The following is a 288,358-nucleotide window of genomic DNA, read 5'->3' on the forward strand; positions in this document are numbered from 1 at the left end:
CACGAAGGCAGAGCGCCGGGAAAGTGGGCAGTAATGAAAGCCAATCTGGGATGTGAAGGCAAGGGTGTAATTGGACTCTAACGCAGTTGGAGAGCTGTTTCATTTGCCGCCTGTTACCGGAGAAAACCCAATGTAGCTCTGGACCGGATCACCGGCTATATCTCCCCAGCCACAAAGGCAGCGTAGAAAATAGCAATGTTTGCCTGGGGCAAGCTGTAGGCCCCATACGAGAGCAGACAGGAATGTGCACAGCTCTTGCGCAGTGTATAAAGGTCAAGCGTGAGAATGATGTTAGTGTGTACATATATCAGCCCAGTTCAGGTCAACGCGTCTTGTGCCGGTCAGCCAGCTCATAAAGTGTTAACAGCACATATAACGGCCGACATGAAAATATAATAACGGCCTGGCTAAATCTTCACAGGCCCAACTCTGCTTATTGAATTGCTGGGTTGACTAAGTCGATCGCGATAAACCTTATCGACGCAAGAACAAAAATCAAATCGTTGTTATAGAAATGCACGTGACTTGTAAAGGGCGCAAAATCTCAGGCAGATGTTCAGTTCTGTATTGCGGCTACACAACTCACCGAGATGACGGGTGTCGGACGACAGAAAACCGATACACTTTTACACCCATTATACAATCTAATACGACTTGTCAATCTTCCTACAGATTTTACACTGTTACCGGGAATATGCTGCACTTGCCCTAGAAATTCTCACAAAGAAGCGCATATACACAGGCAAGTAAAGGTCATGAAGTGTTGATTTAGGTAATGAAGCTGACCTTTACCTGTATGACATCATCTTACCTCCCAAACAAACATAAAATACACTTTTGCAAACCTCTCGGATTCTGGCAAAATGAGAATTTTATTCATGCACGAAATTCAAGGTAAAATGCAGTAGTCCACCGTTTTTTTTTGTCTGGTAATCGTAGCATACAGAGAGAGCTACAAGTATGTTAAAAATGAAATGTTATATATTACGTGTACATAAACATGTTAATAAATGCAGACAAATCATTTGAAAGGAAATTTCTCCCCATGTAATTTTTTCTGGTGACGTGCAGCTTCTCGGTGTGACGTTTAATCTGTATAAATCTTCACTTCCATAAATAGAACAACTGTACCAACGCAGTTCGTTTATTGACTACTTCTTAAGTCCTACGCAAGTGTTAGTCCGGAATTTAAAAAAAAGTTTCGTTACAAATCAGATGTGAAAAGTCTCAACTAAATGGCGGCTGACAGTTCATGACAAGCCAGGCAATTACTTTGCTCCGCCAATGAAAAGTGCTGCTCGTCAGACCTCGCAGCGCTGACACCTTGTGCTTGCTAATGGACGGCGTAAAGCCGCTGTCAATCACTCCTCTTCCATGGTAACACGTGCTTGCTATTTTTAGCACCAGCAGATGTCGTCTGCTGAACCCCTTGTCAATTTACCTGATGTAATTAATACCAGCACCTTCCTGACTAATGACTACCATTTGTTAAAGCATTAATAACGCATGGTGTGTTGTACCATTGTCTGTCTTACCGACATATGTATTCCAGTGCTCCACAAAGCTTCCAACGTGGTTGTAGAAAGTTCTTTGCCCGGAGTAAACATATGTAAAGATTTGAATGGATGAATTATTGAGACTAAACGCCACATCGGCAATATGTTAGCCATGTCGTGGTGAAAACATGTTCAAAACAGGAGGTAGTAAATGGTTTTCGATAGGGGTCTATGACGACATTAAAAGAAAATAAAAATACACGCACAAGTTTAAAAACCAGTTGTAATAGGCCTATCTGTTTAATATCCAGCTGCAGTGCAAAGCGGGAAACGGGAAGAAACCTTCCCATTTTTCATTAACTCAATTGATAGGACTACTGTGTGTTGTGTGTGGTTAATTTGTGCTAATGCATGTTTATAATTTTTTTTATACTTGTTTGACTTAATATTTCCTCCTGTATTTTCAAGCCAAATTAATTAGTCCTCGAAAAGTAGAAAACAAGTCCAAATTAGTCCCAAGATTATTTTCCCGCGACTATCAGTGACTGCTATATGTTGAAAGAGATTTGAAAGAGATCTACAGCCACTGATACAGTCCGTATGACGACGGCTCAGTAATGTACGCCATACATACACATGATTAAGTCGGCGAGCTGTGTAGACCTGTACCTATAGATGTGTGTGTGTAGTACACTGTGATGCACAGTGCAAGGAAATGCGCTTTGTACGTTCCCCAGGCTGTTTTAATGAGGCTTGTATGCAAAATGTATTTGACATAAGGGTAGCTAAGTACGGTGTTGAGTGGGGACGAAATGGGCCCTGGGACACAAAGGGGCGGGGTCAGAAACTCTTGTGTGAGTTTAGAAAATGGCTTTTCTTGGAGTATCGTTTTACAGAGACCACTTTATACCATCAGCAGATCGCCAGCACATGTCGGCAAATTGAGGTGAAAAAATATGAAGTGGGAAGAAAAAGGCGAAAAATCTTGACATGTTTATATTGTGCTTGCAGCTATGAGCTGTACGCGCCCAAATTGGTTTGGGCGACGTTCCGAACGACTTGGCCGCGATAATAGATGAACACAGGAGGCAGGGCCGACCCGTTCATTTACTCGGTTGCACAAATTATCATGCTAAATGCACCGATGGCTTGTTATTAAGGGCTTAATTGTTGAGATGTTATTAATAACGATCGTGGTATGGTGAAAGCGAACGGGCTTAACGGTGAGGCACAAAGATCTTGTCGACTGCAGCCTGGGTGACCGAATCACCCGGCGGTCTTCAACCAGTCTAACAGCCGGAGATTTTGTCAGGTTGCTCAGGCTTCAGAGCCCCGCAGAGCCAGTGGGCTTCTCTGTCACACGGGATATGCTGGCTCACCCTGATATCTTATCTCTGGATGCGATTTGTATAATTTAGGCGCAGTCAGTCGTGCGGAAAATAAGGTGAACAGGGAAAGGCAGTAAAGAACCAACACTTACAGCGTTTTGCTAGAAAAACAGGACTATGTGCAACCTATGGCTAATTAATGTTGAACAGGCAGTCATTGTGTTAGATAGCGTATGGTTTGCATGCCTCTGTTAGAAGTTGGATAGCTCATAATTAATACTGCACAGCAGGGAACTCAGTGTAAGGCTGATATTGATGAATACGATGTGAGAAAAAAAAAACCATTGCACGAAGTGCATTACAATGATTTTTCTATAGCTTTGAAGCGGTGTGTAGTAGCTAAAGCTGGTAACTATATAGTCTAATAGAAATAAATGTTCTATCTTTTATGATAACTTCTCAACCATGACAAGAGGTATCGGGGTTTTCAAAACCCCTTAACTGGTGCCTTAACGGAGATTTACAGTCGAAAGCTTCAAATGTGTAATGGTCCACGTTTTTGGTATTCAAAGCCATATTAAAATACTTCATGTACAGATACTCCCAAGACTAGGCGCTCTGGTCCTGTATACAAATAGCCACCTGTGTGAAGTGCCCGTGCATTTCGGTTTCTGTGGATTATATATGTGTATTCAGGGTAAAATTATACGGACAAAGCAACAATGACAAAGCCGAGTTACTCTGCATGCATGAGGTCTACAACTGCACATCGACCATTGAGCACTCTTGTATGAATAATCCATCAGTATGTCATTATTAAGCGGTCAGCAGCACTGGGTATGAAGACAGCCTCTTGCGTCAACAATGCATATGTAATCCGTGTAAATTGACAGGACAATCAATTTCTGCGCTAAGTCAACTCCCGTTACCACGTCCCTGAGGCGATCCTTATAAGGATTAATCAATACACAGTGACACGTCAAATTGAGGGCATCTGTATGCTGGGAGATCAGAAGAGGGACCGGTACAAGCCCTTTTCAACCCTGCTAGAAACATCTAAGCCCAGGTGCACCAACATAGATTAAATTTTGGTTTAATTCGGGATATACTAATCTCTACTTAAGCGGCGATTTAAATAATCTTAATCTTATCTGCACCAACGGTTTTAAGTTCGAATAAACCAATGTTTAGATTACCATTTTTCCTCAAGCTAAATTTCATTTTTACAACCTCCAAATGTGATCAGATGATTCCACTGCTGACTCATTTTACTGGTATTTATATTAGGGATGACTTTGCCCTGTACATGAGTGATCATGAGGTATGGTATAGCGCACTTTTCACATTGCTGCATTCTGTATAGCACCAGGATATCTGTGTATATTAAGTCAAATATTTTTGAGTACGGCGTAAAACATCAATCAAATAAATAAATAAGTAAATATCTGTGTATAGTATAATGGTTTGTAAAGGAAAGCACAACTAAAAATTCTCATAACTGGACTAAAAAATTACGTAAATATCATAAATCTGTGATTGAAAACAAACATGACGGTAAGCAAATAGTGCAGAAAGAGTGCGCATGACGTTGATAACCGTGAATTTAACACAGAGACAGGGGTTCGGAGGCATTCCAATTAAAAAACCCTGTGGAAAATGCAAAAATGAATGCAAAAAAAGAAAATGCAACCGAAAAACGCGAAAGACACAAAACAAGATGAGGTACTATGAATAGTGAAGAGGCACTTCTTCATACAAAGCAAATTTCTACAATGACCCGCTCTCAACTAACACCGATGGATAACACATATGATGATGACGTCAGTGATGACGGAAATAGATCATCTACGTTTGGAACTCGATTGCTAGACCATGGATTAAATTCAGGCTACCAGGAAGGTAAGTAAGCTGAAGATCTAACAACTGTGTGAAATAAGACTTTATTCGCCACTCATTAAAAGACCATAATATATATCCTTTCTCCGATAAGTTCAAATCCAGCTCATGTCGATTTGTCTTTGACCTGACATAAACTTTCATGTATGTTTTTTTGTCGGGCTCTGCAAAGCTTTGATCAACAGGTATAGCGGAAATAGTGACCACATTCAGCAGAAATGAAGAGAATGACTTGGTTGCCAAGTGATCTACAAATATCTGCACACTAACGTAAGAGTCAAAACTGTAACCATAATTCACAGTTGTTATGGTAATTCATAATCCGTGAACAATTTCTACATTTTCCTGAGATTCTTCCGGAACTAAATGAACAGAAGCCCAGCTGAACCATGCATCAGCCTCGAAGTCAGAAACAGCATCCCTAAGAGCCACGAAGAGAACTCTTTCCAGCGTGCAAAATCTATGGAAGCAGATAGAGCACATTTATCTATCTCACCAGCTCGACAATTCTTATACAGGCCGAGGCAGCGAGGAATCGAAACGCGGTAGCGAGGTAGCAACGAAGCGAAGCAGTGTGGCACCCAGGTAGCAAGGCAGCGAGGTAGCGAGGTAGCGATGCTAGGCAGAAAGGTAGCGATGCGAAGCTGCCAGGTAGCGAGATTGTGTTCGCTGTCTTACCTCGCTACCTCGCTGTCTCGCCCTGTATTAGAAAGGTAGAGGTAGCTGGATGTCCTCTATCGGCTTCCATATGTCTGAGACAAATTCCGATGTTGTTTGTGGAAGTCGACATCTGAAAACAGGTCAAAGGGATTAGAATGATCTCGAAACACACGCAAGTGGTTTTATCCGATCTAGTGCGTCGAGACAAAAGAGAAAATCCACCCTTCCTCTTCAGAAACAAACGGTCAAATGGTCATCTCAATGTTAAACCTACCCCAGAAGAAGTTTAAATATTCACGCTCTTTAAGCTCTGACTAAAACTAATCGAGGTTGGTACGTCACGGATTACTTTTTTTTTTATCTCAACTTGAGACAAACTTAAACCTACTGACGGCTTAAGCCAAGTTGGTGCATACTTGGCCTAGTGCACACGCCAAGGGGGTAGGGAATAAAAGAAGTAGATATGACCGTGTCGGTTTGAGAAGAAAGAAATTGTTGTGGTTTAAATACTTTCTTTATATGAGCAAGGAGAGTAAGATTTTTCCTAAATGGACACAAAGCGTAATATGTTCCTATAACTGAGTAACATAAAACACACAAGGAATATGGATATTAGAAAGGCGGAATAATTCCTCAAGTCTTCATTACGGCCTGGCCGTAAGCCAGTTTAGAGTCTCTGTTGCCAAGGTTAAGGTTAGCTGATAACCTGTTGTCCCCCCTCTACAAAATGTACAGGGAGAGCAAAACGAGGTAAATTAACGCAAGGCTTCAGCGGGAGAAGAACAGGTTTACGTGATATTTCCGTGATGACAGCTGTTGTGAATTCTGATATTTTGTGGTAATTTTTTTGGTTAAAATTTTGACTAATTACCACATTTGTAGATTTGGGGAGGAAGATGGCCGTTAAGCTGTCAGTGTCGGAAGAGATATATACTGTGTGTGTACAGCCATCGTGAAGAGACCTTTACATGGCTGTCCGCCTTTCAGCTTTTACATCGATCAGTTAATGTTTAACGGTGGAGATACGACGTGGCATCGGCTTATCACCAAGGCCACAAATTGCAGGATTTACCTATCATAACATTCAATCGAGCCATCATTGACCCTCGATATAACGGTTATTGACTTTCTACCCAGAGCGTCTTTCCACGCGGATATTGGCCGTCTGTATATGTCATCCTTATCTATAGCGTTTTAACGCAATTCCGAAACTCCCCAGTGGAACCTCCTAAATCTCTGGCTATATGCTGTTGGGGCTCAGCCCTCTGGAAACGTTGATCGATCCCTGTGCTGCGAACTGGGCTGGCGTTACACACCACCTTCCCTTCAGCCCTGGGTTCTCAATTATTTGTGTTACCAGTTCCAGATCAAGCTTCGCGTCCCAGCTGACGTCTCAAGTCAACCCCATGCAAAACCTCAATCTAGGCTTTCTAACTGGCTTCACAAGAGGCTATTGCCAATCGATAAATCTGCATAGAATTCTCCAGCCATAAGCACCCCCAGCAGAGACGCGGAACGGCTGAGTGATGAAGCCGTAAGGCGAGGTCATACATACCGGTTGGGCCCACTCATGTTAATATGATGTGATACGAGAGACTGTGTAACTAGATATCTTCATTGGCAGAGCCTTCTGCTGTCTGAACATTGATGCACGGTCTACAGGACCTACTCCATCTTGATTGATGCTGATTGCACATCCAAGCAGTTGCGCAAAAGATACATCATTCCGTATTCTCGTTACACCAAACTTTCGGAACGTTTCACGTTACACACAAAAAAAATCCCCACCAAATTACTCTAAACGAATATTTTCTTTTAACGATAAAGCAATATACTCATCTAAGCATGTCCTACAACGATCAATTAATTTTTCGTTTGTCACCTCATTAGTCATCTCGTCACACAGTCCAGAAGAACTGACTGAAAGTTGTTTCAAGAGTATATACTGCACGAGCTATTGTCAATTATCAACCGGTAACATATGTCGATGTAGGTAAAAATATCTGACCACCAAGAAGGAACAGAGTCTTAGTTGTTGTATGCTGTATGTTGTACTCTGGCAAGTCGTGCCATTTCAAGAGACCAATACCAATACTACACGGTATACCACGCAGATTTCCCAACATAACAGATGTCAACGTTCAGGCCATATTAATAAACTCAATCACCCGTGAACTGACACACAACTACACAAATCGATTATTCAGCGACCGAATGGGAAAGCGAACGTTTTAGCCTGCCATTGCTCCTGCAAATATTTATCCGACAATTATCTGACCATTCATTAACATACTCCGTTGTAACATTTTCTGTTTTTCTAACGTTTATGTTTTTTTTTTCAATTATTCTAATATTTCTTAACTGCCCTAAATCATCAGTATATCGAGAGTGAAATATGAAAACATGGGGAAAAAGGTATTGTTGTTGTCATTTACATCTGCTCATCTGATCACAGATGATCAACTCCGTGGTGTGTTCACATTTACATCTGCCCATCTCACCACAGATGATCAACTATGTGGTGTGTTTACATACATCGAATGATCGCCAATGATCAAATCCACGATGTGCCTACATTTACATCTGCGCAGCTGATCACAGATGATCAAATCCGTGGTGTGTTTACATTTACATCTGCGTGACTGATCGCCGATGATCATATCCACGGTGTGCTTACATTTACTTCTTCGTGGCTGATCACAGATGATCAACTCCGTGGTTTGTTCGCATACATCGACTGATCGCCGATGATCAAATCCACGATGTGCTTACATTTACAACGGCGCAGCTGATCACAGATGATCAAATCCATGGTGTGTTTACATTTACATCTGTGCAGCTGATCACAGATGATCAAATCCATGATGTGTTTACATTTTCATATCAGTCAGTTAATCAGTCACTTATCGTGTATCACCGGCACCAATCCAAACAATTTTCAAACGCATAAATCATGAAGAAAAAGGGTCTGAGACATTAGCAGTCGTTGCTTTTCTTGTTGATAATGACTGGATATTTGAAGACGGCCCTGGAAGCTGCTTCAGACTTTTCGTCGATGTTATAGATGATAATATTCATTATTCATGCCCAGTCGGCTTTGTGTGGAATACGCGGAGGCCTGGTATCTTCTCCGGCAACCATTTGTCTTCAGAGTGGCCCCCGTGATCTTTGCACCACAAAACATCTTCCTCTGCGGGGTTGGGCCTCCTGTGTGTAGGCAGGTGTTCCTCTTAACAACGTCCTTACTTTGTCTTCATATTTTATTTATTTACGCACCAAGCTTTATCCAAACTCTCTACTTCTAACGCGTGATTCGTCCACACACCACTGCACGGACAGCTGAATGGACGGAGAATTAACGGCTAAGGCGGCTTTCACTCAGCTGACGGCATTAATAACAGATCAACTTAATGACCCGAGATCCACAATGAAACATTATCACTCCTTGTGAGTCTGTCTGTAGAGACATCAACTCTCATATGATCAGCCTGAGGATAAGTGTTTCCGCTCTCCTCTAAGGATGAATGCAGAGCCAATCTGACTGAACACATGCTGAGCGTGGGGATCGGTTTCCAAGCTCGCTACCCATATTATCCTGCTTTTTTGTGGCAAAACGTGAACACGTTGGAATGCGCAGAAGATGCAGTTGAAAGGGAGGACGAATTATTAACCATATCCGTATTACTTATTTATGTATTTATTTATTTCATTTGTGTTTTACTCCGAGCTGGAGGGTATTCAAGTTGTACGACCGGCGGTTATTTTCTGCAAGGAAAAAGTTCCCGTAGGCTTCTCCAACAAGGTTCCCCTACGCTTCCCGAACAAGGTTCCCCTACGCTTCTCCAACAAGGTTCCCTGCGCTTCTCCAACAAGGTTGCCCAGGGCTACACAAAAAAAGTTCCCCATCGCTTCCCCAACAAGATTCCCCTACGCTTTCCCAACAAGGTTCCCCTACGCTTCCCCAACAAGGTTCCCCTACGCTTCCCAAAAAAAGATTCCCCTACGTTTCCCCAACAAAATTCTCCTACGCTTCCCCAAAAAAGATTCCCCCACGCTTCTCTAACAACGTTCCTCTACGCTTCTCCAACAAAGATCCCCTACGCTTCTCCAACAAAGTTCCCCTACGCTTCTCCAACAAGGTTCCCCTACGCTTCACCAACAAGATTCCCCTACGCTTCCCCAACACAGTTCCCCTACGCTTCTCTAACAAGGTTCCCCTACGCTTCCCCAACAAAGTTCCCCTACGCTTCTTCAACAAGATTCTCATATGCTTCCCCCACAACGTTTCCCTACGCTTCCTCAAAAAAGTTCCACTACGCTTCGCTAACAAAGATCCCATACGTTTCCCCTAGAAAGCTCCCCTACGCTTCCCCAACAAGGTTCCCCTACGCTTCCCCAACAAGATTCCCCTACGCTTCCCCAACAAAGTTCCCCTACGCTTGCCCATCAGGGTTCCCCTACGCTTCCCCTAACAAAGATCCCCTACGCTTCCCCAACAAAGGTTCCCCTAGGCTTCCCCAACAGGGTTCCCCATACGCTTCCCCAACAAGGTTCCCCTACGCTTCCCCTAACAAGGTTCCCCTACGCTACCCTAACACAGTTCCCCTACGCTTCTCTAACACAGATATAACTCATATAACTCAACTCCCATACGCTTCCCCAACAAGGTGTCCCTACGCTTGCCCAACAGGGTTCCCCTACGCTTCCCCTAACAAAGATCCCCTACGCTTCCCCAACAAAGGTTCCCCTACGCTTCCCCAACAGGGTTCCCCATACGCTTCCCCAACAAGGTTCCCCTACGCTTCCCCTAACAAGGTTCCCCTACGCTACCCTAACACAGTTCCCCTACGCTTCTCTAACACAGATATAACTCCTCCGTGATCACTGGTACCAGAACCTTTAATGTTATCACCACGACATACGTTATATTTTTTTACGCATACGTGGGGCGGTTTTAAGATCTAAAACAAGGTGCAAACTTTTTGTTCAAGCTATTAATAGGCTCAGCCTGGTTGTTTGTTGGCTGCATAGATATCTGTTGTACCTCAACTAGCCGATACCTGACACTTATCTACTGACGCAACATCAGATTGTGTAATTACATGTGTAATGAACTTCAGATGACCAGCTTCTCGTTTTCGCCGCCAGGATCGCGTTTACCCTTACTTCCGTTGTGTTCATCAAGAACTGGAATCATAATCCCGTTAACACTTCCAGTATTTAAGAGGGATGAACACAACTCTTTACATTAGTATTATTATATTCTTTCTTTTGTATGTTTTGTGTATTTAAGAATGCATTTGTTTTTTGTAAGGAGGCCAGTTTGGATCGAAATCACCTTATTTATTATAAAAAACGATAGAAACAGTTTAATCTTGGTGATGGTTTATTTTTACATTTAAAACTCGGCATACATGGGATCGTAAAACCCGTCTCATCTCAACTCGACTGTTGCGTGTATGTCGCTCAATCTTGAAGTGGCATGGCCATTAGCGACTGGGACCAACTTGTGTACGACGAGTTGAGTTGAATTGAATAGCGTCTTAAGCCCTCGTGCAAACCGAGCTTTACAAGTGCAGTTATTTTTAAGAAGTGGCCCATTTTGTTGTAGGTATGGTTACGAGATTTCCCTGAGGCTGCCACCCCTCGGAACTTCAGTTTAGCATTGATATACAAACACTCATGATTGTTACCCATAGAATGTTTGGACTGCGTGGCTCGCCACAGCACTAACCATTGTAACATTACTTACGGGCTGTGGGAAGACTTAAGAGGCTACAGTCTCTGCCGTAATGTCTCCTATGACAGTTATCCATAATGCTTTGTGCATTACTCGCCATTGCCCTAATCACCAGGTAGACGTTGATGTGGTCAGAAAGGAAGCACCATAAAGTGCGAACTTGACGGCCAAGCAGAGCAGAGATAGAGTTTATGTACACTGGCATCAATCAAAGCCAATGTGTCCCATTTGGTTGTACATGCATGTATAGTTGCGGATTGGAGTAACTCTTATCGCGCAAGTTGCGAGTTGCGAGAGTTTCGGAGAGTAACAGCCCCAAATGTGTTGGATTGACTGTAAGAAATATTCAACATTTTTCATACGCGCATTAAATCTTCCCTAGCATAAATCGACGACAGCAGCTTTTCCCTTTAAATTAACTAACCTGTTCATAAAATGGCGTAACCAAAAATTGTCTATGACAATGACATAAACTGACCAAAAAGGACATTTTCAGGGTCTACTCTATACGGCGGCCGCCATTTCGATAACCTACGAACTGCTCTGATGTAGTCTTGGAAAATGTGATTAGTTTTTCATGAACAGACGTGATAACCATGAACCCTTTAAGTTTGGCGAGTCTAAAAACAGCTTGGTTAATTATAGAGACCACACGGATTACATTTAGGGAAGATTTAATGTAGGTGTGAAGAGTGGTGAATGTTCCTTACCAAAAAACATGTCAAAAAATGTGGCCCATAGAGCGAACTTAACATTCTGAACATCTAATGGCACTGTTCTCGGTTGAAAAAAATCTCGAAAACATTAGCAGACATATATTCAGACACAGTCCTCCCGGTATGGCCTTTTGATCATGCTTTTACTTCATTTTTGTGTTTTTTTACTCCTTTAATATGCGTAACGTATGAAAGACCCTGTCACGTTTGAGGCCAGATGAATGCTATCAATGTTTAACTTACCTAGCCATGGTATCCTCAGTTTATGAACCACGAAAAACCAAGAACCACAACTGCAGATGAGGCCTATACATCAATTGTCAGCTGTAATCATCTAACCAGTCTAGCTTGTTTCTCACAGGTGTGAATGTGAATTGTTAGCGTATATATCATAGGTACAGACATGCAAGTTAGCTTAACTTTCAAAGAGAAAACTGAGCCCTTACAGTAAAGCTTAACATTTTGCGTAAACAAATTCAATCATCGGACGTGTTTTACTTTGATATGCAGCTGACCATGGATGGGGAAATAAATTACTTAAATTATCTGATATTTAGGCCTTCTTATTGGCATATACGTGTTTAAAAACACAGAGCTACTAACCCACGGGAACATGTTACTACAAGTCTGGCTGGCGAGGATACGAGATAAAAAAAAGCTGATACATGTATTTATATAGTCACCTGGATACGGGCTTTTGATGAAACCATCTGACAAATTACATTTCGCACGAAGGCCATATGTTTTTTTTTATTTCTACAGTGACGGAACTGTACTTATTTTTATTCAAAATACTCAAGAAGAGAAAAAATACAACAAATTGAACTGTAAGGCCACAGAGAATGTGCGCGATGTCTGCGCAACCATCCATTTTACGAGCCTTTCACAAAATTGCGAAAACACAATTGTGGGTGAAAAGACAAGTTTACGCTTGAGTCGTTAGTCTGTAAACAGCGGTTACAACAGACTTTGTTTGGATCGATGCCTGATCCTGTTTGTGGCTGACACCACCTGCACAAAGAAACGTCACCATCCAGATGGCGCTCTGATGAATTCATGACAGACAACAGCGACGGGATACCTGGCGGAAAACATTTATTTCTGATCAATACATGTCAGATTTTGCAACAGGTTAAAGGCATGCAAACCTCATACAGGCAATTTATGCAAACTGCTGCGTAAACTCATGCAGGGCTTTCAATCGTGCATTATCACTGTATATACTGGGCTGAAGCAATGCAGTAGGCCCCTATATATTGGCTTTATAGTCCAAGAGCCAGCTGAGATTTATTTGACATGAAAGCTGCAAAGGTTTTGACTGTTTAATGGGGTGGAGGTAGCCAACTTGACTACAGAAACCCTTGTCTTAAGCGCAGCAAGTGGTGGGTGGGCTCTTTCTAATTACACCCCAGTTCAGTTTTATTTGACCAAACGCAGGCTGACATCAATGCTGCATTGTAAGGAAAGTCACACTAATTATTCATCTGCAACTTACAGACAAAATTCTGTGGTGGACAAAAGTCCACTGAAGACAAAGGCTAATTAGCGCTAATTAAGGATTTATTTTACATATAACCTAAAACATTGAAATCAGATGTAAAATGTTCAACATGATCTAAATAGCAAGAATCGCCAATTAAGACAAGATTGTGTGGTGGAAAAGTCAGTTAAGATAAAGGTCAAAGGTCAATTTGCACTGAATGATCTTTGATTCTACTTTAATAACAAAGATCCTACAGAACTGAAAATTGGTGGAAAATGTAGGGTTTGATCCCGTCATCAATAATCACCAACGTAAGACAATATTACGTGGTGATAAGGTCACTTAAGACAAGGCCAAACGTCAGTTAGCACCGAATGACCTTTGATTCTACTTTAATTGACATACATGTTGAACTTGCAGTTCTGAACACGGGTGGAAAATATACACTTTGATCCCTTTATCAAAAATCACCTACTTAAACCACTTAAGACCAACTTGTGTGGTGGAAAAGTGATTTAAGACAAGGTCAAAGGTCAGTTTGCACTGAATGAGCTTTCACTGCCATGTAGAATAGAATTCTACCTCCATGCATGCCGTAAAGTGACGGCGTCATTCTGCGCCGGAACGTCTCTCATTTTTCGTAACGACCTAACTTTAAAAAGTGTGTCTTAACATAGAAGCAACAAGACTTGAAACTATTGGAAAATGTACAGTTTTGATCTTTCCATCAAAAATCATCAACAATGACCTGCTAGTGTGGAAGGAGAATCATTTAACACAGGGTCACTCGCGAATCTAGAGGGAGTGTGTGTGTGTGGGGGGGGGGACATTATATTAAAATGTTGTAACTATTGCGTTAGTGTCTTCTAAGATGGTCGATAATTAAATAAACATCTTGAATACACTTGATTAAAGTAATGAGCTTTTTATTCCATCTAGAAGCAGAGCTACATTGTAAGTCTCTGATACTATATCACTGAACTTGTCAATTTCATGCACGAAAGCGCACAAAGCACATATTAACAAATAAACAGCTTTATGTCGGGAATTGAAAGATTCTCCCCACTTAGAAGGATTTGCAGTAAAGAGTGGCCTCTCTTTATAAAAAAAAAAGTAGATTGGGGATCGGGCACATTGAGAAAGCAGGATTGTAACACAAATGGGTATTACTCGTTTCCTGAAGATTCACGGTACATTATAGATAAATATGTTTATGCTTATTGCTTTAAGCATTCTTTTTAAGCGAGATTCGCGCTCTAGCCATGTGAATGATGTGCCACCTCTGTGTTGCCTTTGTTTATTTAATGTTTAACTTCCCTGGCCTTCCTTCCAATGCAAAATCAGCTTTGAAGTCACACATTAGAGGTGGGCCAGAACCATCTGCCAATGGCTCAAATGCCATCTGGCAAATGACCAAACAGTTATTATGGACTGCTTTCATCATGTCGCCTGGATTAAGCTAGGTCAAAGCAGACTGGGGAAACTATTGTTTGTGTACTTGTTGAACAGAAGTTTGGATGAGCATAGATGTTACATGTTACATTCTTCCTCGGGATCACTCCTCATTATGCATGTTACATTCTTCCTCGGGATCACTTCTCATTATGCACGTTACATTCTTCCTCGGGATCACTCCTCAAATGCGTGTTACATTCTTCCTCGGGGCCACTCCTCATAATGCGTGTTACATTCTTCCTCGGGACCACTCGTCATTATGCATGTTACATTCTTCCTCGGGATCACTCCTCATTATGCATGTTACATTCTTCCTCGGGATCACTCCTCATTATGCATGTTACATTCTTCCTCCGGATCACTCCTCATAATGCGTGTTACATTCTTCCTCGGGACCACTCCTCATAATGCGTGTTACATTCTTCCTCGGGACCACTCGTCATTATGCATGTTACATTCTTCCTCGGGATCACTCCTCATTATGCATGTTACATTCTTCCTCGGGATCACTCCTCATTATGCATGTTACATTCTTCCTCGGGATCACTCCTCATTATGCATGTTACATTCTTCCTCGGGATCACTCCTCATAATGCATGTTACATTCTTCCTCAGGATCACTTCCTCGGGATCACTCCTCATTATGCATGTTACATTCTTCCTCGGGACCACTCCTCATAATGCGTGTAGCACATTAGTGTACTCCATTTCCAAAAAGATCGCAAGGCATATTCCAGAGAGAGGGTGTGATATTAAATCAATAACTTTGTAACTCGCTATATTAGAGATCTGGCCTCACACGAAGAACAAGCTCTAAAGCTGATTATTACTTCCCATCTCTAATTCGGGCATTCAAAGCTGATTTTCACCGGAAAAAAGGGCCAATGAAGCCAAGCATTAAAGAAAAATTCAAAACAAAAACAGTCGGATTACCATGGCATCATCATTTACATGGTCAGAGTGGGGATTTCAAGTAAGGCTAAAACATGACAAACATGTCTACCGTACAATGTACTGTACATGTAGCTCTGAGCCATACAACGTACGGTACATGCAGCTCTGAACCATACAACGTTCGCTACATGCGGCTCTGAACCATACAACGTACGGTACATCTTGCTCTGAACCATACAACGTTGGATACATGCAGCTCTGAACCAAACAACGTTCGCTACATGTAGCTCTGAATCATACAACGTTCGCTACATGCAGCTCTGAACCATGCAACGTACGATACATGTAGCTCTGAACCACACAACGTACGGTACATGCAGCTCTGAACCATGCAACGTACGGTACATGCAGCTCTGAACCACACAAAGTACGGTACATGCAGCTCTGAACCACACAACGTACGGTACATGTAGCTCTGAACCACACAACGTACGGTACATGTAGCTCTGAACCACACAACGTGCGGTACATGTAGCTCTGAACCATACAACGTTCGCTACATCTTGCTCTGAACCATACAACGTACGGTACATGTGGCTCTGGACCATGCAACGTACGGTGCATGTAGCTCTGAATCATACAACGTTCGGTACATGTAGCTCCGAAACATACAACGTACGGTACATTTAGCTCTGGACCATACAACGTACGGTACATGTAGCTCTGAACCATGCAACGTTCGCTACATGCAGCTCTGAACCATACAACGTACGCTACATGCAGCTCTGAACCATACAACGTTCGCTACATGCAGCTCTGAATCATACAACGTTGGCTACATGCAGCTCTGAACCAAACAACGTTCGCTACATGTAGCTCTGAATCATACAACGTTCGCTACATGTAGCTCTGAACCATACAACGTACGGTACATGTAGCTCTGAATCAAGGATGTGACGGATATTCCCCTATAGTACAATCCTGCTTTCTCAGTGCGTGTGATTTACTCTCCAATCTGCTTTTCATGAGAATGGGCAAATCAGTTAAATGTGAGATTGGCCATTCAAATGCCATCCTGTTAGAAACTTGGCAATGTATATATATATATATATATATATATATATATATATATATATATATATATATATATATATATATATATATATATATATATATATATATATATATATATATATATGTCGCTCTGTTTCAAGATGGACAAAGAGCGCAGTGGTTTAATCAGCCGTTTTCAGGATGTTTATTTTCAATAATTCTTCGAACAAATACTATCGAATAAGTTACATCAATTAAACATCAGTTACTAATATTTCTGCAGTATCTGGAAAGACACGGCACTGAGAAGTCCTACATGTAGGTCTATCTGGCAGCATGGATCAGGCTAAACACCCGTTACTAAAACCGCAGCTAAACATGTACGTATTATTGGCACCGTATTTAGTTAATTTAATTTTTATGAAGCATTTTAACATAGGCATGTTTAAACGAGATACTTTGCATTTTTTATGCACTTCTGTGAGACCATGTTATGTTTAACACAACCAAATATAATTTGGCAGATAAGCGGAGTTGATCGCTAGAAATACTGGTTTTGCAGACAAATAAAATTAATTTAGTTCAAATCTCTTTCTGCATACCAAGGTTTTATTTTATGTACCGGTATTTTAATTGTATAAAATGAAGTCGTCTTATACCAGTGCGACTTACTACAAGGTCCGCAATCGTCAGTTGAGTGAGAATGCTACCAGTCAATACTTACATTTCCTCATCGTACTTTTATTTTCCATACCAAATATAATGACTTGGTGAGAATTATACATTAGTGAAAAGTTTCTGTGGTCTTTGAGGGCATATGCTGGTATATGGCTATCGACGCATAACTCAATCACATCGATCTTGTGTTTTAAATATGCCGTTTACTGGCATTTTACAGTTCTCTACAGACTATAAGGCTAACGAACTCAGATGTCGATTTGTGACGTCATAAAGTCCGGGGCAACGGAAATTACCGAGTGCAAACGGGTTTTGGGGCAAATCCCAAAGTTGGCAAAACACACTAAAGAAAACATTAAAAACTTATTCACTTTAAAACCCATATGACAGATTTTTACCTTTTGTTGACATGAAATTTCGCTGGACTAGGACTTCAAGTTGGTGATTATTAATGACGAGATCATAGTCTACATGTTCCACTAGCTTTCAGTTCTGAAGGCGCAACATCAATGTCAAGTAATGTAGAATCAAAGGTCACTCGGTGCAGTTGACCTTTGACCTTTGACCTTGCCAGAATTTCTTCTAACGAACATCCTTGTATTACCTTGTAGGATTCAGGCTAGTGACATCCATGTCACGCAAAAACCTAAAACATAGGGCCTATACTGCACTCCACATAAAATTTGGCTTTTTTTTTCAAGTAACACATTTTGTTTCATTCTGATCAAACCAGTAGCACTCAGTAAAATGTTTTTGTGTAGTTTGATTGATTTCTCATGAGAAAAACTTAAATGCTGGTGTCAAAAGTATGACTTTACGGCCTTCGGTGCTTCCAAAAGTGCATTTCCATAGCCCAACTTAAGGTGAAATACTGTATAGGAGAATAGATTTGGAAGACTCCTTCAAACGCTTCAATATCCTAAAATTGTAGAATTGTCTATATAAGATAGGGCGATTGCAAAAACATTTCTCCAATTGCATGTTTAAACAGCTGTCGAAACCCCGAGATGGTAGGATGTAGAAATAGGCCTGACTTGTTGGAAAATTTTTGCAGTTTATGTTGTAAACAACAGATTGACAGCATCCATGTCAATCTCCCGTCAAGCAGGCACTTGCTACAGGCTGTTGTTATTGATACGTCGTTCTGCAGACACGTCTGTTACAAGATCAAACTGCTGCATGTATATTTGGCTCTGTGTCATGATGCACAAATCACATGGTTTATAGGTCTGCTATGGAGTGCACGGTGCTTAGATGACTCGTTCGGGTGCACAGTGTTTATAAGACGTGTTAAGATTCACAGTGTTTGTATGACATGTCATGGTGCACGGTTTTTATAGGACTTGTTACGGTTCACAGTGTTTATAGGACTTGTTACGGCACATCATGCTTATAGGACGTGTTAAGGTTCGCAGTGTTTATAAGACCTGTCAAGGCACACGGTATTTGTAGGGCGTGTTAAGGTTCACAGTGTTTTTAATACTTGTCAGGGTGAACGGTGTTTATAGGACTTGTCAGGATGCACTCTGTTTATAGGACGTGTTAAGGTTCACAGTGTTTATAGGACTTCCTAAGATGCTCGGTGTTTATGGCCTTGTCACGATTCACAGTGATAATGGCCTTATCATGGTTCACAATGATAACGGCCTTGTCACGGACGGTGCTGTTACGCTTCACAGTGATATAGGCCTTGTTACGGTTCACAATGATTACGGCCTTTCACAATGATACCGACCTAGTCACGGTTCACAGTGATAACGGCCTTGTCACGATTCACAGTGATAACGACCTTGTCACGGTTCAATAATACCGGCCTTATCACGGTTAATAGTGACAACGGCATTGTCACGGTTTACAGTGATAACGGCATTGTCACAGTTTACAATGATGACGGCCTTGTCGCGGTTCACCCTGATGACGACATTGTCATGGTTCAGGGTAATAGCCGCCTTGTCGTGATTCACAGTGATAACGGCCTTGTCACGGCTCACAGTGATAACGGCCTTGTCACGGCTCACAGTGATAACGGCCTTGTGACGGTTCACAGTGATAACAGCCTTGTCGTGCTTCACGGTGATAACGGCCTTAATTGTCGCGGTTCACAGTGATAACGGTCTTGTCACGATTTACAGGGTTTAAAGACCTCTTATTGTCCGTAACGTTTGTACATTTCTCGGGGTGGTCTCTGTTATCGGCATAAATATCCATTCCAGTTCAAATAATGCAGATAAGCGAGAATCTCCGGTCGCTGCCATCGAGACACTCTTCCAAACCAATAATAAACGTGAATTTCAAAACATGTATTCATGGAGTAAGCTGAATTACTTTCATAGAACTAAGGGAAATTTAGTCATCTATGCTCAGTGACATCAGAAATAGATACCTAACGCACCAGGAACGACATCTTAATTAAGTTTCCTAGAGGTGAACGAGGATCTAAGTGAATTAGATCGGTTATAGTTTGGACATTCTTTGACAAAGTACTAAGTGATACTAAAAACGTGTGGAAGCAGGTTTGGTTGCGTGGAATTGGATAAATGTATATGTCGGATTGTCCCAATCACATTTAACGGTAACAAATTAACACATTTTGATGTTTATGTGAGTGTAGACTCTATTTAAGGGATTCTTCTCTTTAGCCGGCCGGCAATACGAATGGCAGCATTCAACGTGGATCCCTCGAAGTTTTCCATTAACACTGCAAACACCATCTGTCTTTCATGGACTCGGGGCATCGGATTTATTTTCCAGACTATACGGCGGCCATGTTATTTGCTGCCAATGTTTGGCAGATATTTGCCACTGGTAGGCCTATTCATTTAGTCTTCAAGCCCGGTTACATGCTAATTTACAGGAGAACGCCAGTGGGATTTTAGCGACGGGAGTAGGGTGTTACAGCGCAAATATGTTAATATGCGGCACGACCGCCATTAACAGTCTATAGGGGTGTAAACAGCCGGTTTGGCCGGTCATCACTTTGTCCCACGCTTCTCCGATGTTGTCATTTATTGCCACCAAAACCTAGTTATGACAGGATAGACATTTGACATACTGAAACCTCTGATGGATTCCAGTCGGCTGCTTAGACCGGAGCTGCAGACGGCTGATCACCAGATACACTACCGTAATCGTTATAACCAAAACCCCGCAACTTTCTGATTCAGGTTTGATGGAGACTTGGCAGACCGTTTGAAACTATCAGCGTTAAAAGTAGTTGTCGTTTATTCTTTAAAATGCACTCAGACTACAGTCACTAAGAGGTCGTAACATGTTAAAGGGTCCCCCCCCCCCCCCCCACTCTCGTTTTATTCCAATCACGATCTTTTGCACTGACCTCTTTACCGGGTAAAAACCCTATAAGCCAATGTTCCATGTATGTCAGCGTTGTGAAAACAAGTGCCGTCACACAGTTACTAACATCACAGATATGGAGTTGTCAAAGGGCTAACCATCCTACAGCCTCCCTCCTCCCCACAGCACCAACCCCTTCCCTACCCCACCCCACCACAAACGCGTTATTCCGTGAAATGTTCCCATGTCTACTAATTCCAGCAATCCCTATCATGTTTGACCCGTTAACGTGTGACTACTGGCTACATTTGAATCTGTGGGTAGTCAAAACCGAGTAAACATGGGTAGGGAAATGTTGTTTAGCCTGGGATATGCTGGTCTCACGAACGCCGTTCTCTGTGTAAAACCCGTGAACGGGTGGTTTATTTTGTTAGTGGTGGTGCGGACGAGATTCTGGTCAAAGCCAGGCGCAGATCTGCTAATGGCAAATGTGCTCATATACCAGTGTGCGCTCAAATATATCGTTGAAGGGTCCTATTGCTCTGTTACGCTAACTCGCCCCCACCCCCACCCCCACCCCCCAACAGCCATGTGGCCAGCAATACCACATCTCAACCTCCTTGAGTTTCAGTGTACTTAGATTGCTTAGTTTGTGCTCAAAAGTGGCTACTTCGACACACCATCATCGAGCTCTAAGCTTTCTTAACAGAACAAACAAGCAAGTGCATGTATTTCAGATTTGATGATAAACCTGCATTTCCTCGTTTCGTACATCAAACTAGTTGTCAGTCCATGAGGATAACAGTCTGACATTTAACACTATTACACCATACAAGTACGCGCATTTTTAATGTTAATGTGAGTTAAAAAGGAAGACAACACAGTATTTCAGTAATTCTAGACCAGTGGCGTCTAATAAATTGCATTTAAAATTACACCATTTTTTAAAATCTAATTCATGGTGCTAGAATTGTGAGTAATTAGTTACTAATTAAGCATTTATATGAACAGGTAAAATAAAACTCTGAGGTAAATTGACAAGAGGCCGTAACCCGGGCACCCATGGCATAATTGGTCCGCTTTGAGAGGTGGTGGATCCAGGTTCAATCCTGGGCCGGGTCACACCTAAGACCCTAAAATAGGAAGTTGTACCTTCCTCGCATGGCATTCAGCATTAAGGTGCAGCGACTGGTTGACCCGTATCAGTTTAATGGCTCGGGCGAGGCGACTTACTTGACTTCGGTAAGTCGTCTCAGTGAAGCAGCACTCGATAAAAGAGCATTGGAAAAGTCGTTCTTATGGACATACAACTTCTTGGTTTATTAACAAGAAAAGAGCGGTGGAAATCCGTCCTGCAACAAGGAGGCATATTACATGCACTATAAGGACTCCTTCGTCGTCATATGAGTGAGTAAAAAGGGTTAGGAACGACGTACAAGAGGCCGTCTTCCACCTGTTAAGTGTAACCATTTGATTTTACTTTTTATGATGTCTTTTATTATACTTTTATTTTACTACATGTATCCATACAGTACATACTTAAGACTGGCATACTCTGAACGGCTCATTGCTGAAGACCGCCCAGGGACATTAAAACCCATCTGGAGAAGCATGACGAGTTGTAAGGACAGGGGGTTCCAGAACAACTGGTGTTGCCCGCTTAAACCTCCTCAATCAAGCCTCTCTGACCACATCGGTTCTCATTAGGGAGCCCTTCCAATGTGTTACTCAGGGGCTCGGGCTGAGTTGACCGGATCAGTCATGGGCGAACAGACGCGCAGATGGCTAACCAACAGGCATGGCCTACAAGGCGTTCCTCTCATTACAGGAATTAGACCTCTGTTTATCACATGTAATTCCGGTTGTTTTAAGGAAACTGAGGCTAGCATATGAGGTGTGAATTTGCAGAGAAGAGATGTGAAAAGCAAAGAATTGAATTGGCTCGTTAAGCTTGGCGTGACAGGGGAATTGGTGTCCAGATTTATCATCAATGAATAACTGAACCAATGGCTACGGGAACGCCATCTAATGCAAAAGAGCAATTTAGCTAAATAACTCAAATTGTGTGTAATAATTCAGATTAAGAATATAATCGCATGTTTTCTATTTGTTATTTGTAAGTGTTTGCTGCAGTGGTATTGTGTATTGAGCATGTGTAACACAGCACTTGTGCACGCAACAAACAACATGTAATAAGTACGGCAATAAAATACTAGAGTCAGGACTATCTATAGTTAAAGGAGAAGACAATTTAAATATCAAACAAATACCATTGAAAAGAGTATGCATTTCCTCTGAGGTGTATGCCATAAAAAATTCGAATATGTACCTCAAGTTGCTAAATTATACATAAAGTCAGCGCCAAAATCCGCTTTGGGCGACTCCATTTTGCTTAAGAACTAGTCCTGAAGTCTTCTGTGTTAGGAGGACAATTGCCGTCGGAAACCGCCGAGATGCAGTTCGTACATTTCCGGTAGAACTCTTCTCCCCAGAAGGTAGCGAACAGTACAGTTCGTTTTCGGCTTGACGATCGTTAAACCGGAAAGTTGGAAGTAGGTTCCGAGTTTACACGAACAAGCCTGCAGATTTAATGACTCTCATTGGCTGAGACGCATCACACCCCAGCATAAATTACAGGGTGTTGAAGATGGAGGACGCGATGAATTCAGCGATTTAAGCCAGCTTTGCCGTGTTCAGATTTGGCGAGGAACAATTGCAAAATTATGCAGCAGGCACCACCAGATAGAAAAAAAATGTGCTCTTTTCAGCCTATAGTGTGGTTATTTTAAGTTTTCTTCTCCTTTAATGCAAAGCTGGATGGCAGGTTGTGGTCGTAACACATTACATACAGCATGTAATAAAATAACAGCTATACCTGTCCAGTTAGCACAACCGTGTGTAGAGTCACTTCACTGGCATGTCATTTGTGCCAGTAACATATAATAACAGCCATTAAGCAATCACGTGATGGAGTCAGAAGTGGCGAGTTAATATAAACTGATTTATACAGTCTTGTATAGTCATGTTGCTTGCCCCCCCCCCCAACCTCCCCCCCCAAATGGCAATGAAAACAACATTAAACTATATAAGTAATCAGAGCAGCTGTTCCACAACTTTGTGTTCAGAGTCAGTGGCAAGGAAATGGCCCAGGAAATACAACTTTAACAGCATTTAGAGTTAGTTACGACGATGAATATGGCGCCAGTCATGTTATCCCAGTTTTAACGGTGTTGCATGTGATTAATTTGGCAGCAGTTTGGCTTTCGCATCTTGCAGAGTTTGATGTGGTGAAATTGAAAATACGCCATGAACGTAAAGATGTAGGATGTTTTATACTACAAGATAAACAATGATAATACCGTAACTAATCAACTCCCTAACTCACTTCCTAACCGACATCCTCCAATTTGATAGTATGTTTTATATAATTTTAAGGTCAATTCTAAACGATATCTGTACACAATAGTTGGAGCTTTACAAAATCATTTTGTTAAGATATATATAACGGCAAAATCGTCAAATAAAACACCTGCTTCACCGTTAAACGAAACAATTCACACATAACTGATACAACTACTATACGGGGTGTGTGCCGGATTGCTATGTATGATAGGTTTTTTGCGGCAAAGCTTCAGACGCCGCTTGTGATATATGTCAGTTAAGGTTGGCGACAAACCCTTATTCTTCTAATTATTGGGACACCTGTTCTGCTCTTTTTAGCCAATACACATGTAACTGTAGCAGGTATATTTAGTTTCTTTTTGCTTGATTAGTCTATCTAATGATCAACATATTCATATCTTTACTTTTCCCCAAAACTGGGAGGGAAATGTTGTTCTTTACTTTCAGCACTACTAATGTATCTGTAATACAAATTAGTAGACTTAAGGTATGGCCAGCATTCATATACAACAGTGTGAACCCCCAAAGTGGCGAATCAAGTACTACTCCGTTAACTTAGCGACTGTGACAATGGCGCTAAATTTGCTCAGCCATCGCTATAGGCCAGACCATGACGTGTGTTTACACTTCAGTTCTATACCAGTGGGTTAATTGTGTAAAGAGAGATACAGGCACTGGTGTACTAGACGTGGAGAGATAACGAGCGAAGTACAGAGCGGGTGAACTTAGTCGTGCACTTATCTCCACATATGTCAAACCAGCCAGCATTCAAGAAGAGGTTTCCGCTCTGGATATATCAGAAACAGATTAGCTACACCGATAGCTTGAGTATATTTTCCCGGTCGTTATCAGAAAACATGATAACCCCCGGGAATGGATCGTCAGGAAAACACGGGTGTTCTCTAGATAACTATCTATACCCGGACTTTGTGCCCTGGACTAGCCGTTACACTCCAGACTACCGCGTTTTTGCAATTCAATAATGGAAATTCTACGATGATTCTTACAGAAATCTGTAACACAGCGTAAATACAACTAAATTAAGTGGGTCCGGGTGAAAAAGAGCCGGCGTTGAGTTTGTGTATGCAAAGCGGGTGGTCGATGTAATTGTAAACTCAGATAAAGTGATCTTAGAGATTAATGTTTATTCTTGGAGTTCTAATCATCCAGGGAATCTGGAAATAAAGCGACCAGATCAAATTAACCTTGTCGAAATGTTGATATAAAATCACAAAAAAACAGACTTTTCTTCACAAAAAAAATCTATGGAAGAATGAAAGCCAAAAAAATTTGCAAATACGGTACACTCGTGAAGAGAAATTTTTCCGCTAGTAAAAAAATGTCACTTTATTAACACGTCTATAAATGATTGCTTTAAACAGTGTTGGAATGAACTCGTGAAATAGCACAATTATTAACAAAAAATAATATCAATAATGAACTGAGAAATTCCAACCCGGTCTTGGTTTTTATAAGAGGATTATAACGCATTTTAAATAATAGCTGCAGATCGATAAAGGTTAAGAAGGCGGAAACGAGGACGGAATTGGAGGCAAGTCGATGGGAGTTAGTTGAGACTGCCGATGCTGAACCCTGGCTGCACTTGTCAATCTGGCTCACCATCGGCTCATGCCGGAATCCTGGACAACAGCCAAATGAGGAAATTCAATACGACGAGTTTGAGGAAAAGTGTGTTTAATATCTGCCAGAACATCAACGATAGCTCTGAGAAAATAGGGACTTCAACAGCGGCAACCTTTGGCCATTCAATACCACATCCCCCCCCCCCCCCCTCCGCCCCCACTGCCCCCAACGGTCATTTTCGAAGAAACGTCGCCAGAGGCTCAGAAATAAAGTTCACAAAGACCAGCCTTAGCCCTCGCCACCACCACCCCCACCCCACACTTTACAACTTGTATTATCGAGTATGTGGAAAGGGCATGTTTTTAGAGACATATAATGTACAAGGTTTTTGGTTTTTTTCTTTATTCTTTTTTTTTCAAATGGTGATCTGGTAATTAACGAATAATATACCAATTCTTAGCACAAAGCACATACATAAGCCTACAAGTAATTTCACGTACGAAAATAGTTCAAAATGATATGACTGTACAAAGAATTTCTAAAACGCCACGTGACACGTATTTATAACGTTTTCTTTATAGCAAATATCTTCCTCAATGTAGTGTGTGAAGTATTTCGAGTTTTGACGTGGAAATGGATTGTCTCCAGCATTTTATGGCTAAACGAAGGATTTTCACCAGCTGGACTAAATTCTCTGTAAAATTTATATATTTCGGAGTTTGTAGAGACCAAAATGTTTTTAGAATTCCCGTAAAAAGATAAACATTTGAAAGCATCATAACAGGGGATATTCTGACCCTTATACTAACCCACACGAGTGTAAGTTGGGGAGATGACTAGAACATGATGACAGCTCGTCTAAATTTGGAATGAATTTATATAAGTGGGTAATTCTGGGTGTGTAACAGTCTTAACCTTGTGCCTGGACTGCTATTCAAAAAGGATAGATATTCACTTTGGAGGAAAGGAAATGAGATAGACTGAAGGAAGGATATGTATACCACTCAGACGGGGAGTTTGTAGAAGTGCAGTTATACGAATTGTACTGTTCGGGAGTACGGTCTGTTAATCTACGAGGGCAGATGAAGGCTGTGTAATTTGGGCCGTATCTATATAAACACGTGAGCTGATAACAGGCAAGCCGAGAAATACGTTTGGAGGGGCAATGCACACCTGACAGGGCGCTATGCGGGAGGGCAGAGCTGTTTCCCCCTGGCATTCTCTCACGGCCACTCCCGAGGCCCGGTAAACTGCCGATGTATAGAAATAACACTTATCCCAGAAACGGCCCTCTCTTTGCAATAAAGACCTACATGTAAACAGTGCGGCTCGCCTTCATGCCGGCGCAGCCAGTCGCTTCTCGTGTTATCGACACCAGCATTTGGAGGGGGCTCCGATGGGGGTTCAACCCATGGGACTACACAAACCTTGAAACCTCCTCTGGTTAAGCCTGTGTGCTCTCCCCCCTCCTCCTCACTCAGCCACTACATCACACAATCTAATTCTCTGTTCGTCCCCTTTTTTCCTGTTCCTCAACATTCCTCTGTAAACTTAGGCCACCTTAATTAACCTGTACAAGCATGTAGCCTAACGCTAGTTCACGTCTCCTCTCTAATGAAATGTCGAACGGTCGAATATGTTAGTCGGTAAATTAACTGTTAATTACATCCTTTGACCTTGTTTTGAGTTCCAAAGGCTGAGCTGTAAAGACTGACATATCTATTTCAAAGCCACGTTAGACAAATCTGCAGTGGAAAATCTGTGTTCTATTCCCTGGATATTTTACTGGATGTTTCACATGCCTGTTCTAGCGTTCAGCCTACACCAGAGCCATCATGCCGGTGACATCCCCGTGTAACATGTTTGTCGCGGGGTTAACTCACCCTGGCGTATACAGGTGCAACAACATAACAAAACGCTGGTTTGTTCAGGCTAGTAGCAGTTATATTACACAGAGTACCACTTGGTGAGCAGTACGTGTAGCTCTTTGAAAAATGATTAATCGGCCGTTAAAGGTTCGACAAGTTATCTGTCATGCACATGGAAAACATATTTTACCCAGTCAAAATGACAATGTCACAGGCTCACTGTGGAAACCGATTCTTAATTTTACTTTAGTTTTGCCCTATGATGGCATTTCTGAAGTGGGGAAAATTATCACCGATTTACCGAAGTAGTTCTAGTTTTAGATTGTACTGCCCTGCACAATAACCAGTCCCCTTTAAAACCCATAATTTGTAGTTTTATTCTCGAGCCCTGAGAAAGGCTTAAAACATCAATCAAGTAAAAAAAAAAAACAACAAACAGAGCGCGGATATTAACTCTGTTAGACACAGAGTGTACAGTAAAGCTTGCGTGGCGATGTGTTAGTCAACCCTCGCTTAATATGTCGAAATGACAACAGACAGATCTGTAGTTTTTAGATACAACTCTTGTGTAGAGTATAGCTTGCGTGGCGATGTGTGTTAGTCAACCCTCGCTTAATATGTCGAAATGACAACAAACAGATCGAATCTTTGTTATGGTAAACCCTGATGTATTTCTATGTACGTATTATTGCCTGCCAGTGTAAATTTCCCGGCCAGTGGCCGTCCGTTGATGACATCAACTGCTACAGTGGCGAATACCGGAGGCATCAACGCTCAGCGAGCAGCCTAATTGACTTGCTACACATTGCTAATTAATCATGAAATATCAGAGTTTATTTTACACCCTGTACATATTACTGGCATAGGCTCTGGTAATGTAAGCCACAGGAGATCGCTTATAGCGCGCGGTATCATGGCTGAGTGCCAATCCCCACCCCATCGCCCCGCCATCTCTCACCAGCTTCCTTATGACTGGATCAATCGCTCTGAAAGTGGCCGTGTTGGAAGAGATTGCGACTGGCGCTGCTGAGTTGGCAGTCAAGAATGAACGTATATAGTACGCAAAGGGTAGCCTTTATACAGCCTTATTTCTCCACAAAACACAGCGTTTATGCTGCAGTTTATTGCTTGTGACAATTACACATTTTTCAAGTTTCACGTAAATGGCGCAGCGAACGGTAGGCCAACCACAAAAGCTTTCCTTGACTACAGCTAGACGCGTGCATAGCTTCACAATGATCGCACTGTGGTAACCTCACTTTACTTTATAATACCTAAAACTTATTACTTTAGCAGAAAGACAATCCTGTGTATCCAGGAGCCAGGGAAAGGCAGAATAAAACAGAAATGAGATGGCAAAAACATTCAGCTGTAGTATAAACATCACAAGCACCATGCTCCATGCCGCCCCTCGCACTTTTGTCCTCCGTGATAAATGGATTGTTTGCCTAGAGCTGTAAGCCACTTGACAACAGCGCACAGGCATGTACCTCTCCATGAATACAAGCTTGAACGGCTAGCGATAAGTATGGAGATAAGTCAAGACTGGGGGTCGAGGTACGGCTAACTCCCTGTTGTAACGTTCTTACAACAATCCACTTTATAGGCATCTGTGCCTACCGGTATACAATTTAGAGCTAGGTTCTCTTCAGTTTTCACAAATAACGAGAAATAAGCAAGTTTTCCAGTTTAGATTAGAAATTTTGAAATTCACGTATTTTCTGTTGTTCAAATGAGGTTCTGTAAGAAGTAGTCCACTGACACCGTTTTTCGGGTCCCCGAAAATGACATAAGACTCGCTGAGGGATTGTTGGTGTTGTGCCAGTAATGCGAACAGCATATCCCCATTCGGAAGTGACTTCGCTGATGTAGTCATTCTATTGTTGTTTTTGTTATTGTTTTCTTTTACGTGTGTGTGTAAGCTAATGTATCCACTAAAAACTTTTAAACGATATAATATAAGACCTACGTCCAGAATACAGAATCAGCCTATGGCCTACTTTTGGAAACTTTGATTGTTTGGAAGGCAGAGTGGTTTGCGTACACCTCTTTATTGTGACAGGGGGTGTGTTCACCAATGGAATACACTCTGCTCTTACAGATTGAGGCATTATGCAGAGGTAGTGGCAAGATAGGTGTTGCTGGGAATTGCCACGTGTGTTAAACTACGCTGCACACCTGGGTGGTCGCGCAATCCTTGGTGTAAACGTAACTTGCTGGGTAAACACTGTACAACTGTGACAGATTAACACGGAACCCATCGACTTGTTCATTGCTTCGTGACCAGTGTATATATATGGCCGTGAGACCAACGTATCGAAATAAGAGAAAGATAAAGCTCGCTTGGACACTTTTGATCTTTGAATTGCGAACGTTGTAGTTAGTTATTTTTACCTCTTCTTTCACTCAGCCATCCATTTTGTTAGCACTGACATGTCACCGTTGTATATCTCTGAATTTATAGCTCGGTCTGGTTTAATGTATTTTTTTTCACTGCATACTGTTGTCTATAGAAGGCGACAAATGAAATTTTGTGGTTTTATTTGCACGTCGATATCGAAGTCTTCCAGGTTTTGTATTATACCATGAACTTATTAGATCAACGAGGTCTTGGTTGATTAAAACCGTCGTAAAGCCACGTTTAGTGGATGCGATTTTTGGTATCTGCTCATCGAATTCGATAAAATCCGTTCGATTTAAATCGAAAGATGCAAGTCGTATGAAACAGACGTTGCTCTATTTTAATTGGACTTGTTGAATTTGACATATCAGTGTTCGACCAATTCTGATAGTTGAAGCCGCTTAAAAGTTAAGGCAGATTATTTTGTCCAGTTGTATGGGTTGGACTGTGCCCCAGGTTACAAGTCACAGTTAGAGGTGTTAGTTACACGTGAAGATGGACAATTAAAAGTTTCTGCTTGTTGAACCCATTTCCGCCATGTAATGACATCTTCCGAGTCATTAGCTTTGTTCCTGATTTTCAAGTCAAAGTTTAGGTAATATGTACCTGCTAAGGTGCATTCTGGTGCCAGTTCTGGGGAGGGGTGGGTGGATGTTTGTTACCTTTCTGGCCCAACATTTGGTGTCTCATTAAATAGGTCTACAAAGGTGAGAGTCGTGATGGGGAGTGTAATGAGCCTATCAGAAGGGTGTGGAGCGGGGTGGGGTGGGAGAGAGTTTGGGTTGGGGCAGCTAATCTCATCTCCCCTTCGTGTCGTGTAACCAGGCGTCGAACCCGCTTCAGGTAACAATAGCCTCCCGGTCACTTTCAGTGAACTGACAGGATAAGAGAAACTAAATACTGGTTCTTCTTCAAGTAGAGAAAGTTGAACTCAGTTTGTAAAAGAAACAAGATGGTGAAGAAGACGTGTGAAGTCTCGAGACTTGAAAATACCAGTTGGAACTGTTTCCAGCGGTTTGTTTTTGTGTATCCTCATAGAGGCTAATTGAGCTGTGTGTAACACAGGGTTAAGCATTCTGCCATACCACGGCCTGTTACACTCGTCAAATGCAGACGTAACCTAAAACGCTATACCATTGCCATTCCTTACTGAGAAGGCAGTGAAACACGGAGAAGGGGGAGGGGTGGGGGTGGGGGGTGTTTGGTTGCATTTATTTGCATTAAATGCATGGTTCTTCTACATTGTAATATTGCGGAGATGCGCTCATTTTATGATTTCCTGTAACGCGGCCTCAGGTGTATGCGACCCACGCCTTGTAAGCACAGGGATAAATTCATAGTACTTTGTGCTGTTTGCTCACGAAATATTACTTTACATATTACGTGCTGTTTATATGGCATTTGATTACAGTGTGCCGTTTGCTTATAAACTAGGGCATTGGATCACACAATGTGCTGTTTGCTTTTGATATATCTGAAGCATTCCAGTAATACGGAAATTTTTGATCCTGTATCTTTCTCTGTAAACCACATAGATATAGCAACTATTACCCGTTTCTCGAGAACATGAGGTCCCTGTGAAACACATGTACTGGTCTGTGAAAGATAGGCCGGTTTACACCTTGTTTTGCGGACTAATACGGTTACGATATATACATTGCCTCTGAGCACAAATAATGACGACACAGTTAACTGATGACTGTTTCATGGCGCAAGCGTTGTATACTGACAGCTGATAGGCTTACACGTTGTACTGATGACATAAATGAGTTTGCTTGCTCTCGCCGAATATGTGTGTGTCGTCTGGCTGACGTTACATGCCAACATGTGCTTTGTGTCTGTAATTTTAATGCTCTTGATACAGGCATATATAATGTTTCGTGTATAACTAATAACTATCTACGTCATTATTTATTACAAAAAGTAGTTACGGCGATATGCATTAGACACATACTTGTATGATAATATGTTTTAATTGTACCTCTTGTCTGTGATTAGAAAGGAATAACGATGTTTATAAATAGCTATGCATGCGCCCTACAAATAATCATATTTACTAATCTACTCGGCGAAGGGATCAACTACACGTATTACGATATTATGATATTATGATAAATATAACAACTCTATTTGCTCTACATTTTTCCTTTTCCTGACTGAGGTATATAACTCTCTCCTGCCGACGGTATCAAGGCCGTCTACTCATTTTCAATGTGCAATGATCAACGATTTGGAATGGTTCACATAAGCCCACAAAGAACGTTAACTTCTGCATGATAGCAGGGCTTATTGCCGACGAAGAGTCGTTATGTTCAGGCTGACGTTTGATGGAATTACCCGCACTGTAATGATCTGGCCACATGTTTTCTGTTAAAGCGATCAGGTTTCCACCCTCCACTTGTACCTCAGTTGTGTTGCCAGTATTATTACGCTCCTACTGCACCCCACCCCCACCATCACACAACTTTCACACGCCTACTACTTGGCGCAGTAACAGCAGATGATAAATCTCAAAAATGTAACAACTAAAATTTGACTATAAATTATCTACAATATAAAATCTACAATGGCCTTTACCATTCTGATTCGTTATCATCTTTATAAACAACTTGAGATCATTCCGAAGATGCAATATACAAGTACCAGGAGATTTCCCATGAAGCAATATAACAATATTTCCCATGGTGCCGTATACCCCCTTTCCCATGTGAAATATAACACATTTCCCATGATGCCATATACCCCATTTCCCATGCTACCCTACACACTATTTCCCATGGTGCAACATACCCATTTCCCATGGGTGCCATGTACACCATTTCCCATGGTGTAATGTAACATCATTTCTCACATTGCAATATAACACCATTTCCCACGATAGAATATAACACCATTTCCCACGATAAATATGTATCTTTTTTTTCAAAGGTGGATCATGAGCCGATTGGCGGGCTATGTCTTTTAATAAATTTGGCAATATACATTCTACCAAACTCATTCCTGGTGATAAATTTAATCAAATTTTTGGCCTCCCCCCCTCACAAAAGAAAAACATATGCTGGAAGGTTTTAAGCAACAAGGCACAGAAAGTAAAAAAGGTCCTAGTCTTCCACGTAGTGTCTTCTTGATTAATGTAGAAGTTGTTATCCTTATGCCTCGAGACGTCTTGTGATAACCCAGGCATCACACAAGGGTCATTAGCGGACGAAAGGCAGCCAGGGGTATATATGTATACCCACACTTTACAGGTAGGAGTGGCGAACACGAGATAAGGGCCGTGAGGGGTATGCGGTGCCTCTCTGAAGGCTAACTCAGGCCCCATTCTGACAGCGATTAGACGCAAGCAAACATCCTCCCCTGACAAAGTGGGGGTGAGAAAACAGAGCCGGCCAATCGGCTAACAGCTCACAGATGTGCCAAGGCAACTCCTAATTTGTAAAGCATGAACTAACAAATCTAACACATCCTTTGTAAAAACAAACATGTTTATTCTAACAGTGACTGAAGTCAATTGTGTTATCTGGTGATGATAGCTAGAATGGCCTTTGTCAACCAATGTGTATGAGAAAATGTGAAGCGCAGGTATTTGTTTAAAATTCATAATTCAGTCAAGCAGAAATTTGAATGTTGTAATCCGTTTTAGAAACAAGAAGTGATCGTCAGAAAAGTCTGGGTACCAAAGATGCTGTTTATATGTTTCTAAGTTGTTCTTAGAGATAATGCACACAAGGATGTTCAAAGGATCTTAATTTCCAGCTCAGAGTGAACAGAATTAACGAATCTTATCACAGGTATGACCAGGTAGCCATGATCTGTGATGTAATTTTACATGACAGGTGTGATGGAAAAGAGTTAAATTCTACTTCATCCTAGAAACTGGACTGTTATCTTTGTTAATAGGTTACCTGATGCATTTTCTCCTTGACTGATAATCCTTAAGATTGATTTCTATTACTTCCAGTCTTTCGCCAGTATGAAGTATGCAGCGATGTCATGGGGAAATAGTAGAAGGAGTATGCGGAATACAGATGTCATCATTTCAATATACAGGACGCCTAGGTAACCGAAACACTGGCATGCTCAAAAAGCATGTATCACAGGTTCTGATGTTAAGAAATCAACGACATCAGGTTTCCATAAATGTGCTGAATTAGCACTTGTTTCTTTTTACATCTACATACATCTTGCAGATGAATATTCATTATTTCTTAAATTGTATGATTAGCGCCTGCGCGTGATGTTTGCCTTTATGTTTTTAAATGGAGACGAAGTCTGTAGCTACAGAGAGGTATTACAGATGGTGTGCCAGACAGAGTTAGCTCCGGGGAGGGCGTCGGGGGGGGGGGGGGGGGGGGGGGGGGCAAATGGAACCTTTGTCCGGCCGCAGCCAGTCGGGGGTAGAGTTAATTCACCAAGGGTTTTATGGCCCCTGTGTCATGTGTATTAAGTTGACATTATCTTTACAAGAGGATGGCGGGTGGCAAAATAAAGCTCTGGAGATGGGGTTATTGACGTGAAGTCCGCCTGAGGGAAGACACTGACTTCCATCGTTCAGGGAGTGGTCAGGGGTAGGGCTAGAATCTGTATTGAGACGATGGTCAAGTGTTCACCATAAATCCAGCCACCAACGCAACACATTTACAAATCAAGCGATTATTCTGCCTGAGTTAACTCAATTCGGCTTAAGCTAGGGGTTCGCTCTTGGACGAGTGAACAAAAGCAGCGGCACTCTCTCTCTCTCTCTCTGTTCACAAGCCATATATCCAGCCTTAAGCGGATAGAGGGCGAGTGGAAAAGCAAATGTGAACAACGACAAAGGACTCGATTGTTAAACACTGCTGAACCCATACAGCCTATGGGGATTCCGACTTTCCTGTGCACAGAATACTTGAAATAAACTGGTCGGCTTCAGCGTGTTGTTCTACCTTTTAGGGGCAGTGTGGGGCTGCGATGGGGGAATCGAGACTCTGGTGCATAGACGAGCTGCCCATAAAGACGTCTGCAGACTGTGTAACGAGTGTGGTAATCATGTGCTGGCTAAACACATACACGAAGTCGCCATAGGGTGGGGGTGGGGGTGGGGTGGTGGAGGATGGTGGTGGAGTGGGGGGGGTCTGCTTGCCTTCGGCTCACAGATTTTATGACATTCTTCAAATGCTTTTATTGAAGAAAGCGCCTTGGGGTATTTCTTGATGTCAGTATAATATGGAACACTGTTCTTTTATAAACAATAAATGACGGTTTTAAAAGCTATAGGAAAAAAATAGTGTTTTGAGAAAATGACTATTTTCTGTTTTGTGTGCTGCAGAATATTTTTGAGACAGAAAAGATACAAGATGTTTGAATTTGCAGAAAATAGCACATATACAAAGCAAAAATCAAATGACCCATACATATAAATCATGCTCTGTTTTTGGTTAATTATTGGACTGGTGTGTCATGCCGTATTGCAGAATATTAAGCTTATACGTTTTCGAGTTTTTGCATGGTACCAGTACACTAACATTGTTGAAGTCTCTGAATACTGGTTTACATGGATAAAACCGTAGCTTGGCTCGGTTCAGTCCGAACTCTGGGCATACCTATGGCTATTCCTTGGCGTGGAGAAGAAGGTTGACTGGTTAAGGTTGGAACTGTGCGTGTACTATGACGGGGTGCATGCGTGGTGTCTTCAGCATGGCATTCCAGTGAGGCTACATAATAAGTATGAGGGAGACACAATCGTGGAATGAACGAAACAACACTGAACGCGAAGTTAAAGTAAGAATAAACAAACGACCGTGGCTTATGTGTTGTAGCATAAAAATGAACACAAATATCGCCATATGCAGTTATCAGAAAACGCCTGCAAGACTGTAATCTATAGAGTATCTCCGTAAAGTCATCCTGAAAAGACATTAAAGTATGGTACTAGAGGGCGTGCTATTAATGCTCTTACATGAACAGTTAGAATAAAAGTGTATAACCGAGGCTGTATTTCGCCTGTTACATGTGACTGACTGCCAACTACTACACTTAAGTCACTGGTCCACGGTGAAATATTTTATGTTGTGACAGATTTATCGGTTATCTGCCATGGAACATTGGTTGATCTGATTGCACCGATATTATGGACGCGTTAGTAATTAGGAAATCCTGTATGACGGGTCGAAGGTCACCTTGATTATTTGTCTGTGTGTTGCCTATATAATTAAAACATCGTTAAAACAGCGACACCCTATCTTGGCAGAGATACATTCTGTACTTATCAGAAAACTAAAAGATGTTGTTAATCAATTGTACCTGCACGAATGTTTTGTAACATTGGTCGTGACTGTGTCGCGTCAATGAATCTGTGTTGTTAGCGCGTCAACGGACATGCGTAAAGGGATTTGGTATTCTGTATTTACTGCCTCAAAAAATCAGTCTGTCAAGTTTATCAGAAAGACTGTTGTCTGAGTGATGCTAGAATGTATTATGCTATTTCAACAACTTATAACACACATACTCTATTATTTCGACATAAAAATTCTATTACACTAACGGGTTTTTATGTAAAATATGACAAAGTTTTGTGTTATGATAACAATATACATTCTAGCATCAGCCAGACAACAGGCTTACTGTTAAAGTGTTTTGAGTGTGTATTGAAGGCTCATCAGCCCATGTCTTAGTAAACAGAGATGTTTATTCTCCCTTACAGAGAATTATTTAAACATCAAGTGCAAAGGGATGAATATAGTTATAATTGTAACTGTATGGAACATACATGTCCTGTAGGTATATATAGAATGATGTTTACCGCATCAACCTTACCATGTTACGAGAGAGAGATAGGTGTAGTAAAAATGCATTGAAAACGTTGGAAGCTAATGGCACAGGTATTTTGTCACTATGGTTTATTGATGATACGGAAATCTCAAAGTCGAAGGATGATCAAGGACACAGTTCGCTCTCCCCATACACCTAAGAGGGGATAAAGTTGACATGAAATGTCATTGAATGACACAGTAATGACTGGTGAATACAATTAGTTTAAAATACGAAATCATTTATAAATGTTCGTTAAAATTATCCGTAGCTTTTACATATTGTGTTAATTTACTTTAAAGAAATAATTGTAGATACATGAATACTATTCATTCTGGCTGACGGCAAAGGAGTTATTTGATTGATGTATGTACAGTGTATGAAATTCAGTTGTCTTTTCATTTAAGCACGGCGTTCGTTAGTCTCTCAAATGGCAGTTTGTTTTCCGAGAACTTTGAACCTTTCAATTGTGTATTAATAATAAAAATGTATATGCCACTAACCTCTGTACCTCTGTATGTGAAAGAGAAAAGCTGACTGGCTTAAGTCATTAACCAACACAGAAACTGATAAACTGATGTGTACATGCTTTGTATCCTCCATCTATAATGACGATTTTCTTCACTGGCCACAGTATGGACAAAAGTATCCAAATCAAAGATATTCCAAACAGTTAGAAACCAGTCACAGTTGCTCCCCTGTGGTCTGTGGATGTAAACTGACGTGCCTGCACGTGTCGTCTGTAAATAGTTTTAAATCGCCACCCATAAAAGGGAAGGTTCAGAGTTGGTGGTGCACAAACCTCTCAAGGTTCAGAGTTGGTGGTGCACAAACATCCAAGGTTCAGAGTTGGTGGTGCACAAACCTCTCAAGGTTCAGAGTTGGTGGCGCACAAGACTATGAAGGTTTTGAGTGGTGTCGTACAAACCTCTGTAGGTTCAGAATTGGTGGAGCACAAGCCCTCCCAATTAAGGTGCAGAGTTGGCGGAGGACAAACCTCCCAAAGTGCAGAGTTAGTGGACACATTTGACATCTGATATGTTGGTGGTCTAGCAAAATCATTTCAAGCACATGAACTCTTAATAGCTCTAGGACAAGGAAACTAATCCGCCATTAATGACGCCACGACTTGCTTGACCAAAATTGACTGAGAAATGACACATTACATTGCATTCCATCATGTGTAACAGGAATATCAGTATCAATAAAAACGGTTTGAATTGTTGATAATCGCACGCTAACATTTTTACTCATTCGTTTTAAATGATATCGTGGATGCCATTCAATGACCCCTACGTTAGTGGTTGGATGGGATATCCGGAATTAAAGCTGGGACTTTATGGACACAATTGCGTGTACGTTATATCTTTTGGAATGTCATGGCATTAATATTGAAAATACAGCTCCATGCAGATTATACAGACGAGGCTTACTTTTACATTTGCTGTACCATATTAATTTGTCTAGATACATGTATTGTGATATACGTGACATCTGTGATAATGCCATGCACTATACGAGATCATGTTAGCAGGAGAGCACTTAGTACATTATATATGTTGAGATTAGCTAGGACAGGCAACCAGGAGGAGAAAAAAAAACCCAAAACGCAGCAGTAAACGTATCTGCATGAAAGGTTATAGTATCACATTCGACATTTTCTCATAAAAAGGTGTCTGTTGATGTATTCTAAAATAACTCGACAGACTGAATACACAACTGCAGAGTTTCTAGTATACATAGACTGAGGCAATAAAAAAATACTTAAATATATACGAAGTAATTAAAGTTCAGTCAGAGTTGATGTTCTATTTGAAAGAAAGGGTAATCTGGTTTATTCTATTCGACGTGCCTAGTTGTTTTATACATACTTTCAGTGACGGTTTTGTTTCATCACAAAGATGGACACAGACGTCTATCTTATCAAAGATAAAACATAAACGTATGTTACTGGACTAGATTCTACCATGATCAAATATGCGTGGTTAGAAAAAAATGAATCCCTTGATGGAACATCGCATTAGTATAGAACTCAGAGGTCTGAACAACAATTACTGAAAAGTTTCCATCGTTATATGGTTAGCAATGTCAGATGTTTTAGGTATACTCCCTCACCACATTCATGCTATAAATATACATGTTTCTGTGATGTGAACAAGGAGGAAGCTGTATACGTGGGCCTGGAACTCCTCTACCACACAGGGTGCATACACACGACGTGCAGTGATGTGTGATCGCATTATAGGGAAGTGGCTGGTCGTAATAAGCTTATACACCGCTGTATTTTCAGTCACATCTGTATGAAGTAAATGAGCTTTGATGATAAAAGTCCGAATTATTGATGAAGCCACAACACACTCTGTATGATTTATGAGGCTTTCTCTCGGGTCCGCGCTCTGTGGTGTTGAATGTAAAACAGCTGCAGTAGTCACGACTTGTAATCATATCCTGAACAGAGGGTTAACCTCTGCCATATACATGTCAGGCCAGTGAAGGGTTGACAAGAACGGAAGTATGGGGACTGAAGGGGAGAAACACCGAAGGGTGCAGCCTGGCATCTTTATTATATTCTCTAGTCCTGCATCAGCTCCCTGTTTAAATGTCCGCCATAATGAACACAGCATGCTTCCCAGTTAGAATTGGATAGCCTGTGTCAGTCAGCCGGTAGCAGCTCGGGAAACGTTCCAACTTTTATTGACTCAGGTTTCTGGGGGGCTTTTATCCTGCAGTCCGTCCCAGTTTTCCTCCACAGCCTGTGGATCTCCGGAACGTGACCATTAGCGTATACTTCCTACACAAGCCTTTAGTTGCTATGTCAGTTTCGACAGATTGACTCTATTCTCCACTCTGTGTAAGGAAAACTGGTCAACCCGGTGAACTGAGTCCTATCGAGTTAAAGGAAAGACTGAAGTAGATAGATTTGTTCTCTTCTTTTGTTTAATACCCGTTCACCAGTTCTGCTGGCATAGCTGTACCGCCATGTGGCAAAGCCCAGCCGGGCGGCCATTTTGAAATTTCTCAATTCATCAAACAGAACGTTCAGATCAGATTAATCTTCGGCATCCGATCCTTTATTCGACAGATCTGATACCTTGTCTACATCGATAAAGACTCGAATGGCGTTATTTACCCCATGCATATCAATGAGTATGAATGACCGGTCGGGTATATTTATGGGAATGGGGAGGCGGCTTCAGTCTGTTGTCGGACGTGGTGTCGATCTTCGTCAGCCTATCCACAAGACAAAACTCTCATCTCTAGTTCACTCGTAGCTCATAATCTGTAACCAAATATTCATTTGCCTGGTCCAGTTGATAATCAGTGCTGTTTGTGCCGACCATATTCATCCGGGTATCTCTATCACCCCCCATTCCTGTCCCCGCCCACCCCGTCCATTCTTTCCTACCTCTCCTTCTTCCCCTTCTTTACCCAACGCTCGATCGACCAATGTTTAATATTAGATGACATCAGGTCTCGCGTGTACAATGTCCATTTCGATTTATTCAAACGATTTTTGCCGTCCCCACTGTCAATTATTCACGACTTCCTAGAACAGCTCGAGTACTCTTTAATAACCACAGTGGCGACCAACCACCAGCAATGAGCTTATTGTCATGGTTAAGCAGAATCGGCTAGTAACGATATATATATATTGTAAGTATACACGCGTTCAGTACAGAACTGAGGCTCATTCTAATAGGTTTTTTCCTAAATGAGGTCAATTATTGTCGGGCTCCTACAGAAATTCAAATTTTGACAACCTCATCATAGCTGTTATATTTAATCATATATGTCAACAGTTTAATTTCCAGTACCAAAAAACCAAGCATTGTGACGAGGTTTTAAAGTTTGACTGGTAAGTCTTAAACTGTGGAACGCTGACGCCTTCTGACCACCTTCACGAGCACTGCATAGACAGATATCCAGGAGTTGAGCCCACCCTCAGGGCATTATGAGCAGGGATCCTCCCAAGAAGATGACGTGTGACCCCGATAAGCCTCTGTGCTATCAATACGGAGAAAGCCTAGCGCGATGTCTTCCCATCCGAAATCCCTCAAGGAGCCCCTGAGTGAGCGGCGCACCGACATGAATAGCGACTACTGCATCTCAACACATCTGTCACCCAGATAACACTGTACAACAACTCGTCGACGGGACTAATCATACATGTTTAAGATTTAGCCGTCCTCTTCTTTCTCACAAAGCTTACACTGGTGCGGGGCCACGGGTTTTTAGCTCAACCCTGGCTGGAAGTGGAATCTTGCGGTTTTTTTAGTTTTTGTTTTTAATGGCCCGCAATACTGGGGCTGCTGTGTCTCCTCCAGTCGGCTGTTCCCCGATACACAGCGGCAGCTGTCGGATCCCTGCGCCTGGGAGAGAGAGCCTCGGGCTGCGCAACGCAGGAAGGCAGTCGTTCATCTCGCCTGGCAGCTGCAAGCTGTGGGGCTCCCGGGTCAACACTGTCAGCCAATCAGCAAACAGAAATCGGAATCCTGGCGTTTTTATTGGACACAATGGTGTTATTGAACCAACTCAGCATGAGGCCTAGCCTTAACTGCCTGACATTGACAGTGGCTGAATGACTGCCTGTATTTGGCACGCCACATCGCCTTGCTCGGCTAGGGGAGCTGTGTACCATATTTGTTTTGCCCGCCGTATTTGCTTGCGGTTAGGATTGCCTTTTGCCGAGAGCTTTTGTAGAGAGGCAGAAGAAAAGAGAGGACGAGCGAGACGAACGGGTAGTTGTGTATTTACCCCCTCCTCTCCCACTCTCGTTCCACCCCATGCATATTTCCTTCCCATTAACAGCCTGTGCAGAGTGCAATCTGCACAGGCTGTTTTCTGCTGACGGAGGGCGGAGGGGGGGGTGGGGGGGGCGGAGGGGGGGGGGGGCACATATTTCCCTGAGGTCAGGTCTTGTACAAATATGAAAAGCGAAATGTTTGTGATCTGTATTTGCGTAGAAATTCATCGCCACAAAAACATCGCAGAAACACATAGAAATATACAAATAGGCCTGTCAGAAAACAAATCCCATACATGAACAGGCATGCAAACGGCGCTGGAATAATAATCTACATGCTCAATTTATTGATTACAGACCTCCAGCAAAGATCAAACGACAACAAGGCGGGTTTCTATACGACGGAATATTATAAAATAGTAGCTGTGCTAATTCTTTCCTGTATATGAGAATTTTCAATAACCGTGTGCACTGTCCGCAGTGATCAACTAAGTCACAGATTCGAACCCGGCCCTGACTGATTCGCATGCGCTTTTATACCAGTGAGTTGTCAGGTGCCCGCGGTTGCTTCTTCCACTCAGAAACATGGCTGTCGTCGTTCCACTGAATCTGTTCAGTAGGGCGCAAAGACTAATCAAATTAATAAATACAGTAGCCTGTTAAAAAGCTCCAAACTTCTGCCTTGGTAGGCTGTTGTCCTGTAGCCAAAATCCCATCGTAAATCACTACTGCAATACGACCCGAGGCTTCGCCAGGGATCAGAGGTTCCAATTTCCTCACCCCGTTTAAATACATTGATCTGTGAACTCATTCGGACATTGGATGAATCTCCTCGATAATGAAATTTGGGTGTGATGTACTGTTAGAAGACAATGTCTGTTTTTACCTCGAGGCACTGACTGCAGACACGGACAAAAAAAAACCTCCCAGTTCAGCCTATAATAGCTCCACACGTAATAGCGTGGCTAACAACAAATCAGCTACCACATCATATATACATAGTAAAAGTAAGAAACGGATTTTTATGTTGGTATCTGAAGGATGTAATATACACAATAAACTGCTTATACTGTTAATATCACATGGCGAGATAGGCTTAGCTTTGAATACAACAATTTACCACAAAAACGTGAGAAATGAACCTTTCAGGTAAGAAACTCTTTCTGGAAAAGTAATCAAAATGTGTTTATCCTTCAAATATATCTACATATTATTGACAGGTGCACTGTTCGCTTTTATATCTTTTTTAACAAATATACACAGAGATTATCATAACAATTAATGTATACCCCGCAGTTATGTATACATGCACCTCCTAAATGGCAACCACAGTGTACCACCGAACAACTATAGTGTATGACCATCTCGCCGGAAACAGTGAAGTTACACTGACCACTGTTACAAGTGTAAGAACACTGGATATATTTCCACTTCTTCAGTATACATTGTTATGTGTGAAATGGACAGCCGGTTGGCACTGGATGAAAACAGAAACGCTATTTTTTTTTCCCTCGAATTCAAATCGACAACTCCTATGAAAGTAAATGGTTACTGGCTGCAATATTTGTGATTTTATGTTTTATGACAATGTTCTGTAAATAATTATCAGTGCGGTTATACTCATACGGACCAAAATTCCCAATTTTAGGGAATTTAAAATATTATAGCGCCATGTTTAAAATGCATTTTTAAGAACAACCATGAAAAATTATATAGCCCCGCGCATTACTTTTGTTGCAGCAATCAAAATGTAATTAATTTTGTGAAAAAAAAACACAAAAAGCATTCAAGGCTATCCCCAGGCACGCGAGCTTAAGTCAACTTGTGTCATTTCTTTGTACTTGAAATGAAGACAAGAAATATGATTTCTTAACCACTTTATTTTGTGGTTGACGTTACCCAACGCCATTCCGATTTTACTTAGGGAGATACACGATAGAGTGATTCGGGCGAAGGTATACGAATGATAAATTAAGATGATATATCCTTTATTGCAGTACCACTGGTTATATATATAAAATTAATGTGCTATTTATTCGTAACAGTGACTATCTATGTGCCCTTGTATACACAATACTTTCCGTGGCTATTATTACAGTGTTGTAATGTTAGCGTGCTGATGGTATATATATATATACCATATACATATACATATATATATATATATATATATATATATATATATATATATATATATATACCTCAGTTTAAAAAAAAATCGAAAACAAGAAAAAAAAAACACCAAAAAAAAACCAAAAAAAACAAACAAACACGCACACACATACACAAAAACACAGCGGCTAAACCAAGAGAATTCGCCGCAGATTGACTTCCTTGTTCCAGTCGTTTAAATCTGGTTTTCCGTGACCACGAAGGACGTGCACGGACAGCGAAATTCAACAGCACAGAGGGTTCCCTGTCGAGCTAGCGAGGCGGCTCACGTTCTCTGGCTGTAATACATATGGGGTTGTCCGAGATTACACTGTTGGCTTGGGGAAATAAAAAGCTGGCAAAAACTATTCGTTAATTTAGAAAGAAGGATCGTCGGATAGCACTTGGCAGCGTTCAGTTTCTTCCATTTGGACGCAATACTCGTGTTAAAATTTTGTTCATGTTTAGCTCAACCCATGGGACGTCAAGCTCACCACATCAGCGATCAGCAGGCTGTGCCACACGCTCCGAGAAGCAATCTACAGAATCAGCACCGAGCATTATGTGGGGCTCTGTGGGGGAATTTCTAACGCGACACCTCAGCAGACTGATTGTCGCCGGGATAACACACACTCTATGTGTCGGACGGCTCAAATGAAATCGTTTCGGATGCCACTCCGTGAACGACAGTGAAAGAGAATAGAAAAAACTCTTTTAGCCGAACAAGCAGTGCTGGTAGCCCAGGGTGTTGAACTAGCTTGCAAAATGGCGACTGTTGGGGGCGTAGACGACAAACGACCGCGATGAGGCAGTCCTGTTTAATGCATTAAAATTGATTACTGAGTCATATGACGGAGCAAAAGCTCAATTTCCTTTCAAAACTGGCACGGTCAGTGGGTAGCTCGAGATTAAGCCTTCTTAAAGAAAAAGCGAGAGGAGGAAAGAATATTGACGGAAATTGATAAGGCAGTCTCGTAATACATGCTGTTGGCGAGATCTGAATCGCAGTGAACTTCGGCCAATCAAAGTTCCAATTAAGAACCCGGATGTTTCTGAATCTGCAGGGAAGCCAATTACGGGATAAAAAGGCGCGATGTAGCTAACCTCTGCCAGGACGTAGAATTATGGGCGTATCGTGGCATGATTGGTAGCTCATCCCGATCATCCAACTAACCGGTCCATCAATCAACCGCTGTGTGCACCATCTGAAATAACCTGTCATGCCACAGTTCTGATATCTTATAAATATTGGTTTCACAAGTAATGTACAATCCAAAGCCAGTGGCGTGACTTCATTTACTAAGATACAGCGATATTATATATCAGCTAGAGTTTGCCACCTAGTCATCATATTGCAAGTCAAATAGCATATATAGCCACATTCAGTTATCCCTTTTCCTTTATTGACGTTAGGTACTTAGTTCATATATAGTGGCCAAGGCGTGTTCTAGCTTGTAAGCAGTGTTTTCCTCAATTTTCGTGGTAGCAATCAATTAAAAATTTGTGGTCATTCGTCATTTGTCACTGTACTTTTTCATTTTCTCCATACACCCCATGCATGGGTGAGGGGCTTTCTATACCAGCTATGTAGTCTTTACTTCATTCCCAATCAATGGTATTTATTTATTTATTACCTCGATCCGCCAAGGACGATTTTATACGATTCTTCATCTCTGACAGATGCGATAAAAATGCGAAGTATTGCCTCTTCGTGTGTATCTATATTGGAGGAAATTTCTACATTTAGCTGTGGCATCTAAAAAACTTTCAAGAAAATTATTTTTAATGAACTAGACAGTGCCATCTTCTGTTAAACGCGACCTCTTTGGGCATGTGTTGAGGTTATAGTCACAAACTACATACATAGCCACTCATTTGATTACTCCATTCTTGCTATCTATTGTGTCGTCACATCAGTATCTATCGTGATGTCACATCACCCTCGTGTACCATCGGTTCCAAACAAAATTACGTGTAAATGATCGGGTCTGAAAATTTGACAGAGAAGGATACAAAAACGCTACATACTCCATTCAAGAGTTTTATTTCTGTTCCGTTTTCAAACGGCCGAAATTCGCAAATCACCGCAGTCTCCTGTCCAACGTGTAGACACTGTGACATGGGTAGCCATTCTCAATTCCACATTAATGTATTACTATCGAATCGGACCAAAATGCCCCAGTTTAACACTTAAAATAACCTGAAAGTCCCATTTACTGAATGCATGTATGTCTATAGACCATATAAGAAGCCAGACTAATAATTACGTGCTAATGAGTGTTCTGAGGTCACAACCAAAACATTATGTGACGCTTTCAGCGCTCATGATTGGCCAAGTCCAAAAGAACCTACTACATTGCTACTCAGAGTGAATTGTGCATCAGTGCCATATCTTTCACTGTTTTTCTTTGATATCTGTGGTTTAGGGCTTACTTATTTTTTGTTCTGTGTACATAGTGTCAGACTTTATCGTCGTCATAAAACTAATTTTAAAAAACATGTAATCAAAATTTTAATGATTGCAAAGTAATTAAAGGATGACGCCGGTTTACGGATTTATGTGCACATCGTATTATATCTATCCAACGTGGCAAGAGCGGAGTATTTAATTCTCCCCGATCTCTCTCTGACTGATCAGGAAGCCGTGCTCTAAGTCTCCCCCCCCACGACCTGACCATTATGGCACATCTAGACAGACCCGCTTCAGATTGAAAAGTTCGTGTCGTGGCTGCCTGAAGCGATAAGGCTTCAGACAGCAGAGAGCAGAGATATGAGAGAATTTGGATGACTCACAGCATTGAGTTTAATCACGACAGGAAGGCATTGGCGTGCATCACAGCGTTGAAAACACGGCCTTAAACGCCCTCTCTGATCTGTGTGACACTTTACATAAGCTCAGAAAAAAACAGTTATACAGAGGCAAAGAGTAATGACATACGGGCCACCATTCAAACTTGTTTATCTAGTCATAGAAAATTAAACGTGACATCAGCTAGAAAATTGATCACGTGACTGATCGTCTGCATCAGTGACCTCTGTGACGGAATGCGCAAGTTCAGTATACCGATCGGGCACCTCAATAACACTTTATTCACGGCACACTGTATTGTGTATTATTATAAATATTAAAGTTTACATACACCTTTTAGCTATAATTATAAAATGGGACAGGTAAACAGATAGCTGTATATATCTATGTCTCTGACAGTAGGATTTTTCTGAAACGACAGAATAAAAAAAACATTTGAGCCTTTCCCGACTTTCTACATCTTTGCATTCCGACAGCAGTTCCGAACGACTTGTTCTTTATGCATATGTATATGCATATGAGTCGACGTCGTTCCTTGGTCCTGCACTGAGACCCCACTTGGCATAGGCCCTTATTTATGAATCTATCACTATAGTTCTCTCCAGTCATATTGCAGTATTCCGTGTTACAAGCGTGTTTGATGCTGAACGCTTGGTAGTGTACAGCAATACGAACAGTGCCTGTGTACATAGCGGCACAATTGTAAACAAGCTTCCGGCAGCAGATGCAAGCCTTACTGGTATGTATATGTCCTATACAGACATACATGTAACAGCGACTGGTATTTAACTGTGGGTATAATAACGCCTGACAACCTCTGTATTATCGTTCATGAGGGACTCTTTTAGGGGATATTCGTCCAAACACTATTCTTTAACCTTCTCGTAATTTTGGGTGTGTGTTCATGTATATGAGTTTATTCTCTCTGAAGTAACAAAATGCAATACTTTGTTGGAAGGTTGCGTCGATCTACGACAGAATGGGTGGGGGAACTGTATATATACTAAAGACAAGACTGATACTGGTCACTTAAAGCCTGGGGTATAGACACTGCCCTATCCAATGTACACTTGTGGACAGTAGGATATATTGTGCGCATAGATGTAATTTAAATATGATTGAAATATACGGTGCGGTGTGTCGGGTAAGTTTTTGCCATGTATGTTCACCTCTCACCTCATCGGGAGTTGTCGCTAAAGTGAGATATGGTCTGCTGTAGTTTTAATAGAATCTCGAGCAGATTCAAAGGTATTCAATTTCTGGGAGATTAGTACAGTTAGATCAATAAAATGTGAGGCAGTGTGTGTTCTGTTTGCTAACAGCTGGTGTAGTAGATAAATAGTCTCAAGAACGTGCAGCAATATTAGTTGGTTGATAGGATGTGTACTGATCACATAAGCGGCCTCAGCTCTCCTCACCAGATGAGGCTCCACTTGGCTTACTGGTTTAACACCATAACTTTTAATCTCTTACAAGTACCTCGCACCTGCCATGGACAACGAGCATGACAACCACTTCCTGTCGCAGCTTCCTCCCCAACACCTCGACACCGTAACACCACTTTTAACACCAACTCTCCTGATCCATCCACTCCTTCGAGGACATTCTTATGTAAGAATTCTACAGAACAGTTGGTGGTGGAAAAAGGTGTTTCTATAGACGAGTGTAACACGGCGTCTTCTTAACAGCTTCACGTCGGCTTCTCTATCTATAGCCACTTGATACCCTCAGCGGTATGTGTTAATCGTTCGCCCCTATTCAACACCAAGATCTTAGTCTCCTACTAGTCTTCTCTCCTGGTGTTATAAGATAGGGATCGGTGAAATTTCTTTACAAAAGAGGCGCCACGATAAACCTGAGAACGGTGGGCGCTCTGTAAAAGAGAACTTACACAGAGATATATGTATTCAGCCGGAGCTAATCAACAGAAGGCGGCCCTGTGTCTTTATACAAGCCTGGCGGAAAAGCCCTATAGGTAGAAGTATGGCTGTATGAGTGCGGGCCCACTTATTCGGCACAATGATCTTATAAGCACGTGTGTGCGTCTATATAATAGGTAGAGCAAATATATAGCAGACCTCTGTTGAAATAAACGATTATGTGGCATTTAAATTGAATATGTTTTTGCGTTAACAACTAGATTTTATTAATATGGATTAAAGGCTTAGTTTAGACTAAATATGAATGATCTGTTTTGTTGTCCTATATACAAACCAGACACCCATAAACATTTTTGAACTGCCCAAAAAGGGGAAAAAAACTATACATGCGAGTAACATTTGCGTTTCTGTATAGAGTGTTTTATTTTAGTAATAAAGTTCCATAAACGTAGACATAAAACGGTATAAATTTGTAGATTAATGAAACCTTTGCTGCTTCACAGTTTATAAATACATCTGTATGAATAAAACATGTCTGTTTAAATATAACAACAGCATAAAACTATCCTTCATAAAGCATCATAAGCTAAGCCTTGAGTGCCTTAATACGAAGGAACAGGACATTGGGTAGGCCCACTCATCCCCACCAACCCACCATCCCCTCTCTTCGACACTTCATGACAAAAATAGAGTCTATTAGGAAAGATTAACTTAAAAAAGGAAATATTAACGTCAAAAGCAAGTTAAAATTGTCTCTCTGTTTTGTACTGATGATAACAAGAGTGTTGCTCGATATTTATATGTTGGGAACTTATAAATAGTCCTAGGGGATATGAGAACGTGTGACTGGTTTCCGAATCTTCCAGCAATCGTGCTTATTTAAAAAAATAGCTCATTTTAATACTACTGTGACGTATTAAACTTTTTCCCAATATTGCATGATTTTCCAAATTAACAGCATTCAGAAATTATTTGCTTTAACACAAACCTTTTCTGTCATACCTTTTGTCGTGAGTTCCTTTAACCCGGCTTCAAGAATTCGAAGTTGTCTGAGAACTGTTAGCCCTCTTACACCTCAGTTTAATTAAAAAAAAATCATGTTATATAAATAATGCTCTTTGGGAAGATAATGTGTGGTAATGGATTCATCAATGTACATAATGATAGCACATTGTGGATATATTGCTCAAAGGTGGACGTAATGCTCTTTATGGATACTGTGGCCTGTTTTTATATAGTGCTATTTACAATTGTGGATGTGTTGTTTTTGTGGAAGGAAGTGCTCTCTTGTTGAAGGCACGGGACATAACGATCATAACACATCACATTCTAGCACCAATTGTCAGATACTGCTAGTGACAGTGATACTGCTAGTGACAGTGACGGCTGTATTGGTAATGTTTTAATGTACTGCATGAATCAAACAGACAGCGCGGAATTACGGTCTAACGCCTTGACGTCTGGAGTCTTAGTCGGGAGCGCTGAAATCACGTAATTAGCGACATGGTATTGATCCGGGATAATTAAACAACAGCCGTCGAGCTGAGACCCGACACACGCTTACAGCGGTTAGACGGCGCGTAGGGTCGAGTTGGCACAATGCCAGGATTATCTGATCACGCTCTGCGTTTGTGTGGAAGGCCAAGAGAGCCTTCATTCCGATCAGCTAACTCTGTTACTTCATCCTCCGCCTAGATAATATGCTACTGTCGAGTCGCTAATAGTGTTAACAATGCAAGTCATTCAGCGCCATTGTGCTCTTCGCAGTCTGAATGCGATTATTTCTTTAGTGGGGAAAAACATACACAATGCATTGAAGCAAGCCACGATGTCAGACAAACATGCCTGTTGTCTTGTCACCGATTGGATGAAGGGGCGACATTCGTCGGCCATTATGATCGAAGTGTTAGCGTACTACTGTCAAAGTTCAAATTATACACACTTCCCGAGTGTGAGAGTTATATTTTTGAAACCAACACATCCTGTGGCTCTTACTGGAAAAAAAGAGGTGTGATGTGTCAAGGTGACAAGTCTTTGTTGGCAGAGACAATGTTCCGGAGTGACCCGAACGGTACCGACTATTTCCGAATAGCGTTGCCATTTGTTTCACGCGCCAGCAGTAGTCGTTATTTCACCTGTGTACCGATGACCCCAAATCGATTCCACTTCTATGATGGATGACGTCTGGAGCAGCTCGAGGCCACCTAGCGGACAGAGTGAGAGACAAGAGACTCAGATGAAAGTTTAATGTTGGTATGGGTATGGATAGGACTGTGAAGGTCTTTCCTGATCAACTGGCTACACACCTCTTTATCAGTCAGTTAAACGACATACTGGCATATTTGTTTATCGATTCTGTGGGAATCTGAACAAATGGGAAAACTGCCCGTTTAGTTGGGCGGATATGTGGATGTATATGGGTGGAATTGAAGATCTGTGGATGTAGTAGTACATGAGTACATCCATAGATTCATTACCAGGCTGGTTTTATTTGATCGAGCCTTTCGTTAGAACAGAATTGTATCTACCTCACGACTTTGACATGTGTACTGAAGTGTCTGGTTGACGATGGTATACACAAAACATTGCATCTGTATTCAATCACATTGAAACAATCCTTGTCCTCTTTAGACGTCTTTATTGTGTTTTTCTACATGACTTTGCCCGTTTTTGCATTCTTTTTGATGATTACATCTGTTTGATAAGAGATTATGTTAGCCACAATCTATCATTAAGTTTCCATGGGTAGCTCACTGTTCCATGGCCTCGTTCGAACATGCCTGCTGCTATAGACACCGTCCTAACACTCTGATGTACCCAAAGGCCGTTCGCTGCGTTCCAAGAATAAATTTTGTCCCAAGACATTGGCGTGGTTTAACTGAACAGTACGAATAAAAAACGGATATATATCTGTACTTTTTTGTCTCTGGAAACTGAGTAACTTCATTTCGTGCTATAACTCGTCACGCTCGTGGACAAGAGCTCGCCGCGTACAACAATCCAACATGTCCCGGGCTACTGATGAGAAACAACCGCCTGTCGCTGCCCTTCAATTAAATCTGAAATCCCCACGGGTGCCTAACCTCGCCGACGTCTTTCTCATTACCGGCTCATCGAGCGGCCTAGGGTCTGATTGGCCCAGGACGTGTGTTGTCTTTCTCTTCAGCATCCCTCATATATCAGGTCTGGAGCAGGAAGTCTCACATCGCATTTTTTAAACAAGCGACGGTACTAGATGGAGGTCATAACCATGCTCTTGTCCATGGTCATAAGATTAGATTAACAGCTAGGGAAAATAGAGTTTTACGAGATGAACGACAAATGCTTACATTGGTTACGTTTAACACTAAACGTAGTGTGGGGGGTGGGGGGGGATAGATCTAGGGTCAGTCCAGTGCCGCCGGGTGATGTCTAAAACCTTAAAAAAACTGGTTGACCCGTAACAGTATAGGGCAGTTGGTAGAGCGTCCTCTTCGGCTTACATGTCTTCGGTAAGTCGTCTCAGTAAAGCAGCACTAGATAAAAGAGCGGTGGAAATCCGTCCTGCATCAAGGAGGCAAATTACATGCACCCTAAGGACGCCTTCGTCGTAATGTGACTGAAAAATTGTTAAGTGCGACGTTAAACCCCAAGCACGCACTAACACACTTCTCATATTCATAGGCTTACCTATGTATTCCACACACCCAACCCGACATCATTAGAGACATGCTGAACTATACGCTGGAACGCCGTTCCTATAACATTTACACGGTCCTCTTGTTCTCCCAAATGACTAGTTCCGGTGAAGAATCAGGCCGTAAACAGTGAATAATGTCATTTGAACCCACTATCTTGCATTTGATTGGTCACATGAAGGCGTAAATACATCTTGGCTTTTGAACTTGAAAGCACCTCACCTCGTTCTACAGCATGCTGAAACAAATTTTTTTTTTCAAAAGAAGTTTATTCGAATGTCACTACCAAAATGAGATCCAAGTTGTAAAACATCTCACCAAGGTGGCCGCCAGAGCAATACAAGCCGGTAACGATATCTCGATATGGCAACGAAACTAGGCGCAGTGGTCACAGATGTATTCAGAAACGATTTTGTTTGAATTCAAGATATAGTGTTTCATGTTTTAAATTAAAGACGGTGCGGAATGAATAACAGGACTATAGATAAAGTTAAAAACAAATGTTACATTCACATGTTCATGGTTAAATTTCTAAATGAGCATAGACTGCACTAGCTCACCATCGACATGGACAAGTCCGGTATATCTGATGACGCCGAGGAGTCGGGCAGGTCCGGCAGGATAGACAAAATAATGGAGATGCGCCGTGAAACAATGGGGCGTGTTTCTTGGCTGAACCTCCACGTCTTCAGCTAACGTCACGTGCTTGTCTTGTTCATCCGGGGGCTCTGCGGACAAGACGCAAAGATCGCAGCCAATAATAGCTGGCAAATTAGACGTCCATTATTCACCAACGCTTCATTACAGTGTCTAATTCTGCCCAATATGTCCTCAGGCATGTGAAAACTGTCAATCACAACTGACTGGGCTCGTAGCAGGTGGCCCGTAAACACCAATGTTCTTTCTCAACTGTCGCACAAACTAACTTGACTGAGAAACAACAATAAGGATGGTCATGTATTTTCACCGGGTATTATGTTCATGATGTTAGTTTTAGTAAAGCTTCAAGTCGAAAGCTCTCATCACTCTATCTCTCATATGACTGAAATATTTGTGCTAAATGGCAATTAAACACCAACTAAATAAAGCAATAAACAAAAATAAGCTGCAAACTAAAAGCGAAATGTTGACGAAAGTCAGCATGTAAACAAATACACAAATACATCCATCCATACATACATATATACATAAATCAATTAACAAATAGGCAAATTGTTGACCAGGCATGTTATTTATTTGATTAGTGTTTTACGCCGTCTTCACTTATAAACTTCACCTATACGCCAGCGGCCAGCGTTATGGTGGAAGGAAAATGGGCACGGTCTGACCGCCGTCGAGTACTGTATCTGCCATGTGATTCGATATTAACTGATTATACCTGATAGATATCCTGTCTTAAAATCACAGCCAAACCAGTAAGAGATAGATTCGAACACGCCACTCATTGTTCATTCATTGTTCAAGGGCTGATCTGTTGCAGAGAGAGTGACACTTTAGATGAGTGAGTCAGCGAGTAGCCGCCGTTGGGCATTTAAATCAGTGTATTGCACCTGAAAGGGTATACCCCAAGCATTACTTTTACACCAGCTCATACTCGTCAGCGAAATTAGCATGCTAAAGAGAACTGCGAACTCTGGGACAGATCTGGGGCCTGTTGTTTTTCATGGCAAACATGAATGTTCTGGAACAGAAACACATGTACAGTCGCAAAGGGTTTTTTCTTCTGCTCTCGAATTTTACGACATTCTCCCAGTGTTTTTTAATATTAAAATATTGAAGCAAGCGACCTTGATATTCTTTGATGATTCAGGAAGTTGTTCTTTTACAGACATGAAATAAATCATTACGAGATAGCTAATATACTCCCAAAATGAGGGACGAGTTTACATTAATCTGCCAAACGAGGCAGCAGCAAGTCCCATTTTTAGTCTTTGGTATGAATCGGATTTGATCCCAGGGTTTCTGGATTTCGAGGAGAACGTTATTAGGCCACCGAAGCAATCCCTTAATCTTATGTTAAGTTTTCATTTTTAATTTTGTTAATTGTGCATAACCCTACATATCCTCTCCCATAAAAACACGTAAATGTCGTCAGATGTGGAGACGAACGTCCACGAGTGATTTGATGTCACCACTGGGTGAGCTTCTGTCTGATGTGGAGACGAACGCCCACGAGTGATTTGGTGTCATCACTGGGTGAGCTTCTGTCTGATGTGGAGACGAACGTCCACGGGAGATTTGATGTCACCACTGGTTGAGCTTCTGTCTGATGTGGAGACGAACGTCCACGAGTGATTTGGTGTCACCACTGGGTGAGCTTCTGTCAGATGTGGAGACGAACGTCCACGAGTGATTTGGTGTCATCACTGGGTGAGCTTCTGTCTGATGTGGAGACGAACGTCCACGAGTGATTTGGTGTCATCACTGGGTGAGCTTTTGTCTGATGTGGAGACGAACGTCCACGAGTGATTTGATGTCATCACTGGGTGAGCTTCTGTCTGATGTGGAGACGAACGTCCACGAGTGATTTGGTGTCATCACTGGGTGAGCTTCTGTCTGATGTGGAGACGAACGTCCACGAGTGACTTGATGTCATCACTGGGTGAGCTTCTGTCAGATGTGGAGACGAACGTCCACGAGTGATTTGATGTCACCACTGGGTGAGCTTCTGTCTGATGTGGAGACGAACGTCCACGAGTGACTTGATGTCATCACTGGGCGAGCTTCTGTCTGATGTGGAGACGAACGTCCACGAGTGATTTTATGTCATCACTGGGTGAGCTTCTGTCTGATGTGGAGACGAACGTCCACGAGTGATTTGGTGTCATCACTGGGTGAGCTTTTGTCTGATGTGGAGACGAACGTCCACGGGAGATTTGGTGTCACCACTGGGTGAGCTTCTGTCTGATGTGGAGACGAACGTCCACGAGTGATTTGATGTCATCACTGGGTGAGCTTCTGTCAGATGTGGAGACGAACGTCCACGAGTGATTTGATGTCATCACTGGGTGAGCTTCTGTCTGATGTGGAGACGAACGTCCACGAGTGATTTTATGTCATCACTGGGTGAGCTTCTGTCTGATGTGGAGACGAACGTCCACGAGTGATTTGATGTCATCACTGCGTGAGCTTCTGTCAGATGTCGAGACGTCCACGAGTGATTTGGTGTCATCACTGGGTGAGCTTCTGTCAGATGTCGAGACGTCCACGAGTGATTTGATGTCACCACTGGGTGAGCTTCTGTCTGATGTGGAGACGAACGTCCACGAGTGATTTGGTGTCTTCACTGGGTGAGCTTCTGTCAGATGTCGAGACGTCCACGAGTGATTTGGTGTCATCACTGGGTGAGCTTCTGTCAGATGTGGAGACGTCCACGAGTGATTTGGTGTCATCACTGGGTGAGCTTCTGTCAGATGTGGAGACGTCCACGAGTGATTTGATGTCATCACTGGGTGAGCTTCTGTCAGATGTGGAGACGTCCACGAGTGATTTGGTGTCATCACTGGGTGAGCTTCTGATGCATATTTTATGATTACTGACGTCCTCCTTTCGTAATTAAGCCGAAATAACTTTTAAATTAAATTAATTATACTATTTTGAATTAATGCAGATCAACCATGCGAAAATTCACTTACGCGTTTCTCTTTTGGGCACACTATATATTTGATACTTTTGAAAAAAATGTATCTAACCACTAAAGAAATAGACTATGTAATCACGTGGTTTATTTAGAAAGCCCTGTTAATTTATTTGAAAATGTTATTATCATTCGGGCTTAGTAATTATCTTAAATTAATATATCGTTTTTGGGTTTAGCTGTTAACAATTTCTGTTTTAGGTTGGCAGTGTAAAATAACCCTTTCTGCCAGTCTTGACAGAGAAAGATACTTGCAATTTTTAACCTTGTGAGTAGTCAACAGCCTTTGTACAAATTGTTACAGACTTCGCCTTCAGCTTAGCAAGCTTTGTATTGCCCCGGTTATACAAACCAATCATCTGCCGGGGAAAAGTAAATGATGTGCTTTGATTGGCTGTCTTGGCGCGGCTGTTGTGTATAGCCTGAGGGCTTAGCTCTGTGCTGCACGCGGCGGACCGCCCTCAGCCGGTTTATTCCGCGGTCTGACACGGATCAGCGTGAGGCCAAGAGAAATCTTGGCAACTTGCCAACTTTGCTCCCCCCCCCCCACCCACGGAAATCTAGTTGTGAAATTCAAACACAAAAGGGGTTTTAATAATGGCAAATTAAAATTTTAAAGACAGCATAAGCACCAGATGGCGTACAACCCCACGATGGCGCCCTTTATTGGGTGAATTAAATTAGCCCCCTTGGAGAACCAATCAGGATTGGAGCCAGTGGCACGGGAAGCCGAGTGTTTGACCGGGAGGAACGTTATCGTGCTCAATTCTGGGGAACGAAAACGGCAGCTTGCTCTAACAAAGAAGACAACAACCCAGAAAGTTACTGCTTATTTCCCAGACTAACACTACGTGGGGGTTATGATTTCGAGAGCCATTTATTATATTAACTTCAAGTTCAACTGAGTAAGAAACACCATCCTAATTTAGCCCGACTGTCTATCGTCTCGTCCTATCATCTTTCATTACAAGGATTGCGCTGTGCCTGAATTTAAAAAAATCTTTTCTGTTTCTATCTCACTTTCATTCTTAATGTTAGAAACTAATTATCGTGTCTTAGATCATTTATTATATTTTGACCGAAACGTTCTTTCAACACCTCAGACTGTCAAAGTGCAGTGACCATGCGTATCGACTGGCAAGTTCTTGTGCTGGCCTCTCAATTCTAAAACTGCTTTATGGAGAAGACACAAGTGTAAATTCCACGTGGAGAATGCTACTTGCATCAAAGAAAAAAATTCCGTCAGCTAAGGAGAAAACGTTTAAATCATTAAGAAAGCTTTATCACTGCCGGCAAAACCATGCACAGCCAAAACGTTTACTCTGTGGAGGAAACCTCTCAACCACGACCAAAACGTTTACTCTGTAAAAAAAACTTCTCCACCATGTACGGCCAAAACGTTTACTCGATGGAGGAAACCTCTCAATGACGACCAAAACGTTTACTCTGATGGAAACTTCTAAACCGAGGGTGAAACTTCTACGCCTGAATGTTTATTTGTTTTTCACTAATCTGTTTATATTTTTTCTTCTGTATATAATTTGTCTTTGTATACAATTAGTTATGATTATAAAATTAGACAGAAAAGCCCACTTATCGATGTAAATAACGACAAGATGTTAAAACACAAGGTAATCAACACTTTGAACACACAATAAACTGTGAACTTCTTTTCTTTTTGCGAGTGTTGGCCCACGCACTTGTGAAAAGGATTGCCAAAGGCTGATATTACGAGGTTATCTGTGAAAATAATTTTGTTCAGGGCATACATAATCCATGCTGATTGGTTGACAATGGAGATATAGGATTTTTGGTGTTCTGAGATAAGATCGAGGAAGCAAAAAGGAAGACTGCCAAAAGTAAAATACGACCTGACGGGAAAATGAACGAAAAATCAACATGTCCTGTTGCCAAGCCATTACGTACAAGGTCTCCGGGAAAATGACACGCTTTCGTCTGTAGTGTCATTTCTCCATACTTGGATGTGGTTTTATTCATGAACCCGGCTTGGTGGACGGGAAGCAAGGTCGTGATGGAGACAAGATGACGCCACCTGGTAAGCACCATCGTCTGGGAGGTTATGAACTATAGAGATAATCGTGTCATTACGACTATAGTGGCAAATGGTTTCTTGAACAAAATATTGTGACAAAATTTGTATTGTCACATTCATGCATTTCCATCTTCAAAGGCTTATACCAGATTACATAAAAAAGGTTATGAGTATCAGTTCGTCAGGCAATGGACGATATAACACATTTGTATCCGAGAGGAACTCTTTGAAACCAGAGGTTATATAAATACGGACTCTAAATGTTGTTGTCATGTTGCAAAATGTCGTGACGGCTAATGTATCCTGAAGCTAGGTGATCCATATATCTCTGGGAGGTCAAGAGTACAGGTCTCTTGCATTACAACAAAAGGCGTTAGATTTCCAGCAGCGAGGATAAATCTGGTCGGTTTGGGAAATACCACCCCGTCACCGTCTATTCCAGGAAGGCTGTGACAGTAATGAGTAATGATACATGTACACACGCACTGACGTTATCTGGTAATGTTCCCTGGTGTATACGATGTGGCTGATGAGGAAACGTTCGGCTTCTCTGAAATCTGGGGTAGGATGACGCCGATTTGCAGGAAGAGTGTTTGACTACTGACAGTATATATACTAACTACATTTAACTAGCAATAAGATCCTTCCTCTGTGTTGTGTCCCCCTTTTAAAACGGGACAAGGAAAATGTGCTGATCTGCATCGTCGTATCGCTTGAGTTCTCTGCTGTTGCGTTGCGGGTTTGATCGATACGGCAACGCAACCGCAGAGCATAGTGTACTGATAATCTATTTATAATATACCGCCTATAAAAGCTGTTTTGAGACAATAAAAGCCAGGTATTTACCGCGCGGTGGCCTGCACGACGCTTCCAAATCATAACACGCACGTGGAGTTCCTTCTAAATATAGCGTATTTCAATAGTTCACAACCGCTGTTTTTATGGAGAAAAAAGAAGAGTCGCGTAAAACGATGAAAATGCAATTTATAAAGCATCCTGTACGTGTAACTGTGTTTTTAAAATCCTTTTTTTCAATCAAGATACGGTAAATGTTTTTATAAACCAAAAATCTAAGCTTCATCTGGATCGGGACTGACCATTGGCGTCAGCTGGTACACTTTGAAATTGTGTACTTTGTATGCGCCCAAAAAAATTGACCCACTTTACAAGTCAGTTGTACGTTGGTGTTGATGACAGAAAGTCATTCAAAACTTCTGAAGTTTATGCATAGGAAAGAAAGTTCGCCATCAAAGCTAATGGCTATTAGAAGTTTGGCAGAAATTCAAGTGGAATGAGCAGATTGAGAAGGATGCTCCCTGGAAAATCCCTGCAGTTGTACTTGTGGGAGCGTCATGGTTCACATTGTGTGTGAAAGTTAGTAAAGAAAGGAAAAAAGCATCGTTCTGCAATGGAGAAGAACCGGATGAGACACATGAGTCGATTTCTTTAGATGTACTGGGTGGGTAGGACAGGGCTACGCTTGATGTGGAAGGATACGTGCAACTGGTGCCTTTGAAATGATGTGGCTCATTTCTTCCAGCATACCGGTACTATAAGCAACAGCGTTATTGTTCATGCTTACAACATATTTGTGACCAGTAAGTTGCTATATACCAGCACGAAGGACCTGGGTATACACAGTTTTACTAGCATGATGTTCCGTTAAACAGCCAGATAAGTTAGATTTTTTTGCCTTAGTCTTCATTATGGATAGTTCAGAGTTACGGATTTCCCCATTGGCTGACATTTATATTACTGGAAGCTTTTCTCCTGTAGTTGATGCTGAGGTAAAATGGCGATAACACTTAATGTGCCGATGGTTTGAACGGTAAATCTGTCCTGAAATGACAGCTCTCTACGACAAGGAATGAAATCTGGTCACACAAAAAAAATCACAAAGCAGACGACAAAGGGAGGCGACGAAAATAATTATTATACATAGTTTGTCTTTGATAATGGCATGCAGACAATGTACAAAATTAAACTTTTCCGAGGGTTTCAAAACAGTAAACCGCATGTTCATGTATGTCGATCAGCAGTGCATGGAAATTCCCGTGTAGAAAGACAGCCAGATGTCAGTTATTGCGAAAGTAGTTCGGCGCATGCAAATGTTCAGAGGATGGCGATACGGAAAAATATCGCACGGTTCTGTATCAGGCGGGTAACACACACAGGTATATGATAAATTTATTTACCGATTTTGACTGCTGTTCAACATTCTACTTCACACATTTTCACTTATGTGGCAGTGGTTTGTTGAAGAGAAACATGAGCGAAATAAATCACTGCCCCTTAAACCTTCTGAAGTAAAGCAATAGGCGAAGCTGCGAGAGGAGGATTCGAACTCGCGTGGTCATTGGTCAAAAGCTTGACAGTCACTCCGAGGCAGCGCTTGGACCGTCATGATCCAGCGAGAGCCCTGTATACCATTACCTGTACTGAAACCATTTACGTTACACCACTTGCGAGTAAACGATCTGCAGCTATTTAAAACTAGAAGCAGAAACATTTTCTACATTTATATGAACTAAATATACTCAAAATGGCAACAAAATGTATTCTGTAAAGCCTCGTAACACCCTTATTGTCCATAACAAGCCAAAGTCTGGTGTCTACAGGTGTTGTCGACTGATTACTCAGTTCTACAATTCGAGTTGTTTGAAGCAATATGTTTATGGTATACCTCGGGCGCTGAAAATTTAAGACGTCTGAGATGATAAATGTCCAAGTTAATACTTGTCTCTGGTTTTGTGCAGTACTTTAAAATTGAGGCTAATGCATTTTACTATACGACGAGCATTTAAAATTTAATCTGTTATCTTTTAAAGCCGCTCATTAGAGATGTGTATACGCTGTATGTTATGCTACTCATAGGTTTACAGTGTTTATATCCTTACACTGACGCTACTAGTGCTTCAGTGTTTTTAGTTATTTTACTGGTGTTTAACGCTGTATGTTTGCTGGTGTTTAACGTTGTATGTTTGCTGGTGTTTAACGCTGTATGTTTACTGGTGTTTAACGATGTATACTGAAGAACTAACGTTTTGGGATAAATATTCTTAATATTAATTTACGTTGTATTGATTAATCCAGAAGCATGGTGTAGGAACAGCGAACAGATCTCCCACAAGACCCTCTCGACCGGATGTCCTAATCTGCCGATTACCGCGGAGGAATCTGGCCGCGGGCTATATGAGTTCATGTCACGTTGAAATTCCCCTGAATAGCCTCATTGTCGCTTCAGAAATTCAGATCAATGTGGGCCCAATACGGACAGTAAACTTGCAAGCACCTCACAGACCACAGAAACTGTATTATGCTTATGTTTCATTAAGTACATGCTCATTAAGCTTATCACAGATACGTTAATACGCTTAAGACGTGTTTACATGTCACATCTCTGACTCAGATTGATCCGCATTAAAAAAGATTTACTATGGTTACTTATACGTCAACACATTTCCCAAGAACTTCCTCTTGTCATTTAGACATCCTTTTCTTTCTATCCACTGTAACAATGCGAAGGTACCTGCTTTTCTCATACATGTCAGCAGCTTTATTTATCATCATCAAACATATTATTTCTTACATGTCAAATTCCTTTGGAAACTGGTGTAGTAGGTTGTTTTGGAAAGGAGTCTAGTGATTATTTATGTATTTGTTTGATTGTTTTTTTTACGCGGTACACAAGAATATTTCACTTGTAAGACGGGGGCCAACATTACGATGAGAGGATCCACTGATTATCGACTTGGAGCGACCCTCCGTGGTTCCGATATACGAATGTCGGACTTCGTTTAGCTTTGTTAGACAGCCATCACTGACCAAAACAGCATAACCTAACTTTCGGTGTTCGAACATCAAAACTACTTTAAACTGGCTCAATGTGGCAAAATATGGCAAAGCAAGACTTACCATTGTCTTTTTCGTTTCAGAAACTAAAGCAGCAATTAAGTTAAAACTTGACGGTACCATTTCTAACTGTAACTAAGTTGACAGGCTCTCACTACTGTCGTATTCACATTTGAATTCACCCAACAAATACAACAATCTTCTTGGCGTACAACGCAACGCCAATATCTATGACAACAAATTATTTGAAAATTCAGTAAAACTAATTCCTGCCCATGGGCGAATTCTCCACGATAACAACGATCTATTTCAGCAGTGTTTCCCGCGCATACGCATAAATAAAGCAACAGAAAACAATCAGAAATAAAATGTATTCTGAAGTACCATTAAAAGCTCACGATCTCAGGAACTGTTCTAAACAGTACCAATAGTCACCCAACAGTCTCCCTGTCCGGACTGTACCACACAGCACCAACATGTGGCTTATGGACTCCCTATCCAGTCTGTACTACACAGTACCAATAGTCGCCCAACGGCCTCCTTACCCAGACTGTACTACACAGTATCAATAGTCGGCCAACAGTCTCCTTGTCCAGGTTGCACTACACAGTACCACAATTGGCTTATGGTGTCCGTATCCAGATTGTATTTCACAGTGCCGATAGGCGATAAATGGTCTCCCCGTCCAGGTTGCACTACACAATACCAATACTCGCTCAACAGTCTCCCTGTCCAGGTTGCACTACATAGTACTAACATGCGGCTTATGGTCTCCCTAACCAGACTGTACTACATAGTACCAACAGATGACCAACGGTCACTCTATATAGACTGTAGTACACAGCACCAACAGGCGATCAACGGCCTCTCTATCCATACTGTACCTCACGGTACCAAGAGGAGGGCAACGGTCTCCCTAAGACTGTACTTCACAATATCAACAGACGACCAACGATCACACTGTCCAGATTGCACTACACAGTATCAGCAGGCGACCAGCGGTAACTCTATCCATACTGCACTACACAGTATCAACAGGCGACCAAGGGCCTTTCTAAGACTGTACCACACAATATCAACAGGCGACTAAGGGCCTCCCTAAGACTGTACTACACAGTATCAACAGGCGACCAAGGGCCTTCCTAAGACTGTAACACAGTACCAACAGGCCACCAAGGGTCTCTCTGTCCATACTGTACTCACAGTACCTATAGGAGGGCAACGGTCTCCTTAAGACTGTACTACACAGTATCAACAGACGACCAACGATCACTCTATCCAGATTGTACTACACACTACTACAACAGGCAATCAACGGTCACTCTATCCAGACTGTCACTACACAGTACCAAGAGCCGATCACCGGTCACTCTGTGCAGGCTGTACTACACAGTATCAGCAGACGACCAACGATCACTCTATCCAGATTGTACTACACACTACTACAACAGGCAATCAACGGTCACTCTATCCAGACTGTCACTACACAGTGCCAAGAGCCGATCACCGGTCACTTTGTGCAGGCTGTACTACACAGTACCAACAGGCGACCAACGGCCTCTCTATGCAGCCTGTACTACACAGTACCAACAGGCAACCAACGGTCACTCTATCCAGACTGTACCACACAAGGGTCACTCTATCCAGACTGTATTACACAAGTGTCACTCTGTTCAGACTGTACTACACAAGGTTCACTCTGTTCAGACTGTACTACACAAGGGTCACTCTATCCAGACTGTACTACACAAGGGTCACTCTATCCAGACTGTATTACACAAGGGTCACTCTATCCAGACCGTACTACACAAGGTTCACTCTATCCAGACTGTACTACACAAGGGTCACTCTATCCAGACTGTATTACACAAGGGTCACTCTATCCAGACTGTACTACACAAGGGTCACTCTATCCAGACTGTACTACACAAGGGTCACTCTATCCAGACTGTACCACACAAGGGTCACTCTATCCAGACTGTATTACACAATGTTCACTCTGTCCAGACTGTACCACACAAGGGTCACTCTATCCCAACTGTACCACACAAGGGTCACTCTATCCAGACTGTACCACACAAGGGTCACTCTATCCAGACTGTATTACACAATGTTAACTCTGTCCAGACTGTACTACACAAGGATCACTTTATCCAGACTCTACTACACACGATTCATGCTATCCAGACTGTACTACACAAGGGTCACTCTATCCAGCCTGTACTACACAATGTTAACTCTGTCCAGACTGTACTACACAAGGATCACTCTATCCAGACTCTACTACACACGATTCACGCTATCCAGACTGTACCACACAAGGGTCACTCTATCCAGACTGTACTACACAAGGGTCACTCTATCCAGACTGTACTACACAAGGGTCACTCTATCCAGACGATACTACACAAGGATCACTCTATCCAGACTGTACTACACAAGGGTCACTCTATCCAGACTGTACTACACAAGGGTCACTCTATCCAGACTGTACTACACAAGGGTCACTCTATCCAGACTGTACCACACAAGGGTCACTCTATCCAGACTGTACTACACAAGGATCACTCTATCCAGACTCTACTACACACGATTCACGCAATCCAGACTGTACTACACAAGGGTCACTCTATCCAAACCGTACTACACAAGGGTCACTCTATCCAAACCGTACTACACAAGGGTCACTCTATGCAGACTGTATTACACAAGGTTCACTTTATCAAGACTGTACTACACAAGGGTCACTCTATCCAGACTGTACTACACAAGGTTCACCCTATCCAGACTGTACTACACAAGGTTCACCCTATCCAGACTGTACTACACAAGGATCACTCTATCCAGACTGTACTACACAAGGATCACTCTATCCAGAGAATAGTACACATTGTCTAATAGGCGACCAAAACCAAACGAGTGACCAACTATTTTCCTATCCAGGTTGTGATACAGAGCTGATTGGCTACCTTCTTTTCGCCTGTTATTTTATTTGGGAGGAAATGTTACAATTATATGGTGTTTTAATGAAATTATTAGTTTTTTCTCTTTTAAGAATTTGTAATTTGGCTCTTTTTGTAAGATTTATTTTGGCATTTTTAACTGACTTTTAGTGCGTATCAGTACATGGTATAGATGTATGGATAAACTTGACATCAGAAATTTAGCGTCATCGACGGTTTTTCTCAAATTCTCGACTTCAGAAATGGACAACAAAGCTGGCAGTGTGTGAAAAGCTCCATTAGGGACTTGCCGGTAGATAAGGGATTTATTATTTGTGTCGTGTGATGCGCAGCTAATTTACGCTCAGTTAGAAGTTAGGCTCGGTTGAGGTGGTTATTAGGGGAACAGCGTTGCATCCATCCCTGTCTGTTTTTTTCTGTAAGACTGAGCTCAAATGCCGGCTTGTCAGTAATTATCTCTGTCTGTTCCATTGAACCTGGGACGTCATTTCACCAACAGGGTCTGAGCCACGCACAGCTCGTCACCAAGCCTAGGCCCTCTTGCGGACGCTATCTTGTCAGGGCTGTTGAAATAGTTCACACTTCTGTGGGGATTAGTTTTACAGGCCTAGACCGTGGAGATCACGCGACAATCTATTCGTCATTCAATATAGAGCTTTCATTTGATCCAGTCAGTCCGTGTCAACAGCGTACTGCATGCGATGCGATGAGCCGGTTCACTGTACACAGAGTTCAGAATTGTGAAACCCGTACACCATGTAATTTATAACAAAATGGTACCTTGTAACGAGTATTACGTTACAATTGGAAAGTTTGTAATATTGCAGACACTCCATACATGAAATATTTTGATTGGTGTTTTCCGCCATCGAAAAGATTACATGTATATCACTTATATTGCTGCTGTCAGGTTTTATATATGGGTTTTAGAAACCTGGCGGACATTACGTCATTTCGTGTGAATGAGTGAAGATTCGATCCACAGATAATCACATTGCAGCCTGCGGGAAAGTCATCAAATCCTTTTGATCGGGTCTGTATAGGCACCCGCTTAACAAATCAAGTGGCGTCGGAAGGCAATTAAAAGTGGGGGTGCCCAACTATATATATCACAGGACATTAGACGACAGTTCAGGGGCCGCCTGGGTCCCATCTTCATTTAATCAAGCTGATGTCCAACATCATCTACCCTTCATAAGTGACGGTCACCCCTGAGGCTCCTCAAGACCTCAAAACATTTTGCTCATTTTCTTAATTTCCGTTTTTGAGACAGTCGTGTGATGAAAGATCTTCATTTTCTCTCTTATTTCTAACATGATGCTTTGACATTTCACACACATTCAAACTAAAAACAGTTCCTCATATTTTTGATATCTTATAGAGTTTTATAGATATTATTAAAAATCCCACATTTTTGGAAAGTTTGAATTTTTCATCTTAAAGTAGGTGAAAAACATGAAAATGATGCCAAAATCAGATGAAACAGCTAGCGTGAAAACTTATTTGCAAATATGATCTTCAATATTTTTTTCGACTTTTCTTATTTTTGTATGGTGGATATCTGGGACCACCTCTTGGTATATATCATATTGCACAATAATGTTCTAAATAAGGATATGATGCATGTGTAATAAATGTATTTTAATGTAAATTTGTTGTTTATATCCAAACACATTCCATGGCTGAAAAAGCCAAACTCTAGTGCAAATATGTTTATTAAGCATGTGATGCATCTTCATTTATAACATTATTACGCAAAAGACAGTAAGATGTGCTTCCAAATACCCACCATGCAAAAACTATTTTCAAGTGTATATTTGACTTTAAAGAATAATCGAAAGAAATATTAAAGACCACATTTCCAACTAATTTTTCAAACTCCTTCATCTGATCCTCATGTAATTTTTATGTTTTCTCCACTGTTAAATGATCAAAATCCTAAAAGATGAGTGCTGCAAACACGTGGGATAAATTTTTAGCTGAAACAGTAAAGTCACATGGACCAGAAAAGATTAAAAATTTCAAAAATCAAACAGAATTTTGAAAAAAAAAACGGTTGTGATTCTTTTTAAATAAATTTCCTCTTTATTTTCACTGATACAAAATAAAAATAAATTTTCATTTTTTTTTCTTGGAAATCAGCAATCTTTAAGGTTTGAGGATATATGTATATTTATGACTGATCGATCAACATTTGGGCTAGACCAGGCAAAATGCGGAATCTTTTCCCACGAGGAATTCTAGCTAGCATCAGGGGATGTAATATGTACGGAGCAAAGGGCCTCTGACAAAGTTGTCTCCCCTACACTGCTGCGGGCAATTACCTTGCTGGCCGCGCATAGTATAGGTTACACATGCGCGATTTGCGCAATTGGTACAAATTGAAAAGTGTTTTGGGACTGGTTGGATAATACTGCACAAACACAATCTGTTGTTGATAAACTATAATCTGATAAACTGTATTTTCACCTGGTTCTTTGTCTCCCTCGGGATCAACCCGGTTTCCTCCCACCATAATGTCCGCGAAATATTTCGGAATATAGCGTAAAACATCAACCAAATAAAAAGTACTAAATAATTTTGCACTAAAAATAAAATGAGAATTTGTTTGCCCAGTATTACCCAAACCCTGAAAGTTACCATGGTGACAAAATGCTATGACTTCCTTTCCAGCAGCAACAGCTGAAACGTGGTGGTTATGCAAGACACTGCATCAGGAGGTTATATCCGATACCTGGCGTAGGAGGATATTTTGCCCCTTGTCCGAGCTCTTCCATCCAGTAAACCTGACATCCGTCATCAATATAAAATATTTTGTTCTACGACTCAAGAAAATCAATCAGGTAATACACCTCACCCTAAAGGAACTGATGCTCGCTTCTAATTACATATGGGACCTCCGTGGACTACTAGTTCTTAGCTTGCTATCGCGGGACACATGACATGACACAGGGGTCTCTCGAGCGCTGTGAGTTCAAGTCTAGGTTATGGTGACTTCCTCTCCGTTGTACGTGTAAAGATCTTCCAGCAACGTGTGGATGGATGGTTGGGGCTTTCCGTTGGGCTCTCACCTTTTTCTTCCCACAATAATACTGACCACCGTCGTTTAAGTGAAATATCCTTGCGTCGGGCGTAAAACACCAGTCAAATAAATAAATAAAACACTTGTTATAAATGGATGACAAGCTCAAGACAAATAGATACATGCAATTGTTTAACCTCAAACAAATTTGCACATATATTATTACAACCTAAAATTTTTATAACAAATCAACCATAAGTCACATTATAGGCAATTTCTTCAAGTAAAGCATACAATGGTGAATATAGAATAGAAAAATATATTTGCGCAAATAAACAAAGTTAAACAAAAAGACATCAAATTATACAACATGTGTAAGAATGAAGGGGTTTATGTAAATCGACACACTACACATTTGTATGCCATGAAACACATTTCAAATAAAAAAATTTCTTTCAAGTGGATTTAACAGCGACCAGGGTGTTTTAACTGCTATATCGCGTAATCTAAACACTGGGTTGCAGTTCGACTACATATACGGTCGTGTTACTTCAGTGAGTCTACAGAATTGAAACTTGTGCTGACAGAACTGTGAATGGTATATGCCATTGGGAACACATCTCAATAACGTCTCTGGAATAAGGCAAAAAGCATCAACATAAAATAAACACGTTAAAACATCATGTTAAAAAGTCACGCGCGCCATGCCGCATACACGAAAATAAGTGAATGGATATTTTCTCAAAAAGCCTCGTCTCTCTCAAAGTCAAATCATTGTATTGGAAACAGTTGGAGCCTCCATGAAGTTTACAGAGGGGACAGACGTACGAAATTAGCACGCTATGGCCGCTACTAGAATTCTAAACGGCAAGCTGAAATATTCATTTAAATATTAAACCATTACAGTACCTATAACGCTTGAGGACTTGTGTGACCATGTCTCGTGTGAGGTACATTATATACATATATAACCATATACTAGTATATATAACCAATGAATCTCCAAAATACTTTCTTCCATGGCAGACTCGATTCTCCTGCTCGCGTCACCCTTTTTTGCGCAGCCTGTTGTTCACCGAAAATATGTCATTAACTACATGTATTATAGTAGGCGCATATATGTCACACTTGGGAAAGTTCTTATCTTTGACAGTAACTTGTCAAAGGTCAACGGTTTACGCCGGACACCCCAATTTCTCCATTCATTAAACCGACAACCACCGTATGAATGAAGCATTCTTGAGTATGGCCTTGATAAAATGAAAACAAATCAAATCTATGGCAGATATTCACTGGGGGAGACCAAAAGCACTAACAAAATGCCAGTCTGTGGAAACAAACTCCTGTGTATCTAATAGTCCATTGTTCATTGTTCTCTTGGCTTAGGAAGCGCATACAAAAGCTTTTCCCAGAAAAGTCTGTCTTTAAATTTGATGTACGTATACGTCTTGACGTAAGCTGCCATTGTTTTGTCCATTCCGCGAGTGCTGACTTTGTCATCTAGAATCATGACGACTTTACAATCTTTTGACAAGACTCTCTGGTGAGCAGTTTTGAACTCGTACATACACCACTCACTCTCTAGAAAGTTTGGCGTCACCATCATCAGCGTACAACGGCTGTTCTCTACGGCTCGAGCAATCGACTCGGCGATCGGCTCGCCCACCGGAAAGTCTCGTTGATGGAGACAGAGTTTGTAGGGTTGGGCACGGTCCTCTAAATTCGGAGCCAGAGTGTGAACTATCCACTCGTAGTCCAACTGACTAAACGACACGAACACATCATAAAGAAGATCCCCACGACTATTGTCCTTTTTCAGGCATCCCCACTGAAGACGGGAGTAGAGAAGAATCTTTATTTCTAGGCGCTTCCAGTAGACGACGCCAGCTACAAGGACAAGGATGGAGAGGACTATACCGAAAGCGATGGCGGCCATAGCGTGACGTTCCTGGTCACAATTCAGGATCTCTTCCTCAATGTCACGAAACATTTGACCGTTCAGTATGCCTCCCACACACAACACGTTCCTGGGGTCAAGCACACGGGCTCCCATGTCCACCAGCCACGTCTTCATCCAGGCGGATTCACATGAGCAGTTCCACGGGTTTCCACCCAAGCTCATATTCATGGTGGTAACATTGAGGAATGAGGACACTGCTGACGGCAGCTCGGATATATCGTTTGAGTGTAGAAACACTTCATCTAGTTCCAACAACGACAACATGGCTGACACGGATATAGTGTTTATCCTGTTGTGGCTCAGATCCAACCAGATTGTCCATTTAAAGTAAGACCTATAATCCACTCTCTTCAGAGCATTGTCACGCATATTCAGCTTGACCATTACGCCGTCTGGCAATTTGTCAGGGAGCTCCGTTAAGCCCTTTTCCTGACAGTGTACTGCTATGAAGTCTTCGTTTCGTTCACATGTACAGGCGGACGGACAAGCCTCCACAACAGGACACGTTTTCCCTTCAACAGGAAGATCCATGATTCTGGACATGCGCAGATAACCGGGCTTTTCACATCGGTACTGCTCCGCGTCGAAAAATGGCCGAGACGATAGGCGTAAACCTTGGAAATGAGCATTTGACGAATTGCTAGAAGCTGTCAGCTGACTGTAGATGGAGACGAATCTATATATGGAGCAGTCACATACAAAGTTGTTGTTCGCGGCAAAGGTTTTAATAGCGGGTGGAGCAAAGTATCCAATGTTAGCAAACGGTGGATATTTCATGAGGTTACCGCGTAAATCCATCGTGATGTTTCGGTTATAACTAGGTGAAAATTCAAGGTCAAACGTTTTTAGTTTATTATGACTTAAATCCAGATAATTTAGGATGGGGGTGAAATCTAAGCTACCGTACTCAATGTGGTTAATCTGGTTATGGCTCAGATTTAAGCTCTGTAGCAAATTTATCTGGTCTTTGCACCGAAAGGAATTGATTCCAATACTTTTGATGCGGTTTTGACTGAAATCCAGAGCTGACATATTGGAGAACATGAAGGAATCCACTGAGCCGATGTGGTTTTGCCTCAGATTCAAGTTCCACGTACTGATGTAGCTCTCCACTTCCCGGAACACGCTTGTATTCGTAATCTTATTTCGTGCCAAAGAGATGTATGGGATCTTCAGCTTTCTTTCTAACAGGCACCGCGGGATTTCTGAAAGTAAATTGTCTTCTAGATTTATAGTGTCAATAGTCGGGTTTACGACAAACAACCAAGTTAAACCCCATCCAATTTCACATCTGAATTCCGTCAACGCGTTATGACTAAGATCTAAAAAACTTAAACTGTTCAGAGATGAATTGGTCCACAGGACTGGAAGTTGGCCCAAATTGTGATAGTTAATCTTCAAACTGATTAAATAGTTCAAATTCGAAATGTCTAAAGTTTTCAGCCATTCTACGTTGACATTATTGAGTTCCAACACCTGGAGAAGTGTATAAACTGGAAATTTGAATGGCACAGAACTAGACTTCAACGTACACCCGGAAATCTTCAGGGAAAACAGAATAACAGATGATGGATAAGAATCGAAGTCCAAAGTCACCTTTTCAGCGCATGTAATGGAGGCCAGGACGAACAGACCTGGTGACTCGGCAAGAAGTGTGTCCAATGACGTATCATTGTCCACGGCATCACAAGTCATGTTCATCAACAGACCACTCCCAAATATGATTTGAAAAAAGACATTTCTCTTCAGCCCCTGAAAAAGTGATGAAAGAACTTTATCGATCTCTGGACGGGATCTTCGTCCGATTTTCTCATCGTTTTCTTGGAAAAATTTTTCGAAAAATTTAACGATTGACGACGTCTGGCATGTGCAGTGGTCAGGACAGGTGGAATTTCCGGAGAAGTCTTCGGGGGCACTTGGATTCAGGAAGTCCCAAAAACTTGCGTTAGCTGCAGCAGCTGACACCAAGAGCAAGCAGACGACAGCGTATTTCTGGTACTGATGCATTGTGCTATATGTATAATCCCTAACGAGACACAGGGGAGATAAAATCCGTCATGGTTGCTGAACCTGTAAGAAAAGTGCCAAGCATCTATAAGACATCAAGAAATATCAGAGAAAACACAGAAAGGGGAATTTAGTAGCATTTTTTATACTCGAATGCCTCATTTAAAGAGGCTATACCGGATATTTTTGGCAAAAAATTCATATTCTCCAATTTCTGTAATAAATAGCAATAAGTGTGCTATTTATAGCGTTAACATGATTCGAAAGTTTTAAAAAGTTACGATGCGATTCGTTCTATAAACTTTAGAAGCACACTTTCCAGCCACAGATTTTGAACGTTAACACGTGCACAGACGAGGATGGCATTTTGATCGAATTTTTGCCAAAATCTCCGGTATAGTCTATTTAATGACCTACCTCATTCCACTTACTGTAGCTATTGTTTCCGGCTTAAACAATAATACAGTTGCGTGTTGAAATAATCACGGGGAAGAGCTAAACGATACTTACGCAGGTAGTGATTACAATATTAGAGCTAGTCATTAAGGCAAAGTGAAAATGGATCAAAAAGACTCCAAGTGTAGTTGTTTATAATCTCCTATTTGAGTTTATTTTTTAACATGTATTATTTATTTATTTATTTACTATGTCCGTATACATCATTTGTCTTTTTGATTCCACTAAGAATATTTTTGAACTGTCATAAATTGTAAACACCTCACTCACGCTTAAGTTTATGTATACAATCTAAAATGTGGCAAGGTGATGAAAGCCAGTTGTCATTTTGCCTCATGCAGTTAATCTATAAGTTTCATTCTATCTGTTTGTATAAATGACTTAATAGTAAAAAGCTGCATATTTTGGGACATTGGGTTAAGCAGAGTTATATATAAGTAAAACGTGTAGTGCTGTTAATAGCAATGGGTACCGGATGGTAGGAGTGACTGGTTGAGGAGTGAACGGTTGGCCAAGTGCAGTCCACTGATTAACCAATAGGGGATTTCCAGTTCGAACTCTTTCATCGCTAAAGGCAAAACTCCTAAAAAAAGTCTTACTCTATATAATGCGAACTGTCAAAAATGTTGGTTAACTATTTTCATAGACAATTGGTGGAAAAATTGAGGTGATGAAAGTTCGTGAACTTGAAAAGTCCATCTAGATCTAGATCATTTGTTCATCTAGAACACGGCGAGGCGGTGATCGGTGAATTAATGTCAACAAAACTTGCCTAACATTTTTCACAAGTCATACGTATGATACAGTAGGATTTTTTTTTGCCTTGGGCAGGAAAAGAGTACGAACTCGGACTCCCATATTGTAAAAGATGACCACCTGTTTTAGAGGGGTGGGAATTAACTACACTGTGGTCACCTGGTCAAGCGTACATAGCCGGCTCTGGGGAATACACCTCCATACAGAACTCATCTCGCCCAGCCCGGCTTGGTGGGTCGGGTAGCGCATACAAGAGCTTAGGCCAAAACCACCTGTCATCTACTGAGAGGTAAGTGTTGGTTTTCAGATAAGTTTTCAGATCCATGGGTAGTCCATCGACGTCTACGTCGCCCACTATAACAGCTAGGAGCCGTCTCCTGCTATCTTGTAGCATTTCATGATGAGCTCTCTGGAACTCGAACATACACCACTCGCTTTCCGCGAAATGCTCAGAGATGACCATTACGGTGGCATGACTGGTGGTTATCGCTTGTGTGATGTTGTCCGAAATTGCTTCACCGATCACGAAATCCCTTTGGTGAATGCAGACTTTGAAGGGAGGCCTATGCTTCTCCAGGCGAGGGAGTAGTGTGTCCGTGACCCACGCCGAATCTCGGTTGCTGTACGAGATGAACGTGTCGTACAAGTTATCTTCAAGGTTTTTAACCCTGCCATCGAAAGGCCGGATGTGAAATTTGGCATGCAAAAGTACTCTGGTTTCCAAACGGAAGTGATAGAGAACAGGGATACAGATTAATACAATTAGTCCCAGGACGCCAAATGCAACAGCCAGATGATAGTAAGAGGTGATATCGCAGTTCAAATCGTCCGATGTCACGGTAATTACTTGCCTGTCGCGAAGATGAACGGGAAATTGACAGCGGGTGTCTCCCGCGTCTGTCACAATCGCGTTCGTGCGTAACCATTCTGACATCCATAATGTGTCGCAGTCACACCTCCAGGGATTTTCGGACAGCAAAAACCCTGATGCGTTGGAAAAGGAAACCTGCTGCAAATCGTCAGGAAGAGTCTGCAGTGCATTGTGAGTGAGGTCTACGGCGTGTATTGACACTAGGTGGTCGAACACTCCAGAAGATATTTCTGCCACGGCGTTCCCACTCAGATTCAAGACCTGGGTACGAGAAAGGTAGTCTCTGATTGACAGGGTGGATATATTGTTGTGATGGAAGTCCAGGTGGAGCAGTTCATTTGGCATAACGTCGGGTAGAGAGGTCAGCTTGCGGAAGGCACAGTCGACTAAAACATAGACATGGTTATTTATACAGCCGCAACCTATAGGGCAGTTATCAACGACGGGACAGCTACCATTAAAAACCACATCAACCATTCTCTGCCCTCGAAGATTCTCAGGCTGTGCACATCTCAGGTCATCCGGTGAAAACAGTTGCTCAGGATAAGTTTTGTTGAATATGAACTGAATGTTAAGATTTTCTTGCATCCTTTTATACAGCTCTTTGTTCTGACCTTGGGCTACAAATTCCTGCAGTTTCGGCAAATCACAATCGCAGTAGTAAGGGTTATGATGTACCCTCAACTCTAGAGCGGTTATAGTTTCGAAGTTTCGGGAGCTGAAGGCCGGATGGTGGAATCTGTTATAGCTGATATCGATATTACACGGCACACCAGGACTTGTTTCCGGCTCTAGAGATACAAGGTGGTTGTGAGACAAATCCAAGAACTGTATATCATATAAAAACCTGAAGGCTCCGGGTTCAATGGTAGATATCTTATTCCAGCTGAGATCGAGATGGTACAAATTTGACAGCTGTAGAAAAGTTAACTGTTGAATTGTCTCAATGGAGTTTTTACACAAAGAAAGAAACGCCACATTCATTTTCGTGAACGGTCTTAATGCTGCTATTTGGTTTCCACACAAATCAATCATAGTTACATTGAAGCCCCTTACAAATCTGGGAAATTCAAGGGCAGACAAATCGTAAATATTATTGTAACTGACGTTCAAACTTTCCATGGATGCAGGAAGAAAGCAGTCTTCGATTTTGATCAAACCATTCTGGGATAAATCTAACGTAGTCATGCCTGTAAAATTCGACATCACGGTGCAATCCAAGCGCCTTAGGCTGACGTTCTGCAGGCGAAGTGTGTTCAGACGCAATGGAACATCACTATAGAATATCCCTGGGAGTTGGCTGAGCCGAGTTCCTCGAATATCTATGCTCCAGAGAACTTTGGTGGTATTGGCAAGTTTAAATGCGTCAATCCATTCCTCAGAGCTGTTCGTAACAAACAATTTTGAAAATACTTCTGCAGTTTTTATGGGATCATTTTGCACAATGTGGGAACACCCATCGACTGTGAGAGAGTCTAAGGTGATATTATTAGAAGCCCAGATAACCGTTGTGGCAGCCGACGCACAATGGAGGGTCAAATTAAGAGTGGTTTTGGTCAGATCGAGCCCACTAAAATGACGTTCGAAACTTTCATCAACTACCCACTGCGTTTCATTAATGCTGCAAGTGGCATAAGCTTTGTTTGTGGTTGTAATCTCTATAAACCCGGCTTTACCCATTGATGAAGCTAGATGCGGCGCCAACAGCTTGGTCCTGAAGTCTGTGAAGGTAAAGGAGCTAAGACCTTGGTATAATGCCGGTTTGGCATGCGCTAATTGGAAGAAAGCCCGTGCGTAAGCGTCAAAAAGGCTTTCCGCCGAGCACTGGCAGTCGTCGAAGCAGCTTTGTACGGAGACGTTGGGAATACGGTACGTGGATAACCAGTCCACTGTTGTCTGGCTTGATGACGTCAGGTGAGCACTTGGTGACATCGGATGAGAGCTTGAAAACGTCCGTTTAGTGGAGTGAAAGGTTGGTGACGTCGGGATAAGAGTTAGTTCCATGTTTAGTGTGTCTTCACGGATTCCATTCGTGCTGTTCACAGGCACTGTGGAGAATAGAGCAATCATCGGTTCTGTCGTCCTGGCTTGCATCGCCGTGTCGGTGGTTTCGCTCCAATGCCTTATTGTTGTAGTCTCCCATCTCTCTGTGAGATGAACACTTTTACCGCTGGCATCACTGACGTTCCTCGGCAGAATTGTATCTTTCTCGGCTGTGGACTCCCAAGAGTTGGTCGCAAATATCATTTCCTGGCTGACATGGTTCGTTGTGCTCAGTGAGGGTCCGCTGGAGGTTAGTCCTGACGGGGCAGTGGTATTGGTGTGATATGGTGTTGTGGCCTGTGAGTACGTAGCCCATTTTCCGGTCGTCACCAAATAGCACAGCAGACACATTAACCACGACGCCTCGGACATAACGCTCGTAGGTAAACCCAGCCGTGAGCTCTGAACTCCGCCGCAGTATACAAAGCTAAAGAGAGCTATAGTGGCTGCGTCCACTGTAAGAAAAGAACCAACGTCCCCCATAAAAACCTTGCAAAACTCCACTGAGACAAAAGCATGTTGGAATTTCTACACTTATCAAAATCCATATGACGACTTTAAAATTAGACATATTCTGTTTATGCTCTGGACGATGCAATGGTGAATCCCTGTTGTAGTTCCTCTACTACAACAGGGATTCACCATTGTACAATCGCATAAATAGTTCATCGAAGGGTAGCTTTCTATTAATCCGTGCGTACATCGCGTTATATCTTCGAAAAGATACCATAAATCGTCTATTTTACTTGCACATGAGTTTGGATGTATTTACTCGGATCCTCCAACCTTAACAATGTCAATTAACATAGCTCTGAACTGGCACAATTGCAGCTATATTATGTATAAGTGTGATAATATAGCTGCAATTATGATAAAACGTAAAGACAATTTGAATACCTGCTATACTGCGGGAGTATGTTTTGAGTAAACACACAGAAGAATTTTGTAAATTCGGCAATCATTTTATACATGCAGAAAACATTATGATGTATTAACAGAGCAAAAACTTCCACCCGAACTGAATTTTACAGTAAATTCACAAAATAATGGGGTCATTTATCATATATTTGGGACACGTGCGACCCCACAATAAACAGGACTTGTTAAAATGTTGCTTTCAACATTATTTTTGGTCATATCACGACATCAACTCGAAGATGGGCAATACCAAGATGTATACACATATACAAGATTTAGAGAAGTTATATGCATTAAGACCACCAAGGCCTGATTCTCAATCCAAGCTTACCAAAAGAAGTGGTATCATATCCGTCTATGGTATGTGATATTCAGAAGATTATCTGTCTCACAATAGTCAGGGTTTTAGGAAATATACTTACATACTACTCGGCTTTCTCCGCCGGGCAAACAACCGCTAATCTACGCTCAGTGACACGTGTCTGTAGCGTGATCAACTGTCCGTGTTTACACGTAAATGTAGAACTCTGCTTCGTTAACCTAAGCCTTATGATATAGATACTAGTCAGTTGGATGGCAGTAAACACATGTGGTTTTAATAAGTCTTTACACTGTATTTTATAACACCATCTTACTTATGGCAGAATGGGGGATATGTTTGTATATAATGAATGAAGACAGCCCCGTCAGGCGCATATACAGCAAAAGGTAACCAAACGAAGAAATAAATTTGATAACATTAATAATAATAAGGTGTCTGTTAAGAGCTACCCACCAAACTAGGTTTTAGGTTTGAAAATGTGTTTTTACTTAGATGCACAGGGCGTTTTATATGGCCATATATATATTGTTTTGTTTATTAATTATAATAGTTTATTATTGTTGTTATCATTATTATTATCTTGTTCGGTTTATGTGAATGTAAAAGCATTTTATTATCGTCGTTTTTGTTGTGGATGTGTATTATTATGATTATTACTATATAAATACATGCTATTATCATTATCTTGTGTGGTTATTATTACTGGTTTATGTGGAATAAAAAGAAAGTTGATTTCATCGTCGTTTGGATATTGAATAATTTATTATTTTATGTTTGCCATTTACATTTATGTCATCTCAGTGAAGATCAATGTCTTGATGCGTACATTAGTTTACCAGCCCGTATATGTTAATACAGTGCACCTTAGGTCTGTCTGTGAGATAAGCTTGTATTGTATACACATGTATATTAACAACTTTACTAAATTATTTACAATACATTGATATCAGTAACTGTAAGAATTATTCACAACATTATGTATTAAAGTTATACAAAATTATGTCTTATGAAGATATTTATCTTACCGGTTTTGACTCGTGTTCTCTAGACGAGTTCTCGGCGTGCCTTTCTTGTAGCTTCGTCTTTAACGTGTGTCAACTATACACTTCACCTTAGAACTGAAAGCAGCTGTACAGTTTCAAAGTTTGTTACTGGTACACAGTATATCCGGTTGGTATGTGATTCATATCCTGGTACTTCATATACATTAGTTTGCCGGAGCCGAAATTTATCTGCCAGAGTCAATATGCCCAACCTTCATTCACATGAGACATTCTGATCACATCATATATCGGCCAGATTAAAAGCGACGCGTTACAAGCGTAGGCACTATGTATGTCATCAGAAGTGCTTAAATACAGTACATATTGATATCATGAATATCAAATGCGTGAAATTCAGTGTTAGGTGCGGATTTCTAATATCTGACCTCTAATACAACCAATAAAAGATCATGTTTTCTCACTTCTAATTGCTGTATTTATAAAGTGTAGTGAAGATCGAGTTGTTGATGTTATCTCCGCCTCGGGTCATCGCGCAAGCGCAAAACGGGCACAATTTGTGGAACTGTTTGTGTATAGGATTACATTGAGGCCAAAGGTCGTATTACAGCATAACAGTAGCTGTGCACAACGCAGATAAGTTACAATGTGAGACCCACACTCAAATAGTAGATTTCCCCACAATTATTGACTCGAGCTGTGTGGATTAAGCACTTGATGATCTGGTATCTGAAACGCAGCAGGTAACGGAATTTCCTATTTCCGTTAGTGTATTGTTAAAATCCCGTACTAGTTCACAACAAGTTTGCTACAGATCAGGTTGTGGTCTGCTCTGACAAAGGAACGAACAGTAAACTGATTAAAGCGGAAATGAACGTGTTGGTTTCAGCAAATAATACAGTGTTGACTGGTACAAAAACTTGGTTCGCTGAATCATGGTTATGTTGCAACCGTTTGAAAGAAAATAGAAAAATGTATCATCATCGTTTCATTGTTGCATATAGGGTCTCAGGTGGCCTTAGCCCTACATATGTAATATTTATTACATTTAGCTTGAAAGTCACATAAACCCTCATTCACCCGCCACTGATAAAAACATCGACAACTTAGTCAGAGTCAGTCACTGAGACTGAGAGCATCCACCTTTGACAATATTTGCCACTGAACAATCAGCCATATCAGCAGCAACAACTGACACCATTAACAACAGACAACATCAGCCACTGATAATAGCATACGTCAGTAACATCATAAGTCACTGACAGCATCAATCACTAAAAATACCAGCCCCGGATATCATCAGTCACTGACAGTATCAGTCACTGACTGCATCAACCACCGACAGCATCAATCACTGACAGCATCCGCCACTGACAGCATCAACAATTGACAACATCAACCATGCACTCACAGAATCAGCCACAGACGAAATCAGCTACCGTCAGCATCAACCACTGACAGCTTCAACCACTGGCAGCATCAACCGATTTAACCACTGACGGCAACAACCACTGACAGCACCAACCATTGACACCGACAGCATCAACCACTGACAGCACCAACCACTGACACCGACCGCATCAACCACTGACAGCATCCGCCACCGACAGCATCAACCACCGACAGCATCAACCACTGACGCCATCCGCCACCGACAGCATTAACCACTGACAGCATCAACCACTGACAACATCAACCACTAACAACATCAATCACTGAGAGCATCAACCACTGACAGCATCAACCACCGGCAGCATCAACCACCGACAGCATCAACCATTGACACCGACAGCATCGACCACTGACAGAATCCGGCACCGACAGCATTAACCACTGACAGCATCAACCACCGGCAGCATCAACCACCGACAGCATCAACCACCGACAGCATCAACCACTTACAGCATCAACCACTGACAGCACCAACCATTGACACCGACAGCATCAACCACTGACAGCATCCGGCACCGACAGCATCAACCACTGACAGCATCCGCCACCGACAGCATTAACCACTGACATCAACCACTGACAACATCAACCGAATCAACCACCGACGGCATCAACCACCGACGGCATCAACTACTGACAGCATCAACCACTGACAGCATCAACCACCGGCAGCATCAACCACCGACAGCATCAACCACCGACAGCATCAACCACCGACAGCATCAACCACTGACAGCACCAACCACTGACAGCATCAGCCACTGACAGCATTCGCCACTGACAGCATCAACCACTGACAGCATCAACCACCGGCAACATCAACCACTGACAGCATCAACCACTTACAGCATCAACCACCGGCAGCATCAACCACCGGCAGCATCAACCACTGACAGCATCAACCACCGACAGCATCAACCACCGACAGCATCAACCACTGACAGCACCAACCACTGACAGCATCAGCCACTGACAGCATTCGCCACTGACAGCATCAACCACTGACAGCATCAACCACCGGCAACATCAACCACTGACAGCATCAACCACTTACAGCATCAACCACCGGCAGCATCAACCACCGGCAGCATCAACCACTGACAGCATCAACCACCGGCGGCATCAACCACCGACGGCATCAACCACCGACGGCATCAACCACTGACAGCATCAACCACTGACATCAACCACTGACAACATCAACCGAATCAACCACTGACAACATCAATCACTGAAAGCATCCGCCACTGACAGCATCAACCACCGGCAGCATCAACCACTGACAACATCAATCACTGACATCAACTACTAAAAGCATCCGCCACTGACAGCATCAACCACTGACAGCGTCAACCACTGACAGCATCAACCACCGGCAGCATCAACCACTGACAGCATCAACCACTGACAGCATCAACCACCGACAGCATCAACCACTGACGGCATCAACCGCCGATAGCATCAACCGCAGATAGCATCAACCACTGACACCGACAGCATCAACCACTGACAGCATCCGCCACCAACAGCGTCAACCACTGACAGCATCCGCCACCGACAGCATCAACCACTGACAGCATCAACCACCGACAGCATTAACCACCGGCAGCATCAACCACTGACAGCATGAAAGGGGAAAGAAACCTTTTTAACTTGATAAAACTAATCAATAAATTTGTTCAAAAATGCCTGACTTAAGTTATTAAACATCAATAAACTGTGCCCGGTTTCCACCCACCATAATGCTGGCCGCCGTCGTATAAGTAAAATATTATTGAGTACGGCGTAAAACACCAATCAAATACATAAATAAATACTAAGAGTACAAGTCTCTTTTTAAGTATGAATGTGGACGGTGTATCCAAAATGTCTGACGCTATGTTCCATGAATCTGCTCAATTCCGTTAAACCTGGGGCTAGGGGCTATTGCACATTCATCGTGTTGAATATGATCGCCACGTCGGACATATGAACAGTTGCAATCAAAACACAACCCAGATACAAGTATTTTGATTGACAACAACTTACGTAGTGTTATGATACACGATGCCCATAATGATTAACTTTTACACGCCTCGAGCATTCCTTGCGTCTGTCCTGCATTATTGAAAACTGTTAACTCCGCCCTAATTTCTTATTTTATATACTTTCTTAGTTCTTTTGGTGGTTTGTGTTGAATGTTGGTCCTGCGATTATTCACCCGGTATTATTAAACAGTTTTCCCCACGATATACACAGAATCACCAGTCGACTGCGATTGTAACCTATAATTGACCATCGTTACAGGGGGCGGAATTACGCAAGCTCTCTATGGTGTCCCAAATAACTGTCATTATCAGTCGCGGCAATTACTTATATATTTGCCTGACTGTCGTTTAAAGCTGTACCCAAGATTTTATTTTGCTTAATGCATTTGTACTTTCGGTTAGTATTATGGTGGGAGAGCGCGGGTGGGAACCCACGATCATCCATGTGTTGTTGGCAGTTCTTACAACTTTTCACTTAAAGAATCATGGTATATTCTTGAGTACGGTGTAAAAAACCAAATCAGATAAGTAAAATGAAAGCTGGCGTTGATCCTTTATTTTATTTGATTTGTGTTTTACACCCTTCACAAGAATGCATATAGGTGAGAGACGAGAGGTCTTCAACCAACGTTAGACTGAGTAAAGGGCAACTGACCTTGTCAATCACTTATAGTCTTCACGTCCACAGACATTGAAAGTGGGACATGACATCGAGGGTGCCATTTCTGGAATCTTTAACCTGACTGTGGCCGAGTTCGTGGGAATCTTAGACACCTACTTGATCTACTTTCCGGCAATAGGCCATATAGCCGAACCGATAGGAGACAGGCCATGACCATCAGTGTCGTGCAAAGCCCCTGAAACCGCTTGGTCATTAGACATGTAGGTTACACGAGCCCACTGATTTTTTCTTACTATTTATGTAGTAAATTTGTCAACTTCAACCTCAAAAATATATATGCTCTAACTTTCGCCTGATACAATGCCATACTACCACACGCAGCTGGCACTTTTCTCTACATTTCATAAAATCAACTTTCATGTACCATGACCACCATTTTTTGAGCTGTGATTGCTGGAAGTGAAGTCATGACATTTTGTTACCTTGGTAACCTCCAGAGGGGTAGCAAGTAACAATGGCCAAAAAATTTTCAGTTCTATACAAAACAGACAAACGTCTGATTTATTTTAACTAGGTGTAAACTAATAGTGTAGAAATTTTAGTGTATCAACAACCTAAAATGTCTGTATGACAGTATTACCCAATCAGTGCTTCTTCATTCTTCAGTTCGGAGGCAAATCTTGGACCCAACTGCCTGAATTGCGCATATGTAACCTATAATTTGGAGAAAGTTTTAGAACTTTTTATCAGCAATATCTTCATATGATACTGGCACTCAAAACAAAATATTACATGGCTCAAGGGAAATGTAAAAATTTCAGGGCTGTATGTAAGAGCACACTCAGGCTGATACTCTGGGTATCTGAAATATGATGTTTTGTAGAGAACGGGGGTTAAATTTCTTTTCTGTGAAAACAAATTCTGCACTTGTCCTGTTTTTCCTTTAGATGCAACACGTTGTCATTAGAAACTAAAATTTGACCACCTCTCCTCAACTGCACTGAAGTTATGTGAGAATTACTAACCCCGTTAGTGCCATGTCTTAGTAGACATGATTTGTTCCAAAAAGTGACATTTCTTTTATTATTGTTGCACACAGATAGCACATTTGACGAAATGTTATTAAAGATAAGAAGCATATCAACATTCAAAGCTGTTTTAAAACACCCCGAGGGCATATTTACTGTTTTTTAAAGTCACTCTGCATGTAATATAATGACAATACATAAGTGCGCAATGCTCTATAAACCTCACATATAGATGTTTTAGGATGATGGGATAAAATAACTTTCTAAGTACACATCCTTAAACATTTCTGGTAAAATAAATGCAATCTTACAAGTTGAAAATTCAAGTCTAATAAGTTTCCTGTTGGATTTTTTTTATGAAAAAAAGGAGGGGGGGGGGGGGGATTGGAGGGGGTGGCTGAAGATCAGCCATGGTAAATGCACACAAAGTAGTCCATGATCATATTAAAACAATTACAACTTGACCTGATCAAAATAAAGGTGATCAGCCAAAACACTGGGCCTCTTTCCTGTAGTTTACACAGGTGCATTGACTTTCCTTATTATTTATACAGTAAACTTCAACCTCAAAAATGTATATGCCCGAACTTTCGCGTGGTATAATGTCATACCACCACATTCAGCTTGAACTTTTCTCTACAACACATAAAGAACCAGCCTAGTGTGACCACCATTTTTCTGAGCTGTGGTTGCTGGAATTGAAATAATGGCATCTACAACCTAAAATGTCTGTATGGCGGTATTACCCAAGCAGTGCTCTTTCATTCTTCAGTTCGGAGGCAAAGTAGGGTACCATTTGAACATTGTAATAAACATAAATTTCTAACTGAAATCTGGTCCCAATGTCTTAGGCCTAACTTCCATGTAGGGAGTTGCGCTGTCTCTTTTTCGCCAATTGCCACTTTCTGAGCTGTGTAGGACAGTGTACATAAGGAAACCGTTGTATACACAACACTTAGCACCTTCAAACGCGCCAAGGTTATTTCCGGCTTGGTAACAGTGAAGCATGGAGATGTTTTTAAGCATCTACTTACATATTCAGAAAGCTTCTTCGCTCATAAGTGGGAAAGTCTGCCAGCAATTATAATGGTCGTGGGTTTTTCCCGGGCTCTACCAGGGATTCTCCCACTATATAATACTGGCCGCCGTCGAATAAGTGAAATATTCTTGAGTAAGACGTAAAACACCAATTAAATAAATATAATTTATAAAGCAGTTTTGATTCAATACACACATTCAATTTACTTCATTCAAATTTCTCCCTTACGGATGGTTATTTGAAGAAAGATACAAAACACACTTCCCAAAAGGTTGAATCACATTCATTGATTTTGATACAGGATATTGGTTCATAACATATCAGCAATCTTATAATAACGAGATCGTATGTACATCATCACAACGATCCAACATTTAAACAATAGCTGGTCTGAGACCTCCGATTTCACAAAACACAACAAGAGACTAGCCCATAGGCTACAGGGAGATGTTCAACTATAGGTGCACCGAAAGTTGAAGTTCCAACATTATCGACCTGACTTTTAATCTTCACTTTAGGGCCTAGACATATTTTGGGAGGCGCTTTAGAGACGAGAATACCCCACTTCCAAAGGTTTTGGAAAAGACAGGCAAGTTCCCCATTTTATCATGGAGCAGCAGTGTGCTTGGCGCGTTTATTGAAGCATTTGCCCAATGATAACTTCTCTGTATAGCGTTGTTAGGACGACTGTTTCCGCTTTGGTAAAACTAGCCATTTATCCATATCAGCTCTGGCTATATTCTTCTCTGGGATGCCAGTAGGCCTAATGAGTAAACTTGAAGCAAATGAAGATAGTATGTAAGATTGTTTCATGCTCTGTTTACAGACAACCTGAGTTTACATTATCACAGCCATAGTATGAAAACAGGGCACTGCTGTGAAAAACAAGGATGTAAATATCGTAGCTTTACCAGGAGTGGAACCCTCAGTCAAGATACACAACCAAAAATACATTATTTCCCTTTGAGAAGAACAAAAATAAAACAAATTATTTTCCTTTGACACGAACAAAAATAAAACTGTATAGAAAGGAAGCAATTTTCAAATTACAAAGCTTCACCCTACTCTGGTTTCCTCCGATTTTACTGAAATTTGTATGTTCCGTCTTATTATCAAATATTCACGTTTTGTGACCCTAAATTTTTTTATGTGATAGGACATTCATTACATTTGTTGTGAATGTGTCTAAAAATGGTATGTAAATGTAGTGCACAGTTTGCTATTTTATTTCACGTTAATACAATATTAAATCAATAATTTTCCCATCCACCAGATGGCAACACTGTACTAAACTCATTATCACAGCTCTTAACTTTTCTTTCATCTCCATTTCCTTATAAAAGAATTAAAACAAAAACATTAGCAGCTTGATAAATATACTTAGCTTACCTAAATATACCATCAATGAAACTGCATAGTGTTGAAGTCATGAGATACATTAAAATATTGGCCTCCAAACCAAAAAAAAAAAAGAATTATTAACACTGTCATACATATCGTATAATTATATAGTACCAAGATCTTGCCAATAAATCAACAAGAAAGACCAACATTAGTATACTGTTACGACTAGGACTGTTTATCATATGCGTAAGGATTGCAGAGCAGTGATTCGTATGTTATGAAGTTGTAAATCATTGTGGTGGTAAAGCTCACTGTGGGGGACTTAGTGCACAACTTTACCACATATGTCTTTGATATGCAAATCGCGAACTACATCTGGCAATCCATGTATTACACGGAGGCAATTGCAACCCAGTGAACAGCTGAATAAAATGTTGAGCTATGAGGTAAAAGACTTCCATGGTCTTTAATATGCAAATCGCTACCGATGATAGGCTTTCTGTGTACTCTGGGTGGCTACTGCAACCCTATGATTGGCCAAAAACTTTCACCAAACTGGACACCGACACCTCCACCGACAACATCTGATCCCGTCTCACAATGCCTCTGCTTACTTCGTAAGGCGAGCTAAAATGAATGAGGTCTTGTCTCAGGCTACTTGATGCACACGGCCACGTAAAATTGCAAATTGAATCAACTCTGGCAGAAGTGTCTACTAACCGCCCAATCATCACAGACAGTGTATGCTGATTATGTTAACAAACAATCTGTGAACAAAACACAGTCTACACACAGTTGAGTTGACAGGAAGCCAAAGTTGTGACGATTTCAACCCACTTTTTAAACTGTATGTAAAAGCCATCTTTTTAGTGGAATCAATATCACATTCCAGTATTATCACACTATTAACCTATTGCAAATGACCTAAAACTTCGCTCAAACAGATGCATTTTTACAGGAAATATTTGTTATAAAGTATCACTTTTAGTGCTGAAACTTTTCTTCAGTAGGATGTCATCCTACTTTCCAACAAAATCTCTGAATGAGGTAGAAAGAGTAGCCATGGATGAAATTTTACATTATTTACCATATTTTATCCACATTTTTAACAAAACCTAATTGTGGCCTATCACTTCTGTATAATGTTAAGAGAAGATCATAAATTTGATTTGTACCCAAGAAAGGACCAATCATGGACAGACGAAGTTGGCAACTTCTGCACTGAGAAAACTTTAACAATCCAATTCTTGTAAATTCTCTGTCTTTGTGAGGTTAATAAAGGCATGTGGCCATCATGATTTATCACGGAAAATAAGAAAATCTGATTTACACAGATTTGTATTAGTGCGTCTAGACATGTATGCTAATGTTGTGAAAAATTGAAATGACCAGGTAAATTTTGTAAAACTAAGGAGCCATGCATTTACCCCAGATAAATCCCGGTAGAGGACTATTCACTGTTGGGCTGCAAGTATGATAAACACACTGTTTGCATGACCATTCCATGCAAATCTGTCTGTAACTGCAGATCTATAAACCAAAATAAAGTCAATTTGAACAGTATCATGTGAATTATAATTTTAGTTAAAAACAAAAACGTGACACTGTGTGACTGTCACCATCGAAACATTAACAGTTTTCGAGATGATTTAAAAAAGCTATCACTGGATGCATTTGAGAGGTTAACATCTTCTCTTCAGGTATATGACAAACGTACTACATGCCAGACAGCTCAACTTCGTTACCAAACATGTGAAGTACATGTAACTGTAAATCAGTCATTTGTCCATTAAACCTTCGCTCATCACCCACAGCCACATCCCTGAGCAAACCACACTGGCTTCCTTGCGCCTGGGTCAGGTTTTATAACAGACTAGGGCAGTCATTATTCAATGTGTCTATCTTTGGTAATCTTTAACCAAGCAGATGTCAGAGTTTTGTCTTCAACAGATGTCAGACTGTTTCAGGAGACCTCAGACCTTTCTTAGCACCTTGATGAATATGATTCTCTAATTTATCTGGAAAAAAAAACATAAACAAAAGTTAGCCATCACTATTCACCAAGTTTCTCAGTAGTTCATTACCTTCACCCTGTTTATAGGTTAACAGAGTAACATTAATTTGCTGATCTGAGTATTTATAAAAGAAAGACAGGTTAATGTTCCCACAAGAGAATCTTCCGAACCAGCAGGAACCAGCTGTGTGTCATCAGCACATTGTCTGATATTGGTTATCCCTTTCATGTTTATATTACTTCTGATCTTATATCCAAGTATTTCAGCACATGCTAGAAAAATATAAGATGACATGGGGTCACCTTGTCTTTAACTTCGGCTGATATTGAACAAGGACGATATAAGTCCATGATGCAGCACACTTGAGACGATATTCATTTCAATTGTTTTTAGGCGTTTTCGAAAGTGTTTTCAAAAGTTTAAAGATCTGACAACTTCCTGCATTAAGTTCCAGGAAATAGAATCAAAAACTTTCTCATAATCTACTGTAAGCAGTAATCCTGGTATTTCCTGTTCTACGGTTTCAAACATAATATGGTATATCAAACGTATATTTTGGATAAACATCTACCTGGTATAAATCCCCAATGGTCCTTGTGCATAATCATACTATTTTCAGTTTATTTACAATACCTGCCCTGATGAGATTATCCCTTAAATGTACATTTAGTAAGAGTATCTCTTGGTTTATTTGGTTTTGGTAAACATGCAATTATCCATTGTTTCTATGTAGCTGATATTCAACTTTTTTTGAAAATCAGCTGCTGTTAAAACAAAACAACCTAAATCTTTCCAGGACATTTTATAACAGGAAAACCATCCAACCCCTGGTTTTCTTGTTCATCTCATCAATGCTTAGCTCCTTATGCATGATTTCACCTTCTAAAATTTCAACTTAGTTTGGCAGAAAAAAACTTGGTGAAGAGACTTGGCAGAGGTACTTGGGAGAGGAAACTTGGTGGGGGGCCTTGGCAGAGGAATCTTGGTGAAAGGACTTGGTGGATGTTCTTGGCAACTTGGAGAAGGGACATGTTGGAAGTACTTGTCAGAGGCAACTTGATGAAGGGATTTGGCCAAGAAAACTTGGTAAAGGGAATTGGCAGAGGTACTTGGCCGAGAAAACTTGGTGAAAGGACCTGGCAGAGGCAACTTGGAGAAGGGACATGTTGGAGGTACTTGGCAGAGGAAACTTGATGAAGGGACTTGGGCAAGAAAACTTGGTGAAGAGACTTGGCAGAGAAAACTTGGTGGAGGTACTTGGCTGAGGAGACCTGGTGAGGGGAATTGGCAGAGGAAACTTGGTGAAGGGACTTGGCAGAGGAAACTTGGTGAAGGGACTTGCTAGAGGAAACTTGGTGAAGGGACTTGGCAGAGTGAAGTTGGTGAAGGGACTTGGCAGAGGAAAGTTGGCAAAGAGACTTAGCAGAAGTACTTGGTGGAAAAAAACTTGTGGCAGGATCATGGTGGAGAGACTCGGCAGAGGAAACTAGATGAAGGGACTTGGCAGAGCAAATTTGGTGAAGGGACTTGGCAGAGTAAATGGTTAAGGGACTCGGCAGAGTAAAGTTGGTGAAGGGACTTGGCAGAGTAAAGTTGGTGAAAAGGCTTGGCAGAGGAAAGTTGGTGAAGGGACTTGGCAGAGTAAACTTGGTGAAAAGACTTGGCAGAGGAAACTTGGTGAAGGAACTTGGCAGAGCAAACTTGGTGAAGAGACTTGGCAGAAGTACTTGGTGGAAAAAACTTGTGGCAGGAACATAGTAAAGACTGGGCAGAGGAAACTTGGTGAAGGGACTTGGCAGAGGAAACCTGGTGAAGGGACTTGCCAGAGGAAGCTAGGTTAAGGGACTTGGCAGAGGAAACTTGGTGAAGGGACTTGCCAGAGGAAGCTAGGTTAAGGGACTTGGCAGAGGAAACTTGGTGAAGGGACTTGTCAGAGGAAGCTAGGTTAAGGGACTTGGCAGAGGAAACTTGGTGAAGAGACTTTGCAGAAGTACTTGGAAAAAACCTTGTGGCAGGAACATTGTGGAGAGACTCCGGCAACGGAAACTTGGTGAAGGGACTTGGCAGAGGAAACTTGGTGAAGAGACCTGGCAGAGTAAAGTTGGTGGAGGTACTTGGCTGAGGAAACTTGGTAAAGGGACTTGGCAGAAGTACTTGGAAAAAACTCGTGGCAGGAACATGGTGGAAAGACTCCGGCAGAGGAAACTTGGTGAAGGGACTTGGCAGAGAAAACTTGATGAAGGGCCTTGGCAGAGTAAAGTTGGTGAAAGGGCTTGGCAGAGGAAAGTTGATGAAGGGACTTGGCAGAGGAAACTTGATGAAGGAACTTGGCAGAAGTACCTGGTGGAAAAAACTTGTTGCAGGAACATGGTGGAGAGACTCTGCAAAGGAAACTTGGTCAAGGGAGTTGGCAGAGGAAATTTGGTGAAGGGGCTTCATTGACAATCTGAGAAGAGGAAACTTCATGGAGGGACCCTACTGCAATAAACATTTATAAATACAGGTTGAAGAAATTCAGTAAATACTTAACAATTACTGTTTTGGAATAAGACTGAACAACTAATGGTGGGAAATCAAAACACTTACAAATTTTGTGTTTGCCTTTGATTGGAAATTTGATGACCAGTTCTTGAGGATGATCACAGATAAACACATACGCTGAAGCAGATTCTCCCTCAGGAAACTGTAAACAGACATGCTACAAACATCTCAGAATTTCACAATCCCATGTTTACAATATACTGTACATAATGCAGGGCAACAGAATGTTAGTCATCCAATACTAAACTCCTCACAATAGAATTATGTCACAATGTGAACTTTAATTTTCAAAACAAAAAAAGCAAACTCAGTAATAATAGCTGCATGTCCCCTATTTGTATGAGGTGTCAGTAGAACAGCTGTATATCCCCTATTTCTTTGCGGTGTCAGTACAGGGTGTCCCAGAAGTTGTGCACCATCCTGATTTTCATTTTTTTCTGTGTTTCAGATTTAATACTGATTTTAAATTTTTTCTCTCTTTCAGAGTTACTTATGACTAATAAACTCACAGTAAAAGAAAGGGTTGAATTGGTTTTTATGTTTGGAAGAGATGGGGCAACATACTGCTCTGTGGCTCAAGCATTCAACCTCAACCTGGATGATGGGAGACTTCTGGGACATCCTGTATAACAGCTGTATATCCTCTATTTGTACAAGGTGTCAGTACAACAGCTGTATATCCCCTATTTGTATGAGGTGTCAGTACAACAGCTGTATGTTCCCTATTTGTTTGAGGTGTCAGTATAAAAGCTGTATGTCTCCTATCTGTATGGGTCAGTATAACAGCTGTATGCCCCCTATTTGTATAAGGTGTTAGTACAACAGCTGTATGTCCCCTATTGTATGAGGTGTCCGTATAACAACTTTATGCCCCCCATTTGTATCAGGTGTAGGTATAAAAACTGTATATCACCTATTTGTATTAAGTGTCAGTATAATAGCCGTATGTCCCCTATTTGTATGAAGTGTCAATATAACAGCAGCAAGTCCCCTATTTGAATGAGGTGTCAGTATAACAGTTGTATGTCCCATATTTGTATGAGGTGTCAGCATAACAACTGTATGTTCCCTATTTGTATGAGATGTCAGTATAACAGCTGTATATCCCCTATTTGTATGAAGTGTCAGTATAACAGCTGTATGTGCCCTATTTGTACGAGGTGTCAGTATAACAGCTGTATGTCCCCTATTTGTATGAGGTGTCAGTATAACAGCTGCATGTTTCCTATTTGAATAAGGTGTCAGTATAAAAGCTGTATGTGCCCTATTTGTATGGGTCAGTATGTCCCCTATTTGTACAAGGTGTCAGTATAACAGCTGTATGTCCCCTATTTGAATAAGGTGTCAGTATAAAAGCTGTATGTTCCCTATTTGTATGAGGTGTCAGTATAACAACTGTATGTCCCCTATTTCGATGAGGTGTCAGTATAAAAGCTGTATGCCCCCTATTTGTATGAGGTGGCAGTGTAACAACTGTATGTCCCCTATTTGTACAAGGTGTCAGTATAACAGCTGCATGTTCTCTTTTTGTATGAGGTGTCAGTATAACAGCTGTACATCCCCTATTTGTATGAGGGGTCAGTATAACAACTGTATGTCCCCTATTTGTATAAGGTGTCAGTATAACAGCTGTACATCCCCTATTTGTATGAGGGGTCAGTATAACAGCTGCATGCTTCCTATTTGAATAAGGTGTCAGTATAACAGTTGTATGTCCCCTATTTCGATGAGGTGTCAGTATAAAAGCTGTATGTCCCCTATTTGTATGGGTCAGTATAACAGCTGTATGCCCCCTATTTGTATGAGGTGGCAGTATAACAACTGTATGTCCCCTATTTGTACAAGGTGTCAGTGTAACAGCTGCATGTTCTCTATTTGTATGAGGTGTCAGTATAACAGCTGTATATCCCCTATTTGTTTGAGGTGTCAGTATAAAAGCTGTATGTCCCCTATTTGTATGTAAGTATAACAGCTGTATATCCCCTATTTGAATAAGGTATCAGTATAACAGCTGTATGTTCTCTATTTGTGTAAGGTGTCAGTATAACAGCTGCATGTTCTCTATTTGTTTCATGTGTATTTGTATAATAGCTACATGCCCCTTACCTGTTTGAGGTGTCAGTGTAACAGCTACATATGCCCTGCCTGTGGGCTGTCAGTACAACAGTTACATGTTCCCTGCTTGTTTGAGGTGTCTGTATGAGAATTACGTGTCCCCTATCTGTCTGAGGTGTCTGTATAACAGTTGCGTGTCCCCTATCTGTTTGAGGTGTCAGTATAACAGCTACATATGCCCTGCCTGTGGGCTGTCAGTACAACAGTTACATGTTCCCTGCTTGTTTGAGGTGTCTGTATGAGAATTACGTGTCCCCTATCTGTCTGAGGTGTCTGTATAACAGTTGCGTGTCCCCTATCTGTTTGAGGTGTCAGTATAACAGCTACATATGCCCTGCCTGTGGGCTGTCAGTACAACAGTTACATGTTCCCTGCTTGTTTGAGGTGTCTGTATGAGAATTACGTGTCCCCTATCTGTTTGAGGTGTCAGTATAACAGTTAAGTGTCTCCTATCTGTTTGAGATGTCAGTTTAACTGTTACGTGTCCCCTATCTGTTTGAGGTGTCAGTATAACAGTTAAGTGTCTCCTATCTGTTTGAGATGTCAGTTTAACTGTTACGTGTCCCCTATCTGTTTGAGGTGTCAGTATAAGTTTCGTGTCCCCTATCTGTTTGAGATGTCAGTATAACTGTTACGTGTCCCCTATCTGTTTGAGGTGTCTGTGTAACAGTTTCGTGTCTCCTATCTGTTTGAGATGTCAGTTTAACTGTTACGTGTCCCCTATCTGTTTGAGGTGTCAGTATAACAGCTACATATGCCCTGCCTGTGGGCTGTCAGTACAACAGTTACATGTTCCCTGCTTGTTTGAGGTGTCTGTATGAGAATTATGTGTCCCCTATCTGTTTGAGGTGTCAGTATAACAGTTAAGTGTCTCCTATCTGTTTGAGATGTCAGTTTAACTGTTACGTGTCCCCTATCTGTTTGAGGTGTCAGTATAAGTTTCGTGTCCCCTATCTGTTTGAGATGTCAGTATAACTGTTACGTGTCCCCTATCTGTTTGAGGTGTCTGTGTAACAGTTTCGTGTCTCCTATCTGTTTGAGATGTCAGTTTAACTGTTACGTGTCCACTATCTGTTTGAGGTGTCTGTATAACAGTTACGTGTCCCCTATCTGTTTGAGGTGTCTGTATAGCAGTTATGTGTCCACTATCTGTTTGAGGTGTCTGTATAACAGTTATGTGTTCCCTATCTGTTTGAGATGTCAGTATAACAGTTACGTGTCCCCTATCTGTTTGAGGTGTCTGTGTAACAGTTTCGTGTCTCCTATCTGTTTGAGATGTCAGTTTAACTGTTACGTGTCCCCTATCTGTTTGAGGTGTCAGTATAACAGCTACATATGCCCTGCCTGTGGGCTGTCAGTACAACAGTTACATGTTCCCTGCTTGTTTGAGGTGTCTGTATGAGAATTATGTGTCCCCTATCTGTTTGAGGTGTCAGTATAACAGTTAAGTGTCTCCTATCTGTTTGAGATGTCAGTTTAACTGTTACGTGTCCCCTATCTGTTTGAGGTGTCAGTATAAGTTTCGTGTCCCCTATCTGTTTGAGATGTCAGTATAACTGTTACGTGTCCCCTATCTGTTTGAGGTGTCTGTGTAACAGTTTCGTGTCTCCTATCTGTTTGAGATGTCAGTTTAACTGTTACGTGTCCACTATCTGTTTGAGGTGTCTGTATAACAGTTACGTGTCCCCTATCTGTTTGAGGTGTCTGTATAGCAGTTATGTGTCCACTATCTGTTTGAGGTGTCTGTATAACAGTTATGTGTTCCCTATCTGTTTGAGATGTCAGTATAACAGTTACGTGTCCCCTATCTGTCTGAGATGTCAGTATAACAGTTATATGTCCCCTATCTGTTTGAGGTGTCAGTATAGCAGTTAGGTGTCCCCTATCTGTTTGAGGTGTCTGTATAGCAGTTACGTGTCCACTATCTGTTTGAGGTGTCTGTATAACAGTTACGTGTCCCCTATCTGTTTGAGATGTCAGTATAACAGTTACGTGTCCCCTATCTGTTTGAGGTGTCAGTATAGCAGTTAGGTGTCCCCTATCTGTTTGAGGTGTCTGTATAGCAGTTACGTGTCCCCTATCTGTTTGAGGTGTCAGTATAACAGTTACGTGTCCCCTATCTGTTTGAGGTGTCTGTATAACAGTTATGTGTTCCCTATCTGTTTGAGATGTCAGTATAACAGTTACGTGTCCCCTATCTGTTTGAGATGTCAGTATAACAGTTATGTGTCCCCTATCTGTTTGAGATGTCAGTATAACAGTTACGTGTCCCCTATCTGTTTGAGATGTCAGTATAACAGTTACGTGTCCCCTATCTGTTTGAGATGTCAGTATAACAGTTACGTGTCCCCTATCTGTTTGAGATGTCAGTATAACAGTTACGTGTCCCCTATCTGTTTGAGATGTCAGTATAACAGTTATGTGTTCCCTATCTGTTTGAGGTGTCAGTATAGCTACATGCCCAAAACTTAGGCTTGATCTGCAAATTGTCCATGGTGAATCCATGTACCAAGTTTTAAACAACAAACTGTTATGATGAACACAATTTGTTGTAGGTGACAACTGATGATTCCATCCAAATCTTCCATTCCGTTCCATTTTTTGAACTCACTTCCATTTTTGTCATTCACTGAATGACAATTAACATAAAAACAACTTCAACTCAACCAGTCTGTACTACAAATACTCCTATATGAAGTTGGCTACAGATAAATAAATGTCAAACAATAAACATCCCAATATCAAACATCAGAGGTCATGATTGATATCCCAGGATAGATATCTTAGTTATGGATATCCCATAATAGATATCATATTGGCCATGTCATTAACAGGAGGTTTCACACAAAGAGTCCAGCACATTCACACAGTGTTACAGACAACTTATGTCATATAGCGGATGTATAATATGCTAAATATGTAAAATAACATCATCAAAGACCGGTTTCCTTCAGGTTGTTAATGCAGTACCTTTTGCCTGTACTCTTCTTGGCCCAAACAGTCCAGCACATTCACACAGCCCAACAGACAACTGACTGGGTACTGTGTGGGGAACTTAAGCTTAGGATCTGGAACAACAACGGTGTAAATAACACATATACATAAACATATCTGTTTAATAAAACAATCAGTGTTTACATAATTCATGTAGAATACATGTACACTTCCTTCGTGTTTGGCTGTAGGACTCTTCAAGTTGGGTGGTGTACAATGGCTGCAGGACGGTCTATAATTGATGTAGGACAGTACTGATGGATGCTGGATGGCAAATGGCATTGACAACTGTAGGACTGTGCACAGTGGCTATAGGATGGTGTATAATTGATGTTGGACAGTACTGATGGATGAGGAATGGCAAATGGCATAGACAGCTGTAGGACTGTGTACAGTGGCTATAGGATGGTTTATAATTGATGTAGGACAGTACTGATGAATGAGGGGCGGCAAATGGCATAGACAGATGTAGGATTAGTGGCTATAGGATGGTGTATAATTGATGTAGGACAGTACTGATGGATGAGGGATGGCAAATGGCATAGACAGCTGTAGGCTTGTGTACAGTGGCTATAGGATGGTGTATAATTGATGTAGGACAGTACTGATGGATGAGGGATGGCAAATGGCATAGACAGCTGTAGGCTTGTGTACAGTGGCTATAGGATGGTATATAATTGATGTAGGACAGTACTGATGGATGAGGGATGGCAAATGGCATAGACAGCTGTAGGACTGTGCATAGTGGCAGCAGGATGGTGTAGATGTGTACAATGCACATGGAGACAGATTGGGTGTCGACATTTTACATCAGTCCTTCCATGCCTGCTACATACTGGTTTGAACTTGAGCATAATTCTGAGGTTGGATAAACAAAGTAACACTTTATGTATGGGAATGTATGTACAACAGCAATTAATGATTTTTCCACTAAAAATTTATATTCAACACAGAAAACATAGACATAGACATGTACTATAAATCTTCAACCTTTTCACACGTTTTCAAGGTGTTCATTCAAGCATGTTTATTTATTTATTTGACTGGTGATTTACGTTGTACTCAAGAATATTCAATATGGCCAGCATTATGATGCAAAAGCCATGGCAAATCTATTCAAGCATATTCTGAAGGCATTATTCTGACTGCATTAATAAAATTATACCTTTTGTGAAGCCCTGAAAGTGATCAATCCAGCTACAGTAGTTTTGTCTCCAAAATTCATTTGTTAATGAGCACAAATTGCACTGAAAGTTGATCTTTTGTATGAGAAAAACGTTGAGGACTGACTCACCATTGTAGTACTGTCTATAGAACTGTTCAACGTCCTCAATGTCATCTTTCTCGGGGGTCTTGCCAGTGGCAGCTATCCACAATCGACCCCTGTGGGGGGTGTACCAGGTCCTGCCCTCATGTCTACAGCAAGAGAAAAACAAATCAAAACGTTGTTTATTTGCGCTGCTCTTTTATGAGATCAACTGTAAGAATGCACCACTTTCACTTTTCACAAGACTTTATACATTAATCAACTTTTAAAGCAAATCGAATGTCCTTATAATGAAAAAAAAAAAATCCTTAATGGTGTTATAATGAAAAAAAAAATACAGCTTGAAATCATTTTCAAATAAAACGGAAAGACATTGGACATACAGGTAGAAAAAGATTTGTGAAAGTGAACCTGGCTGCCAACTTACCTTGTGAAGCAGACATATCCCATTGGAAAAATGCCATTTCATCACCAAATGTAATATTCTACTTTATCATTTACTTAAATAAAAAACAGTAATTTATCTGCTTGAAAAATGCACTTTTGGGGTAACATTTCAGGGCAAATACAGCACCTTTTTAACTGTATCTAAGTGTTCTTTCAACATGAGAGGGTAAAAGACCAATGAACTTATCAGGCTTACATTTTTATGCCTTTGATGAGAAGTGATGCCCAAGGCTGATGTATACTCAGGCTTACTTTTTTATGCCTTTGATGAGAAGTGATGCCCAAGGCTGGTGCACAATCAGGCTTACTTTTTTATGCCTTTGATGAGAAGTGATGCTGAAGGCTGGTGCACAATCAGGCTTACTTTTTTATGCCTTTGATGAGAAGTGACGCCCAAGGCTGATGTATACTCAGGCTTACTTTTTTATGCATTTAATGAGAAGTGATGCTGAAGGCTGGTGCACAATCAGGCTTACTTTTTTATGCATTTAATGAGAAATGATGCTGAAGGCTGGTGCACAATCAGGCTTACTTTTTTATGCCTTTGATGAGAAGTGACGCCCAAGGCTGATGCACAATCAGGCTTACTTTTTTATGCATTTAATGAGAAGTGATGCTGAAGGCTGGTGCACAATCAGGCTTACTTTTTTATGCATTTAATGAGAAGTGATGCTGAAGGCTGGTGCACAATCAGGCTTACTTTTTTATGCCTTTGATGAGAAGTGACGCCCAAGGCTGATGCACAATCAGGCTTACTTTTTTATGCCTTTGATAAGAAGTGATGCCCAAGGCTGGTGCACAATCAGGCTTACTTTTTTATGCCTTTGATAAGAAGTGATGCCCAAGGCTGGTGCACAATCAGGCTTACTTTTTTATGCCTTTGATGAGAAGTGATGCCCAAGGCTGGTGCACAATCAGGCTTACTTTTTTATGCCTTTGATGAGAAGTGACGCCCAAGGCTGATGTATACTCAGGCTTACTTTTTTATGCATTTAATGAGAAGTGATGCTGAAGGCTGGTGCACAATCAGGCTTACTTTTTTATGCCTTTGATGAGAAGTGACGCCCAAGGCTGGTGCAAAATCAGGCTTACTTTTTTATGCCTTTGATGAGAAGTGACGCCCAAGGCTGATGTATACTCAGGCTTACTTTTTTATGCCTTTGATGAGAAGTGACGCCCAAGGCTGGTGCACAATCAGGCTTACTTTTTTATGCCTTTGATAAGAAGTGATGCCCAAGGCTGGTGCACAATCAGGCTTACTTTTTTATGCCTTTGATGAGAAGTGACGCCCAAGGCTGATGTATACTCAGGCTTACTTTTTTATGCCTTTGATGAGAAGTGATGCTGAAGGCTGGTGCAAAATCAGGCTTACTTTTTTATGCCTTTGATGAGAAGTGACGCCCAAGGCTGATGTATACTCAGGCTTACTTTTTTATGCCTTTGATGAGAAGTGATGCTGAAGGCTGGTGCACAATCAGGCTTACTTTTTTATGCCTTTGATGAGAAGTGATGCCCAAGGCTGGTGCAAAATCAGGCTTACTTTTTTATGCCTTTGATGAGAAGTGACGCCCAAGGCTGATGTATACTCAGGCTTACTTTTTTATGCCTTTGATGAGAAGTGACGCCCAAGGCTGGTGCACAATCAGGCTTACTTTTTTATGCCTTTGATGAGAAGTGACGCCCAAGGCTGGTGCACAATCAGGCTTACTTTTTTATGCATTTAATGAGAAGTGATGCTGAAGGCTGGTGCACAATCAGGCTTACTTTTTTATGCCTTTGATGAGAAGTGACGCCCAAGGCTGATGTATACTCAGGCTTACTTTTTTATGCATTTAATGAGAAGTGATGCTGAAGGCTGGTGCACAATCAGGCTTACTTTTTTATGGCTTGGATGAGTGAGTGAATGCTTGGGTTTAACATCGTACTTAACAATTTTTCTATCATATGACAACGAAGGGGTCCTTAGAGTACATGTAATATGCCTCCTTCTTGCAGGACGAAATTTGCACTATCCCCTTATCGCTGAACGCCAGGGAGGAAGCTACAACTTCCTCTTTTAAGGTCTTAGGTGTGACCCGACACAGGACTGACCCTGAATCTACCGCCCCCAAAGCGGACGCTCTACCAAGCGAGCCACTGGGGTCTGTCCTTGGATGAGAAGTGATGCACAAGGCTGATGCATACTCAGACTTACTTTTTTATGCCTTTGATAAGAAGTGATGCCCAAGGTTGGTGCATACTCATGCACATTCCTTCGTCATTCATCTCCTGTAATTCTCTATCCTGTATTCGTACAGATGACCTCTTATCCACATTACCATTGTCCTCTGACCTTTCACCTTTGACCTTTTTACTGTAACTACCACCTGGTGGTACAAACTGAAAGCAAAGCAGACAGAAATTTGAACAGTGTCATTCAATATTTACTTGTTCAACAATACATACCTATTTATTCAGCCATTTATGCTCAAGAGGAAAAACTGATGTCCTCAATCTATCCTGACAAAATATGTGGGATTTTTCTGTATACTGTTTCCATGATCAGCCCATGAGATCAACCTTTCCTGGCCCATTATAAACAACCCTAATCTGCTTCATTGTCTCATTCCTTGTCATATTATCATATTTCAGAAAATTATTTTATCAACATATTATTTATATTCTGAAGTGTACATAAAGTAATAACAATGTGTGCCACAAATCAAAAGCAATGAAGAATTGTCTTCAGAAATGTTTTAATCTTTTTTTTTCACACTGTTTTCTCCCCAAGAAATGGTACATCAGAAATTATTTTATTGGGTTTCTGACCTACATTATTATGAGCATCAGAAAATCCAAAAACATATCAGAACAATCACAGAAACTAACTATTTCAAAAGTTCCAAATGTAGAGAAATGAGGGAGATTCTGATTAAGAAACTAGGCTGACATTATATCAGTTAACTGACATTATATCAGTTAACTGACATTATATCACTTAAATGACATATCAGTTAAATGACATTATATCACTTAACTGACATATCACTTAAACATGCCACATACTGCCCATTAGATTATTCTAATTCAAATGGTCCATATGGCACAGCCAAAAAAGTCTAAAAAGAATAAATAAAGGTAGTTTTGGGTACAATTTTGCTTGGTGATTAGCACGACACTGATTTCATCTCATCATTTATGTTCACTTTGATAACATGAAAAGCCAAAAAAGTCTATATTCTTAACTTTATTACATGCAGATAAGTTAAACCATTAACCTACATATACACTTTGCACATACTGTAATTCTTCAACCTTTTCGTACGTTTGCAATGTGTTCATTCAAGCAAATTCTGAGAGCATTACTCTGTGTAGACTGACAAAATCATACTTTCTGAAAAGCCCTGAAATTGGCCAATCTCACCAATGTAGTTTCGTCTCCAAAATTAAATTAAAAACATGTATAAATTGCACTGAAAGTTGCTCTTTCATATGCAAAAAGAATTAGGGTAACTGCTTTTATCAAATGGAATTCACAGAGGACTGTAAAGTGATCAATATCTCTTTCATTTGTATACCTGATTGTTGTTTAATGTCACACTCAGGAATTTTGCCTTATCTGATGGTTGTCAGTTTACAGGGTGGAGCGAACCAGTGCTCAAGATGAATCTATCACCAGTTACTGGAGGACTTTTCTTCATACATCTGACATGTCACATTGCAGGAGGCAAGTCCCATAATCAATATATACCCTAATTTTCGTCCATGGCTAATTTGCCCATTTTTCGTGGTTCTGAGAGTTCTATTGATTTTATAAAGGTGTTTTGAGGTTTGTTTGGAACATGGGATAATATTCTGCATTCAGTGCCAAAAGGAGTATTTTGTTACATTTGTTTGCCTCTAAAAATGTATTCTCATGGGCAAAATTTTAGGTCATCTCATATAGGGAAATCATTCGGCCAAAATAATAGAGTTTAAAGACCACTGGTTCACACACACATACACAGACAGGTGTTGCGACGTAGCATCATTTTGGGACCAAGAGTCTCAAACTATACACATATTCACCAACCTTTGGCGGTAACTGTTCAATGGTTGGGTTCATTATCTCCCCTTGTGCAGCGGACTCTTTCAATGCTTGCTTTGGCCGGGCACCATAATGAACCTGCTGTACCACCTCATCGTCCTCGTTGTACATCAGCGAAGAACTGTCATCTACATCAATCACCCGTCTACCGGCAAAATCGAGTGTGATCTTTCTGTCTTTGCGCGAGGCATGTCTCTTAGAACGAAGTTCTGCTTCTCTCTTCTTAAGTGCAGCTCGATCAGACTTAGACAGCCATTTTGAATTGGAGGCAAAGTAATCTGATTCATCATCTATCACTTTTGTCCGGGACACACTGCAAAAAAAAGCACATGCAAGAAAATTTCCCAAAAGATCACAGCAGTAAATGCCACCATGTACAGGCCGTGAAATCTTGGTGGTTGACGTAACTAAACAATTGGTCACAGGTTTTAAGCCTTGAATAACCAATCGTTCGGTTTCGCCATGACGAAAAAAGACCAATTGTTCGCTCAAAATGGTTATGTGAACATGTGGTTAATAAAGTCATCTACAGAACTTCTAGCAGATTTTTTCCATTTATTTACTGTAACTTCGGCAAAGCCTATTAATTTGTGCATAAAGTTGGTTGTATTGCAGTACAATCCTTCATGCACGTCCAGCGAAATCCTCAGCGTACATCAGGGTGGATCAGAAGCCACTATAAAACATATTTGTCATACACACTGAGAATCACATGACTTTCAAGGCCAGACCAACATGTGTTATATTCCTGAGTATTTTTATTTTCTTTGATGATTAATAATTACTTGCATAGTTAGCAGCTTGTAGTGTGTGTAATATCCAACTGGCTTATGCAGCCCTCACCACCCCTGTCTATTGAAATGGTTTCTTCAAACAGGGTGAAATGATATAACCACTCACACAAGGGAATGTCAACGATGAAGAGCTCATGGAAATTGTTGACTAGTGAAAGTTCAAATTCAGTTCAAATTGAATGTCACCTTTCTCCACCTACTGCTATTTTCTCAGCCTACTGCTAGCTCAGCAAGAGAACAATACATGACTGGGGAATGCTGCAGCTAGCATGTGTTGTGTACATAACAAAGGAGACGTAGTGCCAATGCTCACGGCGGGAAAATGTGGCTGTAGGTCGAATAATCCTTTCTTAGCTAAAAGTTTTAATATTTGGTCTTAACACAGAAGCCTTCTCAGGAGTTACCTATACACCACCTCTTAGTAAGCAGGTAGTTTGTAGGCTGGGCTTGACTACACAAACTGGAGACAGCCCAGATACATGGACCTGATAAATAAACAGAGCACGGACCTCAACGAAACCTGGTCAGAGCGGAAAGCTGGTGACTGCATTTAATGCATAATGTTCAAGTTCAGTAGAATACATTACAGCATGATGACACCAATGACGGATCTCAGGTGTATTAGCGCTTGTTTTTCGCCAACAGACAAGTATTAGAACAACGTGGGAAGAGGTAGCTCTAACAACTGAGATGACATCTATTTTGTGGTAGGTCTGCACAATTACACTCCACATAACAGACAAAATTTCGTGGCCTGCATATAGCTCAGGGCTCTGCAAATACTGATTAATTTCAGTCTAATAATGACCTTGTATTATTTTTATCATATCTCCATGGAAGGTAGGGTACTTCCACTCCACCAGGTAGTAAGCAACATTATTCATATTCCACTAAGTAGTAGGCAACAATTCATATTCCAGTAAGTAGTAGGCAACTTTATTCATATTCCACTACGTAGAAGGCGGCTTTATTCATATAAGTAGGCAAGTCAGTCTACTTTCTCAATTTCAGTCATGCTTATTTCCTAACCTTAATGAACATTTAAAAATTTTCCCTCAGAAATCTTCCTAAATACTGATATACACAAAAACTAACACAGAGTCTGATTTTTCAAAAAACTGAATTTCTAATGTTCCAAAGTTAAATTTTTGGTCAATCTGAATTTGAATCTGATCTAAATTAATATGGACATTTTTGACTTCCAGGAAGTATGTGCATATTAAATCACAAGTGACAGAAAGACAGAAATGAAGATAAAGATCAAAGACTAACCTGGTTCTATCATAATCTAGCAGTCTGTCTTTATGCTGTAATGCCTTCTCAAAGCCAGCTTCCATTTTTGCTACAGTGGTTGGCAAATAATCTCGATTATCTCCTTTGGTCAAAAACTGTCGTAACTTTTCACTCTTTTTTGAACCTCGTGATAAAATCTCCTGTTCTTCTTGGGTACACACCTGTAAACGTTTTCGTGAAAAAATCATCAATTTTGTACTCTTATAATTCTTCCTGCTCTCATACTATACAACTCCATATTCCTCATTGCAATTTCATTATTTTAGACGAAAATGACATATACCTATTCCATGTGTGGTCACTGTCCTAAAAACCAAAATTTGGAATGGCTCTCATTCCAAAAACATTTTACTTCTGAAAATAGAACTGTACAGTGGAATTCGAATTTGAAATACATGCAACAGATTAAAATTAATATCCAGTATTTGTCTACGTTTTTCCTCTCCCTGTGAAAGAAGATTTACAAGACTCATCACCTCTCCACAGAAGAGACAGGGACCAGAGCCCTCTTGCTCACACACCACTCTCTCACACCGCACACTGATCAGACAACTCACCACCTCTCCACAGAAGAGATATGGACCAGAGCCCTTCTGCTCACACACCACACACTAATCAGACAACTCACCACCTTCCTACAGAAGAGACAGGGACCAGAGCCCTCTTGCTCATACATCACTCTCCCACCCACACACTAATCAGACAACTCACCACCTTCCTACAGAAGAGACAGGGACCAGAGCCCTCTTGCTCATACACCACTCTCCCACACCACACACTAATCAGACAACTCACCACTTCTCCACAGAAGAGACAGTGACCAGAGCCCTCTTGCTCACACACCACTCTCCCACACCACACACTAATCAGACAACTCACCAACTCTCCAGAGAAGAGACAGGGGCCAGAGCCCTTCTGCTCACACACCACTCTCCCACACCACACACTAATCAGACAACTCACCACCTCTCCACAGAAGAGACAGGCACCAGAGCCCTCCTGCTCACACACCACTCTCCCCACACAACACACTAATCAGACAACTCACCACCTTCCCACAGAAGAGATATGGACCAGAGCCCTTCTGCTCACACACCACACACTAATCAGACAACTCACCACCTTCCTACAGAAGAGACAGGGACCAGAGCCCTCTTGCTCATACACCACTCTCCCACCCACACACTAATCAGACAACTCACCACCTTCCTACAGAAGAGACAGGGACCAGAGCCCTCTTGCTCATACATCACTCTCCCACCCACACACTAATCAGACAACTCACCACCTTCCTACAGAAGAGACAGGGACCAGAGCCCTCTTGCTCACACACCACTCTCCCACACCACACACTAATCAGACAACTCACCACCTCTCCACAGAAGAGACAGGTACCAGTGCCCTCTTGCTCATACACCACTCTCCCACACCACACACTAATCAGACAACTCACCACCTCTCCACAGAAGAGACAGGCACCAGAGCCCTCCTGCTCACACACCACTCTCCCACACAACACACTAATCAGACAACTCACCACCTTCCCACAGAAGAGACAGGGACCAGAGCCCTCTTGCTCATACACCACTCTCCCACACCACACACTAATCAGACAACTCACCACCTCTCCACAGAAGAGACAGGGAGCAGAGCCCTCCTGCTCACACGCCACTCACCCACACCACACACTAATCAGACAACTCACCACTTCTCCACAGAAGAGACAGTGACCAGAGCCCTCTTGCTCACACACCACTCTCCCACACCACACACTAATCAGACAACTCACCAACTCTCCAGAGAAGAGACAGGGGCCAGAGCCCTTCTGCTCACACACCACTCTCCCACACCACACACTGCTCAGACGACTCACCAGTTCTTCACAGAGGAGACAGGGATCAGACCCCTTCTGCTCACACACACCTGTCACACACTGATGAGACAACTCACCGCCTTTCCACAGAACAGACACGGACCAGAGCCCTCTTGCCCAAACACCACTCTCCCACACCACACACTGATCAGACAACTCATCAGTTCTCCACAGAAGAGACATGGACCAGAGCCCTCCTGCTCACACACCACTCTCCCACATCACCTACTGATGAGACGACTCACCAACTCTCCACAGAAGAGACAGGGACCAGAGCCCTCTTGCTCACACACCACTCTCCCACACCACCCACTGATCAGACGACTCACCAGTTCTCCACAGAAGAGACATGGACCAGAGCCCTCCTGCTCACACACCACTCTTCCACATGACACGCAGTTACTGATCAGGCGGTGCTTGGAGGCTTGGCACTCACAACAATGACGACCTGACAAAGAACAACAATGAGTTAGGATTTACTTTTCTCAGAAGCTGAAACTGAAACGAAACCTTCTTTTACCAGATTATTTCTGAAGGTTGTAAATGACCTAACATTTAATCCACCGCTAAGTCGCTCATTTTGCCTGATTCTGTTGGTCTTGGAAGTCATTTTCAGTTTGTTTGGAAGGTAGGATGATGTCCTTCTGGAGAAATATAAGACTCAACACAAAATTATCATATTTTAATTTGGATATACCTTGGCGTAAATATTTTGGGCCATTACATTACATGTACTTCAAAATCAAACTATAGCTATAGAACTTCTATAGGTTAAAATTGCTATTTTAACTGCTGAATTGCAAATTTGTTACTCTACATGTGTATGTTATTTATACACAACTGAGTACATTGGTACATATGTAAAATTTCAACATAAATAAAAACTGCAATTTTTTATAATATCTGAAGGCTGAAATCATGAGGGGACTCGAGGAAGATTGATTTGTCACTAACCGATCTCCCTCAGAAAATAAAGTATTATTATTTTTATTATTATTATCGCGATAAAGACTACAGCATGGTGGCCTGAAAAGGCCATTTAAAGAGACAAATAAAGGTCATACTAGAAAATATAATATTTGGCACTGAAGCCCTTAGAATATCATCTCGCTTTTCAACCAAACTTAATAACATATTTCTAAGATAAACAAAATTCCTACAATGAGGAAAAGTAACTAATCAAAGTCATGTACAAACTTTTTGTTGATATACATACCAGAAATTGAAAATATTTACTTTTCACCTTAAATGCAAACATACATAAAAATGTCAGTGCACAAGAACGTATGAGAAATAAATACCTGGTATCTGTATTGCGCTCCTGGCCTTTCCCTCCTGACTATATAGGGGAACAAACTTGTTTTTCTTCTTGGGTGAGTTGGAATGTTTCTCAGACTGTTGGATGTCTACATTCAAGTCCTGAGAAAGGTAAAAAATGTTGCATGGTCGTCCCAAGCAAAGATTTGTCTGGTGTTTTATTTAACTTATAGACGTTTTAGGGCCATTTCAAGCCAGGAACAATGCCAAAATCACACGTTATACATGCACTGAAGATAAAATTCTTACAAAAAGAAAAATTTTTTTGTTGACTTCCCTCAATCAGAAGACATTGTTGTAAAAATACAACAATATTATTAATGGATACCAGCAGGTGGCAAAGCCTCTGAAATAATCAAAAACATAGCATTTATTACGCACACTTCTGTTGACAATAACTCCCACCTACCTACAGTAAATCCCCTATAATATCAATCAATCATCAATAGTCAACCTGATGTATAACGTGAAATTTAATATCATTCTCTGTAGCATCCATGTACATGTAAACAGTTTAGTTACAAGCAACTGTGGTTTATTTGCCTCACGTATCAGTCTTATGGTCTGTAACTGGCATAAACTGGACCAGTGCAACGACACTGACTGTAACAATGCCTCATGGAAAACAATGCCTCATGGAAAACAATGCCTCCTATTGCCTTGTAACACTCACACCAAAATGGTCAACTTGTCAACTAAAGTGAGAGCAGTGTTTCAGCTCTGGTTTTGAGGTTGGTATTGAAATGCATGTATTTTTAACACAATAAGTCAAAACAACACTATTTATCTTTATTTTCAAAACTGATTATCATTCATATACATACCTCCATTTCACCAGCCAATTGCATTAGGCCATTCACAGTTGGAAAGGGAGGCTGGGCATCCGTCTCCATGACAACCTTCTTTACTGGTGAAGGTTTTTTAACTACTCCACTAAAATAACTTTCCTCTTCCTCAGGTTTTTTATATACCTATGTGAAAACATAACACACTCAGTTTATCAGAGAGTTAAAAATGCCTTAAAATATGTGAAATTACCGGGTAGTTTACCAAATAACAATTTGAAATTAATATCCAAGACAAAAAGAAACTAAAAAAGCTTGAAATCAATGACCCATGGTCTTAAGCTTTCTGACTTATTAATTTAAGAGTATTTTACTTTCAGGTAAAATTTTAGCACTAGAAACTCCCTCAAAACAGGCACCCCAGCAACACTTTACCTGCATAACATTGCATCACTGTCACTTGTCTATAGAGCTGAAATGCCATATCTAAGCTATAAGGAGATGACTCTCCATCCAATCACACGATACAGAGCTGCCTCAATGACAAGTCATGTCTTCAGACACCACACACAATGCCCATCGAGTCACAGGATACTGTTAAACTTATAGTTTTGCCTTACTGACACACTATGTCTGAGACACCAGACATGACATCCACTCAGTCACAGAATACTGTCATGTATATAGTGCTGCCTCACTGATATGCCATATATTAGACACCAGAGATAACTCCCCATCCAGTCAAAGGATACTGTCATACTTCCAGTGCTGCCTCACTGACAGGCCATGTTCGAGACACCAGTATGACTCAGTTGGTAGAGCGCCCGCTGTGAGGTGGTGGATCCAGGGTCAATCGCAGGTCGGGTCACACCTGACCTTAAAAGAGAAAGTTGTTGCTTCTCCTCTTGGCGTTCAACATTAAGGGGCTAGTGCAACAACTGGTTGACCCGTATGCCTTTAATAAGTCATCTCAGTGAAGCAGCACTAGATAAATGAACGGTCGAAATCCATTCTGCAGCAAGGAGGCACGTTACATGTACATGCACTACATATCATACGACTGAAATATCGTTAAGTATGACGTTAAAACCTAAGCACCCACTCACTCCCAGACACCAGACATGACACCCAACCTGATCACACGATACTGTCATGTATATAGTGCTGCCTCACTGACATGCCACATTTAAGACACCAGAGGTAACTCCACATCCAATCACACTAAACTGACAATGGCACAATTAGTAAATAGATGACTAACTGTTCAAGTACTGGCCAGCCCTATGTCAGTATTACGTATGAAGATATAGCAAGAGTTATTATATGTAGCTTAACAAAGTTACATCATTAAACTGTCTAAGGAATTAAATGTAGCTAAGGAACATTGAGATTATTTCATTTCAGTTGGCCAACATCACTTCATCCAACAACAACAATAATAACAACAACAAATACTGGGGAAAAAAAGTTAACAGCAAATTTTTTTTCAACTATAAAGAATCTAAGAGATTCTGAAATAAATAACAAGAGTAATCAAAAAAATTCTAATGATATCTATGAAGTACTGCAGACCAAAAATCCAAACCATTCTTCCTCTATTCCTAATCAAATTATAACTGAGGAACACAATGTACAAGTAACAGATTCCAAATTTATTCAAGAACTTCTTCGAAAATTGTGCCAGAAGTATTTCACAATTGAGATCTTCCACAGTAAAGCCAAACCTAGGCAAATTAAAATGTGTTATCAGTGAAAAAGTACAAAATGATTATACCTTCCCTTTTCCTAATGTTACTGAAAAGTATGTTTATGAACAGTTATATGCATTAGACCAGTGAAAGCCTGTGGTCTTGACTGTATAAATGCTAAATTTTTACAGTATTCTACACGAGATATCAAAAAATCATTGACTTCAATAACAAGCAGGTGCATAACAACAAATACCTAATACTTGGAAAATAGCAAAGATCATACCTCTCCACAAAGGTGGAAATAAGTCATTCATCAAAAATTATCGGCCCATATCAATACTTCCAAGAAAAGTCACATTCCTGTGAAAATGCTTTAATGAAAATTGCTAAATGTTGGCATTAATCAACTGCTAATGGAAATATAGCTGGATCTGATATGGCAAACCACTCAATCCTACTAGATAAGTTATAAGTGTATAAGTTCCACAACACAGCCTGGAGATTCTTTAGGTCTTATTTCCAAAACAGAAAATGTGTAGTTAATGTAGCAGGAAACGCTTCAGGGGAGATAACAATAGAAACAAGTGTTCCACAAGGCTCAATATTGGGAAAACTACTTTTCATCATGTATATCCATGACCTTCCACAATGTATTAAAACAAGTACTTCTCATATTGAGAACTTTGTTGATGACACAACTGTCTATTATAGTGAGTTAAAATGTTACACAAACTGAGACAGTTTTGAACGAAAGCCTAAAAGCTGTCACCATAGGGTGTTATGAAAATGAAATGTACTTAAATCCAGACAAAACAAAATTTATGGTAATAACTTCTTGAAAGTGTCTCAGAAGAGTAAAAAACAATGCCTTCAACATAAAAATTTAATACTCATCAACAAAATTGCTTCGTGTTTTCATAAACGAAACACTTACATGGTAAGACCATATTGATTTCATCCGCAAAAAAGAAATTCAGAAGTTCTTGGAATTTTAAGGCAGGAGATTTATATGGATTTAAAGACACAAAAAACTTTTTCTCATAGCTACATTTTGCCACTATTTGATTACTGTAGTTCAATATGGGGAACTTGTCCCCAGTCACTTACTGACAGATTATTTAAGGTTCAAAAAAGAGCAGCTAAAATTATTTTAAACTGTAAAATACATACTCCTACAGCTCCAATTCTCCTAGAGTTACACTGGATGCCAATTTCTAATCACATCTGATATGGTATGATTTGTTTAAATCATTGCAGGATAAGTCAACACTATATCTAAAAGAAGTGATTGTACAGCAGTACACAATACATTTCTTAGGTCAACTGTTAACAATCTTCATATTGAGAATAATAACTTGAACTATTAAAAAACAGTTTTACAGTAGTGGGCTGTCATGCTTGGAACAGTTTAGAATGTCTAATCAAAACAGCACCATCACTTTCTACTTTTAAGTCACGTTATTTGAAAAATTATTTTTATAATTAAAATTTATATAAGCTGATAAAAAATGGAATTGTATATACTGTTAGTACTTGTCTAATCTTCATGTATTGTTATAGACGGCCTCTGGGGGTGGGGGAGCAAATTGTTGACAGAGCCACCCTCTTTCAATGAAAGTTTCATTCATTCATTTGCTCATTCATCCATTCATCCATAAATAAGCAACACCTTACTAGACTAGAAACATGAAAGTCCATTTAACCTGGCAAAAGTACACGAAACACTACATTCCCTGACCATAGAACACAGATCACTGTATAACACTTTACTCAATGTACCTTCTGATTAACACCATTTACCTGAACTTCATCAGGTACTGCTTGTGATGGTTTCCAACGGTCCAGAAGCTCATTAACAAACTTTTTGCATCTTGCATCTTTCTTGTCCAGTAATTCATACATGTATTCTTCCAAGTCATGAGGGTCATTCATCGATAGTATATACCTGGTATGAATTCCAAAAAACATGTACTGGATTTAAGCAAAGGATGGATATTTTTTGCCAAAGAATTCTTACTTGATTCGATCACCATAACAAAATTGTGCGCAGCAATGGGAATGGGAGATGTTATAATATATGTTTGATCAGATAACAGCACATGTATGTGGAATGTCCCTTTGTTTAGCAAGTAGCCAAGTCAGCATTTCAGCAGTTTCTGGATTCATACACATTTGGATGGGACAAGGGGCCTTCTCTCAAAGTAACTTGAGGTGTGATTTTGTGATAGTTGCTAGACCGAATATACATCTTGCATAGTCAGGTCTGTTAGCTCATCGGTGCCGATGGCAGCCACTGTAATATCACCTCTCACAGCCATGTTAAAGGTTTGCTAAAGCCCCTACCTTATTTCATTCAAAAACCTGCCTGAACTTTCGAGAAACTGCTGATATGCCACTGATCAGCTTATCTGTTTAATCCGTTCAGTGTACTCAGATTAGTAAGGTATTTATTTATTTATTTGACTGGTGTTTATCGCTGTAATCAAGAATATTTCACTTATATGACGGTAGCCAGCATTATGGTGGGCAGAGCCCGGAGAAAAGCCACAACCATCCGCAGGTTGCTGACAGACCTTTCCGCGTACGGCCAGAGAAAGTCTAGTAGAGTAAATTAAAAACCAAAAGTGTTGGTGGTCAAATGTGTTCATAATGGCATTCACAGCACATTTCATACCTGTAGGCCTACTTCCTATATACACTGTAGGGTAGGGGTATGTGGGGTATAGGTTGAAAGACTAACTCCATCTCCATGGGGTGATGGCAGAAGGTTCACAACCATAACAGCTGTTTCAATGAGTATTATTTTTTAAACTTCTAGAATATAATTTAGACCACTGGCAGGCGTAAAAATTATTATCGCTGATAGATAAATCCTAAAGAATAAAATAGAAACATGACACCCAAATGTTTTTATTCGTAGTTCAATAACCTACTCGGCTACTGTCACTTTCATCTCTTGCTGTCAGTTGACACTTCATTGCTTGGTAAGGAACAAGCAAATGGTCAGGCGGCCACTGTTTCAAAATTCGTGAATACACGACACAGCATTCGTGACACACACAAGCTACATCGTTAGTGACGGTCATACAAAGTCGTACCTGGCATTTTCTTCCGAAATGTCAATATCAAATCTTGAAAACTCCCGACAAACCCATATGACTATGGGCGCTGCCATCTTGGATTTTCGATTGCACCATTCGGATGATTCCGACTATTTACGACAGTTTTTCTTTTCTTTTTTTTTTTAATTTATGATTTTTTTATCCTGATATAATTTTGTACCATAAAAATTGCGAAGTTGGTTGAACAGAACACACTGTTTGATAGAATCTTCTTTTGTAATAGTTTTAATTTTAATATCGGGCAAAGAATATTTTCGTACATTTCCGACTTTTTTCGCGGGAAAGACAACGCGTGATATCCCGCCAACTTGTTGTGCAAAGGCAAGATTTCTGCAATCCCAACTGTTTTTTCCACTTCTTCAAGACAGAAGCAATGGTGCGAACAAAGGCAGACGGTGCGGGTAGAAAAGGTACTGCGGCAAGGTTTTCAAGCTAAACAGAACAGAAAATGGGAAAATGAAACAGAATCGTTTATCTGCAAAACACATTACAACAACAGCGCCATGTTATACGAGGAGTAAACAAAGAGACGTATACGACAGCGCTATCTGCACGCCCTTCAGTCTGACCACAGTTGCGACGCTACTATAAATAGACAACGTCATGTTAAGGAATTATGAGAAATAGTTTGGTTGCTGTAAAGATTAGGTTGCAATGTTCACGTGTAGCGTTCTTCGTCACTACTTACGTCAAGGCAATCCTATTTCCCTGAATGAGACTGACTAGTCCGAGTACACTGAGTATTGGTTGAGGAATGTCTGGATGTGCCTAGGCCATCTAGATGCACTCAGTGTGCTAGTTAATATTCTGACAGTCATTGTAACATTGAGTTCATTGCCTTCTCTCAAACAAATTGCTGCACATCTGCGCACTCCATCATGATGGGGCCGATTTCAATCAAGTCCACGCTAACACCCAAACTTACCAGCACTAAAATGCATGTTCTTTTTTATGCCTTTTTGGTTTGAATTATGACGATTGAAGTTGTTCTTACAAATGGCACAGGAAATATAATAGTTTTCTCGAAGATTTCAATGCTGAAACCTATTTGCATTACAAGCCCAGAAGTAGGTCATGTGACACTTCAGAATGGCGGTCTACAGCGAGTCACCCAGTACTGCCAAAGTTCTAGCAGTCAGTGTGACCATAAGGCAGCCAGTGAATGAGTTCCATTGGTGTAGATTGTAAATTAAGAGGATAGTATTAGAGATTCCACCAGAAAGAATTTTTACAATAGCACACTGAGCCCATGCAGATGGACTAGGATGCACCATTTTCATGGCTGCTCATCATACGCTCAGGTACCAACAATGTTGTCTAAATGGTAGAACCCAGGTGGCGACCAGAACAACCTGTCCACTTACTTTTAGCTGGTCATATCCGCATAATAACATCTCCCCTTCCAGTTGCCACACAAAATTTTGTAACGATAATCCAATAAAGTGTCATTTCAAGCTTAAAAAGCCTATATACACAGGCCAAATTACAGGGAAAGCAATCTTAAAAAGTACTGCATGTATTGACATAAGGGGGATCTTCCATCATCAATTCGCTGTGGGCATATTATGTACGGTAAATTACAAACTTATCACTTGTTGTATCGTGTACTAGAATCTAGTGTACTAGTAAACGTTGAGTTCAAGTCCAGCTCATGCTAGCTTCCTCTCTGGCCCTACGTGGGAAGGTCTGTCCGCAAGCTGCAGATGGTTGTGGGTCTCTCCCAGGCCTTGCCCGGTTTTCTCCCACCATAATGCTGGCCTCCGTCGTATAAGTGAAATATTCTTGAGTACGGCGTAAAACACCAATCATTATCAAATAAATTAATAAAGTAAATGTTAGGGATGGCTTCTGAAAAAGCACTCTACCAGCTTGAAAGTGCTTGAAAAATACAATTCATTTTTAAGTACTTGAGAGTTCTTAAAAAGAGGCAAATACTCCTGGAAACTCCTTGAAAATCTTTGTCCCGAACTTAAATATTGTCTGCTGACTGCCGAGTCTGTATATCGGGAGTTTGCTGATAATTCTCCCATAATCAGGGCTTCCGCTGGCACTCGCCATTGTCGCAAATTTAGAACAGTTTTTTGAAATAGCGATAAAATTTGAAAAAATGCGAATGTTTTGGGGACAAATTTATTTACTTAAGAAAAAATACAAACATTATGCACAGTTTGTACGCTTTGCATTTATGTGAAGCATAATGACTTGATGGGGATGTTCCATCATTGATGATCTGTGTGCATGTTAATCACCCTGAATTGTTAAATTCATGACTTGAGTATTAACATTCATTAACTTGAGGATAACAGAGACAATCTGCCTAAACCCTTGCAGGGTATTCATTTTCTTTAGAAACAGGAGGATATTTCAGAAAAGTTACAGAAATTAATTAAATATGGAATGTTTTTGTGTCAATTTTCAGCTGCTGGAGCAAAAGCCCCACGTAAAGCCTTGTCTAGTAGTGGCACGTCTAGCTCATCATCCTTGGCATCCCCAAAAGCAGGTAAGGCTTCACTTTGCCCCTTCATTGTAAACCTTGCTGAGGTTACTTATGTATATTTCCATTTCCACTGATGAGTAGAGTATTGTGGTAACTCTCCAACAAAAGGTGCAACGCAATTCATGATCGCCTAGTATCTTTTTTTAGAGTTGTACCTTTTGTTGAAGTTACCACAATACTTTACTTATGTATGTAAACCTTGTTTTAACTCCTTGACACACTCTGTGGGAAGAGTTTGACACGACCCTTGATACATCCATCCCTAATGAGGAGGCGACATATTTCTTAGTCCTGTGAGGTGCAGCTGGTGTGAAGCAGGACCCTGAGCCATTGTAGTGCAAAGTCATACATGATACAAAGTATCAGTTTCTATTGTAATGTACTATCTTTAATGTGACCTCCTCATCATGAGCTGGAAAAGGAACATTTGACATCAATAATATGACGTCAAGTCCTGCTGCTGGGTGTTTGACAGGTTCCCATACCCAATGAATTGTTGCAAGCAGTATTTCCTTCTGTCAAGCTAAATCTAAGTCTGGTTTCTCCAAATCACTAAGTCATTTGTACCTTACCTAGTTAAACTGTTTCCTCTCACTTCACAAGCTGCTATGAGTGGGTCATAGGTTTTAAAACTCCTTAATATCCCAGATCATTCTCTAATGTCTCTCATTTGTCTGTTTGTCTCTCTGTCGGCAACTTTACAGGAAAGTTATGCAGGAATTCGGATGAAATTTTGTGCACGTCGGCTTTGGGCAAGGGATCTGTCCATTAAATTTTGGTGGTTATCTTGATCCAGGATTTTTTTTAAGATTGTTTACCATTGGTCGAAATGACTTAAATGCAGAGTTCTGTCCCATTGTGTGTAGAGTGGAAATTCAAACAATTAGCTGGAGAAGAGGTTTGTACTGTCTGGGCATGCAGTCCAGTTAGTAGCCGTAGTTAAAAAATAGAGATCAAGTTTTGATACTTGCTACCAATTATTTATCTGTACTTATCTGGCCAAGGGGTTGGCATGCTAGCACAGTAGAATTACGAGGAGCCTCTCACCAATGCAGTCATGGAGTCCAGTTCATCCTGATTTCCTCTCTGGTCGTATGTGGGAAGGTCTGCGGGTGGTCAAGGTTTTTCCTTTAGCTCTGCTCAGTTTCCTCCTAACATAATGCTGGCTGCCATCGTAGAAATGAAATATTGTTGAGTATGGCGTTTTAAATGAAGCAAATAAATAAATCCCATTAATTGCCTTTGACAGGAAACAAATATGGTGGAGGTAATGTGGCATGTCCTAGACCGGTACCAGACTGGCAGAAAGGTATATCAAACTTCTTCCCGAAATCACCAATGGGAAAAGGGAAGGAGAACCAAGAGCCGGATATTGTGGAGATTGGAGAAGGCAGTGGAGTGGGATGGTAAGGTTCTTCTGTAAGGCTTACAACTGTAGTGTGCACGACATCTGCCGTGTACTTTCAGTTGTCAATTTGGGTGGATGATAGCAGGCAGACCAGGAAAAGTAGCCAGCTACACGACTTGAAATAAAATGGGACCTTTGGTCAAAGTTGGTGGTCTTATCTTTTTATCCCATCACATGCATTGGTGTCATCTTGAATAGTAGTCCTTCATTGGAAATGAACTGAAACAGGTGACGTCATATCCCCTAAGTATACAAGAGCAATACTTGTTTACTGTATTTCACTTTAAGTTTAGCATTTTTCATGAGGCAAATTTTGTTGATTTAATTCTTCCACCCTATAGGGCCACTTCAGAATTTTATTGTGAAGTTTGATTAATTTCAACTTATGTGTTGGTATCATTGTTATATGTTTATGTGCTTCTCAAAGTGCATTTTTACATATCGCAATCAAAATTTAAGAAAAAAATTACATTGGGTCCTGAAATCCCAATGGAGCGCAGTTTGGCAAACAAGGCATCGGTCGGCTAGTAGAGATGCAAGTCCTTATGATTGCTAACAAAGGCTTGACAGCGTGGTAAGATGCTGTCTGGCAGATTTGTGGTATATACAGATACATCATACATTATTTCCTGTGTAACACATCAGGGGGCCTCCGTGGCTCAGTTGGTTAGCGCGCTAGCGCAGCGCAATGACCCAGAAGTCTTTCACCAATGCGGTCGCTGTGAGTTCAAGTCCAGCTCATGCTGGCTTCCTCTCCGGCCGTACGTGGGAAGGTCTGCCAGCAACCTGCGGATGGTCATGGGTTTCCCCCGGGCTGTGCCCGGTTTCCTCCCACCAAAATGCTGGCCGTCGTCGTATAAGTGAAATATTCTTGAGTACGGCGTAAACACCAATCAAATAAATAAATAAATAAATGTAACATCAATGGTTTTGCTGATTTTCAAAGCCGACATTTGTCTAGCATTATTTTACTGTATTTTTGTGACTTCTCTTGTAAGTCATGCAGCATGATTGATTGCAGTATTAAAATTTTGTTTCTCTGAACTGGAGGTCACCCTGTTGTCATAACTTCGTATGATCTTGAAACTTTTGTACTGGTACTTTATAGTGATTTTGCATGTTTCTGTTATGTAGATATCAAATTTGTGATGTACGGGTGAAAGATGCAATTGGACGAGTGAAAGTTGTAAACTTCAGATATTTTAACCATGGACAACTCTGTAAATGTTCAGTTTTTGTCTTGTTTTCCTCAGCAGTTCAGAAGGAAGCTCTTCATCATCCAGCATAGATCAAGGGGGGGACACTCAAGATGTTGAAGACGTTTGAGACGTGAAGGATTTATCTCCCTTGATGATGTTTTTACACTGATGACAGTCCATGCAGAACTGATGGATTTGACATAGTCATGCCAGACGAAACGTTTGCCGACCTTGACTGACGTGGTCAAAATTTGGCAAAGTGAAACTGTAAGCTGAACAGGGACAAATCAACTAGTTATGAACTGGTTTTGCCTTTGAAACTGTCATTTGCTACAACCACCAAATAAGAAAGATATTTTAACTTTGTACAAATTTTCATACATCATCATCATATCTCAGTATCATCTCTTTATATGTAAATTATCATTCCTGTATTGTAATAAAGATGATAAAAATAAGTTGAGCCCTTGTGTCACTCAGTATCAGTCATTTCACTTTTTTAGAAGAGTTATTTTTGGACTACATGTAATTTTCCCAATTTTGAACGGACACCCAAAATCTCTAGCTTTTAGCACAAAATTGGCTTGTGACCTGTAATAAGATTAAGAGAAAAAGTCATTTTTATTTATTTTTTGTGGGGACTTGCATCTCTATTATTTTGCAGGACTTGCATCTCTATTATTATTTAAAAATAAATAATTTTTATTTATTTTTATGAAGAATTATTCTTCATAATTGTCAATTATGAAATTGAGAGTTGAACATTGAAAAAATGTCTTTCTCGGCCTTTGACATCTAACGATCGATCAGTCTTATTACACCATAGTGGTAGCTGAATGGGGAATGAGAAGTCTTTTGACATGTTCTAGGGATGTATTTATACAAGAACTTACTCAGAATTTACAAGTGCCAAGCGATATTTTAACATTGTTACATCGGAAATAACAATTTTAAAGTGATTTGAAATTTTGACGTGAAGGTGGAGAGAACATAAAAATTACATTAAGTTCAAAAGAAAATGCAAGAAAGTGTAAATGTGGTCTGCAATATTTTTTTTTGCAATTTTTTCTTTAAAGAGAAAGACATTTGAAAAGAATATATGTATGGTGAGTATTGGGGACCAGGTTTTTTGTGTAATAAATATATTTCCACTGGAATTTGGTCTTTCGGCTGACAAAGGTGCTCAAAATGGATTTTGATTATATATATATATTTTTAATATATTCTTAAATATTATCATAATTCAGATTAAATGCAGATGTTTGGATATAAAGAACACATTTACATTCAAATATATTTATTAGACGTGCATCACATGTATGATGTTGTGGGTTCTAATTATGGACAGGAACGCAACACAGAATGACTCGACTGGTACAGCTATATTGTTGCCAGTGTCGGTTACATATATAATCGTAATCTGTAGGATGACAACATTACATCCCTCCCAACATTTGGAAATAAAGCATGAGATCTTAGTCATCATAGATCTGCTATTATGCACACGATATAAATCGAAATATCAAAATTAACTGTCCGTATAGTCAAGCTCTGACTCTTAGGCTTTGAAGAGCAATGAAATGTTAAGCACTTTATATGCTGTACTTGTTAATAATTAAAGGTACAAATAAAACAACTAAAAGTTCAAATTGTTCATTATTGGAGGGTATCAATCAGAAATGTCAATCACGAGGTTATATAGTCTCTGAAATGAACCGATGGCTGTCGTCTACGACTGGAAACTCATGGTTGCACTGATTCATCATGGCTGTGAGCGGGAGTGGCATCATCAGCAAGGTCGTCGTCATCAAGGTCAATGTCACTGATGTGACTGTTGGTGGTAGTATCTGAACATGTATTATTAGATCTCAACACTTTCATAAATGATGAGTTTCTGGTGATGGAGTGATCTCCATGTTTAACGGTGATCATTGATCCTTTCACTGCGGTGACTTTATACGGGTTGGAGTTGAACAGAGGTTTAAGTTTACCCTTTTTCTGGTTGCGTAGAAGTACGATATCACCAACACGAATGGCTTAGCCTGTGCGTGAAGATCAACATAATACTTCATTCTCTATTTGGCGCCATCGTCTTTAACCTGGATGTCGCATTGAGAGACTGGTTGGGCAAGTTGTGGTAAAGTTGTGCGGTACGGTCTGTTGATTAGTGGTTCAGCAGGTGGTTTGTCAGTTGAGCTGTGGGGCGTTGCACGGTAACTCCTTAAGAATTTGTATAGTTCCTGTTTCCATGGCTTTCCTTCAGCTTCAGATGCACGCATGGCTTTCTGTAAGGTCTTGATGAACCTTTCTGCATCACCATTAGCTCTTGGCCAGTACGGCGTGATTCTCCGGTGTTTGATAGCTAGGTAATCGAGGAACTGGTGAAACTCTGTACTATTAAATGGAGGTCCACTGTCAGTTTTCAAAACTGATGGTATATCATGTGTGGCAAATATCTTGTCAAAGGCGGGAATGGTGATTCGTCATAGACAATCAGTAAGTAGTCTCCAGAGGGTAATGGTCCAACGAAATCTGCACAGACGTTTTCCCATGGTGCTTGCGGGAACACAGTCATCTTGAGCGGTTCTTGACGGGAAGAGTTTTCTAGGGTTACGGCCTGGCACGGGATACAGTTATGAATGGTTGTCTCCACGAGTTTATCGATACCAGGGAACCAAACCTTTTGATGAAGCAGTTTCTTTGTTTTGACAATACCTTGATGTCCAACGTGGGCGAGGTCGCACACTCGCTGTTGAAGGCAGGCTGGTATCACAATGTGGGAACCAAACAGGAGGATACTTCCCTCAGAGTTTACTGATAACTCAGTGTGCACTGTAGCAAAGGACTGAAGCTGTCTTGCTGTAGCGCTGTCAAGCTTTGCGTTAACATTTGGTCTGTAGGCAGATTTCCATTTGCTTGGAGCATCTGGTGACTGAACAGGGTGTCTGGACAGAAAATCAGCTGGATTGTCATGTCCTGGGCGATATGTTACGTTGTACGAGTATCCTTGAAGCTCTGTTTGACTGTAGCGTTGTTCAACAGGAGTGAGGGATCGACTGGCATAGGAGATTGTCTTGGTGTGGGAAGAGCCTTTCTGAGTGAGTGCTGCTCCGAGTCCTACGTGACTTCCGTCAACTATGAGTTCATCAGGTTTTGATGGATCATAGTAGGCCATAACACTTTGTTCAGTTAGGGCAGCTTTTCGTGCAGTGGCTTCAACAAGGTCGCAAGATTGGGGATAAAGCGAGCGCAATATTGTACCATGCCGAGGAAGCTTTTAATTTCAGTTGCATTCGCAGGGCGGGTGGTGTTTTTGATGGCTTTCACTTTCTTTGGATCAGGAGAAAGACCATCCTTTGTGAACACATATCCGAAGAATTCAATCCTCGACTTGCTGAATTCACATTTCTCACGGTTCAGAGTGAGGTTGAGTGCTCGTATGCGCAGTAAAGTTGCCTAAAGTCGTTGATCATGTTCTTGCTGGTCACGTCCATGGGGAAATACATCATCACTAAGGTTAATAACACCAGGTAGTCCTTGAAGAGCCATTCTGATGTGGTTCTGGAAGACTTCGGCAGCTGAACACACCCCAAAGTTCAAGCGTTCGTATATGAAGAGGCCCACATGTGTAGAGAACGTTGTGAGGCTGCGGGATTCTGGGTGAAGTTCGATTTGGTGGTAACCAGCATTCAAGTCGAGTTTGGAGAATATCGTAGATTCATTCAGTTCAGATATGATATCATCCAGAGTGGGAGTTATGTGTCGTTCTCGCTGAATTGCTTCATTTGGTACGCGCATGTCAACACAAATTCTGATCTGAGATGGGTTTTTAGGTTTCTCGACTACACGGATAGGGGACACCCATGGTGTGGGTACATCACCAACTGGTTTGATAATGTCAAGTTCAAGTAGTCGTTTGAGTTCTGCTGTCGTACGTTCACGCAGATTAAACGGGAGACGTCTGTGTTGGTGAGCGACGGGTTGTACGCTGCTGTCCACATCTAGTTTGGCTTGAACACCTTTCAATTTACCAAGTCCAGTAAAGCAATCCTTGTACTTAGACACGATTTCATTTGTAAGCGATGTAGGACAGTACTGTATTTCACAAATACACTCTGTAATATTAAGAAGTCCAAGATCCACGCATGTGCTGTAGCTGAGTAGAGTGTCGAAATTTCCTGGTGTGATGTAGAAGGTTGTTTGCACAGATTTATTTCCGGCTGTGACAGTTGCTGACAATTTACCTACTATTTCTAATGACTGGCTAGTGTTATAGGCAAATATCTGCAGTAATTTGTCCATATCACGTGCAGGCTGTGGAGTAAGCTGTGTGAATGTTGTCTCACTCAACATGTTTACCTGTATCGATTACAGCTTGGAGTGTTTTTTTTTCGTTGACAGCGACAGTTACTATTGGTTGTTTTGTGAAAATTCCATCACTGTGACTGTATACGCTGAATACATATTCAGCATCTGAACTGGAGTCAGCAAGGTGTGCAGCGCTTCTGACTTGCTTGACAGATTCAAATTTGCCAGTGTCATGCTGTTGACGTATTTTCTGTCGGCAAACGGATTCAAAGTGATTAAATCTATTGCAAAATAGATATGCCTTTCCCTTAGCTGGACAGGTTTTTCCTTCTGGGTGGGGATATGCATAGCCACAATATCTACAGTATTTACTGTGAGGCTTGTTGCTGGATAGTTTCGCATTTTTCCGAATGGATTTGCGGGCAGGGGTTGTTCTGTTTTGCTGTGACTTGTTTAATACAGTATTTACCGTCTCTGGGATAGGCTGATTGGGCTGTTCAATCGTCTTCGCCTGGCGTTCGGACTGTTCCATAGCTCTAGCTAGATTTAATATGTCCATCAATTTGAGGCCTGGATCACGCAGAATGCGTTGCCGAATTCTGTTGGAGCTACATCATGGTATAAGCTGGCCTTTGATTTCTCTGTCTTGATCCGAGAATTCGCATGTAAGGGCTAACTGGCGCAGACGTGTAGCGTACGTGTCCATTGTTTCACCTACGTTTTGCTTAGTGCTGCGAAATACGTATGTTTCATAGTCAATGTTTCGTCTGGGGTTGAAGTGAGCATTCAGTTTCTCTAGAGCTCCTTCTAGGATTAACAGGGCTCTTTGGCGCTTTTTATCCGCGATATCCATGGCAACTAGAAGATTTTGGAAACGTCGGACATATTTAGTCCATCGTTGAGCTATTGATGAAGGGTCACTGTGCACGTCGAACGAAGGGAATGTCGGCAGTGACTGGGCCATCGTCATGTTGTTGTTGCAGCCGCGTGTGCTGTGCGCCACAACAGCTGAGTGGAACAAAAGTGACGTAAAATTCACTGGTTTAGAGTGATTTTTCGGTAAAAAGTTAATTCCTGCGTGTTTTCTGAGTCACAAAATGTCTTACTGATAACAATGTGTCCATTCTCATCGCCAAATATAATGTTGTGGGTTCTAATTATGGACAGGAACGCAACACAGAATAACTCGGCTGGTAGATCTATATTGTCGCCAGTGTCGGTTACATATAAAATCGTAATCTGTAGGATGACAACATTACAACATGCTTATTTAAAACATTATTTATCAACAACGATAAATACCAAAAGGTAGTCCCAAATACTTACCATACAAAAAATAGCCTTTTTTCCTGCCCTCAAAATTTGCGAAAAGAAATGCTAAAGACCATATTTGCAAATAAGGTTTGACGCTCTTTATTATCTGATTTTGGCATTTTTATGGTTTCTTCTACTTTAAGTCTAAGAACGGTTTGTTACCCTGGGGCCAGGGGTTTAAATCAGGATTTAAAGTGTGTACCGTACACACTTTGGTATATAAACAAATTGGTGTTCTGGTGATCTTTTAAACATCTCTTCACACTACTGCCAGGTGTGGGGAATTAATTGAATGAAAGATAGCCCAATTTATAACAGTATTGGAAATCAACCATCGTCTATAATGGTGTTACAGTTTTCCAGTCAGGAAACACTTTTAATCATGCTTTCTGAAAGGCCAAAGATAACTTGGGAGGTATGATCATCGATGTGAGAAATACGTAAATTGTTACCGTTGCCGCAGCAAGAAAGACTGAACTTACGATTGTTGTTCAACTCCATATTCAAGAGGATTTCACTTATACAATGGCAACCAGTTTTAAGAATGAAGGAAACGGGAGTAGCTTACAGCGGTTTCCGCTTCCTTTGTTTCTAGATTACATTAATTGGCCATGCGTATCAGAGCTCTTTCAGCAGGGGAACATGTAGTAGACAGAAAGTTATGGACCTCTCCATGAGGGAAGTAGAAATTCACTTAAACTCACTAGCACGACAAAGGGAAACAACTCAATACATTAGTAGTCAATATCCTTCGAAGCTTTATTGTCAGGACTAGTTATTTACAATAGAAGAGAAACATAATTGTTGCCAAACACATGCAAACAGTGTATGTAGTGCCCTACAAGTACTGTTGTATAATACATGTATAAAGAGGATGTTCTGTCTGAATCTATTACAGTCAATTACAGATGTTTCACTTTATGGTCAGCTTGGACACTGAACAAACATTAGATACAAAATAAATTCTTGACAATTTACCTTCCATATAATTACTTATCCAATGATTTTAACAAAATCATGAATTTAATATATAAAACAATATTTAATACTTGGCAACAAAATGTACAGACAGCTGTGAATATTTCCCTCCCCCAATCCAACCCCAGTTACACATCCCAACCCTCCATGCCTAAGTTACCCTCCCATTTAATCACGCAAAATTGGAAATATTATTTGTATGGTCATCAGATCACAATAAAACAGGTTGATGTGCATATAATAAAGATATTAAAAGACGATAAAAAAAAGTGTTTTTAGAACAATTACATAACAAATTTTGTATATGTAAGTGTTCAATATTACAAACAATCACACAGGCGGTCGGTGAACTGCAGGTGTCCTGTGTAAAGGTTAAGCAAACCTTTGACACCCAAGGGTCAACTATTGCATGGATATCATCACAAAATTGATTCACGGCCACAAATTTACATAGATTTCTGTGTCTGACCAGTGCAACAAACACAGCATACATGTGTATGTCAGGTCAGTTATACAGGGTTCTGATTAAGCTAGCACAAGGTAGGTACATGTATATATCACTGACATAAGAGCAGTGATTGATGTTGTATTTACAGGTGTTTTGTCCAGGTGAGATGTTCCCACACACAAGTACAGGCCAATCTTCCCAAGTAATATCAGTCCCTCAGTCTATCATTCAATTCTCATTTACACATTCAAACTCACATTCAAGGCCTAATAATACACAGGCTGGACAAATTATTTACAATGTGCGCGCTGGCAAGCGGTAACAAGTACTGATCTAGTTTACAGAGCAGTCCAAAAAAAAAGAAAAAGATAAATACACAATAGTTCTGTCTAGGGGAAATCTTCCAGCAAAGAGATTTAGGTAATTTTGCAGTACCAGCTACAAAATTACACCTATCTCTGTTCTCTAGTTTATTTTTTTTTAAGTTTGATGGAAATAAACTTGTCATATCTCGAGGTTAAAATTCAAAACTAAACTTTTAATTTATATGTATATTTGCAGTCGACATGTCAGCTTAAAATTTATTTTTTTTCTTTGTGTATCTAAAAAAAACCTCAGGTACTTACATGTAGGTCTCCATAATGAAATATCACCAAAGATTAATGGTTTAACCTGGATGTCCAGTGATGGTCAGACTTCAAATAGCTGTCAGCTGAAGAATTCTTCTGTGCCTTCACATAAAATGCTACAGATTTAGGCCAAGCTATGTATGGTTAATAGACATGTTTTTTTGTTTCCTTTCCTTTCTCTCCTCAATAAATCTAACAATTTATGTAAACAAAAGCACTTGGATTTTCTACGTTTAATTTGTCAGCCACAAAAAAAAAAGGGGAATTTTAAGCAGGTCACATATCCCTATGGGGAGATAACAATATACAGTATGTTAGGCAATTGGAACTGTACACGTCCTCTGTAGGTAGCCTACAGTCAAGTATAATTCTGTTCTAGATAAGCTGTACTGAAAATGCAATATCCAAGCAAGGGCTACCTAAAAGCATGAAAAACAAAGCACAACACCTCTTCTACAAATGATTTTTTACAGGTAGATTGTGTATAAGACGGTCATCATGGCAACAAATATTCTAGTTAGAAACTCTGACACTTTTTCCATAAACAAATTCTACGTGGGATACTTTATTTTAGTACATATAATATCGATGATTTGTCACTTTATAGGTCATCTATCTCTTAAACAACAATACAGATAATAACAAGAACTACATGTTTTAATGGTACCCATGATATTCAATAGATCTGTGAAAACTGGTACATGTACATAAACATATGTCAGTTTGTATTCTTAACTCTTTCACTCACATGTGTAGCAAGCAAAGTTCCCTAGAATGACAGCATCCAGTCTGAAATAGCATACCCCCTCCTCCTCTCTTCAACCTGCTTTATCAAATTACAATGTACCCTCAAGCTCTATTTATGGCAGAACTCTATACCGAAGCTTGATTTGTTGCTGACATCTAAATGATATACCTAGGAGCTTAACATTTTCATGATTATCATTAAATCACAAAAAAGAATTATAAACATCATACAATTATCAAAAAACGCAGTCTGACAATACATTAGTTTTTGAATGAGTAGTTGTGACAAATATACAAAGAGTGACAATCAAATTTTCAGGACAAAGCAATAATAAAACAAAGAAAACATTTGCAGCAGTGTTTAGCTTAACAGTAATGTGATCCTCTCTGGTACATATGCATCTCACAGCTGTACAGCTTTTGAGAAGACAAAGAATGCAGTTGTATAAGCACAAAGATACAGTACCGCAGAAAATCCAGTTCCTGTCAAACTCTAGTCATGTAGCCACTGTTACAAACCCCTTGAGTAGGGGCACTTTTCTTACTATCATCCTCTTCTATGCTATTTGCAGACCCTGGCGGTGTTTTCAAAGGAACCATGTCTCGAGCCTGCTTAAAGGCCAACAGTCATTTTGGCCGCTTTTCTTTCCGTCGCTTCTTTCGGCGGTAAAAGCAACAGCACCTGTGTGCAACAACAGAGTGTGGTAATGAACAAATCCATGCACCCCCGCGCACCAACCACTGCCAGTGCAATCACAGTGATGTCATCCCTGCTTGAGTTCTGGGAACACAAGCTTTGTAACGTACAAACAATAGCAGTAAAGTCAACTAAGTCCAGTAAGTAAAACATACAAATAAATTTTTCTATGATGCATTGAAACGAAAGTAATAAAGTGTGTAGGAGGAGGAAGATTGGGTGTGGGTAGCGATATCTACATGTAGAGCCTAGCCCCTGGGTGTGGGGAAGGAGAGATCCAGTGTAGTAATGCTACGCCTGACGGTTCTTCTTTTTCCTCCGTCTCCTGAAGAAACAGCACCTGGAGAAAGGAGAAGAAGCAGGGGTGGTCCATGATCAGTGGTCAACTCCAGACATGCACTTACACGGAGACACAGCAGCTCTTATCATAGCAGCACCCCAAGCCACAGCCTAATTTTCTCTGCAGTTTTACATGATACAGAACACATATTTCTTAAACCTTCCTGGGGAAAATTCTTTTATCTGAATAATACATCTAGATCTTGATTTTTGAAGAGCCTAGACATTTTTTTTTTAAGTACCTACTTTATGCAAAAACACTGAGAATCCAGGTTACAACCACATACAAAGCTAGACACCACATGCCAAAATCATCTGTCAAACACACACCACATCACACTATTTGCACATCATCCACAACCACATTACACTGTAAGGAGCCATCATACACTAGATTTAATTTGTGTTGTTTTAAGTCCTACGGGTGGCTTTGGTGCTCCTGCTATTAACCCTCGTATGTGTCTTATAAAACAAGACCAACTTCATACAGGTTTTCCCAGCCTAAATAGCTAGCAATATTTAATATGTTATCCAACTGACCAAGAGCCACTACAAAAATGGTCATCACTAAAAAAGAAAAAAATTCATCACTTTTATATGGATAAAAACATAGCTAACAGTAACTTTTTAACAAAATCATTTCAGTATGCTGAATGTGGTCCTGGGCACTGAATAACATGCTTACATGAGTATATATGTGAATGCATGGTTCTGCTTCACCTTAGAAAATAGGAGACTTTAGGAAGTTTAAAGGTTACAAATGGTTCAAGGTCACCTCGACCTTAATTGAAATCTCATAATGCATTGCAACTGTGTAGAAATTTACCTGATTAATCTCTTCCCCACCCCCTAATTTGACAAAGGTTAGCATTGGAACCCAATATAGGAAAATATAACATGGTTATTAGAAAAATACATATTTCACACAAAAATGCAATATTATGAGCGTACATGTTCTGCTGTCTATTGTGTAACTGATACATGTATATGTACATAGCAGTTAACATGGTGTTTGCATTGTGAAGATTTCAGAGAAGATACAACAGTTTCAGAGATGGATGACAGTGATGAAGAAATCAAATGGTTGCTCTCCTTCCCCTCCACTCCAGGTTCACTAGAACCTCAGATCTTACATAAGAGGACAAAAAAGGTGTGTCAGATGTAACATAATAATGTATACACAGGGTCACACATGGTACAATTTCATTATTTATCAAAAGTTGATGAATAATTTATCTGGGTTTAATTCTCTAGTAGAGGAAGAATACTTAATTCTCTACTAGAAAAAAATAAATACTGAGTTTAATTCTGCTTCAGCAATTTAAAAGTATTTCTTTCAGCCTACCAATAAACCCATTTAAAAAGGGATTTGCAAAGCCATGCTGGGAACTACATGTGCTACAACTAGTAACATATCTGTACTATACCCACAGCAATCATGTCAACAAGTCTGTCTTTGTTGTTCCACAGCTCTTCTCAATGGAACAACAGTTGACACATCTTTAAGCAGTTAGCACTGTTTAAGCCCTAATTTCTCAACCTGCTTGCAAGTCATATAATTTTAATATGGGAATCATGAACAATTATCCTGTCATTAAAAAAAAATATATTTCAAATTTCTGTAAAGGACAAAACTTTGGCAATCCTAATAATATAGTTAGCAATCCTCTTAAAAGCTTTTTTGTTGCATCACCTGTATCTTTAGTTGTGTGCAGCAGCTTGAGAAAGTAGGGTATTAACAGATGTAATATAGTAGCAAGTCAGACTTCCCCCAATCTCACTAACTTGTACGGAGAAGAGATAAAGGGCTACGTACTTAGTTTCGTCGACCACTTCAACTTCAGCCTGAGCTGTGATGGGTGTATTGGAGTGGCCAGCTGTAGGGTCATCTGTTGCCAGTTCTCCATTCGTTGAGCTAACCACCTGAGGAACAGAAATGTGAATTATCAGTTAGAACATGGGACAAAAGCGTTTTTGTTTTTTTCAAAGGGCAGATTAGCAGGGAGCAGATAGGTGATACAGATATTGTCATCATGATATTAAACGTAGGTCTACATTGTAGTTAAGCCCAGGAATATTAATGCTTCAAGATTTTAACTTGAGATTTTTCAAGAATTTTCAAAAACAGGATAAAAAAAAGGGGTAGACAGAAGCAAAGCAGTGCTACACACAATTCATGAAAAATTTTACTGATACCCTGAATGAACTTGAACAGACAAGATACTTTGTCCTGGACTAAGAGAGGAATTAATAAAGCATATAGTGAGATATAGTTTGAGGGGGGAAGTAGTTCAGCATTGGTATTTATTGTAAATCAAAGTACATGTACATTTATATGTGCCAAAAAGCTTAAATTCTATCAACACACTTCAATCCTAGTGTTGAGAAACTTCAATAACACATCTGATGACTGAGAGCAACTGCTTTTGTTAAATTCTCTACCTCTCCTTGTATTAGTTGGTTTGTGAATTAATAAATTTTGAGTTTTTTAAATTTAATCAGGTTCAACCCTTTGAGTAACATTTTGAACACACATACAGGCGCTCGCACACAGAGGCACAAAAACCATTACAACCATGCTGAAACATTATTTAATAGTTTCTTACAACTCCTAATATACTACTGTTCAGATTGCCCTGAGATTGAAATGCTGGAATCAAAGATGCCTGTTTACAACTCTCATGTGGAGAGGAATACGAAAATCTTCACAAAAAAATGAATTGCCATATCAATTCGTCATACCTGAAAAATTAGCCGACTTACGTATTTTGAGGAAACATGGCTTCTCAAGACAATCTTACAACTAAGTTTATATACAAGATGCAAATAAATTTAAATCCAGGGATTTACATATGAAAGGAATATCTACTGAAAGAATCTTATTACATAAAACTATGCTTATGAATAAAGAATGTGATGGAGGATGACTATGTATATGAATGATCAGAGTTTAACATCAGCATGACTGATTTTTGGTAATAGGTAATGGACGTGATGACAACCACCTTTGTGGGGCAGCTTACAGACCAAGTACATAGCTACAGACTGGAGCATTCATCCCATTTGACCACGGCATTGCCATACTGTGCACTGTGAAGCATAGTATCATATGTAAAGCAGAGACATTAAGAACATCCATACTGACAGAAGACAGAGTGGCACGGTCAGGCAGGCAGACAGCAAGAACTGCACAAGCCTAGGTGTGAGAGCTAAACTGGGCGTATGAGAGAGAGCCTACCTGAACGGAACCCCCATGTCTATCTGCGGCCAGGTTAGTGCCCAGAAATCGGGGCTGCTCTCCCCAAGCATGCCCCCTTTGATTACCACTCTGCTGAAAGGCAAACCGGAGCATGTACATTAGAAGACACCCTTGTACCAGCAAACTGTCCACCCCCAGAAAGCACTGGCTATGGGTGGCCATCAGGAAGCCACGGAGACGGTTGTCACAAAGTTTATCTGTACTAAATCATTGCACACGTATGTCATTGAGTCACATCATTCAGGGATGTTGATGTTTCCACACAGTCTTCTCCTCAGGGTAATTAACCATACCCATTATGAATGACACTTTCCGTGCCATAAAACAAAAAAACAAAATCTTTTTTAGTCACAAGACAAAACCGGACAACAAACCAAAACAGAGGAATTGTAATGTTACATGTACAACATTTATATGAGAACCCAAATCCCAAACCCTAAAATAAACAAAACCCAACACATCGCAGACTTTGTAATTAGGTAGACAGCAAACAGCCAGACAAAACACCTAAACATCTTTCCAAAACTAAGCAGCCACCAGTCTTGACATACTGTGAACTGAAGCCATGGGTCAGCAAATGAAACCAAAATCCAAAATGAAAGTGAAAGTGAGGAGATGAAAAGTTACAGCAGTGAGAAGGACACATGCCAAGAGATAAGGTAAGTTTAGGAGGATACAAAATGAAAAAGGACATAAAAATGGTTAGCCACACTGGGGACATGCAGAGACCAAGCTATATTTTACATTTTACATTACACATGCACCATTTCCATAATGTATAAGTTGTCAAATTAGCTACTTGCAAACAAAAATTGTAAGTCTAAACCAGTGACAAAGAATGCTAGGTTAGCTTGTTGAGAAATGGGAGAAATGATAAAAGAAACAAACATCTAAGTACAGAAGGGGAAAGTTTGCATGTAATACCGTTATACATGCATACAGAAAGAGATGGTTTAATTCTATCAATCATGTATACATGTAAGCAAACCACAGTATTCTTTACACTTCACAAGAACTTACCTACATTGCACACCATTTGTTTGTACCAATTATTTGTACCAACATGTAACCCTAAAGTCTGGCATTTGGAAAGCCTAAAAATTCACATGTATTCATGGGAGACTGGACACTGACCATATGTGTACACATGTTTGTATACTGTAATATATACATAACGCACACAGTCAAATTTTACCATCATAAAACACACGATACTGTCCAACTTCAAATCTAAAATTTAACCTTTGATTAAACGATCCAAACTTTGACATCTATGGCTTTCAAACTTGAATAGCTTTTGAAACACAGGACTTAAAATGTTCAAGTCAGAAGTGACAGTTTATTAGGGTCACTGTAAATCTTTAACCTACAACATCTAAAGCACTTTTTAAAGTGAAATTTATGCATACAATTACACTGTATCTTGAAAATGATGAAAAGATTTGCTTGCGTCAGTATCAATAAAACTTAATAAAACCATTAAAATATAAAAAAAAAATAATGAAAGAATTATTTCTCTACATCCCATCCCATGAGAATATTTAAAAATAGTGGTCACAGATTCGGAAGAAGAGCTTGAAGAATCAGTTTATGTGAAATGTACCTTTGTCTGAAATATCCAATTAAAATTGGGAATTAAATTGGAAATTTAAGGAATTAAGGCACAGCCAATATATATGAGTATTTCTGCTGGAAATCAATACTGCGCAAGTAAAGAAGAGGGTCTTCCAATTACATCATAAAACCCTAATCCTCATTTCATGATTCACAAGAATTGATCATGATTGGAAATCAATCCAGACACAGACGTAACCCGATTCACGCCATCACAATGACAAAGCAGGTAGCTGAACGAAATATCTCCCTCAAAGTAAAGATAATTTGGTAATAATTAGCCCCTAAAGGGAGGTAACTGTAACAGGCAATAATTAAGAAGAAATGACTAAATAAAATGGGAATTCTTAAGGTTTCTGTTCACGGTATTCATGTTTTTTTCTCTAAATTTTTGTAAGAGCGTAGGAACACTAAACAGTCGCGGTACACAGGCTTTGGGAAGCCATATTCAGCCACGTCAACTACAAAAAAGCGCTATGAAACTTTTGTGGCATTGACGAAAGAGGATTTGCCACAAAATTTCCTTCTCATTGGCTATGCAATCATGCATCTTATTATAGGTTCACAACATGGCTTTACCATGAGCTGTACAGCTCTTGTTTGTTGCTCTATATTTGGAGCCTTGCAGAAACTTAAAAAGGAAAAAAAATCACAAATAATAATAATAAACCAGGATAAGTGACAAGGAGCTTTCACTTTCAGTATAACTCACATGAGAGTTTTCTTTTCTTTTAAATTTATTTGTCTGAATGTTACTTAACACCATACTAAAGAATTTTCTTTGGTTGCAAGTGCACTGTAAGAATTATATTTTCTCAAACTTTTGGAACGCTACATATATACTGTTTATTTTAGTCATATTAACAAACCATTATTATTTACATATGTATACACTTTTGGTGAAGCCCTAACCCTGACATTGCTGTCACAGCCAAGCTAGTAGAATGTTCAGATTACGAACATTACCAGATCTTCATTCTTCCCAGCTTACCTTTCAGAAATACAGACCCTTCAATTCACTAACCTGGAACTTAATCTTTTCGAGTGTGCTGTCCCCAACATATCCAAGCTGTAAGCTACAACAACAGGTTCCCTATAATCCTATGGTAATTCTGAGTCATCTAGTCACATGAATACTAAAACCATAATGCCACCCCAAACATAAATGGACCTGTCGCACTGAAAGCAAGCCAGACTTCACTTAATCTGTACTATCAACCAGTTATCATACTCAATATCGTCCGGAAAAAGATATCTTGTGGAACGTTTAGATTGAAGCCAAGAAGATTAAACCTCGTTTGTGGGTCGCAATATTATTTTTTTGTTTTTCAGGAAATTAGAAAAAGGAACTACAAACAATTACTAATAAAACAGATCTTAATTTTCAAGACGGCAGCCGAGTTCACCCAAACAATGAAGACATGATTTCAAAATGTAACATTGCAAAGCTCGGATGCTGTCCCGTGGATACTTTCGTTACTTTTGTGTTAATTGCAATGTTATGGTCGTTATCATTCTAACATAATGAGGTGATATGAATTCAGAATTACTTAAAGAACACTGGAAAACTGTTTCGTCATATATAGCTTTGACACCTTGAGAGTAGTACAGGCAACAAGACCATATTCTAGATTTGTGTATTTATCAATTCAGAGCGGTTAATAAGGAAGCTCCAAGAACATGGCCACCCAATCTCAGACTTACATGTAAAACTCTTGAAGAATCAGTGAATACATGTAAATAAATCCACTGGCTCATAGTCAGCACATCAACTTGCAAGTAAAACATTCAGAGAAAAGAAATAAAAAAAATTGTGGACTCAACTAACAGGATCATTCACATGCTCTTAATTATAAATAGTGAAAAGTTAAAACTGCAACCAAAGCAAAGACCTTCAATCTGTTAAGTACATGAAAACAAATAGGTATATTTATATCATAACTGGTATAAACAACTGAATACTGGTTTGAAAAAAATCCATAAATTTATTAACTACATTCAAATAGCATCTAGAGAACAAAAATGTACAGACAGACATGCTTTGTGTTTTGAGAAACTAGTGTAAAATCAATGACACGGATTGAAAAGTCGCTGTCTGCATGAAGTTAAGACTCCTCATCAAGGTGTACGCATTAAATGACAATATACAAGGTTGAGGGCAGCATTGGTTATCTCCCCTTGATTACTGATGTGGGGACTGAGGCAAACGCTAAAGAGTGTAACAGGACAGAGGACGGTGTTGAGGATATCTGGACATGCTGTAGGGGCATAGGAGAGCCCGGGACGAGAGAAAAACCGGCTCCTACCTTTCTTACCTTAGTTGTGGCAGCACCGTGCCGATCTCGCCCAACATCTTTATTATTGGGGGAGATGCCAGAATCGGCAGCAATGGAACTAACTGGGGTGGCCTGAAACGGGGAATAAAACCAGCTCTACATGTAGCAATGGCATATGTTTTTACATCCTGCAGACATCCACAGGTGGTTTGCTGGGTACTGCAGATTTCATGTCCTACTTTTCAAAATGGATAGGTTCCAATATATATATTATTTCTACTATTTTTTTTATCACTACACTTTTGTACGCGGATCACATATTTTCCCCGTTTGCAAGCTGCAAAAACGCACAGCCAAACTGAAATTCCATACAAATTAAAGGTGGAATAAAGAGAACAAAACTGTACTTCACTTCACTTAAACTAAGCAAATAATATTATCCACACACATATACCAAGAAATGACAAGTAAACACAAAATGTACTTTATGAGGGAGGGGCAATAAAAGAATGGGGAACCATACACAAGTCAGAAATAAATATATTTTAAAACATGTTAATACATGAATTATTTATAATGAGGAAAACAAAATTCAGAAATTAACATACACTCACATGGATTAAAACCAGTCTTTAGCAAAAGAGAGGACTTCATCTTATCCATAATAGAAACATGTGATTAAACAGTAATACTTGGTTATTCGTTCAAATGGACATAACATGCTGTTTCTCAATAAACCTGATGTCTAGTAAGCCAAAGATCAATACTTCTAAATGGCTGTACATCTAACAGCCACATTAATGCTGTTGACTACATGTACAGATGTAGGAATACACAATTACATGTGACACATACATGTACATTTACAGACTGAAGATACTTTCAGTTTATACACAAATCATAAACAGAACTTGGGACAGAAGATAGTATTAAACTTACCAGCTGCCTGCCAACCCAGTCAAATTCCCAATCACAGTCCCAGCCCATTTTTTCCAAGAGATCTGTAAACAGCTTCCTAAGGTAGTCGTAATCCGGGGTTTCAAAGAAGTCTAATCGTCGGACGTAGCGTAAATATGTTGCTAATTCTTCTGAAAGCAAGCCACAATTGAATCAAGTCTTGTGCTTGATGCATAGAAAACTAACTGTTCTACTTAGCTGTACATATCTAAATTCTTTTTGATTAGTGTTCAAGATGTACTCGTGAGTTTTGCATCTATATTTAGGCTACAGGTCTGGTTTATGGGTGTCCTGAATAAACCACTGGCCATTGCTATGAAATGACAAACCTAATGACAAAAAGGAAGCTGCAGAAGCAGAAAGAGATGGATTTGAACCAATGAAGGCTTCACTTTCATGTACAAAATGCCATGCAGGTGTATCAATCCTTTTAATTGACATTTGTACACATATGTAAAAAGGATTCAATGACCAGCCTGTGCTATTCAGCAAATGTTCTTTATATCAGTGGATCTACGGCAACATGAAGAAGCATACATGTACCCAGAGAACAATGTGAGCTTTTGTTTTTAATCAGTTATATATGTACGTACTTTCAATTTCTGTTTCTGTTAGCAGTAACATTTCAGTACTCGATGCAGATCGTACCTGGAAAGTTTTCACATAACACCTCGATGGGTGTCGCACGCTTTGTGTCACCTATCTTCTGATATCGTTCCTTGAGTGTCTCTGCTTTGAGACCCTGCCATGGTAAACTCCCTCGCAGAAAGTACATGAACATGTGACCTAGTGCTTCCAGATCATCCCGCCGACTTTGTTCTGCACACAAAAATCACCACACATTCGATGTTGAATTGGGAGTAGTTTGCAATCAACAGACACAAGCACATTTTCAACATGCGAATGTATTACATATTCTCAGGTTTACCTTAACAAGGGATCACAGAACATATATACAGAATAACTAAGAAGAAAAAGCAAGCTGATCAATCCAAAAAGCTAGGTTAGTATTAACAATGGGTCATATATCAAGGGTTAAAGGGAATCACCATTAATTAGGTGGTGTGAGAGATACCCAAGTCCACAATAAGCTGAATTTTAGTTACAATACATCTAAGGCATTTAAATGTGATCAAGGCTTTTGGTTTTCATCCTGGAATATATAAACTATGAGCAAATCAGTATTAATCCTGTATCCTTAGCAGGTTGAAAGATAAATATGTTTTGCTCAGAGGTGTCATACCGGACAAAAATGTAACACATCCATGACTGAAATCATGACCAAACACTGACGTAACTTTAGACAAATGCATGGGAGTCTACCTTGCATTTTCTTTAACAATACATTTATTTCAGTTCAATAAAGGCATAAAGATATAACCATGTAAATCTTATTAATTTCATGGTACCGATCATGTACAGGTATGAAACAAAGATATTATCTGCAGTCTCATAACTGTAGACATAATTTAAGTGAAACAGCAAAAAGGATAAGAGTTAATCTTCAAACTACTTACCTACATGTTCAAACCTCTTAAAATGCACGTACATTTAACAGTTACAAGTCTACGTAATATTAACGTAAAAATCACACAATTACAGTGTATAAATTTATACACATTAATACAAAGAAAATGAAATCCGTGATTAAATGTCATACATGCAGATTAACTTGCACTATCATATCCTCAGTTAGTGAAATGAAGAGGCAATAGTTACATCTTCCAGCTAAATTCTCTTTGATTTACCTTCATCTTACACATATATGATGAAGTCTGAGCACAGCATATACAAATTTATTCGTTTATTGCTTTGATTCTTCGTTTAATGCCACTGAAGCCTTCACCTATATGATGGTGATAAGTTGGACCACAAAGTAGGCATTACAACAAAGTAGTTCTAAATTTTGACTTCACAGCATACCACTGTGTTTTAATATTAGTAACATTTTAGTTTCAGTAAGAAATGCATGAAGATTCAGGTCCAATTTTAATTAGTGCATGTATTTCAGATTGTGAGGAAAAAACTGAAAAATACCATCTGTTTACTTACCTTTACCAAGATGTGTATTTATACTCATATATCGAGCAGTTCCTGTGAGACTTTTGTGTTCTCGGTATGGAATATGTTTGTGAGTTTCAGGGTCTATGTATTCCTTGGCCAGACCAAAATCTATAATGTTTATGATATGTTGTTTTTTATTAGACTGCCGTCCTATGAGGAAATTCTCAGGCTTCACATCTCTGTATATAAGATGTTTGGAATGGACATATTCCATTCGGGTGATCTGAAACAGAAAGTGAAGTATTCCGCCACTGTAGCAGCCAAATATGAACTAAATTTGAAAATAATACATGTGACAAACACTTCTTAATATTGGATTTTATTTCCATTCAATAATGTTAATCAAACATTTTAATAAGATAGTAATTCAACAAAATCCAATAGAAGATCTTAGTCTTCCACATTTTTGTTCACCTTGCCATTCTAGTATAACCGTTGCATTTATGCCTGCTTCACAGAATGTTCACAGCAGTCATTTGCTCTCTTCATTCATTATGGTGTAAGGTAACATTTCTCTACAAACAGCTGGGGGCTAAAAACTTCATTATATGAGTCAAGAATTGCTGAGATAGCAACCAACTTATAGTATCTGTTTATGTATGTGTACACATGTTGCATATTTCACTTCAAATGCACTTGCTCCATGTGTACACATATATCGCATAACATGTGGCTAAATACAAATGTACTCAAAAGAAATGGTAAAGTTTATTTATTTTGCTAGTATCATATGCTGCGCTCAAAATTTTTCACTCATAAGTTGGCAGTACAGTGAATGGAAGAAAGGCATACATGTACTAAATGTAGTTATGTAACAATTTCCTTGTTAATCACATTCCTCTGTGTTATTTTTCCTCATTCACTTTCTAACTTCCCACGCATTTCATCCACTATTGTCACAGCTAATCAACATTTTCCTCTTTGGCCTGCAGAGGGTCTTCCTTAGATACTGCGTATCGGTACATGTGGACTGCAAGCAGGTTATTGATTGGGATTAGGTCTGCCTCAGTAAGAGTATTTACTTAGCTTACTAGGCAGTCATGGTACTGTGGTATCCTCCTGCATGTATTCTCTGTGTCAGAGGATACATGTAGATTTAGACCTCCAGCTGCTGGCTAACTCCTAGTTTAGACACACTATGAAGATGAAAGGCTGCCAGCTATTGCACCCAGACATGCAGGCCCAAGGCTGTGAGGTGAATGCAGTGAATTTGCTATACATGCATTTCCTACATGTCGATGTGTGCGTTTCTGCAGCCTAGGATCAATTTCTAAATGGGGAGCTGGTTTGTTGGGCAACCTTGTTTACTTACAAGTTGTATGGCAATCATGAGGACTGTTTTGAGAGAAAACTTCCGGTCACAGAGGTCGAACAAGTCTTCGAGGCTTGGTCCCAGCAACTCTAGCACCAGCGCATTGTACTTTCCACATGGGCCAAAGTAATACACTTGTGGAATGCCCTCTGTTACGAAAAACCAAAACCAGTAACAGTTAATACCAGATACATTTGTGAAAGAAATACATTACACATTAGAACACAGAAAATATAGGATGGATATGAAAACAAATAAACATTCCTTTATGAACTGGTTTGTTACTACACAGCAGCACAAGTGTCAAGTGTCATATCACTATCAGCTACTGTTTGATCGAACAATGATTATTTCTCACTTAGGCCCCACAAGAGAAAAAATAAAAGCAATAACAGGCCAACTGTTACTGAGTTTTATAATTAATAATAATTCAATCTTTTTATAAATTTTAGATTCCACAGATATTACACGTCCAGTGTATGCATGCATGTACAGGTAAACATAGCACATAACACACATTCACTAGGTGTTGTTTTAAGCATATACTCCGGTCATTTCTCTAGAGATGAATTTATCACAATAACTAAAAGATGTAGATGGATGAATTACCTTCATACACTTGTGAAAAGGTTGAAGGAATTGGGTAATAAATGGTTTAGTGATGATGTCATTGAGTCCTTAAACCAGTCCAAGTACATGTACTTACAAACCTTGTAAGAAAAATGAGCAGGGCTGCCATGTAGACAATTATATAAGATGTCTTACGGAACTAGTGGCAATTTCCCCATAAATTTGAAAACAATGTGGTGAAAGAATTTATGTTACTGAAAAAAAGAGAGGATGAAATAACCTAGTTGTCAACATTCTTCTCTCATGAGATTTCTCTGCTTAAGCAGCTGGTTCTAGGCCAAGATAGTAACGAGGGATCCTGACTTTATTTTACCTCCTGTAATGGTTACAGTTCTACAATATTGTGTAATAGTTGCTGTGTAATGCTATTACTATCAAACATACATGTACACATGCATACTTACACAGACAATACATTTGCTTCAGATCATAAAATTAGTGAAACAAGTGTTCACTTATTTGATTTGATTGGTGTTTTACGTCCTACTCAAGAATAACGTGGACAAGAAACATCAACATATGCCACATGAATGACATTATGTACTGATTATGCAATGATTGTCATACAATTTCTATAAAACTTAATGTATTGGTTCATGATGGAGATAAGTTGAAAACTCCAGATAATCAATGTAACTGCTACAGAACAATTTCATGATAAAGTGTTCTGGGTTTATTGGCTGATAGGATGTGGACAGGGCCTCTTTACTGCCACTATGCACACACAGCTTTCCATCACCCATTCTCTAGTTGGTACCTTGAAGAAGACAGCGACTGGTCAGTAAAGTCATGGCATATTGTAGAGCTATTGATTCTTTCTAGCAATGAAGAATAAGGCAAAGGGGTAACCTGTTTATGCCTGGGTGCCAAGACTTGCCAAGCCCTACTAATGGCCGGATTTCAAACTGTCTCCATGAAGGCTGCCCTCCTATTCCATAAATCTGAGAGAAAACTTGGTAAATGCAATCAGACTATTGTCCAAGATCATGCCAGAGCTTGTCCTGTGCTTTCATGATGAACATTTCGTTCATACTTTTTAAGAATATGCTTTGGTTACATAACTATATAGCACTTCAATCGATGTAAGAATTAAATTCACATGAACATATGATTTAATGCACCACAGAACAGAATAAAGGCACAACAAAAACTGGCGGCAAACTAGTTACAACCTTCATGTAATATACATGTATGCAAAATGCATTCCATTTATGAACTCAATCAATCGAACACAGTATCTGGTGTTTTCTACAATTTACAGGTATTTAATGCAGCAGGATGGCCAAGCAAAATACATCTCCCAGTGATGGCCATATTTTCTGTGGAGCCTATTGCTGTTTTAACAGAAGATCCACTTAACCAAAAGCAGAATAAAAAGTTCTCCAAACTACAAGTACTATAATTCTTCATGTTCTTTGAAGTCCTTAACATTAAAAAAAGGTTATATACTCTGACATGAATTGTTGTAAATCTGACCATTCCTCCACATTCAATGATTTGGAATATTGGTGTTTTAATCAGCCCTGTTAGTAATTAAAAACAATGCACTCATTTTTGTGGCTTAGGCGTTACCATTCAAATTCCTCCTTATGGATTTCTGAACATTGTTCCAGGACTCACACTACATAACTACTATTAAACCTACACGTATCAGTCCTCCCACACATGTACACATGTACTCTTGACTTCTGTTTTCACCTTGACATGTATATGTTACCACAGTCTGACACAACAAAAGAGCTTTAAATGAACTCTTCACACATGTATGTACAATGTACATATAAGAGTCCAAGCAGCACACAGTTTGCTTTGAGCTTCTGGTGCTTGAACATGTATCAGAATAAATGCAGAAATAAGAGAGGTATAGTGTCTACACCAAAACTGTGATGAAACCATGGACAGACATGATTGTGGTGAACTAAGAAAATAGCTGAAATTTACTATCATAGCCCAAAAAGGCCGGGGTCCAGGGGCCGCCTAGGCCCCGGAAGCTAGAAAAATCTGCGGAAAACAGGTAAATTAATCGAAACTGAACAAAGAAAAAGCGGAATTCCGCTAAAAAGCGGAAAAAAAATCATGTCTGCATGGAATAAATAGCTGGCAAGATAATGGTTGGTTTCCATGTCATAGTCGCTATGCATATACATGTAGATATACTATGCTTAGGCTTGGTGCTGCAAATAAGCAAAGCACATGTATATATATATATATATATATATATATATATATATATATATATAACCCACAGTATCTCAAATGGAGTGATTGAAGAGCATGTACATGACCAGTTTAGTTATTAATAAGATCTATGAAAGAGAACAAAATTTATGTCTGCATTTCAACCCATGCCAAGTTACGAAAGAAAGCAGACAGCTGTACATGTACTTTATTGTACCAAGGAAGTGCAGGTTAGGTGTGGTAAACAAATGGAAGGGACAAAACTCAGAACCAGAAACCTGCAATCACACATCAGCAGCCATGTCCACTTTTAAGAATATATTACAATATGACCAGGCACCTTCACTGCATTTGAACAAGATCAGTTTAGTCTGGAGAAGACAGAGCTGGTCAGAGTTTCCATGGTAATTGCAGCCAGCTGAAGTTGAATAGGCCAGCTTTTGGCTTCAATTAGGTGCATCTGTGTGCAGTGTGGTGTGCAGGAGTGAGGCAGAGAGGCAAGTAGACACTGACCAGGCTCTATCTATCAACACCCCCTAATGTTCAGACATCAGCTGATCACTTCATAGCCATTACTAAACATGACCTTGCTGGGCGGTCTGTTACAGAAACCATCCGCAAAAACCATATGCAGTCCGTTCAGACAAGGCACAATACAGGGCCACGGTGTTGTACTCACACCGTGTACATGTACACATATATACATGTACATGTAGGTCTGAAACTAGAAACATTCAGCTATCAGCATAAATACAATGTACATATACATGTACATGTATTACACCTAAATTAAGTTGGTTCACACATAAGTACGTAAGTGTAGTATACTCTGCTACATGTATTCGTACCTATTACCCTGCATGTTAGAAAATGTTTCCTAACAAAATGAAAATTACATGTATGTCTTCTTTAGTGATCAAACTACAGTTTATACTAGTACAAGAAGAAATTTCTTCAAAGGCCAAAAAGTGTGAATAAAGATAGGTGTTATAGGCAGCTTACGACGCAGTTCAGCCGCTAATGGCCACAGTGCTATGACCATAGCAAATATGCTTAATGACTGAGATGACTGAGGGCCTGTTCAGGAAAGAACTGTGGGGGGACATACCAAAAGGGTCTGGCCGAATTGGGGTGGGGGCGTGGGGAACAGACCGAATGGGGCTGGGTGTTGGGGCACAGAGGGGGCACTTAGCTGGCCCGAAGAAGGCATGCAGTATCTGTGTACATGTCACCTTGCCCACACTGTAGCACCATGGTTCGCCAGGCTCGGACACTTTCGGGGGTGTTCACAGAGTTCCGAACAAGATCAACGACGACGAAATTTCTGAAAAGAATCTGAGCGTTGACGGAAAATATGCATACTATAGAGGAGTAATTAACATGTACACGAAAAGACCCTAAATGAAATGTTTCTTAACAAAAATTTCAGGGCAGAATTTTCTTCATTTGGTTTAGAAACTTAATCTTTGTTTTATAGTTCCTTTTCATGTATCCTTTAAGAAATCTTGGATAATATCTCTGCCTCAGTCAATATACGTTTTGTGGGTGACTGGCAAGTCCATACAATGATCAATCATACTATGAATTACATGTAAATACATGGATCATACATATGTAATTGTTAAGAATAAACTACATGTCCATGAATAAATGTGCATATAAAATTACATGCAAACTACATTACTTGAAGCAAAGGTGATACAATGATTTTAAACATCATACAAAATCTTGCATCAGAACACAGGAAGTAAAGAAAACATGACAATGCATTTACTCAAGTAGTATTGAAAAAGTTACTAGCAAAATAGTCTAACATATCTCCCAAATAATTACTGAAACCATCTGGAGTTGATATTTGCTACAGAATAGAGAATGTTGTACAACTCTTTCAATATGCAGAGATTAATGAATATTACGGCATTATTAAATATCCTATACATGTACACCGCATTGGTTGTTAATCACACAATTAAGTACCTGTGCCATTTCACTTGTCTTTAAGATGAATCTAACTCTAGGACTGCAACAAAAGGCAACAAGCACATGTGTATAATACAATCTTTGCAATGACTGTAAATACAGGTTTTCCTGGGTTAGTTGCACAGGTGTGCGCATACTGAATTGTGCACAGCATTTCACATACTGTACAGATGACATATACACATGAAAACGTACATACAGCATAACCATATACTGTACATGTATATGTATGTATGTACCGTATCCCATAAATACACATATACATAGTAGTGTACTAAAAGCCGTAGTGGTATGGTGTATTTGGTGTGGTCTCCACTTTATATTAGATCAATTATTCACTTGAAAAGTCTGCAACATACAAGTGACCCTAAACCTGAAGTTACATTTCGGAAAAACCTTCAGTTGGCCTGAATATTGGAATTCAGAAGTTGCAAACAAGACATCCATGGACCAAATGTACTTTTAGAATAGACAAAATGCAACAATATTCACTCCATCAAAATGAAGTATGCATAAATATATGGACTTATTCCTAAATTCTGTTACACTGTAACTAGGAGTTTCACCAACTGTGAAAATATCATGTAATTGTTAGACTATAGGCTTCAAGTCCAATTTACTTGAATGACAACTTGAGTGATAATGACATACTATAGCAGGCTGGGAAGGTGAGATGGCAAGGCACTGACCGAAAGCAAAAGAGATGATTTCACTGATGTCATGAGGCTGGTTAAGATCAAAGCATTTCATCATGCTAAGTTTTGATAATAATAATGGAACCTATATTTCAACACTTACAAAAAACTATCTTGAAAGAAAATGAAATTAATATTTTACTCTAATATTTCGCTCAAACAGTATAGGAATCAGCATGTAGCTAACAGCAGGCTGAAACTACGTGTCAATCTTTTCTATTAGCCCCAGAACAGGATTGCCAAGATTTCCAATCTAAATGCAGGGTGTTCATTATCTTTAGAAGTTGGAGGATATTTAAGTAAATTAGGAGGAAGAGGTCGGAAGGTTAATCGCCTACATGTAGGTGCCCTGCCACTCTTAGATGCTACATGCTCTCTGCTAACTTCATAAGTTCACAATGCATTAACATATGCTTGGATTGGGAAGACTGGCACAGATTTTATTTGAAATTTGTACACACGTTTTGTTAATTCTTTTTTTTCCAACACTCCGTAGTTTCTCTTTGCCCTTTAGTTTTGTGTCTTGGGACTCCCAAACCCCTTGAGAGATGTCTTGACAAAAATGTCAGAAAGTCAGCATTGTTTCACTTGGCACCATGCACATTTCGTACCTTGCCAGTCAGATTTATAATCTATGCAAATTTCCAGACAATTTACGAATCACACTCGGTAGGAAGTACGCTTTGCGGTGGAAAAGCATGTTTTGTAAGTCAACAAAACTGAATAACAAAGCCTGTCTCACAAAATAATATACAGGTTTTTAAATACATAAATACAGTGACAGAAGCATCTGAGAATTTGACAGTGACAAAGGTACATAAATATACATGTATTCTATTTCACAATATCATAACACCACCACACAATATATTTGACGTCCTAAATAGTTTGAGCAGACAGTTGTGACGGCTACTTATGCACACTTTGTACATGCAGAAATACTAGCCATTGACTACACGTTTAATCTAGCAAAACACATCCTTGGTACTTTCCTTATATGGAATTTTGTCCACTGTATGACAGAAACTTTTATTTCAATGAAGTAGTTATTTCAACTTGATATAACTTGGTATACACTCAAATCTGGCCAAAGTAATGCCCAGAGGAGTGCTTATAGCAACAATTTTGCCCTTTTCCTGTGAATATCTTTATACTGGTAACAAAAAAACAAGAAAAACCCCATCGCGTTCTGGATGTCACAGTGTAAATCAATCTGTGTAAATCCAAGGGGCCAGTGTACATCTATATGTATAAAAAATGATCGGTTACATATACATGTGCACATGTACATGCATAGATCCATTACATGAACACCCCTCTTCCAACTGTTTTCATCAAGCATGGTAGGCAGCACTGTATTATCTGATTTCAACTGTCATCATGTAATTTTCTAATGGAAAGATGAGAGGTCTGGGGAAGTTTAGTGTGTGTGTTGGGGGGGGGGGGGGGGGGTGGGGGGGGGGGGGGGGGAAGAGTTTGGTGGTGGGGAAGTGTTGCTCACTCATCAGCATCCTCATGCACAGATATCCTGTGCATAACAAGCCCACACAAAGTTACACTGAGTATCATAATGATACCAAACACCACATTCTGCACATGCTGCTGCCAGATGAAGCCTACAAATAACCATGTGCCGGTTTTGTCTTCAGTACAGTAGGTGCAGCATGTGCGCTATTGCCTTTATGCTATCTGGTGTGTATCATAGAATAAAATGTTATAACCTCCTCTTATAGTGTTGTTACGGGAAGCAAGTGTACAAACACACTCAGGAGAGGGGCAGAAAACATCAGAAAATTTGTTTCATAACAGGCATCTAATAACATGGCTTAAAGTAGAGGAGACCAAGACATGACACACTGTAGTATCAATACTAGTAAAGAATGGTACTTAACAAGCTCTACAACAGTCAGATCTGTGTATAATAGGAAAACTTCACACCGAATTTTGTTTCAATGTTGTTTCACAGATACGGACAGATACTTGCATATAGTGAGGCTCCACATATGATTTGTTGTCTGAAGATACTGTACATTTCACACTTGTAAGCAAATATTTGAATGTATGATGGTGTACAAAACAACTGACAAGTGGACAAAGGAAGGAAAGGTCATTTCCAGTCAATGCTCTCCAACACAAAATAAAAATGCATGCACTAAGGTTATAGTACATGTATTCTCTGCACCACAGGGGAAGCTGCATTGTCATAGAAAACCTTGATACATGAACATGTACCTGTCTTTGCTAGGGGCATACACATGCAGTTGGTAAATTTAATGTACATGTAAGGTCAAGAGCTGTACCTGGAGAAGGCACTTTTAGGGGACACAGGAGCAGCTTTTAACAAATGTTGCATATGGCAGACCAGCTTGACTTCCTCACTTCCCCCACCCCAATGGTGTCCATACATGTATATCATATGGGAGGGTGGGGGGGCTTCCTTGCCATCTGCCTAGGCTCATATACTTACATCCAGTTGAGGGCAGAACCAGCTAAAAGAATGACTGGGCCAGGAAACTGCTGGGTCATATATGTACTTATCAGCTGGTACTTGGGTGATCATATAAGTTACACTCTGCATGACCCACAAGACAAAGAGACATGTAGACATACTGCTCAGACAGCCACACTATACAGTGGCAGATCTGTCAACACTGTCTGCTGCTGATACTTGTACACACCTATATGTAGGTGATTACAAAAACAGGTCTTGAACAAAGCAGGACTAGTGGCCTTCATTACTTCTGCTTTCAGCAAATAGGTTGTGGGTTGTTTTCACCACAGTGTAAAGTGCGCATAAATCTGTGCTAAAGGTAGTCAGAATCAAGGAGTATGGAGTACACCTAGTCACAGTTTGTTTGTACTGACCTGGCTCATTTGACCTACATGTTCACTGGTGGTCTTGTGTACAACAGATACATGTAGTAACCTTCACCACAAAACTTGTCCTGGTCCACAAGTCTACCTAAGGACACACACACAATCCACTCTGTTATCTCATTTATCACATTTACCTGACCTTAAGACTTGTGTCTCAGGTTTAGGACAATGTTTACAATGTTGAACAAAACTACAGAGTAATGAACTGTTCACATTCTTATTTATTTATTTATTTATTTATTTGATAGGTGTTTTAGGCCATACTCAAGACAGCAGCCAGCATTATGGTGCGAGGAAACTGGGCAGAACCCAAGGGGGGGGGGGGGGGGGGTGTGAACCCACTACCATCCACAGGTTGCTGGAAGACCTTCCTTATACTTGTGACTTGAACTCACAGCGACTGTATTGTTAGGATGCTCCTGGGTCATTGGGCTGCCCTGTCGTGCTAAACACATTGGGCACGAAAGCCTGTTTACTATCAGAGGTTTGAAGTACACACGTATCTACATGTACCTAACCTAATCAAACGTGGACTCATCAACAAATAACACAGCCATCACTGCCAGCAAGTCTAATACATGTATTTATTTATTTATCTGATTGGTGTTTCATGCTGTTCTTAGCTGTACTTGTATGTATTGTGAAATTTCATGTCTTACACACATGAGAGAATACTTGTTTTTGAACATTTGAACAATTATAATCTGTACATGTTGAAGCACATCAAAGCACAAATTTACAATGAGTATTAAACCTTCAAAATTTTAAAATTTTTTTACTGCTTCAAATAATGAATTCTGAAATACTGGAGCTTTATAATCAATTAACACATACGCCTAACTGGATTACATAAACTACAGGTGCAAATAAATTTGCCATACAGGAAAATTTCAGCCAATTACAGAGGACATAAATGTCACTAGTTCTGAAAAAAAATTAACAAAAGTTACTAACGTCATTAGGCTGAGTTATACTGGATATCCTACTATGTGCTGTGCTCCTTGCACAAAAGAAATCTTCAATGAATGCAAAACAATGCCTGATGATAACATTTATAATTATGATCCAAATTCCTTATACTGCTGCCTGAAATGTCTGACAAGTTTCCCGGAAACATATATGGACACACCTGTTTCACACCATGATTACACCAGCTGTTAGCTGCGAGTATTTATTACAACAGTCTGAGTGCTACGCTTGGAAAGTTGTGTAACGCAAACAATTTTCGACATTAATTAGCCAAATAAGCCACAAGGCTCTCAGCTTGTCAGTTATGGTTGACTGTGGTTCATTTACAAGTATTGGTAGGCTGCTAGTTTAATGAGCTATGTATGTGAACAACCATAAAACTGCCAACCACAAAAGCTACATGTATGTGATGCAAACATGTAAGCACAAGCAACATCTCATTATCATAAAGCTATTTCCAGCTGGGCTGCAAGTCAATCTTCTTTCTCCCTCCTTTAACCCCTATTAAAGCTTCATCTGCACTGGCAGTGAATGATCCCACCTTTGGCCCCCAGGCTGACACAACAAAGGCACACTGACACAACAAACACATCCTCTTCTACTGCAGCACATCACTGACTTGGTGGATCCCTAGAGGATCTGAATTTAGTGGGTGTCTGTTTTAAACTTTGAGATACCTGTAACTCAGTAAGAAGCCAATACACATTAGAGATCATTTACCTCATTACAAAAGCTGCTGGAATCCATAAATAAAAAAAAAAATGATTCGTCCAGTTGCCTCAAATCAACTCAGCAGTCATTAAATGTTGCTCTCACTAATAGCGCATACATGTATATGTCAATCCCTTGGCATTTTATGTTTGCCTCTGGTCCAGTCAATTAGAATAGATCAGACATCACACCTTAAAGATAATATGTACATACTGAATGGCAGTAGCAACCTGTAAGGCACACCACTAAGCCAGTTCATTTTGCGTCGGCAATCCTGACAAAGTGCTTCCTGATAGGAAGTTTAGTCATATCAAGACTGTTTAAGAGATATCTTGTACAGGCCCATATACATCACCATTAACAACCATGACATAACTGTATATGTACATAGCTGATAGTTGCACGTACATTTGTACACAGTGACATTTTGTCAACAAATATTTAAAGGAATGCATCTGGCTCTCAGTTTTACTTATTAATACTATGTACATGGATATACCTTTTCCCCCACATACAATACATGTACATATTAACACATTCTGGTAATTTTCCCCTACATACAATACATGTACATATTAACACATTCTGGTAATGACTGAAACTAGAAACTGAAGATGGCAGTATTAACCATTTGCTTTACACACCTACATGTACTTTATGTTTGCTGAAACGCAAACCCACCTATCCTCTGATTGATGTTATTGTATACCACATACTTTCGTACGACGCACTGTTCAAATGATGTGAATATACACTGCAGGCTAATTCAGCTCTGTGTACATGTTACCAGCAGGTCATGAACCGATACAAGTTCATACACGTCTTTCCATCAGGCTACTTCTGGTTGTCTTCGATGTATTTGCATGTATGTATTTAACACAGCTTTGAATCCCTCTAATTGTAATGTATTTATTTATCTGATTGGTGTTTTACGCCACGCTCAAGGCAGCCACCATTATGGTGGGAGGAAACCGGGAAGAGCCTACAAGAAATATACGACCATCCACAGGTTGTTGGATTAGATGGACTGGAGTTCACATCGACTGCATTGGTGTGATGCTCCTCGGTCATTGTGCTGCACTTGCGCTGCACTAACCACTAGGCCACGCAAGCCCCCAAATGGTAACCTAACATATAACAGAATCTATATTTACATGTATATGTAAGACACTTCTTGAAATCCTTTATAAACAAAGAATTCACTTCAGATGAAAGATGTAATAGAAAAAAAGAAAACGAATTCTGACAATCATATCAAAGCATGGCTAACTCCTACAGATAGTTTCCTTTGAAGGTAAACCATTAGAACTTTGGGGTCTGATCTGAAAAAACATACCTGCTTGCCCAAGTTGTTTGTAGAAGCGATATTCCAGATGTAGCTGAGGGGCTCGGGATTTCATGGGTTCCTGCAAAAATAAAGCAAGATTCATGAGAAGATACAACTATGAAATCAAAGACTAGTAGAAATTGTGATCAGGACAAGAATTTGCCTTTTCTGCATGTCAGAACTAAAAAATATGCACCTTTAATGGTACATGTATAAGACATTCACACACACGTTCATGTTTATTTCTCAAAAAAGTAGAGGACATCACCAAAAACTAAGAGTACAGGAAACCTAGCAGTCATGAAACCACTACAGCTCACCGTCATGAAACCAATAAAGCTTGTGAGTCATGATTATGTGGTACAAAGACCACAACAATTCTGGCCAAGGGGTACAACTGTTATTAGTATGGTGTTACATCAATCAAATCAAATAAAACTGACTTCTGGTTGGCTGAAGTTGTTGTCCAGTATATCAGAGCTGCAGAGTATTGCACGAAAAGGATTAAGAGATAATACGGATTTAACGTAAATGTGCTTTTGTACATACGTTAACAAATTCACAGGTGATTCACATGAACAGTAAACAAATCTCAGTAACTCTGTTAGTATCACCATCATCTGTAACTACCTCAACAAAATTACATTAGCTTTGAAGTTATAAAGAGTTTATCAACGATGACGCCGTGAATTGTTTCATGACTTTCACTTTATTTTCTTATAAATTTACATTTCATGTACAACACATTATTTAATCTTAAATAACAATTTGATTAAAGCCAATTTGTTGTAACACGGTTAGAGTACTACAACAATTCTGATGATTGAAATTGACAGTATGTTCATCACCATGCTCTTGAACAAGGAAAAAAATCAGAAATTTATTTATATTACTTGTGATTTAGGCTGTTTTCAAAACCACATCACTAATACGATGGTGGCCAGCATTATAGTGAGAGGAAACTGGGCAGAGCCCAAGGAAAAACCCATGACCACCCATAGGTCAAAATTAAGCTAAAATGCCTAATGTCCAAGGTAAAAGACCTACCAGTAACTTGCTACCTAGTAAATGTGAAACTGACACTGGTCCCACTGGTGTTTGCACTGTTCTTCAACCAGGCAAACAAGTCTAACGTACCCTGTGTACAAACATTTGGCATAGCTCTCGCTCAAGACACAATCTGGGGTCTCCTATATCTTTGTAGGAGTTTGATGCTCTAATCACCCTGCACCATAGTGAACCTCACGCTAATTACCACACTGTGTCTACACCTACATGAATATGTTAAGCCCTAATAAATGTTCATCCCTCTCTGTATCATATGCCATCAGAGGCTTATTTCTGTCTTTCAAACTAGTATATTAAATGAACATGTATTACACTGCTAAGTGTATGACTTAAACTTGGAAATTGTAAACAATATCTGCAGTAACCAACACAACCCATCTGAAGAACATATATGCAAGGAAAGCCGCTTGAAAATCACAAAACCACGTATTAAACTGGTAAACCGGTGAATCAATAGAATCATTGTACATGCACTGACCAATACATACATGCACATTACAGCCTTATCAACCTTCACATTCCAGTAAAAAGATCTGGACAGAAACTGAACATTTCGGCATTGACTGGTATTTGAAAGTAAAGCCAGTCGGAGATGATGTGAGCAAAGAAACTAATTGATCATGGCCATTAAACGTCACAAAATCTATCCTCAGCCTCATTCAGTGAGAAAGAAAGCATGGGACAAGATTCGGTATAATCTCTTTATCCAAACGCCTGCTCTGTTTCCATGCATACACTATGAAAGATAATTTTCCATCTAGTCTTGTTTCTAAACCCTTATTTTGAATGAGGAAGGTAAATTATACTGTTATGAGTGTATGATTCATGTTTGCCTCAATACATCATATTTTCACACTTGAATTACAGTACTGTACAGTGTGCCTTGTTTTACAGTGAAATGGAGGAGAATAAATAAGTCAAAACAATGGATATTAAGTGAACCATATCAAATATTTATACACTAAAAAGAGAGCATTATAGGACAAATGCCAAAAGCAATTACACAGAAGTATCAGTCATAAGGTATTAAGACATTTGGAGACTACCCTAATTCTTCTAATTTTTGGGACACCTGACCTGCTCTTTTCAGCCATGGTTAGTCCATTCAACGGCACGTTCATACTTCTCAATAAAATTGGGAAAGAATGTTATTCTTTCCTTTCAGCACTACTAATACCTGTCCAAAAATTACAAGAATTAGGGAATACACTGTCCATACATGTGCCTATGGTGTTCATCAACATTTAGTATATACATACCTCAGGAATCAATTCTTCACAGCTTTATGCTCATTCAAAGACAGAGTATATGAGAGGTATACTGTATAATCATCACTAACTACTGAAGCTCTGTTCAACTGATTTTGTGTTTCTTGTCATTTGTACTCTTAGGTTAAGATGTGTTTTGTCTACAACATAACCTCTTGCACACAAATAATTTGCAGGCAAACAGGAGAGCATCTACATGTAAACAGAAATTCCACAAGATGGAAGAATTGGACCAAATGTAACAGCTACTTGTTATTGTTCTCCATGTATAATTACATTTTTCTCTTTATTCTTCAGTACTGGTTGTGTCTGTTATCCCCAGCACATGTACATGCACATACAGAATTACAACTGATTTTAAGAATATTTATACAGTAGAACATGTTAATGTGTGGTAAAAGCCAATGCATTATGTTTCATGCGATCGCTTGTAATGTACAGGAGTACTAAAGCGATTGAATATGGCTTAATATGTAACCAAAACCGGCATATTTACACATGAGGATGTGTACACACATGTACTGCATTTCATGTTCAGGTAAAATAATAACAGTAATATTAGAATAAAATTAAGTAGTATTGTACTCTCATGTATGCTTAAGGGTTTAGCGTCTTACTAAGCAATTTTCCAGTCATGATCATGTGACGTTGTGGAGTCATTACGTCTTTGTGTACATATACTATGTCTTCTTGTGACAGGGCGAGTCCATGCCCTACAAGTGAAGCTGTCACTGAAGTTTCATGCCGAAGACAACACACATTACACCATAACGAGTCACATTATACTAACACTGAGCCAACGATTCCTTGCCTTAACCTTTCAGTGCTGAGCGCAAAGGGAGGCAGCAGCAAGTATGATTTTAGAAGTCCATGGTACTACCTGGCCCGGATTTGATCCCTGAGTCTCCAAGCTTCAAGGCTTAAGAAGAAATGCATAACCACGTAGTGCATGTACATGTAAATTATGCATGACATTTAGTTGAGTGACCCACTCTTTACTTGACAATAAAGTATTACTTGGCTGGATCAAAGTGCACATACATATAAACATGTCTTCACAAGCTCATAAATTCAACTTGATGTATGCCATGTTGAAAAGCTACTTAGTCATGTACTACCAGGAGAAAGGCATTGTCAGGCATACATCATTCCCAATAAATCAAAAGTGTTTTCTAATTCCTTCAAGGTGGAAGTCAAATAGTGGTTCACTTCACGCCTTGTTATTTCTATACATGTTACTTATACATTGCATGGGCTTGTGTACGTTGTATGTCTTCACACTGCCCTAAAATCACGCCACTTGCATGAACCTTCAAACTACCAGGGATAACCAGCCCCTAAAACTACTGACAACAGTTCTGTACTTGGTCAACCCTTAAGAGCTGGCGCAGTTACTTGAAACAGCTGGCATCATAAACAACTAGTACAGGGCACTTCACTGTAAATAAAACCTAGTTCTTGCCTCTTTCACAGATCTTATGTTTTGTTATCCTAGAATACCAGGGTTAGTCTAGATCTTATCCCCATTCACACTAGGAAATGTACAATTTTAATTCCACTTTGACAATGTACATGCATCTCTTCAAGCATGTAATGAAGATGTGTTGAAGTGCTTCTGGCTAGAAAGACTTACTAGTTGAAGCTTAAACAATGTTTGTCCATCCAAGATGATAAGCTGCATGAATTCACATGCATGAAATATGCACATAAGCATATTTATACTAAAGTCCAGCTATATATGTTCATGTATATTGTAGGGCTGCTCCACAAAAATGTACACACGCAGCAGCACAGACAGGTGTTGCACATTATATATACATATAATCATTAAAGTACTACACTTACATGTACAGGGATTAACCTATATAAATCTGTAGTATAAACTTCCTGGTGTCTGTTTTGACGTACAGTTCCTGAAATTAATCCATCCTTATCCTTAACATACAGCTGTAACCTGCAAGTTATGCTAACTGTTCTTTAACTTGTCAGCCATGGTCTGATTTTGCTCTGTTTGTACACATTGTATGTACACTATCCCACCATCAAGAATACAACAAGACATTCATTGACAGTTTTGCGAACTGACTGAAAAAACAGGAGTGATCATCCCTGAATTATCAGTCAGGAGAATTTGTTCGCCTATTGTTCATGTAGGCAAAAGGATGTACATGTAGCGGTGGCAGGAATTCTCATTTTCAGCTCTCTTATAGTACACGTACACTCATCCTATCACGCCACTGTTCTTTTGTGACACATCAATTATGTACATGTACATTGTCCATACATGCTGTCAATGTTGCCTCATCCAACAAGACACCATGCCAAGCGAGTACAGTCTCTGATCATCAAGATGACAACCATGCCTTGTTTTTATCTTAGTTATCCTCAGTTGCTTGCAACAAAGATTTCTACATCAATTTTTGTGTCCATCACAACATGCTTATGAATGAACTCATCAAGCCAGAAAGTTGCAGGAATGTTTTTATATGGATACTGGACATGACAGAATGACAGCATCCTATGAATCGGATTCTTCATATCAATGAAAGCCTGTTTTAAAACTGGCAGATTGCTGTCAGGCCTTGACTGAAAGTGTGTTATGATAATATGAGCATAAGTAGCCAAGCTACTGGCTGATCTGGTCTTGAGGCATATATAGCAAGTCAGGCTGAATCAGTCTTCATCTCCCTCTAAATCAATAACCACATCTACATAACATATAGCTTATTATCACCCGACCCTGGCAGGTTCAGTCATGTCAAATCACAGCTTGGCCAATCTATCCCCCTATGCGTTGGCCAGCTTACACAACAATGAGTGGAGGCTGCTAACACAATTAATCTTCGAGCTGGGGAAAGCAATCAGAATAAAAGGCATTCAGAAATATGTTTTTGTCACAGATATGGAATCCACACAGGTCTAGTTAGATTCTACTATGTACAACAATATTTCATGACTGTATAATGAAAGGTCAAATAGACATACATTATACATGTACATACCAATAACAAGCAAATTTATAAACATGTACAGATGGTCTTGAAACTGCAAAACAAAAGTCAACATGTACTACACAACTGCAGGATGCTTTCTCATCCAACACTGAGAAATGTACTCTGATGTTTTAAATATAAAAATTAAAAATTCACACGAACTGCTATCTCCGTTAAGTTAATCTAGTTAATCCATTTGTTTACTTCACGATATTCATGATAAAAGTAGCATACATGTATACATATACTAGTGGAATAAAGTAGGATGCTGTGAGTTCAAATCTAGCTCTAGCTGGCTTTCCTGAAATTAATAAGCCAATTATTTTCATGTTGTAACATTCTTGGTAAACTTTCACAAAGAAACATTTCTCCTGGTGGAATAAACACTGCTTCCAGGCATGTACATATCGTCTGCCACACAATTGTTACAAAATTTTAACCTTTCCAAGACAATATGATTTCCCAAAAGCTGTTGTGGAGGATGGAACGAAAAGTACATATCAACATGAGAAATTGTTGGTGGACACCTAGCATTTATAATCACTGATTTCTGTCAACAACATCCCATTTTATAAATACCCTACATGACCTAAAATTTCGTCCATGTCTAAGTTGCTAATTTTTCGAGGTTCTGGGAGTTCTATTGATTTTAGAAAGGCCCTCTGAAAGATGTTTGGAAGATAACATTATATCCTACAGAGAAATTATTACTTCTCGCACCTGAAGTATTATCTCATTACATTTATTTGCCTCCAAAAAAGCTTACTTGTAGTCAAATTTTTAGGTCATTTAAGGTAGACTGTTTTGTTCCATTTAGGTCATCGGACTATGGTTTTGCAGCACAAAGTATATCGAAAATGAGATTTGCAGTCTTTGGTCGCCTTTTTTTTATTATACAATACCAAAACTGTTAAGGGTTTTATGATCTACTCTATGAGTTGCTGACAAGAGCTGGGTTTAAACAGAAGACCTCAATGGTCAGGTATAACTTATGATCAGTCTGAAATAGACAGCAGTGGACCACTTGACTAGCAAGGCAACCACTCCAATCAGCTGCGATATGAACTACATGCATTATGAGATCAAGTTAAATTACAGGGCTAGTACTGTAGTGGTGAACATGTATTACCACATGTTGTCAAGGAGCTACCAGTCACACACAACCACATATGTACCTTTACTGTAACCCTTGGTTACTACCTGTATGCAGGCAGTACAAGCATCAGGCTCAGAGAGGCACGTATACATGGACCAGATCCAAAACATTGACAGAACATTGAATTACTTTGTGCCATGGCCTCAGTTTTGTTGTTTCCTTGGATACGTCTTAGGTGAACAATTAAACAAGAAAAATCCAGATCAAGATTTCAGTAGTACATGTATGATCTTCAGACAAAAACTGCTTTCAAGTTACGCGCAACTTACAAACGATGAGAGGTTTAGAACATGGCCTTTGCAATAAAGATTTACCTATATGCAGGGCTGTATAAATTCGTCACCTCAGTTAACAAATGTCACAGAATGATGGTACATCTACCTCTACACAGGGCTGGATAAATTCATCACCTCAGTTAACAAATGTCACACATGGACATCTACCTGTATGAAGGGGCTGTATAAATTCATCACCTCAGTTAACAAATGTCACACACAGTACAGCTACCTGTATGCTGGGCTGTATAAATTCATCACCTCAGTTAATAAATGTCACACACGGTACATCTACCTCTACGCAGGGTTGTATAAATTCATCACCTCGGATAAAAAATGTCACACATGGTACAGCTACCTGTATGCAGGGCTGTATATATTCATCACCTCAGATAACAAATGTCACACATGGACATCTACCTGTAAGCAGGGCTGTATAAATTCATCACCTCAGTTAACAAATGTCACACATGGACTTCTACCTGTACGCAGGGCTGTATAAATTCATCACCTCAGTTAACAAATGTCACACACAGTACATCTACCTGTACGCTGGGCTGTATAAATTCATCACGTCAGTTAATAAATGTCACACACGATACATCTACCTCTACGCAGGGTTGTATAAATTCATCACCTCAGATAAAAAATGTCACACATGGTACATCTACCTGTATGCAGGGCTGTATATATTCATCACCTCAGTTAACAAATGTCACACATGGTACATCTACCTGTATGCAGGTTTGTATAAATTCATCACCTCAGATAACAAATGTCACACATAGTACATCTACTCTACACACGACTGTATACATTCATCACCTCAGTTAAAAAATGTCACAGATGGTACATCTACCTGTATGCAGGTTTGTATAAATTCATCACTTCAGATAAAAAATGTCACACATGGACATCTACCTCTACGCAGAGTTGTATAAATTCATCACCTCAGTTAACAAATGTCACACATGGACATCTACCTCTACGTAGGGTTGTATAAATTCATCACCTCAGATAACAAATGTCACTCATGGACATCTACCTCTACACAGGGCTGTATAAATTTATCACCTCAGTTCACAAATGTCACACATGGACATGTACCTCTAAACAGGGCTGTATAAATTTATCACCTCAGTTCACAAATGTCACACATGGACATGTACCTTCCTATAAAATACATTAATTTGTAATTTACATTTGTACATGTATACAGTGGACAAAACTTGACAAACACAGGACAACACATTAACTTCTATCAAAATGCAATAAAACCGAGTAGGGCTCAGTTTTTTGACTGTCAAACTGTTATTCAGTTGCTGTGAGATGCAGTGTATCAGTACATAAAAACAATATAATGCAGCACGCATTGTAAATCTTAACCATAAATGATGTACATAAACTTTAAGTTTAAGGGGCAAGAGCAAAGATTCTGTTTTATCAGAATCATAACAGACCACTAGACCTCAAAGTAGGCTAAGTCACAAGTCACTTTATGATACAAACAAAACAAGTAGCATACAATGAGCCAATGAGAGGTGTCAGGTGCTTACATGTTTAAGCATGTTAGATAAATATTTATCTATGCAAGTTTCTCGAAAAAGAAAACAAATACTCACCAGTTTGATTGCTACATGTTCGTTGTTGTACAAGTTTTTACCTGAAAGGATAGCAAAGAGGTAAACATTAACTTTACACATGTTATTGGGTTTCTACTAAACACCAATCTCCTCTTTTAATAACACTTTTAAAACATGTTCACAAATTAGGCAACATGATAAATTAATCCCAACAAGATTTACTCTACTGAAAACACTGAAGAAATTTGAGAAAGTGCATGTAATTCCATGTGAAGCCAATATATTGATATTGAATGACTCAAATCTACAAGTACATAATAATTTAAATTACATCATCTGTAGTTTTTATGTTTTAACACACTGTCCATTCAGTTCAAAGGCTATGCAATCAGGATATACATGTATTTAGACTCCTAGGTATATGTAGGAATCTGAAGAGGGGCCTGTTCAATAATGGCATATATCAAAAAAGTTAGAAAGTCAAGTCTCCTCTATAGAAATGTGCTTCACCATCTGAGAAATGCTTATCCCTAGAATGTCTACACCACAGGAAAGTGCATGTGCACAGTATGAATGTACATGTACTATCAGGCGAATTCCCATGATTTCCCTTGTGACGGAATAAACATTACTTTCATAACTTTCATAAGTCCAGTGTGGGATATAAGTGAGCAATGTACATGTACCTCACCACCTTGCACCATTCTTTTGGTTTAGATGTACACAAATGCTAATGTGTTGCACGACATGCCTTTGGCAAGCTACTCATCAAGTCTCACACAAGTGAAATGCCATATTGGTGGGAGATAAGTGGCTTCCAACTAAAAAAAACCCCTATGTACAATGCACTCAAATACAGCACTACATAAGCACTGTTTTAAGAGATAGTGTTTGAAAGGTTATGAAGGCACAAGAAACTTGAAAAAACGTATGAAGGTCAATGAAAAACAAGAGGGTTCTACATCTACAACATGACTAGGTGCACATGTGGTACAAGTTTAATAAAAATTGTTTAATGTATTTATTTATTTCATTGGTGTTTTACGCCGTGAAAGAATATTTCACTTATAAGACCAGTATTATCACGAGAGGAAACAAAAATTGTTTAAAGATGTAAAAAGAAAGTAAGTTTACAATCCTGTCACAAAATAAATGTTAACCGGTACCAATCACCTTGTGAAAAAAAAAAAAAAAAAAAAAAGGCTACAGTCACCAAAAAGGAAATGGATTTTTTCCCAATGCCTACATGTATATACAGACTAGTGTATTAAAGTTTGGTAAACCTGGTTACGAGCATTGAAGAGAAAATAAAGGTTCAGGCTCAACAACTTTAAAGGAAACTTTAACAGGCACTATAGCCTGAAAAGGGCACATTTTTTTCTATCTTGTGGGGCCTGCTGAATAATTTTGAGATTTTTCCTTGCCATATACGTAAAACTTAAAAACAGCAAGGAGTCCATCGCGTCTTCCATCTTTAACACCTTGTAATTTATGTTGGGGGTGTGTTGCCTCTCAGCCAATGAGAGTCGTTAAAACTGCCGGCTTGTTCGTGCACACATGGAACCTACGTCTAAGATTCTGGTTTACCGATCGTCAAGGAGAAATCACTGAAGCAACGCGAAGTACTGGCCATTGGCAGGTCACATACATTTTCTACCAGAAAAGCACTTTGGCGGTTTATGACAGAAATTCTCCTCCTAACACAGAAGACTTCAGGACTAGTTCTCAGGCAAAATGGAGTCCACAGTGGATTCTGGCGCTGAATTTATTTACAACTTATCAACGTGAGGCACATGTAAAAAATTTTTTATGGCATGCACATGTGAGGAAATGCATACTCTTTTTCTATGGTATTTGTTTGATATTTAAATTTTCTTCTCCTTTACAAAAGTAAGTTGTCACAACAACACAACGTTCTTTAATGACCAGGTGCAAATGACAAGTTTGCTAAAAAAAATATGTAAAGAGTTCAAGAGATATCATATTTACAAGTGTGTCCCAAGTGAAAATACATGTGCAATGACTCTTCTAGAAAAAACTGGCAAGTCACCCAAAACGAATATGGTTCTTCGCAATACCTAAGTGTACAATGGGTATAAGTTTGATACGCCTGGCTATCAGTGGTCAAAAGATAATGTTTACAAGGAAGTGGAGGTACAGGCCCAAAAATCTTCCACATAAACAGTGAAGGTCACTGAAAAACTAGAGGGTTTGTTCTTCTTGTCTAGATGTAAGTCAGGTGGTACAAATGTAATAAAAAATCTGTAGACTCCAACAGATACTGTGTTCACAAGCCTCTGACAAAACATTAAATCACCCCATCTGATCACGGTCTACAAAAAAGAACAGGGTTCTTCCCAAAGGCCGAAAGCCAAAGCGTACATCTAGTGGTAAATCTGGTAAACCTTGCTACAAGTGCCAACTTCAAGAATTTACAAAATCACAATCATAACAACAATGTCCCCTCCTCCCCCACACACCCATCATGCACGTGCATGTACCGTTGGCAAGAAGAATTTAATCCCAATAACTAAATGAGGGTTTTAGTCTCTCACACCATGAAATTAATCAAAATAAAAAAATTCATCCAAGCTGGAAAAAAAAAAGTTTTGTGTGACAGTGCGCTGAAAATTTTATCCAATGTATATTTTGACCCCTGGATACGCAAGTGTTTCAGTCCACTCAATTGCAGTAAGAGATATAATGAAGATGTAACTCAATGATACAAAGTGAGATCCCAATTTCCAGTAAATAAAGCTGTCATACACAGTTTGAAGAGGCATTGGAAGTCAGAAAACTACAAGTACATGTATGATGATTAAAATTAATTGAAAATAAAATCAGTTTTTCCCAGCTCTGACCAATTTATTTGTATCAACTATGAGTCTTGAAGATGTATTCAAATTGCCATTGTTAAAATATGTTCTTCAAAAATGCAAACCCTGTATTTGTTCTTTTCAATTTACATGTGCCTGAATTTCTTCTAATGGTAATCAGATGCGCTTGCTGATGGCAATGAAATAGAAGTACTACACACTCTTCCAGAACTTTTTAAATCTATGAGATTCACTCAAACACCAGAGTAAGTTGTTCATTTATCTTGCACTAAACAGTTTGCTGGAGAGCTTTGGGCAGTGTGTCTCAACATCTGACTTGCATTTACTTATAGACAGATAACACACTAGCTTTGTCTAACATCAGGCCTTGCCATTTTCAGCCACACCATATGTGTTGTCAAGCTGTGAAAACTCAATGTCCGTTCCCATAGAGAACATGATATATGCATGTACCAGTCGAAAGTTACAATGAACCCCAAGCACAGGCCCCATGGCTACACACAGGCCTCTAAAAGCTGATCACAGATGTGATGTAATCAATATTGCCATATATTCACATTCACCATAGTTCATGCTTCTCCTTCAGATGACACAACAAAATCATGCGTTTGCAGGGCCTAATTCTCAACCCTTTTCAGCGTCCGATTACAGGATGCTGCCGTTCCCTCAGAGTTCTCTTTGCATCAAAAAAGAAAAAAAAATCAGCCCGAATTTATTTTGTACAAGTGAAGACAAGTAAACACAAACTATTTTATTCTTGAGTTTGACTGAGATTTTATGAGGAAATATCCAATAAAGGTCAGTGTCAATGGTTGCACAAGGTACATAAATGTCTTGTGGCCAGACCACGAAGTGAGTGGATTTAGATATTAAATATCATGTATGCAGTGAACTTTGCAGATGGGGTAGTTATGATACAGTGTGATGATCAGATGCACATGTCATCCAAGATGGCAGAGTTATCCACATACAGAACAGCTATCCTTGTATATCAGGAAATCGTTAATTAAACATCAAGAATGAAATTTTCACGACGGCCAGTCATGCACAATAATGGCAGACATTTCATGATATCTGACATGGTTTATTACATAATAGGGCTACACCGAATTACCTCCCTTGAGGACACTTAAAAGGTGCATTTTTTGCTGTGGTTAGGTGGGACCTCAGAAAATGGCATGTTATGCAAATTAAAGCATTAGTTGAAGTACAGCTTTAAACATATTTTAATTTTGAAAACTTATTTGGAAAGTCCAGGATAAACATTATGTATTTTTTAATTCATTTGGTGATAATTTTTTGAAATCCTGCCACTAATTCAATACAAAAGACAACTCTTAAGCTGAAAACATGGACTTCAAACATGAACATTTCTGCAACTCTCAAAGGCTCATAATGTTTTTTTTCACATTTTGTTGCCACAGACATGACACAACCTTCATACTACATACCTTAATAGGTGAAGTCCTACTTCTCATAGTGTCACGTCTCAAAAACTAGTCTTGCGTTATGTCATGGTCGCTGTCGTGTAACAAGGGTGGTAATTCGAAACAGGTCAAGTTTGAACTGCTTTAAACAGTTGAAATTTTGAGTTAAGTTTGGTAAACCTTAAATAGGAATGAATAAGGTATCAAATATGGGGGCTATTCTGGTCCCGTGTTACAAGTAAGTTCATCAATGAAGTCATTTCCGAAAATTTCCAACCATCAACAGAAAATATGCATAAAATAGAGGGGTTAGTAAAAGATCTGTTTTGATATCGCTACCTTCACCACAGGAAAACATACCCCAGAACAAATGCTTCCAATACACTGGACAACTTACTGTGGCAGGTTTCTCTGACTGTGACATTCCACAGAAAATACAATCGCCACAGGGAATAATCAATATCACAGTCAGGTATAGAGGACTAGTTGATCTTTAGTACAGGGAGTGGAGTACATCATTCAATGGTTTCCATAGGTAGCTTTACAAATGTCAAAACGAGGTCACATATGGCCATGTTGAAAAAAGTTCATCCAAAGTTATGACGTTTACCTTCGGGTTTATTTCTAACAAGGTAGGCCATCCGAACAAACAATAAGTGGGTATTACTAAGAACACATGCCATGATTTCATGGTAGCTGCTTATGACGCTTACAGACTCAGCTATGCAAGATATGTATTCAGTTTAACAAGTGCCGCAAAATCTCGTCTTTTAGCTGCATTAGTTTGAGACAGCCGCCACCCTGTTTTGTCCATATCTGTGCCGACTCGGCTTATTCCGGTCTTTTGGCTGGCACCAAGTGCTTTTACTCACACTGAAGTTAACATCAGGAAGTGGTCATTCTTGTATGCTGAAGGATTTACTTCCAAACCAAAAACATTACACAGTGCTTTGCAACAGTACAAAAGCACTGTGAATACCCAGTTGAACAGTATTAACTCACAAGTTATTCAATTGACAGCTAGTGACAAATTCATCTTGCTAATCAATACAGATGATCAGGGACACACTTTCACAAAACTTCAAAAATCAATTTTTTGTAACTTTTCTTGTAAATGATTTAGCCTTATGGTACTATAACCCAGACATCTTTTGCGAAAATAGTTACGAGAAATATGATTCATGAAGTTTTGTGACCCAACTCTTAAAGCGTAATGCAAAAAGAATATAGGAGTATCTACACTTTTGCATTCTGTTTAAGTGACACGAGACTTGTCACCCCTCCCAAATGAAGTCTTACCACTTGCATGGAAGTCAAGACAAACACTGACACTTCAGTCAAATGTCTATGTGCAAACCATACAGAAACCCCGTAAACAAACGTTTGTTTAATTCCTATTGCCCATATGGTAGGCAACTTACCAAGCCTCAGTTCACCAAAATTCCCACATCCGATTTTCTTTCCCACTCGAAAGTTTGGCCCTACCATAAGGACCCCGGAGTTGCCCGAATTGGGCTGTCGGCTGGAGCTATGCATACTTCTTGCACTGCTTTTTGAAACCCTCCGAATCTGTTCGTCACTTCGATTTTCTCGTTCTCTTTTTTGTAAATTGATCATGGAGGATGTCAGTTGCGATTCCCTTCAATTGTCTTGAATTACACCATACGAAGGCCAGTCACACAGTTGATCATGAGAGGGCTGGACTGACTGATAGCCCCAATTTCCTCTCCTTCAATGTGTACTCAGCGAAGACATGTTTTTAGGAATCACTTTTCCCACACCACCCTCTTTCAAGCCCAGCGGGGTGGGGTGAAGGAAACTCCCGTCAACCTCCTGGGTACCATCTGTCAAAAATCTACCTATTTAGGATGTTTTTCGTGCCCCTGACACCCGAAATTTATCCATCTACAATGTGGTTGATTTCCCTGAAATTATCCTAGACGGGATCTCGACTACCGAACAATCGTTGACAGCGTATCACTACGCGCCGGTCTTTCACCGTCGGTACTTTTTAATATGAGATAGACAGAAAAACTAGAATTCAAATATTTTATGGTAAAATTTAACAAATCAGCTAAAATAACACATAAACTTATTCCAATGATTATTTTTATAAACAAGTATTAGAATTATTTGACGGAAGTGAGTAATGCGGTGAGAAACTGTGCGCAAGTCCGTATTACTGGTTTCCAGGTGTCGTCTGGTTGAGATAACAACATGGTCTGTGTGTCAAAAACTTGGTCTAGCAAACACTGCTTTAAAATCTTACAGCAGCTGTATGGCCACAGTGCCATTAGAGTTTTCTTTGCTTTTAAAAATGAACATTTAGTTTAGTAGTTTATGACGTCACAACATCACACCAGCTGTCCGTCACTTCCGGGTGTCCTTCGACAACAAGTATGGCGGTCGTTTTCAAAACTGTGTGCATCTTGTCAAATTTTTGAAATATTTGTGCGATTTTGAAGTCCAGATATGACAATGGGTGAAAAGGATCGATTTCTTGTGGTTGTTTCGGTATTAGAAGGTGAGATTGAGGTACTTGTAAGATTATCTAGCGTAATATATTGTTCTTGCTAAGTCCAAGGTGCTTGAGTTTAAGATGACAGGTCTGTTCAAGTTCGACGTGAGGCGGCGCGCTCACTGCCGGCGTAGTGAATAGAAGTCCAAGTCATGAAATGCATCGAATAAACTTGACTCTGGCACTAATTTGAATGCACTTTTTGATCAAGTCAATGTCTGGTTTAGGTTAGATCACTTTATAAGCCTTAACTCTATGTGGAATGTCCTCACTCGTTGTTGTTGTTTTCGAAGTTGTCATTTCGTGATTCGTGTTTAGTCCCATTTATGTAGGCATCACTAAAAATGCCCTCATTTAAGAAGGAAGCTACAACTACTTCTTAGTGCAGTTAGAAGGGAATTCTGGTCAAAGTACACTAGCCTAAAGCTAGCTGGGACACTACTTGGGCCTGCTCCTATACAACATGATCCTGTGTTGTATAGTTTTGACTTGACACAGAGTCATGTCACCATGTTACATTACGACTGTTCGAAAACCACCTATCTGTCAACAACAACAGCATGCACCCAGGATATGACCCAAAACATTGTAACTTCGGTACCTGGGGAAGGCCAAATAGCTGAACTGTTTCAAGCCTTAATTTTGATAAACCCAAGTCTGTGTTCAGATCATCATCACACATCACACTGGTGGTCCAAGATACTGTCTAATCACATGTGTGGGTAGGTCAATTTCCTGTTTGTCACCTCCAGCTCGACTACGGACCATTTCATTTTCATTGGTGCCATTTGTGTTTCTTTCAGGCGACAAGAAATGGTAACGTGGTAATATCATGGACCGTAGCTGATAGTTTTGATATCTGATTATTATCACATTGTAGATGATTGGCAGAATTACTTAAAATGAAATTCTTACACCAGTTACCCCAGATCTTTATTCAGTAGTATCCGTTGCATCTTGTTTGACACTCTCTGTAAATTCCATCCATAGTTATGCCTGTTTTCAGTTATTTTTTTTATTTACAGCATGAAGGAAATAACATGTTCAATTAATTACCACTGTCAATGAAAATAATATGAGCAGTTTTGACCATGCCATAATTCTGCCACAGCTGGTCATTAGAGTGAAGGCTATATATTGAATCATTCCGCACCTAAATTGGTATGGAAAGATTGGTTAGTTATAATCAAATGCATGTCATCAAGCTTTGTGACTACCTGTACATGCAAGTGATCATGAATATTATTCTAATGATGTCTATTGTACTCTTGTCCTTCAGGGAGAAAATTCCCAAAGAGACCAAAGCATCAGGTAATTGTTGAGGCTCGATTTGATGGCGAATTGTTGGCCTCTGATCCAGTCGACCATGTGGAAGCACCGCAATTTACTCAGGAATTGGCCTGGGAACTGGATAGAAAAGGGTTACAACAACACCGTCTACAAAGGACCTCTATTAAAGTCCAGTGTTATGCATTTGACCCTGCCACCTCCTTGAAGGAAGCCATTGGTTATGTTGTATTAGATTTGAGATCTGCTCAAGCCAAGCAGGTACATGCTTTTTTGTTTCGTTTTTGTTCTGGTATTTATTGTGCGCGGAATTATAGGTATAAAGAGTTTGAAAAGCAATTGCAAGCTTAATTGAGGTTTTAGGTCTTGTAATGTGTTACCACAAATGACAGCTTAGGATTAGTAATTCAGTCCAGCCCAAAAAGTGGTAAAAAAGTATGTAGTGTGTTGTTAAGCACTGATCACATAAATACATTAAGGAATATGAATTTGGAAACATACTCACTGAGCATGTACTATCACCTTAATGGTTAGATTCACAGTGATAGGCCTAGTACCACTACTGCAATTGGGGGGCCTCCATGGCAGAAAGGGTTAGCTCGCCAGCAGGGTGCAATTTCCCAGAAGCCTCCCACCAATGCTGTCTCTGTAAGTTCAAGTTCAGCTCATGCTGATTTCTTCTGGCCATACGTGGGAAGGTCTGCCCGCAAATCTGTGGGTGGCCATGGGTTTCCCCTGGGCTATGCCCGGTTTCCTCCCACTATAATGCTGGCCACTTTTGTATAAATTAAATATTGTTGAGTACGGCGTAAAACACCAATGAAATAAATAAATAAATAACTTCTGCAACCATGTAGGTGTCTTGTCTTTTGTCTTTGGCATTGTATTCCATCAAGGAATTTCCGTAAAAATAACAGTATTTACATTTATTGTGACCATCTTCTCACAAGATGCTAATGTAATGTTAATATTATAATATTAAAGCACACATCATTTGACCTAAAATGGTATGAACGTCTGTAGTTTATCTAATCAATTATACCCTAAAACCATGTTCACCTTTGGAGTCACAAATTAGTTTATATTGCTGGCATGGTATTTGTTAAGTTTAAGGTAGACCTGTAAGGAAAATCAGTGTAGCTAAATGATTTTAATGTATTGTGATATATTGCCATCACAATAAGATAAAACATGTCTGATCTTGGGTGGAGGAGGTGAATCGCCCCTCTTCTGATTTTGAGGTCAGAAGAGCCCGCTCTTTGATTGTAGTGTCTTGTTACAGACAAACAAATGGTACCCATTGCTACATTCAAAATACCACAAACTTAAGCCGGAGTTGCGCCTGGGATTGTATCTGGATGAGGACAAGCCTGGAGATGAACAGCCAAGTTTTAGGGCTAAAGAAGCCCCAGCTAGGCCAGGTGAGTAAGAACTGGGAGTTCACCAGATAGATGTGAATAATGACACTCACAACACCTATTTCTCTGTAAAATCAGCTGTTCAGAGATAATTATCAGCCTAACAACTCTGTCTAGTTCTCTGGCTTTTTCTTGTTTCACAGGAAGGATAGTTACCTTGTTGGGCCACAAAGAGCTGATTATCTAAGCTGTTCAAGAACCTTCTGATAATAGACTGAACATTTCACCTTATTTCCTACAGAAAACAACAGATTTCTCAGGTGTACACATTCATTATCTGTCTTGTCCTGAGAGTGGACTGGACTGTAATGGTTAAAACAGTTTGGGGCATAAAGTGTGAGTTCAAACCCGGCATTGAGCAGGGAATTTGTAGATTCATTCAGTGTCCCTGTCGTTTGTCAGTAACTTGCCTAAAGTCAGTGGTTTACCCCTCACACTCTGGTTTCTCCACCCATAAATCTGACTGGCGGCGTAAATGACAAATTCTTGAGTGACATAAAATAACAATCAAATAAATAATCAATCGGTCATATTCCATTGTGTTTCAGTTATGGACGAGAGCCTTGTTTCAGTGACTGGATCAGACTTGAAGAACCTGAAACCAGTGCTGAATGAAGCAGAAGGTTTTTATCAGCTGGGAAATCCCAAGCGCTGCTCTGAGCAGTTCGTTCTCTCCATCACTATAGCCTATGCTTCCAACCTCTCTCAGGTAGGTTTCGATGAACAGTTGTGTTTGTTGTTCAAATTATGATCCAAAAGACTGAAGTCATTTTCGTGACGTAATTAAGTCACATTTGCCGCCTCAGGTTGAGGTGTTCAAGCTAGATGATCATCCTGTCAAGGTGGTCTTTTTTTTACAAGCAGCCAAGGCTGGGGGATAGTCTAGCTTGGACACCGCAACCAAAGACTTAAACTGACTTACACAGTGGTTTCATTGTTTAGCAAGAGTCATTCATTTCATGAAGTTGCCGTTTTAGAGACTAAAATGGGACAAACTTTTCTAAATATTAAAATTCACTTTAATTAATATGTATGCGACGCACGTGTATAGGGGCTGTAAAACTATGTTTTTCACTAAAATATCAGTGATATTGGTGTGGTCTGTTATGAAGGTCTTAAGATGCCGTGACACACTACATAGGTTTACCACATTTACTTCGTATTGTCATTCATGTTCACATTAACCAATTTAGTAAGTTTTTGGAACAGAGTTCAAAGATACCCAAGTTAACTACGTTAGCCTGAAAGAATCCTTCAAATTTCTATGTCTATGTAGCCTTAAACACTTTTTACCAGCAGAGTAGCAGAATGATAAATTTTGTGCAGATACATGAAACAGCTCATTTAGAAGCTTCAATAGATATTTTCTGATTACTGCAAATAACAAATGTGCTTGAAAAAATAAATCCATTAGCTCGTAAAATTTAATCTGCTATGCTGAAAATGGAAACACGTTAACTTTAGTTGTTTTAAATAGTTGGGACAAAGGGCATTTTGCCCCACATGGCCTTATTGCAAAAAAAATGTGTCAGTACCAAAAAAAAAATATAGTAGGATGGTATGATGATGGCCTTACCCAACTTCCCTAAAAGAGTGTAACAGGACCAGCTTTCTAGTGCTTATAAATAAAACAGCCAGTTGTTAAATTGAATCTGCTAAATTAGAACATCGCTTGAACACCTGGTATACGTCACTTTGACACCTGATACGCATTTATTGAACGCTACATTATTTGAACACCCGGTACACATCACTTGAACACCTGTGATCCGCTAGCAATGGCCTGTGGCAAACAATGGAGCCAGTGTGTAACTTAATTTAATCACCCAATTTGTAATGAATGTTTAAAAAAGATTGAAATAAAAAAAAGCCCCCCAATATGCTGATATGGGAATATCATGTAAACCTGTTTGTTTTGTAGTTTAAATATGAGAATTATTGGATATGAAATTTGTCAAGATGGACATTTATTTTAATGATGAATTATATTTGGATTCTGAGTAATAATGTGATAATGTGGTTGTTTGTATTTGTAGTTGATCCCTACAACAATGCCACTGCCGGCCAGTACAAATGGATACTTTTTCTACTATTCCCTATTTGGCAATGATGTGACAAATGAGTCATTCAGTGACCTCCTGAACCCGTCATTCCCAGCAGAGAGAGCCTCTGTAAGAATACGCAGCTCGGTTGACATGTTACGATCATTCTTCTCAAGTCAACCAGGGGTCCAGGTAGACATCTCTTCCTCTTCTTATCACATAATTAGTAAAGTTAGCTTGTGCAAGGTGCAAAATGTTGACAAGTTTAAGTGTCATGGACAGGTGAAATTTCCTTGTGATAGGTTGAATGTATAAAATTCTACCTCTGACTTGTGACAGGTAATAAAAGTTTAAAACACTTCATATCTTGAGATAAAAATGTTAATTGGGTGTTAAAATAACTGGAGAATCAAAATCCATTTTCACTGATCGAATTTGCAACTTAGACATGGAAATATGCATAGTCTTTTTCGGCAACATTTCATCGTAACTGGAAGACTCTCATCAGGGGTGATAACTGATGGATTTTTAACATGCATGTCAGAGTTATTGCCCATCAAACTTCATTGTAAACGTCAGTGTTTTGTGTGCACAGCGCCATTTAATCGTCTCTTGTTCACAGAATTTTTTCATATTGGTATGTTATAACATCTGCATTCCAAAAGCCAGTGAAATGTATCTGTCATCAGATTTGTGACATTGATCAGTGGTGTAACTTAATGTATTTTGGGGCCTGCCATCAGAGCACGTAGTAGCCTTAATCTTCTTGCCCACAGCCAATGTTTGACAGAGCCAATTATTACCAACTAAAATGCCTTTAACGGAATCAATGACGCAATCAAGGGCAGGCAAAACATATATTATATAAATTGATCTTTCTCCTGTATTGGTCATACTAGCTCAATTAAATTGAACGCTGTGGTCTGTTGTTTTCAACAATTTCCAATAGTTACCTGTCTCAACATTTAATTGTTGAATTAAAAACCCCAACAGGTCCATTCCACAAGGCACTTGCAGAACGATGTGGGCATTTAAATTCACTTTGAAATGGCTGCCAATCTCTGTTGTGCATTGAAGAGAATAGGACCTTGATTACCACTCCGTGAGAATAAATCCATTCCAGAGTCAAAATGTTGTTGAAATTCACAGAAATATGTCCTTCTCCCCCGTCAGAATAAGTTGGTGTTGTCATGTCAAGTCCAGTGATCTTAAATCTCAGAACTGCATGCCAAAAAATACGGAAATCAACCTAACAAAACAGACCACAAAAACAGTCTTAAATGACAACTAACAATGATTTCATTGGTCATCATGGATGTAGAATAGAAAGAACAATTTGCCGAGTCAGTCGATTCTAAAGATTCCAGTCCAGGCTTGTGGAGGTCATGTGCACAACTGCTTCGTTATCCATGGTTTCTGCCTGTGACCTCAACAATCCAAATTTTGGATGCACCCAATGTGTTGTGAGTGCACACGGTGATATTGAAAAGAAAAAAAGTCAGGTTTTCTGCATATAACTAATCTGAAATTAATTGAAACTTACAGGAGTGATCGAAAAAACCAATATCTTCTCAGTCCACACCAGAAATCTGCATGTGCCGCTCTTTTGGAGTGGATTTAATGGCCAACTTGGTTCTGCAAAGTGCCCACATTAAGAATTGAGTATCAGAAATTGCTGAAAACAGACCTCAACATTTAATTTAGTTGAACTATGGTTATACAACCTATTGCGATCAAATCACTCAGGATTTATCACTCAGATGATCATGATCAGAGAACCGTTAGCTTTACATTTGTTTGGATTTTTTGGAGCAAAGTCCGTTAGAAAACGGGGCACGCCACAAAATTGCAGCTTCTCGTTAGCAACGGATTTTAGGTTAAAAATACGAACTCTCCTACGCTCGGCTTCTCGTACTGGATGTATGCATTGTGGTTACCATACCACAGGGAACCGAGTCACAGAGGACACAGAAAACTTCTTCACCCATTGTCGAGTTAAGAACAACACGAGTAAAAGTGTTAACATGTGACATCCATCAGACATTATGAGTTGGATTTATTTGTAATGGAGAAAATGCTTATCGAGAATAGTGGCTGCTTATAACATGCCAGCAGCGATTTTTGCCTGCATTTGACATGCACGCAAGCATTAAGTTACACCACTGATTGTTGTGGGGTAATCACAGTGTTAGTAAAGTATGCACCACCAGGACTCCTGTCTGATGAATTCTTGATAGTTATAGGTTTTAATTCAGCTTTTATGTTACATCACAAAACAATCACTATCTGTGAGCTTGTGTTTTCTTATCTACAGTTCCACCTGTGCTGTGGTGACCAATCTCTGGGCAGTTGTGAAGTGTCTTTGAACCCACTCCTTAAGAAAGGCAGCACAGAAATCTATATGAAACCAGTCTCCATTGAAGGTTCATTCCAGGTACAGCGTCAATCCATCCGTATACTCCCATATTAAATGTATGACTGTACATGTATCTGTCATTCTATTTATATGGGGCCTCTGTGGCCCACTTGGTTAGCGCGCTATCGCAGCGTAATGACCCAGGAGTCTCTCACCAATGCGGTCGCTGTGAGTTCAAGTCCAGCTTATGCTGGCTTCCTCTCCGGCCGTACGTGGGAAGCTTGGTCAGCAACCTGCGGATGGTTGTGGGTTTCCCTCGGGCTCTGCCTGGTTTCTACCCACCATAATGCTGGCCACCGTCGTATAAGTGAAATATTCTTGAGTACGGTATAAAACACCAATCAAATAAATAAATAATCTATTTATATGACAACCCGTTGAATGGTTGTTGCCTTAAAGCACATCACAAGAGTCCACTTTCTCCTAACTGAGGAGATCAGGAAAATGTGTTTATATCCTTAACTCTGCTCATGCACAGGTTTGACCTATACATGTAACATTGTCAGAGAAATAGTATTACAGTTAATACAGTTTCTGTCAGAAAGGTTAATATACTGTACATCTTTAGCCAGAAATGGTTTTACTCCCAAACTAATGAAGCTGTGTTAAAACTAACAGCAAATTGAATTAACATATTACGGTTTTATGAAGTTTAGTTTTCATGCAAATTTCTTTCATTAACAGATTTAAAAGCTCTCACAAAGGATCATAATCAGTTGCACTTTACAAACTTTAATACGTAGTCACATTGTCACCTGTAAAGTTTGTGACCAGATCCTTGAAGTTAAGTCTTGATTTAGCCCTGGTTAAGAATGATTAGTTTGTTTTCAGTATCCTCATATTGATTGTAGTGACTATAAGATAAACAAAAATCAACTCAGTTTTGTCCATTTATCACTCAGGATTGTTGTCATTGGTGACTCAAACACCCTCCAATTCTGGCGTGTCTGTTCTATTATGTTTAGCTCATACCCCCGAACCGCCTGAAGCAGCAGATGGCCCCAGTTGCCAGTGACCACGCCCCAGTGCTGGGGGTAGCTATAGTCCTCAGGAAAGAGGACCTGGTAAGCTGGAACTAAACACTTAACATATTACTCATATTGGTATATCATGTTCAAATATTATAATGACAATTGTATGGGATGAAGTTAAAAGATAAACCACAGTATGTCTGTGTCAAGATGATAATCTTGTCCAACATATGGATTGATTGATTGGTGTTTTAATGTCGTGTTCAGGAATTTTTTTTTTCATCCATATCACAACAGTTAGGCTTATGGGCAGAGGAAACCACGTACCTTCACCGGATAATGCAGCTGACACAGAATGAACTTGATTCAAATATGAGAATTCATTGGGCAAGGGACTGATATTCGCAGCAAGCTAGTGCTTTAACCAGCTGAGCTATTAGTTGGTTGTTTTACTCCATATTCAAGAATATTTCATCTATGCAACGCCTGCCTGCATTTTGATGGGAGAATGCTGGGCCGAGTCATTGAAAAATTGAGGTCCCTCAAGGATATAAAAGTTTGACAAGATACAAATGCATGTAGGTACATACAACTGTCCAAATTTGTGATGAGAGCTTTCTAGCATGTTGAAAGGTTTCTGTGAAATGTTGGGAAGATGGGGAAATACTACTACTTTTGTGTAATGTTTGCTGCAGTCTGTTTCTGCAGTGCTTCCCAAAATAAAGACTAGCCTGCCCATTGAGTTGGTGGAATAGTTTCTGGGTAAATCCCAGTCTTCACATTTGAATGATCTTCACCTACCTTTGATGTTTTTTTTTTTTAATTTTACGTGTTTATTATCTTTGTAATCTGTCATAATGGATAAAATAGGCTATTTCTCTGTCAGACATTACCCCCAGGCAGTCCTGTGAAGGAGACTCCCCAAACACAAATGTCAAAGATGACGCAGTCTCCTGAGCAGAGGCATTCCTCTCCTAAACAAAGCCCTGTGTCAAGTCCTAAGGAGAAGACGAAGGCTGTAAGGAGCCCTCCACGACCTCAGCCCAGAGAAACAGACCAGTACTCAGAGGATAAAACAGAAGATGACCTCAGCAGTTTACAGGGAGGCCTGGATAAAGGTAGATAACTCTTCTGGTGGCTTCTCGTAAGCTAGCCCCCATTTATTGAAGCTGGCTTCTTACATAGTTTTTTAAAGACTTGTGGAAATTATTTTTTACTATTTTTGGTTTCTCTGTCATTTTGTCTGGAATTTAGCAGAAGAGGCTGCCAATGCAAAAGAGAAAAAGAAAATCATAGAACCGACAAACAAGGGAGGTTACCCTAAAGCTCAACCCACTGGATCAGGTAATGTGAAATGTGTTGTTCATTTATATGCTGATAAATTACAACATTTATACCTTGACATTTTTAATGCTTTTTGATGCTTAATATTTATAGAATTTTATGGGCATAAGTGGTTCATTGATTATTTTAAAAGTTTTTGAGTAGATAAGAATGTGTTTACATCATTGATTATTGAAAGTAAAATAATATTTCATCTGAAGTGGATTTTGCACAAACTACCTCAGAGTTTTTTTCGAAGACTCTGAACTGGTGGACATTTTGTGTTTTTTAATTTTGAGTGAAATATTAGTACATGTACAGTGCTAACTTTCATGAAACGTTTTTTATAAATGCTATTACTTTACCCAGATTACTTCAAGTATAAAAGAAAATTGGGTTATAATTTGATTTGTGAAAATAGAGCTTGGACATTATTTTGTGTTAAACTTATAAAGGACTATGTAAGAATTGTTGAAACTGACAAAAAAGTTTAAATGATGTTGTTTCATTGCAGGAGTATCAGTAACGGATTCAGAGAGCACCACCCAGCATCACATCTCCATCCCTCCTCAGTCTCATCACTTCAGCTTCTCTCTAGACTTACGCAGTGTCAATAATGTTCAAACAACCCACCCCATCAACATCTTCCTCAGGTAAGGGGGAACACATTACAGGCGAGACTGTTAAACCCTACTGGTTTGTCTGACAACAATGTATAAAGATTTGATATGTGTGGAGCATACCAGCTTGGCTCTACTGATATATGACAAGTGCAGCAGTTATTTATGCTATACAGGGACTTTTAAAGCTATATATTAAATAATGTACTTAAATCTCGTAAGCATGTATTCTTGCATATTCTCTTCAGTTTGTAGAAATGCTATTTTTTTTTCTCAGATTTTTATCCAAGGTATGTTTGTTTGGCTTTGTTTTTTTTTTTAATTTCTGATCAAGAGCATTTTGTTTTTGGTCAAAGATTCATGTGATTATTTCAGTTGTCATGTGATCATTTCAGTGGTCATGTGATCAGTTTAGTATTCATGTGACCATGAAAGCGATTACATCATGTGGTACGACATTTTCGACACATGAAAAAGAACACCAGGTTCAGGTTCTGCCTGCACTGTAGCACCAGAGGCACCAGAGTTTATTACCCCAAGACCACAACAGGATGTGGTCAATGGATGGAGATGAATGTGAAGAGCATATCAAAGTTCATTACCATGATTTGTACATGTATACAGGAGCAGGTTTTGTTGGACTATCACGATATAGACTACACATCCATACTAAAGTGGAAAAGGCAGGATATCATTGCCACAAGTGGCCACATGAATCTGGATTTCATCAAGTTAATAATTAGAAGCTTTTGACAGAAAAAAGTTTTTTTTAAATGAAAACAAAATTTCTTGGACAAAGAAAACAATCTTGGATCAGTATGTATGTTGGGGCTATTAACAAAGCGAAACCAGAAAATTTTATGGCAGCAAAATTTACATACTGGAAAAAATATGTCTTCTTCTTGAATTCAATGATAGGCCTAATTGTAAATTGTATGTCTAAATTGTTTAGTCAAGGTTTTAAGTTTTGAAAAAAAATATTTTCATTTTGGGCATTGTATGTACAGACATGATATGTAAGCCATGTTTGATGGTTTGCTGTGTTTTCTCATCTTGGGGACATATCCCTGTTGAGCTCAGCTTGTGTAAGGCCTAATTCCTCCACCTTTTCTCATGTAAAAGAGCAACTTTCAATACAATTTATGCATATTTTTAATTTCATTTTGCGGACAACACAACATTGTTTTTTTGGCCAAGTTCAGGGCTTCACAAAAAGTATAATTTTATCAGTCTACACAGAATAATGCCGTCAAAGTATCCTTAAATAAACACCTTGCAAACATGTGTAAAAGATGGAAGAATTACTGTAGTTGTTGCTTACTTGTGAGGTATAGATATCCATTTTGCGGGCACATCCCTGTTTTGCCCAGCATGTGTGCGGCTGTTTTTTTTAGCTGTCATGTATACAAATCCATTTCATGGAGACATCCCTGTTTTGCTCTTTGTGTATAACTGTTTTCTACTTGTCAGGTATACATTCTCATTTTTTGAGAATATCCCTGTTTTGCCAAGCATATATATTACTGTTTCCTTCTTGTCAGGTATACATACCCATTTTGTGGGCACATTCGTGTTTTGGCTAGAATGCGTATTATGCGTTTAATGGTATTTTTCAGGTATACCTACCCATTTTGTGGGTACAGTCGGGTTTTGGCTTCCATGTGTATTCTGCGTTCAGTATTTTTCTGGTATACCTACCCATTTTGTGGGCACATCTGTGTTTTAGATACTTTGTGTAGTATGCATTTGGTAGTTTTCAAGTATTTTGTGGGTACAGTTGTGTTTTGGCTACCATGTGTATTATGCGTTTGGTATTTTTCAGGTATACCTACCCATTTTGTGGGTACAGTCGTGTTTTGGCTACCATGTGTATTATGCGTTTGGTATTTTTCTGGTATACCTACCCGTTTTGTGGGCACATCTGTGTTTTGGCTACCACGTGTATTATGTGTGTGGTATTTTTCAGGTATACCTACCCATTTTGTGAGCACATCTGTGTTTTGGCTACCATGTGTATTATGTATTTGGTATTTTTCTGGTATACCTACCCATTTTGTGTGCACATCTGTGTTTTGGCTACCACGTGTATTATGTGTTTGGTATTTTTCAGGTATACCTACCCATTTTGTGGGCAAATCTGTGTTTTGGCTACCACGTGTATTATGTGTTTGGTATTTTTCAGGTATACCTACCCATTTTGTGTGCACATCTGTGTTTTGGCTACTATGTGTATTATGGGTTTGGTATTTTTCAGGTATACCTACCCATTTTTTGTGCACATCTGTGTTTTGGCTACTATGTGTATTATGGGTTTGGTATTTTTCAGGTATACCTACCCATTTTTCGGGAGTGCTGCCCCAATCCTGACTCACCCAGCAGTTGAGGCTAGGAGAGGCTGTGAGGTATTACTGCCACAATCTCTCTGTGTGTTTGACTTTGCATGTACAACACCACAGCTCCAAGAAACATTCTTGAGGTAGGACACATTTCAAAAAACATATCTCAAGAAGATTAAATCCCTGTTCACATAGCAGTCATGTGTGATAGTTTACTGTCCATCAAATGAAGAAAAATAAATTACAAAGGAAAGACTAATACAGGCCTTTCGCAAGTTCCATGGTTGCAGGTTCCCTGAGTGGATAATTTTTTGTGTAAAGTTTTGAGCAGTGTTCATGTTATTTTACCTTTGTTCTCATTTCTAAGATTGTTAGATACATGTATATCTGATTGCTTTCTCAGGGTGCCCCTGCTGGTGGAATTGTGGCACAGAGACAGACAGCTCTCGAAAGATGTCCTGCTTGGGGCAGCTCGTCTTCCTTTGGGTAGCCTGCTAACTGCTGAGAAGTCAAGAGTTATGGTCAGTTAATATTCAAACACTTTTTGTAGACAGTTGATGTTGCAGTCCAGGTTATGACATGGAATAACTTCCTTCAAATCATTAGTTCTGTTGTTTCCTGCATATTTGCCATGTCAATGCGTGTACCTAAAGTCGGTTTAGTACATGGGTTGATGACGCAAGCACTGCAAACTAGCCTATCAGTTTAGCTGATGTTGTAATGGAAAATGACTCACCCGAAAAACTGTGTGGCCAAGTTTTTGCTCTACAAAATTATTTGCAGACAGGGTGAATTTGCATCTAGTGTCTAAATTAACTTTCACTAATGTCACTAAGATGCTGTTTTCAGAAACAGTGTTTTACCTATTGTTACACATGTGATGAGAACTGTCAGAGAAATAGTCCCGTTTGGTGCATGCATGCAGTTTTTTTCGTTAAAAAGGTCTTTGAATTCCATTTTTCATTCAGTATTTTTTTCGTAAAAATTGTTTGTAATTAAAATCAAAATCTGCTGAACCTTGGATAGTTTCCTTATCTATAAATACATCTAGCTGTAAAACAAATAAAGTTTTAGTATGATCAACAGATCTTAACCGGTATATAAATGTAGATGGATCTGTCATTAGCAGAAGGACGCAGGTTCCTCAGGGTGGAGACAGGTGCACAGTGACAGGGTACCAGTGACGTCTTCTGATGGGTGAGTAAGTAGGACGTGCATGTAGGCCTAGGATAGTGTTAGTGATGCTGGCTTGCTCTCCGGCTGTACGAGGGAAGCTACATTTGCGCAGGCGTAATATGTTGCAGATGGTTGTGAGTTTCCCCCAGGCTCTGTCGGTTTCCTCCTATCATAATGCTGGCCTTCATCGTATAAGTGAAATATTCTTGATTACAGCATAAAACACCAATCAAGTAGATAAATTCTGCTGAATTCCACTAGTAACCAGCTCCCGCTAAATCATCATGGTTGAAGGCTACATGTATATAAATCCGAATCTCTCCTTTATTGCAGATCTGTTATTAAACGTTACGGAAATACGTCTGTCAAACTTGATCTTGCAAGCGAGATATCTTAGCAGTTTTCAACCAATCATGTTCATATGTGCACAGTAGTTTGAGGCCAGTCAGATTTTAGTCAATCTACGTAAGAATATAAGGTTGTCAAACTGGCGGCCATCTGTTCTCACAAAATTGGCTTGAGGTCATGTCAGTAATGTCATGGTTCTTTCCGTCTGTCCGTCATTGTGTGTATGGGGCCTTGCAAAACTTGAAAAGTCTGGAATTTAAACTTTTCCAGGCCTTGATTTACAAACAGGCTACTGAACCAACCTTAGTATATACATATATAGTTTTGCTGAGATGATCATTGTGACTCTTTTTCAGATCTGTTCTTGCGTTAACTTGCATGTGAACCAGTTTAACAGTTATATCTCTCAAACTATTGAAAGTAAATTCATAAGGTTTTGCAGAGAAGGTCATCTAAAGCTGCAGGGAATATGTAGGGACGAGTGCTACTGCAGTTCTGCGGCTCATGTTTTAAAAGTGAAAGTTTCTCTTACCCTAAGTTTTTTTGGCATTTATATTTCTTAGCAAGCCATCAACAGTAGCTGAGGTGACATTTGTTTTGGCTTTGGAGGACTGGGGACCCATCAACAGTGAGCAAATTGTATTAGTCAATGAGGATTCTGAGGTAAGTCTTTACACACAATGAAAAAAGCAAATAATCTTGACAAATCTGACAGAAATGATCAAGTTTGGAAACAGGTTAAATCTGCTGCCTAATGCGACTTGAAAGGCGAAAGAAAGCATTTGTTGTCCAGGTAACTACAGCTATGTTGAAAAACGGTTGTCGGGTGCTCATTTTCTTATTAATTTTATGATTAAGTAACAATAATATTCTTCCTACATGCCACAGGTGTCACAGAATTGCAGAACATTAAATAGGTAAAAAAGATTTCATTTATTAGCTCAAATTACAAAGAAAGAAGAGGTACTGTGAGAGGAAAATCAGATGCTGTCAGTGGCAGTGTCCAGTTTAGTTAAAGGTTTTGGCCAGTCATAGGGTTTGCAGTGGCCACCCATGGTACACAGATAGCCGATCATTGGTAGCAATTTGCATATCAAAGACTTGAAGTCTTTTACCTCATAACATTTGGCTCAGGTATTCACAAGGTTGTAATTAGTACACGGATTGCCAAAGGCAGTTTGTGATTTGCATGTTTAAGACCTCTTAGGTAAATGTATGCACTAAGGAAGCGTAGCGAAATATTCGCAAATCAATGATTCGTGATTTGAGAATTTTGCGTTTTGTCAATTTTGAAACAGATCAACAGGCCCTCCGCACCTCGCAGTCTGGTCGCAATTAGTTTAAACTGTATTCTGATTAAGCCTGTAAAATCTCGGGCAAGGGCGAGATTGCCGTCGTCAGGGGGAAAGAAAGACAGAAGTATTTCCTCGTGGCGCCTTCGAGAGATGACAAAACGAAATCCGAAGAGTACTGGCGGGATACTGATATTGGCAATCGTGCCGCATTGATTGTTGTTATGGTTACTAAAACTAATAAAAGCTGTTTGTTAAAATTATACAACATGTTTTTTTTATTTTTTTATTTTTGATTGAAAAGAAAATGTGCGGGTACCGGTACGTCAAATAAAGACGAACGTGTAGGATACTATAAATTCCAAGTCAAAGTTGAAAGTAGGCCTTCATACAAGAACACTTCTGCCAGTATACATTTAAATAATTTTTTTGCTGAGAGGATGGTTGCAGAAAATAGTCTCTGCATGAAAACCTATACGTGTTTCAGGACAGTGCACAAATCTTTCGCTTTTCAGGAGTTCTGTGTTGGATGTATAGCATGTGGTTCTGCTAATGTTGGAGAGCGATCAACAAAGGGAGGTTATACGCACAGATAACAGAGACAGTTTTTCTTCATAGCTGAACTTGTCTTTCATTACATAATGTTCCATCATTATTTTATTTTGTTTTGTGCAAGAGCAACATATACTTGCATATTGCAACGGCAGTCAGTGAATGGGAACAGCTAGGTAATTGTTTCAGAGTTCAGGAAGTCACTTTGAACCTTGATTGATATGGCTTAGTGGTTAAAATTAATATAATATAAAGAATTATGATTAGTGTTCAATTTATTTGTTCTTTATAGCAAACTGCTCTTTTAGATGTGCCTCTACTGGTGTGTGAGTGAGTTCATATCAGTAACGTATGACACCTGCTAATAATCAGATCATAGATGCGTCAGAACATAATTTCCAGATGCTAATCCCCTCTATGAGCACTTATCACTGATATTGTATATATTGTACTCCATGTCAGTATACTTTCCAAGAAGATAACTACAACTCTGACCCTGAATATTGAATATTTTATATAGATAAAGACAAATTTCCTTGACTCTTCTGTAAAATGTGGCAACAACTGTGTGACTGTGCATCCAGCAGAGTTCCACCAAACTGCCAAACTTGGTCAGAATTAGACCAAGAATTATTTCATTTCATTACAGGCAGTCCCAGGTTCAGCTAACACAAAACCAATAATATTTATCTCTAGTACTGATGCACATAAGCTGCATGGGTAAACATATGCAAGGATGTCTCTTTTATCTGAAATTGAACAGGCTGTCATGAAAGTCTCATTGATAATTTATATATTTTCATATTCGACAGAAAACTATACTTTTTCACAAAATTTTTAAAATACTCTTAATTTATAATTTAATCATTGCTGCAACTACTGATATACAAGTAAATGTTGTAAAAAGAAGATAAGTATGACAGATATGGGCAAAGAGGAACTACAAGTCTGCTATATGGTAAATAAACAACCCAGGTTTATTTTTTATTTTATCACAAAGAATATAGCATAAAGTAGCTCAGACTTTCAGTTAAACCAATACATTTTGCCTCATTACTGATTCGCAAATCTGCATGACTGGAGGCAAACAGCATACAAAATGTGCCATTTCATCGTCAACCACCATATTCCTGGTCGACTGTATGATCTCGGAATATACAGCAAAGCATATATAATGATCACATGTATTTACAATAACAATGTGTTATTGTTTTATTGTACATAAATCACAACAGAGCCTGACCCTTTGGAATAGGTGGTATGACAATTTTCTGCAATGTGCTTCTCAGCATTCTGTCTGTCACGAATTTTATGAATGGAATCTATGCGTCAAAACAGACCATGCCAAACAGAATAAAGCATATGCGTTACAATAAAATAGGAGGTGTAGATCTGAAATGTGACTTCTGTTACTGCCGATGACCCAGTGTGAGCTGACATTGAATAATTGAGAATATCACTCACTAAATACTTGATTTTGAATGGTCAGCCCTCTTAGTTTCATGGAATCAATTATGGCTGACTGACGCGTGCTTTCACATTTACTTACATGCCCTTACAGTAAACTACCAGTAGGTCTTCAATCTGGGGAAGATTTTCAGTAATTTTAGTTAGTTTAGCACATTTACGGTTACAACTATTTTATGATGATGACCGTGTTGCGGTCATACTTTCATACATGCATGTTGGCCTACCGATATCGGAGTTGTGCGGTTTTCAGAGAGGTCATTGTATCACTCCGTGAGAGGACAGTGCTCAAGTCTCATTTGAAACGTGATTTCAGCTAATCAAGACCAATCCCGTACTTGTCCTAAAAAATTGGAAACAGTATAAAAGTTGCATTTCCTGTGAGGACACTGCTCTGCAATCCTTACGCATAAGATAAAGTGATAGTTGTGACAGTATAATAATTTGGTCTTTCTTGTTGATTTAATGGCAAGATCTTAGCACCTTATAATTAGAGAATGACATCTGTGTATGACACTGTCAATCATTCTTCTTTATTTTTTAGGCTTATTAGGCTTTTATTTATTTTTTTGGTCAACATAAGAATGTATCACATGATATGAAGGTTACACAGTCTTACAAACTGCTCAATCAGGCGAACTACCAATATTCTCTGAATGCCTTGTTGTTGATGTTTCATTGTGGATTCTAGCACTGTTGTCAAATGATGCTATATATTAGATCACCATTCAAGTTTTAAATGCGACTAATATCACTTACTGCTTTACATGTCTGTTAATGCAATCATCAAATGTTCACAGTCGCAGAGCTTGGGTCAGGAGATACAGGGTAAAGCTAGCAGTACAGCTGTCAATTCTTCCCCACAAAAACCGGTGACAGAGCCACGTGCATCTGCTGAGTATCAGGCAGCCTTGGAGCTAGAGATGTGGAAGGAAACACAAGAACAGCTGTTTGAAAAACAAGTATGTGCACGTTTTCTAGAAGGTTTTAGGAGTTTTTTAGGAATTAAAAATTTAGGTTTCAGGAATTTTACAGCACTAGCTTTCAACTCTGATGTTGGTCATTTGGGGATTAAGAAAGTTTCTTTTGTATTTTATTTAAGTTTTATAGAAAGGTGCATACCAGTGGTTGCAAATGTACATGTGGCACTGCCCTGGCTCAGCGGGTTTATTGGATGCTGGCAGTTTTCATGTTTAAAATAAGTCAAAGATTTGTGTGGCTGCAGTCATATCTTTACATCCAACTTTTGTCAGGCAAAGTTTTAGTTAGATGATTGATTTATTTATTTATTTGATTAGTGTTGTATGCCACACTCAAAAACATTTCACTTACTAGTATGTGGCAACAGCCAGCATTATGGCGGGAGGAAATCGCCCAGAGCCCGGGGGAAACCCAGGACCATCCGTAGGTGGCTGACAGACCTTTCCATTAACTAGTTTAAAAGATTGCACTTTCCAGTGTTCAGTTGATTTTTGACACATGATATCATATGCTGCCACTTACTGCCACTTACTCATCCAAGTCTTTTGCACAGGCCAGTGTTTTTCTCTGGCCTCTGTCGAACTTCCTCCTTGTATCGCCATTGTTCTTGCTGAAGTCCCAATCAGATAAATATATGTAAACTGAATGAGTTCAAATTTCTTTCATTTCAAAAACACTGAATTTTTATTTTGCAGTTGAAAGAAAAAGAGACGTTGTATATGAGAGCTTTGGCCGAGGAATGGAAGAGAAGAGACAAAGAAAGGGAGTTACTGACAAAGAAAAGAGTAAGTTATTGGTTTGTTTTGTTCCTTTGCCCAGAGTTTAACATCGCTTTCAGCATCACTTCCATCAAATTACATGGGTGTCTCCCTGTAGCGGGCAAGGTCGCTGTCCCTATGCCGGTATATTTATAATGCTACCTCACCGAAACACCATGCTGTAGATACCTTGCAGAATGTCCCACTCTGTCACTGTATTCTGACTTCAGTTCTTGATTTCTTTGGCAGTTGCTTAGGTGAAAATCAAATATGTGTAATTTCACTTTCAATCATTGATACTGTGTTTTACTTCTGCTTATGTATGACTAATATTTATAACATGAAACCTTGTTCACCAGATAGATGAGTACAATGCATTGGAGCAACAGCTCAAGAAAACCATCGCTGACCAGGAGAAAAGAGAACGACAACTCACAGCAAATGAACAAGAAGTAAGCCTTGTCATCTATTAATCATACCTTTGCTTATTATGCATATCATGACCACCTCACCGGTTTACCTCACACTGTAGCTAGTATTGCCAGCAGGTCAAATAAGTTTCTTACATAAGAATTCTTTAGCATTTTTTGTTGAGTGGACTTGTTTTCACAGTTTGCTTTTGTCAGTATTTCAGTACATTTTCTCATGCACATGTAAACCGTCTCCAAACTATTAATGTCGCAAACTGGAAAAAGCTATTTGCCAGTGCCAATGTTTTGAAAAGTGGAGAGCATGAGAGAGCATGGCATATTTCATGTTATGTGGATTATGGAATATGTATACCTTTGTATTTGATGTTATCTAACCCTCATGAAGATATTCTATTGTAATCTCTTCTCTGGAAGTGCAGATATTTGGATTGTAGTTCAATGATTTGAACACAAGGAATCTTAAGTTCAATTCCAGGCTTGGACAGGGAATCTTCAAGATTCTCTTGTCTTCATTTTTAGCATATGTAGCAATTATGTGGTTGACAGTACTAGGAATGCCTTTTAGGTGATCTTATGTAAAGTTTGCTGTTGATCACTCGCCTTCCACCAATACGTCATGTACACACTGACCTTGCTTTGCTGGTGACAATCTGTGAATATCTCCTGAGAAAAAGATCTCTAGTTACTAGTGGGTGGTTTGCTCAGAGCACTCATTTTAGTTTACCTAAAACATTAGGCATGGTATCTCAAAAAGTACTACATTTTCTTGAGCACAAAAATATGAGGGGAATATTCCATCGTTGATGCGGTGTGTGCATATTCAATGCTGTAAATTTCCAAATTCCTGACTTAGTGTATTGTGTGTTAGAATCGGAGTTAAACAAAATGTTAGGGGTAGTATCTCAAAAAGTACAGCATGTATTAACCTGAAGTTTTACATGCATGTAAAGCACAACGCAACGAGGGGGAGATTCCATATTAATTACCTTAAATTTCCAAATTCGTGATTTCAGCTCTTTATGCATTGAGCTGATCGAAGTTTTGCAGTCATGTTTCTTCAGCTGTGATGCTGACTGTTGTTATGCTGTATAATTGAATATCACACTAGACACTCATCAATCCATCTTCCCACAGGTGATCAGGTTAAGAGATGATTTACACAGAGAACATAATCGCAAACTACAGGAGATGAAGGACGCCTCACATCGTCTGAAGGAGGACTGTGATCATCAGGTGGAGATGGAGAGGTACAGTCTAGTTATCATCAAGTCTGTAGTGTAATGTCTACACAATTCTTTCTTTGTAAAAGATGCGTTTGCAAATTATGCTGCATTATCATTTGATTTTTAAGCATGATTGATATATTCGTTACTAACTACCAAGTTCATGCATATTGGCTGGTCTGAACTTACATGATAACACTATGTATAAATTTCAAACTCTGTTTGTGCTTTTCCATTTTAGGGACATTTGCATTGTAGATATTTCACTTGTTAAGCAGTTATAAAGTTTGTCTTTCCTTCTTTCAGGGTTAAATGTCGAGAACTAGAGCAGCTGATCACTCGTTATAAACAAGAGGTAAATATCACTAACCTTGTCCTCTGTTGTAAAAACAGTGATTCATGTACATGTATGTACTGTTATTCTAGTCATCCATTCAACTTTCAGTTTACATAGTGTATTTCTGTTAACTTACAGAAATCAGGAGTTCCCCTTACCTTACCTTATCTGCTTCACAGTTTTCTTTTTTTTTTTTTACCATGCTGGTACTTGGAGGTATATAAAACAGCGCTTTTCATAAAGTAAATACAAGTGTGAGCCTTTACATACAATCTAAATATAAGTGTGAGCCTTTAAATACAATCTTAATATAAGTGTGAGCCTTTAAATACAATCTAAATATAAGTGTGAGCCTTTAAATACAATCTAAATATAAGTGTGAACCCTTAAATACAATCTTAATATAAATGTGAGCCTTTAAATACAATCTAAATATAAGTGTGAACCCTTAAATACAATCTAAATATAAGTGTGAACCCTTAAATACAATCTTAATATAAATATGAGCCTTTAAATACAATCTAAATATAAGTGTGAACCTTTAATCTTGATTCATCTTTTCGGAAAACCTTACACACTTATATGTGTTCAGTTTATTTTGGGATAGTTTTGCAGTCAAGGTATAAGAGGATTATATCAGCACCATTGCTATAATTCCAGTGTTTCTGTTTTATGTTTCAGTTAGCAGATGCCGAAAAGAAGTATCACAACCTGGAGAGGGAAATGGCTGTGTTTAGAGAGCAGCAGAGTAACAAACCAGAAGTGCGTCTGCAGTCTGAGATCAATCTGCTTACTTTAGAAAAGGTCAGTAAAATTATCTTAACTATATTTAATGTCACTTCAAATGCATGATTTTCATAATGAGTGCTTAAACAGAATATTAAGAGAGAATCTGTTCAGCCACCCACTGGCACATCAAAGTTTTCACTCAAGTATAATAATGGATCTCAAGGTTTGCTAGAACATGATAGTTCAGTTAAGCTGAGATGCCTCATATCATATACCATAAATCATTTAAAATTGAGCAGATCTTAAAATGTGGTACCATCCCAGAGTTTTCAGTAATCTTTATATTAACTTCACATAATGACAGGCCCTATAGCATGAGACTGGTATAGCTGTATAGTTTGATATATGAAGGCTACCAGTCAATATCTCATGATCTTGGTCATCCTCATGTAACTGCTTGTCATCCAAAATCTCTTGAAAGCTCACTGTCCTACTAAGCTACCTCAACTCTTCCTCATGTGCCTTAAGGAATGTGACATGCAACTGTCTTAATACCCGTTCGAAATTGTTAATGGAAAAGGTCTTCATACGTGTAAAGTGAACATTATTTATATTACGGACTACCAAGAGACTGATGTTCTTCACCAGTGTTGTATTGTTTGACACAAACTTTATTTAACATTCTGTTTCTCTGATTGAAGGTTGAACTGGAGCGGAAATTGGACTCCATTACTAAATCTAAGATCCACTACAAGCAGCAGTGGGGGAGAGCTCTGAAGGAGCTGGCTCGTCTGAAGCAGAAGGAGCAGGCTGCAGCCAGGGCACAGCTGAAACGACAACAACAGGAGCTGGAGCACATGAGGCTGAGATACCTGGCTGCTGAGGAGAAGGAGGTGATGAAGGGGGAGAAGGAAGAGCTGGAGCATATCAAGAACGAACTCAACAGGTAACATCTCGTGGTGGGGATGCATAGGTGGCTGTTAACGAATTAACAGTGATATGAATAGTAGGAAGTGAGACAGTGAACTTTAACCAAATTGGTTGTGAGTAGGGAATGTCAGTGTGAACTAAGTAAGTTAGATGTTTTAAAAACTTTCTTGGTGTGAGTCAAGGCATGAATTTCCAGATGGATATGGAGGTGTTAAATCCATTACCTAAATTTTCACAAATTTGCAAGGACGTCCATGCGTTTATGATGGAAAAATACTATTTACCACATGACTGAATTTGTTTCTGTCTGCCATGGCTACTGTACTGTTGATTTATTTTATAATTTATTCCATTGATGTTAAATTCCGTAACTAAAAACTTTTCACTTATATGATGGCTGTCAGGTTTATTAGTAGAGGAAACCAGAGTAAACACCTTGCCTGGTAGCAAACAAAAATTGCAGCCCAACCAGCCTTATTCAAGCACCTATAATGTGGAAGTTGAGCAATAAGAAAGCTTGATTTAATTATGTTGTTTTTTAACAACATTTTGTTTGTCATTGTTGCTGTAGGCTACGTAAGTTAGAGGAAGAGAAGCAGGCAGAGCCTGATGTTACAGGTGGAGGGCAGGTGAATGGGATAAAGTCCTTCAGCCTGGATGGAAGCATAGATGAGCACATCACGCGGCTCATAGAGGAGCGGGACACTTTACTGAAGACTGGCGTGTACACTAGCCAGGACAGGATTATTGCAGAGTTAGACAGGCAGATACGGGAGGCTATTGCCACGAAGTCTGGCAGCTAGTGACATATTTTTACTGAGTTAGCTATGGAAATATGGCAGACAGGTGCCAATAAACTGTCAGTTAATACAGGATCGTTGCTGAGGTAGGTGTGTGTACTGAAAACAGTTGCCTGTAAAACAGCTAGGCAGATATCTGAGGCTCTTAAGTGTTATGAGAGGCCAATAAGTCTGTTGGGTTAAGCAGAATGCTTGCCAGAGGGTTTGTTCATAGTGAAGACATGATGTTGGATCGTGTTGCCATATAGTTTCACGTGTACATGGGTGACAAGATGCCACTAGCACTGATGAACAGCAGATCTGACAAGCTGTTATTTGTCAGTCTAGACAGGACCCGTGATGAACTGTGCCAGCAGATCTGACAAGCGGTTATGTGTCAGTCTAGACAGGACCCGTGATGAGCTGTGCCAGCAGATCTGACAGGCTGTTATGTGTCAGTCTAGACAGGACCTGTGATGAACTGTGCCAGCAGATCTGACAAGCTGTTATGTGCCAGTATAGACAGGACCCGTGATGAGCTGTGCCAGCAGATCTGACAGGCTGTTATGTGTCAGTCTAGACAGGACCCGTGATGAACTGTGCCAGCAGATCTGACAAGCTGTTATGTGCCAGTATAGACAGGACCCGTGATGAGCCGTGCCAGCAGATCTGACAAGCTGTTATGTGTCAGTCTAGACAGGACCCGTGATGAGCTGTGCCAGCAGATCTGACAGGCTGTTATGTGTCAGTCTAGACAGGACTCGTGATGAGCTGTGCCAGCAGATCTGACAAGCTGTTATGTGTCAGTCTAGACAGGACCCGTGATGAGCTGTGCCAGCAGATCTGACAGGCTGTTATGTGTCAGTCTAGACAGGACCCGTGATGAGCTGTGCCAGCAGATCTGACAGGCTGATACGTGTCAGTCTAGACAGGACCCGTGATGAACTGTGCCAGCAGATCTGACAGGCTGTTATGTGTCAGTCTAGACAGGACCCGTGATGAACAGTGCCAGCAGATCTGACAGGCTGTTACGTGCACATGTAATTGTAAATCCTTCAGATAAAAATGGGACAGATACGGCAGATACGGGAGGCTATCGCCAAGTGACAAACAGAAATGGCAAATTTTTTTTTGAGCATGTATGAGTAGATGTGTGAGTGAGAAGAGTTACTTTACTGCGCCACATTGTAGATACAGATGATTTGGATCTTCATAGTCTGGTTACAGCATTACAAACATTTGTTTTGAAGCACATATAAATCTTTTGAGACAAGCATAACTCTGATTAAGGTTAAGGCTCAAAGGTACAGGCTAATCACAGTGGACGTGACAGTCACAAGCACAGATACAACATCAGAAATAGGACAGTGATAATGATTTCAGAAGCACACCCTATCAGTGTGCTCAAATAGAATTTGTTCTGTGTCTCTGGCAACTCACCTTATGTGATCATTGAAACTTTCTTTGAATGTTCTGCCCTGAATTAAAAATAATATAAAGTGCTGATGTTTCTGGTGTGGTTGTCATGTCCATTGTGAATTGCACTTCAGGGGCACGTAAACAGTCCACTCATATCCAGACAGTCTGAACAGATAATCCTGCAGCTCTGTATCTCATAAGCTGAGAGCATTCACTGAAACTGACGACATGTGGCTAAGAATTAGGGCACTTCAATATTTAAAAGTATTCTAGTGTAGAAATATAATTATACAATTTGAAAAGCTGTCCTAAAGTTCATTGGTTCAGAGCACTCATTCACTCAAAATGTGTAGGCCCAGTGAAGCATACATATAAGGATACATTGGGCTACTTGTAGATGACTCGCCAGGAAACTAGAGTATCATCCAGGTGACTGAGCTCGTATGTTAAGTATTTTCCGTTGACAGAAAATTTGTTCATAGTTGAAGTGTCAACCAGTGTCGGTCAGATATAGAATACAGTCCACAATATAGCCAATTTATTGACTTCACTTTCTGCCAGCTGGATTGGATGATTGGTTGTCAGATAGATGAAAACTTGATTGATTCCAAGTACATGTACATTGTCTCACTTCAGATGTTAAATTTATCTCATAAAGCTGATATGATTGGTCACAGTATGCTGTATTCTTGCTGCCGAGAGAATGGCAGGTGTTGTCAGAGAGATTCTTCAGCCTTTAGGTACTTATCCTTTAGAATTTCACTAAATTTTGGATCATTTCTAACATTGATTTGATGCAAAGATAAGAAAGCAGGCAAGTCATACGCTACAGTGGTCTTTTTGTTGAAACTTCTGTTGTGAATCAAGGTGTAAAAATCATTGTCAGTGTCATCAGAACATGTTCATCGTTTCCTTCATCACTTATATTTTATCTCAGATGAGGCACATTACGAGCGCAAAACTTATACTCTAGTTTTACAGAAAATATATTTATTGTACTTAAGTAGAATAGAACTTTATTTGAGCTTGTCAAAGGTTTCTTGTAAGATTTTAACTTATCAGTGACAAAAAAGGATGGTTTGAAAAGCCTGCAGAAGTTCCTGTGTGTGATTTCATGAGGATGATATCAGCCGTGGTGTGATTTGGGTTAGGATGAGACTCACCCATCGTTAAGCATTTTCAGCTAAGGCTCATCAGTTCTGATTTTTCGTGTTTTCGCCCAGATCTGTGTAATGTTGACCTTGTGGTTTCTGCTTTCACATGTTCCACAGGTCTCAAAAGGCCAAATTTCCACATAAATGCTGTTTTGAAGGCAGGGCATAGTATAGTTCCCATTACTCATGTGACAAGTATTCAGGCTACTACAAGGCTTCAGTCTTGTCTTATGTTTAAATGTTATAAGATGTTGATCCATAAAGCCCTGAAGTTGTGTGATACTCCCAAATCAACCAAATCAAGTTTTAAAAGCACTTTATTTGTCTGCAATAAAGGTGAGGCAATGGAGAAGCTAACCATATAAACTAAAGCTGTTTTCCATGTGTTGCTCTTGGCAGTTTGTATTACTTTGTCTTTAGAATACTTAACAAGTACTGTGCACAAATATTGTAGCCTCACATAGTACTAGGATGTACAATCTCAGCTGTGGACATACCTTTCACAGTGGGACTGGTTCCCAATGATGTCTGTAGCTTGTAAATTTAAAAGATATCCCCTATATATGATCTACTTTACTAATTTTTATGGTTTCATTTGTTATCAATCGATAAATGGCCTGTAAATTTGAAAGATATGATATTGTTTCATGTGTATTTTAGTATATAGCTCCAGATCACTTATCATTTCATGAGTTGTACTGGTATTTGTTTTACTATCAACAAATGCTTTGTGAGAGACGACCTTTACTGGTATAAGCACAATGACTATATTGGGGTTGTGTGATATACTATTTGTGCTATGATACCCATTATCAGCTGTCAAAACTCTGTTCTGCTGTATTCACTACCAGTATGAATGTTTATATTGAACATTAATTTTTATATTTATTTGTACAAATATGTATGATAAGTTGTTGCTCCCAGGCAGCTATCATCATACCTTTGTACAGTGTCTTTGTACAGTCCATTTGACAGTAACACTAATATGTGAAATAAAATTCAGACGTTTTTTAATCCACATCCATATCACTTAGTGTCTTCTGGGATTCATCTAAATTCCAGGTTTCTTGTGGTCCAAAAAACTGTTGTTCTGCTTCAAACAGATTGTTGTACTGATTGGTGAGTGTTTCTAGTTATTGGTATACATGTAGTTGTATTGTGATCGCTGTGGTTTCAGAAATGATGTAAAACAAAGAGAAACAAACCAACAGTTGTAAGAATGCAACTAGCATAAGAATAAGCACAGGACATCCTTTACTGACTGCCCGAGCGCGGATTTTCTGCATGTACCTCTGTATGTGTCAAGAAAACGTGTGTGTTCCTTTATGTAGCTTAATAGTTATTTGTAACTCCTGGTGGAGGCATACATTCGAGACAACGTGAAACAAAATGTTTGATGGAAATTACCCCCCCCCCCCCCCCCCCTCTCAGTATATATAACTATCTTGGCGGTTGATGGCATCCTTTCTTGCATGTCCAAAGAAGTTGACAAATGCAAATGTCCATGTGCGGATGTCTTCCACTAGGGCTTTCTCATGAATTCTTCCCATGCGCCGCAGGCACACAAGCTTACCGATATACTGGTGCCATCGTGTTAGTACGTATGAATAACATATTTATTTACCAAATTATTTGAATGGGGGTTTTCTCCCATCATATAATGCCGGCCGCTGTCGTATAAGTGAAATATTCTTGAGTACAGCATAAAACACAAATCAAATAAATACATTTGACTGGACTGTTTGCAACGCCGTTCGCAAGAAAGTTTGATTTACATGTATATACATGAACGGAGTTGGTGAGGTTTACGCGTAGAGGAAACCTGAGTGCCGGAAATATACCAGCGTTCGGCTACAGGTAACCGCTAGACCTGAATTTAGACCATAACAGAAATATACAGAGAACGGCGTAAAAAGAAGTCTTCTTAACGAATTTAAGCCTATTAGCCTGTCGTTATACAGGCGCCATCGTGTTAGTACGTATGAATCAGATATTTATTTACCAAGTCATTTGAATGGGGTTTCCTCCCATCATATAATGCTGGCCGCTGTCATATAAGTGAAATATTCTTGAGTAGCATAAAACACAAATTTGATTGAGCAGTGGTTGTTCATATACATGGACGGAGTCGGTTAGATCTACGTGTAGAAGAAACCGGGGCGCCTGAAATATTCCAGCGCACGGTCACAAGTAGACCTGAATGAAAGTCATAACAGACATTTACAGAGAACGACATGTAAAAAGAAGTCGTAATAATGAATTTAAATCATAGCATATTAAAGAATTAGAAGGACATTATTGAGAGGCCATATGTAGCCTATAATTTCAACTGATGCGGCTAATTTTATTGCATGAATGCGTTTCTTTCTATAAACAATTGTACATGGTCTCATTTATAATGGTAGAAGTCTGGGATACCATCAGCAAAGATAGTGACTGGATCGTTATAAAAATTTCGGAAGTTTTTCTCACCCGGGTGACCTTTATACGGCACCCATATGGGACAATGGCCGTCCGAGGAACAGTTGTTGTGCCAGGCCAGCATGTAAGCAATCCTCGGGGCGTTCGGGCGGGGTTTGTGGAGTCCTTTACCCTTCAGGGGGTTTAACACGTTAGTAAGCCAGAAATCAGGGTGAGTATTGATACCATTCTCCTGGAAACCAACTTCAGTCAGGGCCAGGATCTTGTTCCGTTCCTCTGCATGGTCTACCAACATTCTGTCCGCGAAGTTCTGAAATCGCGTTTGATTGATTACATTGGAATAATCATCTACTCCCCAGATGTCCACGTAGTTATCCCCAGAGTAGGTCTTCATGTAAGACGTTACCCAGGAGTCTGTGTTAAGATCGGTGTACCCAGCGTTTGGGGGAGTAGGCGTACAGGAAGTTGTGAACGTCCTTGGTGTTCCGTAAATAGTCCACGGTATACCACCATATTTTAATGAAATCGTCAGGCGTGTTGTGAGCTTTGTTTCCTTGACCCCAGAAGAACCACTTTCCGTTATTCTCATGGAAAGGACGAAATATAATCGGTATAAGTCTTTCATGGTGGTCGCGTAAACTGTGCGCAATATCGGCGATTCCGTCCAGTCGGTGACGCCAAACGTCGTTGTTCCGCCCTCCGGGCAGATGACGCCGCAGCGTATGTTCTACGCCTTTGTGGTCTTCGTCCACTTTGACAGGCCCATGAGTGATCGGATTGGACATATGCATAGAGAATGTTATCACAGATCCCCGGGCGTAGGCAAGTTTAGTAAGAGTCTTCAGAGGGGTAATAATCTTGTCTTGTAGGTCATAAAGATCGAGTGCAATCACGGCTGGGTAATGACCAGTAACACCTTTGACGTCACATAGCTCGTCATATTTGTTTTCTTTGGCAATTTCAACCTATGGACACAAAAAAGGCCTTCATGGCTATGTGAAGTTTCTATAATTAATATTATATATTAGATATGGACACTTGCTATTTGTATTTTTTATTAGAGTCAATACATCTTCCAAGATAAAGACACGTTTGTTTCTTTCAGTGCACATCTTATGATAAATTTACTTTTGACGCCTTTTTCGACGCCTATTTGTTGTTTCAGACATTTGATTTCTAACAATCCGGGAGGATTGACCCTATATACATAGACATACACACTTAATGTTGAAAATCACCTGTTCAGGGAGGTCGCTTTTCTGTCTGACCGTGTTGATAGATTCAGAATGTCTAAAGTCGTAGAAACATCGTATACATTCAGTGATTTTTTGTTACCCAGTGTCATGCCTCAGTGAGGCTGACGTGTGATGTAGTAAAAGTTAACCAATCTAAATCAATTTTGTTTCCCTTAATGCATAATGTAGAGATCACCTAAAATGAAGGCGCTGTTTATAAGACATCAATTTATGGCATATATCATTTGTATTTATATTTTAGAAATATGTTTGAAGTTTTGTGTATTAATGTCTTTGGATATGTTTTGGTTGTTTATGTACATGTGTATTTCCAGAATTAAGTCTAACCTTGTTTATGTCCAGTGAATTGGACATATGTACCAAAATACGGTTTCGAATGGCCAACAAACAGGAAATAAAAATATAGACTATTTTGGAAGGCAACTTGCTCTCAGTCATTCTTTACAGTGCAAATATATTTTTTCCGTTTTGTATATAAGAAACGGTCGCTTTGAGTTCAAGTCTAGCTCATGCTGGCTTCCTCTCCGGCCGTACGTGGGAAGGTTTGGCAGCCACCTGCGGATGATCGTGGGTTTCCCCCGGGCCCTGCCCGGTTTCCACCCACCAAAATGCTTGCTGCCGTCGTATACAACGAGTACGGCGTGAAAACACAAGTCACACATCAAACATCTGTATGAGAAAAGCATTGCTCTGATGCAACAGTGGCATCTGCATATATTTTGTACACATATTAATGAAACGCGGTATTTCTTGATTTGGACCAAAATAGCTGTGGGGCAGAGAAATATATTATGTTTCTGTTATTGATTATGTTATTGACACAAACTATAAGAGACTTGCTCTGTCATTCCATTAGAAACCTTTGTTTTCGATGTAGGGGGCTATTGCGTTGTCCATGTACAATATTATATTGCAATAACATAGTCTATTCTGAGATGAATCAAAACGTACCTTACTTTAAATTTAACAGATTTTACCCTAATTTTTAGTTGTAACAAATATCCATTGTAATCAACTTACTGTGTATTCCCATCCTTTGGTGTTTGGATTTTGAATTGGGGAAAGTTTGATAGGGACTGTGTCCTCCTTGAGCTCCATGTAGGGTGGCTTTTTGCATCCCGAATAAGATACGATGTGGATCTTTGGCCAAAGAGTGCAGCTTGTAAAACAAGTTGGCCGTCTCCTTGTTTGCATGTGTGTCAACGGGCCCCACTTCCGACAGGTGTTTAATACTGACGTACATAACCACCATCGTTGTCAGCACCGTTTTAAATGACCAATCCATTTTCCTGAAACATAATGATCAATCCGGAAGCTTAACATCTGGAAGAATTGAAACTGTTTGTAGCAGGGGCGTAGGAAACGGGTGGGGGGTCAAGGGGGCCAGCATATCTTTTGGCCCCCTCACTTTTCAGGTTCCGGAAATTATATATACTTGTAACACAAACACGCCCCTTCGCCGAATAAAACATCACATTATTGCAAATATATTTCTCGGTAAACTAAACATGGTAAACTGCAATTTTTACAGCGCACATTTTACTATTAATATAGGGCCTACATGTTTTTTTCCGTCCTTGGGCCTCATATTTATATATGTTTATGAGTTAGCTCCCTTAGATGGGATTCGTCAATCGATTGAAATGGAGCCGTCTGACACACTTCGTCGAGTTCAATGGTCGATAGATTCCTTTTTTACGACATCTGCAAATCGAACTTCGTCGTCTAGCAACACAAGCCCCTCTGCAAGCGAACAAAGTCAGGCACCAAAACCAAGTGGCAGTGAAGTTACACCGTCAACAGGAAATCTAGAGGTAAACAATAACAAAATAAACAAGAAGAACTACTATGGCGTAATACATTTATACATAAATATTACGAACTGCTGACAACTTTGTCATATACCCGGGTATAATTTAAGTCTACTCACAGTGATAACCTAGGGATAAAACGTCAAACGTGTATGTTGAATTATTTAATATACAAGATCCCAACTTTTCTTAATACTAGCTTTAAAATGTTATCATATGCGAAGTTTAGGCTTAAATATGAAACAAAATTAGTGTATAATAACAATCAATAATGAGTGAAAGCGTAGACCTATGCATGGGGCGTGCAATCTCTACTGTAGCCCCATTGGCGTTTTTTGAACGTTTTTTAAACTATTATTATTGTTTTGAATACAAACGGCAGATAAAGAATAAAAAAAATTAAAAAAAAAACATGCATAGTCAAGACATAGGGCTTATAGACCTATGTTCCACAAAGTTATTCTGATGATATGCCTATATTTATTGAGGAGAAAGGGATGACCGATAATCGAAAGCACGGCAGCGCGAATAGGCCGGCAAGTTTACCACTAAGGCCCAGTAAGAACATGGATGTTTCCATCCACCGATTCTCCTCCATACAAGTTAAATGCTTGATTAGTCAGTCTACACCAACCTTTCTCCGACATGCATAAATTTAATGTTGAATTCTGTATAAATTGTTACAATGTTCTTTGTTGACCCGTGGTTCTCCAGGCAAAAGCGTCAACAATTGAGCTAAACGTCTATTTCAATTTTTTCAGGCAGGCTTAAATAGTCAACTGGCATATCTAAGATACGGCAAAGCTCTAAGGCGATACAGCTCCTTCAGAGCTTCCGGGGCATTGGCGGCCCCTGGACCCTCGCCTTTTTTGCTGGGATTCTTGGCCCCCCTACTTTGAAAATTTTTCGTATGGCCAGTTATTGGCCCAACAGGGAATGTTCATGCGATCGGCATATCAATATATTAAGGCAAATGAAAAAGTCTCGAATCCATTTTTTTGCCGTTGTTCTAAAGAGGTTTATCAGGTACCTGCCGAAGATTAGTGGTTTACCTCTGGCACTCCGGTCCACTCCACCCACAAACCTGATCACCGACGTGATTGTGGAAAGTTCTTGATTTCGGCGTTAAATTCAGACAATGAATGAAGCAATCAGACAAAAATGTCTTGTTACAAGTGCGCATTTCACCGAAGTTTAATTCATATATATATATACAGGCCTATGCCATGTTTTGTTGGGAGTCAAATAAACCGTAAGTACCAGCATGGAGCACTCTTAATATATTTACGCTAGAAAGTAGGCATGATTATATAGGCATGTGTGGTTAGTACGGTGCTGTGCAATCTGTTGTTTAGTAACGTACACATGTGTAAGTGCAATACGATCCCAGCCTTGGGAGGCGGTTTGTATAGATCCATCTGCTCCTATATATTACTGCATATACGTGGAACTGTGGGAGAATACGCACCTACCGGCCGACATAGGCCTACTGTACGGGATGATTCACCCAAGGTTTTGTTTAACGTAATAAATTCATACTTAGAGGTATGTACTTTGGTAAATTTCATGTAGTCTCATCTCTAACATCATAGTTTAAGTCTATATGTCAAGGGTTGCGTGTATTTCATACAAAGAAACGTTAGATGCATAATTAAAGTTAGCGTTTATGCAGACGTCACATGCTATCGTGTGCTATCGAGCACGCTTTTCTTATTGTTGTTTATGTTGACCATTTTGTGAAAAAATTTGTTAGTTAAAAGGTAATTCGGTAATGAAATAATGTTTCTTGCAGTTAGCAAACGGAAATGTAGCTGTTTGAGTTTATTATATTCATTCAAGCCTAGTCGTGCAGTATGAATATATGGTAGCCAGTTTGGAACATATCGCGAATTTAAATACTTTCGCTGATAAATTCGTGCGCACAGTTATCATTTGATATGATACACGTGAAGGATAGGTGTATTCATGGAATTACTGTAGCATTCATTTGTCATCACTGTAGCAGACAAGGCTCCTAATAATGTCATCTTTATTTACAAGAATTATTATTATCAAATTCTTGTTCAAGAGCTATGTGCATCTACAACGACATCCACGTATTCTGCTACTACATGTACTCTGGAGGAACTATTTAACAAACACAAAACCTTTCTTAAAGAAAGGCGCATAAATATACCTACCCGTCACACAGAAATACCACAACTTTACTGGATTCCTAAAATGCATAAATCCCCATACAAGGCTCGATTTATTGCAGGTTCAAGAAGCTGTACCACCAAACTCTTGTCAACCCTACTTACGAGAGCGTTACAAGAAGTAAAGTCATTTTGGAATAAGTATTGTTGTGCCATAACAAAAAATTCAGGTGTCAACTGCATGTGGATTCTTAACAACTCCAAACGTCTTACAGGAGAACTCGATGCTCATATGCATATACCGTACAAAGACGTATCCACATGGGATTTCTCTACTCTCTATGCTACGATTCCTCACAAAGATCTTATTGAAAGAATATCGTCGTTAATTGTCTCGGTATTTACTAAAACAGGTCACCGTTACATTAACGTCAGAAGCAATAAGGCTTTCTTTAGTTCTACTCTTTATAAAGGTTACCACTCATGGGATGTTACATTATTTATTGAATTACTTGAATTTCTCATTAATAACATCTATGTGAAATTCGGAGATACCATTTACCAACTGTGCATAGGTATTCCAGTGGGTACCAATTGTGCGCCTCTTTTGGCAGACCTACACCTGTTTTCATATGAATGCGACTATGTGCAGAAATTACTTAAAAGTAATATCTTTAAAGCTCGATCCTTTTCATTTACCAAGCGGTATATTGATGATCTACTGGCGTTAAATAATCCCCATATTGCTGAAGCGGTGAGGGAAATCTATCCGCCTTCATTGGATTTAAAGGAGACAACAGATAGTCCTGATGGTACATCTTATTTGGATCTATATCTGTACAAAGACGAACAAGGTCTCCTTTCACGCCGCCTTTACGACAAAAGAGATAATTTCAATTTTGATATTGTAAATTATCCTTATTTAGACAGCAATATACCAAAGGGTCCTGCGTATGGCGTATACATATCTCGCCTTGTAGCATTTGTCAGATCTTGCGTTAATTGTGATGACTTTAATCTGCGTCACAAGTTGCTAGTTCAAAAACTAGTTTGTCAAGGATACTCCATCAAACGCCTTCATTCTAAGTTTCTCAAATTTTACAATGAGTATAACACTCTCGTTGGCAGGTATGGACAGAGCGTTCAGAATCTCTGGCGATCTGCATTGTGATCAACCACATAGACGGCGCTGTTACCCCTGTGTACATATCTATCACGTACATGGTATTTAACAACATAGATGGCGCTGGTTGCCCAGTGTAACCGTCTATCTTGTATGTCATGTGTAACATCATAGATGGCGCCTCTTGTAGCATGAGATCTACATATTAACGGGAAGACGTAATCGTCCGTTACTTTTGAATCATAATCTGATCGGTTAGGGCCTGTAACGCTCGTCATTTTCAAACTGTATCTAATACTGCTTAACCTGGGGCTAGGGGCCGTAAAGGTAGCCATGCTAATTACATCAGTATGATGCCTTTATGAACAGTTGCAATTAAAGCGCGACTGAGATACTTGTTTAGCTGTTATTTGACATGGAACTCATTCACGGACTACGAATTTGAACTTTGATATGGAATTCATGCCTGGAATATTCATTGTCTGCCCGGCATCATTGAAAACTGATGACCGCTTCTCTCTTGTGTGTTACCGGCTTTATTTCTTATTTGTATAATTGCTTACATACCTTTGCCTTCGGGAGTTAATGTTAAACGTTGTAGTTGGAAATGGATCTTGCGATTATCGACTTGGAACGCCCTTTACGGACTACGAATGGTATAGGAATGTCGGACTTGACGCTTATATATTTAACGCCGTACTCAAGAATATTTCACTTATATGACGGCGGCCAGCATTATGGTGGGTGGAAACCGGGTAGAGCCCGGGGGAAACCCACGACCATCCGCAGGTTGCTGAAAGGCCATCGCACGTACGGCCGGAGAGAAAGCCAGCATGAGCTGGACTTGAACTCACAGCGACCGCATTGGTGAGAGACTCCTGGGTCATTACGCTGCGCTAGCGCGCTAACCAACTGAGTCACGGAGGCCCCTGACCCTGGTTACAGAACTGCGGTGACAATAAGCGGTCAACGGCGCTCCTGCGGCCATTTGCGCAATCTATCGATCTTTCAAAGCGGCATGTACGCCTTCCGGCAACATATATGTCAAGTGGATCTGTGCGTCACACGTGAGAAAGTTCTTCAGCAACGTGCACAAGGTCGATGGTTTTAGCCCGCGGTCATTCTGATTTCTTCCACCTAGGAAAGTGCATGACATACATCGTTTCAATAAAAAATACCCTAAGGACGGCGTTAAACAACAATGTAAGAAATTTAAATATAGCGAAATCGGATGAGTTCTTGTCTGGACTAATTACAAGCCTTACGTTGGTAGTTCCGTCTTATGTTAGTTCCCAAGTGTTGGACACTGCAGGGAATATTACTAGGTTATATATATTGTTGTGGGATATAACAGGTGCATGGTATGTGTATATTTGTTGGCGATAAGACCGGATATCATCATGTATCTATGTTTAGAGGCCAAGGACGCGGTAATCCAGTTAGTCCATCCAGTTGGTCCGTGTAGATCTTGGTGATGAATACATATGCACGAACTGAAATACATGCATGTATGAATTATCGTAAGCTGATCATATACGATATAGGTACATATAGTTGCAGGAATATCGAAGATTTCATGGAATTCTAAAATAACGTCATCTTTTTTCAATGGCTAATAGCAAAGTACATAAATACACTATGCCACATTTGCATCTTTGGTGACATAAACAAATCATTTTATATAATTTTCATAATAGCTGTAATCATAAATTCCGCTGTGAAAAAAAAAAAACTGCTTTAAAGGCTGAAGATTTACAGTAGCCCTATCAATGTGCCGGTAAACGTAACCCGTACATAAGTACCGGTATCGGATCCAACCACAATGGGGGTGATATGGTGAAAAGCAGGAATTGCTGAATCTGTGAAGGTCTTTTGGTGCGATGGTGTATGTTTAGCCTGATAGGCCAGCAGTTTATATCTCCATGGCAAAGTGTTCATTTCCCAAGGCTTCATAAACAACAATTATTCCAGCGATGAAATAAACGAAACACACATGTCTGATTCGTGCTTCATATTTTCAGCTTTTCCTTACAGGCCATACTTCTTCTTACTATTTAAAAGACTTTCAAATTGTCGGATTTTGATCACTTACCTTAGGTTAACACGACTGTCGTTTCCGACAAATGGCGGAAACTGTCGAGTTGAGGTAACCATGAGAATCACGTGACAATGTAAACAACACGAAGGACGAGTCGTCTGTCACAGTGTGAGTTCTTCATTGCGACGTGTTGGTGTTTTTATCTTCTTTTATTGACTTGCCATTTGTCTGCCTGGTGTCTTGTGTTGATGCTAACTCATTAATGTTTTTTTCAGGTATATTTACATGGTAAGGCCACGGATTATGTGCAGTGAAGCTGCCGTAACTGAGCAGGTGCTCCTTTGTTGTTGTTGTATGGGCTCTAGGCCTATATGTATGCTTTCGTTTTCATTTGATTTATTTATTTATTTGATTGGTGTTTTACGCCGTACTCAAGAATATTTCACTTATACGACGGCGGCCAGCATTATGGTGGGTGGAAACCGGGCAGAGCCCGGGGGAAACCCACGACCATCCGCAGGTTGCTGGCAGACCTTCCCACTTACGGCCGGAGAGGAAGCCAGCATGAGCTTGACTTGAACTCACAGCGACCGCATTGGTGAGAGGCTCCTGGGTCATTACGCTGCGCTAGTGCGCTAACCGACTGAGCCACGGAGGCCCTTCGTTTTCATTTGAGTAAGGAATATTATGTGCAAGAAACTATTAGGCCTGCTTAACATAAGTAAGATATTAAAAGTGAGAATAATTATCGAAGTTACTAATACAGACAACACACATGCTTCGTTGAGCGATCCCATCGCTATCGGAATAATCAAATAATGATACGTACAGATAACAGTGCCACTGAGTTGAGTTTGCATTAGCTCTGTTTGGCTGCGTTTAAGAATACTATCACAGCTCTGCCTTGATCCATAAGCAGACCTTGAACACCTTTATTCCTCCTTTTCTGGCTTCAGTACACTTCTGTTGGCCACCAAATGATGTCTGTTCGTACTCATGGTCGTCTTAGTCCGAGTACACTGACTCTCTGTTGAGAAATATTCTGATATGTCATATTCATGGGTGCTCAACCTACAGTCAGAGACGAGCAAGTTTGTCCGAATGTTGTGACACAAGTAACACCTCCATTAACCACTCCACCTACCTCTAGCTGTTTAAATCATCGTCGTAACATCTCCCCTTCCATTAGCCACAAAAATTTTTTTTTAATTACGCTTGGAGTTTGAATTTATCCAACTTCCACCAGTTTCATGCTTGTGAGGATTTACTAGAGATGATGCATGGGGACACCTAGCAGGAATCGATAGCTGAAATGACTGTGTGTATGTACAGACACATTATTTAACAGCCAACAGTAGTGTATTGAAGCCAGCACTGGGAGTATAGAGGTGTTCAAGATAAGCTTATGGATCAAGACAGGGCTGTGATAGTAAACATATTAACAGCCCCACAGAGCTAAGTTATGTGCCAAATTATAGTGTCATGTTTTCACTGGATGCTGATTATGTCATGATTAAATTGACAAAGTTTATATATGTTTTCACCTTTAACTTTGGACACAGTGTTATTAGGCTGCTCATTGGGTAGCAGTATGCAGTATTAGGCTGTATGACATTTGCAATAGTATTGTGAATCTGTTTAGGATAATTACTTGCTGGTTCAACAATCTCATGAATATGTCAATCTCTATGGACACTTTCTGTACCTTTCAATTATTTGCAAAGTTCAGGTGAATGCTTCACTGTCTCTAGACGTTATAATAAAATCATCAAAATGGATGGAACACACAGTCTGTGAGAAGAAATCTGTACAGGATTATATCCTGGTCTTAGCAAGAAATGGTGCAATATTCTATTCTGTCATTGTAAACTGTTAGACTCTGGACCACTGGGCTTACATAAATGTTCTTCACTTGCTTTCTTCACTGTCATCCAAACTAGTATGCTATTATACATAGTAAGGAATTGTGTGGAGTAGCTAGCCTACATGTACTGTCTGTCTAAGTCAGCTTCTGCCATTTGCTCCATCCTTTGATTATTGTTGCTTTATTAGTTAAATATTATTGTATATGATACACAGGTAAACGAAACTTAGAGGAGCAAAGGTCTGAGTTAGCTCTTAGTTCATCATCAAAGCCGTTTCTACATGTACATATAAAACATTAAAGTGGGTTTCTTGAATCATGTTTTCCATATCTAAAGCTCTTTTCCTTTACTACCAGCATGCGCAAATTTATTTTATTTAACTATTGATCCAAGATTACTTTTTATTAACTGTTGATGGCTGCATATCAAATATATTTTGAGGAATGGTAATTGAAAAATGTTTGATGTCTCATCACTTGCACTGTATTGCCACAAATCATCAAAGGTCTTTCTTTTTAAATGCATTCGATTCCCAAGAAAACTTGAAGAAATTTAAATTCATACAGAACAGTCATGTTGATAATTGTTTTGAATTTTTTTTTTAATTATTATTATTTTTTCTAATATAAATATTACTACTTCACATGATACTTTTTTCTCACTGTTAAGAATTTGTAGGTCCAGCAATGGTGTTTATACATGTACATGTAACAGAATTCAAAATTGCAAAATCCTCTTGTCCTTGAGATTTCACTATTTTGTCTCTCAGAGAGGTTTCAGCTAATTTGAATTGACCTTGTCTGTGCGATGTGTATATATATATATATATATATATATGTTGGAAATTTAAGTGAACTGATTACTTTGATTGGTACATGTATTGGTCTTTTATCTTTCCATGCCTATTGTGGTTGGCTTTTTCTCGGCTTAGACATCCTTGTTGGTGATAATATTATCTTCATGTGTTAATCTTAGTTATTTTCTTATTTGCAGTCATGGCAACCTGCATGCATATCCTGAGGGTAGCTGATGTGCGTGACAGCAACTCATGACACAATGAATCATTAACTACATTGTAGTTAAGGCAGTAAAATGGAGACAGAAAGTCGAGAGAGGAAGTTCAAGGAGGTTGAAAAGCTCGCTAAGCAAGGGGCTGAATTTGTGAAAGAAGGCAAGCTAAAGAAGGCACTCACAGTGTATGAATCAGCATATGGCTATACTGAGGACTTGGGCGATGAAAAGGCAAGAAGAGCATGTGCCTTTAATGTAGGTGCTGTGTATATTGCACTGGGATTTCCAGAGAAGGGCATTGAGATGCTAAGAGTAGCAGAGCGCTCTAGCCCTAACTCCCTCTGCTCCACGCCCTCTGGGGATCTGTATTTCAACTTGGGAGTGGCCAATGAAAGTCTACAAAATATGGAACAGGCCATCAACTTCTACAAGCAAGCTCTAGAGCTGTACGACAAAGAGGATGACTATCCCAACCAAGGAAGCATCTGTATTAAACTTGCACGCATCTACTCCCAGTTGAAGTATTTTGCTGATTCTGCCAACTACTATGGAAAGGCTGCCAGAGCTTTTGGAATTCACCAGGATCTGGGGAAGCAGGTGTCTTGCAAGTGCGAACAGGCCAATCAGCTGTTCAGTGACTCGAAACAAAATGAAGCTTTAGCACTAGCTGAAGACTGCCTCGAGAAGTGCTCGAAAATAAGTGGTGATCAGTACTTAGGTAAGGTTCAAGTAATTGACTGAAAACATGTATACATTCACATTTGAAGTCTACTGCCTACATTTCAGTTCTGATCTTGTTCCCTACAAACATAACTGTCAACTTAATGTTAAGAAAGATGACTTTTTCACCACACTGAAAAAGTTACATTAGAAGTCCATTGCCTAGAAGTATGCAATTTCCCTATAGCTAGTCTCCACGGCGCTTAAAGCTTTTCTTCAGTCTGTTAACACATTATGTGATATGTCTGCGCAGACATGTTTTTCTCTTTCTCTCTATTGCGCAGCAAATGTTTGTGAAACACCTGACCCATGATGGGTTCCAAATGGTTCTGTTGAAATAGACTTAAAAAATTAGTACAACGGAAAATTTGGTAAAAGAACATCAATGTCTTTTATGGTAACTGTTTTATGATTGCTTGGAAATATAAAGATAGTCTATGTGTTCCTAACTGCATAGTGACAGTGATCAGCAGAATAGTAGTTTTTAAATACCGAGGTTCAGTTGCAAGGTGTGGCCAGTTCTTGTAACAGCCGTTGACAACTGGATTTTTCATTGAGCTCACAATTTCCACCTAAGAGATTGACTTGTTTCTCCACCAGGTGGCATGAGCTTCTACAAATGACATAACATGTGTACTGTACTGTGGAGACTAGCTATAGGAACCTTGCATATCTCCAGAAATGGATTTCTGGTTACATGTACTACCTTGGGGTTGGTTTAGCAAAGCTTGGGCACTGTTACATATGATTTTAATCACTATGGTAATGGACTGCTTACAATACTAGTATCTATGGTAACAATTAACTAGTTGAGAACATTACAGTGCTGCAGAGGTTTTGTTGAACTAGATCCAGCAGTCTACAATCATTATAAAGAACATATAGATGTATCTGAGCCTCCCATGCGATTCGTGTTAACACAATGTTAAAATGCACCTATTCATCCAAAATTGCAGTGAAGTAAGGTGTTAATTCTTCAGCAATCAGTTGATTTAGATTTTCAACATTGAGTTAAAGGAATAGGCCGCACATTACTATGGGTAACTACAGATAATATGTAGTAACCAGTACAGGGGTGAGTAGTAACCAGTACAATGAGTAATAGCCAGTATAGAAATCAGTAGTGGGTGGGTAGTAACCAATACAGCAGTGAGTAGTAACCAGTACAACAATGAGTAGTAACCGGTACAACAATAAGTAGTAACAAGTACAAGAATAAATAGTTACCAGTACAACAATGAGTATAATATTCAGTTAATAACAGTGAGGCAAACCCAGTACAGCAATGAGTAGCACCAGTGGGCAATAACCAGTACAACAATGAGTAATGACCAACACAAAAATGAGGAATAACCAGTACAGCAATGAGTAATGACCAGCATAAAAATGAGGAATAGCCAGTACAGCAGTGAGTAATGACCAGCACAAAAATGAGGAATAGCCAGTACAGCAATGAGTAATGACCAGCACAAAAATGAGGAATAGCCAGTACAACAATGAGTAACGACCAGCACAAAAATGAGGAATAGCCAGTACAGCAATGAGTAATAACCAGCACAGCAATGAAGATTGAGGAATAACCAATACAACAATAATTAATAATTATAATATGTTTTATTTATTTTTGCCTGATGCTGGGAGTTCTATTGTTATATTTTAGAAAAGTGTTTTCAGGTCTTTTGTAGGGTCATATGATATCCACCGGAAGTGATATTTCATGGCTTTTATCTGCCATTAAACATTCATGAGGCAAAATTTTCAGGCAAATACAGTACATCTTTGTTCTTAAAATACAGGTTCTGACTTTTTAGAAACTTGGGCATTTTTTGAAAAATCAAATTATATCTAGGTGAATGTTCCTATGTCAGTATGTATAGTTACATGTATTACCAACTTTTATACTTTACAGGTTTCATGTACAATGACCTGGGGTTAATATTCACCCAGTGCAACATCTATGACAAAGCTGAGATGTGTTTTAACTTGGGCTTACAAGATAGCAGAAAACCTAATGGTGATGAGAAACAGCAGGCTGTTCTCTTACAGAACCTGGGGGCCATCTATAATTTTCTTGGAGACTACAGAAGATCTTTACAATTTCATGAGGAAGCAGCTACAAAATATGGTACACGTTCAATCCTTTTTTTGTGTTTAAAGATTATGGTAAGCTTTTAGATATATCATAAAGCTGAATATGTAGGATAATTCTTTTCCGTAAGCTTCCTTAAATCTAAGTTGGTCATTTAGAGTACATTTCATGAGAAGTTCATCTCCTAAGGCCTCACAATTACCCAGCATTTCAGCATTGCAGAATTTTAAATTAACTTGCATGCATACTAAAGTCTTTGGATAAATAATTTCAGCTAAACAGAAGAATCGCACTTGTCAAGGCCAATGTTTTTGTAACCAAGCTTTTGCGTACAGCCAGCTAAGGGACTATGAGTCTGCCTCTGAAGCTTTCTTACATGCCCTCCAGGCAGCAAAAGATTCAGGTAAGTAGGCACATTGACCCAGGAGCCTCTCACCATTCTGGTCGTTGTGAGTTCAAGTCCTCTCTGGCTGTATGTGAGATCATCTGCCAGCAACCTGCAGATGGTACTGGGTTTACCTGGGCTCTGCCCGGTTTTCTCCCACTATGATGCTGGCTGCTGTTGTGTAAGAGAACTGCTTTTGAGTATGGCGTAAAACACCAATCAAATAAATAAATAATTATGGATGCTTTGCAAAGGGTTTGCAGGCCATTGATTCATGTGGCAAAAAAGTTGCTTTTCTTGTAGATGATTGGCTCTTGATCAGCAGGGTCACATGCTTAGATCCAGCTTCACATGATGAACTAGCAAGTTTGTCATGTGCTTGACAATGGACATTGGGTTTTTTTTTCTTCCGAGGCTCTAAATGGATCCCTCCACTCATAAACTTGATTGCCATATTTCTGGTAAAAGTATTGTTGAGCCAAAAAAGGAAAAAGAAATAAGGTAAAATACTTTTTTTGAAATTATTTGTTCAAGTAGCGCTTTGCCATGCCAACGTATTGTGATGTGATTTTTTCTGCTTCAGATGATAAGCATTCCCGCTGGCAAATCCTGGAAGGCTTAGGTGTTGTCACATTTATTCAGGGCAACATCAACAAATCTATCAAGTTTTTAAAAGAAGCTTTGGCGGCTTTTAGCTGTACGGATGAGGTGAACAGTGGTGTTCAGGACAGGCTGGTGGCAAAGCTGAGTAAAGCACTGGAGGCCCAAGTCATGGCCAAAACAAGCCCAGGTACAAATATGGAAATTCTCATTGGTGATGTACAGCCCACTCAGATGGTAAGTATTCTCCATTATACATGCAATTTATAGAAGACAAAGAATAAGCACACTTGACACACCTCCAGCTGTGGGATAATGGTCATGTGACGGGTGTACTTGCTTGAAACTGTACCATCTAAGTTTATTTTAAAGGCAATAGAAGACAACCATGCAGACAGCACATTTGTAGACGAAATGAATCTTGTTTCAGTGAATCTAACTTATTTTCAAATATTAACTTACAGTCTGTCACTCTGTCTGTCTGTACTGTGTGTGTGAATGTTTGTTGTGCCATAATATTTGCACTTGAATGTTTTCTCACAGTTATAGTGTACCTATACAGTCATCCTTGACTATTGCCTTTGAATGGGGGTAATCCCTTTTACCTGGTTAGCCGGTAGGGAAATGTTTTTTTATGCTGGCTATTGAAAGACATAGAGATTTTAAAGAAAGTAACATTTAAAGAAAATCCATCAGAAGGGGAATAAAAACTTAAGTATGGCCCAGTTTTAGAGGATTACCCCCAACAAACATATTTTTTATAATAACCTAGTTGTCCCTATAACTAATGAATTGCTAATCTAAGTTTGTGTGAGAGTTTTCAGTCACTGACTCTAAATGAACTCTAAATGAATTGTTTGTGCTGAAATCTCATAAAATCCAAGGGTTTAAGGAGTAGGGATAACGCATTAGGAATGCAAATCACTTTATTCTATATGAGCATGGACGTCTTGATTATTGTTTATATTCATGCTTAACAAGGCAATTCTGCTTTAAAATTTATCAGGTACTTAAAAGACACATGAAGGAAAGGCAGATGGTTAATATTCCAATATCAGTTCATAACTATTGAGTTATACTTAAACCAAGTAGGGGCCTCCGTGGCTCAGTCGGTTAAAGCGCTAGTGCGGCGTAATGACCCAGGAGTCTCTCACCAATGCGGTTGCTGTGAGTTCAAGTCCAGGTCATGCTGGCCGTACATGAGGAGGTCTGTCAGCAACCTGCGGATGGTCGTGGGTTTCCCCCGGGCTCTGCCCGGTTTCCACCCACCATAATGCTGGCCGCCGTCGTATAAGTGAAATGTTCTTGAGTACGGCGTAAAACACCAATCAAATAAATAAATAAATAAACTTAAACCAAGTCACACCGATTTGTGTACCTGTAAAGCAACATGCCTTTCCCAAGAAAGCTGAATATAGATTATTGCATTCTTCTGTGTATTTACCACTGTCAGATTTGCTTATATGAAGTAACCTGCTCTTTTCATATACCCGTATATTTAAACCTGATCGAATGCACATTATTATACATTCTCTTACTTGAAAGTTGTTCTCAAAACTCTTCTTTTCTGTCCTCTTTGCATTTAAATTTCTGGCTAATGAATGTTAGACTGTTTCCTTTAATGACACCACCAAGACCTAAATCAGTCAATACAGTCTACACGTTGAAAGCATATCATGAATTCCTTTTTGAATTGATAACTCTGATAGCCATGGAGGTATGTGGTACAGGTTAACTATTAAAACTGCCCTGACGATGTTGTCATGAAATGTTCAGATTGTATACTTCATGTGCCTGAAATGGTCATTAGCAACAAGAAATATTATTAAGGTTAATATTTACACAAAATTTTAGTGTGCTTCTTATGTCATGACCAGACAGAACGGGCCATGCGATCTGAGACAGATTAGATGATAATTGAAGGTATTAAAGCAGAAATTGATTACATTTAGATTTCCTAGCCTGTGCAGTGACATTGGTACACTCACTATTGAAATAAGCAATAGTTTCCTTTAATGGCACCACCAAGCCTTAATCAGTTCATGCAGTCTTTGGACGTAATTGTCCTGATTGTGAAGGGTGCTATATTATGTGATTAATCACCCATCACATAAAATTTCTAGCACTCGTCACGCTAATGAGCCTTTTTAATTAACAAAGATTAGAGGAATAACTTCACAATGTAAATGCTTTCTTCAAGTTGACACAAGAAAACAAAGAGAAACATTTTTGTATACGTATATGTTGTGGGAATAAAAAAAATTCATCTAAATTCTGACAGGTGCTTCATAATAATTTAAAAATTTTAATAATAAAATTAAAAAACTGAACTGAAATTCATTCAAGTTTTCTGTGTTTTGTCAAAACCTTTGACCAAGGAGACAAAAAAACAGATAGAGAAATGGTTGAAAATACAGGCACATGTGTTAAATATCTGGTGTTTCAATTTTTGGTGAATTTCTTGAAATCAGCACTCCCATTATCAGTCCTCATAGATGGCACACTTTGTCTTCAAAATTATATATTCCTGGATCAGTTAAGTAAACTTAAAACACTTATCTTTCAGATAGTATACAACTGATATAGTAGGGTACAAGTTCAATAATTAGCATAAGTGAATAAGTTATACATGGCATTGACCATATACTTGTATGGTGTAAGAAAAACTCTTGCAATTGGTATCAGTTCGTAGCAGACAGTTGTTTCCATTCTCCAGTGGTAGGGCCAAAATATCTACAATTGCCAGTAGTATGCGCTAGTGGCACAGCTCTCACTAGATCTCTAGTCGAAACTGGCTTTGTGTGAGACTCCCTTTACACTGATAATTCTGACATAATTTCAAATGTGAAAGGATTCGGGGACACTTTAAGTGCTATAGCTTAACACAATTGGCAGATTTAATGCTGTAGTCTAACACTGGCAATTGGCAGATTTAATGCTATAGCGAAACACAGTTGACGGGCTTAATGCTATGGTCTATTAAACGTACATTTAATGCTGTAGTCTAACAAAAGGGACATTGTTAGTAGAAAACACTAAAACGAAAAACGAAATGCAAACATAATAGGAGTTACTACCAGTTTAAAAAGTAGCCCCACATTTGACATTTATCTGGAGGAATATTTTCCACAGATATGGACAAAAGCATTCACTTTTTGTAGAGTAGATACCTAAAAAAGCAGTGATCAAACTTTGCACACAGTAGGTAGCTGAAAGGACAGTGGTCAAACTTTGCACTTAGAAGATAGCTGGAATAGTACTGATCAGACTTTGCACACTACAGAAAGCTGGATTACGTGTGCTTGTTTTCCTGGTAGAATCACATTATGTCATTACACATCATGTGTGGGCATGTTTTCCTGGTGCCATCATAGATTCACAGTGTGTTTTCCTGGTACAATCACAGTATGTCATTACAGGTTTTATGTGTGGGCATGTTTTCCTGGTACAATCACAGTATGTCATTACAAGTTTATGAGTGGGCATGTTTTCCAGGTACAATCACAGTATGTCATTGCAGGTTTTATGTGTGGGCATGTTTTGCTGGTACAATCACAGTATGTCATTACATGTTTATGTGTGGGCATGTTTTGCTGGTACAATCACAGTATGTCATTACAAGTTTATGAGTGGGCATGTTTTCCTGGTACAATCACAGTATGTCATTACATGTTTATGTGTGGGCATGTTTTCCTGGTACAATTACAGTATGTCATTACATGTTTATGTGTGGGCATGTTTTGCTGGTACAATCACAGTATGTCATTACGTGTTTATGTGTGGGCATGTTTTCCTGGTACAATCACAGTATGTCATTACAGGTTTTATGTGTGGGCATGTTTTGCTGGTACAATCACAGTATGTCATTACATTTTTATGTGTGGGCATGTTTTGCTGGTACAATCACAGTATGTCATTACAGGTTTATGAGTGGGCATGTTTTCCTGGTACAATCACAGTATGTCATTACAGGTTTATGTGTTGGCATGTTTTGCTGGTACAATTACAGTATGTCATTACATGTTTATGTGTGGGCATGTTTTGCTGGTACAATCACAGTATGTCATTACACGTTTGTGTGTGGGCATGTTTTGCTGGTACAATCACAGTATGTTATTACGTGTTTATGTGTGGGCATGTTTTGCTGGTACAATCACAGTATGTTATTACGTGTTTATGTGTGGGCATGTTTTGCTGGTACAATCACAGTATGTCATTACACGTTATGTGTGTATGTTTTCCTGGTACAATCACAGTATGTTATTACATGTTTATGTGTGGGCATGTTTTCCACTGTAGCTGACTGCATCTTTTGAGGACAAGCGACTAAGGACCAGCGGTTCAATTCCAATGCAGGGTATGGCAGCAGCAGGGTCACAGCAGCTTGTGAATGGCAGGTAATCCTTGACAGTCTTACATTCTTACTGCAACATCTTCTACATCAGGCATACAATTGTAGAGAAGTTCTCAGAAGATTCTGATGGAAGGAAATTGAGCCCTGGCTGGTTTAGATGATGAAAGCACTGCAAGTCCCTTGATGAATGAAGTTAGGGTGTCCAAATCTGAGCACTCACTGTTTTGGTTTTAGGTCAGGAGGTTTGTCAGCTAACTGACAAAAGTCGATGGTTTACTCTGGGAACTTTGGTTTTCTCCAACCATAATCTGACCACTGTCATATGTTAAAGTGAAAAAGATTTGATCATGGTGTTTAACACCAATTAAATCAGAAGGAAACTGAGGTGGGACAAAAAATCAATGGAGGAAACTACTAAAGATAGTTTTTACAATAAACATACTTGTAAAAAACTTGAATCTGTCTTATTATCTGATTTTGACACCAAACTCAAATATATTTTGTGGGTGGAAGAAAAATGACAGAGACTAATTTAAACACCCATTCTATTCCCTACGCACCTCTTGGAAACATCTGACCTCTGCCAAACAAACATACTGAAATATGTTTGTGCACTGACCTCCAGTCATTAACATGACAGTTTTTGTCCTAAACCAGATATTTCTTAATTTATTTGTATTATTAAATGAGTTGCTTATTGTGGCGAATGTGGCAGGGTTGTTGCTACACGGCCTGGCTCTCGGAGGTTTCAAACGGTGCCAAGGGGTCTGTCTCTGGAGAGCTTTGGGGAGCGGGTCTTCAGACATGAGGGGGTCGTGTGGGGCCAGGATGATTTGTCACAACCTGGGCAGGACGTGGGACAACATAATGGAACATTTGTCCAAGATGTTCACATCTCCAAATATGAGGAAGCCATAAGGTACATGTGTATGTTGTCAGTGTTGAGGTGTCCTGCTTGTGGTTATCTATCCCTGATGTCAGACATAAATCCCCAAGCATCCAGCAGGTTTGCAGCATAGAAGCTGATTTATGTTTAAATGATAAATGTATGTTATGTTATGACTAGAGTCTTACCTACATGTCTCAGAAGGCCATATCATTTGGCACATTTAATGGGCAAAGTTGTGATGCTCCATTTGATGATAACCCAGAATTCCACTATCTTAAAACATTAGTAAAGGTATTTATAGTTACTTTTTTCAAAGATCTGTCTGATGTTTTTTTTTAATTTGATCTGTCTCTTTCTAGTTTAAAACAGTAAATAATTCAATATTATGGGAATTACCCACACTTGATGTATCAGAAGATTCAAACCATACAATGTGATTGTGTTACCTTCAGATCATATAGAAGGCCCTGATCAGTATTTACATTAGAGTATTGTAAGACATAGCATTTTAATAAAACGTTTTTGTCCATCATTCTTATTGCAGAAAAAGGGAAAGGGAAGAGGTCAGTGATGAGGAAACAGTTAATGATGAAGAGTCATATAGTAGTGAAGAAGACAGTGATGAAGAATGGGACAGTGAAGAATATGAATCATCAAGTGAAGAATATTCAACTGAAGACAGTGACTACAGTGCACAGAAGGGAGGTAAACCAGACCAGGGCATTCTTGTCAAGCCGTCTACATCCCAAGATAGCCGAGACAGATCATCAAATGCCAGGTAAAACTGTTATTTCTGCTGAAACAGATGCTGAAATTCCCTGAAGGAGAAGAAATCGTGAAAATGGTGCTGTGAAAATCTCTTTGTAAATATGGTCATTGAGATGTCTTTTTATTCTTTATGGAGAAAAGAGCATTTGGAATTATTTTTTAAACCCTCTCCAATATAAACAGGCTGTTAAAGATGCATTTTACACCTGAATTAAGCTGCTGTAATATAGCTATATAGGATATTAATGTCAACTACCAACATTGCCTCTATTTTCACAGAACATGCAAAACAAATTTCTTGAGAAATAGAAAAACAATCTTTATGAACTTTACACCACCTCACAAGAAATAAAGCCAGTAATATTTAAAAAATTTGTGTAAGAGAGTCATAATAGGGGTGTTTTCTTTGGGGTCCACTATCTGTATTTTCTTCATTTTTGTTGCCAAAGAGGTGTAAGTTTCAAGAAGAATGGCATGCCAGACAAGATACATGAGCCTGTACAAGGTGAGAGAATTTCCAGCGGTCAGATTGGGTCTACGCCATTACAAGAGAATAAGGAAGATTCCATCCAAGAGACAGAGGCAACAATCCAGCCAGGTTTGTTTATTATGCCCAGATTTAGACATAGGCTAGACTGTTACTTTGTGAGTTGGTCTAATCTACCTTTATGTGCAGGTCAATGTTTTCTCCATAATGGCAGAACAGGGTGGGCGGGGGAGTGAGGGTGAGAGGATGGAGTTATTTTGCAAATGCCTTGAGCAGGATCTAGTTTGATCTGTGAGTCAATTCTAAGATGTATTAAAGCATAAATATTCTGTTCATATGACATAGTTTATCCTTAAAAAAGAGACATATATGAAGAGAAGATGGGCACGGAACTGTGTCTATGCAATCTAATGAAGGGGCAAAGAGGATTTCCTTTTTGCTGACAGTCTGTCTGCTGATCTTGTCTGCGTAGGAGTTGGTGACGGGAATCTGAAACTGCTTCCATTCACACTCAAGTTCAGCACTGTCATATTAGTTTGCTTGTGTAGTCTAGCTTAGTCTTCACATATAAACAGAAAATCTTGTCATCATGGCTCTAGGCAAGTATATTGCATGGTTGGACTTGTAACAACCTATCTGGATCATGCTTTTCTACTGTCTTTTGTCATAGGCTATATAATATATCTTCCCGAAGACACACCCACTGAGAGAGTTTCATATGCACATGTCCGTGCTCTTCAGTAAAGTGGATGTATTGGCTAACTCAGATATTTGGACTAATAAAGTTCAGAATGGTCTTACAGTTACTCATATTTTAAGTTGTGTTTCAATGTTGGAAATAATTAAGAAATGAGTAGAGATGGAGAAGTGAACAAAAGTATTCAGAAGGTACATCTGACAAGATTGAACAATCGCAGTTATCCGTGAATTTCTTTGTTTTGAATCAGAATCAGCTCAGATGAGCTCAATTAGAGGAATACCAAATGATATCAAGGCAGCAGATGAAACTGAGGAATCAGGAGCTCTTCATATAACTACTGAAAATAAAACTGTGCAGGAAACATTTGTTGGGCATGGAATAGCTGACAAGGGTCAATTAGCAGATGACAGTGATGACAGGCCAGTGATTGAAGCTGCATTGATTGGAGGAATTAATGGTGACAGATCATTCCCCCAGTCTGCTGTTGTGAAGGAAGGAACAGTTGCTGAACACAGCTCAGCAGATGAAACCTCAGAATACCGTGATGAGGATACAACGGACGAGGAAGACATCACTCACAGGGTGTCAGGACATGACCCAGCGTTGCCCATTGACTCAGCCCCGAGGACGCTCCTTGGGACGTATGAAGTCCCTGTTCTGAAAGGAAAAGCTGGTGACCATCGACCAACACAGAATTTCTCTCCCGATTATGCAGAGATAGACTTCACTGCCTCGGGGAGGCCGATCAGCGGGTCGACGCCACGCAGCTCTGCATCAGGAGAACGTGCACAGACCAGTAACTTCTTCCACTCAGACGATGAAGGTGAAATGAAAGGTTTGTTTATTGCATTATAAATTAATTTTTCTTGTCCTTCCAATGTAAACCAGACGGTTCCCCCACCTCTAAGTGAAACATACATGTGCTCCATATCAAAGGTGTAGCAGATCACCTAAATATTTTTGAACTTTTTCTTCAAATAATCACCTCGTTCTGCGAACTGTAGTACAGAAGGGTGATTAAGGGGAGTCCTGTAGGTTGCGGCAGTGTAAAGTAAAAGACCGTCTGTCAGTTCCTACTGTAATGTTGTTCTGTGTTTAATGTACTGTCAATATGGTGAGCTGTGAAAATGAATGTTTGACATGGATAAAATGGCATCAAAGTCTTACTACTGGGTCCCGATCAGGGCTGATTTATTGTACATATATATATATATATATAATCTACAACACCCGTTTGTTACCTGTACAAGTTGGTGCCCAGCCTGTACTGTGTGAGGAAGAGGAGGAGGAGGAGGGCCTGTACGAGTCTATCCACCCAAGGGAAGAGGGGGAAGGTGTAGCACAGCTCCCACGTGGCCATCGGTAAGGCTTCTTCTCGACTGGGCCACTGTTTCTGCACAGTGGACAAGATCTGGCCTCAATAGCATAACTACTAGTACAAATCCTGATTTTCTGTCGGAACATCTACTTGTGAGAAAAAGATTTTTTTAATTATTTGGTGCTTACATCATACTTAAGAAACCTGCAGATGGCCTTGAGTTTCTCACAGGCCTTATTCAGTTTCCTCCCATCAATTGTCCTGGTAGATATTGGTTAAGTGAAATATTCTTGAGTACTTAATAAAACACCAATCAGATAAACAAATAAATAAATAAAGACACTTAAGAATATTTCACTTATTTAATGGAAAAAGGAAAAAAAAAAAAAACCCTAAAATCATGTTTGCCCCCCAAAAAGAAGAATTTTGTACTATTTTTTGTAAGAAAGTAGGTCTTTACAGAACAGTCATGACAGGATACATTTATTTTGCTTGGCTGAAACAAACAAATTATGTAGTTGGTCCCTGAACTCTTCAATGGCAGGAGGTAAAATTGCATAATGCTCACTACTAGAGCTCTGTATTCACCATGCTCCAATCCAACAGATGGTAATTTAATTGTGTGCATAACCAAACCACTGACACAAAAGCAAGTTGGAACTTGTCATTAAATTATTGTTCACACAGTTCAGTTGTCCTACTAATTGAATGAAATTAGGGCGTGCTCTATTTCATGCCAGTGGCATTCAACAAATCACATCTAAACGCAGCTTACGTAATATGTCTTCTTCTATTTTCATTCTGCGTCAAATTTGACTTGTCAAATTTTGACATACTTTACCTTGTTATTGGGGTTTATGGAAAGTGACTCTAACATTGGAATTGTGATGTTACTAGTTGACCAGTAAACACATGTGATATCTCTGTGTGTTGTAGTGAACAATTGCTGTACCAGGAACATCAGAAACAGTTGGCTCAGGAGGCAGAGAAAAAACCAGAGGAAAAATCTCGCTCGAGGATGTGTACAGTGATGTAGTTAGCATACCGTCAACTCGTCGGATAGGAGGAATAATAAGTAAGGACTCACATTCTAGTATTTACATGTACTCAGATATGCAGTTTTATTACACCTGAAACTTCCTAATTCAGGAGAAACCACACCGCAGCATGTATGTAATGGGAGACTCGAGAACAATTACACAAAAGGTGCAAATGACAGTAGAGCGCATTGTTTCTTCTGTGACGTTGCTGAGCGTGTGTACTTTATATATGTTTTATGAGCACACATACACTGATAATAATAAAAATAATGAAAGAAATAACAATTGAGTTCATAGCTTTGGACCATCTTGTTACAGGAGGGAAGGAGTTTTAAGAGTTCCCCATTATATACTATTTCATTTGAAACATTTTAATTTACAAAAGACCTCATTCCAGCATTTGTTCAGTTTGTATGTGGTTAATTGTTTGGTTAAATATATTAGGAGAAATCACATTCAAGTATTTGTGGACTTTTTAATATGTATTTGTTTTACAGTTATGTAGTACGCTGTTTCACACCTCACACATCTCAGTTCTACAATTCTTTCATTTCTGCACTCTTGTGTCAATTTTACACTTCATTGTAGTGAAATTATGTAATGTACTTTTTTCACTTTGATGAGGAAGTTGGGAAATACACTGCACAATTCAGTTCTCATGCATATTTCTTGTGTGATAATACTGATGTATGAAATGATGTAATTGATGAGGTCCAAGCTGTACAACTCAGTTAGAGCAGCAGTTAATGGACTGCTGATCTTGCACCTGATTGGCTGAAAAAAACTTGTACATGCCCTGGCAGTGATTCATAGTTATGGTCTCTTTTGCGAGCGTGAATAATATTGACGAATGCTGAAGTGTAAATAAAATGACTGTGGTAGACAGTATGAAAATGAAAAGGACAATAACCTTTTAGGGGGTATTTCACATGCAGATGACTCTAATGGTGCTGTCATTTTGTATGGCACTGCAGAAAAGAAAGACAAATTCTGATTACCAGTAGCTAAAATTCTTGGGGAAGTCAATATCATATTATATTTATGAACCATCATACAACAGAATGTAAAAAGAGGCTGTCTTATCATGTAACTTAATAAAAGAAAATGTCAGTTATTGTGTCACTTCTATGAACAATTGATGCTCTGTTGTTGTTTTTTTTGGGGGGGGGAGGGGGGGGTAACAATATCAGAAGCAGGACAGTTGTATGTTCCTGCAGTAGATAGAGTAATGTGTTCAGAGAACTTGTGAACACTTACACGTGTGTTAATGCTACAGCCTCACAATATTTTGACCACATCTGAAACTGACGCAGAGAACATTTCCTGTTGGTCGAGTTAATTTTTCCTGTTATACTGGAAAATTGATACTGGAAAGGTCATTTGATCACAGATTTGAAATGTGTAACTAATACTTTAACCTAATGTTAGTTTGAGGTTTTCAGGTAAAAGAAATTTATGCCTTGACAATTTAGTTGTCAGCAAAAACTACTGATGTATGTCAGTTGATTTCATTTCTCATGTCAAAACGGCATCTGTGAAGGAATAATTTTATTTTTAACTTTTGTTTTTATCTCTTTTGATGTACAAGTATGTAATTGTACTCTAATTTATTTTCAACATGTCACCATGCATTGAATGACACAATTATAACCAGAGTTCGTACACAGTAAAGATTTCCTTGCGTTTTCAAGGCTTTTCCAGACTTGAAATTCACATTTTCCAGTCTTCTTGGCAAAAAATAATCAGGGCTTAATGCAAGATTGAATCAATGTGACCTTAATTTGCTGAACTTTTTGGTTTCTCTTTTTTTCACATATACACACCAGTGTACATTGCATCATTCAGTTTCACATGTGTTGAAAAGCAGACTTCCCCAAGAAAATGTCAGCATACTATGACTGCTTAGGCCCACATACAAACACCCTGATTTTCCTCACAATTCAAGGCCTGGAAAAGTTACTTTTAAATTCTAGGCTCTTTTCAAGGCTTTGTATGAACCTTGTATAACATTCTCCAGATCAGTCTGCAGTTAACATTAAAGTCAATGTTGTCTTTCAATATTTATTGTGAAAAGCTGAGTGTCAATCTGACCACTTTTTGAAGATAGTAATGACTTAAGCCCAGAATCCACTGACAAGTATCCATTAACAAATGGTAATGATGGTAATGTGTGCATGGAATTTATGACTGAAGTATGGTATTATTAAAACATTCATTGTTCATCAGTTTTATGATGTACATGATTTTATTGATATTCTGCAATGGGTTTATCTCTTTATATATATATATATATATATATATATATATATAAAGTCCTTTTATGAGCATAATGAAAATGTTCATACACAGAACTTGTATTACATTCCATATTATTTATTGGACTTAATTTGGGAATATGATGGAAATCAGACCAAAATATTTCCTTATGAAGTGAGTGGTTCTTTTAAAACAGGTCCTTTCATAATCTTGACACAGTAACAGTACGAAAGTGCCATCAGTTTTTCTATTTTATACGTCACGTTATCAAAATTGACAGTGCCTGTTTCTACTTTGTGACTTCAGCTTCTATATTGGAAACATTTATTGCATTTGCTATTACTATATATCAACATGTATCTATGTATTTTGTTGATCTGTGATATTAGTGAGAATTAAAGATGTTTTGTATGTAAAGTTTGCCAGATGCATTTGTGTTTATTTTTTTCAAAGAGAACATGTTTATCTCCTGTAGCATGTGCCGCTGGAAACTGGGTCAAGATTGAATGCTTATTTCCAAGATCTATCCAGTAGGATTTCCTTTAGCTTTCACATAGGGCAATATATGATAGCAGGTGTTCATGTGACGTGGACGTGGTGTTCAAGTGACATACTAACTTTGCAGAAAAAACTGCCACTAGAAGGCTGTTTCTGTTACACCTATTCCCAGAAGGTGGATCTGGACATTCGTGTTATCTCACTTTTAACGTTACATATATAAGGTCGAAAACTCAAGAAGACGAAAGTCTGAAGCTTGAAAAAAACATTGCACTTTTCCGGTTTATACCGTTTATGCATGTAAAAGCTGAGGGCACTAGATGTACAAGCCGTAGCTTTTTTTGATACACCAACCCTAACATTTACCTTAACACTGATTCTAATACACCATACACTATGTAGTGAATTTAGTAATTTACATCAGTGATGGAAAATCTCTCTCATGTTATTGTACTTTACATGTATGCAATACCTGAGCTCAGTACAATATTTCTTGGAGATACCACCACAAACATTTACCTTAACATTACTTTTACTCAAATTTTTACTGGCCGTGTACTATAAGTGTAGCAGACTCGGAGACCAAATAAATAGTCACACAGGGAATGAAAATACCTCCCCTCCAATGATAGCAACATACACGACAAAACCACAAAATTCATGGAATGGCTCTTTTTTCTTCCCCTTTTATTGAACAGAGTATCAAATAGTGAGATTGCCTAATTATTCAGTAGCGAAAGGCTTCAATAAATAAAACAAGGTTTCTGATGAAAAAAAGCTTGAGATCTGAGGTCAAGAAAAGAAAAGAAATACATATATATATATATATATATATTATGCAAAAAAATTAAATATATTGTCTGCCAGAAGCACAGGGTGGATTCATCCTTTCTGTCAAAATAAATGGTCCATACATATGCAACCCTAGGATATTTTCAATGAGAGAAACTATGTGGAACTACAACATGGGTAACTTTCCAAAAGTGTCTTGTTGAGATTAAAACAAGAACAAAAAACTAAGCACAAATTTCATAAAGTCATGGCATTCATCAAACAAAACAGTAACAGCTATTTGTTTTACATCTTGTCTCCGAAAGTTAGTACACTGTGGCATTAATTAACTTAAAATACCAATATGACAATTGCTATCAGGGGAGTTAACTGAGTGAAAGAGTAGCTAAGACATTGATTATCTCCCCTTACCATGAACCAAAGCCCACACGAAATGACCATTGTAATAATCACTAAATGACATCTAGAAAACTACTGAACTCTTTGTACAAGTGAACACATTGTAGGTGGCATTGTGTGGCAGGTGCTATGTTGGCATCAAGCCCCACACCAAACATATCCCATGTCACAGTCACACTGAATCAATCTAGCATACCACTATCTAACATCACTTATTTACTGAGCTTCTTGCATTCTTTTTTGATTTGCTAAATACATAAATGTCTAAGCCCTTTTAACAATATGCATGCAGTTTTGCATACATGAAATGCTGCATGCGCTTTGAAAAACTGACCTGTGTTACCTTCACTCAAGACCTGGTCTACACTTCCATTTATCACGTCCACTAACAACAGAACCAATCAGTGAACAACTTGTATATGCTTTACACACCAAGCTACCAAATGATACATGCCGTAAGATATGCATGATTAATCAGGCAACCACACACTTCCTGTATATGCACAAAACAGATACACATCTATCAAAACTGTAATGAAAATTTCAACTATGACATTATTTACATTTTAACAAGTACAAAAATTAATATAATAACATCTCCCATGATTTCACAACTTTGTCAATGCAAACTGGGCATGCAGTTGTATATCTGTAGTGTTGATTCTACGGACTGGGAGGCTATTTACTGCCTCTCACCTGAAATTATTAATGCTTAAATTTTAACTATGATGTAAGTAAACCTTTCTGACAGAATGGAGTGCGAACGCTGTAGTTAAAAGTTACTTCAGTAAGTAATCCAAAATATCAAGAAGATATCCATAACCTGTTGTTCTGTAACAAGTAAATAACACATACAATATTTATCATATAATTGTCCTAGATTTAACAGAATTAAGGCAATACATGTGAAGAGAAAAACAAATGCATTTATATATTGTTTGTAGAATAGATAAATAACATTTTTCTGAGTAAAAATGATCATACATTAATGTCTAATACATAAGATAAAATTCTCCCAATTCATAGAAATAAGTCTGTCTTGGAAATGAAAGAAAAGATTCCATTGAAAGAAGTCTAGCAAGTTAAAATATATAATTGCACATTCCCTTATATACACAGCAGTGTATATAAATTATCTCCCCTTGTTCCACAGAGCTCTTCAAATCGACATAGCTTGCTGTAAGGTTCACCTACTGACTGCATGCCATTTAGGAAAAGCACTTCTCACAGCTCATACTTTTCATAACTTTCTCACCTTCTTGAAAGATAACATTCCAAAAATTACATTTATGAAGTTTATGCACGATACAAATATCTTTTACAAAACATAAATAAACACCCATGTAAATGTAGACACATTTCTGTAAAATGCAAATGGTCCCTAAAAATTATAGCCACACAGTGTTGATAATAATAGTGAACCAATATTGATGATGTACACTGTAAAAAAAAAAAAAAAAAAAATATGACAAACTGCCTGTAAAAATGACTATTGGCACCTGGGAAATAATATATTGACAAAAAGACCATAAAATAACAATGGTCTTTAGCTGTATACAGATGTGCAACACACCTCAAGTCTACATACACTGTGTCCAGAGGATAAAACTATGGAGGCTTCCCACCTAAGATCACACAAACATCAAGCCCAGACCTGAAGAAAGAGAAACAACATTTAACAGCAAAACAACACCCATAAAAGAGACATAATTCATTTTTACAAAAAAGCTGGATACTACAAATAACATTGAAGCAGGTTTGACAAACTACTGAGTACCTCTGTATGCCTGTAAGACAAAAGATTATTTCACGCAATTTAGGAAGATGTTTTGGGAACAGTATTACTGTATTAAATCGAAATATAATCCAAAATAGCACAAATACTGTCAAGGCATCGTCATTGAATACAAAATAAAAAATATGAATACATTCTTCTACCATCCTGGTTTAATTTTCTTTAACAGATAATTAACTTCTTTCTAGAGATAAAAGTTTTTTTCACATAGTGTATGCAAGGGTTACTTAATTGTTTCTACGACTGCTTTTTATGCCACAGAAATTCACTCTTTCACAATGTCAGTCAGTTTTGGACTTATACAAAAAGTAACACTATCCCATTACATTTTCAGACATGTAAAGCTTTGGGGGCATTATCAGCAGCTATGCTTAATTATTACAAGTACCGTAATTATTTCGACAGCAAAAATCTACAGTAAAACTAAGAGTATGAATTCTGAATTGGATTTCACACCTAAAATATCAACTGTCTTCCCTTCACCACTGACAATTAATGAATGTTTCTCTCTTACATGCTATCAGCAGTATAACTAATTTTAGATATATTATTTCTCACATATTCATTTGGGAACTGGTGTCATTGGTTGTTTTGGAAACGGGTCTTGTGATTATTGATTTGGAACGCCCCTTCATGGTTAACAAGTGATATGCAAATATCAGACTTAACACTTAGATTCACATTATATTTCATCCAAGCAGTCACAAACCTAAAACCTTAATGAGAGAGGTGATATGTTATAACTTGTACAATGTGCCATAAATTGTCTTATACTTACTCGTAGCGTGTAATCCCAGCTGCCTGTGCAGAGCGCAGTGCCATCTGGTGAAACGCCCAGACAACTAACCCTGTTCTCATGACCATACAGTATACTGATTCGGTTCCCCTTCAGAACATCCCATACATTGACTGTGTAGTCGTTGTAACCTCCATACAGGATACGACCTGTCAAACAAAATACTCCTTTGTTACCTTAAGCTTTTTGTCCCATGAACACATATCAACACATCCAAAACACTACTCAGCATGGCACAGTACGTTCAACATGGCACAGTATGTTCAGCATGGCACAGTATGTTCAGCACAACACATCATTATTTAATGTTATTTCCTTTTTCATTTAATGCTGTATACATTGTACACGCCTTGTAATGAAACACATAAATTTCAGGGGCACATATTCAACAGGTCTTCGACAGAAGTTTGATGGAAAAACAAATCTAGCAAATCAAAAACTGATTTTAGATTTCTTATTATCTTATGAATATCTTTAACAATTTCACATGCCTGAACCATACAAGATTCAGGAGAAAGGATCATTTCTCTAAACTATATGTATGAAGATATATGAAGACAAGTACATATTTACACAACAGAAAGGCTTTCACATAAACGGTGATCAGAACTCATAGTAATACAGACGTGGCACAAAGGTGAATAAAGACAATTCTGGCATATGAAACCTTCTGTAGTGCAAATCTTTGCACATGTTTGCACATGAAGCTATGATAGAGGTAGTACCTACCACTGACAGAGAAGTCGACTGAGTTACAGCCAAAGATGATGCTCTCCTTCTTGTAACAGTTCACCTCCCTGTCTGCCCGCAGATCAAACAGTCGACACTAGACATAAAGAGCATAGGGTAGGTGTAATACGCCTGAGAAGGCTATGTGTTAAGGGCTATCACATCACTTCTTGTAACAGGTCACCTCCCTGTCTGCCCACAGATCAAACAGTTGACACTAGACATAAAGAGCATAGAGTAGGTGTAATACGCCTGAGAAGGCTATGTGTTAAGAGCTATCACATCACTTCTTGTAACAGGTCACCTCCCTGTCTGCCTGCAGATCAAACAGTCCACACTAGACATAAAGAGCACAGAGTAGGTGTAATACGCCTGAGAAGGCTATGTGTAAAGAGCTATCACATCACTTCTTGTAACACTTCATCTCCCTGTCTGCCTGCAGATCAAACAGTCGACACTAGACATAAAGAGCACAGAGTAGGTGTAATACGCCTGAGAAGGCTATGTGTAAAGAGCTATCACATCACTTCTTGTAACAGGTCACCTCCCTGTCTGCCCACAGATCAAACAGTCCACACTAGACATAAAGAGCATAGGGTAGGTGTAATACGCCTGAGAAGGCTATGTGTTAAGAGCTATCACATCACTTCTTGTAACAGGTCACCTCCCTGTCTGCCCACAGATCAAACAGTCCACACTAGACATAAAGAGCACAGAGTAGGTGTAATAAGCATGAGAAGGCTATGTGTTAAGAGCTATCACATCACTTCTTGTAACAGGTCACCTCCCTGTCTGCCTGCAGATCAAACAGTCCACACTAGACATAAAGAGCACAGAGTAGGTGTAATATGCCTGAGAAGGCTATGTGTTAAGGGCTATCACATCACTTCTTGTAACAGTTCACCTCCCTATCTACCCACAGATCAAACAGTCGACACTAGACATAAAGAGCATAGGGTAGGTGTAATACGCCTGAGAAGGCTATGTGTTAAGAGCTATCACATCACTTCTTGTAACAGGTCACCTCCCTGTCTGCCTGCAGATCAAACAGTCGACACTAGACATAAAGAGCATAGGGTAGGTGTAATACGCCTGAGAAGGCTATGTGTTAAGAGCTATCACATCACTTCTTGTAACAGTTGACCTCCCTGTCTGCCCGCAGATCAAACAGTCCACACTAGACATAAAGAGCATAGGGTAGGTGTAATACGCCTGAGAAGGCTATGTGTTAAGAGCTATCACATCACTTCTTGTAACAGTTCATCTCCCTGTCTGCCCGCAGATCAAACAGTCCACACTAGACATAAAGAGCATAGGGTAGGTGTAATATGTCTGAGAAGGCTATGTGTTAAGAGCTATCACATCACTTCTTGTAACAGTTCACCTCCCTGTCTGCCCGCAGATCAAACAGTCGACACTAGACATAAAGAGCATAGGGTAGGTGTAATATGCCTGAGAAGGCTATGTGTTAAGAGCTATCACATCACTTCTTGTAACAGTTCATCTCCCTGTCTGCCCGCAGATCAAACAGTCGACACTAGACATAAAGAGCATAGGGTAGGTGTAATACGCCTGAGAAGGCTATGTGTTAAGAGCTATCACATCATTTCTTGTAACAGTTCACCTCCCTGTCTGCCCGCAGATCAAACAGTCGACACTAGACATAAAGAGCACAGGGTAGGTGTAATATGCCTGAGAAGGTTATGTGTTTAGAGCTATCACATCACTTCTTGTAACAGGTCACCTCCCTGTCTGCCCGCAGATCAAACAGTCGACACTAGACATAAAGAGCACAGGGTAGGTGTAATATGCCTGAGAAGGCTATGTGTAAAGAGCTATCACATCACTTCTTGTAACAGTTCACCTCCCTGTCTGCCCGCAGATCAAACAGTCGACACTAGACATAAAGAGCATAGGGTAGGTGTAATATGCCTGAGAAGGCTATGTGTTAAGAGCTATCACATCACTTCTTGTAACAGTTCACCTCCCTGTCTGCCCGCAGATCAAACAGTCGACACTAGACATAAAGAGCACAGGGTAGGTGTAATATGCCTGAGAAGGCTATGTGTTAAGAGCTATCACATCACTTCTTGTAACAGTTGACCTCCCTGTCTGCCCGCAGATCAAACAGTCGACACTAGACATAAAGAGCATAGGGTAGGTGTAATATGCCTGAGAAGGCTATGTGTTAAGAGCTATCACATCACTTCTTGTAACAGTTCACCTCCCTGTCTGCCCGCAGATCAAACAGTCCACACTAGACATAAAGAGCACAGAGTAGGTGTAATACGCCTGAGAAGGCTATGTGTTAAGAGCTATCACATCACTTCTTGTAACAGTTCACCTCCCTGTCTGCCCGCAGATCAAACAGTCCACACTAGACATAAAGAGCACAGAGTAGGTGTAATACGCCTGAGAAGGCTATGTGTTAAGAGCTATCACGTCAACATTCTCTCATCAATTTGGATATTGCCATTCCTGGAACAAATGAGCAGGGTCTATGAACTAGAGAATATGTGACTACAAATCCACAATCAATAAATAGAAAAGAACAAAGGAGATTTACCCTTACGTTTTCATCAATTCACTATCAAAGTGGAAGTCATTTCTGTCTGACAACCTCCTTCCTAACTCATTATTTTCAATGTGCAAATCTAATCTAAAACTACCTAAATTTACTCAATACTCAATTCATGTGCAAGGCTTAGTTGAAACCATTTTTGTTTGAAATATCCCCAATATTCGTGCACCTGCCACTCGGTTGAGAGACACATACCGTGGCGTCATCTGAGCCTGTGGCGAAAGCGTCCCCACTGGGATAAAACCTGACGCTGTTGATATCTGATTCGTGTCCCTCAAACACCTGCACACTCTCCCCGGTTCTCATGTCCCATATCATTGCCATCTTGTCACAGCCCTGAACAACAAAAAAACCATCTTCATGTATAGGCCAGGGGCCACTTTCACAATGTTTTGTGGGGCAGGGGCCACTTTCACAGAGATGTTGTACTTGTACCATATCGCACATATAGGACAATGGTATGTTAGTAGCTACGTACAAAATATCGTACGACTAAAAACTGTTGTACGCTGCTTTGTGAAAGTGGCCCATGGGCTGTCACACCTTGAAAAATTTCAAATGTCTTGACTTTTCCAAACTACTTGGAATAAAAATTCTTTATTTATGTAAATTTTAAGAAAGGTAAAATGATCACATTATTTGACTTTCACAGCACTGCATAAAATATGTTGGAAAACAAAAAACATATTCAACAGAATGTCAGCACACTATGTACAGTAGCTCAGAATGGTTCTGTAGCCGGTTTACAGATCTGCTTGCTGGAAGTATAACAATCCAATTCTTAATTTCATGGCTTTTTCAAGCTTAAAACTACAAAAAAGCTTTGCTTTTCCAAACTTTTAGCCCTATGTACATACCCCAGAAACAAACAAGCTGCCAGTCTCTGACGGAGACAGGTCAATACTCATGACATCACCATGGTGACCATGGAAACTCTGGATTAGCTGACCACTCTCCACATCCCACAATGCACAAGTGCTGTCCCCACTCCCTGTCAATATCTGAAGAGAAGAAAGGCATTTAACACCTAGGTCATGAATACAGACAGGAGAATGGATATTTCATGTGTCATACTGAATTTGTCACAACAGTATACATATGACACATTATATGTATTTGTATATATTCTATTTCAGTAATGACAAATAATTTCCATGCTGTTTTTTCTTTTCTTTTGTAGTTGTTTGAGCAGCGATGTAACAGGTGGCTGCAGGAAAAACTGAAGTGATGCCGTACGATACTCATTATTTTTGTACAATATGAGTGTCTTACCATGTGTAACAGAGCTACCAGCACACTGGGTACCAAACACACATGCAATGTCCCATCGCTTACACTGGGATACTTATATTGCCGACACTGGGATGGCATACACTTTACGCTATCTTCATAAATGTAAGCTATGTGGGTATCACTAGATGAAGTAATGTGGTTGCCAGTTTTAAAGTCTATGTCTTGACCTAGCCCTGTCTATGCTGCAGAATAATTTCCAACAAAAATTTGCAGGTTAGCATGGAATTGTATGCACGTGTTTTAAATATTGTTTTCACCTAGAATGTCACACTGTTTATGCGTGATGATATCTATTCAATAGGGGCACTAGGGTGCTATATGATCACCTATCCGTTTGCATCCTATGAATTAGAGAATTGGCTACCTGTTGGTCAGAGCTGGTAAAGGTAGAACAGGACAAGTAGCTGGTGTGGGTAGCCACAGCCTTCTTCTTACTGGCTGGGTCTTCATCCAGACTTAAAGGGTAAACAGTACACTTGTTATCCAAGCCTCTGGCATGAAAAAAACAAAACAAAAAGGATTAAAAGTATGTTCCATCAACAAAATAATAGTTGGAATGTTTGCTAGATGATACACATTACATTTCCATGAATGTTTATTGCCACAATGTATGTATAACTTTCAGTAAGAATACAAAGATTTAGATTTTAAAGAGTTATCAAAACATTATTCATGAACTAAAATGTTACATTAAAAGGGTAAATTTTCTTTGTGTGAAATAAGCAAAACATAACAACAATCCATAAATCAGAAAAGACAGACAAGCATAAAAAAAAAACATGACATCATTGGCTGAGATAAAATTACAGCACATTTGGCATTTAGTGCTTTCAATTCTTGAATGTAAAAAAAAAAAAAAAAACAAAAGGGAAAAAAAAGGCAACGTGATTTATGTTTTACCACATCATTATTTGTGCTTGTCACAATCTTCTCACACCCATGGCAAATATGACAATGACAACAAAAGAGTTCATGTGGCCACTAGACACAAAAAATGTCACACACATGCTAAAACACTCTTGTGGTTTAAAGGTTGTGTTTATCACAGGGATTATAAGAACAGGGTGATTCCGGTAAGTGTCATAAGCTGGTTAACTATGAGAGGAATGTCAGAGATTCACATGGAACTCTGCATGGATTCTCACATCATCCTTACATCAGCGTGTTATCAAGCATGATAAGCCTATTATCTCTTACCCACAAGCCACCACACTTCCTGATGGGCCGTATGAGCAGGCCATCACCCAGGTCGTCGGCATGGTAACAGCATGTTCCTGTCAAAGCAACAGCTGTAACATTACTGACGAAAATAGAGCACAATTATGTATAAATGTGCACTTTTCAAGACAACCAGAAAATGATGAAGCAGAATGCAACTTTTAACTTTCATCCACCTGTTATTAATTTCATACAGTATCAACTGCAGCTTGCACAGCATGCTTTGCAATGTTTGGTTTAAATTTCAATAGTTAATTTGCATATTCGTTTATTCCAACCCACATAAATATTTGTACATGTACACTTAAAGACAATAAATTGAATGCTACTAATCCTGAAATACACACACACAAAAAAAGTATTTTATTTACAATAATCATAATAATTTACAATAATCTGCAAAATCTGTAAAAGCTGAAGAAACAGATACATGTATACGGGAATGTCTGTCAGCTACATGCGAATGGTTATGGGTCCCCCCTCTGCTTGGTTAGCTCTCACTATAACGCTGGCCGTCCTCAAACACATGAAATATTCTTGAGTACAGCATAAACCTCCAATCATACAAATAAATAAAGAGATTTAGCTATTTACTCAGTACTGACCTTATTAGTGGTAAAGGCGTCCCATACCAGCATCTTGCCATCCTGTAAACAGTGCCACAAAAAATCAGAAAATGTCAGGTAGCAAATCTCTGCCATATAAGCCTTTGACACTGTTAGATTTGTGTACCTGTTTTACAGCTCAGGTAGATTATCTATTAACTTTGTGCTAAAAATACTTTTTACAATTGTTATACCCAGATATGTATCTACAGTTTGATGCCATGCAAAACTGTATTCCTATAATTATTTACAACTGTTGCTGGGCCACAAAAAATGTTTAACATCAGACAAAAATGGTGGCCTTTTCAGATCACATCTAAGTGATGGGACATCACATCGCTTACTTCATAGGAATTCACTTAGTTGTCAGCAGATCATTTTAAATATAATTATTTTCTGTAAAATCATCTCTGTCCAAAAAACCATCTCAGAAAATAATTGCTTGCTTTCAAGAGTTTCTCTCTAATAAAAAAAAATGTAAAAAATGAATTTGAAGAATTTCTGGACAGTTACACATATTATTTTTGACTTTATGTGCATTTTAACCTAGTGAATTACTTGTATGTATTATTATTATATTATTATGCATACTTCTACTTCAAAAGCTTGACTAATTAATATGCATATAATCTATTGGATTTAAAATATCCCTCTCTTGGCATGCTGAATGAGGGGTGCCCCAGATTGAGAATAACTAGGTTAGTCGTTGAGAGTATCAGAACCTTAGCATGATTGGATTGGATTAACTCGTTAAACTAATTAATCTCTATCAAACCTGCTGTAACTGCAATATCCTTCCTGACCTCGGATATTTATGCAAAGTCTGAGATCAATCCCGACAGCTGATTGGGCTACAATACCCTAATCACGATTTCAATCAAATTCCCCATTAAAGGAGAAGAAAACTTAAAAAAATGACACTATAGGCTGAAAAGAGCACATTTTTTTCTATCTGGGAGAACCTGCTGTTTGCCATACACGTAAAGTCTGAAAACGGCAAAGCTGGCATAAATTGTGGAGTCCATCGCGTCCTCCATCTTTAACACCCTGTAATTTATACTGGGGTGTGTTGCCTCTCAGCCAATGAGAGTTGTTAAAACTGCCAGCTTGTTCAAGTAAACTTTTTAGCCTACGTCCAACATTTCGGTTTCCTGATCATCAAGCGGAAAATGAAATGTACTGTTCGCTACCTTCTGGGAAGAAGAGTTCCACCGGAAATGCTCGAACTGCACTTCGGCGGTTTCCGACAGCAATTGTCCTCCTAACACAGAAGACTTCAGGACTAGTTCTAAGGCAAAATGGGATGGCCCACAGCGGATGTTGGCGCTGACTTTATTTATAATTTATCAACTTGAGAAACATATTAGATGGCATCCACCTGTGAGGAAGTGTTGAATTTACAATACATCCTCCTTCATATGTTAGATATTGTGTGCACAGAGCTTGATAATAATTGAAGGAGTAGATTGGAGAAAAACTAGATTTCAACAAATATGTAACTAGAAACATAGTCTGACCAGAGAGAAGCTATATACCTCCTTCAATAAAATTAACACTGTTCTTTTCAGCAGTAAACTGACCCCAAGGTGTAAAATCTCCATGTTGTAAGGCTGCTATGTGTACATAAATATTTCAACAACCTATGGCTTGAGGTCCCTTTTAAAGGTGCAATTTTAAGAGTAGCCTGCATGAGATGGAACCTCAGAAAATGGCTAATGGCAAGTTTCAGAGTAATTTTGTAAACTTATTTGTAAAGCACATACAATCAACATTTTTTCTTTTTTTTTCAATCCATCGTAAGCTAATTTAAAATTCCTGACCCTAATTAAGTACAATTGACAGTTTAAATACAGTACATATAATACATTAAGCTAAAAACTCAGACTTCATTTAAAATCTCTTGATATTTCTACAAGTCTCAAAAGCTGATATCATGTACTTTTTTTTTTTATTCTGTTGCCTAAAAAAATATTTTTCACACACTGCATACTTTAATAGAAGAGGTCCCATTTCTCGTAGTTTCACGCCTCAAAAACTCACGTTACATCACAAAGGCTGTCATCTAACAAGGATCTGAGAAATAATTCATAGCAGGCCTATTAGATTGGTGTTCTTAATACACTGCTGAAGGATAGGGAATATATGCATGAGTTCCCCTGTATTGATAGAAGCTTTCTTGTATGAACTGAAAATGCAAGGTTGTACCACTGAACCTTAATTGTTTGGTTTTTCACACTGACCAACTCAATCTGAACTTGAAACTTTCTTCTGACATACAGGCAGAACCGCTGAGCCAGGTTTGATAATGATATTTACAGAGAGTATCTTACAAGCATATCTTCTGCATACTCACAATATTTTATATATTCATATTTATATCTTGTGTAGAATTATATTATAATTTGCATTCTGAGTTGCCTTGTTAATTGAATGAATCAGTTAATATACAATGTATTCTACGTCAAATAAGCAGTCTTACTCATTTCCCATGTCGACATAACTTTAAATTTCATCCAAGACAAAGTTTTTTACTTCGCCTCTTTCTGAAAGCTCTAATTGTATAGAAAAATGTTTCGAGCTTTCTCTGAAATATAAGATGATATCGTACTGGAAAAAAGTATGTTTTAACACCAAAGTAATGCAGGTATTTCATGACCTTTACTTGAGTCTGAAAATATGTTTTTCTTTTTGAGCAAATTTTTTGGGTAAAAGTAAAGTAGACTCCTCATCCTCTGATGATTAGTAAAACATCAGAATTAAAATGTTTTGCACAGCTCCCTTCAGCTGGGGATAGGACACTGCTGTCGATGAAGTTTATCATGTGCATTACATGTATATGCTACCTGTTTACAACTTGCTTGAAAACAGCTAATCTAACACGTTAATCTTAACATGTTAGTCTTAAATGCAAACCAGTAGTATCAAAACACAGAGTGCTACAGCATTTCTGAAAAATTCTTGACACCTATTTCCATAACTGGTTCCTAGGACTTGTTAATATCTGTACAAATGGCATACCTGTGATGAGGAGACAATGTGTCGTTTATCAGTTGACCAGTCCATACACAGCACCTTCCCCTGGTGGCCCTTTAGGACTCGCCGAGACTTGATGTTCAACTGGGGAAGACCTTCCAGCCGCTGAGCTACCACACACACTGCAACACAAAGGTTTGAGTACTTCTTAGTTGTGTCTTACTCATTTTCTGAGTACCCACAGCACGTTCTTGGAAGTTGTTTCAAGACGATGTGAGAAAGAAAATAAAACAGTAAACTGTATAACATTTAAACTTAATAAGAACTGGTTGTAGTTTTTGGGGGCGTTAAATATCAAATGTCCGGCTAATAACGAAAACTGAGCACCTGATAATGCATCTGATTAATAATTTTAACTTAGACACTTTCCTAGAAAAAAGCAGGTCGTCAGCCACATCGATTCAACTGATCACATTTACATCTACACATTAAGTATAATTGCAAAAGAATCGGTAACACCTTGAAACACTGATGTCCTTCATTGTTAAACGAAAACTTAACACTTGTTACGTCAACAATCTTGTCGCAACTCAACTGTCAACATCCTGTTTGATTTGAACACAGCAGTCCACGACGATGAAAAATAAGAAAATAGGCATTATTCACTGAATAACTAGACTTACTGTCAACATCGTTAAGTTTTGCTTTTTCCTCTTCTAGTTTAACCTTCAAAGACTCCGCTTCTCTGCTCAAAGAATCGATTGATTCGGTTGTGTTGTCAACCCGCAGCGCTTCAGTCGCCATTTTCTCCCCGAAGCAGCATCATCAACACCGCGCGAGCTGCGCACTCGGCTGAAGGTCACGCATCCAATGACCTGTGCTCCGTGAAGACAGGCAGTTTCATTTCCGACATGCTGTATTTACACGCCTGGACTCTCTCGGTGTGCTTCAGGCAAGAGTGGTGGAAGTTGACTGCATTTGCTCAGCACATATATTTTTTATATAACTTAGACATACATGACAAGTGGGCAATGGGTAATCCAGATCTTATTCTCATCAAGATCCGCTTACACCACTCGGTGTATATTTGCAATCTTTCATGCTCAATGCATGTCCACGCTAAAAAACCCCCATCTTCTGTTAAATCCGTTCCCCGAGGGATGACGGATTGCATTTCCGTCGATCTAACGGATTAATCCGTTTCTGATTACGAATCACTTCGTAACGGAATGCCATCCGTCATCACCCAGGTAGCAAATTTAACAGAAGATTTTTTGGAGGGTATAGGCCTCTGACTTTTTTCGCGGTGTTAAAGTTGGCCTGCTAAACGATCTATTCGAATTAATGCATGGTTGTCTCAGGTTGTCATGAAATGTGAGTTTCTAGTCATTTATAGGCCTGTGTTCAAAAGATAAAAAATCAAAGAAAATAATACAGCCCAATAATAATGATCAAAAATATCTAACTATATATATTTATGAAGGAAGGAATTTCCGTAACTTTTGTAAACGTATGTTTGCCTTCGAATTTCTCCTCTTCTGATCGCCTGAGCACTTGGCAGGTGTATTGTTGATGACATGGAACTGTCGAGTTCTCAAAAAAATACGTAGGGATCCGCAATTTTAGCAATATGATGTTATTTGTATTGTGAACGTTCTCCTTAGCAATGGGGAGATTTGAAATGTTACAGTTGTAAGTGTTTTAGATATGGATTTCAGCTGGTAGGCCTACTATACTAGTTTTAGTAACCTGTATATGCTCCATGCTACACACTCACTTCATACAATCTGACTTTAGTTACATTATTTCCTGACCGTGCTGGATGTTATATTGTACCAGTATGCCTAACATAACCCACCGTGTTGTGGGTTATATTACAGGAGTAGCGGAACCATTCCCAAAGTGGGAGCGGGTTAAGGGTGCAAGTCGGGGGACACTGGCTTTAAAAACAAAAATGACTGCACTTTACAAAAAGACCCCACTCCTCCATGGCCCACTTTAGTAATGCAGACTAAGGAAGAATAATATCTGTGTAGCTTCTGCAGTAGCTCGCAAGATCGCCTCCAGTAGTTGGTATTGTGTGGATCACGGACGCAGCTAATTTTTGTTGGTACACATAGCTCCACTGGATGATCAGAAGAGAAGAGAAGGTTGCTGTTGGTATTCGTATCGTCATTAATGTAAATGAGCATACAGAGGATATGCTGGTATGTGTGGGCAATATAGGCCCTGACACTCAAAAACAACACTTAATATATATATATATAGGCAAAAGCCCTGGAACAGAAAACACGTATAAATTATGAATTCCAAGTATATTTATATTAATTGGTGTTTTACACGATGGAATATTATTTCAAGATTATTTCACTTATTGACAAACCTTCCCACGTGACGGACCAGCGAGGAAGCGAGCCTAAGCTGGAATTGAATTTCAGCATTGGTGAGATGGTGTTAGCCGGGATATGATTCTGCGCTAACACGCTAACCACTTGGCCATCGGGGCCCAACCGAACTGCGAATATAGAGGGTATATCAAGAATACATTTATTACAATTGTATGTCTTCACATAGAGGTTGAATGTCTGTTCTCTAGATTCAACAAATGAGTCATGGATATGGGGCTACTTGATGATGCTTGGGCATATCCGGCTGTATGATACCATTTAGTAGCTTAACATGAATGCTGTTGGGATCATACTGTATCACATTTGCATCTGTACATGACGGTATATTTCACTATGCTGGATGTATACTGGCTATATACGTGGATCTGCTAGGGCTTGCTGGGTATATTGGTGGGCACGGGCGGCCAAGTCAATGAAGCGTGGCAGATCGATGCCAGGGGAGGGAATTGCTGCAGAGGGGATCGGGCTAAGGCGCTATGCCTCCACTCGTAATCGATCCAAAACCCGGACCCATTTAATTGTCGAACCAGCTACTCGGCTCCGAGGCTGGGAAAACACCGACTCAGCTTGGTGGGTTATCTTTTGGCTGTCTGAGAATCGATGTTACCAGGGCTCATCCACTCACTGAGAAGAAACATCAGAAGCCCCCCCTCGCCTTCCCCCGCCGCCGGCCCACCCCAACTTCTCGTTTCCAAATTCTCCCCCGACCTCTGAACCCGTCTTCCCAAAACTCATCAACGGAAAGTTTACTAACTCTGGTCACGTGAGTATAATGCCAGCAGGAATCCGGTTACGAGCTCCACCATCGAGTCCTTTGTACTGTTCTAATTTAAACGATCGCCTTATGTGTTGATAGGACGAAAGTTCAGGCTGCTCGAATGGATCGACCCAAACCATCAACACTGTTGTAATTACTGTATTGTGAGGAAAAACTCAAGGGTTTAACACTCAGACAGAGGTATACATTGATCATGCGCTGTGCACGTTTGAAGATTTTTTGATTAGAACAAAAACCATCTCCCGTATCTAAAACGAGCATTTGTATACTAGCAATCAACAAAAATGCATGTTCCAGGTCAATAATCGTCCATGTCAGTAATCGCGAGGCCAGTGCCCCAAAACAACTTTCGACAAAAAAGCCACCAAAGAACTAAAGAAAGTATATAAAGTATGAAATTAAGACGGACTCATCTAAAGTGAGGCAGTCAACAATATTCAACGATGTTGAAAAGACGCAAGACAAATGAATGAAAACTGTTTTCAAATCGTGTACCGTACCATGCTAATGTTTAAGTTGTCGATAATCAAAATGTGTATCTCATTTGCCACTGCTGATGTGGCGATCTAATTCAATAAATTATACACGCCAGTGCTGATATGATAGGGCAACTACCTCTTGAGACACTTGGTCAGTTATATATTTTAATACACTCTACATATGAGAGTGCTGATACGATATGACACCACCTTGAGAGACACTTTGTATCCATGATGCAAGTAATTTATTTCAGATCATACAAGTGTCTTCGTTATTTAACACGAGTTACCTTCATAATGAAATGTTCTAAAATAAGTAAGCAAACTTTAAAAAGGTGGAATAAATCTGGTTTTCTGGGTAAATATTGTATCTTCCACTGATTTCGCGACGCTATTGGGTTATCTTAATTCAACAGAGTAAGTACAAGTTTGATAAAAGTGGCAAAAGATGAAGGTGATATGGAAGTCAACTCATTAAATCCACAGTTTACATTTGGGAACATAATGTTAAAAGTAGAAAAGCCAGTTCACCGGTTAGTCAGCCAGTTCTTATGTCAACGGTAAACCATAAGTCAAGTTATATCTATGTGCAACAGCACTAAGCGACGTGGAAACTTTACCACGGCTGAATCATCTTCCATTTCGAGGGATCTGCAAATACATAGCATATTTTGATAAAGACAGAAGTACCCAAAGTATGTGCATTTAAACTTTTCTGAAGAATTATCAATAAAAGAATCAAGTGCATCGGATATTGTATTCGTACCTACGAATATACCTCCCTAGTGTTTTATGTGAAGGAAAACTCAAATAAAATTTAAAGAAATCTAAAATAAGGCAAAGATATTTATTTAAGATTTAAACAAATAACTTTGAGAACAATATTGCCTGATGTATTGCTTACTGTCTATCCATCAACAAGTATTTGAGTCGTTTAGATTCAGCGAATAACGTTCTTTTAGCCTTGTTTCAGCAGGTGTGTTAGTTACTTGGTAAAGTTACGTGGTCCCTTGTTTCAGTAGGTGTGTCACGTATACCTGATGAAGGGAGATGGTCCCTTGTTTCAGCAGGTGTGTCATGTGTACCTGATGAAGGGATGTGGTCCCTTGTTTCAGCAAGTGTGTCAGGTATACCCGGTGAAGGGAGATGGTCCCTATTTTCAGCAGGTGTGTCAGGTATGCCTGGTGAAGGAAGGTAGTCCCTTGTTTCAGCAAGTGTGTTAGGTATACCCGATGAAGGGAGACGCTCCCTTGTTTCAGTAGGTGTGTCAAGTGTACCTGATGAAGGGAGGTGGTCCCTTGTTTCAGCAGGTCTGTCAGGTATACCCGATGAAAAAATGTGGTCCCTTGTTTCAGCAGGTCTGTCAGGTATACCTGGTGAAGAAAGGTGGTCCCTTGTTTCAGCAGGTGTATCAGGTATACCTGATGACGGGAGATGATGCCTTGTTTCAGCTGGTGTGTTATGTACACCTGGTGAAGAGAGATGGCCCCTTGTTTCAGCAGGTCTGTCAGGTATACCTGGCGAAGAAAGGTGGTCCCTTGTTTCAGCTGGTGTGTCAAGTATACCTGATGTCGGGAGATGGTCTCTTGTTTCAGCAGGTCTGTCAGGTATACCTGGTGAAGAAAGGTGGTCCCTTGTTTCAGCTGGTGTGTCAAGTATACCTGATGTCGGGAGATGGTCCCTTGTTTCAACAGGTCTGTCAGGTATACCTGGTGAAGAAAGGTGGTCCCTTGTTTCAGCTGGTGTGTCAAGTATACCTGATGTCGGGAGATGGTCCCTTGTTTCAGCAGGTCTGTCAGGTATACCTGGTGAAGAAAGGTGGTCCTTTGTTTCAGCAGATGTGCCATTGTTATCTGGTGACAGAAGAGGTATACCTGGAGGTGGGCCCTTGCTGTAGGAAGTGTGTCAGGTGTACCTGAGGAAGTGAGGTCGTCCCTTGTTTCAGCAGGTGTGCCAGGTATATCTGTATATAACTTCCATCGCCAGATATACCTGGCCTTCTGCCCTATTTCCTCTAAGAATAAACATAACCCTATAGTTGAAAAAGTGAAATAGTGTTGAGTGTTTCATTTTCACACGCCATTAACACCTAGACGAAGACGCCATGCATGACTTGTATGAGTCATGTAAGAGTGCCATAGACTGGATCAGTCTGACTCCATGTGAAGACGACACCCCCCGCTTCGACTAATGAAGTCGTGTTTGGGAATTCAGTTCCGGCTAGTTCTGAAGTAACTACACAGCATGGTGTTTGTCAGGTATCTTCCAGATTTCCTCCAGACGTGAACCAGATCGTCAAAGTACAGTAAGGTATAAAAATCCCTGCCAAATAAATGAATTAATACGAGCATAATATTCCAAACAGCACTGCTTCGTTGTTATAAATCAGAGCCATGGGGTACGTACAATAACATAGGGTGAATAAGCCTATCTTAGGTTGAACTCTGCTGTGTATATAGGGTACACCATACTTGCCTTCTTGCGCTAAGCAAAGCGAACTGGGTCGATGTCCACGACTGACCGGCCTGTAGCGCACGAAGGCCCGTCATAAATCAAACAAATCTGCCCGGTTTTATCGTCACTTGTCCATCCGGGCTCCGAGTTAGTTTCAATAGTATTGGTTCGAGGAGGTTGGCTTGTACACAGATTCCAGGAGCTCGATATCAAATCGGGGGTAGTATACAAGACCACTTGTCTTCTTCGTGTCAATATTTCCCGGGAAACAGAGCAATGACAAAAACCCTCACGGGCCGCCACAGGTCAATGGGTTCTTTTCACACACTGACGCCAACCGAGAAAGAATATCTTAACGCAAAAGCTTCCCCATAGGATTGATCCTGGTATTATGTTTAAAAAATCAGGCTTACGTGACTATGGATGTCAATTTTTCTTGAAATGAAGACAATGGAGTAGACTTAGAGTAAAGCATTTTTATTAAAAATAGATATATTTGTGTGAAGGCATGGCTTTTTAATAACAATATTGCAACTTTGTGACATATATAGCATGAAAAGTTAAAAAAGTTAAAAGAAGTCATGTTATAGGTATTTGTCATTGATTAGTTAAGCCCGGGATTAGCCACTAGTACGCAGATGGAATAAACAGAGCCATGGGTTTTTAGCCAATTATCTCGTCCACATGCTTGCCTAAGAATGGCACCGGAAGTGTGAAAGGAATGTGTACAAAGTAACACAGTAGACTTACACTTTGATCCAACTGCCTATTTTCTTGAATCGGTCACTTGGTTGTTGGTTGTTCGGATAGCCTAGTAAAAACAAACTTTGTACATACCAGATATCAAAACAAGGGAAACTCCGAATATTTATTTTATTTATTTATCTGATTGCTGTTTTACGCCGCGCTCACTGAGTAATAAAATCAACATATTTGGTATTCTACATTTGGGCGTAACTAGATAGCCATCTTCAGGAATATACAACATCAAGAAAATTCAGGCCATATATACACAGTAGAGAGTAAACGGGAAACAAGCACGTACAATCACAAAATTAAGAAAGCTACATCATAATTCTTTTTCAAATATCAGATGTGGTCACTTTGCATTTGTCTTTAAAATTCCCTTGTCTCGTGTCTCTCAAGGCCACGCTAACGCAACCCGTAGAATATAAACGCAGGACATTTGTCGAGTGGTAGTTCTTCACTAGTTCTATCTCACCAAATATACAAGGACTGCACTATACCGTTACGGCTTCCGCTGCTGGTGTAACCCTGCTGCGTCGTTTTTCAATAGCGTGTATGGAAAGAGGCTGCCTCATTTATTGTCCAGTAAGCATTTTTTTCTTAGCGAGTATGGAAAGAAGCTTTCTCACCTGTTGTCAAGAAAACGTCGTTTCTCTTAGCGTGTATGGAAAGAGGCTGTCTCATTTATTGTCAAGTAAGCATCTTTTTTCTTAGCGAGTATGGAAAGAAGCTTTCTCACCTGTTGTCAAGAAAACGTCGTTTCCCTTAGCGTGTATGGAAAGAGGCTGTCTCACCTGTTGTCAATAAAGCGTCTTTTTTCTTAGCGAGTATGGAAAGAGGCTTTCTCACCTATTGCCAAAAAGCGTCGCTTTCCCCTTGTGTCTATGAAAGAAGATCTCTCATAGGTTGCCAATAAAACGTTTGCCCCTTTTGTCTATGAAAAGAGGCTCTCTCATCTGTTTTCTATAATGCATGGCTTTCCCCTCGTGTCTGTAGGAAAGCCTCTCACTTTATGAAAACTAAGAGTCGTTTTTTCCTCGTGTCCATGGAAAAAAGCTCCATCACAGGTTGCCAATGAAACTCTTTCCCTTCGTGTCTATAAAAAGAGGCTTTCTCACCTAATGCCAATTAAGTGTCGTTTTCCTCGCGTATCTATGGAAAGAAAACTCTCTCACAGGTTGGAAAATAAAACGTTTTCCCTTTGAGAAAAGAGGCTCTCTCATCTATTTTCAATTAAGCCTGTTATGTCTATAAAAAGGCTCTCTCACCTGATGTAATTAAGTGTCGTTTTCCCCAGCTTGTCAGTGGAAAGAGGCTCCCTCGCCTTTTGGCAATTGAGCGCCGTCTTTCCGTCGCGTCTATGGAGAAATGCTCTCGCACCTGATCACACGTGCCAGTAAAGAGAGCCATCTCTCGCCGGTTGCTGACAAAACGTTGTTTTTGTAGCATGTCTGTGGAAAGGCTGCCTAACCTGTTGTAAATAAAGCAAAGCGTTGTTTCCCCACGTTTCAGAAGTTTATCTCACCTGTTGCTAATAAAGGACCATTTTTAATAGCGTAGCTAAACGTATGCTGAATGTAGCTGTATGCGGTAGTGTTAGTGGTAAATCATGGTGCAGCTGTATGCAGAGCTTTAGTGGTAAATCATGGTGCAGCTGTATGGAGTAATTTTAGTGGTAAATCATGGTGCAGCTGTATGCGGTAGTGATAGCGGTGAATCATGGTGCAGCTGTATGCAGAGCTTTAGTGGTAAATCATGGTGCAGCTGTATGGAGTAATTTTAGCGGTAAATCATGGTGCAGCTGTATGCGGTAGTGATAGCGGTGAATCATGGTGCAGCTATATGGGGTAGTGTTAAAGGTAAATTATGGTACAGCTGAATGCGGTAGTTTAAGTGGTAAATCATGGTGCAGCTGTATGTGGTAGTGTTAGATGTAAATCATGGTGCAGCTGTATGCGATAGTTTTAGTGGTAAATCATGGTGCAGCTGAATGCGGGGTTTTAATGGTAACTCATGGTGCACCTACATGTGGTAGTGTTAGAAGTAAATCATGGTGCAGCTGTATGCGGTAGTTTTAGTGGTAAATCATGGTGCGGTTGTATGCGATAGTGGTAAATCATGGTGCAGCTGGATGCGGTAATTTTAGTCGTAAATCATGCAGCAGTTGTACGCGGTAGTGTCAGAGGTAAATCATGGTGCAACTGATCATGCATAATCGGTTGAGGGTGATGACATGAGCTGCATCAGGGTCTTTTGTCCTGGGATATAATCACAATGCTTACAATATTAACTATAGACCACGGTGTGTAAATTAACAAGTGCATTTGATTATTCACAGTTAAGCAAGCGTTCGATATCCAAGATCAGCCACGAGCTAGATCAAGTCTAAGAAAAGTAAGTTTGATTATGAACGTAGTCGAGATGGTCCAATTGTAGTCGCGTCTATCCTACGATACAGACACGACATGGTGGGACGTCATTCATAGTGCTTCACTCAGACATCTCCTTGGATATCGCGACACTGGCATCGGACTGTTATTTTTTACAAATCTACTAAAAAGGGAACAGGTTCATTGAAGATGTTTTATGCGTCCTGTGTATGCCATGGAAATATTGTCATCTCGAGGGGTAAAAACAAATCCCAACATTGGAAACAGGTATGTAGTATTTGGAAGCCCGTTTTTGTGACTACAGTAATTAGAATAATTTGATTACTTTCTATACATAGTTTCTCCAACTCCGTTTGATATCTGATGACAAATTTTGTTCAGCTCATTGATTGATGCCAGCTGCATCGACAATCCGGGTTTATATAAAGGTACGGGGTACCGGTAATTTGATACTTCCCACGTCATTATTCTGCTCTCATGCTGGCCAATCAAAAAGCGTTTGATAAGATGATGACGCAGACAAGGACTAGCGCGTAAGCTGATGACCACATGTTGACGGTTCAAATGTTTGTTTGATGTAAATCGTCTCATGTATAACGGTAATATGGTGCCACGAGTTATTCAGTCTGACCGGAATTACGCTGTTTATTTAGCTTGGTATCACTGGAGCTGTAAAAGGCGGACTTAGAACATACACATCTGTATTCTTTATATGGGGTTCAGTTACCGCTTTATGGCAGATTAGCATATTTATAGAGATTCATTGCCACGATATATATCAAAGAAGAAAGTATAAGTTTGCCTCTTACTGTAATCTGATTTACCAAGACAATATCACTGATTTTGTCTTGGTAAATTGTGTGCAACATTTCCGAATTGGGTTTCGATTGTGTGTAACAATAATGTGAAGAAAACAGTATCTTCATTAAAACTAACAGTAGGCCCAATAGACTTTCAAGTGTCATGAAGGTCTAAACTATTCTAATTTTGGCCTACACAAATTTCAAATCCACTCGATTAAGGTCAAGACAATGAATCATCTGCTACATTTTCTCTAAAATTCATTCATTTATTTATTTAATTAGTGTTTTAGGCCGTACTCAAGAATATTTGACTTGTACGACAGCGATCAGCATTGTGGTAAAAGGAAACCATAAAATTCATACAAAAACTAGTAATTATGGGCAATGTACATCACCTGTCAGATATAGAAAATTTAAGAACTTAATAAACCAACTCAAAGAAAGTGCCATTATCTGTAATCTCTTGCGGTCAGAGAGCTATGGGTGACTTACAGCTCTAAATTGCCAAAGAAAATCCGGCACAGTTTTTGTCCAGATGTTGGACACCGTCGCTCGCCTCAGGGATCCTCCGTGATATAAAGTATGAAACAGATCTCAGCGTCTTTAGGCGAGTTGCTCAGTGGATGGTGGATCGGCATAAAAATCCGCTGCAGACTGCGTAAGCGTGCTTTAAATCGGTTAAGATGTACGTCATCGGAAACAATTTCTGAGAATTAAAAGGTACAGGATGTCACCGGGTGGACAAGCCATACAGTCTTATCTGACGGCGATGCTTGGTAACCTGTGGTGTCCTGAGCAATGCCCTGGCCTAGATCTGCACAGAAACTGAGGGAAAACACGAGAAGAAAACCGGACTAAAGAGCTTTTGCAGTCGTGATACTGATGAATGTCAAGGTGTGTGTCAGCAACATTTGTCTGTCAGCTTCAAGCTTTGGTCATCAGCAATGACACGGGGAAAGAGAAGCTTAGACATTCTGTCCTTGCGAACTGCGAGTGCTTTCTCTCAACTGGAATAAATCCGAGCGGATCGACATAATATATGATCATGCAATTATCGGCCATTTTCTGAGAGGTTGTGCTGTAGCCGGCAGTGCGTGTGTAGAGAGAGGGAGAGAGAGTGAGCTGTGTTAGAGTGAACACGGAACCCGGGCTGAGAGCTATTGCTTCCAGCCTCCCTTGCTGGTGCTATCCACGAGGATACAGCGCTGGCACAGCTAACATCATGGTCGGACGGATAGCCTTTGTCATTTGCTTTGCTTTTGCGTGGTCAACGTCTTACACTGCTGGTAAGTAGACTTGTACAGCATGTGACTGTGTCGTGCAGTTTCATAAGCCGTTTTAGCCAAGAATGCGGGCAAAGCATTGAATCATGTGGTGTTACCGATCAATGGCCTGCCTGGAATTGTCTCTTCTTCACTTGTCTAGAACCGCGGCGTACATGTGGACACCAGCGAGGTACGATCATACCGGGAATTACCACAACGGATTCTCGTCTCACATGGTTCTCTGCTATCTAGTCTATCTCTAGCGATAGGCATGCATCCACCGCCAGCACAGTTTAAGTTTTCGCTGCAAAGACGGCCTGCACAGAACAATCGTTATGAAAGCTGCAATGTCGTGGACACCGAAGACGAAGCAATTAAGCAAAGGTGTATGATTTCTGCACGTATTATTCTTGTTCATGTGTATTATTCGGATATTTCACAGCTTGGTGACTATTCTTCCTGTCTATGTTTAAACGTGAGACTTATAGCTGCCACAAATCGATGCCGATTACGGTAGCCAAACACTCAGGCCGGAATCAATTAGGGCCGAATGGACGCTGGTATTTAGGCCAGCAATACCGACGGTAGTATTGTCCATATAGTGTGCTGGAATATCACAACAGACTAAATGGTTCAATTCCAGCCTGGTATGTACTGCAGTCCGTCTGTGGCCAATGTCACGGCCGTTGTGGGAGTTGCTGCTAGCGAGTGGATTGCATGTAGAATTCCATTTGCTTTGGGCTCGGGAATCTAAATCTGCAATCGTCTACCTTTGTAGAGTGGTCGATACAGACTACTGTTTATTAGGGTGTAATGTGATTCTTATAAAGATGGGGGTTTAACAATCGCGCTGTATCACTGGTGCCGCCTCTTTGCGAAGGCGGAATAGTGAAGTAGTCGGCTCAATCCTGGCCAATGCATCCTCGTTAACAGGCTGTGTTGTAAGTGCGCTGACTTGATCAAGTTGCCATTACGTTCCTTGTTTGGTTATATGATCAAAACCCAATAAATCTCCTCATGATAGTCCTAATATGTGATGGCAAAAGTGAGAATGTATGCTTTATCAAACATGTTGACAAACTCGAATCGTGCATTATGGCAATTATGTGCTGTGTAGGATAATATCAACATGGGATCTAGAGCATGCATGAGCAGGGGTGTGTCATATAGGGCTTTTGTGTTCTACATCACCCGGTCAACTATACGTGCATTTACTTTTTGTGTACGTGCTCTTTCTTCCCTTGCAACGGCAACTTTATTTACATTTGTTTCTTGAGTGATTTTCAGTTTATAAGATTATTTCTTCCTTTTCTCGGGTGAAGTAAGCATGGGTTTCTTGCAATGCTTTTCCAGTTTCAGTCACATCATCTTGGAACGATCTCTGTACTATGTTGCAATTTATGAACTGGTTTTATTGACCGGAAACGTCCTTATTAGTTAACGGCTGGTATACGAATGTCTGTTTCGACGCCTACATTATTAACTTAACACGACCCAGATTAGGCAGCTTGTATTGTCTTTCAAGCATCATTAGTGCAGACTTTAGTCTTTTGTAAGGCCTTTCGGTTTCACACAGAATAAAACCAGAAAATCAGAAAACTAAGGCAGTAGTCGTGTAAATAATGTAGTGTTTCCACGGTGTGAGCATGACTGAGACACACATAGGTGACGAGCAGCACTAGTTGTTGTACAGGATGAGCATCTGTGACAGATAAAGTAGTACAAGTTGTTCTGCGCACTGAACATCGGTAGCAGATGTAGAGCTCACGGGTAGCACTAGCTGTTCTATACACTGAGCATCAGTCCAAGGTGTAGAGATCATTCACGGGCAGTATTTGTCGTGTTGAAACCAAGCATCGCTTTTCATCCTTATTTAAGGGGGTACATGTTGTAGGTGAAGTCAATAAGGTCACAGGCTCGTATCCAGCTCTAACAGGTCTGACTTTGGAGCTTGGCCACGTCATGAATCAAAATCACAGCGCAGTATCTATGTTTGTAATGACATCACTGAAATGCACTATGCAAATCGCACATGCTCCTCATCACAAATTTAAACAAATTTAAACCTCTTAGAAGACCTGTGTGGGCTGTTTTCAATCAGACCACAGGTTATATATGTACATGTTCGACATACCAGACTCAAAATGAGAGACAGGCAGCTCAGCGCCATTTAAAGGTATACCATATAAAAATCGAAGGTATATTAAGTTTATGGGCAATTTATTTCATCTGATAAGAAATCATATTGCTAGATTGCCAAAGTTATGCTGACAATATTGAGTCGAATATACAAATGGTTTACCTCAGGTTCTGAACTGTGTAATGCATTTCGTCTATCTCTGTGTTGTATGACAATACGAGCGCAAAAAATAATAGAACTCCTGTTGCATATTGATCCCCGAATGACGAATGCTGTCAGCTATACATCACTGATAACGTTAAATTGAAACTGATAAAACACATTGCCTTAGTTCGCACAACAGCTATTTTCGTGGTTTCCCCTATGTTGCACATAACGGATCGTACAAATAGACAACTTGTAATGGCTCCCAGTTTGACCAAGGCACTCTGTATTGCATTGTAATCTTGGTGTCATAAATACTTGCATTAATATCACAGTAACATCATATACTGGCAAAAAATGGGAAAACCTGGAGAACAAAGTCTTGAGCTTCAAAACCCACAGTTTCTTTTTATTTTCAACGACTTCTGTTTGGAATTACATACAAGACAAAATAAGGGAAGGCATTTCTTTTTTTATATGTAACGCTTGATGCAAAAGCGTTTGCAGTGCTTTACTGAGTTGTGTCGAATACAGCATTTAATGTAAAATGACTCTGGACTGGATGTTTTGAGTTGCTTGAGAAATAGAAGTTTTGATGTAAAATGAGTGTCGAGAGCTTTTCTGAATTGCTTGGTAAAGGCAATGCTTGATGTAAACTGAGCTTGGATTTATTTTCTGAATTGCTTTATGAATACATTATTTGATGCAAAAAGGCTTTCTGAGTTACTTGGTCAGCACAGTGGTTGATGCAAACTGCGCTTAAATTGGCTTTCTGAGTTGTTTGATCAGTATAATGGTTGATGTAAAATGCGGTTGGACTGGTTTTCTAAGTTGCTTGGCCAATACGCTGGCTGCTGTAAAATGCATTTGTGTGAGCTTTCTGAGTTGTTTGGTTAGTAGAGAGATTGATGTGAAATGCGTTTGCATTGTCTTTCTGAGTTGGTTGTTTAAGTCATGATTAACATTATGATACACCCTCATTCTCTCTCTTCCTGCTAACACCTGCACAGAGTCATTATCGTGATAAAAAAGCCCAATACGCACTTTACTTAACCACTCTGGGTAATTAGTTTCACTAAGTGTAGTTGATGATAAGTCTTTTTGAAGAAAAAGCGTAATTTTACTCTTAAAATATAGGACCACTGGATAGAGAGGGACTATGGAAAGCGTAGAGAGGTATAGGGAAGTGAGGGTGGGGGGGGGGGGGGGGGGAGAGAAGCACAACTGCCTGTAGGTATGTCAGAAGCCGTAGTCAGTCCATCGCTAATAAAACAATAGCGTATGAATAATTGACACAACACGGAAGCCAGTTGATTAAGTTATTACCCATGCTAGGTCTGTGTCCAGATGCATGACAAGGCGGTGTTCCGGCCCAGGCATGTCAGAAGACGTCAGCATAACCTGGGGAACCATGCACCAAGTACACACTATTATAGCCATTTTTTTATATCCTAACGAACAGCCTCAATCGACCAAGAAATGGATCAGTCATGTTACCACTTCATCACTGGGTGAGCGGCAGTAAGCAGGCTAATCAGTCAGTTAATCAATAAAGGTAACTTATCTAACGCCAAGTCAAAATGCGATATCAACTATCCAGGCGGCACCACCTTAGACCAGTATCTATTAAAAATCACTTGTTTTTTCAGTTGTATGTCATCTTTGGGTGATAGAGATACATATATAAAGGGTGCGGCTAGTCTTGCAGATTTTTCACAAAAACCAACAGAAACGTCTTGCAAATGTAGCAACAGTAAGAGAAAAACATTTACTCCATCAACACGGGGCAACAGAAATACTGGTTCCCAGAGTAGCCCAGCAGAAGCAATCACTTGTGCTTACAACATGCGGCAATAGAAATTCTGGTCCCCAGAGTAGCCCAGCAGAAGCAATCATTTGTGCTTACAACATGCAGCAATAGAAATCCTGATTCCCAGAGTAGCCCAGCAGAAGCAATCACTTGTGCTTACAACATGCGGCAATAGAAATACTGATTCCCAGAGTAGCCCAGCAGAAGCAATCACTTGTGCTTACAACATGCAGCAATAGAAATTCTGGTCCCCAGAGTAGCCCAGCAGAAGCAATCACTTGTGCTTACAACATGCGGCAATAGATATACTGATTCCCAGAGTAGCCCAGCAGAAGCAATCACTTGTGCCTACAACATGCGGCAATAACAGCTTTATGTTTAACAGCAGCAGTTGTACATAGATCAACAGTAAGGGAACCAACTAGATAGGACGGCTAATGGTCCCCCAGATCGACTGCCTGCAGTGGAAGTAGTTATGTAGTTATGTGTACGAATGAGGATCTCCTGGGGATTTTTGTGATGCGGCGTTAATGATTGGTAAATAAGGACAAATCAAAGCCCCATGGGTGTCAACGACATAAGTGCATGCTATCCATCTTATTAGCCAGATAATGAAAGCCGGAGAATGATCAACACAAATTAGGCGTGCCGTTAATAAAGAAATCAGAAAGTGTTGGCACGTAAATGCCAACACTATCGTTTGTGATTTGTCCATGGGAAACAGTGCTCAGTAAATCAAAGACAACCCCAGCCCAGGATTAATACTGAAGTTCCTGTTATCGGGAGATCAGCTGGCGAAACGCTTTGGGTTACGTGACACGGCCAGCAAATTGATTTTGATGCGTTCATATTTATTGGTCGGGAACGTTCTGCAGACGATGAAGATGTATAAAAAATTGTTCCCTGTCGTAGTTTTTCTTTGTTGCACCATCCCAAAGCCTACCCCTGTGCCTGTCAGCCTCATTTTCTGTCTGTCTGTAACGGGAGTTATATCTTAACTGTGGAACATGCGATAGTCAATTTTAGAACGCTTTACATTATCATCAACAACCGTGTCAGTGTGGGCATGTTGGTTGACATCAGTTTTTGGTTTCAGATATTTTCACTACCAGACAAAAACGTCATTAATCATTCTGACTTGTATTTTTAACATTTCACATATCCTTCCATATAAGCTGAACTTCCAGCAGATAAATTATGAAAGCTTCTTACGTGTTTCTTGATGTAAACCTGTCTTCACTGTAAGAATAAAAACCCTACACTGTAACAAATGTCACTGTAATTTTACAGTGAAAAGTGCTGGCAATTTAGTGACCAGTTAAATTCACTGTATATTTACAAGATGTACTGTTTAATATTTACACCCAAAATAGTAGTATATTTTCACATATACCATTATAAATGATCAGTTAACATTGCAAATTAACAAAATCTAGATATCTACCAAGGGTGTACATTTACATCAAAGTGCACTGTAAATGGTCAAACAGCTACAGTTTTACGCACAATGCTGTAAATACACATCGACTAGAGTAAAATGACACCACACAGGTGCAGAATTGAGCTGGAAAATGGTGTAAAGTATTTACAACATTATTTAATGTAACAATATACAGTGCTTCGGGCTGTAAATTTGCATTCAGGTCTTACAGTATAATTCTTCTAGTTTTTGGGACACCTGCTTTCTTTAGCCAATATACATGTAATTGTGGCAAGAATATTTAGTTTCTTTTTTCACTTGGTTAGTCCATCTAATTAACAACATTTTCATATCTTTACTTATATAAAAAAAAACTAAGAGAGAAGTATTCTTTGCTTCCAGCACTACTAATATCTGTCCGAAAATTATAAGAAATAGAGTATTCATTTCAGCACTGGAATTCTATGCTGAATCTTGTTTTAGACGCAGTGCTCATGCAGTTGTTAGTATTCCTTGAATGCTTCTTGCTTATGTTTTATGTGTTCAAACGTATAGGTATCACTTGTGAAGTTACAAATACCATACCTGGCCCTAATGAGGTGATGTGTTTATTTGTTTCAATTATTCTGTTATGTTGATGTGGATGCAATATAGCAAACAACACTCATTCATCTGAGGTTATGCTATTTTCTATTCTCCAACCACAGAAACGCGAATCGGTCTTTGGGAGTACGGCCGGCAATCGGCATCCAACAATGGCATTATTATGCGCCAAATAAATCGATCTCTCATTTCCATTAATTGTGCACTGTTGATAGCCCTCCGTGAGCGGTGCTTATTACATTTACTTGTAAATGGTGTATAATTTCAATAATATTTCAGCAAAGTGATAAATAGATTGAGGGTCTAAAACAGAAATAACAGTATAACTTTATAAAGTATAAAGTATAAAGTATTTATGCACATATATCTCCATATTACGTTCCAATGGCGTCATTTTTACAATGTTGGATCCCTGAAGCTTGAAGCTGCGACACTCCAGTTCTATCCTTGATAAGTTCCGCTTTAAGTAGTGCCATAAATGCCATAAATTCTAGTTCCCTATGGAAAGGGTCATGGGAGGGTATATTTCGCTGTTATTATGCAAGTGGAACTGTGTATACCTGTACATTTACATGCTTATAGAACTCTTACAGAGAGCCGTTAACACGTTCCCCTGTTTCTAGCGATTGTCGGTGTAGAAAAAAGGCCTGAGGATAGGGATGGGGGCACTTTCTTATCACTGATGATCCCTTGGGGCGGATTTCGACTTGAGAGCGGCTTGGGTAGGGTGGGGTCGGGTGGTTTATATGATGTATTGAGGAATCGTGTTATTCAGTCAACAGGTCCCGTACCACGGCCTCTGAAGAACCCAGGGGAAATCAGGCCAGAACTTAATTTAAACGGAGAGACTCCGCTATGGAAAATTACGTGTTTATATATAATATCTAATAGGCGACATGCACACCCCATAATAGAATCCCTTGGAAGTCTAATTAACTCGGACAACAATCGTTCTGTATTTTAGAATCCTGGAGGTAAGGTTTTTGATCTCACCCTTACACAAAACTACGATATTGTCAAAATAATATCCAACATGCGTAATTTAAGGGTTTAACCCCGCTGTTTGCGGTGTTTGTTGCGTGACCCGGTACCGCTGAACCTTGTTTCGTACCGAGTCAAATCCCGAGAATGCGCAGTAATCGAGGGATTTGACGAGGTGCGAAACAAGGTTCAACGGTACCGGGTTACGCAACAAACACCAAGACGAAGGTGTTAAAGTCTATTCTAGCCCCCCAAAAATTAAGAAAATGAGGCAAGAACGGTATATTTCATGCAGCTTTTCGTGGTCGTTCTCTTTCCCTCCCTCCACAGAGGTCATACGTTTTAGACCAGTCAATGGCAAGCTTATTCCATTGCAGTTGACCCAAATATTTCAAAACTGCGTATGTATGACGTCATGTCTCATTGTTGAGTGACATAGAAATGTAAAATTGCACTGCACATGTATTACAACGTCATACCTCTGAGCTCAGATTGAAACGTCATGAAACAAATGTTTCTTCTTCCACGTCATGGCGTTTGGCTGTAAACTATGAAAAATGAAAATTGGTTTCATTATTGGTGCTGACACGTGATAATAAACAGCCATTTGCCTTCCACCACTAGGCTGTGCAGATTTGTAAGTTACACGTGTGTAAGTTGGTCAGTTACTTGCAGATGGTTTACCCCGGGCAATACGGTTCCTTCCTCCCATATGTATTTTCAACCCGCTACCCTATAAGTGTAATTGTTTTGAGTATGGCCTTAAAAATATTAAATAAATTTATTAAATTTGGCAAGGGAATGAGAACTGTTCTGACTGCGGGGTGACTTCCGAACGCACGGACTGAATGGATAAACGGACGTCTTTAATTATTACTACGTATTGTCTATAGGCCTACACACTTCCTGGTGATGCATTTCGTCATTTGTCCAACATTAATAAAAGACGTATGTGGAGACTGACGCACGATGCTGAGGATTAAACTCTAATAGAACAGTGTAGGCCATCATGCCGCAAAGAGCTGAGTGACCCAGATGTTTCTGTTCCATACTTGATCGTTTCACCTTCACGTGGGCCACGTGCCGCATAGATTGGTTCACCTGGCTGTTCATTTATTTTCCTCGGGTTTAACGCCTCTTTTAACACTTATGCGGGCACATAACAGAGGTGTCCTTTCGCAGCAGATCAGTTCCAATGTCATGCGTCATGTTGCAGACCAGATGCACTTCCTGTGCTGATGTATGTCTTCACTGTATGTTGCCAGTGGTATTATGAAAGGTGCAGGCTGCATGCAGACGCAGTCCTCTACTCAATCACAATGTATTCGAGAAACCAGGTTCGTACTGCCTTTTATATGCCATTCCGAAAACTACATTCTGTTTGGTTTGTGGTCTTGAGCTCAAGATTTAGCCGTGACTTTAAGTCACGTAGCCCGCCTGATTCAGCATGGTTTCGGTTTATTGCTGAGATGCCACACTTACGCTCTGTTTACCAACCATGTCGTGTGTGTTGAAAAGAAAAATATTGTCCCTCCCTGCTTGTTGTTGGCAGTGAAAATGTCTTTTGGTTGCAGTTAAAGTTGTCGTTTCACTTGCAAGATGTAATGTGTTGTGTTGCGGACATCACTCACGCATGCATGTGCACATAGATATTACTACATGCACCCGCTATTGGATATTTCTATACACGCCTATAAACGTTGTTAGTGCAGTGTGTAATTCCACACACTGTCTGTGAAACGATTCCTTTCTACCTAATGTAATGTTTAATGTCAATAGCTGTAGATTAAAGTATCAAATCTGGATGAGAAATAGTTAAAGCCCAGTCAGTTGTTCTCATAAACAGGTTCATTTACTTAGAGTAAACCGCCGTGAGAAGTTTCCTCTATTTTTACACCCGTCCTGCAATTCCCCGTGAGACAGCGAGCGGGTGGAATTATACCCCATCCACTCTCTCATGTTCCCCTCCTTCAAACTAGGCAGCGTTTTGAAATAAGGAGGATTACAGAGCAGTTTTCATGAGAACAGCAATAAATATAGGGGTAGTGGGTTGAGCTAGAAATAGTGCATAGAGGGCCACTTCCTGCCTTTGCTTTGGACAGCCAATCGATTTACAGGATCCACTGAACTAATTACAAGAGCCTATCCTACAAAGGTCTTTTCAAAGCAAATTGTGCTTAAGCGGAGATTTGCGCACAACTTTGGCAACTTTTCTCAGTTTTTAGTTGTTTGCCAATCTGCCTAGTGCGTGAAATGGCCTCATCAATAAGTTACTGGACAGCCGTCAGGAACATTTATTTTGCCATCGTTACTTCTGGTTCTCACAAATGCCACACAGTCATGACAGTGGCTTTCACTCACTTCAGTAGTCCTGACCATTTTCACAATGGCCCAATATACACGCTTAGCGCAGAGATACAACAGACACGGTGTCTTCTTGGTGTGCATGTATTGATGACTAAGGCCTTGTGTCCGATCAATCGTTATGTATATATATACTATAACCAGTGCAGTGTTACATCATTACCTTCCAGTAATTTGCTGAAGATACCAATGTTTCCAGAGAATGGTAAGCGAAGTTCTTTTTTGTAATTATTGCTTGATGCAACGTATAGGGGAAATATACTCTGTCGTATGTACACTGTTTTAACCCAGGCAGTTCTTGTTCAGACATACGATACTAGCTTTCCTGTCACAGCTGTAGTGTATGTGAGCAATGAGTCTTTGGAACAACGTAGCTATACAGTTTTTGTAATTGCAATGGGGATTAATATTTTGAGGATACTGGTCCTTAATATGCGTTAATATTTTGGCATAACATCCAACATCGTTCACTTCCCTGGAGGCCATAGCTGGTTCGATGGAGTCTGGCTATGAAGACAAAATTACCACACCTTCAAACACAACTATACACGTCCATACAGTGGACATGGTGAGCACAAGCCATCCAGGAACTGAACAATCCGTCTAATCAAGTACAATTAGAATTGTGTACCCACTAATTACAGCACTACAATTTGAGTTCAGTCAATACAAAGATCCTTTACTTATGCAGCGGAGCAGTAAAATGTGTGGCGCTGTCAAGGATTTTGTAGCCGCGGTTTAGCGAATGAGATTCCTCGATAAACCAGGGCTAAGGATCCAAATGCGGTTGTTAAACTGCGTACAAGATCCGTGTTGACTTTAAACTCATCACATGCAAATGCTCTGCATGAGTACGTCCTGGCCTGGTTTCTTGCCTTTCGGTATGGCATGTACAATCCAGATTTAATACTATCACCTCGTTACTGTGTTTGTACTTTACTATTTGTCAATTTCTTACCGGGATCGGCGAAACATAACAGGAGTAGCATATTATGACTTTGACTAGTGGCCTGTCATTGTCGCTATTTTGCCTGTAAATGATTCTGTGTATGGTTGATAGTCATCCACTACACAAACGTGGCATAAACAATATAGATTTCTGTATAACAATATATTATTTGTTTTACCATAAAATCAATAACATACATTAAAGGTTTACGGGTTAAAGAGATATAAAATACCTGAGAAATGAATTTCTTTTCATTTTTTGGTAACATAACTTTCTTAATTTCCTTTTTTGAATTATTTTTCATGTATGCTTTATGTCTATTTTATTATGACTAAGTGAAACTCCAGGTAGGGCAATATTATATTTTTGCGTATATATTTAACTTTCTCTTATATTGTACTTCTGTGTGCTGTATCCTTTCAGGTTCCATGACAATGTCCCCCAGTGTAAGTCCTTTATGGCTGCGAACAGAGAGCACATTGAACCTTACCTGTGTCTCCGACGGTCGAACAGAGATTTCCTGGTACAAAAATAACGTGAAAATGAACATTGACTCGACGGCCGGGTTCATAATGACCACGAGACAAACGGTTACAACAACTACAAGCAATTTGTGGAAAGTCGACGTCCGTATCAGTGACGCTGGCACCTACAGTTGCTATGATAACCAGCAGCGCCATCTACATAGAACTATTGACGTCAGAGTTCTGAATGGTAAGCGATACATCCTTGTCTCTGAAGTATTTAGTTATATAGAATTCCTGTTACTGTTTTTTTCAAACTGAGAGTTGATCGAAAAGCAAATAAGTCGAGACACACATGCACCTGCTCAATGTCACACAATACTTTTGGATCTGGCGCGGGGACAGCAGACCATACAGCGAAAGACTTAGTTCAAATGAACACAATCCGTACCTGGTCTAGACAACGATGGTCAATTATTCATTATCAGCATGTAGACTATACTATTACCGGTGCCGAATTAACTCTTCAGGTGATGGGTCCGATCATTAAAAGTATAATTTTCTAAATGCATTGAATCTGATGTGTGGCTTTAATATTATGTCCAAATGTTAACTTATACCTATAGTCTTCAATACGTAAGGGTATTAGGCTTCAGTACAGATATCTATATACGAACTGCATGACAAAAGTGATGGAATTCAATACGTTAGAGTATTAGGGGTCATAGCAGATATCTGTACACCAACTGCATGCCAAAAGTGATGGACGTTCAAAACATCATTGGCAAGACCAATTTCCAAAGACCATTTCAATTACTTTTGAGAGGAATGTACAATCCGTTAATATCTAATGGTGAAAACCAGTCCGCTGGTTTGGCAAATCTAACCCTAAACTATTTTGCTTATTCTCTATTTGGCTTTTGTGTTTTGCTTATTTTGTTTCTTGACGTCATGTTATAGCAAACAGTTTTGTTTCCTGTAAGTTTCTCCCTACGTTATAATGCCAATACGGTCCCTTGGCGTTAATTATAATTTCAAAGAAAGGCAATAAAGAGTATACAGTGGGTGGCCTTTCTGTGTTCGAACTAGTTGAATCGACCTCGGTTGTTTATGTAGATGATGGTCCTGTCAATAGCATCCTGTCTGTCCGCGTTTTATTACCTCGTGTTGTTTCTAGGCTCACCACACTGTACAACACACTTAATTAGGTTTTGACTAATGAATTAATCTGTAGTGTGGGGTAATTGGTTGGCTTTTCGCATCAATGAGTTCAGGTTTAACTGAATGTATTGAGCGCATGTCACGTCAGCTCGTCCACGCCTCAGTGTTGACGCTGTTCAGCTGTACCATCATAGACATACATTGCGAATAAACGAACTTATATCCATTTTCATCAACTTCCGCTGTAGTTGTCAGCCTTGTGTAAACGGTGTGTGGAGCTTCTGTTGGGAGGAAACTTCATATACCTCAACAAAAACTTACATGAAGTTATGCTTTGCTTATGTACCAGACTGTATAGAGAAGCACCTTGATTTTCCACAGCGTGTGTACCACTCGGGTAAACTTGATCTACGTCTGAATATGTTTACGTTTTTGGCAGTGGTGGGGTCAGATGTTACCAAACCAGTCGGGGACAGTGCGACGCTGAAGTGTAACCCGCAAAATTTGAAACATGAAGATTTCAAAAGAGTAGAGTGGCGACGAAACTATGACAGTCTTCCTTCTCACCAGCGTTCCAGGGTAATCAAGAACGACAACTCCTTCTCTTTAAAACTAACTTCCTTAGGTGAGACATCTATTCTTGTCTTAAAATTGGCTTAAAGGTGACGAGGTATTGTTTTCGGTTTACTGTCAAGAAACTTCTGTTACGCGCATGTCAAAGGATTGGATATTGCATACATTTGTCAGAAATTAATATTTGTGCGTATAAAATATTAGTTTAATGCATTCACTAACCATCTGTGTATTGGCAAAGAGGTAAACTGTCAAGATCTTTGACAGCAAAACACCTTTGTTTACTTGAAATGGGTTTGCTGTGAGGAAACTTCAATAATACTGTGAATGATAAGCTCTAGTGTAGGATACAGTGTTTTGGTTGAAAGTCTGAATTCTCGTTACTTTTTCATCAGATTTGTCACAACTTGGCAAGATGCGATGCTTGGGTCGTTTCGGACACAGCCATGTTTCCTCGACCCACAAAACATGATCTATGTCATAAATCCTAAATAAGAATGTTAATGTTTGGATAAATAAAAGAAAGAAAGAAATAAAATCATATTATAATTGTAACAATTTGTCATAACGAATTGCTGGTTAAGCAACTAAAGAGGTATAAAATATTTTTTGAAAAATACTTTCTTTATTGAACACTGGCATGAATTCATTGAACATACGTTGAATACTAAAATGATTGTTTATTTGTTTGCAGACCAAAGTGATTCTGGGGATTATGAATGCATATTTACGTTTGAGACGAAAACTCCGGACGGTTTAGTGCAAGAAGCAAGCCTCTCCAAGAGGATCCGATTGGCTGTGCAGGGTAAGTTGTCCTAATTGATAGGTAAACCTATAAGACTATAGGAATGAAGCAGGTTTGCCAGATCTGATACACCAGCTAGAAGCACAGGTTCACTGACAGAGACTCGACTAGCTCATTAATATTCAATACCTGAATCGTAAATATTAATCAGTACTAGAGACTACGAGCTTCTTCAGTGGCTTAGCCTTCTGTTTCAGGAGTTCCGGTGTAATTATATATAACAGTTCATTTCTGGCGTTTGGCAAAATTGTATTCTCTACCACGGCGTGAAAAGTAAACAGAACTCAGTTTTGAAAATGTTTCATATAACAATCTAATTTCAGGAGCATTTATTGCTTGCCCTTCCCCGGAAAATGGTCCACTTACTTTCTTAGATTCTTTGAATATGCCTATCCGGAAAATGATTTTTGTCAGTCTAAAAGTTTGAGATAATCAGATTGTTTGGATGTAGTTTGTGAGACAAGACAAAGTAGTACTCCATCTCACGATCAGATTATTTGTCAGAAAAACTGAACACTTTCATCTTTGTATTAAAAAATGGTGGCTTGTTGCCAAGAAATCAGATTGCAGTGTTTTACTTTCGGTTTGACTTTAGTTGCTATAGTTTTCTTCTCCTGCCATTTTCTGTTTTATTGGATGTTGTATTTTAATGTGTTAATTTCAAATATAAATTCAGTGTGTACGTCGTACGACACAGTGACCTGTGCTCTCTCTGGCAATGTTTTGAATTATTCCTTGCCACCTTCCTTTGAGGATACTGAAACTGTGTTGTAAACATACAGTTAACAATGAACACCTTGGGTTTGCCTTATAGCAATTTATTAACCTTCTTTGACAAATGGTATTACAATTGGTAAGAAATTTTAGAGTATGATCAAATTGCACGACCAGCTTATTGAAATATTTTACCCATGACATAGTGTACATCCGAAAGACATCCCATCCCACACCGTGCCCCAAACATCACAGACTACACAGATGTACCTAATCCTGCACACGATAGTTGGGTCTCGCAAACACTGTATGATTGTCTCCAGGGGGCACAAGAGGGTCTTTCAGAAACCACATGGGTGTCTCAAAAACACCTCGCTGTGTGAACATGAACATGTTTTTCAAACACCACAGTCTCTCGTCTCTCTAAGACACTACGATTGTTTGGCGAATCCAGCTGTCGAGTCTTTGAAACAGCTGATGTTTTCCCTAAAATGTATAACGAACGTTTCTTGGAGATGGCACAGTTGTTTCTGTAACACCATGGTCAATACTGTTCTCCCTGTCATTTATACCGAATATTTTTGGAAGATGTTCAAGAATTGTTGTCGGAATACCAGTCAAGTCTTTGAGCCACCACCCATTGTCCTGACATTTGTAACGAACGATTCCCAAGATATACCAACTGTTGTTGAAGCAGCACGGTCAAGTCTTTGACACGCCAAAGTGGTTTCTCTGTCATGTAAAACGAATGTTTCACGGATATATCACAATTGTTTCTGTATGGAACACTGTAGTCAAATCTTTGAGACACCACATATAATCAATTTATATATCATTAGTTGAACCTAAAGTAAATACGTTGAGACCAAATTTCATGTTTCCTCTTAATTTTGGGTAATGCTTTTACAATGTCTGCAAACATTAGCCTTTCTTAACATGCATATACTGTCCCATATAGTATGGATTACGTCAACACGCATGAGATAAATTAAAATAAAATCCCATGCTTAGTGCGTAGACACTAGTTTGTAATAAACCATTTTGGGCTTCCAACATACCTGTTTGTGCTCTGAAGTGCATGCAGAATGAGGTGAATCTACTAAACCGTCCTTAAAGCTCAATGAAAACAAAGGGGGTGGGAGGGGTCGGCGTATGTGTGTATGTGTAAAATATCGATGAGAAATAAACCCTTGCACAAGAGTTGATTTATTTATTTATTTGATTGGTGTTTTACGCCGTACTCAAGAATATTTCACTTATACGACGTCGGCCAGCATTATGGTGGGTGGAAACCGGGCAGAGCCCGGGGGAAACCCACGACCATCCGCAGGTTACTGGAAGACCTTCCCACATACGGCCGGAGAGGAAGCCAGCATGAGCTGGACTTGAACTCACAGCGACCGCATTGGTGAGAGACTCCTGGGTAATTACGCTGCGCTAGCGCGCTAACCAACTGAGCCACGGAGGCCACAAGAGTTGACCAATGAGCTGCAGATGTACAGTGGTTTACAGATGCATCGTACACGTCATGGTGAATCAGACTTGCCAATGTCTGGACATATCGATGACAAAACGATCGATTCAGAATACTCGGATTTGATTGGATCACGGACATGTATATGAGTCACACGTCGCCAGTTGATTTGTTGCTACACTATGTATACATGAATCATGATTTGGCCTGACATGTTTTATCTTTGACGTTACTGACAGCGCAGATATATTTAGATGCAGTAAATATGCAGTCTCTCTGTGACGCACTGCACGCGGTATACAGTTGCCGTATTCTGTGTGCAAATCTGCAATACTTGCTCAATTGAAAAACAGGTCAAATTTTGAATTTTAAGACTTGCCTGATTTTATAGTTTATGTGGCTCTTAACTGACATGCAAACAGGAAAGAAGACAATGACATTGATTAATTATTTAATTTGGATAACTGATTTATGTCAGTAATACCATTTGATCATTGTACTGTTCGGGCTGATGGATCAATTCACTGATTGCATATTGTTTAACACCCGGCCGTGTGCAAGAATTTGTCACTTATATGACGGCGGTCAGGTTTATGAGTAAAGGAAACCAGAATGACCGGTTTAAACCACCAAACTTCGGCAGGAACGTGACAAACCTCTTTACTTAAAGCCGCTGAGAGAACAGAACTGACTTCAAGCATGCGGCTTCATTCGTCAGAGACTTAGTGGTAGCGAACCAGCGCTTTTAACATCTGAGTCAGCTGATTCCCCTTGTATAATTGCTGTTTGAATAATTTATTAATTGCCACAGGTGGTAAAGACAATATCCCCGGCTGCTTGTTTTATAATTTGGACAACTTCTTCATTAATATGCAAGCGGTTAAGACAACATCGTCTGGCGCCCTTCCATATAGGTGGGATAATAAACGTCTTAATGTTATGCAAAGTATAAACACGGCTACATGTCGTCAAGCCATTCAAGAATTAGGATTCTTAAATGTCTTGAAAAGAGGAAAAGCTGAAATGGCATGTAACAACCGAAGAGTTTGTGTTTTTAATAGGCATTTACAGCTCGATCAGGAAAAGTAAGTCATTATTACCAAAATATCTTTGTATATTGGCTTGTTTATATCGAGATTATCATAATGTGGTTAATGAGGAGGCGTAATTGTGTTTCTTAGGTAACAGAATTATACAGATGAATGTAAAGTTGATGAAATTTTGCTAGTATTCCTAATACAACGATTAGATATGAGGCAAACCATACTGCTATTCTGATCCTTTTAGCCTACAAAAGTTGATTCCTTCACAGCAATGCATGCTGATTAGACCACTTTGGCGTTTTTAACAAGAATATATGCTCTGCTACTTATTGCTTCTTTCTAGGGCTTGGGCATATACAAACTGTATTATGTAGATCAGCACGGCTATAGGTCCTCTCCTTAAGCGTTAGGTCTACTCAACAGCCGGTAGATTAGTACTGTTTGACGTGGAGAAAGTACGCTATAGGCACTCACAATCAATCCCATTTTTTTGTTTTTTTTTAAGTGCTTGGTACTGCACAGGAGTTCAGTCACTTCATAAAAAATAATGAGAGCTACTTGTACTGATGCCAACATATTTTGGTCCTTCGATGTATGCATTGATGCGTGGCACCGCTATAGTAAGGGAGCATTAAAGGGAGATAAGCACTTCTGGTCAGCGTTCACGTGTCTTGAGGCGACTGCACACGATGCCATGCAATTTACAGTTTGCAGAATGTTTCGGTGTTCACCGATAGCGTATTATTAAATAATTTGATACTCTGCTGCATTAACGGAATTATTGTGACTAAAGACTTGTACATTCTATTGGTTTAATTTCATAATGATTTTTATGGCCTAGGCTATAGGCCTACATGTAGGCCTACTAAAGTTTAGACTCGTTCCATTGACTTAGAGTAGGCCTATTGAAGCTAGTAATAACGTATTAATCCTTCTATTCACGAAATGAACTTCAGGAGCATAATTTAGCGTAACCAAAAACAATCCTGAACATGCATCCGTATGGTTTAGCGACATACAACCTAAACTATAGTTTAGGATTCATTCGTGTAACGACTTGTCTAGTATGATGAAACGATTTAATACATTCATTTCATACAATTCATGAATCACATTTCGATTAGTTTGACAGGTGCTGTCTAAATTTGATATTTCTGCTCATGCAGAAACTTGTGTTATATATAGAGGACTAAAGCATATAACGTCCCTCTTCCACGCTCAGTATTTGGTGTGAAGGTCTGCTAGTAGCATGCGAAGAGTCGAGGGCTTCCTCGGGTCCTGTTTCGTTTCATCTCACCATAATACTGGCCGTCGTCGTACGGCGTAAAACATTAACCAAATAAATAAATAAATAACAATCGAATCAATTGGTATGACTGAAACCGAGTGTTGCTCCCTCGATCACATTCTGTCCTCTCTTGTAACACGGGCATTGGTCGTTCATAACTTGGTGTCTGCTATGTAAAATTGTCAGACATATACATGTATATACAGGCGTATACAGTCTGTTTAATGCGTCTGTTGAGGTATATCTGCCTTGCAATCTTAACGATGATGCATATAGCTATCTAAGGAGCAAAGATGTAGGCTACAGTTTGCGTAACAAAAGATCCATACTGTTGTACTTTTCGTGAAGTAAAGTTAATGAAGTAAGGGTCATCAGACGAAAACTGAATCCATAATTTTCAGTTTTCATATAGGCCTACTTACTTCATTTTTTAAACTCTTTCTTTTAAATGTCTACTTTTTTTATTACATTGGATTTAAATTCTGTATATGCACCTTTTCCCGCTCAACCAATGATCTGTCTAACATGAATAGTACCAATCACAGGAAAAGTGAAAAAAAACCAAAAAAAAAAAAACAAATTAAAATCAAAATTTACATGTCTAGATCTACCAGCCACAGTTGAAAATAGGCCAAATAAAATTCTATGTAACGGTGTCAGTGTTCACTGAAAAACTTTTTAGTTTTGCATGGTGGTACATTTCCATTAACTGGAACGCTTAAGCATACCTATACTTAACATACGGGTCAATGGTGTTTTGCGTGTTAAATATAGAATACGGGATATAGCCTGTTACACAGGTAGTTTTGAATGCGTAAGTACATGCAGGCCTATACTGTGAGATAGTCCCCGGCAGGCCCATGTATCGGCCTGCAATTAGTATACATAAATACATAGGTCGACCGTGCAAGGAGTGGACATAGGCTGCCCAGGCATGCAGCGGCCAGTAACTGGTTTGACCCTCTTTCTGTCAAACAGGTTTACAGTTAACTGTTTTGCTTTTGTAGCATTACGACCAGCTGGTTTGCTCTACGCTGACATTGTTTCATTGTCCTTTGATGCTACTACCTTCTGCATACGTGAACTGGCTTAAGCCGCCCGCAGCTTGACGTTCTCATTTCCGAATAGTCCTTTCGGGCCTCAAACACTGACGTCATATTACCTTAAATATTGTTTACAGAGAATATAAGTTTATTCGAGACATGTGGCGCGTTTATTCTAATTAATTTATACGAATTACGTCTCCGACAGGTGCTGTAATAACTGACAGACGTTGCAGCGAGTTAAAAACGACCACAACCGTTATTTCACTTTGACGCACTCACTGCGCATGTCCGCAGCTTATGATCATATGATAGATCGGCCATTTTTGCAGCGCAGTTGAGATTTAGCCAGCTTGAGAGGGACTGTTTGTTTATTTTCTGCGAGAAATCAGGGCAAGAAGGTTGAAAAAATACCTTTGCCGAAGACATCAGATTGCCGAAAATGTTACAAAGACCAATCTTAGCGACTTTAGGCGTTCTGCTGCAAATTTGGATTGCTACGGGTAAGTTCACCCTGTTTGTGGCTTCTGTATTATATATCCGCCATGTAGCTCGCCGCCTTTTACGGGGCTTTTCTTCGATCACTTACCTTTAACGTGTGTAGTTATTTTGATTATAAACTGATAACTTTTGCAGATCGTTCGATATCATTGGGACCATGATCAGCCAACTATTCACTGTAGTTATCGAGGGGTGGGGGGGGGGGGGGGATAATGCATTATGGTTGAGTAGTACCAGAGCCCTACGGTTGCCGGCTGGTTCGATGGTTGACAATGACATTGACAGCCTGACACAGACGCAAATCAGCGCACAGTTTTTATTCGAGGGAGATCATATAAGAATCTGGGTGGATTAACCATAACTGCAACTGTATGTCAGTCAAGTCTGATTAAAAAAAAAAAATATTGATATACATGTAATTTGAGCTTTATTTGCTTATTTTAATTCTGGGTGATTCCACATTTTTTGGTCTTTCGGCAAACCACCGTAAAAGGTTGGTCATTCGTTTTATTATATTTCATGGATAATGGTCTTTACAGTCACAGATTTAGTTAGTGGTAATTTGTCTAGTTGTTCATGTGTGTCATTTTCTTCAGATAAAAATGGCGTAATTGTCATAACATATTTCATCAGTTCTTCCAACTGAGTGTTCATATTATTTGCTTAGTGTTAAATGTATTTCTGGTAGTGGCGTGATATCCATTTCATTAGGCCTAACATATGTAAGGTCTTTGCTAACTAATGTGTTTTGGCTTGGTATCATCTGTTTCTGAAAAATACTTTGTGTTCACACATGTGGAACAATGGGTTTTACCTATTTAGCACCCATGAAAATGTACACATATCAGTTTTTGTGGAGTGATGCTAACAGAACACCTGTCTGGCACAGCTTGTACAAGACAACATGTACTTCAAGTCACAAGTCTACAAAAGACACTGATTTGAGTTTCATCAAATGAATCGTGTACATGTATATATTTTAGCAGAATACTCGAATACTTTGCAGTTGGAAGATGTAAAAAAAGAAAAAGATAAAAAAGCATCTTCCATGCTTTAATTATATGTTACCATTTCACCACAGGAGTAAAACCCTACTTCATATGAATTTGCATGTGTTTATGTGTATGTACATCATCATGTATGTGTACAAACTATCATGATCCTCTTCAGGGTTCAAGCTCACATACATGTATACATGCACAGTTGGTAGAGTGTCTGCTTCAGGAGTAGTAGATCCAGTATCAATCCTGGGTCGAGTCACACCTAAGACTTTAAAGGAGGAATTTGGAACTTCCTCGCTTGGCGTTCAGCATGAAGGGGATAATGCAACGACTGGTTGACCCGTATCAGTATAATGGCTCGGGCGGGGCGGCTTACTTACCTTTGGTAAGTCATCTCATTGAAGCAGCACTAAATAAAAGACCGGTGGAAATCCGTCCTACAACAAGGAGGTACATTACATACACCCTAAAGATTCCTTCATTGTCGTCTGACTGAAAAATTGTTGAGCGCGACGTTAAACCTCAAGCACTCATTTACTTATGCCCTAAATGACCTCAAAAGAGTATTTTTTGGTGGCAAATAAATGTCATGAGATATTATTTCTATAGGGTAGTTTGACCAGTTATAATCAAGTATGTTAGCCGAATCATCTGTGGCCTACACACTGGTTACAAATGTTCAGTCTTCTTTGACACCATGACGCCTGAAGTCTTGACTGAAAATTGATTGAAAATTGATGTTTTAGAAGTGGTGATTAAACAATTGGGCCCTTGGGATCCATCCATTACTAGTAGCGCCCTAATTAACTGACCCAACACAACCATCAGGTGTTTGCTGTGACCTACATGCAGAGAATTGTAGCAAGAAGCTGACCTTTTTCTATTTATAAACTTAGGTGCATGGTCGTATTCCCTGATGCTGTCATCTCACTACCACAGAGGTCATCATTACTGCTGTCAGTCAGAGATTTAGAACACAATGGCTTTGTCTTCAATTTATAAGTGTAGCCCTTTGGTAACTACTAAAGACATCTACATAGACAAGCATATTGTAAACTGATAAGTTGTATGCCAATACTGTGTACCTGGATAACAGTCAGCATTACTGTTCATGGATTGGTGGTATGACAGGTTATGTAATCTTTTGTGGTGTTATTGTTTACAGTAGATATTTTGGTTAAGTTCAAGTGTGTTCTGAAGACTATAGAGTTACATGTAAGCCTGTTGACGTGCAATGTGGCAGTTGTTATTTCTACCTGGGCTTTATTGACAGACTTTGCTAAACACATTAGAAAGCTCTAAGTGGATGACCTGTTTTCCACATCTGATTGACTTTTCCAGACTACACGTCTCCAATCGTGTTTCACAGATCGCTCAAGGCTTGACCGTTTGAATTAAATACCCTGGCTCAAACTTTGTTGAAAGGCAGTGTTTCTTAAGCCTTTTATTAACTTAATGGTCTGATGACTCTGATCCTAAGACAGTGTTACATGTACTATATCCTTCTGGCCCTGAGGATATTGCATGTAATTTCAAAGTCTTGTGTTAAATCAGTATCTTTGCTATTCATTCTCGACATTTCTAGATAAAATACTTTTTGACCGGAATGGCCAATAAATAAATGTAATATGTTGCAGGAGTTAGTGACATGTGATAGATGGAGAAATTGTGCATCTTTATACCCCCTTGTTTATTATCCAGAGGTTGCCATAAGTAGTTTACTAGCTATTATTTTTTATACCAGACATTTTAACCTTTTACATTCATGTACATTACTTATTTACTTACTATTTAAAAGTGTGTTTATGGATCAGAGCTATATTACATGTCTTCAGTCACTTATTTGTTTAAAAAGGGGTTTAAGCTACGTTTACAAGTATCTGTCATTGTTTTCTTAATTTAAGGTCAGCCAACAATCACTCCAGATAAGAACCCAGTTCGAGTTTTAGCACCTGGCACGATTAATTTGACCTGCAAGGTAAAAAGGGAAACTGATATCGTATGGGAGCATGGTGGAAATCGAATCACCGAAGGTGGGAAGTACAATATCTCCATACTTAAAAAGAGTGTAGGTGGTGGCATGGAGTCCACCAGTACGCTGAGAGTCGTCAACCCGACCTCTGACGATGAAGGACAGTACTCCTGTTACGACGAAAATTCTCCCGGTGAAAAGGAAACCAAGATTGTCAAAGTGCTGCAAGGTAAACCTGCATGTTCACGTCTAGGTCACACATCAAGTGTTTGTGTAATGAAGTAAAACAGCTGTGCAGTTTCTTCTCAGCAGTTAGTAGAATTTTTCTGTCTGATGCATGAATACCTTGAGAGTTGACACTACAGTGGAGTTTCTACGACACATTGTCTTTAGATGCCTTAGCAAATCATTGATCCCAACATTTCATCTAAGAGCCACTAATGCTGGGTGAATGTTAACATGGGGACCCAGGCAAAGTCCAGCTTTGACACATATCTCCTGACTGCTCAGCAAATAAAGGAGGTGGATGTTAGAGGCCCATGACACATTATACCCCCTAACAGCACACCATATAAACAAGGTAGATGTTAAGGTAGAGGCCTGTGCAGTATCCTGTTTTGACGGGTTAACATGGAGGCACATACATAATCCTGCTTTAGGACACATACCTGCCATCTGCTTACCCCAAGACTGAGATCAAGGTTAACAAAGTGTTTACTGTTATCTGAAATCTGATCAGATCAGAATGAAAGAGTCAAGAATGATTTGAGGAGGAGATAGTTGTCATAACATTGGTTGCTTAAAGCTCACACATGAATATCGGCACCAAGTGACACTGCTCACAATAAACGGATCTGCATGAAGGGTATGGTGGAGAAGAATGGGCTATGATTTTGCATTCACTTTTTTGTCCTGCCTGAATGAGTCTGCTGTTTTGAATGAATAGATCAGATACAGTTGATGCCTCTATTTAAATGTAAATTGACAATCATATAGTGTAAAGCTGAGCAATGTTGATAAAACAGCAGACTGTGTTTGCCAGACAAAATATAGTGGACAGGGTCAGCATGAACGATGTACTCTTATTAAGAAGAATGGCAGACTTATAAACAAAGATGTGGACTTTTGCAGTTAACATGGTTTATAGACACAGGTTGATGCTGAATATTAACTGTAAGCTAAAACAGCAAATGTAGCAGTTAGCTGAATATTAACTTTGTTACCAGACCTCTAAATCCTAAAACAAAACAAAACAAAACAAAATAAAAACATGCAAAATCAAGATGTTCTCATCACTGAAACTTTAGAAATGTACAACTGCATTTAGTAACAGCTTTGTAAAAATTTTGGGGAATAAATATGTGACAGTTTTCAGTCGGGTGTTTTATTGAACCGTACTACATTGGATAATTTATCCTAATTTAAAACACATACCCATACTACTCAGGCTATGGAATAGTTCCTCTCAAGTGAAGTTTCACTTACGTGCTTAAAGGTGGAGAAAACATAAAAATGACAAAGCTCAGATGAAAGAGTGCGAAAAGTTATTCCTAAATAATTCCTCCTCCTTCAATATTTTTTCCAATTTTTCCATAAGGAGAGAAAGACACAGGAAGATAATTTTGTATTTGGGATCACCTTTTGGTAGTTGTATTCTTTGTTCAGTAATGTCATAAATGAGGATGTAATACAGGTTTAATAAATATTTTTGCACTAGTTCATTTCAGCTAACAAATGTATTAAACCTGACTTTGGATCATATTTATATTTTTAATATGTTCATAAGTATTATCATAATTGAGGTTAAATGCATATGTTGTGAAATAAACAACAAATTTACATTCAAATAAATTTATTAGACAAGCATCACATCCTTATTTGGAAAATTATTGTGCAACAACGATAAATGCCAAAAGTTGGTCCCAAATACCCACCATACAAAAATATTTTCATATTCCCTTTTCTCCTTAAAAAAACAAATCCAAAAAAAATATTAGTGACCATATTTGCAAATAAGTTTTGATTCTCTTTCATCTGATTTTTGGCATCATTTTTATGTTTTCTCCTTTAAAAAGTGTTTTCAATATTTGCATGCAAATGGATATTTCAAATGTCCTTTGATTTAGCCTGAGTGAAACCATTGCTGTATTGTTATGGTATTACTAAGTGTTTAAAGGCTGAAAAGTGACCAATATTGTATTAATATGTATTTAAGGATGAAAAGTGAACATTCTTTAAAAAGAGAGGAACTGATGTTTATTTGGATTAAGGGAACCATCAGTTTGACAAGTAACTGATGTTCGTTTATCTGTCTTGTAAACTTCTGCAGTATATGGTATGTATATGTTCTTGCAGTTGAGACTACCAATGCCAACTTGACTATTGGGGGTTCAGCAATTCTGCGATGTGAACCTCAGAACCTTGACCCTGCGGAGATCAGTGAGCTGCACTTTAAGTGGACTTACAATGGGCAAAACTTAGAAAACCCTCGTGCTACAGAGCACAAGGAAAACTACACTTTGGAGTTCAATAACCTAGGTAAACTATTAAATGAGTTTTGTATTTAAGAAAGTGTAGACTGTCAGATTGTTGTGGAAGAGTTTCCCATGTAAAGGATGGAATTTGTGTTCATGCTGGATATTCATACACATTTTAGCCAGACAAGAAAATAAGACATGATGCCAGGTGATAGGTGTGAAGAATTACCGGTAGTGAGGTATCATTTGCTTTGTGTCAAGATAGTGATTTTGATTTCCTTCAGAATATTACATATTGGTGTACAATGTCAATTGTATTGACGGGCAGCAAAGTTTTGTAGAGGAAGTAGTCGGGGATATCACAGTGGCTTGCTTGACATGATCAAATAGATTGGTTCCCAAGATTTTTGGTGCATTGAAATTTTGAATTCAACAAAATTTATCTTGTACTACCTTTGGGAGCAACTACATGCAGTGCCTGGCAAATATTTTGATGCTGTCCTTTGTGTTATGTCTTGCTTGTTTGGTCTTGGTTACAAATACCAAAATTCTTATCATGGACGCTTTTATTTCAGAACCGAAGGATGCTGGTCAGTATGAATGTAATTTCAACTTTAAGGAGGTCATGACTTTTACACATTTGGTGCAGCCTGTGAACTTGAATGGTGAGTGCTCCAGTTTTGGACAATATTAATTGCAGTGTAAAGATAAATAGACCTGAAAAGTCCAAAAATTTGCGATGTATTTTTGGCTTTAGTCTATTTTTACGCTGTGAAGACTGAATTTTGACCCATATTATACACAATTATGAAACGGTCTTGATGAAGATAGTTTTCCTTTGGCATTTAATGGAAGTACATGTATATGTGCTTCATCTATTTGTAAGTTAATCTAGATTTACTTGTGTATATCAGTTGTTTTCAACATCCCCTACCAACTCTCTCATTCCTTGTTTCATTTAGTGTCTCTGTGGAAATGTTGATTCTAATATACATACTTAAAATTCTGGGCACTACAATTGAGATTACAATTTATTGTGAACACAAGTTTGTACACCGCTTTCAAGAAGTGTAAGGAGATTGTAATTTTCCAGAGTTACTCATAATCTTTTTGAGACAATTAAATTGCACATGATTGCAAAGTGAGCCCAAAATTACAAGCAAACAGCTTTTTCAAGGCAAGTATTTGTATTTAAGGTTAATTTTGGGTCGATTGTAATTATTTCCAACAGGATCTACCCAGTTGTCACTTCTGATTGTTAGTTATGACTATTGTAACTTATAATATCTTCTTGCAAGAAGGTCTCAGTTGTAAGTTAAGGCAACGATCGTGGTCTTAATGAATTACAATCAACTTTGGCTTATAATCCCTTTTTGCAAGCGACCCCAGATCTTTGTTTAATGGGGTTTTAATGTTTTCTCTCGTAATATGGTTCAGACAGTTAAAATGGTGTAAAAGCTTGTGAATTGTGAAGCTGACCTCATTATTATCAATGAACCCACATACAATTGTGAGTCTAGAACGGTGGATAATTACCATTTTGCTTGGTATGTTTTCAGCTCCTCCGTTTGTTGAGAAATTTGAGAAGTCTAAGAACATGGTACAGGGTGACAAACTTAAGCTGAAATGTGTTGTGCATGGTCACCCGATGCCAGAAGTGGTGTGGAAGAGAGATGATCAAGAGATTGACTATGATTCCGATAAGAGAATCTCAGTAGAGGACCTAGAAAAGGATGGCGTAATCATTAGCAAAAATGGCATCTTAACTATATTTGAGCTCCAGTTTGAAGACCGTGCTGTGTATAAGTGTGAGGCCAATAATACTTTTGGCACTGATAACAGCACTATCCTGGTCAGAGTAAAAGGTAAGTCTGACATATTTAAGGTCATGAACTCCAAGGAAACATCTTACATTTGATTTTGTTACAGTTGTAAGTTTGTAAATTTTTAAACAAAAATGATGTTATTTTATCTGTATTTACATGTGAAATCGGGGAGAATTTGGTGGGTTACTATTTTCGTATTATTCTAATCATTGTATTTCCTATCTGTTTTAATTTCAGACAAGCTAGCAGCATTATGGCCATTCCTTGGAATTGTCGCAGAGGTGGCAATTTTGTGTTTAATAATTTTCATATATGAAAAAAAGAGAAGCAAGGAATCTGATGATGAGGAAGATGCTCCTCTTCAAAAAACGTAAGATATTAAGGCCTTTGTGGTTTATAAACAAGGAAAAATATCTTCAGAAAGGTAATGTTAAATTTAACGGTTGAAGCTCTTGTATCTTTTTAAAGAGTTCAGGTGGCCTGGAAGGAAGGGGAGAGTACATTTTAGGGAAGTTCTTGTATGGGACTGTATAGTATTTTTACATGGGGCTTAACAAAAAGCGAGAAACAATATATCTGGACTATGTTAACACTAACACACCAAATAAACAAATTTGGAGCCTCTGAATAGATAATGTCAGGCATGACTCAAGCTTTACCATTTCGGCTCCTCCTTTGAGTTGTGAATTTTGTCAGGTAGGTAGTAAAGGGCTGTTCTATTTAATTGGTGTTTTACGTTGTACTCAAGAATCTTTCTTTTATACATCGGCAGCCACCTGATTTTATCTTCGTTAAAATCTGATATTAGAACTGATCAGACTTCATAATTCTTGACGATTTAACTGTCATTTCAGTGCCAACGCTCAAGACCACAAGGGAAAGGATGAAGTGAGACAACGTAAACCGTGATCTAGCCTGTGTGTAGAAATCTCCCCAGACGTGTCCTTGTCAGCTGGTTGTTTTATCGAACCTCCGATTCCCCCTCAAGGCTACTGTGTGCATGTGTGTGTATGAGTGTAACTGTCTGTTTGGATACTCAACAAGATTTGTTATCAGTGTGAAAGACTCAAGGTAACTCCGATTCAGGATCATGTGTGAATGAATATTGTAGGGATGGTTGTTTCCTTGGGGTAAATGTGCATCTGAATGATAGATGACATTAGAGTAGATGAAGCAGGCACAAATTTTGTAAACTTGTCATCCTTCTTTTTATGATTACTCTTTTAAAACATCGGAATATAGTGTGAAATTGAACATGTATGTAAACTGTTGTGAAAAGGGCTTGGTTTGTTTCTAAGTCGATACATTCATAGGGGCTGCTGAGTGAAAGTTGTGATGTGAGACATGTACTAGGTGAAAAGGATTTCTCAGTTGTATAAACTATTGAGATGTTGTTTTGTGTACTTACCTTTTGTTTATCGATGTGGTTATAACTTTTCCTGATGTTCAGTTATGTAACACCCAGTTTGCTGTCGAGTAACCAGGCCTAATTTTGAAACTGTGGTTCTTACGGTAACTTGTGTAGGGTGGTGAGATTTGTCTTTCCTCCTGCTAAGTTCATTTGCACTAGAAGTTGTATAGGTTGTTGGCAGGGACAATCCAGATATCACCGTACAAGGTGAACTCTCAGAAATGAAACCTGATTTTGTACAGTTGTTTACCTGAATTGGCAATATGTTAAATTTTGTATGGGTATGTTTCCTGGGAATGATTTTAGCCTGGCATGATATGTGGATGTTCTATTTAGAGGATTTTGTGTCATCCTATGAAATCTGATAGCCTGTGTTCAGACATGTTTTGCTGTACAGTGATATGTAATTATAAACTTATTTGTGTAATTATCCCTGTAGTAAAGGTCTCTGTATAATTGATACTTTCTCACTTTATTATTTGTCCCCCCCCCCCCTACAAACTGGTAATATTCTGAGGTACTTTCAGATTTTTATTGTAATCTTTTATTGTGATTTCTTTTTAATCATGTTTGTGATATAGGTTTATGTTGGACATAATCAGAGACTTCTCCACTTCTCTTCAAATGTTTGTATAGACAGTGTAGCATACCTGTTTGCACATAGGAAATAAGGACATTGTTTAGTATCACTTGATATGTCATGGTTTTATGATACCGTGTCACATACTCTGTGACAGCAAATTTCATCCACATAGCTTCACTGAGGCAAGTTTACACAAGGTATCGGGCAAATGTTCATCAGTTGTGGACTGAATGTTTTGGTCTTGCAGCTCAGGCCATACCCTGGCAGGGACTCCAGGTTTATGTACAGTTTGATTCTATTATAAATGTGTGTCACATCATTGCTACCTGGATTTATGGCATGTTTTCATGCTATTTTCTTTTAAATTCAAGATGAGAGTTGCCATTATTATATATACACAGTGTGATATCTCGATCAAGGGACTGACTTCCAGTAGTGAGATCTCGCGGAAGTTGATTCTATTATGGAAGGATATTTGTGGGTATATCAGTGTAGGATACTTATGTTTTGTTGCAGCTCTACCACATAGCTTGTTCACAGTTGGGTAGAAATGCCAGCATTGCCAGGCTGAATATTTACGCTGAAAGATTCATCATTTTAGCCATATTGTTTCATATGTTTGGGCTTTTTAGTTTGTGTAGAACTAGTAATTTAAGCCTATGTGTGTGTGGGAGTGTTGAACGTTGTGTTCTTCATTCTACATTGAAAAATCAAGGACAGAGCACATTATGGCACTGGCAATATCATGGGCAGGTGATTTCACAATGTGTAATACCAAACGCAGTGGTTGTCTTCTCTAGCTACATGTAGGCATAAATTTGGCTGACAGCATTGTGATAATGAAACACAAACATAAAGGTGGACATAAATTTGAACATGCATGGTGTGACCTATAAAGAATGGCACAGTGTGCCTTCAGCAGTGGCAGGACTTCAGCTCAAGCCTATGTCAGTAAAACAGAAATTAGTGTCTTTTTAGTTTGTATGTACAGGCGACTTTATGGTTATTAAACTTTTTAAAAATTGTATTCCTCTTTTTTGCCTTTTTATGCTGCAATGATTTATGAAGTCTGCCATTGTTCTCCGGCCAGGGTTACGTATGGTATAACATTGGTTAAGTTTCATTTCTCTGTTTCGGATTCATGTGGGTTCCTATTTATGCCAGCGACGCAGTCATCTTTTAAAAGTATTACGATCTGATGTTAAACAGCGTAATGCTAAAGTTTCGACCCCCTTCTTCAGGTAGGCATGGCCTGTTCATAAATACTAACGAAACACGTCTAACCCTAACCCTAACCCTACCTCCTAACCTTAAAAACAGTGATGACGTGTTTCATAAATATGCATGCCTACCTGGAGAAAGGGTTGGAATCTGACAGTTACTGTTAAACTGCAGTTAGTCAATGGGACGGATTTTCAACAACTGGTCATGTGACATTACACCGCCACCATGTAGATGGTTCATTTTGTATTTTGAAATAATCGGAGTACTACATGTATCGTGTGATTACCGGCACATAAATACAGGCATGCCTGTAGCGAATCGGGTGTGTTTAGACATACCGGTTTCCTCTATCCATGGTTTAGTATGGTCGGATAGGATCGGTACAAGCTGATGGCTAGCTTGGAACTCCGTAAAGGGGAGTGGAGCAATTAAAAAATGGCCGACACGTTGGGGTAAATGAAACGGACAACCATAGTGAAAATATCTTTCAGTAAGGCTTAAAACACGAATCAAATTAATAAATATGTGACAATTTTATGAGTATGGTATCAATCAAATAAGTACATATAAAAGGCGTGCTTGGACCCAGATAATGTCAAATGGGTAGCAAAAAGGCAAGAGTCCCAACAAACAAGCAAGCAGTGTGCAGCGTGCAAAGAGTAAAATTAAGCCGCTGGAGTTAAATCCTACTCTGCCCGTGTTCATTACACCAGCTATGATTTTTTTTTTACGTCTGTGGTTAACATATTGTTATCTGATGTAGCCATGCATTTAAACTTACATCCACACCTGTGACCTACTCGTCATGTATTTTCGTATTCTATGACGTCACACTTGCGTCATTTAGAAATTAAATTAAGGTGGGTGTGAAAATGTACAATGGCCAGTTATTAACGGCAAATCATTTCTAGTCTGACTGTAGATGTTGACACAAGCTTTCTGGGACAGTTCATGCATAGATATTTAGGCTGAGTGGGATGCAATCTTGACCAGTACAAGACAGCTATATGTTCGTGATCAGCATTAGAACGCTAAGAACGCCCCAATTTTTACGGATAGTTCTAAGCTATATTGAACGTTACAACTGGCATTGTTCTCAGCCCACCGATCGCTTGTTTCCCAGGCCGTGTATATATATATATATATATATATATATATATATATATATATATATATATATATATATATATATGCCATGTAGCCTACAAGCAAAGTCTATATGCACGTATCCATGAATCTGGAATATACACATGCAGGACTCGTGTGATATTTAATGCTGTCACATATTTTCAAGCTGAACTTGTTTCAGGCCTATGCTGCGACCAGTCATAACGTGGAATAGCGGAAGTGTGCTTCTTTTTTTTTTTTTTAACTTCTCAAGTCTGCCCCAAATGTTACATTGCCATCAAGCTCGTTCTTCTGGACTGGTGATAGCCCCAAAAAGCCAAGCACGGACTGTATGCACTACACTCCAGTAGACCTACATGCTCTGATACACTTAGTTACATGTATAGACAATATACATGTGTCACGCATGTCTGTCCAATAGATAAAAAAAAACAAAACAAAAATTTTTAATTTTTTATTTTTTTTATCCTGGGGTAGAATAGAAGCTTATCCATTGTTCTCGTGTTATTGTTTGTTTAAAGTGACGCCAATAGCCTTTCGCATTTCAAGTAATTCTAGGCCAGTGAGTCTAATAAACTGCTACTGATATTATTAGCCTATATGCGGTCGCTGTGAGTTCAAGTCCAGCTCATGCTGGCTTCCTCTCCGGCCGTAAGTGGGAAGGTGTTCCAGCAACCTGCGGATGGTCGTGGGTTTCCCCCGGGCTCTGCCCGGTTTCCACCCACCATAATGCTGGCCGCCGTCGTATAAGTGAAATCTTCTTGAGTACGGCGTAAAACACAAATCAAATAAATAAATTAGCCTATAGGCCCATACTTCGCTTTCTTTACGGTACCTGATTCAGGCATCTAAGTTGCTCTTTTCAAAAAGTTTACAGGTTCTAACAACTCGTAAAAAAGAATAACTTTGAGGTAAATTGACAAGAGGCCGATTCTCCGGTTATAGACACAGGTGTGTCTTTCACGTAAGCAATCCTTCACACTTTCGCCCTTGCTCTAGTGTTACTCGATTATTATGCTGCACGTATATAGTCTTTCATATTGCATAGCCATGGTGAATGAAATCCCGATACACAGTCACTGAAGTACATGTATCCTGCCGATGACACCAGATATGACACTCCACCCGATCACATTATCAACCGGTCATGTTGCCTTGCTCTATGCACGAGGCAGCCACAAGTACTACTTGTGAAGTCTTTAGTATGACCGGGGTTTGATCCCAGTTTTCCTGACTTCGAGGCGGACGCTTTAAAGGAATACTGTCAAGGTCTTATGATCATCGGTATTTATTTAATAATTACCTCATAATCCCTCATTATAACGAACCTGGATGTTTGTTTACCCCTGGACTCGCTTCCCACGGCGATAGTCGGCTCTCACGCTAGGGAGCCGTCAGCCAGAGTGGAGTTAATGAGGTGCCCGTCACGTGATCCCAGTGACGTCACCGTAAGAACGGGCCCATACTGAACAACACTGTTTCACATACCACATACGATCTTAGGCGCGAAAATACCAAAATAAAATAATGTCAGACTGTGAAACGGACATACTAGAAATTCCAATGTGTATACCACCTATAGACCCGTACATGTATGATCCTATACGAACGGATTCAGCGCGTGGAACCCATGAATTCAGCCCAGTAAACCGTTCCCCTCACTCATCCGACAGCGAGTCTGACCACGTCGACAGCTGTCAGAAACCAGAAGATTTTCGGACCGACAATTTGACCTGGTGACTACATTTTATCTCAGTTAATTCCTTGCTATTTTCCGATTTGCTGGCACTATATGGCCTTATGCTGGCCGCCGTGGCAGAAATGAAATATTCTTGAGTACGGCTTCAACAGCCTATCAAATAAATTGGTCGCAGGTATCCTGGCATTTTCAAAATATCACGGGAGTTAATACAGACCTTTAAATCACAGCATTTTAAGTGCAAAACTAGGTTTTGTTGAAGTTCACAAACAGAAAACGATAAGCATTCTGTAATTTCTGGTTACTAGGCCTATAAGCCGTAGCTCTCAAATTATGGCCCGGTGTTTGTCACTTTTCTTTCCCTTCCTGTGTTATTTATGACTTTGTCCCTGCCGGTGCCTCAAGCAGGTTAGTGCCCTAATATCCTCGGCTTTGAGGTAATGCCTTGATTCAGAGGTCTGTGTTAACCCACATGTCAAATATTACGATTAAATCATAAGATTCAGTCTTTTGAGATTCACGTCAACTTGGTCTAAATGTCCGAATATGTTAGTAAAAATTTATCGAGGTGCATATTTGTACAACAGCAAATATGTTACGCCGACAGCTGAAGCTTTGAATCCACTTCTCATCGTATCAAGGAATCTGTACCAACATATGTATGATCTTCTCTGAATATCAAATCTGTTTATTTTCAGGTGTGATTGTGAGAACTGTGATATTATGCCAACTAACGTAGAATGTCTTTGCTGTCAGGAAGTGCCAAGGATAATAGAAATGACTGACGAAGAGCAGCTAGATATAAATTGCATCACAGAACACGAAGGCTTTATTGTAAACTGTACAAACAGACATGTCATCCTAACGTCCATTTATGAGTTTTTGGAAGACTATGGCCCCACCGATGACAATGATCCACCACACAAGTAAGTGACATGGAATAAATTTCTAATTTAATAGCATTTATACGAATGTGTAGTACATAATTGCATGTATTAGACAAGAAAATGAACATCTAGAAATGAATCGAAGCCAGCATGATTTAATTTCAGAGCTCCTGGCAACATTACTCCATCACTGCTGTATCCGTGTGGGCTAACAATTTGATATCAGCTCAGTTTATTTGCATTGAAAAGTAGTTAGCAACTTTTGCTAAAAAAAAACATAAAAATAAAAAAAAAACTCAAGACAGGGTAATGATGAAAATATTAACACCAGACCTGCATACATGCATAATCAAGTATACAAAATACAACAGATCTGTTTATTTTACCAAGTATATCAATTGTCTCACAGCACCAACCCCTTCTCCACCCCACATATACATAGATCTATAAATAAACAATTTTAGCTTTATATCTGCAAACATGTAAGATATTTGTGTCTTTTCTCATCCAGGTTGTACAGGTTTATCGCATACAGGAGATTTACACGATGGATATGGCACAAGCTAGGCAGAGGAAACCGAAAGCCAATACCATCGTGTGCCGTAAAGAAGATTCGGGAAGCCTTCCCCAGCCAGGAGTACTGCGGATTTCAATACCCCAAGTTTCCGTAGATTCATACATCATTGGAGTTTGTTGTCTTCGAAAATCGTGATTTATGTCTCTCTATAAGACAAGCTTTGTCCACAGGTACGAATCCTGACGTAGTAGGGGCAGGTACCGACAGGTAGCTACTGAGAGCCTCTGAAGCAACCTGGTAGGACGGTAGATCTTTTCTTCGCTGGACGAGGTTATGGATCAGCAAGTCCACGTATCCTACCATACATAGAAGGATATAAAAAATATTTTAATATATTTAAACAGATCATGCTTATTCTGTTTTTCAATATTTCCTCAAGAAACTCCCATAAGAAGGTTGCATCAGACAAATTGTTAAAAATCAGGTCACGAAAGCGGTTCCGCAGCATTGGTGAACAAGGACATCTGGCGTAGGGGAGTTAAGTGTATACTCTTGTGAGATTTGTCTCCCTTATGCCGTCGTAGATATTTGATGCACAACAGCTACCGCACGTCAAAACCGCTCCCAAGGTTGAGTGAGTACTGAAATACACGCATTTCAGCATTAAATTTAACGCCAACCTATCTGATCTTTGACGTAACTCCAGTCGTTCAAGAAAAGAAAGAAATAAAGGAAAATAAAAGAATAAAAGAGAGAGAAAAAAATTATGTCGAGGTAGGCCTAAAATTCTAAGTGATCAGAACGTAAATAACTCTCGGGTTTGTGAAGGTGTGCTGATCAAAGATTAGACCACTGGTTGTTGATGAGTGAAGTTATGGGTTCGAACCCAAGGGTCGAACACGCGTCTCTATGGTCCACAGCCCAAACAAGTTTATACAAACGTGCCGACGAGATGCAATTAAGGGTTTCTATCGTGTTCTGTCCCGGATTTCAAGCGCTACTTGTTCGCCCTAGTCGTACACCATCCTCAGTTCGGTGTACAACACCAACGGGCTAAAATATCTGGGTCCATGTCAATGAAACATCTTAAGACTTAAAGTCATAAATTGCAAATTTTCAAAAAGCCACACACAAAACAGAAAAGATCAAGTGCAAATGTGGTCAGAGCTTTTTTTTACCGATTAAGTCTGATTAAGTCTTTACCGCAGAAAAAAATGCTCCGACCACAATTTGACTTAAACAATATCGTCTTAATCGTAGAGCTGTGTTTGAATTTTGGTGTATGTCTTAAGACGTTTGATATGTGTAGGGGCAATAGTTGAAAGACTGAGTTCCGTTTGTAACACGGATGTAACAGGTGACACAAGACACTACATACAGTATTTTCATTGCAAATTCGATAATCAGCAGAGGAGAAAATATATCCCAAAGAGATATCCTTAGCGGGAAACGATCAGTAAAACCTCATTCGATTATTTAATACTAAACATTACAAGTTTATAAAGGGGTTTAGCCAATTCTTTAGTATGTTACAGCTACAGCTGTATTTGCAGCTCTACTGTTGATTTATGAGCCTATACACCATTGATGTGTTAATCTTTATTCTAGCAATGAAGTAATATTATTTATTGTCGTTGCATACATGTTTAACACAACTTTAAGATAATATAGTAATACGTGCATGTATGTACACATGGTTATTTTGCCAGAAAGATGGGTGAATGGTCACGATTTACAGTAGGGTGAAGAGAAAACGTGATCGCTTCGGCCGAAACCACGCACGAAGACTTAGCAGGGTGGCAAATCAGGCTGAAAATGTCATCCGAGACTAACCTTGCTGTAAGGTTCGACGTCTATTTTTATCAAGGTTGAAAAGATAGCGTGAACTGACTGTTTGCCGTGTTGTATGTGTGATAAGGTCGACAGATGTATCCATAAAAGGCTCGCACAGACCAGAAAATTGCCATACCAAGATTGGTTGGTTTGACACAATGGTTTAAAGGTGGAAGTAATTCGTTAAATCTATATACACTGCGTAATGTTAGCGTAAAGTTAGTCATGACATGACCATTTGAGAAAGTGACACATAAAAGATGGCCCATTTCCGCCTTCAGAGCTTGCTGGTTACAATCGACGGCGCTCGTGTGACAGTTTGTGCTTGCAGAGTGTGCATTTCGTTGAAGGACACTTTTCTGTCACCAGTGTAAATGTCTAAAACTTGCCGCTGCTTGAATATACGTGAATAATTCATGAGTGAGTCTTAAACAACAATGAACAAAATTAAAGCTGTTACATTCCTTACAGCGACACCAGTGGCCAAGCAACAAGGCTCAGTTGAATGTCAAATAAGAAAACACTATGAAAGTAATGCACTGAACTAATTTGCCATGATCGGAAAAATTAAGCTTTGGAAAACATCTGTTTACTAACAGATGATAACACACACAACGATAGACATTTCTCGTATATTTCGGCATGGCTTTGGACTTTGGATATTCCTGATAGCACGGGACTTTGAGGGAATGCTGTCAGGATTGTTGAGAATTACCGGTGATGCACTGCGAACAGGGCTGAGTTTACGTCCAAACATTGAAAATTGTCTGTTATCATGGGCACGAGTACTATCATGGACACCAGTACAATAATGAGCACCGGTACTGTTATAGGCACCACTACTGTCATGGACGCCAGTACCCTCATGGACACCAGTACTCTCATGGATACCAGTACTATGATGGACACTGGTACTATCATGGACACCAGTACTATCATGGGCACCGGTACCACCATGGGCACCAATACTGTCATAGGCACCGGTCGTGTCATAGGCACCACTATTATCATGGACACCAGTGTTATCATGGGCACCGGTACCATCATGGACACCATTACTATCATGGACACCATTATTGTCATGGACACCATTACTATCATGGACACCAGTGCTATCATTTACATCAGTATTCCACGGTTCTTGTGAATACTATCATTCATGCCAGTATTGCCCTTGAGGCGAATACCATCATGGACCTCGGGCCCTGTCATCAAGACCGGTTCTATATTTGAAGGCAGCACTGTCGTTGACGCCGGTACTACCAATGAGGTAAGTACTGTCGTGGACATCTTTAATATTGACATCAGTTTAATATTTAATATTGACATCAATGTTATTATTTATATCAGTGCTGACGTCAGTGACGTTAATACTGATGAAGCCAATGTTATCACTTGCGCTAGTACAACATCATTGGTGTCAGTGTAATCATGGAGGTCAGTACGATCTTGGATATAATTGCCATCATTGATTGAATGAATGAATGAATGAATGAATGAATGGCCGGTGACTTAACGCCACAATCACGTAATATCACTGACATCAGTACCATCATCGACGTCAACACTATAATTGACGTCACTATTATCATTGAGACCGATGCTATCATGTACATTAAAAACTATCGTTGAGGTGAGTATTATCACTGATGCCAGTATTAAAATTGAAGTCAGCACTATCACTGTTGTCAGTAATATCATTCATGTCAGCACTATCACTGTTGTCAGTAATATCATTCATGTCAGCACTATCACTGTTGTCAGTAATATCATTGATGTCAGCACTATCACTGTTGTCAGTAATATCACTGATGTCAGCACTATCACTGTTGTCAGTAATATCAATGAGGTCAGTAGTATTTTGAGGTCAATATTATCATGTGCATCAATAGTATCACAGATGCCAATATTAACATTGAAGTCAGTACATCAGTGCCAGTATTGACGTCAGTTCTTCAGTTCCGCTTCTTTGATAATTTTGTCTTGTGATATACATGTTGCTAAAAGTGTGCTTGTAATAGGAAACTTGTATCTGGAGAGATTTTAAGCGATACGCTTACAGTTTATTTCCAGCCATTACGGAAAGGACAGTGTCAGGTGGGCCGATGGCCACACAGCGGGCCAAAGGAAACAAGAGGATGAAAGCGGCGTGAGAGAAAGGTGTGAAGGGAATGCTGCCGGCGATGTTAGCATCGATGGTGGACTTTTAGGACCCTCTGCGATGCTGTGTCATGTCCACGTCTCAAGAAGTGGACTGTATGGTCGCTACGGAAATGAGGGTGGTGGATAGAGGTGGATATTGCGCTGATGGCCTTTCCGGCTTTCATTGTATTGTATTAACAAATTTTGGCGGTATGAAGGTAAATTCTGGATATGTCTAAAGGTTGCTTTCTACAGTTTGAAGAAAGAAAATCGCTTAAAATATGGCTAACTCATTGTTTATCAGTTTGTGGTAATCTTCGATTGAACATTTTAGGTCTAGAATAATGTCTTTCATGCTGTCAACCTGAACAATGTGTAACTGATGTAACCTTGAAAATGGCGTACAACACTACGGCCACCCAAATACTGAAATGACAAAATCTATTCACCATCAAACTAGATTGCACTTCTTCAAGCGGCAGCGAAGGATCCTCGAAGGCTGTGATCTGGGGTGCTGTAATAAATGACCACATGGCCCTAGACCAATGGATCTTCCAACCAACATACCCACAAACTTCACCTAACATGATAATTTCCCCCTCTCAGAGCAATACGGTCTGCTTACATCCCAGCACGACCAAAACACACACATCACCAAAAACACACATTATCATCCGTACGGTATACAAGTTACACGTACCCACCATTATGCCGACAGCGAAACTCGCTTAAAGGGAGATAAGTCAAGCAACCAAACATTGAAATTTAGAGCCTTAGAGGATGATGCCAAAATTCAATTATAATGAACTCTTTTTGTGAAAGTTTTCGTTGACACTGGTCTCGTTTAAGTGGAATTTAACTTGGGCATGAAAAGACAGCAGATATCATTTATTTTGGAAAATCCGGTCACTTTTGAAGGGAAAATAAGATGGATCCCATGGATTCAGCAAATCGAGTGCATGTTGAATGGAATTGTGACGTAGAGAATCAGTAGAGTGGGAAAAAAAGTAAATGTTATTTGCTGTAAATTAGCTCAGGTTTGGAGCTTATCTTATCCATTTATTTCTGCAAACTAGGGTTCCAATGTCATCTGGTGGCATTATTGACAATATCGGATTCTACAAGGCCTGCTGAGTGAGTGACAGTATCTTTGCTTCCGAATGTAAAAATAATTAAATGGATTGAAAAATCGTCCGCATGTATTGTATGCGGAAATGCTCTTCAATTTGGAGCCTCTTGTATAAGTCTCCGACAGAAATCACTTTGCTTTGGCTTTGAAGCAGACAATCCTTGCTTCTTGCTTTGAATGGTTCCGAGATTCCATCCTAAACGTCTTTGGTAATCGGATTTAAGTCTGGCTAGTAATCAGCGCTTTAGCGAAACAGCCTCTGCTGTTGCTTCCCACGGAGAAGGCCAAAACGAGTTCAATTGTCAGAGCCTGGTCAGATATTGTCGCCTTAAGTATTGAGCTCAAGTCGTCTGATAGCTCGCCCTTATCTAGCTTCTCAATAATCTCCACGTGAAGAGGCGGAAATGTCGGGGGCTGCTTGTTGGAGTCAGTGAGAGGTTCTGTTAGTTTCCTCCAGCCTATGGCAGATTTAGCTCTTTACCACACCGGTGAGTTACAGTCTGATAAGTGAGAATCAATTTAAGGCTTATATACCAACTGGGAACGGCTTTAAACTACACGAAAACTTGTTTAGAATACACGTAAATTGACTTGAGGACTTGAGAGAGAGAGAGAGAGAGAGAGAGAGAGAGAGAGAGAGAGAGAGAGCAATTTTCTCTCTTTCGATCTTTCGACCCTTCTTATGTCCCCGGCAAAATGCAAAATGAAATCAAGCTGACTGGACAGTGTTGAGAATAAACAAACGCCAAACAGAACTGAACAAGGAAAAGGTCTGAAAGTTTGAAATCTCCCGTCTCCGTGAACAATCCAAACATGAGATCACCATGGACCAAACCCAAAATGTCTTTGAAATGCAAATACAGAAGGTGCTAAATGCCAAAATTCAATCCAAATTAACTGAAATTTGGCTGATGGAAATCTTTGAGGGGAGGAAAGTCGCAGATCATATAGCAAAAGAAAAGTGATTTGAAAATCCTCCTTCGACTGAAAATCCAAATACATTTATCACTAGCACATCCAATCCCAGGGCGAGAACAGACACTTTCTGGCGTCTCAGGGACAACGGTGAATGGAACCCACACTGATGTGGTAAACACTCAGTCGAATAAAAACACAGAGTGTTCATTCCGTATGTTCTACCTCACAGAAGAAACTTAACTCATCAGTCTCAAAGAATATGAATATCCATAGAAACAAAGAAACCCGAAACAATTCAGACGTCAACCAAATTTACGACGTATATATCCCACAATTCAAACAGTCCAATGATAGACCTTCGTAATCTATTTCAGGGATCCAAATTTCTAAAAGCAAAACAGACAAGCTAAGAACTTGAAACAACTATTAACCAAGGCCACTTTCAGTCCGAACTCTACGGAGAATTTTTCTGTCAGCAAATGCCATGATAAACGATGTAAATGTTGTAATCATGTAATAGTTAAGTCCAAATTTGCCGAAAAATTGCCGAAAGGCCCTTTATCATAAATACAGGTATGAATTGTAATTTCAAGAATTTGATTTCCGTCCTAGTCTGTAATGGATATCTAAAATATTATGTCACAGAAACTGGAGATACTCTGCGCAACAGAACCAGGGTCCATCGACAAGAAATCAACAACTTGGCCATGTAATGAGTACAGATCGTGAAATGTTCAAATGAATCTATCATGTCCGACAGCGCTTCATCGGCAAGAGTAATAGGATCTCACGATGACATTTGTAAACTTAGAACTGACGCAGGAGGAATGACGCTGCACTGAAAAGAGGTCTTTGTAAATCCACTGCTGATTTCACCTGGACACTGCACCAGGGAGGCACATTACCCAACTCTGTTACAGATTAGCAGGAAACAAGCATTTGTGACATGTGTAGGGATAATGAGAACTCTTTATGGTTTCTTTCACTGTAATATGGTTGCAGAACATTCTTGTGAGCCCGAGTGGTCAAATAGGCAGCTTTCTTTCACATGCTTTATTGACGAAAATTAGGAAAAAATATTATTAATACTGAAACTAACTGTGACTGGCATTTGTGATTTTTGTACTTGAAGCATGTCTGGAATTTTATAACATTTTGTAAAAAGTGATATTCCAGTATAATGGACATGAAATTTAACAGTGACTAAACTAACGTAATAAACTTCAATACCGACATACTGTTATCGTTGTATGAACTCTACGATGAACTCTTAGAATAACTTTTCTCTCAGTCCCATCTGTGTCGGGTTGGTAATATGTTTTTGATGCTTTGGAAAATTTAGTAACATATATTTAATACTTCAACATATTTAGTAATATGTATTTATCACTTCGACAGATTTGTAATATTATTTAATACTTCGACAGATTTGTAATATTTATTTAATACTTCGAAAGATTTGATAATATTTTTTTATTGCTTTGACAGATTTAGTAATAAGTATTCAATACTTCGACAGATTTGGTAATATATATTTATCACTTCGACAGATTTGTAATATTATTTAATACTTCGACAAATTTGGTAATATGTATTTAGTACTTCGGCAGATTTGGTAATATGTATTTAATACTTCGACTGATTTGTAATATTATTTAATACTTCGACAGATTTGTAATATTTATTTAATACTTCGAAAGATTTGATAATATGTTATTTTGCTTTGACAGATTTAGTAATAAGTATTTAATACTTCGACAGATTTGGTAATATGTATTTAATACTTCAATAGATTTGTAATATTATTTAGTACTTTGACAGATTTGATAATATGTATTTATTGCTTTGACAGATTTAGTAATAAGTAATTAATACTTCGACAGAATTGGTAATATGTATTTAATACTTCGACAGATTTGTAATATTTATTTAATACTTCGACACATTTGATAATATGTATTTATTGCTTTGACAGATTTAGGAATAAGTGTTCAATACTTCGAAAGATTTGGTAATGTGGATTTAATACTTCGACAGATTCGTATTTATTTATTTATTTATTTGATTGGTGTTTAACGTCGTACTCAAGAATATTTCACATATACCACGGCGGCCAGCATTGTGGTGGGAGGAAACCGAGCAGAGCCAGGGGAAAATCCACGACCATCCGCAGGTTGCTGGGAGACCTTCCCAGGAGAGACAAATTTATAATATTTATTTAACACTTTGATAGATTTGATAATATGTATTTATTGCTTTAACGGATTTAGTAATAAGTATTTAATTCTTCGACAGATTTGGTAATATGTATTTAATACTTCGACAGATTTTTAATATTTATTTAATAATTCGACAAATTTGATAATATGTATTTAATGCTTTAGCTGTTTTAGCTTTATGCGGCTATTTTCATCTAGAAACCTACAAGACGGACTCCAAATACGTGATTTCATTTCTTTTTGTTTCATGAAATTCTGCAACCGTTTTCAAGAATATTTCACTTGTTTAACGACAGTAAAAGTAATGGGTGTGGAGAAACCCTCCGTGGCCGAGGGGGTCAGCAGGCCAGTGACCCAGGAACTTACCACCAATCTGGCCGCTGTCAGTTCCAGTCTAGCTCATGCTGGCTTCCTCTCTGGTCGTACCTGGGAAGTTTCGCAGTAACGTGCGGATGGTCGTGGGTTTCCCCGGGCTCTGCCCAGTTTCCTCCCACAATAATGCTGACTGCCGTCGCGTAAGTGAAATATTCTTGAGTACGGCGTAAAACATCAATGAAGTAAATAAATAAATAAATAAATCAGTCATACCTCGCGAGGTACCTGACAAACTGCATGAGCTACAAATGCTGGATTCAAACACGCGATCAGTGTTAAACTGTCTAGATCCGAGCCGACTTATGACAGCCACGGACACCTCGGTAAACCGCCACACATAGTAACACAGAAAGTAACAATTTCGAAAGTTATACATTACTAAAGCGACGGCTCTATTTAGTTTGGTTTCCTAAGCAAACTATTCCCAACACGCGCCAAAGGCCTTCCTTAAAGATTTCAGATGTTCAAATGTTGACTAAAATGGGAGAAGCTATGCATGGTACAACGCGCTATATTCTATGTCGACACAGAGAATAGGCACACTGGGGTTCTATACATGTAGTAATCTATAAGGAATGTTTCACCAGGAGTTCCAACCTAAGTGATGGCTGGCGCATATGGTGGAATATCTGTTGTATGGTAATTGAAGTTATTTAACTTAAGTTCAGAACATTTGGATCATACACAAAGGGTATAAGTTAGTTAACCGAAAGCAACTGCTTTAATAACTGCTTCACGATAACGGATGTTCAAATAAATGAAATTTTCAGATTTAAAAACTGTTCTTTTACAACCACTTTCAAACAACAACTGTTAAAATAAAAGAAAAGTGCTGATACTTTGTTGTAATACAAAAACAAGGGGCTAGTCACGTGACACGTGTTGTCACAAACTGTCAATCAGGATCACACTTCACGATAGAGCAGAGCTGTCAGGATTAAGCTGTCTCAACAGGCAGCCAAACACTGAATGATCGATACAAGTCGTCTTCATCCTCATAAATTCAATGATTTGACAGTTATTTTGTAATGACCATGAATAATGAAATTTTCTGTC

The 288,358-nt window shown here is 39.5% G+C and overlaps 13 protein-coding genes across 28 annotated transcripts; 6 read left to right on the forward strand and 7 right to left on the reverse strand.

Moving 5' to 3' along the window:
* The first annotated feature begins 4,596 nt into the window (after positions 1-4,596).
* On the forward strand, positions 4,597-10,261 carry LOC135473663 (uncharacterized protein DKFZp434B061-like). The gene is made up of 2 exons (XM_064753528.1): positions 4,597-4,723; positions 9,153-10,261. The coding sequence occupies exons 1-2, from the start codon at positions 4,597-4,599 to the stop codon at positions 10,259-10,261; spliced, it is 1,236 nt and encodes a 411-aa protein (XP_064609598.1).
* Positions 10,262-67,825: 57,564 nt separating this feature from the next.
* On the reverse strand, positions 67,826-77,955 carry LOC135472843 (uncharacterized). Its single transcript, XM_064752541.1, is given in 4 exon segments — positions 67,826-71,537; positions 71,540-71,552; positions 72,875-76,070; positions 77,881-77,955. Coding segments are annotated over 3 exon segments (5,775 nt in total). The 5' UTR covers positions 75,988-76,070; positions 77,881-77,955; the 3' UTR covers positions 67,826-68,888.
* A 7,556-nt stretch (positions 77,956-85,511) lies between these two features.
* On the reverse strand, positions 85,512-111,747 carry LOC135472958 (activating signal cointegrator 1-like). Of its 2 annotated transcripts, none has more exons than XM_064752704.1 (12): positions 111,665-111,747; positions 110,367-110,511; positions 106,915-107,061; positions 106,075-106,192; positions 105,103-105,221; positions 102,880-103,061; positions 100,799-101,126; positions 98,942-99,126; positions 96,328-96,449; positions 95,010-95,107; positions 89,970-90,066; positions 85,512-87,386 (listed from the first exon to the last, which is right to left on the reverse strand). In XM_064752704.1, the coding sequence occupies exons 1-12, from the start codon at positions 111,739-111,741 to the stop codon at positions 87,322-87,324; spliced, it is 1,683 nt and encodes a 560-aa protein (XP_064608774.1). In that variant the 5' UTR covers positions 111,742-111,747; the 3' UTR covers positions 85,512-87,321. The 2 variants fall into 2 exon arrangements, with proteins under 2 accessions (XP_064608774.1, XP_064608773.1); XM_064752703.1 differs by having other exon boundaries at positions 110,346-110,511.
* A 223-nt stretch (positions 111,748-111,970) lies between these two features.
* On the forward strand, positions 111,971-117,255 carry LOC135473985 (PCNA-associated factor-like). Of its 2 annotated transcripts, none has more exons than XM_064753958.1 (4): positions 111,971-112,098; positions 114,108-114,188; positions 115,435-115,591; positions 116,847-117,255. In XM_064753958.1, exons 1-4 carry the CDS (start codon positions 112,062-112,064, stop codon positions 116,917-116,919), a joined length of 348 nt encoding a protein of 115 aa, XP_064610028.1. In that variant the 5' UTR covers positions 111,971-112,061; the 3' UTR covers positions 116,920-117,255. The 2 variants fall into 2 exon arrangements, with proteins under 2 accessions (XP_064610028.1, XP_064610029.1); XM_064753959.1 differs by having other exon boundaries at positions 116,850-117,255.
* A 1,959-nt stretch (positions 117,256-119,214) lies between these two features.
* On the reverse strand, positions 119,215-119,967 carry LOC135473664 (uncharacterized). Its single transcript, XM_064753529.1, has one exon. The coding sequence runs from the start codon at positions 119,965-119,967 to the stop codon at positions 119,215-119,217; it is 753 nt and encodes a 250-aa protein (XP_064609599.1).
* Positions 119,968-120,248: 281 nt separating this feature from the next.
* Positions 120,249-121,145, reverse strand: LOC135473665 (uncharacterized protein K02A2.6-like). The gene has a single exon (XM_064753530.1). The coding sequence runs from the start codon at positions 121,143-121,145 to the stop codon at positions 120,249-120,251; it is 897 nt and encodes a 298-aa protein (XP_064609600.1).
* A 2,009-nt stretch (positions 121,146-123,154) lies between these two features.
* Positions 123,155-163,664, reverse strand: LOC135472592 (casein kinase I-like). Of its 10 annotated transcripts, none has more exons than XM_064752152.1 (11): positions 163,130-163,664; positions 157,484-157,524; positions 149,111-149,180; positions 137,735-137,883; positions 136,411-136,645; positions 135,007-135,177; positions 134,341-134,486; positions 133,432-133,533; positions 129,491-129,583; positions 128,069-128,175; positions 123,155-125,898 (listed from the first exon to the last, which is right to left on the reverse strand). In XM_064752152.1, the coding sequence occupies exons 1-11, from the start codon at positions 163,323-163,325 to the stop codon at positions 125,844-125,846; spliced, it is 1,365 nt and encodes a 454-aa protein (XP_064608222.1). In that variant the 5' UTR covers positions 163,326-163,664; the 3' UTR covers positions 123,155-125,843. The 10 variants fall into 10 exon arrangements, with proteins under 10 accessions (XP_064608222.1, XP_064608226.1, XP_064608225.1 ...); XM_064752156.1 differs by having other exon boundaries at positions 129,491-129,580; positions 133,441-133,533; positions 134,341-134,489; XM_064752155.1 differs by having other exon boundaries at positions 133,441-133,533; positions 134,341-134,489.
* Positions 163,665-164,048: 384 nt separating this feature from the next.
* Positions 164,049-191,226, forward strand: LOC135472405 (centrosomal protein of 120 kDa-like). 4 transcript variants are annotated; one of them, XR_010444525.1, is made up of 23 exons: positions 164,049-164,232; positions 165,506-165,774; positions 166,796-166,934; positions 167,480-167,640; positions 168,968-169,165; positions 171,288-171,407; positions 172,355-172,453; positions 173,247-173,478; positions 173,615-173,704; positions 174,198-174,336; positions 176,630-176,779; positions 177,043-177,160; positions 177,766-177,836; positions 178,727-178,826; positions 182,275-182,436; positions 183,151-183,240; positions 183,573-183,665; positions 184,779-184,891; positions 185,174-185,222; positions 185,886-186,008; positions 186,635-186,879; positions 187,435-188,608; positions 188,667-191,226. XR_010444525.1 is itself a non-coding variant. In XM_064751892.1 (22 exons), the coding sequence occupies exons 1-22, from the start codon at positions 164,181-164,183 to the stop codon at positions 187,664-187,666; spliced, it is 3,045 nt and encodes a 1,014-aa protein (XP_064607962.1). In that variant the 5' UTR covers positions 164,049-164,180; the 3' UTR covers positions 187,667-191,226. The 4 variants fall into 4 exon arrangements, 3 of the variants coding, with proteins under 3 accessions (XP_064607962.1, XP_064607964.1, XP_064607963.1); XM_064751892.1 differs by having other exon boundaries at positions 187,435-191,226; XM_064751894.1 differs by having other exon boundaries at positions 177,769-177,836; positions 187,435-191,226.
* A 1,829-nt stretch (positions 191,227-193,055) lies between these two features.
* On the reverse strand, positions 193,056-194,990 carry LOC135473666 (mannan endo-1,4-beta-mannosidase-like). Its single transcript, XM_064753531.1, has 2 exons — positions 194,913-194,990; positions 193,056-193,601 (listed from the first exon to the last, which is right to left on the reverse strand). Exons 1-2 carry the CDS (start codon positions 194,988-194,990, stop codon positions 193,056-193,058), a joined length of 624 nt encoding a protein of 207 aa, XP_064609601.1.
* A 6,146-nt stretch (positions 194,991-201,136) lies between these two features.
* Positions 201,137-218,361, forward strand: LOC135472807 (uncharacterized). 2 transcript variants are annotated; one of them, XM_064752488.1, is made up of 12 exons: positions 201,137-201,167; positions 203,858-204,593; positions 206,505-206,720; positions 206,959-207,087; positions 207,653-207,906; positions 211,969-212,066; positions 212,739-212,942; positions 213,457-213,690; positions 214,130-214,278; positions 215,115-215,702; positions 216,118-216,229; positions 217,122-218,361. In XM_064752488.1, exons 2-12 carry the CDS (start codon positions 203,957-203,959, stop codon positions 217,219-217,221), a joined length of 2,721 nt encoding a protein of 906 aa, XP_064608558.1. In that variant the 5' UTR covers positions 201,137-201,167; positions 203,858-203,956; the 3' UTR covers positions 217,222-218,361. The 2 variants fall into 2 exon arrangements, with proteins under 2 accessions (XP_064608558.1, XP_064608559.1); XM_064752489.1 differs by lacking the exon at positions 201,137-201,167 and having other exon boundaries at positions 203,786-204,593.
* A 2,479-nt stretch (positions 218,362-220,840) lies between these two features.
* Positions 220,841-233,984, reverse strand: LOC135472545 (guanine nucleotide-binding protein subunit beta-5-like). Its single transcript, XM_064752095.1, has 10 exons — positions 233,844-233,984; positions 233,206-233,342; positions 230,188-230,229; positions 229,562-229,638; positions 228,729-228,855; positions 227,929-228,072; positions 227,267-227,407; positions 224,491-224,587; positions 223,744-223,910; positions 220,841-222,824 (listed from the first exon to the last, which is right to left on the reverse strand). Exons 1-10 carry the CDS (start codon positions 233,962-233,964, stop codon positions 222,813-222,815), a joined length of 1,065 nt encoding a protein of 354 aa, XP_064608165.1. The 5' UTR covers positions 233,965-233,984; the 3' UTR covers positions 220,841-222,812.
* Positions 233,985-254,041: 20,057 nt separating this feature from the next.
* Positions 254,042-258,672, forward strand: LOC135473668 (titin-like). Its single transcript, XM_064753532.1, has 5 exons — positions 254,042-254,151; positions 255,319-255,609; positions 256,960-257,145; positions 257,788-257,898; positions 258,575-258,672. Exons 1-5 carry the CDS (start codon positions 254,136-254,138, stop codon positions 258,670-258,672), a joined length of 702 nt encoding a protein of 233 aa, XP_064609602.1. The 5' UTR covers positions 254,042-254,135.
* Positions 258,673-263,778: 5,106 nt separating this feature from the next.
* LOC135472304 (basigin-like) lies at positions 263,779-274,258 on the forward strand. Its single transcript, XM_064751753.1, has 7 exons — positions 263,779-263,963; positions 266,867-267,163; positions 269,290-269,472; positions 269,987-270,076; positions 270,971-271,276; positions 271,475-271,607; positions 272,092-274,258. Exons 1-7 carry the CDS (start codon positions 263,903-263,905, stop codon positions 272,144-272,146), a joined length of 1,125 nt encoding a protein of 374 aa, XP_064607823.1. The 5' UTR covers positions 263,779-263,902; the 3' UTR covers positions 272,147-274,258.
* The last annotated feature ends 14,100 nt before the right edge of the window (positions 274,259-288,358 follow it).

This window comes from Liolophura sinensis, chromosome 8, assembly GCF_032854445.1.
Source record: "Liolophura sinensis isolate JHLJ2023 chromosome 8, CUHK_Ljap_v2, whole genome shotgun sequence".
Lineage (NCBI taxonomy): Eukaryota > Metazoa > Mollusca > Polyplacophora > Chitonida > Chitonidae > Liolophura > Liolophura sinensis.

Bases quoted from the DNA above. Each gene is read 5' to 3' on its own strand.
- LOC135473663 (XM_064753528.1), top strand. From the start codon at position 4,597: ATGACCCGCTCTCAACTAACACCGATGGATAACACATATGATGATGAC. The intron at 4,724-9,152 runs GTAAGTAAGCTG...ATTTTCTGCAAG, and splicing joins AAATTCAGGCTACCAGGAAG to GAAAAAGTTCCCGTAGGCTT.
- LOC135472958 (XM_064752703.1), bottom strand. From the start codon at position 111,741: ATGGCAGCGCCCATAGTCATATGGGTTTGTCGGGAGTTTTCAAGATTT. The intron at 110,512-111,664 runs GTACGACTTTGT...AATTCATACCAG, and splicing joins ATTTCGGAAGAAAATGCCAG to GTATATACTATCGATGAATG. The intron at 101,127-102,879 runs GTTAGTCTTTGA...TTTTTTTTGCAG, and splicing joins CTAGATTATGATAGAACCAG to TGTGTCCCGGACAAAAGTGA.
- LOC135473985 (XM_064753958.1), top strand. From the start codon at position 112,062: ATGGTGCGAACAAAGGCAGACGGTGCGGGTAGAAAAG. The intron at 112,099-114,107 runs GTACTGCGGCAA...GTCAATTTTCAG, and splicing joins AGACGGTGCGGGTAGAAAAG to CTGCTGGAGCAAAAGCCCCA. The intron at 115,592-116,846 runs GTAAGGTTCTTC...TGTTTTCCTCAG, and splicing joins GAAGGCAGTGGAGTGGGATG to CAGTTCAGAAGGAAGCTCTT.
- LOC135473664 (XM_064753529.1), bottom strand. From the start codon at position 119,967: ATGGCCTACTATGATCCATCAAAACCTGATGAACTCATAGTTGACGGA.
- LOC135473665 (XM_064753530.1), bottom strand. From the start codon at position 121,145: ATGTTGAGTGAGACAACATTCACACAGCTTACTCCACAGCCTGCACGT.
- LOC135472592 (XM_064752151.1), bottom strand. From the start codon at position 163,325: ATGATCAATTTACAAAAAAGAGAACGAGAAAATCGAAGTGACGAACAG. The intron at 137,884-149,110 runs GTATGTTTTTTC...TTTTCGTAACAG, and splicing joins CAAACAACTTGGGCAAGCAG to AGGGCATTCCACAAGTGTAT. The intron at 133,534-134,340 runs GTAAGTTTAATA...TCCCCGTTTCAG, and splicing joins ACTGGGTTGGCAGGCAGCTG to GCCACCCCAGTTAGTTCCAT.
- LOC135472405 (XM_064751892.1), top strand. From the start codon at position 164,181: ATGACAATGGGTGAAAAGGATCGATTTCTTGTGGTTGTTTCGGTATTA. The intron at 167,641-168,967 runs GTAGGTTTCGAT...TTGTATTTGTAG, and splicing joins ATGCTTCCAACCTCTCTCAG to TTGATCCCTACAACAATGCC. The intron at 186,009-186,634 runs GTCAGTAAAATT...CTCTGATTGAAG, and splicing joins ATCTGCTTACTTTAGAAAAG to GTTGAACTGGAGCGGAAATT.
- LOC135473666 (XM_064753531.1), bottom strand. From the start codon at position 194,990: ATGGAGCTCAAGGAGGACACAGTCCCTATCAAACTTTCCCCAATTCAA. The intron at 193,602-194,912 runs GTAAGTTGATTA...TTGTGTCCATAG, and splicing joins CCAAAGGATGGGAATACACA to GTTGAAATTGCCAAAGAAAA.
- LOC135472807 (XM_064752488.1), top strand. From the start codon at position 203,957: ATGGAGACAGAAAGTCGAGAGAGGAAGTTCAAGGAGGTTGAAAAGCTC. The intron at 214,279-215,114 runs GTTTGTTTATTA...GTTTTGAATCAG, and splicing joins AGAGGCAACAATCCAGCCAG to AATCAGCTCAGATGAGCTCA. The intron at 216,230-217,121 runs GTAAGGCTTCTT...TGTGTGTTGTAG, and splicing joins CAGCTCCCACGTGGCCATCG to TGAACAATTGCTGTACCAGG.
- LOC135472545 (XM_064752095.1), bottom strand. From the start codon at position 233,964: ATGGCGACTGAAGCGCTGCGGGTTGACAACACAACCGAATCAATCGAT. The intron at 229,639-230,187 runs GTCAGTACTGAG...TTGCTTTGACAG, and splicing joins ACGCCTTTACCACTAATAAG to GAACATGCTGTTACCATGCC. The intron at 228,073-228,728 runs GTAGCCAATTCT...TCTTCTCTTCAG, and splicing joins TTACCAGCTCTGACCAACAG to ATATTGACAGGGAGTGGGGA.
- LOC135473668 (XM_064753532.1), top strand. The intron at 255,610-256,959 runs GTAAGCGATACA...CGTTTTTGGCAG, and splicing joins TGACGTCAGAGTTCTGAATG to TGGTGGGGTCAGATGTTACC. The intron at 257,146-257,787 runs GTGAGACATCTA...ATTTGTTTGCAG, and splicing joins TTTAAAACTAACTTCCTTAG to ACCAAAGTGATTCTGGGGAT.
- LOC135472304 (XM_064751753.1), top strand. From the start codon at position 263,903: ATGTTACAAAGACCAATCTTAGCGACTTTAGGCGTTCTGCTGCAAATT. The intron at 263,964-266,866 runs GTAAGTTCACCC...TCTTAATTTAAG, and splicing joins GCAAATTTGGATTGCTACGG to GTCAGCCAACAATCACTCCA. The intron at 270,077-270,970 runs GTGAGTGCTCCA...GTATGTTTTCAG, and splicing joins GCAGCCTGTGAACTTGAATG to CTCCTCCGTTTGTTGAGAAA.